At 38.9% G+C, this 288358-nt stretch overlaps 2 protein-coding genes, 1 non-coding gene and 1 pseudogene across 4 annotated transcripts; 3 read left to right on the top strand and 1 right to left on the bottom strand.

Moving 5' to 3' along the window:
- The first annotated feature begins 37645 nt into the window (after positions 1–37645).
- On the top strand, positions 37646–38159 carry LOC138399487 (mitochondrial import inner membrane translocase subunit Tim17-A pseudogene; annotated as a pseudogene).
- A 54525-nt stretch (positions 38160–92684) lies between these two features.
- On the top strand, positions 92685–244372 carry ACYP2 (acylphosphatase 2). Of its 2 annotated transcripts, none has more exons than XM_069494603.1 (4): positions 92685–92967; positions 110937–110953; positions 112503–112612; positions 243779–244372. In XM_069494603.1, the coding sequence occupies exons 1-4, from the start codon at positions 92826–92828 to the stop codon at positions 243891–243893; spliced, it is 384 nt and encodes a 127-aa protein (XP_069350704.1). In that variant the 5' UTR covers positions 92685–92825; the 3' UTR covers positions 243894–244372. The 2 variants fall into 2 exon arrangements, with proteins under 2 accessions (XP_069350704.1, XP_069350705.1); XM_069494604.1 differs by lacking the exon at positions 92685–92967 and adding an exon at positions 103738–103764.
- On the bottom strand, positions 130752–130813 carry LOC138400421 (U7 small nuclear RNA). The gene has a single exon (XR_011236307.1). It is a non-coding gene; the product is annotated as a U7 small nuclear RNA (small nuclear RNA).
- A 20209-nt stretch (positions 244373–264581) lies between the features above and the next one.
- On the top strand, positions 264582–287513 carry CIMIP6 (ciliary microtubule inner protein 6). The gene is made up of 5 exons (XM_069493878.1): positions 264582–264607; positions 268169–268379; positions 275797–275950; positions 286062–286177; positions 287145–287513. The coding sequence occupies exons 1-5, from the start codon at positions 264582–264584 to the stop codon at positions 287511–287513; spliced, it is 876 nt and encodes a 291-aa protein (XP_069349979.1).
- The last annotated feature ends 845 nt before the right edge of the window (positions 287514–288358 follow it).

Raw genomic sequence — 288358 nt, 5'->3', positions numbered from 1 at the left:
CTCTTTCCCAGACTGCAGCTATTAAAAGACCATGCAACTGCCAAGCTCAAAACATTCTGCCCACACACTTAAAGTCCACTCACACCTCTAAATTTATATAGATCCTCTAAATTCCAAGTTTTAGTTTTGATTTCTCAATATTCCTCAACATCCACCCAACTGGAGGTCTTCGGACATGAGAATTACACTCTCTTGCCAAACTTCAGGTTTCCCCATGCCCTACAGGGGCAGCAGTTGCCTGCTGTGCACCCTATGGCCAGGAAAGAAGCCGTGAAGTCCAGGCTATGTGGACAGTCTACAGGCCAATTAGATAATGTTGGTTTATTCTATGCGAATTTACCAGCCAGGCGAGTCAGTCTACTTCCTCTAAGGTAGAGTGAGTGCAGGGCAGAGAGGCCAAGGGTTACAACCACTGGGTTTCCTCTACATGGGAAGAAACAAAACACAGAGGAAGCGTTCTCTGCTGGCAGAGCAGCCTCTACCTTCTCAGTGAGGTAAGAGGAAAAATTGTGTCCTAAGAATATTTCAGGCAATGAAAGTTTTGAGAATGTGACTGAGGAAAGCAGAAGTGGTTTAGAATAGCTATTGTGAGAAATGGAATAAGGCGTCCAGAAGAGATTAGTTATAAAAAAAAAATTTCCTGAGTATCTATGGTAATCTAGAGTTAGAATCGAACTAGATCCAGGAAGTAGTCAAGGCTTGAAGCAATCCAGGAGCTGGGATGAAAAAAGTGAACCACGGAAGGGCCTAGTACCAACCAGAGAGGGAGAAAGCCAGGATGACCGCAGTGACCAGGCTGCACGGGGACAAGTGAAACCAAATGGAACACTGACACTAACTGGCTAACATTTAGCACGTACTTAATATGTGCCAGGTTTATGTGGCTTATCTCTTTTAGCCTTCACAGGAGGTCTGTGAGGAATTTAGGGCATAGAGGGATTAAGTAACTTCCCCTGATCACTCAGCTGGTGAAGGGGGGGGAGGTCAGGATTTAAACCCAGGCCCTTTGACCCTAAAACCTGAAGCCTTAACCACAACACTACTAGTTGAGGGTTGATGGAATTCAAGTTACTCTGACGACAAATACCAGGTTCAGTAGAATGGCAGAAGTGACAAAACAAGAGGTCATGGCTGAGGGTGGGCATTGAAGTTTAAAATCCTGGTGGTTGAGCAGATTTGATATCCAAGGAAGGTGGATGGTAAGTCAATAAGGGTGAGAAAATGTCAGACCAGGCTGTGAAAAAGTCATGGACAGGGATGTTGACGTTATCTGGGATAATAGAGTCGGAGAGAAAGGGTAAAGTTGCTGAAGCTATCTAGGAACATAAGGGATATCCCCAAGGCTGGTAGACAAATTTGATAAGGAAGAGAAGAGGGTGGTGTCAGTATTTGCCTTAAATTTCAAAAGAGACTATGTAATCCATCATAACCTCCCATATGCTCAATTTTGAGTGCACATCCCTTTTTTTAAGAATTATTTATTTATTTATTTATTTTTATCTTTACATTTCACAGAAGCACATCCCTTTTTTATTTTACTTAGGAGAAAAGAAAAGAAAGAAAGGCTAAAAGACACATCACATTGTTAATAATCACGGCTGGTTGTAACAAAGTAAAATGAAAAGTCTCAATAAAATTGTTAAATCTTTGTTGCTTGGCTTGTCTCATTTTAACATTGAGAATCAACCTCTTAAATATCTAAATAATCACTTATGAGAACATACAGTACATAATATAACATTTTTATTCCTAGAATAAAACTATAACACTTTCATTCCCAGAAGCTTCTTCTCTGTTTTTCATTAAAAAATTTTGATGTTGCTGACACATAACCCATTTAAATATAATTTTTATTTCCTTGGATATTCTTGAATAAAACATTCTCTCTCGTGCTGTTCCCTGGCAGAAATAATATTCATTGGCACTGTTCGATGACATTTCAAAAGTGTCTCCTGCTTCCATTCTTAGATTTGTGTTAAATTTTCCTTCATGAATACATAGAATCTTTTCGTAGTTCTCTCTCAGAATATAGGGGGATGATAACTGGTATGCAATTCTTAAGCTCTTTTAAAGTCACATAAATTTAATCTTGTATTTTGCTTTTTTGAGACCCTTTTTCTTTCTACTGATTTTCCTTTCTTCATTGGAAAATGGTCTGTGTAATTTAGCAGTGATCTTTGCAACTAGATGTTTATTGGAAATAGTGAGTGATATTTTGACAGATTGTGACATCTCTGTATTTTCAGCTATTTTCTATTTGTATCCCTTTTGGTGTACATATAATTTTAATTCTAAACTCTATTTCTTTACTCTAGGGCTTTTTCTCCTTGAGTAGCTCAGTAAGTTACCTCATCACATTCACAAATGCTGTCAGAGAATTGGATCTGGTTTTAAATGGTTTCAAGGCTCTTGTAGTTTTCAGAACATCAAGTTCAAGTTTTTGAACTTGAAATGTACCTATTGACCTTTCTGATTTAAAATACTCCTGAAATAGGCCGGGCGCGGTGGCTCACGCCTGTAATCCTAGCACTCTGGGAGGCCGAGGCTGATGGATCGCTCAAGGTCAGGAGTTCGAGACCAGCCTGAGCAAGAGCGAGACTCCGTCTCTACTAAAAATAGAAAAAAATTACATGGACAACTAAAAATAAATATATAGAAACATTAGCCGGGCATAGTGGCGCATGCCTGTAGTCCCAGCTACTCGGGAGGCTGAGGCAGGAGGATCGCTTGAGCCCAGGAGTTTGAGGTTGCTGTGAGCTAGGCTGACGCCACGGCACTCACTCTAGCCTGGGCAACAAAGTGAGACTCTGTCTCAAAAAAAAAAAAAAAAAAAAAAAATACTCCTGAAATAATAGTCAAATTCCCCTTGATAGGTTAGTTGTTGAATTTAAATTTATTTTACATTTGTGTTTCTGTTTTCCCTATGTCAACTACAAGCACACCACTTTACCTCTCGCTATGGCATTGAGTCAGTTATTTATCAGAACCTGGTTATTTTGCCATCCTCATCTCCTCTACCACCACTCGGATCCACAGTCCTTGCCTCCGTTGTCTCTGGCCTGGATTATTTCAAGAGCCTCCCAGCTGGTTGGCCAGCTATGGCATTCTGTCCCCTATTGTCTTTCTCAACCAGCAGCCAGAGTTTTCCTATTAAAACATAAGTCAGGTCTTGTCACTCTTGGCCCTTGAATGGCTTCCCATCTCATTCAGAGTAAAAGCCCAAGTGTTCACAGCAGCATACAAGGCCTTGAGTGGTCTGGCCTGTCTTCCTTCTTTGACCCCACCTCCCACTCTTCCTCTCCCTCTGTTCCAGCTACACCGACTTCTTGCTGTTCCTTGAATATGCCAAGATGCTCCTACCTCAAGACATGGGCTGTCTTTGTAGGGAACACATTCCCCAGATGTATCTGCGTAACATGGTCCCTCACCTCTTCCAGTCTTTGCTTGAAATGTCACCTTCTCAAGGAGGCCTTCTTTGACCCCCCCATTTTAAATGCCACTCTCTACTAGCAATCTCTGTTCCTCTCCCCTACCATTTTTTGGTTAATATAACAATTTTACCACCATCTAATGTATTTAAAGCAATGTATTATTTATTGCCTGCACTGCCACACAAATACTTGAATATAAGTTCCATGAGGAATTTATTGAACAGTGCCAGACACAGAGAAGGCTCTATAAGGAAAAGAAAAAAGAAAAAAAGACGATGAGTTGAATGAATTAACTCAGTAGTTAGCATGAGAAATGAGAAATTTTACTAAACAAAGTAATGTTACCAAACCAAACTGGAGCCTGCTCAAGCGCAGTAAAGCCAGACACTGAAGCCAAGAGTTGCAGCAGGAGAAAGAGGCGTTATTGCAGGGTGCCAAGCAAGGAGTACAGGCAGCTAACACTTAAGACCTGGACTCTGTGATGGCTTACAAGCCAGAGTTTTTAAAGGCAGGGTACATTTCAGGCAGGCAAAATTGTAAATCAATACATGGAGGTTATACATTGGCCTGGCCCCCAAAGGTGGGGTATCCCAAAGAGGCTAAGTGGGATACATAGATTCAAAAATTCCTGGATTAGTGGAATGGAATGTTAAGATGGGTGAGACAGGTCCCTCACCGGGAAGTTTAGAACAAAGAATGGTGGTCACGACCAGGCGCGGTGGCTCATACCTGTAATCCTAGCACTCTGGGAGGCTGAGGCGGGAGGATAGCTTGAGGTCAGGAGTTTGAGACCAACCTGAGCAAGAGCGAGACCTTGTCTCTACTAAAAAAATAGAAAGAAATTAGTTGGACAACTAAAAATATATAGAAAAAATTAGCCGGGCTTGGTGGTGTATGCCTGTAGTCCCAGCTACTTGGGAGGCTGAGGCAGAAGGATCGCTTAAGCCCAGGAGTTTGAGGTTGCTGTGAGCTAGGCTGACACCACGGCACTTTAGCCCAAGCAACAGACTCTGTCTCAAACAAAACAAAACAAAACAAAACAAGAATGGTGGTCAGAATTCAATTCTTCAGTTCCCCCTTTTCCATCTGGTGGGGGTTCCTGAAAAACAACTCAAGAACACATGTTAGGGCCGGGTGTGGTCACTCACGCCTGTAATCCTAGCACTCTGGGAGGCCGAGGCGGGTGGATCGCTCAAGGTCAGGAGTTCAAGACCAGCCTGAGCAAGAGTGAGACCCTGTCTCTACTAAAAATAGAAAGAAATTATCTGGCCAACTAAAAATATATAGAAAAAATTAGCCGGGCATGGTGGCACATGCCTGTAGTCCCAGCTACTCGGGAGGCTGAGGCAGAAGGATCGCTTAAGCCCAGGAGTTTGAGGTTGCTGTGAGCTAGGCTGCCGCCAAGGCACTCACTCTAGCCCGGGCAACAAAGCGAGACTCTGTCTCAAAAAAAAAAAACAAACACATGTTAGGATGCCATCTTTTGGTTTCCATAGGGAACCAAAACAGCTCGAGACTCTGGCTCACCTGGAGGGCCACTGTTCTCATAGACTTGCCCATTTATTTTTCATGGCTAGCCAGGTGCCAGAAAGTCCCCTAAAGAGACTCAAGTTTTTCCTTTATTTCCATGCTGGGCTTTATTTCCTTTATTTTTCCCCATCCCCAGCAGGCCGCTAAGAGCTGTGAACACTGGGTAAGAATCTGTGGTTACAATGGAACCTTTAAGAAGCTCAATGGAATCCGGGCGGGCGGGGCAGGCTGGGGAATGCAAACCTTTCAGTTTCCGTGCTTGTCCTTCCTCTTCACCTCCTGCGGTGAAGATGAGGGTGTGGCTCAGGTCATGCTTATTTCACTTAGTTTAGCTAAGCTAAATTGAGGCTGTAGGTGTTGCATTTGACAGTATTCAGCTAGCTTCTCTACTCTCAAGTCTGGCATAAATTTTATGTGGCTTTTATAGAGGCAGAAATATTTGTCTCCCTCTTTCCCTCATTTCCTGTCATTCATAAATCCCTTTCCTAAAGATCTCTGCTGGAACTTCTGGGGAGCTTTCTGTTGGGTCCTTAATCCCAAATGAAGCAATTTTATCTTGAGAAAGACACAGAAGTTGAAAAACTAACAAATCTTTAACCCCAAGTTCTGTTTTCAGGCTGCTAGAGTATTCTCCAATTAATCAGTGCCTGGAATCCGCAACGACCCTCAGGGGTCATATAATTTTGCATATGTAGCTGGTTTAAAGAACACATTACAGGCTAGGTGTGGTGGCTCACGCCTGTAATCCTAGCACTCTGAGAGGCCAAGGCGGGTGGATCATTTGAGCTCATGAGTTCGAGACCAGCCTGAGCAAGAGCGAGACCCATCTCTACTAAAAAATAGAAAGAAATGATTTGGACAGCTAAACATATATATAGAAAAAAATTAGCCGGGCATGGTGGCACATGCCTGTAGTCCCAGCTACTAGGGAGGCTGAGGCAGAAGGATTGCTTGACCCCAGGAGTTTGAGGTTGCTGTGAGCTAGGTTGACGCCACGGCACTCTAGCCTGGGCAACAAAGTGAGACTCTGTCTCACAAAAAAAAAAAAAAAAAGAACACATTACACTTCTCAGTAGGGCGCAGGAAGCCCGCCCCCACCCCCCAATTTCCATTTAAGCCAGCTCTGCAGATTCACTCTTCCCCACACCTTGGATAAGATCTTGGGCAGGTCTTATACCTTTCAGGTAATTCGCAGATAGTAGAAAGCCTAATCCATGTTAGAGATGGCCTCGCTGTTCCAGCACACCTCTTGGGCAAGGACCCTTTTACACTGGCCAGCTCCCTCCTGCAGGATCCCACTTTGTCTAAGTCCCACCCCTACCTCCACAACAGTGCAAATGTGGTTTATTCTGGGTAGCATCTCTCTGTCATTCTGTCCTCCCCTCCTTCACTCCCTTCCCCTTCTCTGTCATCTCTGGCAGATATAGCCGTAGCCTTTCACCTTTAGACTTTTCACAGTGAGATACAAATCCCTTTGTCCCCTCAAATTTCAGGGGAAACAAATCAAGCTCTCCAAGTGATTCTCTTGAAAACCCCCTCCTTTGAGGTGAGTGCTAAGAAGTGCCCTCTCTAGCCTCATGGCGCAATAGGGTCGGGGGACAGAATGCACAGCATTGCTGGGAACAGACTTCATCACCCACGTTTTCAACCTCAGGGAATTTGTCACCAACTCACAAAGCCTGGAGGTGGGTGATAGCTTCAGGCTCACAGAACTGGTTTCTCAACGTTTTAACATGTTCAGAAAAGGCCCTGTCTTTGGAGCACAGCAAGTATTTGACATCTATTATGCAAATAATGGAGTCCTCAGCTGAACCTGCGAGTCATTCCTACCAGGAATTGTAGCAGATCTGTTGGTCAATTTGCCTGCCATGCCCAACTCTCCCTCTTCATATTACTCATAGTCTTTGAAATATTATATGGAAGACTCTCTGTCCAAGTAACAAGGTGATCGAACCACACATGGACTCTTGACCCTGGGAACCAATTTAAAAACTGGTCCAATCTGATTGTCTCCTGAAAATGTGAACTGAGACTCAGATTGCAAGAAGATGGTGGCGGATACTTGAACTGAAAGCCATTCAGAGTGACGACTGAGGGTCCTAATGGACAAACCAATGATGAGTAGGCAGGAGAAGAAAGCCGAGACAGGAAAGCAGACAGCCAGAAAGAGATGGAGAGAGCCAGGTCTGGTGACTTTCCAATTCCCAGGAGACAGCCTACTGGACTTTCTGCATTTGTTTTAGCATCATTCCCCTATGTCATTTTTTTTATAACCTCTCTTTTTACTTTGGCTATTTAATGTGAGAAACATCTGTTCCTTGTGAGCAAATGAGCAAACTAGAATAATAAATTTGTAGAAAATTATTTTTTTCTTTATATGCTTTCTCTTTCTTTTTCAATATTATCTCTTAGTGGATGGCTTAAATTTAAGACAATCCTGTAATCTGGCTACTCAAAGTGGTGTCCGGGGTCCAGCAGTATAGGCATCTCTGGGACCGTGTTAGAGAGACAGAATCTCACCCTGCACCCCAGACCTATGGACAGAATCTGCATTTTATTATAGCAAGATCCCAGGTGATTTCAGATGCATATGACAGCCTGAGAAGCCTGGCTGTAATCTACCCTACACATTTAGTCAAATCAATCTTCCTAAAACACTGCTTTCAGCATCTCACTAGAACTTTAAATAGTTTCTAATTGCTCTCAGAACAAGTCAAAAGCCCCAACCTGACACTTACGGTTGCAGTAAGATGGACCTAATCTACTTTTCCAATCTTTATGATATGAATGTCCTATTCTACCTAAATTGGTCTACTTAATTCTCCAAATATGCCAAGCATATTGGTACCTTTGCTCATGGTGTTTGCCCTCCTGAAATTTTCATTCCCGTCTCCCTGCACATCCATCCTTCGAAAACCAGCTTAGTTTCCACATTTTCTGTTTGGAGACTGCTGCTGTCCACCTTAGCTCACAACAGTGTTTCATTCTCTGAACATCTGTAGCTGTCCCAGTGCCATTTAAAACAAAAGTAAGTAGCCTCTCCCCACTCACAATGCCTATCACAATATAGTACATATACGGTATGATTCATTGGTTGAATTCATTGGTTACATCCTTATTTATTTAAAATTTTTTTTAATTCAGAAGAGGCTTATTGGCCGGGCGTGGTGGCTCACGCCTGTAATCCTAGCACTCTGGGAGGCCGAGGTGGGAGGATCTCTCGAGGTCAGGAGTTCGAGACCAGCCTGAGCAAGAGTGAGACCCCCGTCTCTACTAAAAATAGAAAGAAATTATCTGGACAGCTAAAAATATACATAGAAAAAAATTAGCCGGGCATGGTGGCACATGCCTGTAGTCCCAGCTACTCAGGAGGCTGAGGCAGAGGATCACTTAGGGCCAGGAGTTTGAGGTTGCTGTGAGCTAGGCTGACGCCACGGCACTCTAGCCTGGGCAACAGAATGAGACTCTGTCTCAAAAAAAAAAAGAAGAAGAGGCTTATTAATTTATAAGGCTCTAATTTCTCTGACCAAGCAGGAGTTAGGGCCAAACAGGAAGTAACTGGAAGCAATGTGCTCTTGTGCTTCTGTTTGGATTTTCTTCACTCTGATGAGGCTGCAGTCATGTCAGTGGCATTTTGTTACTCATCATTACCCAGAGAAGTGGCCTATATAATAACTGTTCTAAAAGCGAGGGTTCTAATAGACCTCTTGGTGCATTTGTGCTGCTGTAATAAAATACCACAGACTGCGTAATTTATAAACAATAGAAATTTATTTCTCACAGCTCTGGAGGTTGGCCAGGTCAAGATGCTGGCATTTGGCGTCTGGTGAGGGCCTTCTTGCCTGTCCTCACATGGCAGAAGGGGTGAAAAGGGCAAAAGAGAATAAACATTGTTCTCACATGGCAGGAGAGCACAAGAAAATGAACCCACTCCCTCAAGCTCTTTTACAGGGGCCTAATCCCATCCATGAGGTCTCTGTCCTCATGACTTAATCATCTCCTAAAGGCCCTACCTCTTAATACTATCACATTGGCCACTAAGTTTCAACACATGAATTTTGGCAGGCACGTTTAGCCCATAGCAATTTCTCTAAAAAAATGTTTCTGATATTAGTGCAATTGCTATTATACGTAGACATAGTTCAGTTGTTGATTACTCTGTAATTCTTATGAAAATTAGTATTCCTTCCCATGCCCTTCCTGAGCTTTTGCTGAGTGAGAAAGTGTAGGTGTCTCACGTCCTACTGTGTTAAGTCTATGAGTGGGTTTGGCAGTCAGGGGTGAGCAGGAGAAGTAGCATTTATGAGTGAGTATGTGCTTCCATTTGTAAGCCCGTCTTTACTCTCCCTTCCTTTAGATCTGAGCCAGTAGGATGTGGGAAGATGATGGACCTGTGCTGGGACCCAGCAAAGCAGAGCGTGATTCTTCTCTACGGCAATAGCTATATAGGCATCTGCCCAGTTGTCGACTAGTAGTTCTCAAACCTGTGTGAATATCAGTGTCACCTGGAGGGTTGTTACTGGGCCCCACCTGCAGAGTTACTGATTCAAGAGGTGGCAGGTAGGGGTGAGGGGGCTGAGAATTTTCCCAGGTGATGCCAATGCTGCTGGTTCAAGGACCACACTTGAGACCCACTGGTGTAGTGGGAAAGAAAACATCAAAAGGGAAAAAGAAAAGAACCTAATAAGTGCAAAATCTTAGTCAAAGCCCCCTTTGTTTCTTTTTTCTTTCGAAATTGTGAAAATTGTAGTCATTAATTGAAACAAATGTTGTAAAATGACCAGAAAAAGGGCACAGTTTAAAAAAAAAATAGCACTGCTTATGGTTTTGCTCTTTATGTTAAGCATTTGCAAACATCAATGTCTATCTGGGAAGATACTTTTGTTTTTATTTTTTAAAGTCTGTTTATAAGCCAAGCACGGTAGCTCCCACCTGTAATCCCAGCACTTTGGGAGGCTGAGGCAGAAGGATCATTTGACCCCAAGAGTTCCAGGATGTAGTGAGCTATGATTGCGCCACTGCGCTCCAGCCTGGGCAACAGAGTGAGACCCTGTCTCTAATAAAAAATTAAAAAGTCTGTTAATACCAAGGAAACATGTTTTATTTCATTTGACAGTGAAATTAGTACATAATAATAGAGGTACTGTATAGCTTACTTTCATTTTTTGTGTTCTCTTTGATGTTTTGGATAAAATAAGTTTTTACCCACTAATTACTTATCATGTTATCATTTGGCATTGAATTTATTGTGTATATTGTGTTTTATTCGTGTGGATTTTTTTTCCTTTTTACAAAGATTATTTATATTGATACTAATTGAGCAGACCTCAGATTACTTGCTGAGGAATCGACTCTACAGCAATACTCTTGCAGCAAGGGGATGATTATTTATTTGAGACAGAGTCTTACTCTGCTGCCCAGGCTAGAGTGCCGTGGCATCAGCCTAGCTCAATGCAGCCTAGAACTCTTGGGTCAAGCTATCCTCCTGCCTTAGCCTCCCGAGTAGCTGGGACTACAGGCACGCACCACCATGCCCGGCTAATTTTTTCTATTTTTAATAGAGATGGGGTCTCACTCTTGCTCAGGCTGGTCTTGAACTCCTGAACTCAAGTGATCTTCCTGCCTTGGCCTCCTAGAGTCCTAGGATTACAGGTGTGAGCCACCTCGCCTGGCCTGTGCTTTTATTTTTAATGATGCATCTTAAAAATCAGAATATAGCTTCTGCTGACTGAATGATAAAACTGTAATTGCTTTGTAATTGCTTCCCTTCTGGGAGAGGAAGTATCAGTCCAATACTTTCTTTAAATGCTGTTAAAAAATAATGCTCATAAACAAGATTTTAAAATACCTTACTAGTGACCATACAACAGTAGACCAAATATTTGCTTTTTAAAAAAAAAAAAAAAAAAAAAAGAGCCAAAAATTACATAGCCCAGTAATTGCTGTCACCTTGGAAGGCTATAGAGTTATTGCAATTCTGTCATTACCTAAAACAGGGTCACCAAACTATGCACTGTGGATCAACCACCCACAAACTGCTTTTGTGTATAAAATTATTGGAATACAGCTAAACTCATTCATTTAAATATTGTGGGCTGAGCGTGGCGGCTCACACCTATAATCCTAGCACTCTGTGAGGCTGAGACGGGAGGATCACTTGAGCTCAGGAGTTTGAGACCAGCCTGCACAAGAGAAGGACCCCCGACTCTATTAAAAATAGAAAAAAATTAGCTGGGCAACTAAAAATAGAAAAAAAAAAAAAATTAGCCAAGCATGGTGGTGCATGCCTGTAGTCCCGGCTACTCGGGAGGCTGAGGCAGGAGGATTGCTTGAACCCAGGAGTTTGAGGTTGCTGTGAGCTAGGCTGATGCCATGACATGGTAACCCAGGCAACAGAGCAAGACTGTCTCAAAAAAAAAGTAATAAAAAAATTAAGTATTGTCTATGGCTGCTTTTATGCTATAACAGCAGTGTTGTTTAGTTGTGATAGAATCCATATGACCCACAAAGCCCAAAATATTTATCATCTGAACCTGTAGAGAAAAACCTTGCCAACCCGTGCCCTAAAATAGTTTTGGAGCTCTTACTATTATTTTTTTTAATTTTAGAAACATGGGAAGTTTTTTTGAATAACATCTATGATGGCAAATTTTACTTTAAGGTAAATTTGATTTTTCAAAAATGCTAAAAGTCATTTGTTATATGATGATAAATAAGTTAGGTGATCACATGGTCTGGTCCTATTTTGTCCAAAATAAAATGTGGATGCATTTAAAATAACCACACTGTTTTTATTAGACGGTTCATAAACAGGCTCCGAAGCACCAAAGTGGGATTCCAGGAAATGTCTGAGCAATGGTACCACTGATGAAATCAACATATTTATTGCCTACTCTGCCTTCCTTTAAAATTGATCCTGAACAAAAATGTCTATAGATCCAAAACAACTGAACAAATAAGTTGAGCATTGTTTAGAATAATGGAGTATAAAATAAGTTGTTTGAAGGAGCTTTTTATTTTACAACTGGGTTGTACTGGCGTTAAACACATAATCCTAAATTTAGTTAAACCATCTGGGCAACTTTTAATAAACAGTGAGAACAGACTGTTCTGTGAAGACAGTCACATTTTAAGCGCGCAGGCAACATAAATACTTTGGCCAGCCTCGAGCCAGTGAGCCAAGTAAAAAACAAAAAATTGACCCCTAGAGAAATTCCTATCATCTTACCAGTGGTATTAGTGAGTTTGCTTTCCCCACAACTTTTTGTTTGGAAAACTTTCAAACCTATAGGAAAGTTGCAAGAATAACATAACTCATACACTCTTCATCTGGTTTCATTAATTTTGAACATCTTGCCACATTTATTTCTCTCCCTCCCTCCTTTTTTCTTTGGAAGAATCATTTGAGAGTGAGTTGCTTACATCGTGACATCTTACCCAGAGTTCAGGACTCATGACCCCAAAATATGGTGGCTTGTCAGATTTAATGTTTGAAGCTAAAGGGATTTGAAATGGCAGGAGCAGGAGGAACTCTCTGACCATTCCCTGAAGCAGGTCATCAGGCCCTCACATGAGAGGTGCCCTCTTTACACCTGGGGACAGGAGCATCCTTATGTCAGAAATGAAGGGACGCCCTCTGAGAGGGATCTGAACGGATAGGCCTTGCTAAGTTTCTCCCAGTTTACTTCTTTTAGCTCATAGCCCCCTTTGTCCTAACATATTTTTCACAACTTTCTACTCTATTAAACCTAGTATTAAAACTCAGAGCCAGGCACCATGATGCACTTGTTGTCCCAGTAACTTGGAAGGCTGAGGCAGTAGAACTGCTTGAGGCCAGGAGTTCATGACCAGCTTGGGCAACATAGCGAGACCCTCTCTCTAGAAAAAAGAAAAAATTAGCTGAGTGTGGTGGCTCTCACCTGTAGTTCCAGCTCCTGAGAAGGCTGAGGCGGAAGGATCTCTTAAGCTGGGGAGTTCAAGGCAACAGTGAGCTGTAATTGTGCCACTGCATTCCGGCCTGGACAACAGAGTTAGACCTCATCCTAACAACCAAAAAAAAACAAGAAACAAACAAACAAAACAACTCACAGGCTTAACTGTTGCTTTGGCTCTTGTTTCCCTTATTAAGGCTCCTGAGTCACATAAAACTTGTATTATGATAAATGTGTATGCTTTTCTCTTGTTAATCTGTCTTTTGTTAATGAGACCCAGCCCAGACCAAAAAGGGTAGAAGGAAAAAGATATTTATTTTTTCTTCCCTACATCCAGCATGTCTTACCTCATAACCTTTCAAAGAATTGTCATTAATTTCCAAGTGATTATGCTTTTTTATTCTTGTTATTTTTGTTGACGATTTCATTTTACATTTTATGTGCATATGTATGTATGTGTGTATATATAAACATGTATTTGTATTTCATTATTCTTGAGTAATTGCCTAGAACTGGAATGCTGGATCTTGTGGAAAGTGTATGTTCAACTTTATAAGAAATGGCCACACTGTTTTTTAGAGCAACTATATCATTTAGCATTCCTATAATCAATGTTTGAGAATTTCAGTTGCTATACATCCACATGAACACTTCATTTTGCTAGTCTTTTACATTTTTACCATTCTGATGTGTCTGTAGTGGTATTGCAGTGTGACTTACTTTGCATTTGCCTTATGACTAAAAGATGCTGAGTATCCTTTCATAGGCTTAGTGTATTTATATACCATTTTCTGGTGTAGTATATATTCAAAGTTTTTCCTGATATTTTTTGGATAAACTTTACATTTTAAAACAGTTTTAGGTTTACAGAAAAATTGCCCAAATAGTAGAGAGTTCAGATACATCCTGCACCCAGTTTCCCCTGTTAGTGAGCATTATTGGGGCTCAGAACATGGAGCTCCAAAATATTGTACTGAGAAAACAGCTGAAGCAGGAGGGTCTCTTTCACTTTCTCTTATGCCTTTCGCCCCATGAGATGGAGCAGGGACCCCTCTTAGGGAACTGCTGAGCCCCTACTGAGCACGGAAATAAAGCAAAAATCTCGAGTCCCTTCAAGGGAAATTCCAGGAACCTAGCTATCCTTGAATAGTAAGTGAGCAACCTGATAAGAAAGAAAATAATAATTTATTATTATTTTGAGACAGAGTCTCACTCTGTCACACAGGCTGGAGAAAAGTGACCCAATCACAGCTCACTGCAGCCTTGAACTCCTGGGCTCTAGCTATCCTCTCAAGTAGCTAGGACTACAGGTGCATACTACAGTAGCAGGCTAATTAAAAAATTTTCTTTGTAGAGACAGGGTCTCACTATGTTGCCCAGCTTCCCCTTGAACTCCTGGGGTCAAGGGATCCTCTTGCCTTGGCCTCCCAAAGTGCTGGGATTACAGGTGTGAGCCAACATGCCCAGCCTTTGATTTACCATTTTGCCTGCAACTGCTGCTTTCCTGAATTGTACCTCTCCCTTTAAAAACTCTTACTTGTAATTCCAGTCTTAAGCGTTAGCTGCCTATTCTCCTTGCTTGGTGTCATGTAATAAATGCCTTTTTATGTCACTGTGAATCTCAGCATCAGAATCTGGCTTTACTGTTGCCAGGGGAGTAGACTCCTGTTCAGTTCAGCAATATCCTGAAGCAGGTCATAAAAACTACCATTCTCTTTGCCCCTTTTCTCCCTTGACGTAGGCCACAAAAACCTGAGGATGGCACTCGGGGACCTTTTCCCTCTTATCCTGAACACCCCCATGTAACAGCTGTCATGCCCTATACCTGGAGGGAAGAAATGTTATGCAAGGATGCCAGGAAGAAACTGAGCAAATAGACCTTGCTGTGTCCCTCAATTTATTACCATTAGATCCTCCAATCTTACTTCTGTATGACTATCCATGAAAATACAGTTTTCCCTGGGTGTTTAGGTCTTCATTTCTGAAGGCTCCCAAGTCATGTAAAATTTATATTAAATAAATTTGTTATGCTTTTCTCGTGTTAGTCTGTCTTTTGCTATAGAGGTCTCAGCCATGAACCTTGCAATGGGTAAGGTAAAGAATTCTTTTCTCCCCTACCTCCATGGTATATTTGCTACAATTAATGAACAAATATTGGTACATTATTACGAATAAAATTCTATACTTTATTCAGATTTCTTTAGGTTTTACCTAATGTCCTTTTTACGTTTCAGAATCCCGTCTAGGTGTTATTAAAACCATGAGGGGGTTTTGGCCTAGGTCCAGTTGCTTGTTGTACAAATATCCAATTATTAAGACAACAAGAATTGCCAAGGAGGAAGGAATTTTTTTTTATAATACTATGAAAGACATCTCATCAGAAGAATGGGAGAAGCTGCCTCAAATCTGTCTCCTCAACTAAGGGAGATTATGGGCATTTAAAGGAGGGGCTACATGCATTGGGGCAGGTCGTGGTGTAACTAACAAGGGGCTATGTACATTGGGGGCACATCGTGGGGGATGGTGAGCCTTGGTGTCAGGAAGTCTGCCCTGGGACCTTCAGAATCTCAACTCCTTTGTCTTACAGAAAATCCACCATTTCTGGGAAACAACTCAAAAGATCAAGTAGTTAGATAGGGGAGAGGATTATGAAAAAAACATATACAGATCATTGAAATTTGCTCATGGAGCCAGTTACATTGATACCAGATAATATTTAGTCATCATGTCTCCTTGGGCTACTCTTGGCTATGACATTTTCTCAGACTTTCCTTGTGTTTGATCACCTTGACAGTTTTAAGGAGTAGTCATCAGGTATGTTGTAGAATGTCCCTCAGTTGGGATTTGTCTGATGTTTCTCTTATAATGAGACTGGGATTATGGGTTTAGGAGAAGGAAATGCTGGGGCTCAGAAACCAATATTCCAAAACATGGGACTTCCGACATGCTGAACTTAAGAAGAAGCCTCAAGTTCTCTCTAACCTCTGTCCCCACTTCCTGTCTCTCAATCCTTTGTCTCTCTCTAAGTGCAGGATGAAATTAGTCTCTGAAGTTCCCTTATCTGCCTAAAGTCCAAGCCAACCAAAGAAGAAAACGATTACTTCTGGTCTTTTCTCTGAGTTTTCATTAACTGAACTTATACTGCAGGCAGAAGACTGAAGTCTGTCAATACACCTGAACAAACTTTGGTCACAAACCATTGTCTGCTCTGTGGGCCCAACAGACCTTGTCCCAGACCATTGTATGTTCTTCAAGACCATCAAATTCCCCTAAAAATAATTTACTACCCACCTACAATCATCCATACTTCCCCATATACCTTTCCCCTAAGAAGGGTGTACAGCCATCTGTAACCCATTGTGTTGGGCAACCACTATGTGATTTTTCCCCTGTCCATGCTAATAAATTTGTATGCCATTTCTCACTCTCACCCTCTTTTTTTTTTTTTTTTTTTTTTGAGACAGGGTCTTGCTCTGTTACCCAGGCTGGAATCCAGTGCCCAATCATAGCTCACTCAGCTTTGAACTTCTGGGCTCAAGTAATCCTTCTGCCTCAGCCTCCCAAGTAGCTGCAACTACAGGTATGTGCCACCATGCTCAGTTATTTAAAAAAAATTTTCTTTTTTTAGAGACACGGTTTTGCTTGCTATGTTGCCCAGGCTGATCTTGAACTCCCAGCCTCAAGCAATGTTCCCACCTTGCCCTCCCAAAGTTCTGGGATTAAGGCGTGAGCCACCCATGCCTGGGCTTATTTCTCCTATTAATCTGCCTTTTGTCAGATGACTTTTCAGTGAAACTTACAAGGGTGAAGAGGAAGTCCTCCCTTGACCCTTGCAAAACAGCGGAGGTAAATCATCATTTTTATTAAACATATCAAGGGTAGGTATTACTGGCCTGACTTACCACTGTTGATGTTTACCTTGATGACCTAGATGTTTACCTTGATGATCTTGATGATGCCTGAATGATCCAATTGTTCCCAGAAGGGCCAGGAGGCAGAGCTGGGTCCCACCGGAAGGGGCCACATTAGGCTTGACTCTGCCTTGTAGCTGGTGGCCTAAGCATTAATGATATGCCCCCAGCCTCACCATGACCACCTGTGCAGGCCCCAGAATCCAGAGGCTCAAAACCAAAAACAAGCTCACAGACAAAGCAAGCACATATCAAAAAAACTACAGAAGCAACAATTTTATGACCTTAAAACGTCTAGTAGAAACAGCTTAAACCTGTTTGACCAGTAAGCCCAGGCAAAATGGCTGAATTATATTTAATACTTACTACTGACAATTCTGAGGATATTCTAACTTTATTTTATTTCTTTTTTCTTTTTTTTTTTTTTTTTTGAGTCTCACTCTGTTGCCCAGGCTAGAGTGAGTGCCGTGGCGTCAGCCTAGCTCACAGCAACCTCAAACTCCTGAGCTCAAGCGATCCTCCTGTCTCAGCCTCCCGAGTAGCTGGGACTACAGGCATGCACCACCATGCCCGGCTAATTTTTTTTCTATATATATTTTTAGCTGTCCATATAATTTCTTTCTATTTTTAGTAGAGATGGGGTCTCGCTCTTGCTCAGGCTGGTCTCGAACTCCTGACCTCGAGCGATCCTCCCGCCTCAGCCTCCCAGAGTACTAGGATTACAGGCATGAGCTATTTTATTTCTTTATTATTTTTTATTTGTAATAGAGGCAGGGTCTCACTATGTTGCCCAGGCTGGTCTCAAACTCCTGGCCTCAAGAGATCCTGTAACCATCTCCATGAACAAATTTCAATGACCCCTATATGTTTTTTATAACCCTCTCCCTTAACTAACTACTTGACTTTTTGAGTTGTTTCCCAGAAATGGTAGATTTTCTTCAAGACAAAGGAGTTGACGTTCTAAAGGCCTCAGGGCAGACTTCCTGACACCAAGACTCACCATCCCCCTCGACCTGCCTCAAGGCATACGACCCATCCCTAAAAAGCCCATGATCTCCATTAGTCTGAGAGTAAGAGAGTTGAAGCAGCACCTCCCATTCTTCTGACAGGCCATCCTTTGTATTAAAAAATTCCTTTCTACCTTGGCAATCCTTATTGTCTCAATAACTGGATCTTTGTGGGACAAGCAACTAGATCTAGGCCAAAACCCACTTTTTGTTACAATAACAATCCTTCCACCTTTGTCTCCCAAACTGCTGGGATTACAGGCATGTGTGACCATGCCCAGCCTCTAATTTTATTTTGCCAACAATTTTAAACTTGTTTTATTTACCCAAGAGTACTAAAGTCACATGAGCTAAAAGGCATTTGAGTTAGTTTTTCTGATAAAATATCTGATTTAAGCACTTACTTTTTAATTAAGTAGAGCTCTTTTATATATTTTGGTAGTGAAATATCAAACACATATGACACATATAGGCAAATAGACCACAGAAGCAGATTTTACAGGGTTTTACAAGATTTTTTCATTTGCCAGGTTTTAAATAGTTTTTCCCCCCTTGTGGACTATCAAGTTCTAAATGACTGTTAGCTAGGCAATTCAAATTTTGTACTACCAGAAACATGACTTTTTAGGTGAAAATTTACACCTCAAACACACAGAACTTAGATCTAAACACCATTGTTTGCCAAGACAAAAGAAGGGCTTATGGAAAAGGCCCAGTCAAGACAAGACTGCCAGGAAAAGTCTCTCAAACAAAGGTAAGATTTGTTATGTAACGTTTAAGCCAATGCCTTCTCCAAACTAAAAGTTTCTAGTGGTTTAGGTGCAAACTAAAAGTTTCTAGTGGTTTAGGTGCATGGAGGGAGATGCCCTTATAAATGGAGACTTCTTTTATAGATGCAAATTTTTTTACAAAGACTTTCAAAATAACCAGGTAAATGTCAGAAAGTACTTTCCAGACAAATCTAGTTAGGTAAGTGGTCTTTTTTATCATAGCTTGTTTCTTAAGTAAGTTACTGACTTCAAGGTGGAGCCTTTTAAAGAATTGGGAGGAAAAAAAAGTATTCTCTATTCCTAAACTCAGCATGGATATCTCTGAAAAAGAAAGAAGCTTACTTTCCCTGAGGCCTGCCTTTTACAAACACTTTATCCACCTTCCTTTTCGCCTGCAGGACAGGACAGTAACTAAGCCAAAAGGTCAGGAGACTTAATTTTTGCTATCAATTAGTTACTTAAGCTTTTTATTTGCCTTTTATAAAGAGCCTTTTAAAAGAGGGAATAAAAATATTGAAATCTCTTTAGAAGCTTCTGCACATCAGTATGCATTCCTGGATGAGACTAATTTGGGAGCCCTCATTTTCAAATGCACCTCATAAAGTGCAGTGTTGTCCATTTGAAACATTCCACTGTAATTTTAAACTATCTTTAGTAATTTGAAAGCCAAAGTTCACACCCTCTGGCATATTGCATTTACTGCCAGTTTTTGTCTGACTCAGTCAGACATCTGATGCCTCTAACTAGATCCAAGCCAGTTATTATTGAATCCAATCTAATCCTGGATCCCGTCTAGTTTCTTTCATGACTTCTGAGCCCAGTTTGGATCAAAAATTTGCTCAATCAAACTTGGATAGCTCATAATACAAATCTATGGAGCTTTGGAATTGAGAGAGAACTTACCCACAATCTCTAGCTGCTGAGAGAGAGCAATGGACAAAATGAGTCTGGCGAATACCTCAGTTGGTCGCTCGGTGCTCCTGAGGGTTGCTATTAATAGAAGCTCTGTTTTGGATCCCACTTCTGACACCATCTGTTAAAAGGAAAACTTCAGACAAATTGAATTTAACAGAGTATAGTTGAGCAAAGAATGATTTACACACTGGGCAGCCCCTGAGCCAGAATAGGTTCAGAGACACTCAGGTGCTGCCACGTGGCTGGAGAGAATTTATGGACAGAAAAAGGAAAGTGACGTATAGAAAACAGAAATGAGGTACAGAAACATCTGGATTGGTTACAGCTTGGCATTTGCCTTATTTGGACATGGTTTATTTAACAGTTGGCCACCTTTGAGCTAAAACTCAGTAACTGGTAAGAGAGTAGATTACAATCTGTTTGCACATCCAGTTAGGTTACAGTTTACTATGTAGGGAGAAACCTTTAGCCTGAACTTGGAATATGTAAGGAGGCAGCTTTAGGCTAAAGTTAATTTAACAATTGCTTTAAGAAAATTTCTCCTTTATATCAAAGTTAGGGTATTATATTAAAATTATTTTTAAATTGTATATATATAGACAGGTTGTATTTTTGTGATATTGTGAAATATAAATTTGGTCTTTGCCCCACACCTTTTTCTAGCACACAACGCCTAAAATCCTTGGAATCTCCAAAGTGATAAGTGTCTTTTTGAATGTTAATGAGTTGGTTGGTGGCCAGCAGACCCTAGGTAGCTTCAGGAGAGAGGCTAGTCATAGAAAAGACCAGGATATGATCAGAGGGTTGGGACTTTTCAACTCTACTTCTCAACCTCAGGGACTGAAGGTTAAGCTAATCATCAATAGCCAATGATAGAATCAATCATGCTTACATAATAAAGCTTCCAAAAACCCCCCAAAGGACTGGGTTTGTGGAGCTTCCAGATAGCTGAACATGTGGGGGTTTCTGGAAGGCAGAGTGCTCAGAGAGGGCATGGAAGCTCCATGACCTTTCACATATAACTTTGACCTAGACATCTCTTCATTTGTATCCCTTGTAATTTACTTTATAATAAATCAGTAAACGTAAGTAAAATGTTTCCTGAGATGCACTAACAAATTAGTTGCAACCAAGTATAGGCCAGGCATGGTGGCTCCTAGTACTCTGGGAGGCCAAGGCGGGCGGATTGCTTGAGGTCAGGAGTTCAAGGCCAGCCTGAGCAAGAGCAAGACCCCATCTTTACTAAAAATAGAAAGAAATTATATGGACAGCTAAAAATATATATAGAAAAATTAGCCAGGCATGGTGGCGCATGCCTGTAGTTCCAGCTACTTGGGAGGCTGAGGCAGGAGGATTGCTTGAGCCCAGGAGTTTGAGGTTGCTGTGAGCTAGGCTGACACCATGGCACTCTAGCCCAGGCAACAGAACAAGACTCTGTCTCAAAAAAAGAAAAAAAAGAAAGAAAGAAAAAGAAACCAAGTAGCATGTCATGGAAACCCCATTTTATAGCCAGTTGGCCATGTAAAACAACCTGGGGCTTGTGACTGGCATCTGAAGTGGGGGTGTTATAGCAAGTATTATAGCAAGTGGTCCCGAGGGCAAACCGAGTGGCACACGGAGAGTTTATTTGTTGGGAGGCTCAGAGGGGTCTGGTCACCAAATTTTGAGCCCCGTCTACGTAATTTTTTCCACTTTTATTAAGTTGGGGTGATCTAAGGGGTAGGGTCTCAGGTGACTAATGTCTGCCAGGTAATAGGTTAGTTGATGTGTCAGGTAATAGGTTAGTATTATGTTGATGTACCAGGTAATAGGTTTAGTGTTATGTTGATGTGTCAGGTAATTGATTAGTTGATGAGTCAGGTGTTAGGTTAGTACTATGTTAATGCGGGTCTTTTGTGAGGGGTGGGGGTCTCAGGTGACTGTTGTGTTAAGTAATAGATGGGGGTTTTTCTTATTATTCCCCCCTTTGATGCCCTTATATGTCTATTATAGGGTATCATTTTTTAGTGGGTGATAGTCTTGTAAGGCCATTATGTGAGTTGTTGTCTTCAGGTTACAGTTGTTTTTATAAATTTTATAACTGTGTTGAGTATGTAGAGGCCTACAGTGACAAGGAGAAGAATAGTTATTAGTGGTTCAGCCAGAGGTAGTAGTCATAAAGTCTATTGTTTTAAGTTCAAACCCCAGGTTTGTTTTAATTTTTATTTATTTATTTATTTATTTATTTTATTGTCATAGTTGTTAGGGTGAGCGTCCCAACCAGGAGGAGGGTAGGGACTGAAATAGGAGTAGACATCCTACAATGAGTTAAAATATTATAGTTAGAGATGTCCTCTGTAGTACAGTCTAATTTTTTGGAGCTACCGAGAAGAGTTTAATCCCCAGTAAAGTCACTATAATCCCAATGAGGGCCAGGGCCAGTGGTCCCATCTACTCCTGTTCAGCCCCAGGTGTGGCTGTCTTCGTTGGCAGACGGTTAAGTCGGATTTTCAGTGGGTTTTGCTGGTCCTGTTGTGTAGTCTAGAGATTAGTTTTGTTGTCTGGTTTGGCCTTTTTTTTACCCGGGAGTGGTGGATCCACGGAGTGATATCTGTAACTTTAACAGTAGTGGGAGTAATTAGTATCACAGTATGGGGACCCTTTCAGGTGGGCTCTAGGGGTATTTTTTTCTAGTCTTTTACCCATTCTAGATCCCCAGGTTGGTGGGGGTGGACAGGGAGACCCAGGGTGATAGGGTTTTTTTTTTTTAGGACGGTGTGGTGGATATGGCATATAAATTTTGGCTAAGGCTTGGAGGTGTGTGTTTATATTTAATTTTTTTAGTTGTCTGATGTCTCCCCTTAATCGCTTGATGAGTGGGGGAGATCTACCAAACAGAATTTTAAAGTGTGAGTATCTTGTGGGCCCCAGTGTGTACCTGACTTTGAATAGCGCTAGGCTTAGTATGTCTATTTAGGGTAATTGTGGTTCCTGACAGTTTTGTTAGAGTGGTCTTGAGGGTCCGGTTTATGTGTTCTACTTTTTCTGAGCTCTGTGGCCCGTAGGCTGTATGTAGTTTTCATTTGATTTTTAGTGTCTTGGTGAGGGTTTGTTTGACCTCTGCAGTGAAGTTTGGTCTGTTGTCACTGCCAAATGAGAGTGGTAGACCATATCGGGGGATGATTTTTCTTAATAGAAACTTTGTCACTTTTTTAGTCTTTTTGGTCTGGGTAGAGACTGTCTCAACCCAGCCTGAGAAGCTGTATATTACTACTAGTAGGTATTTATAGTCCCAACATGGTTTTATTTCTGTGAAATTAACTTTTATATTTTCGAACGGAGAAGTTTTGGTGTACTGAATTCCTGGGGCAGGTCTCGGCCTGACCGCTGCATTGTTTTTAGCGCAGGTCTGGCAGCGGGCGCTGACTGCTGCAGCGATGGATGGAAGTTTGACGATGTAGTAGTACCTGGCAAGTAGTCGTGTGAGCGCTGTTTTCCCCAAGTGAGTCAAGTTGTGATGTCGCGAAACAATAGAATATGTTAATTTACTGGGGATAAAGATGTTATGGTTTTGTAGGTGTTACCACCCGTCTGCGTCCTTTTTGGCCTTTTCCTGCTCTGTCCACTGGTTTTCTTTTGGAGTATATTTTGGTCTTTTAGGCCACTCGGGTGTCAACAAAATTTGGTATTGGGTTTTAGTGTTGTCCTCTGAATGTTTTTGGGTGGCTGTCTTTTTGACTGTTTGGTTTGCTAGTCAATTGTCGGTGGCAATTGGATCTGTATCCTTTTGGTGTCTTTGACAGTGGATGACCATAATTTTTTGGCTTTTAAATGGTCTCTGGTAGTTGGAGGATTTTATCCCTATTTTTGATCTCCTTTCCACCTGCAGTCAGCAGTCCTCTCTCCCTGTATATTTATTGTCCCATGGATATGCATTGTGGCAAAGGCATATTTAGAGTCTGTGTATATGTTTGTCTTTTTATTTTGGGCATGTCTGAGGACTCGGATGAGAGCCCATAGTTCTGTCCTTTGTGTCCACTACCCTTGGGGTAAAGAGGCTGACATGATGATTTTATCGACTGTGGTGACAGTGAAGCCCGCCAGTCGTTTCCCATTCTGGATAAAACTACTGCCATCCGTGGAGAGTTTTAAGTCTGGTGCCGGTAGAGGACTATTTTTTAGATCTGGCTGGCTGGCATAGACCTCCTCTATTGTCTCAGTGTAGTCATGGTCAGAGGCCCTGGCTTAGTGGGTAGGAGGGTGGCAGGATTTAGGGTCCGCACAGTCTCCAGGGTGACCTGTGGATTTTTGCACAGCAGTCCTTGATATTGAGCAAACTGGCTGCTTGAGAGCCACTGGTGTCCTGAGGTGTTTATTAGAGATATGACTGTATGAGGGACTCGCACACGGAGATTTTGTCCCAGTGTGAGTTTGTCTGCTTTCTTGACTAGCAGGACGGTGGCCGATAGTGTGTGGAGGTAAGGTGGCCATCTTGCCACAACCAGATTTAATTGTTTTGATAAGTAAGTCACTGGTCTCTGCCACGGGCCCACAGTTTGAGTCAAAGCCCCCAGAGCCACTTGTTTTTTGTGTGTGCGTACAAACACGTTAAAGTTTTTGGTGAGGTCCGGTAGTCCTAGGGTGGGGGCTCTTTTTAGTAAGTCTTTTATTTCCTGGAAAGTCCTTTTTTGATTCTCAGCCCATGTTAATTTTTTGTTTTTAGGCCCACGTAGGGCCTCTTATAGAGGTTTGGCCTTTAGAGAGAAACCTGGGATCCAGATGCGGCAGAATCCTGCTGTGCCAAGGAATTCCCTGACTTGTCTCCGATTGGTCAGCCTGGGAATTGTACAGATGGTGTGTTTATGTTTATGTCCCAGTGTCTGGCGCCCCTGAGCGATGTGGAAACTGAGGTACTTTACCTGTTGTCTGTAGATTTGTGTCTTTTTCCAGGAGACTTTGTATCCTTTGTCAGTGAGCAGTTGGAGCAGGCACCGGGTTCCCCGTTGACAGTCTTCTCTGGTTGGGCTTGTTAGAAGGAGGCCATCGATGTACTGTAGAAGTGTGCAGCGGGTTTCTTTTTGTGGAAAGGAGATGAGGTCAGTGGCTAGAGCCTCCCCGAACAGAGTTGGTGAATTTTTTTTTTTTTTTTTTTTTTTTGAGACAGAGTCTCACTTTGTTGCCCAGGCTAGAGTGAGTGCCGTGGCGTCAGCCTAGCTCACAGCAACCTCAAACTCCTGAGCTCAAGCGATCCTCCTGCCTCAGCCTCCCGAGTAGCTGGGACTACAGGCATGCGCCACTATGCCCGGCTAATTTTTCTATATATATATTTTTAGTTGTCCATATAATTTTTTTCTATTTTTAGTAGAGACGGGGTCTCGCTCTTGCTCAGGCTGGTCTCAAACTCCTGACCTTGAGCGATCCACCCGCCTCGGCCTCCCAGAGTGCTAGGATTACAGGCGTGAGCCACCGCGCCCGGCCCAGAGTTGGTGAATTTTTAAATCCCTGTGGTAGTCGTGTCCAGGTGAGCTGGGTTTCTCTTCTAGTCTGAGGATCCTCCCACTCAAAGGCGAACGGGGGCTGGCTCTTTGGAGTGAGCCGCATGTAGAAGAAAGTAGCTTTTAAATCTAGGTAGGAGAATCAGGCAGTATTAGGAGGAATGAGGCCTAGGAGGGTGCATGGGTTTGGTACCACTGGGTGGAGAGTCACTGTGGCCTCATTAATTAGTTGCAGGTCTTGGACAGGCCGGTATCCACCTCTGTTGGGCTTTTTGACTGGTAGGAGGGGAGTGTTCCATGGGGATTGGCACTTTACCAAAATTTCTTCCCGCTTACGTCTATCAATGTGTTCCTGAATTTTTTCTTGAGTCTCCTTGGGGATGGGGTATTGTCGTCTCCCAGTCAGTTGGGCACCGGTTTCATTTTGATCACCAGGGGTCTATGTTGGTGTATAAGACCAGGACGGTTGTCTTTTGCCCATACCAACAGAAAATTCTGCCAGAAGTCAGGTGGGTTTTGTTTCTCTTTGGCCTCATCGTATAGTTTCCACTCTGATTCCCGAGGCAGGGTGACCACCATTATGAGAGTCTCTGGAGCACCGAGCGTGAGCCTTGTGGTCCCTTCCAGGTGGAAGGTGATCTGGGCTTCCAGTTTGTTTAGGAGATCTCGACCGAGGAGGAGAATGGGGAAGTCTGGTATGTATAGGAATTTACATCTTATTTGGTGCCCCCCCCCCCATCTGGCATATTTGGGATTGGCAGAAGGGTCGAGTTACTTGAAAACCACAATGGTGGTTTTCCGCTTTGTAAGTGGAGTCATGGGGGTTGTTACCACCACCGAATGTTTTGCCCCCAGTGTCCACCATGATCGTTATTGGTCGGCCTCCCACTTCCATTATGACCTTAGGTTCCTGGGGGCCAAGAGTCAGGGAACCTGGTCGGTCCTATTTTGAGTTGGCCCCAGTGAGACTGATGAGGTCCTGGGTCTCCAGCTCCTCCTGAAAGTCCCTGGGCAGGTTCTTGTTTGGCAGCGTGTGGGTTTTTTTTGTTGGGGCATTTATGTTTCCAGTGACCAAACTCCTTACAATAGGCGCATTGGTCAGGCTTTAGGGTCCCTCGTCTCCTGGTTTTTCTTTCCATGGCAGGCCAGGTCTCTTGGCTGGGTCAGGTTTTCTGAGGGCAGAGACCAGGAGTGCGGCTTTCTGTTTTATTTTCTGGTCCTTTTCCCTCTGCGAGGTCCAGTCTCAATTAACGTAGACCTTCGGGGCCACTTTCACCAGCTGCGTGATGTTTATTTCTGTAAACCCATCAAGTTTTTGGAGTTTCCGTCGGATGTCAGTATAGGACTGCCCAACAAATGTAGCATTTACCGTCCGCTGATTTTGAGCCGCCTCTGGGTCGAAGAGTGTATAGACTCGGTAGGCCTCACAAAGGCGCTCGTAGAATTTATTTGGTGATTCCTCTGGCTTCTGGGTGATTAGAGTGACTTTGTTCATGTTGGTTGGTTTTTTGGCTCCCTCCTGGACCCCGTGGAGGAGAGCTTCCCAATACCTTTTGAGTGCCTCTTGTCCACTCAGGGAGTTGAAATCCCAATCTGGATTGGTCTCAGGTGTTGTTCTCTGTGCACACTGCTCCACGTCCAAGGTCCCTGCTGAAGCCTGGTCCTGGAGCCACCTTCGGGTCCCAGCTACAATTCGGCATCATTCTTCCATGTTAAAAAGGGTCAAAAGGAGCAGGCGGCAGTCTTCCCAAGTGGGATGGTGGGTCTGAAAGATGGATTTTAGGAGGTCAATGAGGGCCTGAGGTTTTTTGCAGTAAGGCGGGATGTGGTGCTTCCAGTTCAGAAGGTCAGTGGTGGAGAAGGGCTGGTAGTACAGGACTGGCTGCCCTGGCTGAACGGACCCATGTCTGTAACCTGCATCGGACCTCGCACCTCACACAGGAGCATCTGGAGGGCTGAAGTTGGGGCCTGAACTGACCGTAGCCAGCAGGTGATGGGAGTGTCAGCACCTGGTTGGTCTGGAATTGGCGGTAGGGAGACTGATGGTGGTGGGGTGTCTGGTGGATTCAGGGGTACTTTAGGAGGTGTCATGGTAGGGTTTAGGGTGGTGGTGGTGGCTCCTCTTCAGTTTTTTGATAGATGGGTTTGGACAGTTTGGAGTCTCTGGTCCTTTGGGCCACATAAATCCTGCTCTGTCCCTTATTAGCACAGACCCAAGGGGGCATGCTCTGAGCAATCTCTAATCATGAATCTATGTAAGGGAATTGGTCGGGGTGGTAGGGAGTCCTGGTCACAATTTTCCAAACTGTTCGCACGATGGGGAGGTCTAAGGTTCCTGTTGCAGGCCAGTCAACCCCAAATGTGGGCCATTCGTGTTTACAGAGGGCCCTAAGTCTGCTGGGACTCAGTGCGACATCGTAATCTCCCGTGAAACTCTTTTAAAAGTTTTTTAACATGTATTTAAGGACTGCGGGCTAGATTTTACGCTACCCATCCTAAAACCTTGAACGGTGTCGCAGCTTAACAGACAAAGGGGGAGGCGGTGTTTATCTCAGGTGTCTGCCTGGCTGCGTCCCTCGCGAGAACTTAGGCGCGTCTTGGCTAAGGTGTGCCCGTATAAACCCGGGGCCTGGTCGCTCCTTTTAGGGGAGTGAATCACCTATGCCGTAGGATGCCACCACAGAATCGCAGGTGAGGACCCACTTAGGTTTTGTAGCCATAGCCGTGGAACCACAAACAGTCACTCTTCACTCACTTTTCAGTTTTCAGTCACTCTTCACTTCACTTTTCATTCACTCACTCAGACAGGCAGAGGTTACACATTTCCACCCTGGGAATTCCCTGCACTCAGGAGGTGATCAAGCTCCTCTTCCGTTGTCTGACGGGCCTGACTCGGTCGGGTCCCGGGACCTCACCTGGTCTGATGCCTCCAGACCTGATTTGACTTGTCCTTCTCTGCGGCGTGTCTGGGTGAATTTGGGACCCCACGGCCACCGGGAGCTCCCGAGGAGCGAAGATATTTTGCAAAATGGCAGTTGGCGCTGGTTCACTTCTGTCGCTGAGGTCCCACCGGTCGCTGTACCCATCCCTGAACCGGTGGCTTCAAGGGGCCAGCGCGGTTGGTTTTTCGGGTCAGGGAACCAAAATGTTACAGCAAGTGTTATAGCGAGTGGTCTCGAGGACAAACTGAGTGGCACACAGAGAGTTGGAGAATTAAGGTTTATTTGTCTGCGGGCTCAGAGGGGTCTCATCACCGAATTTTGAGCCCCGTCTTTGTAATTTTTTCCACTTTTATTAAGTTGGGGTGATCTAAGGGGTGCGGTCTCAGGTGACTAATGTCTGCCAGGTAATAGGTTAGTTAATATGTCAGGTAATAGGTTAATATTATGTTAATGTGCCAAGTAATAGGGTAGTTCATATACCAGGTAATAGGTTTAGTGTTATGTTGATGTGTCAGGTAATAAATTAGTTAATGGGTCAGATGTTAGGTTCATATTATGTTAATGCGGGTCTTTTATGAAAAGTGGAGGTCTCAGGTGGCTATTAAGTAATAAAAGAAAATTTTTCTTATGGGGGGGCATCTTGTGGGACTGAGCCTTTCACCTTTGGGACCTGACACTATCTCGGATAGTGTCAGAATTGACTTGAATTGGAGGACATCCTGCTGGTGTTTGCTGCAGAATTGATTGATTGGTTGTTGGTGGGGAGAAATCACCACATCTGGGTGACCAGAAGTCACAGAAGTCTTCAGAGTTGACTGTTGAGTGAGAGTATAGGAGAAACTGAGTTTGTTTTTTCTTACCTCCACAGAATTCTCTATTAATTTCCTTTTTTCTCTTTTTGAGATAGAGTTTCACTCTGTCACTCCCGCTAGAGTGCAGTGACGTCATCGTAGCTCACTGCAACCTCAAATTTCTGGGCTCAAGCAATCCTCTTGCCTCAGCCTCTCAAGTAGCTGGGACTACAGGCATATGCCACCACACCTGGCTAATTTTTCTATTTTTAATAGAGATGAGGGTCTCATTCTTGCTAAGGAGAAATCAAGTGATCCTCCCTCCTCTGCCTTCCAGAGTGCTAGGATTACAGGTGTGAGCCATCACGCATGGCCTGAATTTCCTTTTAAGACAGTAAGGGCAAAGGTGTTGAAAATTATATGTGATATAGTTTTTCCTGATGGGGTGAGATCAACGGGTGTAGACCATGCTAAAGGCAGTGGGGAGTCCCTAAGCGGATTTAAACAGGGCAGTGATGTGATCAGATCGGAATTTTGGGAAGATCATTCTGTCCCTAATGTGGTGAACAGATTGGAAGGAGCCCTCCTGGGAGTATGGAGACCAGCTGGGTAGTTACTGCAGCAGTCCAGGTGAGAAGTGATGGTGGTCTGAAATAAGGTATTGGTAATAGAAATAAGAGAAAACATAATGATTTTGTCTCCTTGGATTCTCTAAAGAGTTAACTTTATTTTTCCCAGAAATATATGTTGCCAAGATCAAAAGAATGGTGAAATTTTAGGCATCCTGAATAATGATAATGGGGAAATACAGTCATGTGCCACATAACAATATTTCGATTAACCCCATGCTGAATATACAATGGCGGTAACATAAGATTATAATATTGCATTTTTACGGTATCTTTCCTATGTTTAAATATGTGTAGATACACAAATACTCATCATTTGTGTTACACTGCCTATAGTATTCAGTATGGTAACATGCTGTAGAAGTTTGTAGCCTAGGAGCAACAGGCTATACCATATAGCCTAGGTGTGTAGTAAGCTAATACCAGTCACATTTGTGTAAGTATACTCTGATGTTCACACTAGGATGAAATCCCTAATGATGCATTTTTCAGAACATATCCATCTTTATGCGGCGCATGACCGTATTTTGCAGCAGAGATACTCCCCTTATTTCTCAGATCATATCAGTAGTGTAATGGTTGACAGCCCAGACTCTGGTTAAGAGGTCTGAATCCTCACACTCTGACATTTAAGAGCCCCAACCTTGGACAAATTGCTTAATTTCTCTGGGCCTCATTTTATCAGCAAAATGGGGATTTTAATTGTTGCTATCTTGTTGTAATTTCACGAGCAAAGTTATTTACTTCATCTACATTTTAGACCAGCCCTGACTTCAGCTAAAAATAATTTCAAAAGAAAATTGTAATTTTCAAAAGAAAATTCTAGTAGTGGTATTGAATTTGTACTTGACCATCTACATAATCCCATTTGGTTCCATTTGTGACAAATTTCAGGCAATTCTAAGATTAGAATGGCTTGCCATAATTTGTAGCCACAGAAGAGAGTGAAACTTATCTGTTGGCACCAGGCTTTAACCCAATAGCAAACATTTCTTTTTTTATAATTTGTTAACATTCTTTGGGATCACAGAGAAGTACCTTCCAAGGCTCTGTATTAGTTTCCTCCCATTGCTGTGATAAATTACCATAGACTTAGTGCCTTAAGATAACACAAATTTATTCTCTTACAGTTCTGGAGGTCAGGAGTCCATGAGTCTCACTGGGCTAAAATCAGGCTGCTGGCAATGCTGCTTTTCTTCTGGAGACTTCAGGGGAGAATCAATTTCCTTGTCTTTTTCAACTTCTAAGCAGCTACTTGTATTGCTGGCATACAAAGGCCCTTCTGGGCATCATTCTAACTTCTTCTCTCATCACATCTTCTACTACTGCCTTTGACCTTCTTGCCTCCCTCTTTTAAGGATGCTTGTGATTACACTGGGCCTGTCTCCACAATGCAGGATAATCCCCTCATCTCAAGATCCTTAATGTAATTACATCTGCACAGTCCCTTTTGCCATGTGAAGTGACCTATTCGCAAGTTCTGGGTATTAGGGAATAGGCATCTTTGAGGGCTTTTATTCTGTCTGCCACAGGGTCTTTTAGCCTATTTCCATATATTTGATTATCTATCTTTATTCTTATTACTGGGCAACATTCTAATTATGACTTATCTTCTATTTAGGCTGTCTACAGGGAGAAATGAAGAAAAGCATTCAGACCTTGAGGTGTCTGACCCCATGACAGATATTTCTCATGGCTACTTAGTAAAGTGCCTTCTGATTATGAATTGGCTCCTCTTTGCCTTGACTTTAAGAAGAAAATGCACTACTTATGCAAATGAGAGCATTCTGGTCCATGTGAGAGTTTAATTTCTCATTGTAAATGAATAAAGTGGCATTTGGATGTCGCCTCCATCTCTCAAGCATGAGTCAATCTCTCGGGGCCTGCACCCAGGGCACTGGCAGGAGTGAGTTTCTGGGCCATATCCTGAAAACTGGAAATCCAGCTATCGTGCTCTGATGCCTGCTGCCCAGCCTCTGCTTCCTTCCTGGGTGACCCCTTGACTGCTTCCCTGTTAAGGTCCCTCTCCACTGATTTCTAGATCACTCACTTAAAAGGACTTAGTCAAAGTTGTGTGAAATAATGTTGTCTCTAATTAATATTTTTTAATGTAGGAAAAAAGTCCTTAAGAAAATATTTTAATGGATGTTAGGGTTGTTTTAATTCTTTTTTTTTTCTTTTTTTGGAGACAGGGTCACCCTCTGTTGCTGGGCTAGAGTGCTGTGGTATCTTCATAGCTCACTACAACCTCAAACTCCTGGGTTCAAGCGATCCTCCTGCCTTAGCCTCTGAGTAACTAGGACTAGTAGTAGGGTGGCGTGCCACCATGCTTGGCTAATTTCTCTCTTTTTAAATTTTTTACTTTTTTAATTTTTATTTTAGAGAACTAGCTGAGCTCATGTGATCCTCCTGCCTAGGCTTCCCAGAGTGCTAGGATTACAGGTGTAAGTTGTGCTGGGCCTTAATTTCTCTATTTTTTTGTAGAGACAGGGTCTTGCTATGTTGCTTAGGTTTAGGGTTGTTTTAATTTTTAAAATAGTTGCTACTAGCTAATATTTCTGAGAAGGTAATACTACATAAAACATGCTTTTCATTAACTAATAAAATAAGGAAATAAAGCCTATGGTAAAATTGAAATCAAAGTGCTTTTTAGACAAATGAGATTTAATGCAGCACTTTTAAGCTAAATGGTTATTAATGATCACACCAGAAGATTGGAAATATCAAATTTGGAAATAGCAATAAATTATAAGAAACTTGCAAATTCTTTCAAAAACATTAAGGTGAATTAGAGCTAGCAGTTTCCTTTCATCATGTACATCAAGTGGATTGGGATAAACATTTTCTCTGGGTCTAACAATCTCCAAAACTTTCTCCCCTACACAAGGAAATGACTACAATTTAATATTCAGTGCTACCAACACCTTTCCTTACATAATAAGGAAATTAAAGCATAAAGTAGGAAAAACAAGCTGGATTTATTGAGTCAACTCTGGATCATCACTTCCTGGAAGGTGGAAGGACAGATTTATTCTTACCTCTGAACCTCCTGATCCAAACATTTGTTCAGTGTCCTCGGCCTGGAATGCCCTTCTTGGCCTAGTAAACATCTCCCTCTCCAAGATTCACGTTAAGTATCAGCTTCTCTGTGAAGGCTTCTTTCACCCTAAGAGTAAGCTGGCCCTTCGTCTTCTGTGCTGCCACTGCACACTCTGTACTTTTGCAGCTATATCTTTCTTTCTAGTGTATGTGAGTTTCTTAAGGACAGGGATTTTTTTTTTTTTATTTGTCTCTCCCAAGGACAGGGATTTTAAAAAAATCTGTCTATCTTTATTTTATTTACCTAACATAGTACTTACTAAGTTCCAGGTGCAGTTCCAATTGCTACATAAGTATTTAGTCATTTAATCCTGTTAATAGCATTATGGGGGTATATTATTACCATTTTATAGATGAGAAACCCGAAGCACAGAGTGTTAAGTAACTCACCTTTATTCTCTGTTTCACTGGCACCTAAAGATGATGCTTTGCATACAGTAGGCATTGATCCATTCAGTAAATCTTTATTGAACACTTCATATCTGTAGGTACTCTTCCAGATGCCAGGATACAGTGTTGAAAAGACCTGACAAAAACCCAAACACTTGTGGAGTCTACATTCTGGTTGGCAGATATAAGCCAAAAAGGAAAAAAAGAGAAAAAAGAGAGAAATAGGTAAAATAAATGTGTGCTCTGAGAGACAGCAATACATTCTACAGAAAACAGTAAACCAGGGAAGGAGGAAAGGAACCTTGGAAGTTGCAATTTTAGATGGTAAACAGGGAAAGACTCACTGGGAAGTGCTGTTTGAGGGAAGGAGGTGAGTGAGAGTGAGCATGTCCAGCGGGAAGAGCATCGCAGGAACAGCTAGTACGAAGGTCCTGAGGTGCCTGGAATGTTCAGGGAACAGCAAAGGGTGAGGAGTGTGCCACTAATTCTAGAACAGGCAAGCGGGAAGGAGTCAGGGGATGAGGTTGGAAGGGAATGGGCAGTAAGCAGAGCTTTAAAGGAGTTTTTGGAGTTGAACTTTTACTATTAATGAAAGTATCACTGGAGGGTTTTTGAGCAGAAGAGTGACTCCCTCTGATTTATGTTTACCAGTAACACTCAACCTTCTGTGTTGAGACGAATCTGAATGATGTCAAAGATGGAAGCTGGGAGATGAGCTGAGAGGCTCTTACAGTAATTGAGGTGAGAGACAGCAATGGTAGTAGTGGAAGTGGTAAGAAGTGATCAGATTCTGGACATACATTGAAGGTTAAGCTGACAGATTTGCTGCCAGATATGGGAGAAAAAGAAGTATCCAGGATTTGGCCTTTGAACCTAGGGAAGAGTAGAAAAGGAACGGGCTTTGGTGATAGGGCAGTGGCAAGAGGAGATCAGGAGTTCAGTTTTGGACTTGTTATATTGAGATGTCTATTAGTCATCCAAGTGGAAATATTAAGGAGGTAGATGAATATGTGAATCTGGAGTTCAGGGGAGACATGCAGGCTGGACACAGTCAGCACATACACGGTGGTAGTTAAAACCATGAGCCTGGATGAAATCACCAACTGAGTGAGTGAAGCCAGAAAAGAGAAGAGGTCCAAGGACTGAATCTTGGAATACTCCAAGTTTTGGAGGTCAGAGAGATGATGAGGATCCAACATAGAAGACTGAGAAGGAGCAGTCAGAGAGGCAGGGAGAATACTAAGTAAGTTCTTCTAAAAGCCACATGGAAAGTGGTTCAGGAGGACAAGTGATGACATTCTACTAATTGCTCAGGTAAGACAGATTGAGACTTGACCACTGGATATAGCAGCAGGCAGGCCAAGGTGACCTTGACAAGAGCAATTTGATAGAAGTAGATTGCATAATACCTGACTGTATTAGGTTTATGAGAGAATGGGAAGAGAGATATTGGAGAAGGTGAACATAGACAACCCCTAGGGAGGAAGGAAAGACATGGAGGTAGTAGCTGGAGGAGGAAGTGGGGTCAACAGAGGGTTTTTCAAAAATGGGAGAAATAGTGTTCTTAGATTGATGGAAAAGATTCAGTGGAAAGGAGTAAATTGATACAGGAGAGAGGAGAATTGCTGAAGTGAGTCCTTGAGTAGGTGGCACCTAGTCCACAAGCAGAGCAGTGGCCTTTTCCAAGGGCACAGATTATTCATCTGCAATCAAAGGAAAGAAGCCTAGAATGTGGACACTGATGCGGCTGGTGGGTGTTTGTGGGAGCTCTCCTCTGATTCATTCTATTTTCTCAGTGAAATAGAGAATCAGGATAAGGATGGATGGTGAGTAGGTATTTGAGATTTGAGGACAGAAGAGAAGATATGAAATAGTCACCCGGGAAAGTGGGAGAATCAAAAAGCCAAGAAAATACAGCATGATTGCCAGCAGCATTAAGGGCCTACGAGAGGTTTATGATCATCATAGATTCAAAGTGGGATCTCTTAATATGATTTGGTTCTTTGCCAATCATGTTTAGCTGCACAGGTATAGGCCTGGACTATGGGGAATGTTGTCTTTAACAAGAGTCATTATTTAATCAAGTTGGGTATCACAAAATGTTGGAGACAGCAAGGGAGCTGAGGGCACATGCAACATCATATAAGTGAATTTAAGCTGGGTAGGGATGGAATGAATGCACACATGAATGAGTGAATTGTTTCCTCACTTGGGATGCATTTTTCTCTCCCTTCCATTGACTTAAACCCACTTTATTCTTAATGGCCCACATAAGAACTGTACTACCCAGAAAACAAGCTTGGTATTAAGCTAACAAATGCTGCTCTTGGATGATAATAATTTAAGAGGAGCAAATTTTATATCATAGGTCATGGTGTAGAGGGATTTTACCATTTAACTATTCCCTGAGATTGTTTAGAATTCTTCTTCCATTCAAATATTAGCTCATTCTGGCAGTAAAACACATTGACCTCTGGTAAATGCTAGAGGGTGACTCACAGAAGTTTCCACAAACATACAACTTGTTTTTCCTTTTTCTTTTTGGCCAGAACTCAATATCTTTATTAGTGCCTGGTAAATGATGTTTGGGTAGAGCCTAATTAAGGGTGTGTGTCAAAGGGCATGATGGTGAGGGGACTCTTGTTCCCTTTGGGTCCCCGTTTGGCTTGACTTCTGTGTTCAGCAGGCCTTGGCCAGGGAGAAAATATTTACAATGCAGTCTCCTTTAATCCAAGTTGGAGATCAGAGTGAACCAAGAAACAAGGTGCAAGACCAACCAGTCTTTCTTAGGAACCTAACTGCATCAGCACACCCATCATTTCCCCCTCCCTAAAATTTAAATATAGCACAAAATAAATGCTCTACCTCACTCTATATAACCATCAGTCCATGCATAACATGGCCACTCCCTCATCGTTCTGTGTGGTCAGGGACCTTGGTGAATATGCTCTGTGTGTGCACAGGCTATTTTAAAACTAGTGGCCTAAAAATAGTTGTGTACAAATAGAAAACGCATGCTTGTTGAGTTCAGGCTTGCCAAACCCCAGAACTTTTAGCCTCGGAGGATGGCAAGTATATCTTGTTCTATCACCTGGAAATCCTAACCGGGGGACAGTCAAAAGGAACCCAATGTACAAGGCACTCGTACTCAGACCAGTTGTTTTCAACAGCGGCAGTATCACTTTTTGGATGTGGTTTGGAAATTGTGGGTGCATTTTTGGTTATCACAATGATTGAGGGCGTGCTTACTGGCATTTGGTGGCTGGGGCCAGGACTGACAGATGTGTGGAACAGTTCCATAGGATAAGGAAACCGTTTTGCCTGACTTTCAAATGCCCTGCAGGGCATTGATGTGGGCGAAGAATCTATTTATAATTATTTGAACATAGACCCTAACTCTAATTTTCTTTTCTTTCCTTCATTCTTTCTTTTTCTTTTTCTTAGAGATGGGATCTCACTATGTGGCTGAACTCAAACTTCTGAGCTCAAGGGATCTTCCCATCTTAGACTCCTTAGTAGCTGGGACTACAGGTCTGCCACCATGTGTGACTTCCTTTCCCCTTTATATTACACTTAAGACATTATGTTAATTAGAAACATTTTTTTCTGTGTGTAAGTAGGTTATATTACATATGGATTTTATTTCAGGACAGTGAAGGGGGTGTTTTATTATAAAAAGGAGATAGTGGTTCTGATATGATTGAGAACTACCATTCTAGATACTTGCATGTATCTGGACATCCTTTCCATGGCAAATTTCCAGGTTCTCTATAACTAGATCTAACCTTACTCATAGGAGGCAGGGATGCATCAATCCAAGCAGTCCACATTAAAGTCCTAAAGTGTGAAGAGTTTCTGTTGGGGGCTAGCTGTGATTCCTTCTCCTTATCCCATATTAGGAGAAAACTAAAAATAGGAACTGCCAACATTTCTTATAGAAAAGGGAATCACAGTTAAAATGTGTCTGAAGATAGGAAATAAGAATCTCCAGCTGGGGGGAGGAGGAAGGAACAGGAGAGTTTGGGGCTGGGCATCAAATTAAGTGGAAAACTCCACCAAGGACAGACATCTACCTTCTAGACTTCCTCTCCCAAACTCTCCCCCACCACAAATGCACGTGCAGAGCCTGCCCCTGTCTCTAGAAATGTAAACTGCATGTCACAATTAGTCTATACACACCATAAACAGACTCCTTTTGTTCTCAGGGTGTGCGTTGGATGGCAAAAGGTTTATACTAGAATAGGTCATCCACTCAGCTGTAGACATTCCACTGAATGAAGGTGCCAAGTGAAAGGTTTGGAGGGATCTCTAAGAGAAGATCCAGAGAGGCAAAGGTTTCGCTAATCGGGACTCTACAATTACAAGGATCTGAGACCTTTTCCCGTCATTAGGGCAAAGCAGCTGCAAATACTCATAGCACCCGGGAGCAGTGCATTCCACTGCCATCTTACATGCTGAACATTGCGTTGGAAATGGCTGAAGTTTTTTCTTGTTGTTTGTTTTTGAGGGAAACAGGCTAATTAAAACGGAGGTGTTAGGGACCAACCAAAGAGAAGGTTTGATATTTAGAACTTATTTAAAATTATGGGATAGTTCCTGCTGTTAGGTATAATGAGACATCTCAGCAAATAAAAGGATTGGCTGAGAAATACGTGTTGTTTGTCTCCAGGCTGAACCTGCGTCTCTTGTGGATCTACACAGGACCTCTTACGGTGGAGGTGTGGCTTGGACAAAATATTTGCTGAATTAGGTTGAGGCATGTGGACAAGACCAAGATGGAGGGAAGTGATATGGTTAACAGTAGGACCAGCACGGTTGGGTCCCGATGGTGGAGTACGCAGGAGAGCCTTGCCCATGGCGAATTGGGGATGTCTGTGGTGGGGCCTTTATGATGGGTACCGTTGGTGGTGGTATCTTTCAAGCAACAACAGGTTTTTGCAATTCTCCAGGGGAGTAAACCACAGACTATGTGGGAGTTTGACAGCTATTAAAACCAGGGCTCCACAGTTGGGAGGTAGCTTTGCAGTTTGGGGAAGTCTGTTTTCCATGGTTGACTGTAGTATGGTTCAAGTAAGAGGAAAAGAAGATCCCTGGAACTCAGTCACAAGTGGGGCCTTAACAGGAGCCAGACTGGTAGCAAGAAATGGCCCAGTGGCTGTGGTTGGGTCAGCCGCTGTGGGTGGCATTCTCCTAGCTTTAACTGAAGGAGCTGATGTCCTGTTGACAAGATTTGCCTCTGCAGTTTCCCAATGGTCCTGAGTTAGCTGGAGACACCTCCCAGTTGCCTTCCACCCCGGTTACTGGCCTCACCTTTTGGAGACTATGGACAATATCCATAGGACTTCTTCCCCAGGATTTCTTTAACAGAATGAGCTGTAGTGTGAGAAGGATTTTGGAAGATCCAGTTACAATTTGTTTTTAAAAGCATAGGTGGGACAACTGTGGCTAAATAGACAATGAAGAGACATTTAGCACTTTTTTTCTGAACACAGCGCCTTAGACTGCATCCTCTTAGACTGCTCGGCCATCCTGACTGCTTAGCACTTTTTTTCTATTTAAAGGAACGCGGGGTTGGGGTGTTAAAAGATAATACATTTATTTATTCACATTTGAATTGCCTTTGTGATCAAAATAAATGCCTAGTATCATTAAAATAAAATATAGTAAGTGCTTAAAAGATGAAGGACCAACCAAAGGGCAAATAACGGTGAAAGATGACTAACCATCATTTCCTTGAGGACTTCTCTGCCTGGTTTTGTGTGTTCTGTTATTCAAACAATAAAAAGCTCCTGGAACTTCAAAAAAATTAAAAAAAAAAAAAGGATCAGGGGTGTACGACTTGTGTAGTCACACAGGAGGGGGCCCTGTTCTTAGAAGGGACCACACCCAGGTCTTGCTATTGCCATCTTGAAATTATCAATAATTTTTGAATAAGGAGCCCCACATTTTCATTTTGCACTGGGCCCTTCAAATTATGTAGCCAGTCCTGGTCAAGAGCATGAACATCTGAGTCTGAGAGACGTGGGTTCAAATCCAAGCTGTACCATTAGCTGGCTGTATGATCTTGGGCAACTTATTTAACCTCTTTGTCAGTAAAATAGGAACCATGATAGTACCTAGCTCATAGGACTCTTATGAAGACTAAGAGAAACTACATTGCAGTTTTCAGTAGATGTTATTAGTAATATTATCCAATGACAGTGATTCAGATGACATTGCAAAGGCACCAAGGCACCAAGCAGTGTTGGGGTAAAAGTGTTTTTTAAACTCATTTTTTTGGAAGACATTTCTGCTCTGGATGTATATATTGACGTCACCATCCTTGTGGCAAGACAGGCCAAGATAATTTTCCTAATTGCAGGCTTCACTGACACATTTTGTGCCAGAACCGAAGGAGAGTAGGTGTTATTTCAAATCTGTGAATCATCACCACACACTCATGCGCAGCATATTTCTTATAAATTTAAAAGAGTTGAACTCTAACCAAGATAATGGGGACATTATTTTAGAATGTAGAAATATGCCCATATAAAGGCAACTTGCTATTGAAAATACTTACTTCTGCTGCGTGGGCCTGTCGAGTCATTTTATTTGCCATATAGTTATTTAATACAATATTCCCAACCAAAGAAGGCGCAAATCAAAAAATACCATCAGACCCATTTTGCGAGGACTACATATTAATTATCACCTTGCCATGAATAAAATTGATTGCATTGTATTAGAATATGGTTTGTGCTAAGTTAGGAATGAAATGTGGAGGTAAGGCCAAGTGGAAGCATTTTCTTCCATTTTGACTGAACACCCCTTATTAGTTCCTTGCTTATTACTATAATTAAAAATAGTTTTTGTCAGTCTTTGTCCTTTTGAAATTATTTCTGAAGTTGAGAACAAATTTATAAAATGTGAAATGGATTTTTTTAAAAGATTGTAATATAATAAATATGTTGTGAGCCTTCTACTTAGTGAAATATTGCAGCTACCATACTGTGATAAGAAACTCTTCCCCAGAGAGTTGAGTCATTGTTCTGGAAGAAAACTGTTCAATGGCTACGGAGAGAGGATTGCCCCTGTGATGTGGGACCTGAGTTCTTTCCCCCAACCAAGCTGGTTCCACAGTTGCACGTGAAGGTCAAGGTGGTCTTCCAACTCTCTCCAAACACTGTAACCTTGGGCTTTACTCTATGACTTAAATCATTAGAAATAATCTGATAAATGCAGCATTATGGATTTAGGGATGATTTTTCCTCACTTTATATCTTGCTTAAAATTTTTTTTATTGTGCTAAAACCTACACAACAAATTTATTATAACCATTTTTTAAGTGTACGATTCAGTGGGATTAAAGACATTCACCTATCTTGCATTTTTTTAAAGAAGGCTTCAGTGACTGAATCTGCCGAATTGTTGCCACATCTTCTAGATAATTAGTGTAGAACACTGACAAAGGGAAGTGACAGACTTGCCTCTGAAATTCCCAGCTTTGGCCTTTGGGAGCTCTTTCAGATTGGCTCCTGCCTGAGTCCCTCTTGTTTTCTGAGCACTTCCTTTCTTCCTGGCCCGACATTTACTTATATTATTTTTTTTTTTTTGAGACAGAGTCTCACTCTGTTGCCCTGGGTAGAGAGCAGTGGCATCATCACAGCTCACTGCAACCTCAAACTCTTGGGCTCAAGCGATCCTCCTGCCTCAGCCTCCTGAGTAGCTGGGAACTACAGGCGCGTGCCACCGTGCCCAGCTAATTTTCTTCTATTTTTGGTAGAGACGCGGTCTCACTCTTGCTCAGGCTGGTCTCAAACTGCTGATCACAAACGATCCTTTCACTTCGGCCTCCCAGAGTGCTAGGATTACAGGTGTAAGCAACCATGCCTGGCCACACTATATTTACTTTTCTCCAAGCTTATCTTGCATTTTCCCTGCCCCGGCCCTAGAATCACCTGTGCCCCAAAGGGTTGTTTCTGCCTTCCTGGCAACTCTGGGCCGTCTCTAGGCTGGGTAACTTCAGAATTTCTCTGCCATTAAGTGGGCTGTAACCATACCTTCTTCGGTGATCTCTGAACCCTTCCTCCAGATTTGTTCTTTTTTGGGTACTTTTCCTCAGTTCTATAGCACTATTTAGAGCTCTCATTCTATCTTTAGAGTCACTGTCCTGTCATTCATTGCTTAATAATTCTTTATATTACATGCTCCTGCTTAAATTACTGTGTGGCTTTTGCTCTTGATTGGAATTTGACTAATTAAAGTCTACGCTCACTGGGAGAAAGCACAGGTGTTCTCAGTCTTTTGTTAAATCTCATTTCAAGAAAAAGAGAGAAGTCTCCCGTCAAGAAACTTGATGATGATACTGGCACAGATTTTCTGAGTAGAGGATAGAAATGATATAGAAACTCTATCCAGTAGCTCAGGTCTCAGGCCCCACACCCTGGCTTATAGTTAAAGCTACAGTTTTGAGAAAGGGATTTTCCTATACAATGAAGGAACAGCTTCTGAGTATGTATTACAACCTGGAGCTGGTAAGGGTTGAAGACATTTGTTAGACTTCTGCCTACAATTGAGCAAGATAAATTATTCTGGGAATATTATTACTTATAGTGAGACATAAAATGCACCTCCATTTCATTGAGCTTGACACTTAAAAATGAAATAAGAGCCAGAGAGTTTTTAGATTAGTACAGTGTTTTAATATTTAAAAAAAAAAAAAGGTTCTTCTTTTGTCTCTTTCTCATTGCTGCCAAGGATGCATTTCTAAATTTCTCTTTTAAAGAAAATTTCCTGAGTCTAAAAAGGAAGTTTGAAATTCTTTTGAGATTCTGCTGACAGATCAATCTTATTTTAATTTTCTTAAATGTTCTGTTTCTCCTATTCTGCAAATAATGGGTAATTTTACTTGGCTATGGTTTGAACCATCTTCTTAACATAACAGTTCTGTATGTTAACCAGGCTTTAATTAAAGAGTGAAGCTGAGGTCCTACAATGTTCCTTAAAGATTTCCTGGGTTAACTCTACCACACCTATAAATCCCTGATAATTATATCTGTAGCAGAATTGCTCATAAAACGAGGCGCATTGCCAAGGTGATTGCCCATAACCATATATCTTCTTACTTATTTACTTATTTATTTATAGGGTCTTGCTATGTTGCTGGCCTTAAACTGCTGGGCTGAAGTGATCCTCCCACCTCAGCCTTCCAAGTAGGTGGGACTATAGGTACATACCGCCGTGCCTGGCTTCCACACCATATATCTGAAGAAGGAAGGAACAAATAACTCATCTGAATATAAGAGACTTCTTTCTAAAGGATTTGACATCTCTCCCATCATTTTCCTCTATTTGTCCTACTAGTAATCAAGTGAGGCAGGACTCACATTACAGATAAAAAACCAAGTTACATAAATTTGGGAGATTTGTCTAAGAAATTGTCAGTATTAGCATGCAGACTAGAAGTCATATTTTAATTCTCTGTCTAGTAGTCTTTTTTTTTTTTTTTTTTTTTTTTGAGACAGAGGCTAGAGTGCCGTGGCATCCTCCTAGCTCACAGCAACCTCAAACTCCTGGGCTCAAGCAATCCTCCTGCCTCAGCCTCCTGAGTAGCTGGGACTACAGACATGCACCACCATGCCCGGCTAATTTTTTTTTCTATTTTTAGTTGTCCATATAATTTCTTTCTATTTTTAGTAAAGATGGGGTCTCGCTCTTGCTCAGGCTGGTCTCAAACTCCTGACCTTGAGCAATCCTCCCGCCTCAGCCTCCCACAGGCTAGGATTACAGGCGTGAGCCACTGCGCCCGGCCTCTGGCCAGTTGTCTTTATTTAAATATTTGTTTACTAACTTTATCTTTTTCTCAGTATAAGAAAGAGCTGGTTATGTAATGACTAGTTTTTCCTGAATGTGACAATTTCTTTTTTTAAAATAAATCATCTGTCAGGAATAATAAAAGTAAGCATTACTTATAATAATTCCATTACTTACAATAATAATGATAATAATGAAAACAACTTGCATTTGTATAGCATTCTATTAATATTATTCACAAAGTATTTTGACATCTATTATCCAATTTCATCCCCAGAAAAATCTCTGGGAAGTGGATAGAAAAAGCATTATTTTCCTATTTTGTAAGTGGAAAATAAAGGCTCATGTTATAGCCTAAGATGCGAGAAATGACCACCTAAAGACCGAATTGAGGCCGGGCGCGGTGGCTCACGCCTGTAATCCTAGCTCTCTGGGAGGCCGAGGTGGGCGGATCGTTTGAGCTCAGGAGTTCGAGACCAGCCTGAGCAAGAGCGAGACCCCACCTCTAAAAATAGAAAGAAATTATATGGACAGCTAAAAATATATATAGAAAAAATTAGCCGGGCATGGTGGTGCATGCCTGTAGTCCCAGCTACTCGGGAGGCTGAGACAGGAGGATCGCTTGAGCCCAGGAGTTTGAGGTTGCTGTGAGCTAGGCTGACGCCACGGCACTCACTCTAGCCTGGGCAACAGAGTGAGACTCTGTCTCAAAAAAAAAAAAAAAAAAAAAAAAAAAAAAAAAAAAAAAGACCGAATTGAGCCAAATTAGGAGTCTTTATTAGCTGGCCAGCGACCACCCCTGTCCTGGGAAAGTCCAGAGACAGAGAATGGCCCCGATCTTAAAGTGAGCAGGGGTTATATACCTTCACCACTAATAATACACATATGGCTAAAAAAACATGTTGATTACAATAATTCATAAGCAAGCAAACTTACAGAAGCAAATAGCATCCATTAAATCAAGGAACATTTCCTTGAGGAACATCCAAGGAACATTTTTCCCAAGGAACTGCCAAGTGTAGTACAATGTAACTATACACACCTAATGATTTTAAACAATCACTTACAAGTTAATCACTGTATAAAATTTTTTTGTTATTCATGTGTTCTTCTCTACTTCACACAACAGTGAGTCCATACACAAGATGGCTGCACTAGCCTGCATACAAGATGGCTTCCCTTAAGCTCATAAAATTATAGTGAGTACTGTGCTTCATCACAGCTCAGAGAAGTTAAATGACTTTCCTAAGGTCATATAGTTCATATAAGGTCATATAGGATGTAGTGGAAGTTGAATTTGAACCCAGGTTTGTCTTACTCTAAAACTTGTTCTCTTGGCTATTATGCCTTTTATATATTAATACTACATAATAGCCAAAGACATACTACACACATCTGTTGTTCAGTAAATTAAATGTACCCAGAGAGGTCTAATCTGGAAGAGAGATCAAATTTTCAATTGTCTAGTAATGAGTCTAATTCTGAAGTTAGGCAGAGAAAGAGTGGGCATGAGCTAAAATTAAGTGTGTATTCTGTAACATGTGTTGTGATAAACATACATACTACTATAGCGTATAATGTAGCTGTAGTAGTACATTCAGATGCAGTACCCTCATGGACATAATGTAGATATTATTTCTCTCACTCTATAGACAAAGACACTGAAGCTCACAGAAGTTAAGTAACTTATTTAAATCCAGATCCCTCTAATTCCAAAATGAATGCTCTTCGTGGATTAATGTAGTTGATTTTCAAAAAAGATGTCTCTACGGAAAAGTTCTTTAGAGAGCAAGGAAAAAGGGCTGGCCCCTTTCCACCAGCCTGAACAGAGGCCCTACCTTGACGAGGATTGGTGGGTGGAGCCAGGCAGGCCACTGCTGGAACTAATCAAGGTGCCACCTGGGCAGGACATCCTGAGCTTATCTGTTGATCTGATGGGCAGCAAAGAAGATATCATCATTCACGGCCTGGTGACATTACCCATCATCAAGGATACAATTCAAACAAAATCAAATATTCTTTCCACAGGTTTGTCAATATCCATTGACCCATTTGGATTTGATTGTATCCATTGGCAAGGGCACACGCTTAATGGGTTTAGCAAAAGCACAGTTGCTTGTATTACTTCTATTTCTATTTCTATTTCTCTTTTTAAAAAATTTTGCTGAGAATGTGTAGTTGAATTCTAGATGGTTAAGTGAGTATAAAATGGAACTTCATTGTATTCTTTGATTGAAAGATATTTCTCTTTGTGTTTATAATGATGTGTATTTTCAATGATGACACATTCTGGATTTTCTAAGATAGTTCTGATTTCAAGTTATTTCTTATTTCCCTCCATAGAAGTGTTTCTGCTTATCTTGGTCCAGACTTTTTATTCAGAAAATAGTAAGTACATTGCATGTTGTGCCTGAAGGCATTTTAGTTGCCATCTGTCGCCTGTACTTCAATAGCTTTCTACTATATTACCTGTTGATTCCTATATTAAGAATGTAAAAGAGCTGTGTATAACAAATAATTTACCCAAACTTTCCTTACACTGAAAAACTAATTCCACTTGCAAACTTAAATGAAAATTACAGCTATTATCCAAATAATTTAAGTAAAATAGCTTTCTAGTGTGTTTTCTTCCCCCTCAGTATTTGGGTTGGCAGGAAAGGGATATGAATTTTGACTTGAACCATAAACTAGACTGTCTAGATGGATTGATTTAATGAGATAACTATGGAATCTGCCCTTCGGGGTCTCCTGATGATGAAATTTTTCTTACTGCTCTCACATATTTTGTTTTCCAGCTATAAATCCATATAAATACCAGTTTATTTTTGGCTACATTGTGATTATGAACGAAGAACCATGGATAGAGAACGTTTTCTTTGCTCCTCAACCACTTTCTTTCTTTCTTTAGACTTGCTGAGTTGAAGCCTCTCAACTAATTTTCTTTTTTTTGCCCCTCCCCCCTCAACTACTTTTCAAAAATCAACAATTTGCCAAAGTGAGTCTTCAAAATAAATACTGGATTTTAATGAATATGTCCATTACAGTTCATCAGAAGATTTTGGTACGTAAAATTACCTCAGGATGGCAGCATTCATCTGTTAGAAACATTTTGAGTCGAGGTCAGGAGTTGAAGACCAGCCTGAGCAAGAGCGAGACCCCGTCTCTACTAAAAATAGAAAGAAATTATCTGGACAACTAAAAATATATATATAAAAAATTAGCTGGGCATGGTGGCACATGCCTGTAGTCCCAGCTACTCGGGAGGCTGAGGCAGGAGTTTGAGGTTGCTGTGAGCTAGGCTGACGCCACGGCACTCTAGCCCGGGCAACAGAGTGAGACTCTGTGTCAAAAAAAAAAGAAACATTTTGAGGAGAAAATGCCCATGTTTGATTAATTCAATTCTAAGATAGTTGTTTACTGTCACATAGGTACTGACAGACTGTTTCATCTACCAGAAAAGTACATTTTATTAGATGCATATCACATATGTTTACTCTAGATTAGTAGGTTCTGAATTTATACACTTCTTACTGTTTTTTTGTATATGTACACACACATATATATTTGTCATTAGCAAAACATATATACTACTGTTGTATATAGAATACTGAATATTTGGCAATTTATAAGGTGAAATGTGGAAATTACTCAAGTGAGGGGTCAAAGCAGAGAAGGCCCTGGATGATGTAACGAGGGCAGCATTTAGGGAGACTGAGGGAGAACCAGACGGAGGCAGAGCAGAGCAAGGAGACTTTCAATTTGGTTATCAAATGCCGAACAGACGTGGTGTGGTAAATGCAGAGAATAGTGAACATTTGGAAAATGAATATTCTAAAATCATATTTTATGCTTTGGGATATTCACTTATCACACACAGGAAATAGGAGAAACTGTTTTTCCTTTTCTGTGTAATTCTTTGAAAATTCAAATATTGGTCACCGAGAGAGACAGGGCATATGAAGCAATGATCTTTTCCTAAATTCAGAAAATGTTGGGTCTGTGAAGAGAATTCACACTAATTAGAGTGTTGGTATTAATGCATGATGCAAGCTAAAACACAAGTCATCTCTGGAACTATTCTCATTGGTTCTTTTTTGGGGGGGTTATAAATTATTTTTTATCAAAGTAGTACAAAGCTATATACATTATTAAATAGTACTACAAAGCTTATATTTTTTAAAAAAGCAGTTCCTCTTCCCTTCCCCAAGCTGTGCTTCCCAGAGGCTTTCTAAAAATTTTACTTATAGGCCAGGCGACGTGGCTCACGCCTGTAATCCTAGTACTCTGGGAGGCCAAGGTGGGTGGATTGTTTGAGCTCAGGAGTTCAAGACCAGCCTAAGCAAGAGCGAGACCCCATCTCTACTAAAAAAATAGAAAGAAATTAGCTGGACAACTAAAAATATACAGAAAAAAATTAGCCGGGCATGGTGGCACATGACTGTAGTCCCAGCTACTCTGGAGGCTGAGGGAGAAGGATTGCTTGGGCCCATGAGTTTGAGGTTGCTGTGAGCTAGGCTGACGTCATGGCACTCTAGCCTGGGCAACAGAGCAAGACTCTGTCTCAAAAAAAAAAAAAAAAATTTATTTATGTATTTATTTAGTTATTTATACAGAGATGTAGTCTCACTATGTTGCTCAGGCTGGACTCGAACTCCTGAGCTCAAACAATCTGCCCGCTTCAGCCTCCCAGAGCGCTAGGATTACAGGCGTGAGCCACCGCGCCAGGCCTTCAGTTTTCTTTTGAGTTAAGAATTGCCTAGTTTTCCATCTTATCATTTTCTTTCAATCTAACCAAATGTTTCATTAGATTTTCAGAGGCTTATCAATACTGCATTCAACATTTCAGATAACCTAGTGGTTGTCTCTGTAATCTCCTCCCGTCTAGACTGGTTGATGCCTAGATTGTCATCCCTGGACTACCATCCTGTATGCTACTTTCATGTGTGGCATTCCCTGTTTTCCAGCTTGCATGTTTTCTTCTTTTGGTTACGCCACTCATTGTGCTGGGACCCATCCTTCAGCAGAGTGAGAAAGACTGCATCGATGTCCTTAATTGTTTACCTGTGTAGCTAACTGTTACTTAAGGATAGGAATAGAATTCTAGGATGAAAATAACTTCTCCCTCAGAACTGGGAAGGCATCACTTCACTTTCTTCTGAATTCTGTTGTTATCCACAAGTTTGATGCCCATTCTGATTCGGAATCCTTGTAATATGATTGCCTCCCACTCCCAATCCTCTAGAAGTTCTAAGTTTATTCTTAGTGTCCTGAAATTGCATACTGTGACTTGGTGTAAGTCTTTTTTTATCCATTGGGCTGAGCATATGGTGGGATCTTCCAATCTGAAATTGTATGTCTTGATTGCATTATTTCAGCTCTAGGATATTTCCCTGTTTGATTTATTTGATGATTTCTTCTCATCAGTTTTTATTTCTCCCTGTTTTCTCTTTCTGGAAATCCTTTTAGTCAGATGTTGGACATTCTAGAATGATCCTTTAAGCATCTTATTTTTCCTCTCTTATTGTCCATCTTTTTTTTTTTTTTTTTTTGTTGAGACAGAGTCTCACTTTGTTGCCCAGGCTAGAGTGAGTGCCGTGGCGTCAGCTTAGCTCACAGCAACCTCAAACTCCTGGGCTTAAGCGATCCTACTGCCTCAGCCTCCCGAGTAGCTGGGACTACAGGCATGCGCCACTATGCCCGGCTAATTTTTTCTATATAGATTTTTAGGTGTCCATATAATGTCTTTCTATTTTTAGTAGAGACGGGGTCTCGCTCAGGCTGGTCTCGAACTCCTGACCTTGAGCAATCCACCCGCCTCGGCCTCCCAGAGTGCTAGGATTACAGGCGTGAGCCACCGCGCCCGGCCATTGTCCATCTTTTTTATCTTTTTTTTTTTTTTTTTTTTTTGAGACAGAGTCTCACTCTGTTGCCCGGGCTAGAGTGAGTGCCATGGCGTCAGTCTAGCTCACAGCAACCTCAAACTCCTGGGCTTAAGCGATCCTACTGCCTCAGCCTCCCGAGTAGCTGGGACTACAGGCATGCGCCACCATGCCCGGCTAATTTTTTGTATATATATATTTTAGTTGTCCATATAATTTCTTTCTATTTTAAGTAGAGACGGGGTCTCACTCTTGCTCAGGCTGGTCTCGAACTCCTGACCTCGAGCGATCCACCCGCCTCGGCCTCCCAGAGTGCTAGGATTACAGGCGTGAGCCACCGCGCTCGGCCTTATCTTTTGATTTTTACTTTCTAGGAGATTTCCTTGCTTTTATTTTCTTCTTCTTCTTTTTTTTTTTGAAACAGAGTCTCACTCTGTTGCCCGGGCTAGAGTGCCATGGCATCAGCCTAGCTCACAGCAACCTCAAACTCCTGGGCTCAAGCAATCCAACTGCCTCAGCCTCCTGGGTAGCTGGGACTACAGGCATGCGCCACCATGCCTGGCTAATTTTTCTATATATATTATTTTTAGTTGTCCATATAATTTCTTTCTATTTTTAGTAGAGACGGGGGTCTCACTCTTGCTCAGGCTGGTCTCGAACTCCTGAGCTCAAACACTCCGCCCGCCTTGGCCTCCCTGGGCCCGGCCGCTTTTATCTTCTAATCCTTTTATTTTTATTGAAATTTTTTGTTTGTTTCATGACCATATTTTAATTTCCATAATTTTTTTATTCTCATTATTCCTTTTTAAAAAACAATCATCATTTTCTTGTTTCATGGATAAAATATATTCTTTTACCTCTCTGATTATATCAATTACAGTTTTGTTCTGTTCCTTATATTGTCTTTGTTTCCTCTGGGATTTATTGTTGTTAGAGGCTTTCCTCAAATATCTTATAATCTTTGGTTATATACTTATGTTCTTAATAATCTAAATTTATTAATTTTCTCCTGAGGTAAGTAGGGTATACTAATTTGTTTACTCAAATATATTTTCTGTTTCCATGACAGAATTTTACCAAATTCTCTGTCCACCCATATTTAGTCATGAGGCATGAAACACTTTATGCACAGGAAGTACTCATGCTTCCAAGCTCCCAGCCTTTCAAATATCTTGAGGGTAAATTGGCTGACTGCTTCTTGGTTTCTACCTTTTTGGACATAGGTTTTAGCTTCTTTTGCTTCTCAATATCAGTTACCATTCTTTCATCTGTATCCTAGCTTTCAAAAATTTAGTTGGCTTTTTTGGTCTGCTGATATCCATTTCCTATTTTCCCTTATTGTTTATATCATTTTTGGTGGAATTAAAAAAAAAATGAGAGGATAGCGCTTCAGTTAAAGAGTGCTTACAGATGATTATAGTAAGTGACAACCTGAATGGTCATTCAAGTTAAAAACTGACTGGTATGAGTCTATGTAAAACCAAAACATCATACTATGTGATGTTGAATGTCAGTAAAAGAGAATTTTTTAAACACTTGGTATGCTATTTAGAACATTCTGTGTTGTTTAAAAACAAACAGCCTTACCTAAATGGGTGACAGGGTAAGGGCAAATAAGATATGGTACTCTCACACAAAGGAATACGATTTCACTAATAAGAAAAAAGCATTGCTATCTGTGTTGGTATAAAAGGTTGTAAAAAAAAAAAAAAAGCTGCACAAAGTGAAAAAGGATTACAGACTACTATGTATAGCAAGTTCTAGTGTAAATTATATAGAACTATGGGATTTGCTTACACATGCATACAAAATTTCTGTAGTTTTCCAAAAATATTTTACATTTTTCTGTAACTGAAAATTTTAGACAATCAGCATGGATTAAATACTTTATTGAAAAATTTAAAAAAATTAAAAGATTACTTTCTACAAAAATCCCTGTTATTTCTTTCAGGAAAAAAATGTTTAAAAAATGAAAGAGAGAAGAAAAATACATTTAATTAGTCTGCCATATTTAACTGGAAGTTCCTTATTGGTTCTTTTTTTTTTTTTTTCTTACTCATTGGGTACAACCTTATTGTTTCTTGATTTTAGCATGACTCATGGATATGAAGATGACTTTTATGTCTCAGAGATAACAAATTGATAAAAATATATTGGTTTTAACTGGCCAGTATTATTTTCCTCTTTTTGTAAAAACACCTGCCTCATTACTTTGGGCGAATTGCCCTTTCCCCAATCTGTGTGGTTCTGGTGGGGCTGCCCACCACACCTTCTCTGTCCACAGGGGTGAATATGTGATCTAATCTGGAAAATTAGTTTCACTCTCATGGGAGCATGACTCTAGAGCAGAGGCAAATGGAGACCAAAGGTGCTGACAGTGCTGAGTTTTCCTGTTGGTGAACGCTAGAGAGACGTCTATGATTGTAACAGCTTGGGTCCTTTGTTGGACATCACAGAAACCAGCTCTGATTGGCTTCAGCAGGAAAGGAATTTAAGTATTAGGTAGGTCATGAAACTTATGAGAAGGTTTCAAAATTAGGCTCGGGCTGGGGGGGTTGGCTTACGCCTGTCATCCCAGCACTCTGGGAGGCCGAGGTGGGAGAATCACTTGAGGCCAAGAGTTTGAGACTAGCCTACAAAACATAGCAAGACCCTATCTCTACAAAAAATAAAAAAATCAGCTAGGTGTGGCGGCATGAGTCTGTAGTCCTAGTTACTCAGGAGGCTGAGGCAGGAGGATTGCTTGAGCACAGGAGTTTGAGGCTGCAGTGAGCTATGATTGGGCCACTATACTCCAGCCTAGGCAGCAGAGCAAGACCCTGTCTCTAAAAAAAAAAAAAAAAGCCTCAGGAAATAGTTATCAAGTGTATTAGTTTCCTACTGCTGCTGTAACAAGTTACCACAAACACAGTGGTGTAAAACAATGCCACACATTTATTTTCTTATAGTTCTGGATGTCAGGGTGTAAAATCAAGGTTTGAGCCTTGAGTTTTTGGGGGAGAATCTGTTTTCTTGCATTTTCAGCCTCTTTTTTCAGCCCCTTCCTTGCATCCTTCCAATCTTTTACGTCTGTAAACATATCTCTCTCTCTCTGTAATTACTTTAGGCCAATCTGAATAATCTTGGGTAATCTTCTCTCAAGGGCCTTATTTTAATTACATTTTCCAAATCCCCTTTACCATCTAAGGAAACATATTCACAGGTTCCAGGGAGGAGGACATAAACGTCTTTGGGGAGCCATTACTCAGCCTACCACGCTGAGGAAGCCACAGCAACCAAGCACACAGCTGGATTACAGCTCAGAGCAGTTGTCAACCCCAGCGACATAACTGCATTGTGCCACCCCCATTGAATAGGCACAGACAATGCTGTCAGCTGAGACTCTGGAGCCACCTCTCCTCCCCAAGTGGGACACTGATTATTAGTTTGTCATCCAATATCTCTTTTCTTTTCTTCATTAGTGATAGAATTTTTAGCTGGTCCCATGACCACCCAGAATAAATACTGCAGGTCCCAGCCTTCCTGCAGTTAGCCATGGCCATGTGACTAAGTTTTGGCCCATAAGATGTAAGTGGAATTGTCTTGTGGCAGCTCTGAGAATCTTCCTTAGAAGACAATTGAGTTTCACCCTTTGCCTTGTTCTTCATCCATTCTTTCATTCTGCTGCCATCTTGGACTCTGAGGACCAAAGCCACACCCTAAGGATGGTGGAGCTGTCAGCAGAACAAGCCGGGATCCCTGGAGGATTCATGGAGCAGAATTGCTGCACTATCTCCGGACTGCTCACCCCCAGGCTCAGTGTATGTCAGAGAGATTTAAAATTCTACCTTGTTTCAGCCAATGTTATGGGATTTTCTATCATGTTTGCTGCCATTTAATCCTAAATAATACCCTGAGGCTTGTTTGCCACTTGCAATAGGGTGAGCTGCTCTGGTATTCTTCCCATAAGCTTTTTTTCCCCCCTTAAATTAGAAGAATTTTGTTTCTGGGGCTGCTGCAAAGATTGTATCAGCCAAAGGAAGGTTAGGAATTCAATGTGACAGTGGTACTTTATCATAGTCAGAAAACTGATTACTGAATCCTCTAGCCCAGCAGCTCTCAACAGAGGCGATATCATATGCCTTTGGGGCAATCTGGAAACTTGTAGACCCATTTGTTAAAAAGATTGGAGGAGGAGCCCTCTGGCCTCCCTCTGGCCCTGCAGTCCGGGACAGCTGTGCTCCCTGTAAAAAACAAAACAAAACAAACAAAAAAACCGATTTGAGGATCTTTCTGGCATTTAGTGAGCAGAAGCCAGAGATGCTAGATGTTCTACAATGTGTAAGAGAAACTCATACATCAAAAAACTGTTCTGTGAATCGCATGAGACTTTCAAATGTCCTACAGGACTTTCATGTAGGTATAAAACTTATTTGTTATTATTTGTGCCTAAACCCACCTCCATTTTATATAAGGCTCTAAGTAGTTTTTACATATTTTTAAGATCACAAATTTTCTAGGAATGCAACTATTGTATAAGCCAAGGGGAGATTATACATTGTTTTCTAGGGAACTTTATAGTCATTCACTATTTTGAAAGCTCCTGTCTCAGACAACAAAACTGCTGGTGATGTTTGAGTCTCCAATACAACGTGACATGTTCTGCATTTGTGATTGTTGCATTCATGGTGAGTCTGCACACAGATATAAGCCTCTTTGTGCCTAAGAGTTTACATTCTGTGATTTATATTATTTTGTCACAAGTGTATTTTAGTTATCCTTTATAACATATAGTTTGATCGTTATATTGGTTTAAAAATGCTTTGTGTAAATTACATTACCTATGAAATCCATTTCAGAATAGTAAAGAAGACATTACAAAATATTGTTACAAAAAGGGGGCATCAGGCCTGATAGAGCTCTAGCCAGTAAAAAACAAACAATCCACAAGGCTGGTGGGAGTAACTCCTGGGGGATAGTGAGTCTGGTTCTCACAGGCAGGTCTGAGTCTTTGGACCTGGGTAGAGCTTAGCCTTGAAGGACTCCCTTGTTACGGCTCAGGGGCTTCTCTAGACGTCTTTTATTTGCCCTCAACATTACCTTGACTGTGACCTCCCAGATCACAGATTATGCATGTCTTCATCTGGTGGATTATTTTGTAACTGACCTCACACACCAGCCGTCTCTGTTTAGCTTCCATCTCATTGCCCCTGTGACATTGGAAATCAGTATTTTTAGATGCTGAGACCAGATAAACTTATATAGAAAAAAATAAATCTGGTTCCACTTTTACTTCCTGTATAGGATATCATTAGCATTTTTTCCATATGACTAGGGACTGTCATGTACCATATGTTATTCACCATATGGCATCATGCCTGTTTCAAGGCATATTTTAATATAGCACAAAGGCAGAGAGGTTTAAACTGAAATGTCTGCTGTGCAGTGTGGTTTAGACTTTCTGATTATCATGAAGCCTAAGTTAACTTTCTAAATATATGCCATAGAATGAGCTCTCAATAAATTACATAGAAAAGTTAAGTGAGCAAGAGAAACTTTGGGCAAAATAAAAGTAAATTATTAGAATTTTAGCTAGGTTTAGGCAGAGTCTCAGATTTTGCAGTTGAAGACCATTTTACTGGGTGGAGAAAGAAGAAAAAACTGTGAAACAGCCTGGCTGATAAGGAAGCAGGAAGACGTGATTTCTCTATTCTACTTATTAAAGGCTCAAGGTTTAGACTATTTAAAGCACAATATCCCATACTGCAGATACTTTCATTAATTCAGCTGTTGACTGAGGCCCTTTTATGTGTCAGGTACTATGCTAGTTCCAGGGGAACAACGGTAAACAAAGACAGATTCAATCTCTGACCTCAAGGAATTTACAATCCAGGAGGGGAGATAGACAATAATAATAATTGTAAAACCACTATGATTATATAGTTACGATGACATGAAACGGCACGACTAAAGGAAGTAAGCCAGCTGTAGAGAAATACCCTGAGCTGGCAACAGCTGGAAACCCTTATCACCCCTCACCCAAAGAGTAAGGGGATGTTGGTTCCAGGAACCCAGAGAGAATAGCTGTAGCCTTCAGCGCAAAACAGAGTCAATCTATAGCCCTGGCAAGGAGGGGAGTAAAAGCCTGATTTCACTCTGCTCCCACCCTCCAATTCCCTGCTGCAGCCTCTCATGGGGCCAGCTCTGTCCTCAGGCTGGGTCTGTTGATGCAGACCACAGAGGCCTCCTTCCGGAGCACGGAGCAGGGTGGAGAATGATGGAGGGTGGATATGGAAAGGCTAATGGAAAAAATATCCAGCATGCCCACACCTTTGTAAACTGCCCCCTCACTGAATTTACCCATGGGTGTGCCGCCTTTTCTTGCCAGTACCCTGACACTAGCCTAGGCCAGACGGGGCGGGGCTGCTGGTGGTGAAAGGAGCATTCTAGGCAGAGGGAAGAGCCCTACAGAGGTAATGTTTGAAGGAAGGACAGTGTAGCTGGAGCATAGAGAGGGAGGGGTGAGAGGATGCTGGAGGGGGAGGTAGAGGCCAAATCATAGGCCATAGAATGTAGCGGATTTTTTTTTCTCTTTCTTTTCTTTCCTCCTCTCTCTCTCTTTGTGTTTGGGGAATTCCTCACTTTAGGAGTGTAGGTGGAAGGCCGCTTGGCCTCCCACTATGGAAGCTCAGCTCCCAGGTGGCCAGGTGTGGGCGCAGGACCCAGCCTCAGCCAATCAAGCTCAGCCTGACCAGTATCTGGGTCGGGAGCCAGAAGCAGAACAGTGAGGGATTCTCCTCTGCTCTTGGCAGGTGCGGCAGTGGCTGCAGCAGTCCAGGGCGTTGGCAGTGCAAGCCATGGCACCCGTTTCCTCAGCTTGGCCCTCAGCCCTTCCCAGATCTTTTTATTAATTTCTTCCTTGTCTGAAGGGCCCAGAGTCCATTTCTTCCCAATGGCAATATCTTTATAAATACATTTCTTTGCTTTTCAAATCAACCAGAGGCAATCTGTTGTTGGTAACTAAGAGCCCTGAGAGCTGAGTACACTGTGGTAACTGAAAACACTGTACCTTATAAACCATATTAAGTGTTTTGACCTTAATCATAAAAACAGAGGGAAGCCATTTAAGGCTTTTAAGCAGCAAGAATGACGCGGGGCAGGCAGTGCCAGGACCAAGCTTGCATTTTGAAGAGATGCGTGGAGGAGGGTCTAGATTAAACGTAGGGACACCGAGAAATAGACGCTGTTGGCTTAGACTAGGAGTTGCAGTGGAGAGCGAGAGAAGTGCCTGGATTTAAGGGTCATTTAGCAAGTGAAATTGCTATGATTGGATGTGGGGGAGGTAAAGGAAAAGACAAACATCAAGATTAGGCCTCCATTTTTTGCTTTCTGAACTGAGTGTTGACTACATGAAAGCCAGCTACCTTAAAGGCTCATCAAAATGATTTTTCTATTATTCTATGCTTTTATATACATGCATAAACTTGTTGGAGTTGGATCACAAATTGCACATAAATTTTCTTCAGATCCAGACTCTGATTTCAGACCACGTTTCAATGCTTGGCTAGCACTGGTGAGGAGAAACACAGTTGGTCTCTGAGTCACACTGTGAAGTAGTATTCAGTGCTGAGGATTCATCTGCAACGCTCGATTCAACACATCCCTGGGCTGGTGTGAGTAGGAGGAAAGCCATTTTGGAGAAGCCAGAATTGGGCTGCCATCTGTCATGCCTGGGCTTTCTCCTTGCACATGCTGGTGAATAAAACATTTAACAGGCTGTAGCTAGAAAGTGATATGCAGCATCTCCATTCATGAGAAAACTCTAAATTTTGTTTTCTATTTCAGGACGTTGTTTAAATGTCCTCTGGGCTGTTTATGCATCCTCAGTTGAATGAATTATTGCCCAAAGTCCACTATCATCAGCATGTACACCAGGACCTAACAACAGGAAATTGTCAAACTAATATTTGCTGCTTACTGGCGTTTACAGCCTCCTCAGTGTGAGTCAAGCCATATTTAATACCTCTTCCAAACACGACCTATTTACAACTTTCCCCAACCGAAGTCATAACATTTTCATTTATTGTGCACTTATTTTGTACCAACTACTCTGCCAACCACTAACAAATATACATACATTATACATTCCTCTGTACATCATATATTTATTCAACTCTCACTCTAACCATATAAAATAGATATTGCTGACCTTATTTTACCCATAAGGGAATTGAAGTCCACATTTAGAAATCCTATCTGGGTGCCCCCTCCATAAAAAAAAAAAAAAAGAGAGAGAAGAAAAGAAAAGAAATCCTGATTTGAACCTGGTATGTGTTCCTAGGTCTGTGCCAAACCACTGTGCCACAAAATCATCTGATGTATCATTTGTTCTTCTCCTTTATTCTATGTTCCCTCAACTGGTATCAACCTAGGATGTATTCTGTTATTTTGAAATTGAAGACATCTCTATTTAATAGAGATAAAAGCATAGACCAATAAATTAATGAATAAGTAGGGTGAGGAGTTAAAGAAGTAGTTAAAGGAATTTAAAATTTAGGTGGCTAAAGGAAGCCATCAGGATCTCTGATTATTCCAGAAAAGTTGGCCAAACACTCTTCAGTGGGTTTTTCCATTTGAATCCTATATTATAAATTAGGGTGAGAAAAAAGATCAGAAATTTTTTTTCCTTTCTTCTCCTTGAGGCAGAGTCTCGCTGTGTTGCCTGGGCTAGTGGGCTAGAGTGCAGTGACGTCACCGTAGCTCACTGCATCCTCCATCTCCTGGGCCCAAGGTCCTCCTGTCTCAGCTTCCCCAGTAGCTGGGACTGACTCCAGGGGCGCACCACCATGCCCAGCTAATTTTTTCTATTTTTAGTACAGGCAGCTTCTCCCTCTTACTCAGGCTGGTCTTGAACTGCTGGGCTCAAGCCATTCTCCCGCCTTGGCCTCCCACAGTGCTAGGATTACAGGCCTGAGCCATGAGGCCAGGCCAAAAACTTTTTTAAACATCAGAGTAACTCCATACCATTAAGGGAAAACACTGGAGCTGAACTCAATAGATGGGGTTTGAATCTGAACTTTGAGAATCCTAGTTTTCCTACCAATTGTGTGTGCAAATCACAAAAATCACTTGATTCTGTTTCCTCAGATGGTAACACCTTTGTCATATAACATTTATGTGGATTAAATGAATAACATTTACAGAAATTATTTATAAGCTATAAAGCATCATACAAATGTGGATATTATTAACTTGCTTGAGGCCCTGAAGGTTGAGTTTCAGGAAGTCAAGTCTAAGGTGTTGACTGTGTTCCTGTAAGCAGAGCAACATCACCAAGAGCAATACCAACCATCGGGGCAATTTTTATATTTGCTAAATCTTCACACTTCATTTTTTTTCTTAGCACAGAGCTATAAGGCACTGCCATGGTGTAAAATTTATAGAATAAGAAGCTGAAATAGATTCTCCAATGTCAAAGAGAGAATCAGAAGTAAAATCAGGATCGTTTCTATCCTGCACTGTGCACTTCCCACATTAGAATACCTTTGCTTAACACCATTTATGGAAAAAAAATGTAACTTAAGCATCTGTGGTTAAATTTAGCAGATAATGTTGAAAGATGAGACTGGGAGAATGTATTTATAGAGAAAGCCTACTTAACATGAATTGTTATCTGCTAAGGGAAAAAATTGGGTTTTAGGTATTCCTAGAACTCAGTCTAGCAAATTATTCATCACTAAAGGGAAAGTCTGTGGTAACTGTACCTAAAATTCTTTTTTAAACATCTCAATTTTAAATTTATATCTGGAAGTAACTTATTTTTTCCTGTGCAAGATGTCCCATACTTACCGATATGTCCACACAGTGAACTAGCAAATCCTCGGGGGAAAGTACAACATAACAAAATGACAGATAATTATCAGTTCGGCTGCTCCTTAAAGTTAAGGTTTTAATTGTTTGCCTTTTCCAAATAAAAGCTATAAGCACAAATTGCTTTATTAATAGCACAAAGTGCTTTGGTTACCGTAAGTATAAAATATTTTAGCTCTATTTGCATAACCCATAGGATTTAAGCAAAACATTGAGGGAAGGAGAGTGAACACACATTGTTTAGTGTGACATTTTATTTCACAGGTGTATTCTGGCATGGAAGTTGTCCAGTTGAATGTGTCACTGATAAGCTAGATTAGCTCATTTTTACACTAGAACTGGTATTTCTATGTGGAGGGAGATTGATTTCTTTAATGCTCTTGGGGTTTTCTCTGCTCCTTTAGTTACTTCATTCCAGCAGAGGACGGATGGCTCATTATTCTGTTGAATTTGAGAAAGGAACCGGGTTTGCATAGTCCTGTTGATGAAGAGGATGTCCCAGTGAAGAGTGGAAAGCCCCCTGAACTCACCATGTGAATTCTTGGTTTCGTGCAGGAAAGAATTTGAGAGTGAGCCAACTAGCTACAGGAAAGGTTTGTTGAGACAGAGACAGACAACAGATCCTACTCCACAGACAGAGTAGGGGTCCTCTCCTGAGCAGGAGGGGGACCCCTTATGGGGCAATGTTAACTTTTTTTTTGAGACAGAATCTCGCTTTGTCACCCGGGCTAGAGTGCTTTGGGTCAATCTAGCTCACAGCAACCTCAAACTCCTGGGCTCAAGCAATCCTCCTGCCTCAGCCTTCTGAGTAGCTGGGACTACAGGTGCTCACCACCACACCCAGTTAATTTTTTCTATTTTTAATAGAGGCTAATTTTTTTTCTATTTTTAGTAGAGATAGGGGTCTCACTCTTGCTCAGGCTGTTCTCGAACTCCTGACTTCAAGTGATCCTCCAGCCTTGGCATGGCAGAGTGCTAAGATTACCAGTGTGAGCCACAGTGCCTGGCCAATGGTAACATTTTTAAATGTTCAAAAACCCTGTATGCTATCAGCATTGTCTTAAGGCCAGGCCATAAAAGTTAATCATAAACTGCTGTCACAGAAAGGTAAACACAAACAGTTTATAAGGCACCTGGCTTAGTAATTCATCCATCCTCTGGTGGTCTGGCGCAGCAACATGCCAGTGACTTTCTTGTTCAGGGTGATTAGGATCTGGTATAGGTCGAAATGGCTGCACTTGGGCTCTCTTGGCCTTCCTTTTCTGCCTTATCCCTACATCACTATCCATTTGTAGCAATCACCTTTTGGTATGTTGTTCTACTTTGCAAAGAACCTACTGAATACCTCCTTGCTCACAGGTCTGGATTGCAGGTGGCAGGATGCCCACCTCTGGGGACAGGTAGGCACCTGATCCAAATTGGGCCAATGAGAATTTCTCTCTCTAGGCTTTGAGAGAGAAGAATAAAGAGAATCAGTCTGGCCAAGATACATGCGGAAACTCATAATTTTGGGGATGGCCACTGCTTTATTCCCATGTGGACTGAGAAAAGATGGATATTCTGTAGAAAGAAAAGCATCAACTAGGTCCAAAGGGAACTGCTTTGGTTCTGATGGCTTTTCCATTCTTACTTCCAGATGTCGGCTTTTACGAGATACCTGTGTCCTTGGAATGAATCCCTTCTTTTAGTTTTTGCTAACGGTAGCCCTAATTGTTTTCATTATATGTGCTCAAAGCATCTTAATTAGTACACTATTTAGTTGTGATTAATAAAGTAAATAATCTTACACAGGCTGTTTGAGAAAGATGCTGAAGGTAAGTGCATTTATTGGTACAGCCATTTTAGGTAGTATAATAACATTTTTTTTCCTTCTTTTTTGTGAGACAGAGTCTCACTCTGTTGCCCAGACTGGATTGCAGTGGCATGATTATAGCTCACTGCAACCTCCAACTCCCAGGTTCAAGCAATCCTCCTGGCTCAGCCTCCCTAGTAGCTGGGACTACAGGAGGGTGCCACCACACTGGCTGATTAAAAAAAAAAATTTTTGTACAGACACTATCTCACTATGTTGCCCATACTGGTCTCGAACTCCTAACCTCAAGCAAAACTTTTGTCTTGGCCTCTCAAAGTGCTGGAATTACTAGCATGAACTACTGTGCCCAGCCTAAATTTTATCTTAAATTTCCTTGTTTGGTTTGATTTATAAAATGTTATTTATAATCTGTAGAGAGAGCATAAAATACGGGCATGTGAGAGGGGCTTCCTTAAGCAGACCTGGCCAGTTTTAGTAAGTAGGAATATATTTCTAACTAAAGAGGGTTTTGTTTTTGTTGTTGTTGTTTTTTTTTTTTTTTTTTTTTTTGAGACAGAGTCTCGCTCTTTTGCCCGGGCTAGAGTGAGTGCCGTGGCATCAGCCTAGCTCACAGCAACCTCAAACTCCTGGGCTTAAGCGATCCTCCTGTCTCAGCCTCCTGAGTAGCTGGGACTACAGGCATGCACCACCATGCCCGGCTAATTTTTTCTATATAGATTTTTAGTTGTCCATATAATCTCTTTCTATTTTTAGTAGAGACGGGGTCTCGCTCTTGCTCAGGCTGGTCTCGAACTCCTGACCTCGAGCGATCCACCCGCCTCGGCCTCCCAGAGTGCTAGGATTACAGGCGTGAGCCACCACGCCCGGCCGAGGGTTTTGTTTTGTGGAAGAACACAATTAAGTTAGTAACAACAGTAAACCAAATACTGAGAGCGAATCATACACTGGGGATCAAGGGTAATCTGTTCAGCCTTGTCAGGAATATCTATGAAATACTTAAAATAAGGGGAAAAAAGTGTTATTCAATAATGGTTTTTCTTATGAGCTATGGCATTATACAAAATAGGAATTCTTATTGAATCAATAATATAATTTATTTTATGTTACAAACAAATAGGTGACTTTTTGTCTCTTCATTCACCAGTGTGAATTGTGTCTGCCCAGGGAGCACAGCGATTGCTAAAACGTAGTCCCTGCTCCAGAGTCACATGGAGTTTCAGAAATTAGAAATTTGAATTCTGATTTGGGATTCTATTCAGCTATTTTTGCCATTGCCAGCCTGTAAGATCTCTGATACTAAATGGTCAGCATCAAAATATGCCCAATGATAGTAATCAGAGGGACGAAGGTTTTATATAAACAAACCAGGACATAATGTGATTCACTTTTGTTGTATATGGGGATAATTTGCCTGACATTCTTTCCCTCCCCCTCCCCCATTTTACCAAGAACTTGCGCAAACATCTCCCACTGCCCAATCGAAGCAGAAGGTAGGATGAATGGAAAGATTCATGTGTTGCCACCATATTTAGAACACAATGAGGGTGTTCTAAATATGCTGTGGGCAGTAAGTTTTTGAATCTAGCTATGTGACTGGCATAATTTAGTTAGCAAGTTGCTAATATATGTGTTTAGAAACATTAGTCACTAAAATCTGCAGATTTTATGAAAGATAGAGCATATTGTGCTGGGAATAATTAACCTGGAACACTTCTGTGGGGCAAGTTAAAGCTCAAGATGTTTTACTTTTTAAGAAAAAATACATTTGGAATCTTCTTTGCAAGTGTCCAGTTGTAATTGACAAAATGTCTTGTAACAAGGACTCTTAGAGTCCTAATTAGAGTTAAATCATTGCAGTGATTTAAATTGAAGCCAAACATTGGTTAAGTGATCTCATAAGAATGAATTTTACACTGAACCAGAGCACACTGTTGGCTGTTCTTCTGCATTATATATCATGTTTCTAGAAGCAAGGATCTCACCCAGTTTGCTTAGCTCTTTTATGTATTCCAAAACTGGTGAACATTGCACCAGTTAAGCCCTCTGAGTTCCAGAGAAACCCTTCTTAATGGCTTTACTTTACAGGAATCTACAAAAACCTATTAGAGCTAATAAAACAAGTTCAACAAGGTTGCAGCATACAAGATCAATATGCAAAATAAGTTCCATTTCTATACACTCCAATGAACAATTAAAAAATGGTGTTTTGTGTCAGAAAGGGACCTGGAAAAAATGTTAAGAAAACAATTCCATATACAATAGGATCAAAAGGAATAAAAATACGAATGAATTAAACAAAAGACGTACAAGTATATACTCTGAAAACTATAATACATTATTGAAAGAAATTTAAAAAGACTTAAATAAATCAAAAGGCACTCCATGTTCATGGATTAGAAGATTTAATATTTTCACTGGGACCCAGCCAAGTCGACACATAAAATTGACCATTACAATGGCCTGTTCTTTCCACTTTCTCATTGGTCTCAGTGATTGGATAACTTTAGGAAGTGACACTGTTAATTTGCCTAAAAAGCAGTTCTAGATAAGCAGCTATTCACAATAAAATTTCGATGGACAGTGTGTGCTTGACATGCTAATTAAATATTAATAGAGTTAGTAATGGGGGTGATAAAAGTAATTCCTAATAATAACATGGTAAATAATATCTACCTCTAGAAGTTTCCCTTTTCATAAACTTTTTACATAACTGAAGGTTTTAAAATACATCATTCATGTTGACATGTCTCCTTTTTTATTAACATTTACATTTTGTGAGTTCTTTGTAGCAGATATTGTGAGTTTTGCATTTTAAAAAGTGTTTTGATTTTAGATTTAACATTGCTTTTAAAACACTCATTAGGGCCCAAAATGAAAATGTTCCCATCTGGAAAATCATGCATCTGAACACAAGATGAACTCATTTCTTTGTACAAAGGCTGCTTGGTTTTTTTATATGTAAAATATTAAATCTGGTAGGGAGCTTATGTAAATGTAAGGGAAGTATTCTGAAAGATGATATACCCAGCCAGTAACAATGGGAGGTGAAAAGGGGCTGGGATTGAGAAAATGGTAGGAAATCCAAAGGGGACTTCAAACTTACCCATATTATGTTTGAAATTTATGTTGAGAATATAGGCATACATTACTTATGTAACTAGCAATTAAAAATAATGTATCTGGTCAGATTTCCTTATTTTGCAGATTGCAGAATGGTGGCTTACAGAGGTTGAGAGGCTCACAGAAGTTGACACTGCTAGTTAGTGGTAGAGACAAGACTAGCAGCCAGGTCCCTGGTCACCCAGTCCCTAACTAAATAAACTACCCAGGCAGTAGTATACTACAAAGGTCAAGATAGGGAGAGAGAGAGAGGGTGAAGCCCCCATTTGGCTAGGCCTGGCGTGGAGGTGGTGGGCAGACCAGGACCCCTTAGGAGTGGTCAAATGCGGCTCCCACCAAGTGTGAAAAATAAAACACTTTGCAGTTGCCTGTACTGATTCCTGAAAGAGTTGTCTTAGTAATTTTGGATCTGTGAGCATGAAGACTGAACTATTTCTAAAACCCATTTCTATCTAACTGTAACCCTGAATCTGGGCTTTCAGGGTCTTCTAGACAAATGTTATTTGGAAATAAAACAGCATTTAATTTTATTAAACATGCATACTTGCACATATATATATAAATCACCTTTTCAGTAATGTGTTTTCCTTTGCATACAAAGTTAATACAACCTGTTCTCACTTTGAGTTACTATTATTTAATACATTTATATTCTCTTGGTTTTCTTTTTGTCAAAATTTAAGACACATTTTCACAAAACAGAACAAAGTCAAAGCATAATTAGAGATTTTTAGAGTTGGAGGAAGTCCTACACTTACCTAGGCTAACCAAGCTCACCTAAGAACTTTAAAGGATTTGGCCGGGCGCAGTGGCTCACGCCTGTAATCCTAGCACTCTGGGAGGCCGAGGCAGGTGGATCGTTTAAGCTCAGGAGTTCGAGACCAGCCTGAGCAAGAACGAGACACCCGTCTCTACTAAAAATAGAAAGAAATTATATGGACAACTAAAAATATATAGAGAAAAAATTAGCCAGGCATGGTGGCGCATGCCCGTAGTCCTGGGAGGCTGAGGCAGGAGGATTGCTTGAGCCCAGGAGTTTGAGCTCGCTGTGAGCGAGGCTGATGTCATGGCACTCTAGCTGGGGCAACAGAGTGAGACTCTGTCTCAGAAAAAAAAAAAAAAAAGAAGAATTTAAAGGATTTGCCTAAATTCTCATTGCTGTAGTGAAAGACCTTTGGTTATGACTCTCTTGTACCATAATAACGTCCTTGGTGAATCTATCCACTGTTTGCCTCATGAGGGCAAACTTTTTTTGCTCAACATTTTATTTCTAACTGCACCTGGCATATAAAGGTGCTCATAAATATTTGCACAATGAATGAATCCAAAGGCTAAATACAGAGCTAGTGATGCAGGTTAAAACATTACCAGTGTATGGAATATTGCAGCATGCTGCTGGAGGTGAGCAGATCATTATCAACCACAGCAAAATGGCCAGTGCAAGGAAAAGAAGCTTCTGAGCAGAGAAGTGATAACCGCAGAGAGAAATGGCTGGTGAGGACAGACTAACCATAATAGTGTCCACCAAAATGGTCCTACAAGGCAAGCAGCCCTTCAAGGAGCCTAGAAAGTATAGAACAGGTGAGTGATCTGAATGGGGATTGGCCTATGTTCCCAGCAAATTAAAGGCTCAGAAAAGCTGTGACTTTCTCAGGATGTTACATAAGTTAGCGGCAGGCTTGGGAGTAGAAACCAAGTCTTCTGCCTCCTGGACTAATGCTCTTTCCATCATATCACATCAGCTTCTTTAGCAACTAAGCAACAAAGTTACGAAATGCTAGACTCTGACAGTGCTCCATGCAAACTCCCTCAGTCTACTGAAGCAGTTGTGATTGTGTTTTCTGTCTCATCCCTAACACGGGAAAGTATATTGACCATCAAAAGAACTGAGTGCTGAGAGCAATACTGCAAGTCAAAGTGCATGCTTGTGTGTGCTTCCTACTTATCACCCAGATTGGAAGTGATTAGTGATAACAAACCCTGGTTGAAACTAAAAGGTCAAGTGTACACTTTAGGCCAATGCCAGCCATTCACTTGTCCAATAAGAAGCAATAGTTTCCTAATTAAAAAAAAAAATATGTGTATATATATATATATATATATATATGCATAGACCAACTCCTGTAGCTATTATTATCTGTAAAACTCATTAGAAGTTATTGTTGTACCATCTTGGATCATCTCTTCTATCACCATCTCGAAAAGCTATTTATTTATTTCAGCTACTTAAACATTTTATCATTTTATTTTTTTCACTTAAGATATCTCAATAAGCTTTTTAACTCATGATGTCAAAAATTGCATTTTGCATCCCACTCCATGAAAGGTATGCAGTAGGCATGTGTTATTTGCTTTTTGAATGAGTAGAGACTTCAAACGTGATGTGTATTATAGCTTTTAAATTCATTTTGTAGTAGTATTAGAATCAAATATCAAACCAAAATAATCCTTTAAAATGAAGCACTTGCCCCAATGAGGGGGATCTGGGAAGTATCCCGTTCTTCTTCATCTTTGTCTCCCAGATGTCTGATACTTGGTATAGAATTGAGCCATGGTCTGTCTAGGGTGTGCTCATATCTTCCCTCCCCTGGACATCATCCAAGCTTCCTTTTCGCCTTCACTGTGCACCAGCCAGGAGGTTTGGGGAGGGGGTTAACCCCATTCCAGTAATTCCATCCACCTTGCTATGGTGAGTTCTTCAGGTAATCAAACCTAGGCCAATCAGTGGTCAAGAAAGGACATGTGACCAATTTAGAGATCACATGAGTGATAGGGGTTAATGAATGGGGGCTTCTGTTTGAGGTTTCCCATTCTTCTAGAGAGAACAGTGGGAAGCCAGCTGTCCCTCTCCTCTGGATGGAGTAGAATACAGATGGAAGCTTGGGACTGCTACAGTCATTTTGTCACCATGGAGAAAGCCAGCATTAGGATGTTGCAGACACCATAGATACCAGAGCAGAGAGATGGAAAGAGAGGAAATCCTTGATGCCATTGTTGAGTCCATGTCAAGTGATTCCTATAAAACTAATCTTGAAACCTGACCAAGGGCAGATCCAGGTTTAGGCTTAGAGTAGCCTGATGTTTATACAACTTTGAGAATTCTCTTTAAGAAAAAGAATACAAGATTGTAAATATAAAATTAAGTACAAATGTGAATATTTAATTAGAATGAGATAAGAAATCATACCAAACCATGAATTTTGAAAAGCTGACAAATGTCACAAATGTCCCCAAATCTAAAACAATATTTTTCTTGTTTTATTTTCTGCCTGACACATCTCTACAGTACTTTTTCTCCTGCCCAGTTTCTTTGATGTTCTCTTCATAAGACAACGGTTTTATATTAGTATTACAGAGATTTTGTAATCTTGGAAAGAATCCAATGTTTCCTCTTCCATAGTTGATCAAAATTTGTTTTGTTTCCACAGCTTTAAAAAGTTTCTTTTTGTTTTACAACATTTTTCTAATGCCATGAAAATCACATGTTTGTCAAATTTGAGAACACCTCTCTCACATTTCATATCTGGTTTATATGATTTCAGGACATTTCAAATTTTCTTGAGCAATGATAATCTTAAATACTTAAACACTATGTGTGATTTTATCACATATAGTTACCAGTTGTCATCAATGTTCTTTTTGTAATGGCAGATAATGAATTTTTTGTTGTTCTCGTTGAAATCAGTATTTTGGGAGTCTGCATACAGGTGGCTTCCCTCAGTTCTGTTTATAGTACTGCTGTAGTTTGTGCCCCATAAATACTGGAATTCTGGTAAACTCTATCTCAAATGATCCCCATCAAAAAAGAGAAAAAGCACGCCGTATTTATCATTATAAATGTGGCATCATCAAGTACAGCCATGTGCCTCATGAGGACATTTCAGTCAACGACGCACCTCACATAGAATGGACCATATGTAGGACAGTGGTCTCATATGATTATAATACAGTATTTTTACTGTACCTTTTCTATGTTTAGATATATTTAGACACACAAATACTTACCATTGTGTTACAATTGCCTACAATATTCAGTGCAGTAACATGCTGTACAGGTTTGTAGCCTAGGAGCAATAAGTCATGCAACATAACCTAGCATGCAGTAGGCTGTACCATCTAGGTTTGTTCATGTACACTCTGTGATGTTTGCACAAGGACACCATTGCCTAACAATGCATTTCTCAGAACATATCCCCATCATTCAGTGACACAGGACTGTGTATACCTGACAGGAGAGAATTTCCGTTTGACTACGTATCTGCTTACCCTTTTATACATCTGATAATCGGATCGGGCAGGTGGGTCTCCTGTTTTGAGTCAGCTCAGCTGATTCTACTCTCCCATGGGTGGGCAACTCATAACTAGTGGTTGGCTGGCTATCAGCTGAGGCAACAGGGATGATTAGGCCACATGTCTCTCATCTTCCAGGAAGCTTGCTCAGGCGTCTTCACGGGGCTGTCATAATTCCAAGGCCTAATGCAGAAGCCATCAAGTCTCAGCTTGCTCCATCTATGGGGCCACAAGAGCCTAACAAACTCCTCCCAACACTCACACCCTGCCCTGGGCTGGCCTGAAGCTGCTCTCCCTGAATCCTAATCCTGGTCCAACAGGTGTATCACACTAGTTAGGTACAGGGATAGGACATTAAAGGGTCTCTAATGATGGAGCCGAATTTTAAAAAATAAACCAATTTGCATTATTTTGTTTTATGTCAGCAAACTCAATTTGTACACATATTTAGTTCTTCTATGGTACCAGTAATTTCTTACTAAAATAAGTTGACTTTCCCCCAATAATCAAATTTTAAACCTGGTGTTCTGCATTCTGGTGGCCTTACATGTCTTTAAGCTTGTTTTATACAGTTTGTGACCCAAATCTACACCAAATTTTCTGGTACTGACAAACTGGTAGTACTTGAGTTATGGGTTGACATTCATGGTCTTGTAGGCAAAACTCGAGTTCATAGACAGGAAAGTAATCACTATTTTCTCAGGGAAATTACAGAGGCTTGCATGCTGTGTTGCCATGGCAACAGCTGCCTGTGTCTTCCCAGCAGCAGGGTCTGCTGTTGAAGCTAACCCAGACGTCAGTCTGCTGCCACCAGCCAAGGGTCAGTTTGTGAATGACGTCTCTCTCGAGGGCCAATCGATAAGCACATTAGCTTTCCAGACAGAGACCGTAGCAACCGCGAGCCAGGTGAAGCTGATATGTTGTCTTCATTTCCCCTTGTAGTTGAAGCTCGGAAGGTAGCACACCTGTCTTCTTTGTTCAATTACGCTTTATTTGTGAGCTGTAAAGATTCTAATTCCCACAGCTGACCCAGAATGTCCAACTGGGACAAGGTCCAAGGAGTTGTTACTTTCGAGAGAAATTCAAGTCCTAAGTTTACGGAGAACAAGCCATTGTCGGAGTGGTCAGGAGTAAACAGAGTGGTGGGAAAGAATAGTGCATCTAGGAGGATTAAAAGAACCAAACACACATGATGGAGAACGGCCCTCTACACACACATGCTGGTGGAGTCTGGCCTGCCATCAGGAAGCTGACTCGAAGCTCCAGCGTCCTGTTGGTAATCACCGCTCCACCCCAGACCCCAAGGCACAATCTGGATGGAATATGCTGTCACATCCTTGCAGATCCTGGGGCATAAACACCTTCAAAACAAAAACAAAAGCCGAATTCTACATTCGAGGTAGAAGGTGGACCGGATGCATAAGGTTCCTCTACTCCAGAAACACAAGAATGGTTTATATGCCAGCTTCCTTCAGAGCCTGAAAAATATATCCATTTAAGGACTGTCTAAGGATTAAATGTAAATATTAGTATTCCGTTTATCTCTTACTTATAAATAATGCAGATTTGATTTTCCTCTTATGGTCTTGCTCAAAGTACAAGTCACAATCACAATAATTTAAGCAAGAAGTTTGATTACTCTTAACAATTTAGTAGTATTGCTTATTTAGGAAAGAAATTCTCTAAGAGCACCATGGACTCCAGCTGATGGGGGCTTCGCCACACAGTCAGTAACTTGCCTTGTACTGCCCTCTTCCTGCCATCTGTGCCCAGAGCCAGCAAGAAAGGATCTTGGAGGTTGGGACTCAGGGAATCCTTATTGGGAAAATATAAATATAGACTGTATAGTGGATGACACTATTGAATTTAAGTTAGTTTTCTTAGATGTGATAATGGTATGGTGATTATGTAAGTGAATGTTCTTATTCTTAGGTAAGGAATGTGGAATATTTAGAAGTGAAATTTTTCTGATGTCTGCAAATTACTTTCAAAAAAACATACAGCTGTCCTCAAATAACATCATTGTTTTGTCATAACATTGATGAAAAAAAAAATCAATTCCTGGCCGGGGCCACTGTCTGTGTGCACATTCTCCCCATGTTTGCATAGGTTTTCTCCAGGTACTCCAGTTTCCTCCTGCATCCCAAAGATGTGCAGATTTGGTTATTTGAAACCACCTATATTAAAGTAATGTGGGGCCATAAGACAGGAGCTGTGGTAGAAGTGCAGAAGTATGGGCATAGCTAAAGGTAACCAGCCATTGTTTCATCACTTGCCTTCTTGTAATTGCTTACTGCTTAGGAATCACGTATCCCTGACTGGCGTAAGACTTGTAAGTTCCCTAGCCACTTCTGTAGATAACATATCTATTGTAAAACTGAAGACTAGTCTTTGTGATATTTTCCAGACATTGCATTCGGGGAGATGCACTGGTGCCAACCAGATCAGTGGCTATTCTTGGGAACTGACTCAACAGGTCTTGTGACCCTCTACTTAGGAACTGACTCAGGGTAAGAAGACAATTTCTGCTTCCCAACCTTATGAGTTCATCCCTAGCTAATCAGCAGATCCAATTGCCTAGCCCTCTGCCCACCAAACTACCTTTAAAAACCCTGACCCCCCAAATCTCGGGGAGACGGATTGAGAAATCCCTCCCGTCTTCTCACTTGGCGCCCTGTGATATTAAACTCCTTGTCTGCTGCAACCTCTGCTGTCCCAGTGGGCAAAGTACCTGGTTGGGCAGCAACACACTAGTGTCTACATGGCCCCAGTGTGAGTGAGTGTGTGAGTGCACCCTGCGATGGGCCACAGCTGGTTCCCACCTTGTGCCCTCAACTGTCAGGACAGGCTCTGGCCACTGTAACACTGAACTGGAATAAGCAGCTAAATAATAATCTTACCGTTTTTATTACTCTTTCTTAAATGTCTGTGTAGTTCACATTTATTTCAATGTTTAATATAAGAAGTGTTTTGGTCGTCATTTAGAAGTTTGGTGATGTTTTTGTAACCAGAAATATGCTGTAGGAACTTAACTCTTGTTTATATCAATCAGCCTGTGGTGGGCCGGCGCGGTGGCTCAAGCCTGTAATCCTAGCACTTTGGGAAGCCAAGATGGGAGGATCGCTTGAGCTCAGGAGTTCGAGAATTGCCTGAGCAAGAGTGAGACCCCGTTTCTACTAAAAATGGAAAAATCAGCCAGATGCCACCACACACACTGGTAGTTCCAGCTACTCAGGAGGCTGAGGCAAGAGGATCTGTTTGAGGTTTCAGTGAGTTATGATGACACCACTGCACTCTACCCAGGGCAACAGAGTGAGAGTCTATTTAAAAAAAAAAAAAATTAGCCAGTCTGCAACAGGGCCATGCTGGGCAGGGAGAAGAATTGCCTTTAAATCAAGTTCAGATTTCTGTTCAACATCTTGAACTGGACATTTTTAATTATTGAATTGAGACCATAGACTGGCCTGTTAATTAAGATTGAGCTGAAAAGTTGTTAAGTCTGCCAGAGTTTTAATTTCAGATCTGGGGAAAGGTTATTCCCACTTAGTACGTGGTGCAGAGTACAGGGAAGGTGAGGATAGATTTGCGTTTTGATCCCTATTGCCTGTTGCTCAGTTCTAGTAGTCACCATTTAACATTCTCTTCTGCCTGCATTATTTTGATGCCCTACAGCCCACAGTTGCACATTCAACAGACAGTTGAAAGGTTGTTAGATAAGACTGATAGATAAGAAAGTAAGAAAGATAAGATAACAAGTGAATTTTTTTTTAAGAGATAAGATCTCACTCTGCTGCTCAGGCTGGAGGGCAGTGGTGCAATTGCAGCTCACTGTAGCCTTGAACTCCTGGGCTCAAGGTATCCTCCCACCTCAGCCTCCCAAGTAGCTGGGACTACAGGTGTGAGCAACCACGCCTGGCTAACAAAGTGAATTAATAGGACTTCTACACTAAGAATATTCAGATATTTCTTGAGAAAACTAGAGATGCCCTAGAATGATGCAAAATAGAATTGAAAAAGTTTGTTCTATCATTGGGTTACAAACTCCTTGCAGCGAAGGACTAGTTCTTATTTATCTTCACTTCCCAGTATTTAGCTCAATTACTAGAATCCAGAGCTGATAAACTACTCAAAATGGTTAATGGACCTTGAATAACAGTTACTAGTTCAATCAGTATGCTGACCTATTAACTATGTATTTATCTTTAATAATAATGTCCTTGTTATTGAGGTTACTATTTTTCAACATAGGAATTTTATCTTATTAGTGGTATTCCTTTAATATGTCCATCAAATCATGTAACAGTTCAGCATTTTTCCCCATTGAGTTGTAACTATAAAAAGTTGATTCATCCCTACCTCATTGCCTAATAATCTTAATAGAGTCACATGATGAGAGAACATCAGGAATTCTCTTCAAGCCTTTTCACACTCTGCTCTCACCTGCCCTTTACCTCCTGATGTTCTTCTCCATGAACCTCTTTGCTGTCAAGTTGGGCTACTTGGCTTCCCTAAAAGCACAGTGTTTCCTCCCTTCATGCCTTTGCTAAGTCTCCTGCCTGAGCATTCCAGGATTCTCTCCTTCCTAGAGCACCATTCCTCTTCCTCTTTGCCTCTTGCCCTCTCTTCCTTCGCATCTTACCAGTTGTACCTCCTTTATAGCATTGTCCTGGGCCAGCTCCATGTGTGGGAACTTGCTCCTCTGACTCTTGTGGAATCTATCAAGTGGCGCTTGCATAGAACATTTTCCATGTATTTGCATTATTTCACCATCTACATGTTGGTGTTTTGAGGGTAGGGATTCTGTGTTAGACATCTTTCCTTCATGTTGCCTTGGACATAATGAGAACTGACATAATTGTTAGTTGACTTAAAATAGATTTTTCTGGTTGAAAATAGGCAGAGAAATGCTACTAGTGTTTCTCCAAAGGCAACACCCATAAGAGCCTTCCTGGGATGAGCGAAAGGATAAAGGGTGTTATTATATGTGCTAATTAAAAATTTCAAAGCAACTTGAAGGAGTACTTATCAGAGAAATAGGCAAGCTCTGAATATTGATTTAGTACATTTGTAATACAACTATGTTGAAGGATGGGGGAAGAATGTGTGTATTGGGGTGAGGAACACAGGAAGAGAACTAAATTCTCATCTTCCACAGTAGTAAGTTGATAAATAATTTCAAACGTGGAAAAAAGCAAATTTTGCAGCATAAACATATTATTTTGATCCATGAAGGTAAATAAAAAAAGAGCTAAAAAATTTTATTTTTCACAAATGGTTACTGTGGGTTTTTTTCTCTTTTCTCTTTGGGTCCCTCTGGGAGCACATCTCACTCTCTTAATTTTAAATGGCTCCTAGAAATAGAGACATTTCCAATCGTATACCTTTTAATTTGGTGGGAGGAGTGTGGGCAGGATTAGAGAAAGGAAGTGTTTGTGATGGTCCGTGTGAGAAAGGATGAGTCACTGGACAAGGGCCGCAACTGTGGAGAGGGAGAATGCAGCTGAATTTAAAAGCTATTTAGGAGGTAGCTTTACAGAACTTGGTAGCTACCTAGAGTGAGGGAGTTGGAGGACCCACAGATGAACCAGGATGGATGACGGAGGAAGAAAGGTTTATGGGGGAAAAAAACATCAGTTCAGTTTTGAAGATGTTGAACGTGCAATGCTGGGGGACAATGGAATAGAGTTGTCTTATAGGCACGGGTACTTAGAGGTGGGATATGAAAGAGGGAAGAATAGGGAAAGGAGCCACATCCTGGTAGGAATGATGGGTCCTGTTCATCAGTAGAGGATAGGATTTCTGTTTCATGGTGGGAGAGAGAACATATTTGGCAACAAGCTGATCCATAGGGGCATCTCTTCTTTCTTCCCTGCCCAGTTCTAATGGTAAGTAGACAATATAGCTGACCTATCTTAAGAAAGGTTTGGTGACCAGAGGCTAAGATTCCCCAAGGGTGAGGATTGGGCTTACCTGCCACCAGACCTCCCCGTTAAGTACCTAGACCAGTAGAGGTGCTAGCTGAGGGCGAGGGAAATCTAGAATTGGTAGTAGAGGAGGGAGATGGAGTGTGGCTTTGAGAGCAGCTGCAGAGGCAATGACTGTAACTTCCCCTCCCCCCACAACATTCTTGTAAGATTCTCCAAATGAAGGAACCAACCAGAAATCTGGTGGAGCTAATCCCACATAGAGTGAACTTACTGTCAGAAGCCAGTGGATCCTGGCTATATACGGCGTGGGCTGTGGTGGATGCCATGGTGTACTGCTTAGATTCCCCCATTAGGACCACGAGGTCCGTTCCCCAGCTGCTGGAAGTACTGGCTGCTGACAATTTAGCTCTGAATCCTTCTAGAATTGTCCTCAGCCAAAGAGCCGTGCCTTAACTAAGTTTCTGTCCTCCAGCCTGCATCTAATGACTCACTGAGGTGGGATATAAATGCCCAGCATTGAGGACAAGTCTGAAGGGCCCTCCCAGCTCTGGAGCCAGTGGATGGGCTGTTGCAACGGCACAGGAGGCCAGCTGCTCCTGCGGCTCAATGTCGCTACCTTCACCGTGCGCCTCCTGCACACAAGACTCTGTCTCAGAGTCCATGTCCCAGGGAACCTAACCCAACACAGTAGAGTGATGCAAATGAGCTGAATCCTCCCTCATTCTCAGGAGGAAGTCAACAGAGAATATCTAAAAGTGATAAGATCAACACACAAAGGTGTAAGCATATCATCTAGAGTTACACAGACAACTACCAGAAGAACTAAAAATAACAATGATGAAAACTACTGTGTCTGTAAAATGTGACTATGGATTGATGAAGTGGGAGACTTGTTTTTCCTTCTAAGATTTCCTGAACTACCTAAATTAATATGATATGCAAATAGTACTTTGACTCAAATCTAATTTTAATGTTAAAAAAGACTCTTAGAAACAACTAACTATGGAGAAGTTGTGGAATGAGGTAGAGAGGTAATAACGCTTTATTCAGAGGATGTAGCCTAGAATTCAAATGCTGCCTCTGTGACTGGGTGTAGGTCACTTCCTCTTTCAGAGCCTTAGTTTTCTCATCTGTCAAATGGGAATAAAATAATATTAGATAAAACCACTCAAGATCATTGTGAGGTGTAAACAAAATAATGGAAGTAAAAATGCTTAGTCAAGCTCCAAAGAGCTATACTATGTAGGAGAATGAAGTACATGGTAGAGGCACTAGCATCGTACAAGAGAACACAAAAGAGTGGGTAATTCTGGCTGTGCATGAAAAGACCTCATGGAGGCAGGTTCACTTGAAGTTGGCCTGAAGAAGAATGGAAGATTTGACAGGTAGATAAGGAGGGCTGGGGAGGAGGGAGAATTTATCTTATTTTTAAAGTAATCTTTTTCAATCTTTCTAATCAAAGTAATCCATGTACATAATTAAAAAGCAACAATTCAGAAAGGCTTATATTCTTTCCTCATAGCACTTATCCACCTCTAACCTGCTATAACTTATTTCCTATGTCTATGGTTTCTTGTCTCTTTCCCCTGACTGGAATCTGAGCTCCACGAAGACAAGCATTTTATCTGTTCTGTTCATATCCTGAAAGTGTCTACCTGTAAGTGCCTTACACATTGCAGGGACTCAGTAAATAGTAATTAGATAAATGACAGCTATAAAACAATCTTGTTGACACTACTGTTCCTCAACTCAAATCCCAAAATCAGAGGCACTTACTTTTATTTTTTTTTTTTTAGAAACAAGGTCTCGCTGTGTTGCCCAGGCTAGTCTTAAACTCCTGGACTCAAGTGAGCTTCAGCCTCCCAAGTAGCTGGGATGACAGGTTTATACCTGGCCAGAGGCACTTCCTTTAAACACACACACACACACACACACACACACACACGTCCCCCCCGCCCCCCCCCCCAAAAAAACAGCAGTGTATTATTTGGAAAATTTTAAACATACATAAAAAGAGAGAATTGTATGGTGAACCCCATAAAACTACTATCCACCTTTCACAATTGTCGGCATTTGGCCAGTCTTGTTTCTCTACCCTGTTTTATTCTGGGAGGAGGAGGGAGTAGTACTCTAAAGCAAATCCTAGACATAATCTTATTTTACCTAGAAAGACTTCACTTCGCCTCTAACTACAAAAGATATTTTAAAATCTACCCACGATAACAGTAATTTGTTATTATACCTAAGAAAATTAACAACTTCTTACTATTATCTTATATCCAGTTCATATTAAAATTTTCCTGATTGTCAAAAATTGTTCTAACAAAGGATCCCGGCTGGGCTCTGTGGCTCACGCTTGTAATCCTAGCACTCTGGGAGGCTGAGGCGGGAGGATCACTTGAGGTCAGGAGTTCGAGACAAGCCTGAGCAAGAGTGAAACCCTATCTCTACAACAAACAGAAAAATTAGCCTTAGTGGGGCAGGGGCGGAGTGGTGCGTGCCTATAGTCTCAGCTGCTTGGGAGGCTGAGGCAGGAGGATCACTTGAGCCCAGGAGTTGGGAGGTTGCAGTGAGCTATGAAGACACCACTGCACTCTTGCCAGGGTGACAGAGTGAGACTTTGTTTCGCCTCTGCCATTGATGTGTTAGAGAAATGAGGTCAGTCGTCCCACAGAATGTCCTATATTCTGGATCTGACTGATTGCTTTCTGTGGTGTCCTTTACACTTGCTCTCCAGAGACAACTTCTTTTAACAGTTTCTACTTTTAGTTCTTTTTGTGATTACCTTGATATCTCCAAATGCCTTGTTTCTTGATTTAGCTATCACGAGGGATGCAAACTTAGCTTGCTCACCCCACCTCCCTCCTTCTAACATAATTTGGTCACTAATCTCTCTGCTCCTCCACTAGTCACCTCTCTGATTTCAGACAGCATCTTTGAATCTCTATTTGCTGTTCCATCAACCAAGACATCATTTCTTGTTGAAGACATGTGTGCTTGGATGATCTCCTCCACCCACATCTTCTTCCTTTTCTTCCCCCTACTTTTTCTTATTTATTTATTTTAATTGACAAATAAAAATTATATATATTTATGGTGTAAAATATGATGTTTTGAATTATGTATACATTGTAGAATGGCTAACTAACATACATATTACCTCACATACTTTTTTTGTGTGGTAAGAACACATAGAATCTACTCTTAGCAATTTTCAAGTATGCAATGCATTGTTATTAACTATAGTCACCATGTTATACAAAAGATCTCTTGAATTTATTTCTTCTAACTAAAATTTTGTGTCCATGGACCAGCACACCCTAGTCTCTACTCCTATCCCCAACCCCTTGTAACCACCATTCTACTCTCTGTTTATGAGATCAGCTTTTTTAGATTTCACATATAAGTGAGATCATGTGATATTTGTCTTTCTTTGCCTGGCTTATTTCACTTAACATAATGTCATCCAGGTTCATCCAGGTCATCACAAATGACAGGATTTCTTTCTTTCTTTCTTTCTTTTTTTAGAAACAGACTCTCACTCTGTCACCCTGGCACCCTGGGTAGAGTACACTGGCATCATCATAGCTCACTGCAACCTCAAAGTCCTGGGCTCAAGTGACCCTCCTGCCTCAGTCTTCCTAGTAGCTGGGACTACAGGTGCATGCCACCATGCCTGGCTAATTTTTCTATGTTTAGTAGAGACGGGGTCTTGCTCTTGCTCAGGCTGGTCTTGAACTCCTGAGCTCAAGCAATCCTCCCGATTTGGCCTCGCAGAGTGCTACAATTACAGATATGAGCCACCACACCTGGTGAATTTCCCTTTTTTTTTTTTTAAGGCTGAATAGTATTCTGTTGTGTATATATACCAAAAAATTTTTTTTAATCCATTCATCCCTTGATAGACACTTGGGTTGATTCCATATCTTGACTATTGTGGTAATGCCACAATGAACATAGGAATGAAAATATCTCTTCAACAAACCGATTTCATATCCTTAGGATATATACCCAAAAATGGTATTGCTAGATCTTATGGTAATTCTATTTTTAATTTTTTGAGAAACCTCCATACCGTTTTGCACAGTGGCTACACTAATTTACATTCGCACCAGCAGTGTACAGGGTTCCCTTTTCTCCATATCCTCACCAACATTTGTTATCTTTTGTTCTTTTGACAGCAGCCATTCTAACAGGTGTGAGGTGATCTGTCACTGTGGTTTTAATTTACATTTCCCTGTTCTTCTTGCCTTTTACTTCCCAACCTCTGTCAGCTAAAACTTTAGTTTTAAGTTTTCCACATGATAACATATTCTTTTCTGTAATCACAATTTAGTCTTCTGTGCCTTGGCAATGAATTTATCCTAAAATTGTAAAATATAATAATTGAGCATTTACATTAATATGGCTTTTCAGAGTTAATTCACTGTACAGCCAAAAAATACCCTTTGATTTCTACTTTATGGAGTCGATGTTAGAACCCTCCTGTCAAAGAATGTTTTTAGTTTTATATTAAAAAAAGACCTTCCTTTTTCACACTCCACTAATTGTACAAAATCACGTCATGTTTTAACTTGTTTTATATTTGGTACACGTTGGGAATGGTATTAGCAATTGTACTTTGAATTGACCATTCCAGCCTCAGACTATTCATAGGGAACCATTTTCTATTTTTTGAACAATGATAGAGGGGAGAAAGCACCTGGTAGTTTCAAGAAACTAAAAATAGGCCCTTTGAATGGGAAAGGAGGCTGGAATGGTCAACTCAAGCCACATAATGAAAGCCTTGAATACTACGTCAAGGAATTTGGACTTTGTAGGTCCTAGGAGGCTCTTGAGGATTTTTAAGGAATTCAAGGTACTTGGGCTAAGGTGTCTTGGGAGTAATCTGCCAAAGAGGGGGGCCTGCCAGGGCAAGGGGACTCCAGTGCCATTAGTTTCCGCTGTAGCGTTCACCATGTCAGGGAGCTATATGGTCAGAGGACCCCATAGGACCTCCAAAGAACCCATCAATGGCTCCATGAAAGTGCTACATTTTTTTTTTTAATCTATCAGACGCTGTTTGATAGAGAGTGCCACATTTGAGTCCCTGAAGCTCAATCCTGGACCCTAGGTAGGATCCCCAAGCAACATTACCATTCTCTAAGACTGCATACAAGCCATCATTTATTTAAACTGATGGATATTTGAGTAGTTCCAATCCCATTTTTTTTTTACCATAATAAACAACTTTGCAATGACAATTGTTTTATTTATATCTTTGCATCCTTGGGAGAAATTTATAACTTAAGAATTTTTCTCCCCTTGGGAGAAATTTATAACTTAAGAGCTGCTAGGTAAACATGTGTAATTTCTTTTTCTTTCTTTCTTTCTTTTTTTTCTTTCCAATTAGTGGACTTTATTTCTTAGAGTAGCTTTAGGTTAACAGAAAAACTGAGCAGAAAGTACAGAGAGCTCTCATATACACCTCCCCAACATCGTTTCCCCTATTTTTTTTAACATTTTGGATTAATGTGATACAAATGTGTTTGTGGTAACAATAGATGAATGAATATTGATACATTATTATTAACTAAAGTCCATAGTTTACATTAGGGTTCACTCTTTGTATTATACAGTTCTATGGGTTTTGACAAATATGTAATGTCTTGTATTCACCATTATAGTATCATACAAAATAGTTCCAGAAAATCCTCTGTGCTCCACCTATTCATCCCTCCCTCCCCAAACCTGGGTAATTTTTAAGGCTTTTGCGGTCTATAGCCAAACTATTTTGCAAAAAGTTTGTATCAAAACACCACCAATGTGTGCGAGTGTCTGTTTTAGCATATCATCAATAACACTGGGTATAATTATTTTTAATTTTAGGAAAATTGATATCGCATTTATTTGAGGACAAACACAAATAAGATACCATTGTGTTAGGACTTTACACAATGAGTAGGTGACATTGTTACAAAGACACAGACTTATTAGAAACCAGCTTATAGACCAGCCAAGAGAGCAAATTAAGAAAAGGGGGGGATTTATTGCCTCATGCATCTGGGTGCTGGCCTCAGGGTCGATTTGATTCAAGAACTCAAATGATGTCAGAGAATGTGCTGTCCCTCATTTCTCTTCTATTGCAGACAGGCTTGTTTTCTAAGGGTGGAAATATGGTTGCTGGCAGCTGTGGGCTTATATCATCTCAGCCAAGGAGGTCTAGAGGAAAGAAAAATCTTTGCTCGTTTTGATTTAATCCTACATTAATCAGAGCTCATTTGAATGCATGATAGAAACCTAACTAAAGCTGGTTTAAGCAAAAACTGTGAACATATTGGGTCATGTAACTGAAAAGTCTGGAGGAGAGTCCTTTTAGGGACAGCTAGATCCACGGGCTCACACAATGTTATCAGAACTTGCTTTATGTCTCTCCTCTTCGTTGGCTTCATCCTCAGGCAGGCTTTCTCTGCCCATTGGCAGAATGGTTCCCAGCAGCTCCAAGCTTGAGTGATCCAGCAGTCTCAGGAGTATCGAAGGGAGTACCTCATTGTAGATGTTTCCAGCAAAAGTTCTGAGGAAGTGGTTGGCCTGGCTTCCATATTGTGCTCATTCCCACCAATCACTGTGGCAGAAAATTAAATAATCTGATTAGTTAGTTTGGGTCATGTGCCACCCTGCGTGAGGATGGGGGAAGGTATCAGCTCCACCAAAATCATAAGGGCTGATAGGGGAGGGAGGGGGTTTGTAACAGACAAAAAAGGAGAATAGATACTGCACCAGCAAAAAGAATAGATATCTATTACAAGTATCGTCAGCCTTCCCACAACTCCATGATGGGAGTGTGGGAGAAAGGAATTTTCTACCCAGAGAAGAGAAGGAATAATGCATAGATAAAAGCAACACATGTCCATCACATTATTGTTTTAATTTGCAATCCACTAATAAACATTACTTCATATATGTCTTGGCCATTTATATTATGTTTTTATTCAGCCTAAATCTAACACTAAACAGTTTTATGATTTAGTTACTCTGATTTAACTTCTGTTTCCTCATCTGTAAAATGGGTCATCACTTTTTTTCCTATCCTTATAATGTGTTTATGACTACGAATTAAGATTGATTTATTTCATATTACATACTTCAAGATAATGGCCAGGAAATATGGAGAATAATGCTCTGAGCATTACACACCAGAGGACACAGACGCTAGTGACAGCCTGCAGGTTAGAGAGAGGTTACAGGGATAAGCTAAACAAACCAGAGCCAGCTCCAGGTTGAACAGGAAAGCAAGCAGCCAATATTTCCCTGACTATAACTGTGGGCTCAGCCTCCATTGGTGATAAAGACTTGGCAGTTAAAATGAACTTTGAGCAGTACTAAACATACAGATTAAGAACTTTCTGAATGTAGAATTAGGATTCTACAAGATGTAGCCTTATGCAGTCTGGTGTGGGGCAAGAGTACCTTGCCCCACAGAATTGAGATGGGACGAGAAAAGAAACTATTCCTTTGATTATAGTGACCAAGGAACTTACAAATTCCTTCACAAGGAAGAAATAGAAATCGTTATCAGAGTCCCCCATTATGTACCTTTGGTAGTGTATCACATTTCTTTCTTTCTTTTTTTATTTAGAGACAGAGTCTTGCTTTGTTGCCCCGGCTGGCTCACAGCAACCACAAACTCCTGGGCTTAAGTGATCCTCCTGTCTCAGCCTCCTGAGTAGCTGGAACAACAGGCGTGTGCGACACGCCCAGCTAATTTTTTCTTATTTTTAGTTGCCCGGCTACATTGGTTTTCTATTTTTTTAGTGGAGATAGGGGTCTCACTCTTGCTCAGGCTGGTCTCCAACTCCTGAGCTCAAGTGATCCTCCCACCTGGGCCTTCCAGAGTGATAGGATTATAGGCATGAGCCACCGCACCCAGCCCACATATATTTATTTTTAAATTAATGTAAAAGAAAATATGTATACTGTAAAAGAGTGAGCTTAGTCATACTCACAAGGCCTTTCATTCTCTTCATAAAGAGGTATTGTTATATAGATATTTTTGAAGTGGTTAGATTCTGCAAAACTATTAGATGCAAGATTCTGGAAAGGTAAACCAGATAAACAGTCATCTTATAGACCACTATTTTAGTATTATTTTCATCTGGGTATGCTATACTTTACAATAATCACTTTGAAAAGGAGAAAATATTATACAAAAGTCATTTATTACAATTCCTTGGATCAGTAATTCTCAACCTGGCTAAACATTAGAACTACCTGAGAGGATTTTTTAAAAATGCTAATGTCTGGCCCAAATCCATATTAATTAAATTGAAGTCTCAGGAGATGGGAAGAATGCTCCCTAAATGAATATACTGTACAACTAGATAAAAAGGGCTGATAGGACATTGCACAAAAAGTGAGGTCTGTTGGACTTAGAGGATATTTGTATATACAGTGTAACATGCCAAGCCAAGGCATGGTGCATAATTCAAGCATTGCCTTCCAAGCCTACACAGGTTTTTGGCATATTATCTAGTTGTTTCTGGAAGGAATTTTTTGGGGGGGAACTATTCAAGTATTTTTTGAATACTATTTTGTTGAAAAATATTCAGGAAATTTCCCCTCAGGAAATTTTCTTTTTCTTTTGCTTTCTTTCTTTCTTTTTTTTTTTTTGAGACAGTCTCGCTTTGTCACCCGGGCTAGAATGCCATGGCATCAGCCCAGCTCACAGCAACCTCAAACTCCTGGGCTTAAGCAATCTTCCTGCCTCAGCCTCCTGAGTAACTAGGACTACAGGTGCAAGCCACCACTCACGCCCAGCTGATTTTTTCTATTTTTAGTTGCCCGGCTAATTTTTTTCTATTTTTAATAGAGACAAGGGTCTCACCCTTGTTCAGGCTGATCTCGAACTACTGAGTTCAAGCGATCCTCCCGTCTCGGCTTCCCATAGTGTTAGGATTACAGGCATGAGCCACCGTGCCCAGCCAGGAAATGTTCTGATTTGCAGCATGGGACATAGAGCCTGGGCACCCTTCAGCAGCTTCCCACCATACTCAGAACAGAAACTATACCCTTTACCAGGGCTGGCCTACAAGGCCTGGCATAACGTGGTCTCTCCTTGTCTGGTCTGAGAGCCATGTTTAATGCCACCTTCTCCCATTTTTATAATGCTTCAGCCACACTGGGCTTCTTTCAATTTCTCCTACTTGGGAAACTCAGGCTTTCTCCATGCTATTCCCTCTGCCCAGATTAAGTCCTCCCACCTTTCCTGTTGCTCATTCTCATCCATCCTTCAGAGATCACTTCCTCAGGGAGCTTCCCTGACAGTCTCTCTATGCCATAATCCACCCTGTCTCTAAATTAGACACCATCTTCTCTCCAGCACCTACACATGGCACACACTAGGCACTCAATAAGCATTTGCTGAATGAGTGAATAAAAGACTGCTTGAAGGTAGTGTGGCATGGTGGAAAGAACTCTGAATTTTACAACAAAAGGCCAGGTTCTAGATGAGGCTGTATTCCTGGGTGAGCTTGGGCAATGCCTTAAATGTTCTGAGACTATTTATTTGTCTCTAAAATAGAGATAAGAGATTAGCCTGGTAGCTTACACATGTAATCCCAACACTTTTGGAGGCTGAGGCAGAAGGATAGCTTGAGCCCAGGAGTTAAAGACTAGTCTGGGCAACATAGCAAGATCCCATCTCCATAAAAAATATACTGTGAATTACGTTGCAGTAAAAAAAAAAAAAAAAATTAAAAAATAGCTGGGTATGCTGGGGTACACATACAGTCCTAGCTACTTGGGAGGTTGAGGCAGGAGGCTCACTTGAGCCTGGGAGCTGGAGGTTACCGTGAGTGGTGATTTCACCACTGCACTCTAGCCTGAGCAACAGAGAGAAATCCTGTCTCAAAAATAGAGGTAGTGTCTGCCCTACTTAGTTCACAGGGTTCCTGTAAATATCAAATGGGAAATGGTATATAAAAGTGTCTTCATAATCATAAAATGCCATAGCAAATATAAGTTAATGTACTATTCACAGACTCAAAAGGAAATCACATATATTCATTCAATCAACAAAATATGTTTTAAGTGCTGAATTATTGATACTGTACCACATCTATCATCATCAACCTTGTTGAGGTAAGATTTTATAAATAATAATGAAAGGTAAATAATTCTAGATGAAATCTTTCCATCTTGCAAAAAGTTTTCTATATCCAATTAAAAACCATCTTATTTATTTAACAACATATCTCTGAGACATACGGTCTTTAAAAATGGCTAATTTTAAAGGGCATAGCAGATGAACATACTGTGAATCATAAAGCCCAGGATAGTAGGAATTCAACCACCATTTACTGGATGAATTTGCTTGTAAGTTTTGCTTTTCTTGTAACATCCATGTCGAAGAGTAATTCATGATTAAGATACTTTCATTTTTAAGTCATCTGTTGAGTGAAGAGCCTCAACAGCACTTAAACTGCTTGTCAGTTAAGGGTACCTAAGTGTACCTAAAAATATTTCAAAAGTGTGACATTGGAATGAGAGACAATTTAGGTGACACCAACATGCCTGAAACACAGAGTAATTCTATCCTATCCAAGTTGCCTTGCCTTAGATTGTTGGTAGGTGGCAGCAACAGACCAGAAATTATGGTTTGTTTAAGAGCACTGGCAGGGTTCTTTTTAATGTTATTATTTTATTAAGTTTTTCCAAAATAAAACAGTATAGCTGCAAATAAAGTAAATGATAAAAATAAATAAACAGGATATAGCTACTATGCAGAATATAGATTACCTAAGCCTTTATCCCATAATCTTAACACCAACCTATTTTTCGAAAACTCTAGCCTTACTTTCATTACCATTCTTACCTTGTTTTTTTCTCACAATCTTTGTTTCTTCTTTTTGTAGCCATTGCAAATCTTAATGTTCCTTTATTGACAGGAAGGGGTGGCATATTTGAACTTTCGTTCTGCTTAGCCTTTGTTCTACTTTTATTGTGAAGATTTTGCCCCAGGCGTTGCATTGGTCAAGGTTCAGTTACAGAAAAAATAATCCATTCTAGGCAGTTTAAACAGAAACGGATTTAATATTGGGTATTAAGTGGCTTATGAAGTTGTTGGGAGGGCTAATGAAAGGGGCTCTGGGTCACTGGCTCTCAACCTTGGCTTCGTATCACAAGCATCTGGATTGCTTTTTAAGAATACCGATTCTGGAATCCGGTGCAGACATACTGAATGAAAACCTTTGAACATGTGTATGCATGTAATTAATAAGCTCCCCTGGTGCAGCCAGGGTGGAGAATCACTCTGAGGCTGAGGTTTCAGGATTGACTCTCACTGTGGAACTGGGCCATCATGGGAGCTATTGATTCTGCAAGCAGGAAACCATTTGCTGCATTGGGAAGCTGTTGCTACAGCTGCTGGCTTCAAAACCATGTCTCCCTGCCTCCTTTGGAAGCTGCTACGATCTGGAAACTTATGCAACCAGAAAGCTGCCACTCCAGAACTCGTCACACTTGCTATGATGTTGATTAGCAAAACAGTCACCTGCACCTTGCCTCTTGGTGCCCCAGAAGCCAGTGACAGTCACGGTGATTTCAGTGAACAATGCCACAGAAAAACTAAACTCCTCCACAACTGTGCTTATCACAGAACCAGCAGCACATGGTCTCTGCCTCACTCACGCTCTCCCTCCACATCTGCCATGGTAGTTCTGCTGGTGGAAACTATCACATAAGGAATCTTAATTGCAAGAATGTCTAGTGGTTGTAGCTTTAAGCTTTCCAGCCCTGTAGAAGAGGAAGGCAAGGTGGAAAGAGATTGGAGTGCATGTGTGTGCTGATCCGGGGTTCCACCAAGGACATCATGAAATAGATAAGTTATTTTAAAGATAAGAGGACCCTTACATTCATCTGGAGTCGGGCAGGTGAGGGAGAGGAGGGGATAGGTATATTCACACCTAATTGGTGTGGTGTGCACTGTCTGGGGGATGGGCACGCTTGTAGCTCTGACTCAGGCTGTGTAAAGGCGATATATGTGACCTAAACGTTTGTACCCCTGCAATATTCTGAAATAAAAAAACAAAACAAAACAAAAAAAGATAAGAGGAACCTTGGTGTCACACTAACCCAGACCTGAGGGAAAATCTTCTTCATGCCTTTCAGGGAGTAAGAGTGTGTGTGTGTGTGTGTGTGTGTGTGTGTATGTGTGATATGTAAGGCAGAATCAGAAGGGATCTCTTCCCCAGATAGGCTCCTTGCTTCCATAGGAAAAGCAAACCCAATACTGGCTGAAGTCCATGCTTGGAGGTATTAGGAAGGGAAGGGTGTATGTTGCCTACTTTTTGGTCTGAGTTGGTGTCTGGCCCTTTCTCCCCTTCCCTATCTTAGCGTTATAGCTCAGAGTCTGGGCACATTCTGTTCAAAACCTAGCTTTGCCATGTGTTGCCTCCTTGATTTGTCCAAGCAGCAGCATCTGTGATCAGTGCCCTTCTTATCTAACCTTAGCTGTACCCCTCCTTTACTCAGTACCTACAGATGCATATTTCATGTTTTCTAAAGCACTCGGTGCTAATCATAACGATATTTTCCCATACGGTTTCCTTATTTTTAGATATGTTCTTATGCTTTTTATATTACTTCTTCCTCTGGAAATGAACTGTTTCTATAATGCATTCTGTTCATTAACAAAGGTTTTAGTGTATTTGAATATCTATTTGTGCTTTTGTGTGTGTGTGTGTGTGTGTGTGTGTGTGTGTCTGAGACAGAGTCTTGCTCTGTCACCCCGGGTAGAGTGCAGTGGCGTCATCAAAGCTCACAGCACCTCACACTCCTGGGCTCAAGCGATCCTCCTGCCTCAGCCTCCTGAGTAGCTGGGACTACAGAGGCCTGCCACGATGAGTGGCTAATGTGTTCTATTTTTGGTACAGATGGGATCTCACTCTTGCTCAGGCTGGTCTTGAGCTCCTGAGCCCAGGCAATCCTGAGTCTTAGTCCAATACACACTTCAGGCTCCAGAGTATTTCTCTGGGGAAAGTCATTGGAACTGTGGCTTTTCCTTCCCACCATGGGAGAGGAGCATGGTGTTTCCCCTCATCCCAAGCCCAGCAAGAGGGCCTTTAAGAGAACCTCTTTGGAAACTTGGTATTTACTCCTTGGAGCTAGCAAGTATGGGTAGTTGACCCACACCTGAGGAAAGTAAAGAGGAAAGGCTGTGTCTGGAGGCCTGAATGATGCTGGCCAAACAGAGCAATGAGAGGTGGTGGAATTGAGAGTAGTCAGTGACTGCTACCTATGGTAGGGCAGAGATATGAGTCCCCACAATTATGTGTGGGAGGGAGGGATCTGGTTCCATGGCTGATTTAAAATGGATCCCACCCAGATGGCCTTCTTGCTGGGGGCTAGTCTCTCCCAGCACAAAGAGGCTGGAGGTGTACAACCTCCAGTTGAAAACAGAAGCTGGGATGGGGCTATGCAGAGTACAGGCATTGCCTATCAAGGGAGCACTAGGCAGGAATTCCTGGTGGGGTAAATGAAGCTCTGCATTCCTTCCAACAGAATCCTGCAAAAGAACTAATTAGATTTAAATATTTGCCAATCCCAGAGAGTTCAAACTGAATTTCAAAAGTACTTGTTCCTTCCAATTTTCAGCTAGGTAGGGGGAAACTAAGGCAAGGGGAGGGATCAGCTGTGCCCTCTCCTCACCTTAGCCCAGGCAGTACCCAGCTGGGACAGGGAAGAAGCTTTCGTGTTACATGCCCTTCTCAGTTTGTAATATTAAATTGGACTATGATAAAGAAAATAAAGAAAAATGGGTTCAAACCTGGGACAGAATTTCCTTCTGGGAAGAAACATGTTTTCCTGATAAAATCCTTAAGCAATTTTCTGATAAACTGTAGTGAGATTAAAGCCTCTTCTGGGAAACTAGCTACTTACTCAGCTGACTGTCTGGTGTCTTATGATTTGAATACAGTTTAGTAATAATCATCTAACCTTCTTTTTTTTTTTTTTTTTTCCTATGAAGCATTCCTTTCACAAGAGAATCATTCAATTGACTTGTTTAGGTCTCTTTCCTTGTGAAAGTTAACAATTTGTATCCTGTTAAGTTCTGCTCTTTCAACATAATGATTATAAAAATACTTCAGGGATAGAAATATGTTGATTGATAAAATAATTTTGGTTGTTCTTGAAGGCAATTTATATCTTAATATTAAATTTCTGAGAAATCACTCTAATAATCACTTTCAACTTACCCTTTGTGGTGATGAGTTAGAAATTTAAGGTGGTACCGTCTCAGTTTAAATGTCATTTGGACACAGAGATTGTATTGTCTATTCCTATTTCTCAGGTTCTGGTGCCTGGTCATCTTTTACACCCATATTATATAAGCAGGATTTTCCTTTTTATGTATTACTTAAACATGATCCTATATCACAAACAAATTATTTTAAAGGGTTCAAGAAAGGGGATTAATAGGTTTTAATTTCAACTAGCAGTAACACAGAGCCTAGTTATTCCAAAGCTGTTGCTCAGGTTACAAAACCAAAACTTTTCATATAATTTAGCCATGCATTATATGTGAAGAGCCTGCATAAAAAGCCAAATACACTCAAACAGTGTTGGTAGTTGCATTAGGTTGGTGCAAAAGTAATCGCAGTTTTGGACTGTGAATTTTAAATCATTATAACTAGGCTCAAACACATCTTTCTTAATCAAAACAGGAACCATTACAATCAATACATTTTTGCCAACGAGCAATAAGTTTGTTTATTCCTGTAGCGTGCTTTGGGATTCGACAAACTCTTGGAAAGCATTTTCTGCATCTGCCGGTTGTGGAAGCATTTTCCCTGCAATAAGTTGTTGAGATGCTTGAGGAAGTGGTAGTTGATTGGCTAGAGGTCAGGCGAATATGGCAGATGAGGCAAAGCTTCGTAGCCCAATTTGTTCAACTTTCGAAGTGTTGGTTATGCGACGTGGGGTTGGGCGTTGTCATGGAGAAGAATTGGGCCCTTTCTGTTGACCAATGCACTAGAGTTGCTGTGGTTTTCAGTGCATCTCATCGATTTGCTGAGCATACTTCTCAGACATAATGGTTTTGCCAGGATTCAGAAAGCTGTAGGGGATCAGACCGGCAGCAGACCACCAAACAGTGACCATGACCTTTTTTTGGTGCAAGTTTGGCTTTGGGAAGTGCTTGGGAGCTTCTTCTCGGTCCAGCCAATGAGCTGGTCATTGCTGGTTGTATAAAATCCAGTTTTCGTGGCACGTCACAATCTGATCAAGAAATGGTTTGTTGTTGTTGCCACGTACAATAAGAGAAGACAACACTTCAAAATGATGACTTTTTTGATTTTTGGTCAGCTCATTAGGCACCTGCTTATGGAGCTTTTTCACCTTCCCAATTTGCTTCAAATGCAGGATGACCATAGAATGGTCAACAGGCTCCTATTATTCGGAAATCAAAGCAAGTTGTTCCTTGATATCCACGGGGGAATGGTTGGTTGCTGTCAACTTTAGATGGCCGGCCACTGCGCTCCTCATCTTCAAGGCTCTCATCTCCTTTCTTGAACCACCACTGCACTGTACGTTTGTTAGCAGTTCCTGGGCCAAATGTGTTGTTGATGTTGCAAGTTGTCTCCGCTGCTTTACGACCCATTTTATTCAAATAAGAAAATAGCTCGAATTTGCTTTTTGTCTAACATCATTCCCATAGTCTAAAATAAATATAAAATAAACAGCAAGTAATATGTCATTAGCAAGAAAACATAAAGCGAAAAATGCACATTAAAATGATGTATAGCATAACTACATTTAAGAATGTATTCCAGGCCGGGTGCAGTGGCTCACGCCTGTAATCCTAGCACTCTTGGGAGGCTGAGGAGGGTGGATTGTTTGAGCTCAGGAGTTCGAGACCAGCCTGAGCAAGAGCGAGACCCCATCTCTACTAAAAATAGAAAGAAATTATATGGACAGCTAAAAATATATATAGAAAAAAAGTTAGCCGGGCATGGTGTCGCATGCCTGTAGTCCCAGCTACTAGGGAGGCTGAGGCAGGAGGATTGCTTGAGTCTAGGAGTTTGAGGTTGCTGTGAGCTAGGCTGACGCCACGGCACTCTCTCTAGCCTGGGCAACAGAGTGAGACTATGTCTCAAAAAAAAAGAAAAAACAATGTATTCCAATATCAAACAGCAAATTTCAACAATGCTAAAACTGCAATTACTTTTGCACCAACCAAGTATATTTAAATTGGTACAGCCCTTCCAAAAACAATTTGGCAACATGTATGAAGAGCAATACACGATTATACCCTTTGATTTGGTATTCTAACTTCTATCCTAATTAAAAATATGGGAAGGAAACTACATGCATGAATGTTTCCTTTACCATATTTGTTATGGTAATGAAAAATGAGACATAGCCTGAATGTGTAACAACAAGGACTTAGTAGGTAAGTTTATGGTTATACCCACTTAATATCATGAAATTATTAAAATATTCATTGGAAAGACTACAGCATGAAAAAGAAAGAATAAAAGTTGAATTCATACTATAACAACTTAAAACATATACTGTATGTATAAAGAGTACACAAAAATGATAATAGTTGTTCGGATTATGAATAATTTTAAAATTTCTCTAAATGTTTCTGTTATTTAAAATTAGCTTAAGTATTAGAGACATTTGCTTAAAATTTCTGAAGTCTTAGAATCACATATTATTGGCAATCCATGCTGAAATGGTATATAAAAATTTCCGTTTGCTAATGCTCTGCTGTTGGCAGACACAGTACATTTTTCAGCTAAGCAAATGTCAATTGTTGCTATAGCACTTCTAAAATTAAAATAAAGCCACATAATAATTGGCAAGGGTACTCTTAGGTAAATGTGGAGAAAAGTCAAAGATTGATTAAGAAAAGGAAAATGTCAACCTTCCCAGTCAGTGACAGGATCTAAGTTGAGATCCTACCACTTGGAAAACGAAGTAAGTTATTCCTTGATATCCACAGGAGAATTGGTTCCAGGATTCCCCAAGGATACCAAAAGCCACAGATGTCCAAGTCCCTGAAATAAACCTATGTACATTCTCCCATATACTTAAATCTCTACATTACTTATAATACCTATTACAATGTAAATGCTATGAAAATAGCTGTTATAGTGCATTGTTGAGGGAATAATAAGAAAAAAAGTCTATACATGTTCAGTACAGAATACAGTTTAGTAGAAAATGTTTTCCATCTGTGGTTAGTTGAATGCTCGGATACAGAACCCATGTATGGGTTGGTGGGCTGGCTGTGCTAGTGGGGAAGACACACTAAATAAGTAGGATGAAATCTGGTAAGCACTTGCAAAGGCAACCGAGAAGGTTAGGGGAAGATTGTGGAGTAGGAGGAGGTATTCCAGATAAAGTAGACCCAAGAGAAAGGTTTTCTTTCTTTCTTTCCTTCCTTCCTTCCTTCCTTCTTTCCTTCCTTTCTTTCTTTATCTCTGTTCAGAGAGCAAAATAATGGAGAGAGTCCTGAGTAGAGGGCAACTGTGGGATTCAGGTAAGCAGGTAATAAGAGGTATAATAAAGGGAGGCCAAAGACTTTAGGTTTTGCAGCAGAGAGACTGAAGATATTTAAGAATGACTTAAAATCTATGTTGATTATAGAAACTGCACGGAACCAGAACTTCGTTATGTAAAACTATCCAGGTAGTATCTCCAGAATATATTTTAATTTAAAGATGATTTAACCACATTCGAACTAAGTTTTAGATGATTTTTGGTGTTCCCTAATAGAATTGGCACATAATATTGAATCAGATTGCAGTGGATTATTTTGACTGTGTTGCCAGATGAACAGAAATATGTAAAGGTATTGAGGCCAACAAATAAATTGAGAAATGCAAATTCTCACAAGTAAAAGGATTTGGAATTCTAGAAGGCAGATTATCAATAGCTGTAACCAGATCCTTTGGAGTGGTGGCTTGTTTTATATCAAAACTTTGTAATAGCTTAACAGGAAATAAAATTCTGCCTTAACCTTCTAGGTAATTGGGATGTTGCTGATCAATAATCGAGACCATTTAAAAAAAAAACTATATGACTGAACAGCAGACAAGGGGACTACAATCTTTTTTTCTCCAGTTTCCACCAGCATAAAAGAGTTCAGATTTTTCAAATGTTTATTATTTTTAAATTTTTCTTTTCTTTTTTGAGACAGTCTCTCCCTCTGTTGCGGGGGAGGAGGGGCGCGGGGGGGGGGGGGGCGGGGCGGAGACTAGAGTGCAGTGGTGTCATAATAGCTCACTGCAACCTCAAACTCCTGGGCTCCAGCGATTCTCCTGCTTCAGCCACCTCAGTAGCTGGGACTACAGGCGCAGGCTAGGACACCCGGCTAATTTTTCTGTTTTCAGTACAGACCAGACGAGGGTCTTCCTCTTGCTCAGGCTGGTCTCCAACTTCTGAGCTCAAGCAATCCTCCCGCCTTGGCCTCCTACAGTGTTAGGACTATAGGCGTGTACCACCGTGCCTGGCCAAGAGTTCAGATTTTTAAAAAGTTTCTTGTCCCAGAAAATATCACAATCCATTTAGAATATGGATTCAAGCCCAAAGCCTTCTGACTACAGAGAGCTGAAGAGGATGTAGACCTCATTTTAAAAGTTGGCTCAAAATCACCGGATAGATTTGGCAGTCGCCTAAGCATTTCATAATTAACTCGTTAACCCTCAACCACCAAGCTAGTAGAGCCTTCATTTATTTCCAAAGCAAATCTTGCAAGGATAGAGGGGGGCGGTGGGAATAGTGAAGATGGGTTGGAAACGGGGAGATATTGGTCCAAGTGTGCAAAGTTTCCGTTAGTAGGAGTAAATTCTGGAGATCTATTGTACAGCATGGTGACAACAGTTAATGACAATGTATACTTAAAATTTTTGAGCTCTTAAATGTTCTCTCCATTAAATAAAGTGGTAAGTATGAGAGATGATGGATATGTTAACTTGCTTGATTTAATCATTTCACAGTGTATACATGTATCAAAACATCACCTTGTACACCACAATCATACAGTTTTTATGTGTCAATTATACTTTAATGAAACCGGGAGAGGGGAAGCAATCCTCTTTTGAGCACAGCATCCAGTTTTATTTACAAGCACTGAGAAATGAGCACGCTGAATTAAATCGCAGAGAGCGCGTCTAAAGGGGTCATTCTTCCCAGTTTGGGAAGGGAACGGTAGGGAAAGGAGGCCTCGGACGCCCGGGGCATGTCCTTCCCGGCGGCCCCGCCGTCTCATTTGCCGTTACCGACGCGTGACCCCGGCGCGCTCGGGTCCCGGACCGGAGACAGGCGCAGGGTGCACCAGGCGGTCCCATGTGCCCCCTCCCTCTGGCGGCCGCCGCAGTCGCCGCGCCCCGAACACCGCTCCGGCTCCTCGGCAGAGGGCTCGCCGCCGCCATGTCTACCGCCGGACCACTCAAATCCGTGGACTACGAAGTGTTCGGGAGAGTGCAGGGTAGGGCACCCCTCTACAGTGGGAGATCAAAAAGGTTACAGAAGGAAGGGTAGGGAGAGCTGTGAGACGTGCCACCCATCTTAAGGATGCCTTTTCCCGGTGGGGCGGGGACTTCCGCTCAGCCATGACACAGCAGCGGCGGCGGGCAGGGGGCGAAGTGCGCATGCCTTAGAGAACAGGGGTGGGAAGGGGAAGTGAGAGGGAAGGAGGAGAAAGAGGGAGGGGGAAGAGGGAGGAGAAGAAGGAGGGAGGAGAGAAAAGACTAGAAGTGGGTGGTTGAGGGGGTACGGGAGTGCCCGGCAGAGTGGGAAAGGCTTAATTCAATTGTGTAGGTAAAGAAGAGGGGGCCTGTAAACTAATGGTCCAGTCACTTGCCACTGAAACTTCCTGGGCTTTACTTGAATTTTAGGGAGGACACCTAGATGATATTTGAGGTTCTGTCTGTCAGAGGTCAAAGAGGTCAAACATTTAAAAAAAAAAAAACCCTATGTAGCTCTTAAAAGAATTAAATTGCTATCTAATTTTTGTTTTATCGGAAGTTTAAATAGTTGCATAGGATGTAATGTCTGGCTTACTGTAAATATTGGTACTTGAAAATGTTAAATCACTCTTTGAATTTTAGCCAATATAATATAAATATTGTTGAGATTTAATATCCACCATCATTCATTTAAAATAAAGCTCTTTAACATCGGGAAATTTTACATCGTTCGTTTTTTCCTCTTTTGAATTGGATATCCATTCCACTTCCCCCACAGACTTTTATCCCATTGTCATGCTTGAGAGTTTCATGTTGCTCACCTGATGGTACTTTTCTGCAATATGTATGTGTGTGTATAAATATGCATACCTGTCACGTTTTTTTTAAATTTCCTTTGACAATAAAGCTCTTAAGTATTTTGTTTCTTCTGGAGTAAGTTACTATTAGATGATTATTAGAATACAATTGATGAAAATAATATAAATATATTAAAAAGTATGATAAGTATATTAAATTAAGCTAAGTTTGTATTAGAAATTTATTTCTTAATGAGAAAGCTGTGGGTGTTTATGGAATCTTGGATGGGTTGAATTATTCTTTTATTTGGTACTCTAGAGATTTTGATACTTTGGGGCAACGTAAGATTAAGAATAGGTGAGAGAGGCTGGGTGTGGTGGCTCACACCTGTAATCCCAGCACTTTGGGAGGTCAGGGTAAGAGAATTGCTTGAGGCCAGGAGTTCAAGACTAGGTGAGAGTATGCTTTTAGTAAAGGATGACTGTGAAAAGGGAGGTAGGAAAGGAGAACCAGGCAGGCAGGTCTCAGACAGGTCTTGGATCAGTTTTAGGAAAGAGTATATTAATATATGGAAGTTAAAGATCTAGAACTTGATTCCCTTAAAATTATCCATGGCTTTGTACCCTTTAGAAAGTCTTTGGCTACACCCAGTGGTATGGTACCCTGATTTGAAAACTGCCACAATAAGTCACTGAAACACATTATATAAAATATGAAAATGGTGGCAGAGATCACCTGACAAAACATTTGGTCCACTCCTAGTTAAGGAGCGTGTGTGTGTGTGTGTGTGTGTGTGTGCGCGCGTAATTTACTAGTGATGTTCCATATGCTGAGTATCTTGCTATTATTTACTTAGTCCTCATCACAATTTTGTGAGATGCATGTCTTATTCCTGTTTTAACAAGGGGAAAACAGGTACAGAGAAGTTCAGTAACTTGGACAAGCCCTTAGTTGACAAATGGGATTTGATACCACATCTGTCTAATTTTAAAACTTGTACTGTTCCATTATGTGATATTTTCTGTTAATACATTATGCATTTCTATTGATTTTAACTATATATTTGCACTTTTGTGCATATGGTGGTTATATGGTATATGAAGATCAATTTTGGGCAGCAGTAAAAATATGGGAAAGATAAATGTATTATTATATATAAATAGTGGGGTTTAAAAAATCAGCTTTAGAGCAATAACTTCTACAGTTTACAGCATGTTAAATGGAAGAGAGTAATATGCCCACTATTTATTTATCAAGGCAAGGCATAGGGTGGTGCAAATTCACAGTCACATATTTGCACACACACATATATAAATACTGACATTCCCTGACAATTTAGGGTATACCAAGCTCTGTACTCAATATTTTACATACACTGTCTCATTTAATCCTCATCTCTGTGACTTCAACCATTTTTCTCATTTAACAGATGGAGAAATTGAGGCATGGAGAAGTAACTTTCCTAGGTTATGCAGCGAGTTGAGCGGTGGGGCTGGGATTTCAACCCTGACAGTCTTTACTGACCACCACCCATCCTACTCGTCATTATCTCCTATTGGTTCTCCTCTCCATACCCTTTCTACCCTTAATTTTGCCTTCTTAACCTATGCACTGAACGCACAGACTGAAGCAGGCCATTTGGACATGGCCATTTGGACCACTCCTGATGTCCTGGAGGATGTTTTGACTGTCCTTTTGACTGCAGGGAAGTTTGACCTGATCAGTAAGCAGTTAGCACACTCACAAAAACTTGCGGCCTCCAACTCTCTCTCTTTCTGTGTCTTCCTGGCAGTGGCTGTCACTATTTCTGTATATCAGTCTGTGTCTCACAAAACTGCTTACAATTTTCTTGTGATTTTCTAAGAAATCAATACAAACCATTAGCCTTTTATCTGAGTCATAATGATTACACAGAAATAATTGACATCATCAAAAATAAAAATTTTTTACTTTACTAATATAAAATGGGCAGTAATTAAAGAGAGTATAAAGTTAACTTTTAATTTACAAGTGGAATAATCACAGCCAAAAGGCATGGAATAATAAAATCTTAGTGAAAACTGGCTTGTTAGAAATAGTGGCTCTGAAAGTAAATTCACAATGGAAGAATCTATAATTGGAAACATTTAATATGGACTAAATATGAATTGATAAATAAAATTGTCATCAATATTTTAATGTTAGTATTGAGACCACAAACTGATAGGAGCCAATATTGATACATTATTATTAGCTAAAGTTCATGCTTTATTCAGATTTCCTTAGTTTTTACCTAATGTCCTGTTTCTGTTCCAGGATCCCATCCATGACATCACCTTACATTTAGGCCGCATGCCTTCTCAGGCTCCTTGAGGCTGTGACAGTTTCTCAGACTTGCCTTGTTTTTGATGACCTTGGCAGTTTTCAGGAGTACTTTCAGATCAAGTTCTTTGGAGAATGCTCCCCAGTTGGGATTTGACTGATATTTTTGTCATGATAAGACTGGGCTTATGGGTTACTGGGAGGAAGCCCACAGAGGTGAAGTGCTGTTCTCATCAACCCTTATCGAGGGTACACACTATCAATATGACTTATCACTGTCGATGTTAACCTTCATCTCCTGGCTGTGATAGTGTTTGTCAGGCTTCTCTCCACTGTAATCTTTTTTCTTCTCCCTTTCCATCCTCTACTTATTGAGACAATCTCCATCTGTTGCTCAGGCTAGAGTGTAGCGGCATCATCATAGCTCACTGCAACCTCACACTCCTGGGCTCAAGCGATCCTCCTACCTCAGCCTCTGGAGTAGCTGGGACTACAGACATGCACCACCATGCCCAGCTAATTTTTCTGTTTTTTTGTAGAGAGGAAGTCTCGCTCTTGCTCAGGCTGGTCTTGAACTCCTGGCCTGAAGCAATCCTCCCTCCTTGGCCTCCCAGAGTGCTAGGATTACAGGTGTGAGTCCCCTCACCTGGCCTCATCTGTTACTTTTTTTTTTTTTTAAGCTTGGAGTTTAGTAAATTTAGCTTTATTGGATTAGTCAGTAAAGTAATTACAGATATGGATGAGTTCCAGAAAAATGCCCCTCCTCTACGTTAATGGGACAGAGAGCAGTGTTAATATTTAAGTTCTTGCTAACATTTTTGTTCCTTTTGGGCTCTGGTATTGGAATATTGTACTAATTTATTCCACATTACTTTTGGTATCCCAATTTTTTTTCTTCACCTGCTTGTTGTAGTGACTCCTTAAAATTGCACTTTGAGAACTATCATGGCCAACTATATCATCATAAGGTGTTGGTAATTTAAGCATTAGGTTACTCTTCCTTAGCTCACCACCCCACACTCTTCCCAGCTCCTTTCTCAGGCTTTGTTAGGTCAGATTTCAGGTCACAGTTTAGTTATTTTTTACTTTGGTGTCTTATCCCATGGCTAGCTGGCTTAAGGGAGGGAAGATGCCAAAACTGGGTTTGGGCATAAGGGGAGGGAGAGAACCCATTTAAAGTCTAAACTGTGCACTTTGACTTATTAACCAAAGATCTTTACATTAGAATTTTAGGTGTATGGTTTTGTCTTAGCTAGGGTCACTATAACAAAATACCATAGACTGGGTGGCTAAACAATAGGAATTTGTTTCTCATAGTTCTGGAGGCAGAAATGTCCAAGATCAAGGCACCAGGTGATATGGTTCCCTGGTGAGGGCTCTCTTTTTGACTTCCCATTACTTTTTTAAACCTTCAGATTCTTGAGGAGCTCCACTGTTGTTTTCCCACCTACTTCTGTTGCATTGGGGACTTTGGGATGAGGGTTAGGGGGTCAGGGGACTGAGCCTCTGTGTTTTTAGAGCCTTTGTAACTATGACCTGGCTTATTATGTTTATATAGATGTTTCATTGCATTTACATCTAGAAGAGCATCATAGTCTGAAAATTTGAGAGGGAAATTGATTAAGCCATGTATAGATGCTGTGATGCTTTACCAGCTCTCAGGTGACTACTAGTGACACTCCTAGAAATGCATCGTGGCCATCTGTTGGTTTACATGTGCTTTAGAAATTAATAGTCTGTTTTTGACAGTATTAACTCAGTTTTAGAATAGGAGTAGCTTATTAGAATACTGAGATAAATAGCAATTTTCTTAAAGATTGCTTGAATTGAAAACTGGGATGAATTATTAAATGACTTTGTCAGAGAGCACATAATTTAGATGTACACATTTTTCATTATGTGGACAGGTAAATAGAAAAGCTGTGTTTTAGAGGCTGAAAATTTAAGTACCATGTTAAAGTCAAGGAACATAAATATGGTTAACTCTAATTCCCTCTCTACTCTTTGTTCCTATAGCATTTCATTTATAGTTCTGTTGAATTTCTTGTTTTTCCTTCTCTTTTACCCATTCTGCTTTCAACTACAGTTATTTGTGTATACATGCCTGTGTCTTTCACTGGACAATAACAATCTTATTCTGAAGGTCAAGCTGGTAGCTTGTTTTTATAGCCCCTACAGGGCTGTGCCTCTGGTGGGGACTTTAAGAGTGTCTTGAATTAAATCGAGGTGCTTGGGAATAGTGGCTTGGAGAAGAAACAATAGTGTGGTGGCTGTTTCAGCTATTTGAAAGATGCCAAGGTATGTGGCTCCAAGGAACAGACCTGGACTGGTAGAGATTAACTGAGGCAGAATTTTATTCCATGTAAGGAAAGCTTTCTAGCAATTAAAGAAGTTTGAGGCCGGGCACGGTGGCTCACGCCTGTAATCCTAGCACTCTGGGAGGCCGAGGCGGGTGGATCGCTCGAGGTCAGGAGTTCGAGACCAGCCTGAGCAAGAGTGAGACCCCGTCTCTACTAAAAATAGAAAGAAATTATATGGACAACTAAAATATATATATACAAAAAATTAGCCGGGCATGGTGGCACATGCCTGTAGTCCCAGCTACTCGGGAGGCTGAGGCAGTAGGATCGCTTAAGCCCAGGAGTTTGAGGTTGCTGTGAGCTAGACTGACGCCACGGCACTCACTCTAGCCCGGGCAACAGAGTGAGACTCTGTCTCAAAAAAAAAAAAAAAAAAAAGAAGTTTGAAATCATTAAGGGCTGCTTTGTAAGGCAGTAACTGGATCACTTCCTGCATTCAAACTTGACAAATGCAGTCAGATCGCAGGGTGAAGGGGTACCTTACAATATGAAAAAATTGATTTTACATGAAAGGATGCTGATGTTTAAAACTCATCATATGGTTTCTTTAAATAGATTCCTTTTGTAGATTTAAAGTGTGATTTACTTTGCAAATGTTCACCTCAGAGTTTCTCACTGAGGCCTCTTTCTACACAGCGAAGTACAGTTGCAGCTGGCTAGACCTTGACTGGGCAGCATATTGTGCCTGAGTCTTTCATCACTCAAGGGGTGATGTCTGTCCCAGTTTCCAGGGCAATGTGTCTGTAAAACCTGCATGTGTCATATCAGCTTCCCTTCACTTCAGCAAGTGAGGTGGAAACAGTGCAGGCCGGCCCCGAAAGCCCATAGATGCCTCTTCTCCTACAGAGGCCCTGTCCCAAGAGGGCTCTGTTCCAGCCAAGACCAATAAATCGCAGAAAATCTGTCTCCAAGTTCACCCTTTCTTTCTCTCTGTTTTATATGCTTTAAACTAGGGCTCAGGATGCTCAGAAAGATTCTGGGAAAATTCCAAGTGGGTTATGAAGTTTGAACATTTGATTCCCGCATGGTTCACTGCCTTGCAGAGTTATGGGCTGGAAGTCTTGAGACTCCTTGACACACATTCCTTCTAAGGCTTTGAAATAAAGCTTGTGGTTTGAGGAGCCAAATAAATAACATTGCTCTTCATTATGTGAGTTATTGACAAGGAAGACAGAGTAAAGCAGAGTTTTGGGAATGTGGCATGTATCTGAAGTCTTTGGCTTCATAAGCGCAGGCTCGGCCACTCGTAGCTTGCAAGAGCCAATAACAAGGACAAGGTGGAATGAAAGGAAAGTGACTTTGTGCCAGAGCTAGCAGTGGGGAAATGGCCAAGGCTTGTGCCTCAAATAAACCATTTGAAGTGTTGGGCTGAGGGTAGGGGTTTAAAAAGGGAACTTGGTGTGGATGGTATTGACTTGTCCCAGTGACTGCCATGAATTATTGCTGCTGAATGGGCTGGTGCCATCTCAAAGGCTGTTGAGCTATAGATGAAATGTGGCCTTGAGGCAATCTCCTGCTGGGAGTCTGGATTGTTTCAAGACTCAGTCTCTGGAACTTTTTAAGCAAGCACATAATTAGACAGTGGAAACTTGTTCAAGGGAGTGAGCGCTCGGCGGAAAGGAGAGTAGAGGTCAGTATTTCCTCATTAAGAGCATAACAAGAAACGGGCAGGAAAATTTCAAAATGGAATTCTGAAAAACAGGGAACTGTTTACAAGCCAACTTCATAATACTCCATACTGTAGACTTAAACATACCTACCCAGGGACAGGAGGGGCTCCTCTAAGGCAGAGCAGAAAGTATGAGCCCTACAGGTAACTTCCTCCCAGCAGAAGGCAGAAGAGGAAGTGCCTGGGCTATGCGTGTTTCTTCTTCTGAATTTACACATTGGATGAGCCACTGCATGGCCCTGGGGAGGAGTCAGGGACAAGATACAGCGTAGCCAGGAACGGCACACCAATGGATATGCTTCCTTAGGAAGGATCTTTTGCTAGGGAGAAAGAAGCTTTATTCTCCAAAAATAAGTTGTAAAATCAAGAGAGAACTCAATTATTTAGTCCTGCTTTCAGTAGTTTAAGATGATCTGCATTGTACAGTTTTTTGGTATACAGTGATAGAAAAGGTCAGGAAGGTTGTATGGTGAGCAAACTTGGAGAATGACTGCTCCTTTTACCAATAGAGGTAGAAAGGACTACATCATAGTCCTATTTTCTGATTTCCTTTTTTTTTGGTGGCATTTAAAAAATTTTGAGATATAATTTATATAACACTAAATATACAGTGGTTTATTCCCAATGTTTCTAGTATTACCACTAATTTCAGAACATTTCCATCACTTCCCCACCTCTGTTCCCTTCAGCAGTCATTCCCCATTCCCCGCCCCATGCCCCACTTCTTCCCCCTTCCCCTGGCACATTAAAGTACCTCTGGGAAGTCAGAGCCAAAGCCTCTGTTGTCAGTGGCCTTGCCCTCCTGGTTTCAAGATGGCTGCTGTAGCTCCAATCATGATATTCACACTACAGTCAGGACGAGAGACGGTGCAATTGCAATACCCCTGGCTGAGTCAGCCCCTGTTGAAGAGCTTTCCTGAAAGCCTCAGCCGATGACATGGCTTACATCTCATTCCCACCCTGTTATAGGGAAGACTGGGGCACATAGAAGGGCACACTGCTGCCCCAAGTAAAATCAGAGTTCTGCCAGAAAAGAAGGGGAGAGTGGGTTTTGTGTATGCAACTAGCAGTGTCTGCCACAAATGTTCATATAGTAAATAAATTTAAAAACATAACTGTTACATTTGGTATTCTTTCCCAAGTAGTGACACAAAAGGACACATTACAGAAAGCCTGTGATCTTCATGGTCTTAACCACAAAATGTTAGATCTGTAACCATGACAACCTAAATTTCTATTAAGTCCATACTGAATCTTTCATATATGATTTATCTCAGTCTTGTTTTTTTCCATCTATATCACTGCCTAAGTAATAGGTAACACTTGTATTATTCACCCAGTTTGCCAAGCAGTATGAACTTAGCCTAAAATTGTGTCTCAAACTTAAATGACATTCTATAACTCTACTGTTTTAAGATTTGTTTAATAAATATGTGTATATGTGTCTTTACCATTCATAGTGATAAATATTTTTGAAATATAAAACTTTAAAAATTTAAATCAAATTAACATATGCACACAGATTTAAAAAAACTCAAATAGTACAGAAAGACTGCCTAACCCAAATCCTGAAAGTTCTATAAGACAAACAATTTAACCATTTTTTCTTAAATTCTTGTGGTTGTTATATCCTTATTATATGTATACTATGTTGGTTTGGGCCACAATCCCAAAAAACACAATCTCAAACACCATAATCTTGAATGTTGAAATATAGGAACATCAAAATTCCTGAAGTCTGAAATCCCAAAAATCACAATTCTGAAAGATCAAAATCGCTAAAACATAATTGTGGAAAAAATGATTTAAAAAAGTTATTTAAAAGACTTTTTTTCTTACATTTTAAAAAGGAGATTTATTTGAAAAACAAAAACACGACAACATTTTGCAGACCACTTTACTCAGTAAGATAGGCAGTAATAACATACATAGTTTTGCAAGTATAAAACTCAATTATACTAATGACCGTTGTACAGTATAACAGTTATGGGCAGACCAACTGTATTCATAAGGAAATAGGTCAAAAAACAAAATGCATAAACACCTATCATTATGGTTGGTAATTGTGCACCCAACTTCATAACTGTGGTCATCCGAAATACCATGACAGACAACCTGTCTTTTTTCACGATCAATCAAAGTCTGTGATAGGTCACCACTACATACACAGTTGCCCAAAGAGCTCAGATTTTGAGAAATTTTATCTTTCACAAATGCAGATGTGTAAAATGGACATCTCTGCATTTGTTAAGGAAGTTTCAACGTTTTGCATACATGCATATTGCTTACAACAAAGTCAATGTTGTGATAACGCACTTCCATGGAGTCAAATTTCCAAAAAGTGCATGAAATGAATTAGAACACTCTAAAAGTCTTTATACACTTTATACTTCTAATACTGGAAATGATGTGAAGATGAAATACATAACATAGCAAATTGTAAAAAATGTTGACAATTTAAAATAATGCGGAAAAAACTAAAAAAAGAAAATAATAAAGAAAAAACTAAAAAGAAAATTTGACATATGAAAAAGTATATTTCAGGGCTAGATTATGGGCAATTGCAAGGAGGTAGTCCATAAGAACTGGCCAACTTTCATGATCATGGACTATGTTTTGATGTCTTACATCATGATGCATAGCTGCTGCTTTTTTTCTTTTAGAATATGGCTCTGTTTGGAGAATACATTCACATTCATTTTGTACACGGCACTGATCTTTTTGAAATTCTTCTATGATTTGATATACACTGACATGAGCATTCCCTATTAAGTTTTCCCGTCTTCTGTGACATGCTTCTATATTGTTTTGGGTATATGGAAACCCATTCTCCATACACTCCTATACAGACCACAGATTTGGTGGAAACAATACTTGTAATCAAAAAACAATACTGTTTTGCAAGTGTCTTATCTTACAGTGCACATAATTATTTTCAAACCAGTCAGTAACTTTTCTGGCTTCTGCAGGCAAATGCAACTTTATTTATTTTTATTTTTTGAGACAAGAGTCTCACTCTGTTGCCTGGGCTAGAGTGCCATGGCATCACCGTAGCTCACAGCAACTTCGTACTCCTGGGATCAGGCCATCTTCCTGCCTTAGCCTCCGGAGTAGCTAGGACCACAGGTTCGTGTCACCATGCATGGCTAATTTTTTTTTTCTTTCTATTTTTAGTAGACACTGGGGTCTCACTCTTGCTCAGGCTGATCTCGAACTCCTGAGCTCAAGCAATCCTCTTGCCTCCGCCTCCTAGAGTGCTAGGATTATAGGCATGAGCCACTGCACTTGGCCTCAAATGCAGCTTTAATTCATTAAAAGCTCCTGGATTTTTATCAGCTGGAAGAAATGCCAATGCAGACAAATGACACAATTTTTAAACTGAAGTTTTCATCATTTTGGCTTCTTGTGGCCAATCCACTCATCTGAATTTTCCACCAAGTGCATTAGGCTGAATGGATAAAACAAACTTTCTTGGTAACACCTTGAAATTCACTCTTAAAAGACTTGATTGCACCTAATTCTGTCATTATGTTAATGAACCTGCAAGGGGGCCTGTTCCCTCTGTTGCTTGCTGCACAGAAAGCCAGTTATTGAGATGAGGATTGTCAAGGAAGAAATGAGATTTACTACAGAGGATGTCAACCAGGAAGTGGGAGGACTACTTTAAATCTGTTACCCTGACCTATGAGGTAAGAGGTTTTTCTAGGGGTGAAATGAATAATGCAACAAAGTGAGTGAGCATCATTTCATGTTTGGGGTGGAATGCAAGGCACACAAGCACAGTGAGAAATCATACTGGCACGTACATCACATGATCAAAAAATGGCGGATGAGCCCCTCCCAGGGTAGAGATTTTAGTAGTATGATGAACTAAGGGGTAATATTGGTCATTCTTTCAGTCTTGTGTGCTTGTGGGTTGTGGGGAGTAGGTTGCTCAGCGCGTCTTTGGGCAAGATTTGTGGTGGAATGCCGCTTATCTTGACTTCTATAAACAGTGGGGTAATGTAAAGCTTTGTGATTATCTCGTTACTGCAAGGAGGGTCCACTGTTTCTGAAAAAACAACTCAAAAGGGCAGGGATCAGTGAAACAGAAAATTACAAAATTCTGGTCAGCAAACTTACTGGCCTGGGAAGTTGAAAAATAAGAGAACTGCAAAAAGGCATTTTCGTTCAGGGAGCTGGTTACAATTATGGTTTGGAGATTCAATTGAAATCCATTTTCTTCTCCAATGTCCACCAAACCTTTAAATAAGTATTTATAAAGGGCTTCACTTTTCTCCAGTCATTTATACATAAATGAATGGATAACTTCTAGAATTTTCGGATCCAACAGGGATATGAATTGTATAGAGTTGTTAAAAATAGTGAGGATAGTTTTGAAAGTGCCATCCATTAACCAAAGTGAAGCATGCACTAGTTTTTCTATGTTAGATTTAGTGGTAAATATAAGAAGTCTATCTTCTTTGACAGTCAAATCCCTAACCAATAATAGTTCACCATTTAATGTGTTTTGTTTCACTGGAGGAACCTTTATATTGGTAAGTATCTTTGGTTTAGAAGGTGGATGGGCTTGTCAAATTCTTTTTATTCTTTAACGAAGGGCATTTTTTTGAAGGCAAGCATAGTACTATGTGTGAAGGAGCAGAAGTCATACACGACTGAATAATTTGGCAGGGGAGATTTCTTGTATTTTTTGCCTGCGTTTTCACTTTTTCTATGATCTGTGAACCATTGAGACGTTGATGGCAGATGTTCCCCACCTAGTCCACTCAGTCCACCTCAGACTTACACAGCAATCTCTGGATACACCCTCACAGACCTCCCGAAACAATGCTTTACCAATAATCTAGTCAAGCTGACAACTAAAATTAGGTCCACAAATGCAGTCATTGTCAACTGGGCACCCATACATGTCTCCTTAAACCATACTTAATTTCCAAACAAAGACAATAACAAGGTTAGTTCTATCTACATCATGCTACTAACATGATGAAACTATCTTGCATACAACTGAAAACACATTAATCCCTTCCCCAGAATCAGGCTTTCAGGATTTTAACATTTGGGATTTTAATCTTTCAGGATTGTGATTTGCAGGATTTTAAGACATTAGGGATTTTAGACTTTAGGGATTTTGATCTTTCAGGATTTCAACATTTGGAATTATGGCATTTGAGAATGTGTCTTTTGGAATTATAATCAGCACCAATACTATGTATATGCCTGTACTATATATACCTAATATACATATATGTTATAGATGTCTATGTAGACATATGTATCTATAATATGTATGTATATATGTATACGTTCAACCACTGTATGTTATCACTATGTAAAGTTCTGCTAGAATCAAGATAGGATTCTTGAGACTCATTTTAGAGCTTTGAATGCAATAAATTTAGCATTATCACTTTGAAAATAAACTTGAATTCTAATCAATATAGTTATATGTATATTTGCAATGTTAATAGTAAATTATTACAGGGTAGGTAAATATTTCACTTAAATATTTATCAGCTAGTTTTTCTTTTATTCATTTATTCAACAACCATGTTGCAAGCTCTGGTCTAGGTGCTGGGGACACAGTGATGAACAAGACAGAAAAAAATCCTGTCCTCATGGAACTTACAGTTTACTGTAAAGGTAGGAAATAAAAAAGTAAACAAACAGACATAGTAATGTCATGTGGCAATGAGTACTATGCATATGCAGAAAACATACTGGGGTGCACTGATGTTTTAGACACATTGGTCAGGGAATATGTCTCTAAAGAGGTGCCATTTATGCAGAGGTGTGAATAATGAGGAGCCAGACATGAGAATGTCAGGGGAAGAGGATTTCGGGCAGAAGGAATAGTCAATGCAAAGGCCATGAGGTGGGAATATGCTTAACATGTTTATGGAGCCCAAAGAGGCAAGTTTGGCTGGAATGGAGTGAGAAAACAGGATACTAGGAGATGAGGAAGAAACACTGGGAAAAGGCATGGAGGCTGTGGTAACCAGAAGGCATTTTATTTTGAGTGTTATGGGAAACAGTTAGAGGGTTTTCAGCTGGGGAAGGAACAGATTTGATTTTATTTAAGATAAGGAAACCACCTTGGCTGCTTTATGGAGAACACACTGTAGGAGGGCAGAACTGGAAGCAGGTAGACTAGTTAAGGAGGTTCTTGCAGTAGAGGAGTTGAAAGATTATGGCAACTTTAGGTATAAAAACATTATCGCCCATTTTTATAGAAATAGTTGGGACAGAATTAAGCTATTTTTCAGGAAGTCTTCAGTAAAGTTTGGGGACTAGAAATAATTTAGAAAATGAGTGCAATGTGTGGGTTTGAATATTTAACTCTGTGTGGTATACAAATATGCCCTGATCTCAACTTTGGGCCTTTGCACATGCTGTTCCATCTGTAATGCTATGTTCATCATACTAAGTTTTGCTCATTATTGAAATCTCAACTCTCAGACCCATTTTTAAACAAGTCTGCCCTAAAGGCACCTAAGACTTAGACCATGTGTCTGTCCCATAAACTCTCATTTGCATCCAGGTTTTTGCATCTTACAGCTCATAATTGTTTTATATTTTAATTGCCAGTTTACTTACTTGTCTATCTTTCGCACTAGACTGTAAACTCTTAGATGCAGGAACTTACTCATCTCATTCTTTGCACTTAGAATTAGACAATTAAAAATACTTGTGAATAATCAATGTTTACCTGTGTTTATTAAATACATCTGAGTTAGTTACCTGATTCTTAGATTATGTCTATGTGAAAAAAATATTCCATCAATAGATTGGAGTAGGTAATTTCCTTAACCCTGCAACACATAATGAATGGCATATCTGTGTTTAATACCTCTTTTAGAAATTTCTCAAACTACATCAGCTTATGCTAATGGCTTTTTTTTTTTTTTTTTGTCATCAGTGAATAGATGGTGGAAGGGCCCCTGGGGATTCATAAGTGTTGAAAGGATGTTGCTCTTCACTGGGGGCATGCTGTCAATTTCCTTCTCTGGGAATTTCTGGCAGTAAGTAGGAAGGGTAGGGGGAGCAATCTAAGTGACAGGCTCTCTAGGAAGGACACCAGGTCCAATTAGGGTGCAGGAGAGAGGGTATTCCTTTTCATCATCACTACATGGTTTATTTCATGTAGTGCTGCTGACTTGTAAAGTAGGTGAGGCAACAGTGATATGCAAGTTCATGACTTAATACCAACACCATCTTGAACAGTGTCAGTGGGAAGAGCATAGGATCTGCAGTACCCTACAAGATTTTAGTTTTCCCCTTTGTGATGCAATTCTCAACCTGAAATATAAACCCTTTTCAAACCTCTGCTAGACCTTCCTTTAAGGTGGAATCAGCCATTGGTTCGAAACCTTAGTGGGCATAAGAATCACCTGGAAAGAATGTTAATACCAGATTCCTGGACTCCACCTGCAGAGTTTCTGTTTCTGTAGGTCTGAGAAGTGGCTTGAGAATTTGAGTGTCCAAAAAACTTTCAGGTGTTGATAATTCATGAACCACTCTTTAAATAGGCAAGAGACAGACCACGTGTTTCCAATTTCTCTTAACTTCAGTTGCATGTGCTTTCTCATTTCATAATGCTAATATATGGGGCTGTTCACTGTTGGGGATGTCAGGAATATGCACAATACAGCCTTGACCAAAATCTTCCATCTACTTACCTGGTCAGCATCTTACTGTGTTCTGGAATCCCCTCACTCTTACGATAAAAAGACTTTTGTTTGCACAGTTCTTCCTGTTTTGTCTCTCTCTTCTACATGTTCTGGTTGACCTGAAGTTTCTTGAATTTTCTGCCAATCCCTTTTATATCTACACCAGCTAATGTCTTCCCTCCGTCTTTATAACAGAGTGCCTTTTTGACTCTACTGCAGATCAGTTCTTCCCACTCATCATTCCTCCACATTTAACATGTATCTTTTAAAATATTTTTATAGCCCTGTAAAAATTCCATTTGTGATACTGTCCTGTAATTTTATTGCTTTGCTGCTCTTTTTCTTCATGTTCATTTGTTATCACAACATACTACCATCAGGAAACATTATTATAAATCTGCTTATAAAACTACATAAAAATATCTAAGCTACCGATCCTTTCTTCTATATCCTCTTAACCAAACTCAATTGCTGTATGTATTATAGAAGCAATGTCTTTTGGCCTCTTTGGAGATTAGATCTATCCTCTGTGACTTCCCAATGCATTTTTTCCTAATTATTTTTCAATTAGGTAGAACATACATTCAGTTACATTCACCTTTTTTAGTGTCCAATCAATGACTTTTGACAAACACACACAGTTGTCTAACCACCACAACAATCAAGATATAGAACAGTCCCATCACCCCAAAAAGTTCCCTGTGCCCCCTCATGGTACTCTCTCCCTTCTAATTCCAGCCCTTGGCAACCACTGATTAGCTTTCTGTCTTTATAGTTTTGCCTTTTCCAGCATGTAGAATTACACATTATATGTGAGTCTGGCTTCTTTCTCTTGGCATAATGCATTTGTGATTCATACATGTCATTGCTTATATCCATAGTTCATTTCTTTTAATTGCTGTGTAGTATTCCTTTGTGTGGATCTACCACAGTTGTTTATCCATTCCCAATTTAAAAAAATTACTATGTCCTCTCCTCCTCTAAATTGAAGCTTGTTTGTTGTTGTAATTTTGCTTCTTGGATGCTAAAAAGCAAATTTCCTGTATGTTCTGGGTGGGAATAAAAACCAAGTTGCAATAGGTACAAACAAGCCCTGTTTTTCTGCACCTGACACATTCCTCATGTTTCTTTACTTAGGCCCATTTTAACCAACTCTCAAGTAGGAGCTCAGGTGTCAGGCATATCTATCCCAGAGAAGCCTGTTCTAATGCATCCTTTTGGATCAAGGGTCTTCCAAGTTGCAATTTGCAGGAATGTCCTGAGATCTATTATTTGGGGTCATTCCTGTAACTCCCAGGAGGATTTCCCTTCCCTTTTCCCTAAAAGGGTTCCACACATCCTGATATCTCGAACACACATTCCTGATAATATGGAACCAATTTGCCTTTCCTTTCACCCCTACTTAGGGCTCAGTTCTCTATGTATCAGTGTTTGGTTCCAAACATAACCAAGGCAAACAATACTACCCAACCTACATGTTCAAAGTATGAACATGATGTAATGTGTACCCTATAGATTCTAAGAGTTATTTCCATTTTGGTTAATTCCCATGAGTACTGGGGCTTCAGAGCCAACTTATGGTCAAACATATCATTTCATGGTATATTTGGTTCTATAACTAGAAATAAAATAAAAACACAAATCTTTTATTACATTTAACCTTGAATTTTGTCCTTGCATTTAAAGAAGAAATCCTAAAAGCTGAGGACAGCTAAATTTTATGCCAAATATACTCGATCCTTGTAATAAGCATTTTGTTTTATTTAGCATTTAAAAATAGAATGAATATATAGTTCAGCATTTCATTATACTTTGGTTTTAGAATATTACCCATTTCCTCCCTAAAAATCCTCCTTTTCTCTTTTCATTTAAAAAGGAAATAATTTTTAAAAACACTTTTTGAATACATTCAGATATTAAACATTTTATTTATTTCATTTACTTACTGTACTTAAATATATTAGTACCCCCTTGTCCATAGGGGATACAGTTCAAGACCCCCAGTGGATGCCTGAAGCCACAGATAGTGCCCAACCCCATATATTCTAAGCACTTATCACACACTGTAGCCATTAACTTGTGCAGTCTGACGTGTGACAGCAAAACTAGCAAAAATTTCTTTTTCCTTCTTCACAGTTTCACTGATAGAAGATTCATTCATGCTTAGCCACCTCAGCATAGGATTTGTTTTCTTTCCTTTTACATTTTCAGGTAAAGGAAGTACTTTATGGTTTCTCTTTAGCATATCCAAATTGTCAGCTTCACTACTCTTTTTTTTTTTTTTTTTTTGAGACAGAGTCTCACTCTGTTGCCCGGGCTAGAGTGAGTGCCGTGGCGTCAGCCTAGCTCACAGCAACCTCAAACTCCTGGGCTCAAGCGATCCTCCTGCCTCAGCCTCCCGAGTAGCTGGGACTACAGGCATGCACCACCATGCCCGGCTAATTTTTTTCTATATATATTTTTAGCTGTCCATCTAATTTCTTTCTATGTTTAGTAGAGATGGGGTCTCGCTCTTGCTCAGGCTGGTCTCGAACTCCTGAGCTCAAACAATCCGCCCACCTCGGCCTCCCAGAGTGCTAGGATTACAGGCGTGAGCCACCGAGCCCGGCCAGCTTCACTACTCTTATGCTTTGAAGCCATTATTTTTTAAAATGTATTATTTATTTATTGTTTGTAGAGATGGAATCTCTCTATGTTGCCCAGGCTGGTCTTGAACTCCTGGTTTAAAGTGATCCTCCCACCTCAGCCTCTCCAAGTGCTAGGATTACAGGCGTGAGCCACTGCACCCAGCCTGAAGCTATTACTAAGTATTATAACATAAGGGTTACTTGAATACAGCACATGGTACTGTGAGATCGATCTGATAACTCAGCTACAAAGCTATTAATGGGCGGGGAGCCCGCACAGTGGGGACATGCTGGGCAAAGGAATGATTCACATCCTGGGGGAGACATCGCGAGATTTTATCACAACACTCAGAACGCAGGCAATTTAAATCTTATGAATTGCTTATTTCTGGAATTTTCCATTTAATATTTTTGGAACACAGTTGACTGCAGGTAACTGAAACTTCAGGGGATGAAACCGTGGATAAGGGGGACAACTGTAGATGAAAGTTAAGTCAGAAAATATATAATTTTTAAAAAGGTAGACAAGCTGACATTTCTTTTTATCCTTCTTTTATACAGGCGTTTGCTTCAGAATGGTAAGTCAATATAATCTTTTTATTTATTTATTTTTGCCATCTTTTCCACTGTTATTTCTAATCGCAAAGATCAAGGGGTTTTCTACTTAGTGCTAGTCTACTGCTTATTTCCTGTCCTTGATAGCAAATGAATAAATACATGTATTTCTTTGAAGTTACTGATTGAAATTACTTCAGTACAATTGGAAGTGTCCTCTCCCTGAGATTTTTATTAAAGCTAAAAACATTACAGCTTTCCTAGTTTTTAGTTAAAATTTTCTATGAATTTCAAAAGTACCTCTCTTGGGGTGATTTGAATTAAACATTTTGATGAGGTGTATTGAATACAAGGTATGGGTCTTAAACATGTTCTGGAGATGAAAGAAACCCTCTAGGTGAGGGTCCACTGCAAAAGGAAAAATGCTAATGTTGCATAAAGAGGTGGTTCCAAGGTTTTTAGCAGTTAAAGCTCCTTGTTGCTTTTTAAATTTTAATTTTTTAAAAAATACCCCTTTCCTAAAAGTTAATTGTGGCGTGTATTTTCACTTGCTATCTGAGCTGGGAGTCACTAGATGAGGTTCCCAATTCCTGATGGTTCCAGTAAAGTCTCTGTATTTTGAGCCCCATCCCCCACAATTCAGATTGCCTCCCTTTTCATTAGTATCTAGTAAGAGCTTGACTTATTTTCAGAACTAACTCCTCCATCAATCTTAGCTGTAACTGTCTTGGTTTGTGTTGTTTCATCTGGTTGGGGATGTACAGGGTAGAGATCTTGATCACCCTGACCTCCAAATAGAAGAGTATGGTTTTGAAAAGTTCCAGTACACTGGATCCAGAGGAATTTTAGTGTGATGTAGTTAAAATAATTCAAAATCAGTGTTGCTAGTTGTATAGCATAACTGAATTTAGAACTGGGAAAAGGAATTTAAAAAACTATTAAGAATAACAGGGAGATTAATTTACCCGTAGACAATTGTAACATTTCTTGTGTCAAGTCTAGCGCTAACAGAAAACATCAGAATCTTTTAATCCTACCATAATTGCAAACCAGCATGTCTACGCTAATGTTCTTGCTAGTTTAATTTTCTTATTAAAATTATTTCCTCCATTTTTGCTGGAAATTTCAAAATGTTTTAGTCTCTATTTCTGTTTGTTGATCATAAGTGGGTATTTTCCCTCCGTGATTAAGCATCTTGGGTTGGTCATTTGGAACCCTGATTAGCAATGTAATTCAGCATTAGCAGGCACAAGGGCAATGCAACTGAATTTTATGGGTCCCAAAACATACCATAGAAACTGTTCCTGAAACAATTCCCACTATCAGTTTATTTTTTTTTAAATGTGCTTGTCTTTGCTGAAAGTGGAATTTAACAAAAGATACCATTGAAGTGAAGATTCTTATTAATAGAGGTGTTACTATAGGCCAGCTACACAATTGTTGGCATGGGCTATGTTTTAGGGAAAAAAAACGATTATCAGGTTAGCCTTTTTTTGAATGTTAGAATAAGTATATTATGAATTCAGACTTTTGATGATGGACTTCATCTCTTTTGTTTTTTCCTGAAACCAGTACACGGAAGATGAAGCTAAGAAAATAGGAGTGGTTGGCTGGGTGAAGAATACCAGCAAAGGCACCGTGACTGGCCAAGTGCAGGGCCCTGAAGAGAAAGTCAATTCCATGTGAGTAGTAAGACTTGTAACACACATATGACATTTAGGAAGCTGTTTTTAATGTTTCGTTGGACATTAAGAATAGTATTGATGGACCCAATAGTATTTGTAGATTATAACCAAACCAACATGTTTTTAGGCAGGCCGGTGTAGAAATTCTCAGAGTTGGGAGTGGCATTTCTGTGTTTACGAATGGATTTCCAACTTGGGCAGGCCTCGGGAAGTGCGTTGCATCACTCTATGCATTTGTCCTGTTGTGTCCCCTCCAGCATGGGGGAAACGTCCAGGGCCCAGGTAGTCCTTATTTGAAGTGTTGTGACGGAAGCATAGTACCTCAGGATGGCTCATGATGTTCTTAAAGTAGGCTTCCAGGCAAAAAAGATTTTCATCTCCTTTTTATTGTTTAAGGACTTTAATTACCTAATTGTAATTTTATTTTTACTGTCAATGAAAGAGTGTCTGGTTGCCATAATATGAGTCCTTACAGTCCAAACGAGGACAGATTAAGTGATATGGGAAAAGTACCTTGTGTACACAATGCCGTTTTCAAAGGCCTTGTGTTTTTAACTTCCTAACTTCCACTGCCCTTTGTAGTCTTTTTTTTTTAAATAAAAAAATAGCTAACATTTATTGAGCATTTACAACATGCTGGGCAATATACTAACACTTTACATGAATTATCTCATTTAATCTTTGCAACAGATCCTATGAGGTAGTTACTAATTAATACCCAATTTATTTTATTGTTTGCAATTTATTTTTTATTACTTAATGTTGTCAGATTTCAAAAGTAATAGTTTTTGCTTATTGTAGTAAGTGAAGAAATATAATGCAGAGAAGTATAGAGGCAAAGCTAGTTATCTACACCTTCGTCTCTATTCCCTTCCCTTTAAGTAACTTGTGCCATGACTTTGTGAATACTTGACGCAGCTTTCCCTTTCACTTAAAATATTTAAGTATGCATTTATAATTAAGGTTTTTCTTGTTTTTTACTGAAACAGAATACTTTATGCATATTTTCTATAACTTGTATTTTCATTTTATGGACATTCCCGATGATCAGTAACTATATAATTACGAACTCTTTCTTTTTTCTAATTTCTTTATATATACATACATGCTTGTGTTTGTGTGTAAAACCACACCCCAGCTTGAAAAGTGGTGTCTAAAAATTCAGTTTCATAAAATTCAGTTTCATAAAATTCAGGGTAACAGTTAATGAAAAACAGTATTTTTCAGTAGGATTATCACAAAATGCACAAAAGATTATGGGACTTACATTGTACAGAACTCATAGTTCAATGGATGGGAAAATGCCAAGTGATTATAAGGTAGTTTAAGAATGGAGGCTGAGGAGGATGGAAGCTCATGCCAATCAAGTTATATTCCTAGTCCATGTTATAGCAGGTCTTTGATTAATTTACTTTAATAAACTGAATCATATCATACATTCTACTCATTTTTTCTTTTCAACTCCTACATTCTCCAGCCTCCTTCTCAAGTATAATAATTTATGTTAGCAAGCTCGTTTGTATCCTTCCGTTGGTCTCTAAGTTCACTTTCTCTCTCTCTTTCCCTCTTTCTCACACATGTGCACGTACATTTATGGGTTTTGATCAATATTTACTTTTTAAAACCATGGCGTATAACCTTCTCTGCAACTCACTTTTATCACTCAAAGATACATCCAGGAAAATCCTTCCAAGTCAAATAGTATAACTCTAATTCAATTCTTTTTAATGATTGCTTAATATCCCACAATATATAGATGTATTTATTACCTCATTTCTGGGAATTCATTTTTTTGTTTCTTGTTTTGTGCAGTAAGAACAGTGCTGCAATAAACATTTTATTGGTGATTTTATTTTTATGGGATAAATTCCCAGAAGTGTGATTTGTTGGTTGAAGTGTAAAAATATGTAAAAATATTTCAGACTGCTTTCCAAAACAGCTATAAACAATTCACATTTTTTTCCTCCTCATCCTGTTGTTGATTGATATTATATTATTGTGCTCTAATTTTTCTTTCTCTGATTGGCTGTAGTGTGATTATTATTTTTTATTGTGATTTGCATTTCTCTAATTGCTAGTTAGTTTGAGCATCTTCATGCTTGTGGCTATGCGGATTTGTTTTCATGAACTCCCTTTTCCAAAAAGTCTGGAAGTAGACAATTACTGGCCTTGGTTCAGTAGCTCAGTGATGTCAGGACCAATGTCCCTGTGATTGTCTTGGCCTTTCCCTAATGATCAAAAAAGGAAAAGTGCAGCTTCATCTAATACCCACGATTAAGGCAGGAAGAGTAAGGATTATATTGCTTCCCCTGATCCACCCAAAACAGACATCTACCTGTGTTTCCTTGGCTCATAAGGGTCATATGGTTACTCCTTGCTACAAAGGGAGACTGGAAAATTGGTTTGGCATATTGATGCCCTGAGTGAAATTGGTGTTCTCTTGGTCAGGATGAAGAGGAGGGGGATGGGTACTAGGTAGTCAACTAACGAAGTCTGTTACATCTTTCATATTTTGATGCTATTATTTTAATGAGGTTTCAGGTAAAAGGACATAAACATGCCATGTGCAGTTGCACTGTGAAAATTAAGTGAGAAAATTCACGTAAAGCACTTAGTGCCATGCCTGGCCCATAGTAAATAATCAATAAGCATTTGCTATCATTATATGACCCATGTGCTCCACTTTGTACATGTTATCTTAGTGGCAGTTGGATGGGCCAGGTGGAAATGCCACGAGGCTCCTAGATATATGGGTCATCCCTGCAGAGAAACTGGGCTAGAGAAATAAATGTGGTTGTCATCAGTACGTGGATAGTGTTTGAAGCCATGCACTACATGGATGGGATTATCCAGGGACAGCTTGTATAATGACAAACAAGCAGGAGGAAGACACTGGAGAATGTAAATTAAGCTTAAAGAGTGAATTCATTCCTTTAGTGCAATATACTGTTTAAGGTACTGAATTATCAAAAAATTAAACCACAGCAAGAGATGTTACAGAAATAGGTTGTAAGGTCAGACTAAATGTGGCATATTGGTGGCTAAAAAAATAATGCCTTATTTTTTTTATAGTTATTTAAAAAAAGAAATCTTTTTTGGAAGAATGCTATGACAATAAAGGACACAAAAAAGAGTTAAATTGTCTTTAAAAACACAGGCTTGGTTTCTTCTCAAGTTATGAAAATGTAGAATATAACAGGACCCATCATTTGGAGGTGGCCTGGCTGCAGTTGTCATGCCCTGCTCCATTTTTGCTAACAAGCCAGCAGCATCCAAGGACATGTTGTGGACGTGTGTGTTTTCTTCCTCTTCTGTGTTTTATTTTCTCAGAAAGAATGACTGGTGGCTTTTTTTGTTTTTCTTTGCAAATTGTACTATATGATTCCAATTGTAGAGGTGCATTCTACAGACATTTTTTGGTGCATAGGAACTGTTTCAAATCTATTGTTTTATTAAACCTACTTTTTTTTTTTCAGAATTAAGAATATTTTCTATTTCTTAGTAATCATTTTAAGTTAACGTATTGAGTCATGATACTGGACATAAACCTTTGAATAAATCCTCACAAAATACATTTTTCTTGAAGACTTAATGGTAATCTTGCAAAACAAAACACATATTTGGAGAAAGTAAGCCAAATTCTAAAATTAAAATTACATCTTGGTTGCTACATATTTTTAAAACCATATGTCATGGATCTGTCTTCTGCACTTCAAAGGATTGTTAATGCACTAGAGTATTTATACAAGATGATGATCAAATGGTTACATGGTCTGGAAAACTATGTCATAATATAAGGAATGCTTGAAGGCATTGGGGTTATTTAGCTGGAGAAAAGAGGACTTGAGGGAACCATGATAGTTTACTGAAAATATTTGAAAGGCTGATACATGGGAAAGGGTAGATGTTCTCTGTTGTTCCAGAAGGCAATAATTTTGGTTGTAGCAAGGGGTAAATTTGCTTATTTCAGCTCACCCTGACAATGAATTTTCCTGTAAAGTCATCTAATGTATCTAATGGTGGAATTTTATCAATAACAAGGAATAGTCTAGATCAGGGATTGGAAGCCTATGGCCTGTGGACCAGATCTGGCCTACTGCATGTTTTGTAATGAAATTTTATTGGAGCACAGCCACACCCATTTATTTATGTCTTGTTTATAGCTGCTTTTGTGGTACAAGGGCAGAGCTGAGTTGTTGTAGCAGAGACTGGATGGCCACAAAGCCTAAATTATTTATTTTCTGGCCCTTTACAGAAAATGTGTAGATATCAGACAAATCAAAGAGGGTACTGTAGAAGGTCCAACTCACTGGATGGTATGTAAGACTAGGTGAACCCTGAGGTCCTATCCAGCTAAGTTTCTGTGGTTCTACACATAGGTGGTGATGTATGTGTACTTAAAATGTGTTTACAGTTCAAGAGTTAGAATTAGAGTAGGCATATTTACTAATATAGTTGTATTTACCTCTTTCTCAAATATGTGACATTTATATGAAATATGCAATTTGAATAGCATTCTGCTTTAACTTTGAAATGCCATTTTTTAAAAATTTCTAGCTGTTAAAGTATTAGTAGATTGGCATGAAGCAATGGATTTTTTGAACAATTAGGTGGTGTCAGATTCAAAGTTGTTGAATATTTTTGAAAATACCTTTTCTCTGGTAGACCATTAGTGACATGAATTTCTGTGTAACCAGAGTTGCTCGTTTTTCTTAGCTTTTTCATCTGAGAATCTCAAAGTATTTTGCTAAAATTTACCTTATTCCTCAAGGTCCTTCTTATACAAATAGATGGAGTTAGTAAGAAATGTTCCATTGGATATTCTATTGAAATATAGAAGACTTAGACATTTTTCAGGGGAACAAAATGAATTGAGGAGCTGTAATTTTAGAAAAAATATTTAGTTTAGCCTAATTGATTTTTATTAATAGGAACCTAGATACATGAAAAATATCTATAATAGAGTTGTAGTTCTAACAGCAGGTTTTAAACCTCAAATACTGTGATTTGTTTTTCCTTTGGAATATAATAGATCTATATTAAGATGTCTTAAATGCATGGTTTTTGCCTTACCATTTACATTTTATATATGTGCATTTAGTAAGAGTCACATTTAATAAAATAAATATAAAATGTAGCACTAATTCCTTTTTAAAAAATTAATAAGACTATTTTTTTAGAACAGTTTTAGGTTTACAGAAAAATTGAGTGGAAAGTACAGAGAGTTTCCATGTATTCCCTCACCCCGGCCCCCAACTCCACCCCCCAGTTTCCCCTATTATTAACATCTTGCCATTGTGTGGTACATTTGTTATAACTGATGAGCCAATGTTGATGCACCATTAACTAAAGTCCATAATTTAGGATTCACTCTTGATGTTACACTCTTGATGTTCTACTGGTTTTAAAAAATGTGTAATGACATGCCTTCACCATTACAGTATCATGCAGAATAGTTCCATTGCCCTAAAAATCCCATGTGCTCTGCCTATTTCATCACTCCTTCTCTCCTCACTAACCTCTGGCAGTCACTGATGTTTTTTACTATCTCCATAGTTTTGCCTTTCCCAGAATGTCATATAGTTGAAATCATGCAGTATGTAGCCTTTTCAGATTGGCTTCTTTCACTTAGAAATGCACATTTAAAGTTCCTTCATGTCTTTTTGTGACTTGACAGTTCATTTCGTTTTATTGCTGAATAATATTCCATTGTATGGATGTACCACAGTTTGTTTACTCATTCACTCATTGAAGGACATTTTGGTTGCTTCCAAATTTTGTCAATTATGAGATTGATTATTTTTTAAATGCCCTTTTTTGCCAAATTATAATCATATATAATTAGGGGATACACAGAGATATTATGATATATGTGTACAGCATGGAATAATTAAATCAAGCTAATTAATATATCTATCACCTTAAATACTTATCATTTATTCTGTCTAGTTACAATTTTGTACCCTTTGACCAACATCTGCCTATTTTCCCCACCTCCCAGCCTTTGGTAACCCCCACTCTACTCTTTGCTTTTATGAGTTCAATTGATTTAGATTTCTCGTATGAGTAAGACCATGTGATTTTTGTCCCACTGTGCCTGACTTATTTCACTTAGCAAAATGTCCTTCAAGTTCATCCATGTTATCACAAATGACAGAATTTCCTTCTTTTTCAAAGCTGAATAGTATGCCATTGTATATATAGACCACACTTCCTTTATCCATTCATCCATTGATAGATACTTGGGTTGATTCCATATCTTCACTATGAGAAATAATGCTGCAACGAACATGGGAGTGCAGATATCTCTTCAACATAGTGATTTCAAGTCCTTAGGATATGTATCTAGAGAAGTGGGATTGCTGGATCATATGGTAATTCCATATTTAGTTTTTTGAGGAATCTCTATACATTTTTCCGTGATTGGCTGTACTAATTTAGATTGCCATCAATAGTATACAGGGTTCCCTTTTCTCCACTTCCTTGTCAACACTTGTCATTCATCTTTTTGATATTAGCCATTCTGACAGACGAAAGCTGATGTTTCATTGTGTTTTAATTGCCCTTTTCAAGTAATTAGTGATGTTGAGCATTTTTTCATATACTTGGTGTTCATTTGTATGTCTTCTTGTGAGAAATATCTATTTAGGTCCTTTGCCCATTTTCTAATCAGGTTAATTTTTTATTGCTTTTGAGTTGAGTTCCTTACATATTTTGAACATTAACCCCTTATCAAATGTATTATTTACAAATATTTTCACCCAATCTGTAGGTTGTCTCTTCACTCTATTGTTTCCTTTGCTGTGCAGAAGCTTTTTATTAATAGTTTGATGAAATTTCATTGGTCTATTTTTGTTTTTGTGGCCTGAGTTTTGGGGCCAAATCCAAAAAATGATTGCTGAGATCAATGTTGTGCAGTTTTCCCAGAGTCTCACTCTGTTGCCTGGACTGGAGTGCAGTGGCATCATCACAGTTCACTGCAACCTCAAACTCCTGGACTCAAATGATCCTCAGCCTCCCGAGTAGCTGGGACTACAGGCATAGAGATGTAGAGATGGGGTCTCGCTTTGTTGCCCAGGCTGGTCTTGGCCTCAAGTGACCCTCTTGCCTCGCCTCCCAAAGTGCTGGAATTACAGGTGTGATCCACTGCACCTGGCCTTCTAGTATTTTTTTTTTTTTTAACCAGTTTCAGATCTTACATTTAAGTCTTTAATCCATTTTGAGTTGATTTTTTTATATGGTGTGAGATAAGGGTCTAACTTCATTCTTTGGCATGTGGATGTCCAGTTTTCCCAGTTTTTATTGAAGAGAATGTCTTTTCTCTCTGTGTGTTCTTGGCATCTTTGTTGAAAATCAATTGACTGTAATTGTGTGGGTTTATTTCTGGGCTCTCTGTTCTGTTGGTTGACATTTCTATTTTTATGCTAATACCATGCCAGTATAATAGCTTTGTAATATAGTTTAAAGTCAGGTAGTGTGATGATGCCTCTAGATTTGTTCTTTTTGCTCAAGATGGCCTTGGCTACTCAGGTTTTTTTTTGTGTTTCCATATGAATTTTAGGATTGCTTTTTCTATTTCTGTGAAAAATGATATTGAAACTTTGATAGGGATTTCACTGAATCTGTAGATCACTGGCTAATATAGACATTTTAGCAATATTAATTCTTCCAGTCCATGGACATGGAATCTCTTTCCATTTATTTGTGTCTTCTTCAATTTCTTTCATCAGTGTTTTATATTTTTCAGTGTATACGTTTTTCACCTCATTGGTTAAATTTATTCCTAAGTATTTGCTTTTTCGGTAGGTGTTGTAAATGGGATTGTTTTCTTGATTATTTTTTCAGATAGTTTGTTGGTAGTGCATGGGAATGCTACTGAATTCTGTGTGTTGATTTCATATCCTGCAACTTAAACTCTTTGTTTATCATTTCTAACAGTTTTTTTGGTGGTGTCTTTAGGGTTCTTTCATCAGCAAATAGTGACAATTTAACTTTTTCCTTTCCTATTTGGATGCCTTTTATTTCTTTCTCTTGCCTAATTGCTCTCACAAGGACCTGTAGTACTATATTGCATGGAAGTGGTGAGAGTGGGCATCCTTGTCTTGCTCCTGATCTTAGAGGAAAAGCTTTCAACTTTTCACTGTTGAGTATAATGTTAGCTGTGTGCTTGATGAGTTTTATTAAATGCTTTTTCTGCATCTAATGAGATTATAATGCATTTTTTGTCCTTCATTCTGTTAATGTGGTATATTCCATTTGTAGATTTGTGTATGTTGAACTATCTTTGCATCCCCGGGATAAATCCCACTTGATCATGGTGAATGATCCTTATAATGTGTTGTTGAATTTGGTTTACTGGTATTTTGTTGTGGATATTTGAATGTATATTCATAGGGATATTGGCCTGCAATTTTCTTTTCTTGTTATGTCCTTGCCTGGCTTTGGTATTAAGATAATGCCAAGCTCATAAAAAAAATTCAGAAGTATTCTCTCTTCTTCAATTTTTTGGAAGAGTTTGAGAAGGATTGCTATTAGTTGCTTTTTGAATGTTTGGTAGAATTCAGCAGTAGGTTTTCTTTGATGGGAAACTTTTTATTATTAATTCAGTCTGTTAATCATTACTGGTCTGTTCAGAGTTTCTATTTTTTCTTCAGTGTTGGTAGATTAGATGTGTCTAGGAATTTATCCATTTCTTCTAGGTAATCCAATGTATTGGTATATATTAATAATTGTTCATAGTAATCCTTATGATCCTTTGTATTTCTGTGGTATCAATTGTAATGTCTCCTCCTTTATTTTTATTTTATTTATTTGAGTCTTCTCTTTTTTTCCTTAATCTAACTAAGAGTTTGTCAATTTTGTTTATCTTTTCAAAAAACCAACTCTTGGTTCCATTTATTTTTTCCTATTGTCTTTCTAGTCTCCATTTTATTTATTTTTCCTATGATCTTTGTCATTTTCTTCCCTTTGTTAACTTTGGGCTTAGTTTGTTTTTCATTTTCTGGTTTCTTGAGGTATAACGTTAGGTTATTTATTTTGGATCTTTTGTCTTTTTTGATATAGGCATTTATTGCTATAAATTTCCCTCTTACAACTACTTTTGCTGCATCCCAAAAGTTTTGGTTTTTTTTTTTTTTTTGAGACAGAGTCTCACTCTGTTGCCCAGGCTAGAGTGAGTGCCGTGGCGTCAGCCTAGCTCACAGCAACCTCAAACTCCTGGGCTCAAGCGATCCTACTGCCTCAGCCTCCCGAGTAGCTGGGACTACAGGCATGTGCCACCATGCCCGGCTAATTTTTTCTATATATATATTTAGCTGTCTATATAATTTCTTTCTATTTTTAGTAGAGATGGGGTCTCGCTCTTGCTCAGGCTGGTCTCGAACTCCTGAGCTCAAACGATCCGCCCACCTCGGCCTCCCAGAGTGCTAGGATTACAGGCGTGAGCCACCGCGCCCGGCCTAAGTTTTGGTATGTTGTGTTTTCATTTTGTTTGTCTCAAGATAGTTTTTGACTTCCCTTTTGATTTCTTCTTTGACCCATTGGTTGTTCAGCAGCATGTTAATTTCCACGTATTTGTGAATTTTCCAAGATTTCGCCTGTTATTTTCTAGTTCCATAGCATTGTGATCAGAAAAGATACTTGATATGATCTCAGTTCTCTTAAACTTGTTCAGACTTGTTTTGTAGCCTAATATATGACCTATCCTGGAGAAAGTTCATGTGCACTTGAGAAGAATGTGTATTCTGTTGCCGTTAGATAGAATGTTCTGTGTATCTGTTAGGTCTGTTTGGTCTGAAGTATAATTCAAGTCTAATGTTTCCTATTAATTTTATTTATCTTTTATATAATCTTAAAGTTCACCTATAATATAAAAATGTGAGCATAAAATATTTTTTAAAAAGATATCTCAATTTTTCCAAAAGCTTAAACCCTATTTTAGTCTGCCCACTACAGAATGAGTATAATAATTTTTTTAATTTACAAAAGATTTGTATGGTTGTTCTAAAAATTTAAATAATATGGAATTATATGGAGTAAAAGATTTAAGTCCTTCCTGTTCTCCCATCCAAGTACTAACCAGGTCCGACCTTGTTTAGCTTTCGAGATAAGATGAGATCGGGCACATTCAGGGTGGTATGGCCGTAGACGTGTTCTTTTAATACCATAGTCCTACACATTTTTCCTATGCATATGAAAGCATGTATATATATTTAAAAACATCTAGCATAATTCTCTTATTGTAAAAACAAACCCCACAACTATATATACCCATATAGTTACATATATCTCTATCATTTATAAAGATGGGATCGTGCCATATATACTATTCTGCAACTTTAAAAAATTTCACAGTATTGTATATTGTAGGTATCTATTCCTGGCAGTAAATGTTATTTTAAATCACTGTATTCTGATTTATTAACAAATTATAATTTATTTAATGATTCATCTATTACTGGACATTAAGCTTTTTATAGTTTTTTGCTATTATGAATCTTATTGCAGTGATCATCCTTATACACATATATATCTTGTTCATTTATTAACAGTTATTTATCTGGTACCTATTATGTGTGCCAGGCACTGTTTCAGGTGCTGGAATTCAGTAGTGACCAAGAGAAAAGGTTTAATTTCTTGTGTGGGGAGACAATAAACAAATAAGGAATCAACTAGATCTTTTCAGATAGTGGTAAGGGACATGAAGGAAATAAATAGGGTCTTGTGAAAGAGTGTCATGGTTTTCCTAGCCTAGATGGGATGATTAGGGAAGGGTTTTCCGTGGAAGTGTCCTCTGAGCCTAGAGCTGCATGGTGAAGAGGAGGCTGCCAGGCTCCCATGGTGAAGAGCACTCTGGGCAGAGGAAATCAAACAGCTGTGTACCCAGGGGGGCCATGGGCCATCTGCCTGGTGCAGGCATTAGGGGTGCATTGTGTGTAGGGAACCTGAAAACAACAGGAAAACCAACGAAAAGTTGGTCTGCTTTTTTATTACCACCATGTGCCATCAATTCTAACCCATGAAATACTGCTCCCTGTTGTCCTCTCTTTCCATGCCACTGATGAGAAGTGTGTGCTTTTCCAGTATTTTTTTTTTTTTCTTCTTTTCCAGTATTTTTGAAGTGTCGATTTCTGGATGTGGGTCAAAGGCTGTCTGCAATTTAAATTTAAGCTTTGGATTCACTTTTTATTATAAAAATTATGAAGCATTTTTCAAAAAATACTGAGTAAACTAAGAACTTGTGGTTGAGGAAGTTTTTATTTTTGTTTTTTTTTTTGAGACAGAGTTTTGCTCTGTCTCCTGGGCTAGAGTGCCATGGCATCAGCCTAGCTCATAGCAACCTCAAACTCCTGGGCTCAAGCAATTCTCCTCCCTCAGCCTCCCAAGTAGCTGTGACTACAGGTGAGTGCCACCGCGCCTGGCTAATTTCTTCTATTTTTAGTAGAGATGGGGTCTTGCTCTTGCTCAGGCTGGTCTCAAACTCCTGACCTCAAGTGATCCTCCCACCTCGGCCTCCCAGAGTGCTAGGATTAGAGGTGTGAGCCACCATGCCCAGCCATTCATGACTGAGGAAGTTTTGATCTCTGTACTTTTGTAAATAAAAAAATCATATCGATTAGGTAATTTAAGTGAATCAAGCTGATTATAAAAAAATTAAGAAATGGAAATTAAATAAAATCACCCATAAACATGTTTGAAAACAAATATAGATAATATTTTGATGCACAATGCAACTTTTTACTTCAAGTTAGCAAGAGTCAGCTAACGAAACCTTTGGTTTGATGTTCTCCCAGGGTTATGTCATAGTGTACCATAAAACCACTCCTGGTTGGACCTTCATCTGTGGCAGGTACTGTGGGCTGCCAAAGTCAAGCTCCCCGTGATTTAAAAAAATGCTCAAAATCAGGAAATGCTGATCACCTGAGATTGCCTGTTTTAACCCTAGTAAGTTCCTGTTGGAACAGACATCCCGTTCAGTCACGTGAAGATGATGTACCTGTGTGGTAGTGGGCCTCAAAAATAGTCATAAATCAGCCCCCTTACTGGATTATGACTTTTAAGGATGCTTTTTAATAGTTACAATATTTTATTGTGATAATTTTTTCATTCAGCAAATATTTATTATGTTTTTCCATGTCCCTCTGTTACGTGCTGAGGGGGACAAAGATGATTAAAGGTGTTGTGAAAAGTCCAAGCAGTCTAACTGGGGTGAAAGAGGAAAACAGGTGAGTTTAGCACACGTGGAAAGTGCAAGGGTAGCGTCTGGGAAGGAAGTGCGGGGGAGGAGTCGGCCCTGTCTCTCCTGGCGTCTTTGCTGATCTGCTGCTCTTCTCCCGTTGGCTTTTCAGTCCTGTGCCACAGCGCGCTCTTCCTCCCCTAGGACTTTCTCAGCTCTTCCGTCTGCCTGGAGTGGATGCCTCATTCTTCAGGCCTCGCTGAGTGTTGCTTCCTCTGTCATAGCCTCTCACTGCACGCTCTGCTTCCTCACGTCACTTAGCACAGCTGCTGTGAAAGCATTACTTGCTTAGTATCCCCTCCCTCCACCCTCAGAGAAAATCTGCAAACAAATGGCTTTCAGCTGTAAATAACAGAAAATCTGCAACTACGTGGCTACAACAAATGGTGGTTTGTTCTTCTCAACTATAAAGGAGACTAGAGGTCAGTGGCCATTGGCGCTCGTTCAGCTGATCATCCACGTTAGGCCCCGTGTCTGTAGGAGTCTCTTGTCCTTTCCCTCGTGGTTGCACATGCGGTGGCTGCCCCAGCTTTCAGCGTCGCAGCCACACTCAAGGCTGGAGGGAGGATGGCACCAGCCCTGCTCCTTTTTATCTGGAAAGCAAACTCTTTCCCAGAACTTGCCCACTTGTGTGTGCCGTTGGTCATCCCTAGCGGCGATTAGAGTTTCTGGCCACTAGTAAGGAAGGGAGGGAGGAGGGGGCGGTATTAAGACTGGTGTCGGGTTTGCCATTCTGCAATATCTACCACACTTGTCAGGACTATGAGCTCCTTAAAGGAAGGGATTGTCCCGTTCTTCCTTGAATTCCCAATGCCTAGCATAGCACCTGGCACAGAATGAGTGGCGACAAGTATGTCAGAAAGAGAAGGTGGAATGTGGACCTTCCAGGAGAAGAGAATAGCAGGTACAAAGTCACTGAGCTGAAGGACCCTTTGTTGTGTGTTTGGGGACAAGTGACTGTAACACAGGTGGATGACACCGACTGTTGGAAATTGAGCTGTGGTGGATTGGGGTGAAACTGTGAAAAGCCTTGCATGTCATGTTAATTTGTCCTTTCTTCTGTCAGCAATAGGGAGTCATTGAGAAGTTTCAGGCCAGGGAGTGACGAGATAGCATTTGTGGGTTAGGTTATTAACTGTGTTGGTAGTGTGGGCTAAGATCTGGAGAAAGACAGATTGGAGTCAGGGAGACTAATTAGCCACATTGTACTGTGGTTTGATAAAGGAGAGTGAGAGTGATTTGGGAAATTGGAAAATACAGTTTTAAAATCACCTAGAACAGTGATTCTCAAAGTTATGACCCTGGATCAGTAGCATGAGCATAACCTCGCAGCTTGTTAGAAATGCATATTCTTGGGCTCCATCTCCACCTTGGACCTACCAAATCCGAAGCCCTGGGCATAGGGTCCAGGAATCTATGGCTTAACAAGCCCTCCAGGTGATGCTGACCTACAGGAAAGCTTGAGGAACACTGAACTATAGCAGTAGACACTTAAGGGTAAAAGAGTTCAGAGGTCATCCAGTCTGGTGCAGCCAGTCTGCACATTAGAATCACATAGGGACTTTTCTGAGGCTTCTAGGTTGCAAATCCCCCCTCCCTGCAGAGCAACTAAATCAGAATCTCTGGGGCTCGGACTCGGGCATCCAGTTATTTCTAGTGCTCCCAGGTGTTTCCAATGTGCAGCCGGGTCTGAGAGCCGCTGATCTTGTCTAACCCCCATCGATGAGAAAACTCAGGGCTAGAAGAGGAGCTGCTCAAGGAGCTACAGAAAGTTCAGGTAAGAACTGCGTCTCCTGAATCAACGTTATAAGCTGTCTTCTCCACCATGCTTTAAATGGTATCCCAACTTTTAAATAATTTGCCTTCATCATTCACAGTGACAAATATAAATGCTAAATTTTAAGAAGAAAAATAGGTTACAGTGCTATAAAAAATTCAGTTCTCCTTTACATTAACAATATTTCACACTTTAGAAAGTTATACCTTTCATAAAGATTATGTAAAAATATATATTGTCAATATTAATGAAAAGAATATAGATATGATATGGATAAATAGTGCTTTTTTGTGTGTGTATATAAGTAATAAGAATCCCCTTTTTTCAAACTCTAGGTGGAGCTCTCTAGTTTTTATATATTATTTATAATTTTGAGAGTCTTTGTTTTAAAAAAGAAACTGGGGATTTTAAAAAAAAATCTAAAAATTTATAATATTTTCAATATTTCTCACCTCTCCCTTTCTTCTTGTTTCAGAGCCATATAAAGGCTTATATTTTTGTTTCATTGCTGGACCAAATCCAAATTCAGGCCTCAGAGAGTCATTTTCAAATCCATCTTAAATTTGTATTTTATCTCATAGTGTTTAACAAATGGGATAAATTTCCGATGTTTATTGTTTCTGAAAAGTCTCAATGTCGAAATAGAATTTCTATAAGATGGGTCTGCCTTTATGAATAACGCCGGTAGAGAAAGTCTCTGGGGGCAATACAGCTGTTGCTATAGTAATTCCATCCGCTATTTTTACCCCATTGTGTACAAAGGAGTGTTAACAGCTACCTTCTTGTAACATAAACATTTGCTGCCACTTCTTTTTCTCTCTTCCCTTAATACCAGCTCAGTATTCTCCTACTGGGAGTGCACTTGCAGCAAACTTCCCCAAATAATGAGGCCTGTTATTTTTAAATGGTGTAAGCCAGTGGTGTGGTTCCTAGACAAGCAGCAGTACCATCAACCTCACCTGGAAGGAAGTGTGTTAGGAATGTAGGTTCTCGGGTCCCACCCAGAACACGGAACCAGAAACCCTGGGAGCAGGGCCTACCAATTTGTGTTTAACTGAATTGATAGAGGCTACTTTGCAAGTATAAAAATCCTGTACTCGCTGGAACCTACATCGAAAAATTCCTTCTGTGTAGTCAGTGTGCTCGATTTGGGTTTGTCCATGGCTTTTCAAATCACCCACGGATTTTGTTAAAAGGAAGAATTTTCACTAAGTAAGTTTGAAGTGGAGCTTGATGTTCTGCATTTCTAACGAGCTCCCGAGCAGTGTGGAGTTTGCTTGTCTGTGGATCACATTCTGAGTAGTGAGGCAATTGACCACCCAAATGGCACGTGGTAAGACTATACCCACGCCCATATGGAAGGCTGTTCTATAATTTATGAGTTTATGCGTTTGGTTTAGTATGGCTAAAGTCAATGAGTTTTTCCTTTTCAATCACATTGTAAAGAGGCAATTTCTGGAATATAATATTCTCTTGTCTAGTTTAAAGTGACTCTTTCTTATTAAATGCTACAAGAGGGGATTGTTTGCCAGGATCTGTCTCTGAGACGCTCTATTATAATCAGCAGTGGGCACCCTTGCTGATTGCAGTATTTTTAATTGAGAAGCTAACTCATTCACAGCATTATGAAGCTAGAGAGAAAATCCTGAAGTTTGGGAATGTTTTCAGACAAAGTAATTTCAGACAAAAGTGGTTCATAAATGTTTGGAATTGTTCATTGACTACTGATTATTTATTCAGCACCTACCATGAGAAGCATTGTGCTAGGCACTTTAGGAAATTTTTTAAAAAGTATAAAGTCCTTGATCTTGAGGAGAGTACAATCTAAGGAAATAAAACCTATGCTTTTTGTGGGGTGGGTGGAATTTGGATATTCAGAGGAGAGGGAAGGGGGGATGTTCCATAACAGAGGAGATGGCACCGGCCACGGTGCAGCTCCCAGGAGGGAGCCAGGGGTGCACACAGGGACTGGGGAGTGGTTCAGGCAACATGGAGCTTGGCTTCTTGTCTAAGAGATTATAAAAGCGAGCCAGAGCCGGATTAGTGAGGACTTAACTGCCAGGCTTATGAGTTTTGACTTAATTCCTTGTGCACCAGGGTGCCGTTGAAGAATGCTTTGAGCCCAGGGCAGGGTGACCCAATCGTAATGATGATCTGGAAGGAGTCATTAATGGAACATGCAGGATGAACCGGAGGCAGAAACACTTGGTAGGCAACTGCATTGGTGAGTAGGGGTGTGAGAAAGACTGAAGGAAATACAATAAAGGAGATGATTGGCCAAAGGGCAATATAAACTGAAAATACACATGGATTAAAGAGAAGTTAAGAAAAATTAATCCATATAAATGAAAACCAGGGTGTTTGGGACTATATGTCTGCCCTTTTTAAGTGCCTCTTGTAGCAAAGAGCCTTACTTTCCAATTGACCATCTTGGAGACACTGTATGGACTAGGTAGCTTAAGTGGTATTGTCTTTCTAATGATTTGAAGTTTATATGTTATTTCACTCACACTTTCCCTTTTAGTTTTATATCTCCACTTAGAATCCTCTGCCTTATTTCCTACAATTATGAATATATTTTGAATACTGCTAGTCACAGATTCCAAAGCTGGAAATCCATTGTTAGTGCTTTTGGAACAATCATCTCAACATTTTAGATCTAGAAGGGACCTGAGAAGTCATCTAGCATCTTTCTTTCTCTCCCTCAACCCCCACATTCTCTGTCTCACACACTTTAGAGACAACCAAAGTTCTTTAAGACTTGAGGCAGAGGAAACGCTTGAAGGCAATGCCGGGTAGCACCATGCCACATCCATGACTAGGTGGTTCACAGGCTGATCTGATCCGACCACAGTGCCCCAGAGTGGAGAGGATACTTGGGGCGGGAGAGCCCCTGTGCTTGCCTTTCCATGGGTGGCTTCCTGCCCCTACTCCAAGGGAAAGCCAAGGCCTGCTGGACCCAGGATGCAGGAATCTTCTGGCAGGATATCCAGGGGCTATTCATCAACAATTACTGGCCATTTTGCAGAGGATTTTCTCTCTAAAAGTGCTAGGAACCTAGCAAGTATATTGAGTCAGAGCCACCCAGCCTGACTTGTTGCAGAAAACACAATGCTTTAGTATCCCCAAACATTCTCATGAGACACTCTATCCTGAGAATTCAAAGGTTTACATTCCAGTTTAGATAATCATCCAGCAATGTTAGGGCCTGATCTGTGGGGTCCAGTAGTGCCTCATTCCTACTGTGCTTATCTGGATGCAGCCTTAGCTATTGACGTTGTGCTGTCTGGGTGGCCAGTGAAGGAGACCAAGGTGGGAATACTTGGCCATGGTGGTGCCTTGAGAGCATCCAGAAGGCTCTGTAAAGTCTCTGATACAGCATGAGCTGATGCGTCTCATTACCTGTATCCCCTGGGGAAGCATTCATCCTTTCCACAAATATTTGTAAAGTACTACATGTCAGGCAGTGTTGGGAACTGTGGATACACAGATAAGTAATGTAGTCTCTGCCTTCAAGGACTTGAGGTGGGTGGATGGGTGAACACAGAAGAATATGTGTACAGAGAGAGGCAAGACAGGATTTGATCCAGAAAAGTCTTGGGAGCTGTGTAAAGGACTTACCCTTCTTGGACACTGAGACCCTCCTGCTTCCCTTGTCAATGCCATGGCGACCTCCATTCTGATACAGTGACTTTGTTCTATTGTTCAAATCACATCTGCATCTACAGTTTGGCTGACACTTCTGTCTTGAGAAATCTGTCAAACACAGGACTAGGTAATCTCTGACGGGGGGGCCGGACCTAGTGCCTGAATTGGACTCCTGAATAGATGTTTTACCCTCCCACTAGCAAGAGGGTTAGGCTACCTTACTACTCACCTTGAAGTTTTCCCATAACAGTGGAAGCATATCAAGATGCTACAGCAATTCGGCTTTTGTATACCCACTGCCCATACCACCCCCTCTCCCATTCCCTAGTTTCACACTTACCGCCCTGATGCCCTGTTAATGCTCATCTGACAAAGCCGACAGATGTAGCTCACAGGCCCGGAGGGCAGTGGGTCCTCTTGGTAAGGGACCCTATTTTAAATTTTATTTATTTTAATTTTAAAAAATGTTTTTCATGAGGGGTTTTCCAGTAAACACTGGAAAACCTGCTAGACAAATTCTAGAAGAGCTGTAACCCTTAAAAAAAAAATGCTTCAGACAATTACCTTTGATCCAGCCATCGGTCACAAGTGCTAGATGGTAATCCATAAGACCCACCCTCCTTACTGCATCTGCCGACCTGTGACCTTTGGCCTCCAGCTCTTACTGAACATAAAAAGACATCCAGTGTATCACCACTCGTTTCCTCACCAGTCCTTGTTATTTAGTTTGTCAAAACATTTTTGGATCTTGATTCAGTTATCTAACGCATTCATTATTTCTCCCAGCTCATCAACTGAGAACTTTGATAAACATATTTCTGCCATGCAGGTACTAACCAGGCCCAACCCTGCTTTAGCTTCTGAGCTCAGACGAGGTTGGCACATTCAGGGTAGTATGACCATGGACAGATAAACATTTCCATATGATCATGTCTAAATAATTGATGACAGCATTGAACAGGACAGAGCCCAATAGCATGCTTTAGAAACTTCCATCCTCTCATAAATTTATAGACATTTTTAAAGGTGTATGATGTAAATCTTTTGGAAATAATATTTTAAATACGTGGGAAAGCGAGGGAATAGCATAACACCCACAGCAGATTCCACAGTTGTTATATTTTTCTATATTTGTGTCACAAATACTGTATAGACACTAACTTTTTTTTTTTTCCAACTTGGATAAACCAGCTGTAAAAGACATTTGGAGGAGGAACTATTGGGGACATTTGAATATGGCCTGGGTATTAAAGAACATTCAGGAATTAGTGTTAAATTTGTTAGGTGTGGTAAGGAAATAAGGACACCAGACACTTACTTGATGGCTATGCAGGAAAATGTCCTTATTTTTTTATGGCTGTATACTGAAGTATTTGGGTAAAATGTTATGCTGTCCATAATTTTATTTAAAGTACTTCATACTGCCATAAAGAATAATCTAGTAGGAAGAGAGGTAGGTAGGAGATATCTAAAGAGATTTGGAGAGAATGGCTACATAATCTTTTGTCAGTCTGTGCTGATACATTTGAATCTGGAATACTCAAATAACAAGACAACTTTTAAGAATTGCCACTTAATATGCAAGACAGAAATCTTCATCCTGTTTCTGGGCCCCATGCCATCCTAGAGCTCCACTCCATCCCATTTTCCCACTCCAATTATTACTGTAATTTAAAACAAAAATTAGTTCTATATGTTAATGTACATTTCTCAAAACTGTTTTGTCAAAATGTCCACTTTCCCCATTGGCTACATCAAACATCCCCCAGACAAGACCACTGTGTCGAACTGCTACATCAGAATGTCCAATAAAGGAAAAAAGCAACATATAAATGGTGAATTAGAAACCATAAAAAGTAATTGGATATTACTAAGGGAAGTGTTATTAATATAAATTTAGATACATTGCTAGGATAATATTTAGACAGGTATGGTAGAGTTAATTATATATCTGATGAGTTATTTAAAAATAGATATGGTGGTAATCATTGAATTAAACTAAGAAATAATAAATTTAATAAAGAGCTGTGAAAATGAACATAAAGTATCGGGAAAATGTAAAATGGATGATAAAACTAGTACTGTAGAGGGTGTATTATTATAGATAATATAGTTTGTGTCTATAACCATTAGAAATAAAATTTTAAGTATTGCCATTTTCTGGATAGCTGAGGATGACAAAGGGAAAATTTTTAGTGCATGCTTCCACCTCAATGGCATATAAAATGGGCAACCAAGGTGAGGTGAAACGCTGGGCAGAGGAGCCAAAGCTTTATTTTTGGCATCAGTTTCCATGCCTTTAAACTTGTTGAGATTTGTAAAGCTTAGTTTTGCTGCCTGAGGAGCTAATTAGGAATGTTACAGAAGAATTTTTCTACCTAAACCAGTGTAGATGGTATTCGTTCCAGAGTATGTTACACTTACCTCTTATTCCCCTCTAGATGGAAGCTATTTAGCAAAGGTTAACCTTTTTTTTTTTTTAATGTCTCCAGTATATATTTCAGCTGTGAATCTTCTAGGGCCAATTAACATGGGTAGCACCATTTGTGCCAAAACCAAATGGCCACTGCTTTCGTGAGTTCTTGTGACCCTGTGTATTATTATTCTTTATTAGGTCTGTCTGGTTTTTATCTGTTTCTGTGACATGAGGAGCACACCCATGAGAGCCTCCCCGCATTCCCCCTTGACTACAATTTCTAATCTATGGACATTACTGATGGAAATACTCACCTTTATTCACAATACTCAATAAACAATCCTCAACCTATAGGAATTTGATTTAAGACTAGCTAAAGCCATATCCATGTTATTCTAGACAATATTTTTTACCAACAGCACACAGGAAAGGTCTACAAAAACTGTGGGTTTTTTCCCTAAAACAAAATATTGTATTCTATTTCTCTAAGCTTTGTTTTTAAATGATACTTGCATATTTAAAGAGTCAAATAATCACAGGGCACAGTGGTATGCACCTGTAGTTCCAACTGCTTAGGAGGCTGAGATGGGAGGATTGCTTGAGCCCAGGAATTAGAGTTCAGCCTGGGCAACATAATAAGACTCTGTCTCTCTTTAAAAAATAAATAAATAAATAAATAAGTCACATATCAAAAAACAGCAACCATACCCTCTTCAACCTGGTCCATCCTAGTCCTCAACAACTGTTCAGTGATTTCTTTGGGCATTCCTCCCAGTTTTAAAATTACTGGTATCTCTTGAATCATTAACTTTAGATATTATCTAATGACTTTCTATTATGCTAGGTGAATCTATTTACTTCCTATTATGGTAGATGAAGATACAACTCTCTTATACTACTCTTTCCTTCCCTCATTTCCCCAGTATGGTTATACATGACCTTCGGGGAAATGCATCAGCAATCAATTTTTATATTTTTAGAACTATGTAAGTTGTGTTCACTGTTAAGTGAGGTCATATAGTCCCCAAGAACGTGGAACTTACAAGGCTCCCCCTCCTCATACCCCTTAAAGCCTAGGAAAGGTGCAGCTGCTCCCTGGCCTCCTAGGAAGCCCCCAAGGAGGAGTCTGGTTCCAGCTGTTCATGTTTCCTGTTAGAATTTGGTGATACTTTTCTTTTTTTTAAATTGATACATAATAGATATACATATTTTTAGGGATTTGAAGAATTAAAATGTGGTGTTGGTTGCTAAATATATTACCAACCTGTTTGAGAGAAACCCTGGCATTTTCTTTGCTCATGAAGGTTAACTTTCACTAATAGAAGCATTACAAACAAAATTAACTGGAAGAATTTAATATTATTTCATGTAAGATCTTTTTTCACCTTTTACAGTAGTGATTCTAAAAATTTTGTACTGGAAACTTTAATAATAGAGTAAGTAGATCTAAGCTGCTTTGGAAGTTGTACTTGTCAGTTCTATTTTTGGTTTCTTGGGAAACGAGTTAAAAACAGCTTTTTAGTCCTTAATACATTTCTAATTACATTTCTTTCTCCTCTTCTAAGAGGCTTGTTTTTCTTTAAAAAGCTGTGGCTTTCTTTGCCTGTACTAATTGGAATATTGGTTTTAAAAATTCATATTCCCTCTAACCATGGTCATTAAAAATATATATAAATGCTTGCAAAGAGATAACACAAAAGTTGGATGCTTTAAGCAAAGCTTTTAAGGTTGAAGTTGGTTCGTGTGATCACGTGCTTTATTCGTGAACACATTGGTAGCAACAGAAGTGATGGCCTGGGTTGAAGTTCCTTCTCCCCACGTCATCGAGCAGGCTGGCCGAGGTCTCACGAGGATGTACGTAACCATGACAGTGAGTGGGTGTGGAGACAACGTGGCTCCCACACCTGGAGTAGGAGCCGTCTGCTGCTGAGTCGGTGAAACTGAACTTCAGGACGCTCTTGCTTCTGTGCCTACGGTTCGTGGCTAATGAACCCGGCATAGTGCAAGGTTTACATGTTACCCGAACTGATTTCCACTCGGTTACAGCTTTTCTCAGATGCTTTAGAGATGAAAAGTGGGAGGAGAGAGAGGGTTTTGCAGATTCGTTGCTACCTCTTCTGGACGTGTTAATGGAGGAAGATGGTACAATCTCTCAGCCTGTCTTCCTTCTGATGCTGTGTCTGTTACATTGACCAAGTGGTTACTAATGACTCTTCCACTGCTCACCAAGTTCCAGAGAGATTCTTATCATCCCTGACAGTGGAGGCACAGGGAGCACGTATCCCCTCCTGGCAGTCACCCCCCATAGCCATCTCCTTGCTCCTCAACACTCCCAGCTTGGGGAGTCCCCTGAGGGACCTCACCTGGCACCTTCTTACCCATCTGCACATGGCTGGTTCCTTCATTCAGATCCTTCCCTAGGGAGGACTTCGCTGGCGCCACTTCCTTTCACTTCACTCTTATTTTTACCATAGCACTTAGCTACCATTGGATATTTTTGTGTTTATTTGCTTATTGTCTGTCTCCCTCCAGAGTCTAAGCTCCATAAGAATTGGGCCCAGGTCCTGACGTATTCAGTGGTATATCCCCATCATCAAGAAAAGGATCAGTAAAATTTTTTTCTGTAAAGGATCACATAGCAAATAGTTTAAGATTATGGACTAAAAAGTCTGTTGAAACTACTTAAATCTTCTGTTGTAGCCCCACCATAGCCAAAGATGCTATAGAAACAAATGAATAAAGCTGTGTCTAATAAAACTTCATTTATGGATGCTGAAATCTGAATTTCACATAATTTTCCCATGCCATGGTTAGTATTCTTCTTCTGATTTTTTTCTAACTATTTAAATATGTAAAAACCACCCTTAGCTTGTGGGCTATGCAAAAAATGGCAGGCAGATTTGGCCTGTGGGCTAGAGTCTGCTAACCTTGATGAAGAATATTGATTCTTACTGCAAGTTTATTACAATGAATGAATTGATAAAGTGGAATAGAAGAGTGGAATTTTCACATGTAGAAATTAATATATTACTAAAAGTGTAATAGAAAAATATTCCTCTAAATTCTGAATAAATAGATTTTTCTGGAAAGATAAGAATCATATCCTCTCTTTTGATATCCTCTGGATTTGGTTAGCAGAGTGTGTGTTGCAAATTGAGTCTACGCCAGTTTAGACATGCATAACTCTTAGGTCCTTTTGGGTGAATAATAATAGCTATCAGTGAGGTTGAAGGTGGTGTGCTTAGCCACTCTCTCACCATCTAGCAACTGGGTAGTAATAAAAACAGGATTCAGGCAAAATTCAGGCACACATACAGGCATTTATTAATCAAGCATTGATTAGCAAGCGGCTCAAAGTAGTTCCTTCAAACTTTCTGTAAACCTAATGCAATCCCAAATGCTCTGTTCTTTTAAGTACATTGATTCATTTTCCTAGTTCATCAAATTCCTGAGACTGGGTAATTTATAAAGAATAGAAATTTATTTTCTCGCAGTTCTGGAGACTCGGAAGTCCGAGATGAAGGTGTCAGCAGGTTCAGTTGTCTGGTGAGGCCTGCTCTCTGGTTCCAAGATGACACCTTGTTCCTGCATCCTCTGGAGGGGAGAATGCTGTGTCCTCGCATGGAGGTGGAAGGTAGAAGGACAATACTCTTTCATAAGGGCCTGAATCCCATTCACAAGGGAAGAGCCCTTATGGCCTAACCACCTCTTATAAGCCCCTCCTCTTAATACTATCACATTAGCCATTAAGTTTCAACCCCTGAAGTTTGGAGGGGACACATTCACAACATAGCATTGAACTTGTATGCGAAACTCATCAAAGATAGACATGGCATTCTAGGAGCAAGAAAGACCAGCATTCAGAATTCCTTCAAATCCAATAGCTGGATATGGGATCCATTAGAGAATGAAACCTCTGATGTTATCCCGAGTGGTCCCTGTTATAAGCATTGCTGGATTCTTATAGTGTGGAAGGATTTGTGGAAGGACTGGGGAGTGTTTCTAAATCATCTGAGTCCATCCACACGTTTTGAATACCTTTAATTTCACCAGTGATAATCTATTTTGAACATTTATCGTGCCAATTAACAAGTCACCAATTCATTAATAAAAACCTGTTTTTGATAAGAAAGCATGCTAATTGGCAAAGTGTCATTTATTGATCTGGATGGCAGAAGGATTTGTAGAAGCTGCCTCTGGGTATTTTGTTGTAGTAGTCCAAACTGACTGAGACATCCCCCTAGCATGAAGACCGTATTTCTCAGCCTCTTTGAAGTTTGTATGGCCACATAATATAAGTCTGGCCATTGGGATATGAATGAAAATAATGTGTGCAGTGTCTGGGTTGTGCCCTTGAAGGGAAAGTGCCCTCCGATCACTGTTCTCTTCCCCCCTCCCTGCTGGAATGTGGATGTGAAGACAGGAACTGGGGCAGCCATCTGGAACCGTGAGATGGAAGCCATACATTGAGGGAGGCAGAGCAACCAGACAGAAAGACAAAGTATCCCTGATGGTGGTTCAGCTGTCACACCAGCTGTGGACTGCTTGTCTGGACTCTTGTAGGACAGGGCAATACATTCCAATTCATTTAAGCCACTAAGTCTCTCTGTTATAATATCTGAATTGCTCTGTATCTCAACATACAATATTTCTTTTAGAACATTTGGAACAACCCAACAGTATTTAAAAAAAAAAAAAAAAAAAGGCCGGGCGCGGTGGCTCACGCCTGTAATCCTAGCACTCTGGGAGGCCCAGGCGGGTGGATCGCTCGAGGTCAGGAGTTCGAGACCAGCCTGAGCAAGAGCGAGACCCCATCTCTACCAAAAATAGAAAGAAATTATATGGACAACTAAAATATATATATACAAAAAAAATTAGCCGGGCATGGTGGCGCATGCCTGTAGTCCCAGCTACTAGGGAGGCTGAGGCAGTAGGATCGCTTAAGCCCAGGAGTTTGAGGTTGCTGTGAGCTAGACTGACGCCACGGCACTCACTCTAGCCCGGGCAACAGAGCGAGACTCTGTCTCAAAAAAAAAAAAAAAAAGCAGGAAAAAATTATCCATAATTTTGTCATGCAGAGTCAGCCATGGTTAACCGACGTCTTAGGGGATGTTGTGGCGCCCCCCAGCCCAGCACTCCTTCAGTGTAACACACTCACCCAGTGCCAGGAGTGTTAGCTGCTGATGGTGCTAGCCAGGTGTTGCCCTTGGCCTCACGGGGAAACCTGCATCCAGTAATCGGTTGTTGAGGGGCTACTAAAGCCCAGCCTTCTTGCCTCGATTGTGACAGCTCCGAAGGGCCATCCCAGCTCCAGAGCTCCATGTGGGCATCACCAAGGCCTCTGTTGCAACCCTGTTACGGTTCACCTCTCCCTCTGCCAATCCTGCCTCCCCACTCAGTACTGTTTCCAAGAGAACTTCGTGACAAACCTGCGCATTAATGTCAGAATCTCTTTGCCAGGGAACCTGACCTATGACATACATATATTTGCAAATTCAGGATTACATTGTAATACTGTGTTTTCCACTTAGTGTTATGTGGGGTATCCTCCATTTACTCCTCCAGATCCACACTTCACCCTGTGCTCTGGGAGGCTGACCTCTAAGGGCTCCATTAATGGGCTCCCTTGCCCTCTGGGCTGGATGCGGCCAGTGGAAGGCACTGATAGGCGATCACACAGTGGGAGGATAGACTGAAGCGTTTATTTCCCAGATTTCTCCTTGCCAGGCCACGGGTTGGAAAAGGCATCATTCTTCTACCAAGTCCACAGCTCCTGCCGTGCGGTCTTCTATAGCTACAGGTGTTACTGTGTTTTGCTCAATAGTTGCTTCCTCCCTGCCCTTTCAGGCCTAGGTGTGGCAATGACTCCCATGTTGCTAGCCCTGGGGGGCTTCACAATCCCTCCTTGGGTTCCTTATTCTTGCCATACCTTTTCAAATAGTCGCTCTTCTCAGTCACCCGGTCTGAGCCGTCTGTTCCTGGCAGGACCGTGAATGATAAAAAGATGAACCGTGAAAGCGTTTCCCTACTTCTTAAATATTCTTCTGAAACATTTTTATTGGCTGTGTACCATTCCATCATGTAGACTTACCAGTGTTTCCTTAACTAATTCCCTATTGTTGAAGTATATATATAATTTTAATACTGATTTTTATCACAACATATCAAAGCATTTATTATGTCATTGAAAACTTCTAGTAAATATCTTTTCAAATGACCGTTCTATTAATATTATGGGCAGACTATGAACCTTGAGTTGTTTATTCAATAATTAAAAGAGATTTGTTCTAATCCATTTGATTTTTTGGTGTAGTGTTTATAATGACTAAGGAAATGTATTTATTTGCAAGATGGTTGGCTGGCCGTAGCTACCATAGAAGAAAGCAAGGCTGTTCCCCAAACTCACCACTGTAATGTCTCTAGTTCTAAGCCCTTAAAACAGCTGAACTAACTGGTGTAAACAACACTTTTACTTGAATCTAAGATCTTTTATGTTTTTTGGGTCAGATTTTGCTTTGGATACTGAATAATGGAGTTGGTGACTTTTTTATATTCTTTGTGTGCTTGTAATTCTAGAAAAAATACACATAATTTAGTGTGAAGGATTTGAAAGAGAAGATATTAATAGTTTGATCACCATGTAGCTTGTGTAAGAGTAGCATCATGATTGAAAACACTAGGAGGAGGGTTTTAAGGAAAGAGAATGAGACTGAAACAAAGTAGCCACAAACTTCTAAATTCTGGGCTGCTAGTTGTCTTCACTGTTCAGGGACCCTTTGTAAGATCTTGTCTTAGTTAAGCTGCTATAACAAAATACTATAGACTGGGTGGCTTATAAACAACAGAAGTTTATTTCTCACAGTTCTGGAGCCTGGGATATCCAAGATCAGGGTGCTGGCAGATTCAGCATCAGGTCAGGGCTTGCCTCTTGGTTCATAGACAGCCATCTTCTTGCTGTGTCCTCACATGGTAGAAGGGCCGACAGAGCTCTCTGGGCCCTATTTTTAAGGACACTGATCTCATCCTAATCACCTTCCAAAGGACCCACCTCCAGTTACCCTCACACTGGGGATTAGGTTTCAACATGGGAATTTTGGAGGGACATAAACATTCACACCATAGCAGATCTCTTGGGTTAACCTTCCTCAAGTACTATAAAAAGCACTTGAGTCTATTCATTTATTCATTGCATTCAGTAAATATTTATTAAGAATCTACTATGTTCAAAGTACTTGGATATGGCTGTGAATAATCCAGAAAAACTACCTACTCTCAAAGCACCAACATCTCTCAAGGGAATCAGATGATTAACAAATAAACAAGACAATTATGAATTGCGACAAGTCCTAGAAGGAAATTAACAGCATGTCGAAAGAGAGTAAGTAGGGCAGGGATAAATGTGAACCTCATATTATGTGTTGTAGGAGGTATTGTCCTTGAATGGAGTGACACAGAGTGAGATTTGAAGTCCAGCTTTATGACCTTGTACAAGTTTCTTTACCTCTCTAAACACCATGACAGACTGAAAATATAATAATAGCAGAAACAAGAACATAATGGTAACCCCTACCATTTATAGTAGTTGTGGAATTAAATCAGAGAAAATTCCTAGCATTGTAAGCGTTAGTTTCTGCCAGGCCCCAAATAAATATCAATTTCCTCTCTTAAAATTATACTGTAACCTAAATTCTGTAATATCCATTTTCCAGTGACTTAATTGCAGGAAACTGTTCTATACATCTTTGAATCAATTTGACTCATCAAATATTTATTGAGCACTTACTATGTGCCAGTCTCTGGTGATACAATGGTGACTAAAATGTATACTATCCCTCCCTCGTCAGGGTCTACTTATTGATCTTACTTGGCTATGACTCACAAAGCCATTTCTCATCACCCGTTCTCCTGACTAGCAGTACTAACTTTTCACCCCATTGGTATGCACATTTTATGTTAAACTTTTTTTTGTTGTTGTTATGAAATAAAAAACATGCAAAAATGTGTAAAACGTAGGCCATAAATCTTAAATCTGATGGACCCTCTCTTGCAAAACCCTGAAAGATTATTTATGTGCTTACTATAAACTTCCACCATCCCCCACTAAAAATAACAAAGGAAACAAAAAATAGAAGATAAAATTTATGACCACCATTTGATGTTTGGACAGATTTCTGGATTGTCTTAGGCTTGGAGGAAAAAAGCAGGGATTCAGTCATGCAAAGTCACACAACTGGCAGTAACTCCTTGAATTTCTAAGTTTGTTGAACCAAGCGGAAGGTTTTCTTTGTCTTGGCGTATTGTGTGTCTACAGTGGCAGTGCCCACATTGGTGTGGACTCAGTTCCCCAAAACTTGCCAGGGAGACCTGGCCACATAGCTCTGTAAATAGCCTCACGTGGAAATGATGCAGAGTGTCTATATTAAGCCAACATCAACATGCTGTTTAATGATGAAATACTGAAGGCACATCCAATTCAAGCTAGGAATAAGATATAGATACTTGCCATCACCACCATTTAACAGTGTTTGGGGAGTTCAAGACAGTCTAATAAGGAAAGCAAAAGAAATGTAATAATAAATATTGTAAAGCAGGAGACAGGTCTATCATTGTCTGCAATTTATAGCATTGTCTACCTAGAAAACCCACAAACACCAACAGAAAATAAGAGATCAGTAAGATGAAAAGGTACAAAATTTGCACAGTTAAGAAGCTGCCATAGGTTTCAATGTGATGGATTTAATTTTGTTAACTGCCACCATCCTTTCTTTAGAGAACCACCTCTTCTCCACTCCATGTGCCCCTACCGACTCCCAGACACAGGGTGGGTACCAAATGCTTCTGGTCAGGTCATGGCCCCAGATTCCCTGAGTACCATGATTAGCCTGGGGATAAGCATTGGGTGGATGAAGCCTGCTTCCTCCTAGGGTTGCTGGGCTGGGATATGACTGGACTGTCAGCAGCCATCCTACCTGGACAACATCACGGGATCGCTGGATCCAGCCATGAGTGAGGCTACATCCAAGCCAGGACCAGGCCCTCCCCTAACAGGTGTAGAGTCCGGGTAAGGGCATAAATGGAGGTCCACAAACCTTATTTTTAAATACTGAGTTTTAAATCGAGGTAGTAAGCTGTTAAATGAAATATGTTCTATACCCCTGCTTTGGTAAATAAACCTTCCATGACAACATTGAAAAAACAACAAAATTGAAAATATAAATAAAAATTGTAAAGCTATGGTTTCTACATGACTGTAAGTTAACAAAATACCAAAAAAGATTAGATTTCATAATGATTATGCATGTCTGGGTGTTACGATGTGTTACCATTTTTGGATGAATGATAATATAAAATAATACGAGTCATAATTTATTCTATAAAATTCAGTTTCCTTGCTTTCATTCCAGCAAAATCACGAATTTTATTATTATAATGAAAATATTCACTTAATTTTTGTTCTAGTCACAGTAATCTAAAATATTTTAAAAACATAATTGTATTCAAAATATGCCTAATTTAAATATATTTTATCAAAAATATAAATTAAAGCAATTGCAAAAATTTGAAAGATTAAATGTTCTATATTTTTAGAATTGTCATTTATCCTCTAGTGTAAAATATTTGAAATTATCTATTAATATTCAGATGAACTATAAATTATAATTAATGAATATAAAAATTTTAAGTTATTTAAATAAATCTGAATGTTTAACATTTAATCATTTGAAAATGTAATGTTATAATTTAATCTTATATCTTCATGATAATAAGATTATTCTTAATTTTAGTGCTACATGATGATCTGGTGACCAATGTAAAGAATTGGTATTACACCTTGAGCATATTATAGCTATATCTACAAATTTACAAATTTAAGAGTAATGTGAGTTATTTCCCTAGAACCATAGTTTGAAAACCAAAGAGAAGCAAGATGATAGATGCTCAGCACTTTCAGAAAGATACTTCCTTATGCAAGAATCTATTGCATTTGTTCTATCTAAGAGGAAGAATTTGAGGAGGTAATTTGTCATTTCTTTCACCTTAGCATTTCTACCACTTAGGTCCTCCCAGCAATTGGAAGCAGGGTCTGTCTCCAAGGTCATAGTAGTACAACATTGAGAAATAGTAGTTTTTTATTTGGAGGACACAGGGCAAGAGATAAGGAGAAACATTTCCCAGGGTCCTGAGTAGTGTTAGTCAGGAGAGTGAATGTTCAGCATTGAGGATTGCATTTGCCAGTTCTAAGTGCCACGTCCTGAGTGACAGCAGCACTCATACATTCCTCACTAAATTAACTTTTTTGTGCCTCCATATGTGTGGGCTCTAGACGGTGTGAGCCCCAGGCAGCAGGCCTCCTGCTTGGGTCTAAAGGCATACTTCCAAGGACTTCTAGTTATGTAAACCAATAAACTTTCTTTCATGCTTAAGCTAGTTTATTTTATTGTATTTCTAAGTATCAAGGGGGTACAAATGTTTTTGTTACATGGATAGCTTGTATCATGCTTAAGTCAGGGCGTTCAGTGTGCTCGTCGTCCAAATAGTGTTCATTGTACCTGATGGGTAAATTTATCCTTCACCTCCCACCCTCTCTCCCCTTCTTGGTTTCCAGTGTCGTTTACATCTTTTTGTGCTGTGTGTGCCTACCGTTTAGCTCCCAGGTATTAGTGAGAACATTTTTGTTTTTGCATTTCTGAGGTTGTTCACTTAGGATAATGGTCTCCAGTTCCAAAGCGTGTTTAAACTGAAAAAAAGAGAAAAAATCCTAAATCATATAAGTGGGTAGAAAATATAACAGAAAATAAGATCCTGTTCATGATAGGACCCTAAATAAAAATATCTAGAATTGAATAAACTTCTGTGCAGAATGTATGTGAAGACAACTATAAGCCCTTACTGAGATACATGTTAGAAAAGCAGAAAACTTGAATAAATGGGAAGAGGTGTTACATTTTGAATGAAAAGATGCCATGTTATAAAGATATAAATTGATTTCAAATTAATCAATGCATTTAAACCAATTCTAATTATATAAAAAATTTCGATTATCTCCCCAATATCCATTCCAGACCAGTTCTGTGGCTGCCCCTGATTAATCTAAGCACATAGTCCTGTCCTTCGTTGTGATCGATAAAAGAATGGGTAGGTGATAGGATACACACAAAAAGTGGTTCGCTGGTGGCTTCTAGTCTTCTCCTAGATGTGAATGAGTATGCAATGACCTGGGTTGCTTCTGGCAGCCATCCTATACCCATGAGGATACCTCACTGTAGGGCGAACCTGACACAGTGAATGGGAGAGCTGGAAGGCAGGGGATGGAAATACATGGGTTACTAAGGACACCGATGGGTCATTGTTTCAAGCAACTCTGAAATTTTATCTATCTTTGGACTCATGGTTATGAAAGCAATAAATCCCTTTGTTGTTTAAGCCTCTCAGAATTGGACTTTCAGTTATTTGCAGCCTAAAGCATCTTAACTGATATAGTAATCATTTATTCTTAGGGATTTTTTGTTAAAGAAATGACAAAATGCTTCTAAAACTTACATAGAATAACGAAAAATTTAAAATTCTACAGTAATTTTAGCAGTGTAATCTAATACTGCCATCCCCAACCCCCCTCCCCCTCCCCCACCACACAGCAAGAGGCAGGTGGTGGGTGAGTGAGTTGCTCCCCATCGCTGGCAAGCTCAGCCTCTTGTCAGATCAGCGGAGGCATTAGATTCTCATAGGAGCACGAACCCTACTGTAAACTGCACATGTGAGGGATCTAGGTTGAGTGCTCCTCATGAGAATTTGATGCCTGATGATCTGAGATGGAGCTGAGGCAGTGATGCTGGTGCTGGGGAGCAGCTGCAAATACAGATTAACATTAGCAGAGAGGTTTTACTGCACGATAAATGTAATGAACTTGAATCATCCTGAAATCATTCCCGTCCCCATAACCCAGGCCTGTGGAAAAATTGTCTTCCATGAAACCAGTCCCTGGTGCCAAAAAGGTTGGGGACTGCTGATCTAATACAAATATAGGTCAATGAAATAGAAAGTCCAGAAACAGATCCTACTGCAATTTATTCGCTTTATGATAAAGATGGATTATTTAGTAAATAGAGCTGAGAATATTGGTAATTATTTGGAAAAATCATGTTACTTTACTTCCTTCTAGGAAATGCATTCTATCTAGATTAACAGTTAATTGTAAAAGATTAAACTATTAAAGAACTAGAAGAGTATATAGATATCAAATTTTGGAGTTGGTAAGGGCCTAATAAGCTGAAAGTGAAATAAATGTGAAAGTTTAGGGTAGTCTTGAAGTATTTAAAACTTTATATGCCAAGGAACAGCATAAATTTTTATGGTCAAAAGCTAAATTGTCCAAATATAGGCTGGGCGTAATGGATTACTCCTGTAATCCTAGCACTTCGGGAGGCAGAGACAGGAGGATTGCTTGAGGCCAGGAGTTTGAGGTTGCAGTGAGCTATGATGATGTCACTGCACTCTAACCTGGACAGCAGAGTGAGACCCTGTCTCCAAAACAAACAAACAAAAAAAGGTAAATTGTCAAAATATAGTTGAAAAATATATATGTTTTAAGTATAATGTAATATGAAATATTTGAAATATAAAAACACTGCAAAAAATCCAAATAGGAAAAAAATGGCCAGGTAGTTCACAAAGGAAGAAAAACCATTGATCATCAAATATATAAAAAATGTTTCATATTCCTAGTAGTTAAGAAAATTCAATTTAAAGAGAGAACCTTTTTCAGCAGACTGGCAAAGATTTAAAAAAATGCTAGCACCACACTGTGAATGTACTAAATGCCATTGAATAATTGTTGACTTTAAAATGTTAAATTTTATGTTTTGTGAAATTCACCTCAATTCACCTTTTTTTAATAGCTGAGATGAAAAGTATCTGTAGTCTCATGCATTGCAGTTTGTATTATAAATTGGTATGAAAATTTTGCAAGGCTAACAGTATGTAGATAAACCTTGAAAATATTCATGTCCTTTCATTTTATAATTCCACTCTAGGAATATATACCTAGAAAGTAATCAGATATGCATAGATATATGTATAAGTGCAGTTATTTTTAATAGTGAAAATTACAATTATAGTTTTTAGTCATAGAGAATTAAAGGATAATATATCCATATAATGAAATATTCATTAATTTAAAACTCACATTAAGTAATATTTTTGAGATACTACACCATGGGAGGAAGAAGACAAAGGGACATGGTCCTGCTTTAAGTTTCAGAGTAGATTTTTAATTTTTAATCCATGGGGAAACAATAGTTGTAAAAGGCAGCTTTGTTTCTGAAGTCCCCAAAGCTCCTCTTAACATGTCAGGAGGAAAGTTTGGCAGCCTGATTGTTTTTACTTTTACTCTAAGCCAGAATGTAAGGAGACATGCGATCTGATGTAGGTAGCCGTCCCCTTCCTAAGGAAGGAGGGAAGAAAACCTTTTCCGTCGCTCAAGGGGGCAGCTGGTGGAGAGAACAGTGGGGGTTCAGATTGGATGTGTCTCTCTTGCCCTCTCAGGGTTAAAAACTTCAGGGATGTGGTTGGCAGGATCCATGGTGGTAGGTTCTGTGGAATCCAAGAACATGGGTCCGGTACTCTATTTCTCTGGCACGGTCTGAACAGCTTGGGAGTGGCAGGGCAGTGTCGCTGGAGGGAGGTGTCTGGATGGATGACCTGAGACAGTACCTTCAGGGGCCCACAGCCTGTGCCTGCCATGCAGGACTGGGGGCTGCACACCAGAGGGCTGAGAGAACAGGCAACAGAATAAGACCTGGGGAAGGATAAGGAGGCAGACCAGAGCAAAGAGCAAGGTCCAAGTGTAAGGTTTCTTTGAAGTAGCCGGCGCCAGAGAAAGAAAGAGAAGCAGAGTTGAAAGGGATGAGTAAAGAGGCTTTATTGGAGGGCTCCCGGGTGGGGGTAACGAGTCCCCGAGAGAGGGACCCGAGCGAGGCTCACAGTCCCACGAGTGGAACTAGAGAAGCCGCCCCACCCAGAAAGTCTGAGTGGGTTTATATACGTTTTTTTAGGGATGGGGGATGGGAGCTTCTTTGGCCAGGAGATGTCGGCGTGAGGAGTGAGGAATTTCTTTGTTTCAGCTTTAGGGCGGGTATTCAGGAATAGGAGGGACTTCTTTTTCATTAGGTAAGGGAGGGGTGCCTGCCACCAGCCTTACACCAAGGACATACAGCAGGGCTGGCAAGTGCCCACGCAGCCTTGGCAGAATCAGCCACTACATAGCCGGCAGCACGGCATGGTGCCTGGGGAGCCGGAGGGACAAGGGGCTTCTCCGTGGAGGTTGGTGAGGACCCAGAGGGTCACACTCGGAGAAGAGGCCTTCCACCCCTATTGGCATGGTAGGCCAAGCTCTCCCTTGCACGCTGCTGTGTTCTAGATGTGTCCCCCAGAATTCATGTGTTGGAATCATAATTCCCAGTGCAACAGTGTTGGGAGGAGGGGCCTAATGGGAGGTGTTTGGGCGGAGCCCTCATGAATTTATGCTGCTATAGCAAGGCTTGTGGGAGTGGCCCCTTCTACTCTTCTGCCCTGCGAAGACATCACATTTCTCCCCACTGGAGGACGCAGCCTTCAAGGCACCAACATGTGGTAACCTTGATCTTGGACTGCCCAGTCTCCAGAACTGTGAGGGAATAAATATTTTTCTTTATGAATTACCCAATCTCAGGTATTTTGTTATAGCAGCACAGAATGGACTAAGACACACCCAGATGCCATCCTGGGGGAAAGGAATGGGAAGGGAGCTTTTAGGAAGGCAGAAAATGCATTTCTGATACAGAGTTTGAACCTCCAAGTGATAGCACATTTACTTAAAACACATTCTTTAAAGCCTTTTAAAAATGTTTACATGATCCTTTCTAAAGTGTTGTTTAAAAAAGTAAGCTTCCCTCCTCCCCCTACGTTACTAGAGATGAGCGCTAAAGAGCAAAATGTAGTCCTGTACACAAATTCAATACAAATACATAAATATATTTTTTTCCGTATCTGAGTTTATATATTCATATCTCATCGAAATCATATTTTTAAAAATGTTTAAGGAAATTAGAAGATGCTCATTGTTTAAAAAAAAAAGGCTAGCAGTAGATATAATCATATTCTAATTTTCTAAAATAATTGTAGTTATTATAAACGTACATACAGCTGGGCAAGGTGGCTCACGCCTGTAATCCTAGCACTCTGGGAGGCCGAGGTGGGAGGATTGCTTAAGGTCAGGAGTTTGAGACCAGCCTGAGCAAGAGTGAGACCCTGTCTCTACTAAAAATAGAAATATTAGCCAGGCAACTAAAAATAGAAACAAAAAATTAGCTGGGCGTGGTGGCTTGTGCCTGTAGTCCCAGCTACTTGGGAGGCTGAGGCAGTAGGATTGCTTGAGCCCAGGAGTTTGAGGTTGCTGTGAGCTAGGCTGACGCCGTGGCACTCTAGCCCAGGCAACAGAGTGAGACTCTGTCTCAAAAACAAAAGAAAAAAACATGTAAAAACATTAAACACTTTGGGAAAATACTTCTAAATATTACCAGTGATTATTTCTGGGTATAGAATTTTTTATGTGGTATTTTTCATATTTATAAGGTGAACATACATTTCTTTTTATAATGAGAAAAAAATTGTTATTTTAAAAACAAAGCATAGAGCCTTGCTACTTACAAGTTTAATCCATGGGCCAGCAGGATTGGCATCACCTGGGCACGTGTATTATAGAAATGCAGATTCTCAGGCCCCACCCCAGATCTCCTGAATCAGCATCTTCATTTTAACAAGATTCCCCAGGTGCTGCAGATGTGGCAAAAGCACTCATGTAGGCTTCATGCTCCTGTCAGCAGCCCAGCGATTTCGGTACCTGGAGCTCTGCTTTCTCCTGTTCCTGCAGATAAACAGCCTCCGCTGTGCTCTGCATCCTAACTCACCTTCTGATTCTAGGATGTTCTCCTGCACTTATCCACTTCCTGGATCATTCCCATTAGCAAACAAAACGCTGTGATACCTGTCTTTTAAAAAAAACAACAACAACATTGTGTTTTTTGAGCAGCAACAATCTACTCATTTAGCAAATATCCAGACTACAATACGATATTATTAACTATAGTCCTCATTAAGTCTCCAGGCTTATTCATCCTTCATATCTGCTACTTTGTGTCCTTTGACCTACATCTCCGCATTTCCTTTCTCTCCACCCCCCCACCTAACCACTGCTTTATTGTCTATCTCTGTATATTTGACTTTTTTTTTTTGAAATTTTAAGATTCTACATATATGCGAGATCATGCAATATTTTTCTTTCTATGCCTGGCTTATTTCACTTAGCATAATGTCCACCAAGTTCATCTATGTTGTGGCAAATGGCAGGATCTCCTCCTTTTTTAAGACTGAATAATATTCTGCCCCCCCCATATATATATACACACACACATATACCCCACACCATGCCGCGCCACTGTTTCTTTATCTGTTCTTCCGTTGACAGACATTTCGATTGTTTCCATATCTTGGCTATTGTGAAATAATGCTGCAATGAACACGGGAGTGCAGATACCATTACAAGGTGGTGATTTCATTTCCTTTCTGTATATACCAGGAAGAGGGCTTACAGGGTCATATGGTAATTCTACGTTTAATTTCTTTAGGAACCTCCCTACTGTTTTTCATAATGACTGCACCAATCTACATTCCCACCAAAAATGTACAAGCGTTCTTTTTCCACACCTTTGCTAATACTTATCTCTTGTCTTTTTGATAATAGCCATCCTAATGGGTGTGAGATGGTACCTCACAGTAGTTTCGACTTGCATTTCCCTGATGATTAGTGATGTTGAGCATCTTTTCTTACACCTGTTGGCCATTTTTATGTCTTCTTTGGAGAATGTCTATTTAGGTCCTTTGCCTATTAAAAAATGTTTTTTATATAGAGATGGGGTCTTGCTATGTCTCTCAGGCTAATCTTGAACTCCTGGCCTCAAGTTTCCTCCCACCTTGGCCTCCCAAAGTGCTGGGATTATAGGTGTGAACCACCACGCTTGGCTTCTTCACCCATTTTTAAATTGGGTGACATGTTCTCTTGGTATTGAGTTATGTGAGTTCATTATAAATTTTGGATGTTAATTCCTTATCAGATATGTGGTTTGCAAATATTTTTTCCCAATCCATAGGCTACCTTTTCATTTTGTTGATTGTTTCCTTTGCTGTGCAGAAGTTTTTAGTGTGATGTAGTCCCATTTATTTATTTTTTCTTTTGTAACCTGAGCTTTTGGTGTCATATCCAATCTCATCTTTTAAAACGAACAAGCAAGACCCCGATGTACTTTCCAGACCTCTACCTCCTACAGATATTGCCCCAGTTTTTCTGCTTTTCATTTCCAGGCAAACTTGAAAAACTTTTTTATTGCTCACTGTGTCTACTTTCTCTCTTCCCTGTCTCTCTCCGCTAATCCACTGTTGCTGCTCTTGCTAAAGTCACTGATGACTTCCAAGTGTTAAGTCCAATGGCCAGTTCTCTGCCCTCAACCTCATCTCAGCAAAATATGTACAGTTGATTTCTTGCTTCTCCTTGAAACTCTCTCTCCTCCTTGGCTTCCAGGAAACCCTACTCTCGTGATTTTCCTCTTGTCTTACTGATGGCCCCTCCCAATCTCCTTCCTCTGTTCCTTCCTTCTCATCTCCTGTTTCTCTGTGGGTTGGAGTCCCAGGGTGTAACAGTTCCATGTCTTTACGTCTCACCTATAAACCAGTACATCCCAAGTGAATATATCTAGATCTGAATTCCAAACTCACATGTCCACCTGCTTCTCTTGGATGTCTAACAGACATATTAAATTTAGTCTGTTCAACACTGAACTCCTAATTTTCTCCCCCAACTGGTTTCTTACCCAGTATTCCCCATATGGGCAAATGCCAGCTCCTTTATTACAGCTGCTCAAGTCACAATCTTGGAGTGATCATGAATGCACTGTTTTGTTCTCTTCCCATCTCCCAGCCATCACTAAATTCTGTTTTATTTTCAAAATATATCCAGAATCGAAAATCCATTTCTCATCCTCCCAGTTCGATGATCCCTCCCCAGTCTGAACCACCATCGTCTCTCTTCTGAGACTATTGCAGCAGCGTCACACTCAGGCCCCTGCTTTCGCCTGTGCCCCAGGAGTCTATTCTCTGCATAGCAGCCAGAGTGATCCTTTGAAGACACAAGCTGGATCTTGACTGTGTGCTTAGAGTGGTTCAATGGCTCCCCCCTCACTCCGAATAAAACCCAAGTTCTTATCATGCAGTAGTTCAAGGCCCCGTGTAAACTGCCCCCTGCTCTCCACTGCACCATTGTCTCTCTGATCTGATCTTCTTTGCCCACCTCCCTGCCCCCTCTGCTCCAGCCATGCCAGCCCCTCCTTGGCATTTCTTGAGCCTGGTGAGCAAACACTACCACTTCCAGGTCACTGCACTTGCTGCTCCTTCTCAGAGGCAGTAGAGCATAGTGGCAGTGGTCAAGAGCAAGATTCGTTGGAGACAGACCCTCTCAGGTTCATGTTCCAGCTCTGCTCTTCATTAGCTGTGTGACCTCACACAAGTTACTTAACCTTTCTGAGCCTCAGCTTCCTCATCTGTAAAATGGGGATAACAAATGTACCTACATACAGTTGTTCAGAGGATTAAATGAATTTATCTGTGTGAAACAGTTGGAATGGTGATCGGCACAGGAGCAAATGCTGTGTAACTATTAACTGGCATTATTACCACAGGTGTCCACATGAGTCCGTCTTTCTATTCGGAGCTCTGCTCAAATGTCCCCTGAATGAAGACTTCTCTGGATACTCTCCCTCCCCTTCCATTATTCTCTGTTATCTTAACCTGCTTCATCTCTCTTCTTAGCACTGATCAATACCTGAGCATATGTTTATTGATTGGTCTGTTGTGTGTCTCTACCCACAAGAATGTAGGCTCCACTGAGAGCAGGATCCTGTTCTTGTTCACAGTGCCTGGAGTATGGCAGCCACCCAGGAAGTATTTATGGAGTGAATTTCTCAGTAGTAAAGTTTCCTTTCTCGGTGGTTGATAAATGTAATTAATGACATAAAATCTTCAGTCTGTCAAACTTTGTGCTTGATGACTTCCAAATTTAAATCCAAGAACTAATCCATGGAGAAATGAGAAAAATTAGGATAAAAAGACAGAGCATGAAAATATATATAAAATCTCAGTATAGGAAGGCCAGCTATTCTTTCTTGGAAAAGATTTTTTTCCCCTGAATTTGAAAGCATGTCCTTCCTTTTATAGTGTCAGAATATTCTTTCTTTAATTAAATGCTCTAGATAGTACATGGCAGTTTTAAAAATTTCCCTAGTATTCTTATTTTTATTACTCTGTTTAAAAAATTCCTATTACACAGTACTTATTTTTAACTTTTTTAAAAATTTGAAATATAAAAAGTTGTCAAACTTATGGTGCTTTTCAAAATTAAAAAAAATTACTGGTCTGTGAAATCCAAAGTCTGAGCATTGCTTACAATATTATATAAATGTAGGTAACATATCCAATTTTGTTGCTGTGAGGTTCTGATTCCAGCAAAAGCCTGGGAAGTTGTGTCATTAGTCAAAAAACCTTGGTGCCACTTTATTTACTGCATCTTGCCTCTTCTTATTAAAAAAGAAATGGAAGATTGGAATATTTTTAAAATAGAATAAATATGGGTTTCAATTAGTAGTCCTTAGAAAAAATATTACTAATGTGACTTAAACATGAAAACAGAACTGAACAAAGCCTTTCCCTTAATACTACACTTGGTTTCAAGTTGAGGTCTTGGTTTAAATTGTTTTAAGACCTATTGAAATCTTAAATGTCATTTTAAAAAGGAAAAGATGGGGGGACATGGGCAATATATATAACCTGAACTTTTTTACGCCCATAATAAGCTGAAATAAATAATATAAAAAAAAAAAGAGAAAAAAAGATCTGTATTCCCTGTTTGTGAAATAATGCACTTTTAAGCTTTATTTTATTATAACAACATAGATGATAATAGCACTAAGAATGATGGGTACCACTTACTGAATGCTTTTGTGTTATCACATTAATATATTTATTACCTCATTTAATTCTTAAAACAGGTCAATAAAATGGTAATTATTATCAAATTTTGTTAACTTTGAGGAAATGGAAATTTAGGGAGGGGGAGAGCACTTATTCAAACAGATGTTATTTGTTAGATGGTAGCGTTGGGATTGGTCCCAGAGCTGACTCCTCTGTGGATCTGAATCTGATGCACATTCCCCTAACTAGTGCACATGTAGTCATGATGAGAACTCACAGGTAAAATGTAGTGAATAAATAAAACTTAGCTTACTGTTTGATTTTTCTTTCCATTGTGTTCTTGTTTTGCTCAAAAGGCCAAATTTTCAATTAGTAATAATTGTGTGAAACACTCCCATTTATGATTTATTTAAAATTTGCTTTAAAATTATACAATAAAATATTCCATTCATTTGATTTTATTTGTATTATGTTCCAAAAGATTAAAAATCTGAGTTTCAAATAGGCATGATATATGAAACCTCAAGACTGATCATCTTTTTCTCCATCAGCATTTTCTTCTGGGAACACTGAGTAATGGGTTTTAGTCAATTCTGCAGGAAGTAAGACATCAATAATTGGAAATGAAAAGAATTAACTGCCCACTTTTATTGAGTTAAAGATTTTGTGCAACCCAGCTTTTTCATCCATGAGGCATGATATTCAAATCTCAAATATACTTATTGATTGATTTTTTCTTTTATCAGGAAGTCTAGCTTCATATAATATGATATATGAACATACAGTACAAATTATATCTATTGAGTATTAAGTATCATTAACATCAAAGACTATCTTATTTCTCAACATTTAATTTTTGTTTTTTCTATATATTTACAAATTATGCCAACATTTTTTCTTTTTCTGTTGTTTTGTAATGTTATAGCCAATTTCTTTGTAAGTATAATGTTTAATATCCCTAACTAGATATGAAAACTGTTTAGGTTAGAAATGAACTATTCTCTTCTTTTATAAACCTTATTAAAATGCTGTCCACACAGTAGATGGTCACTTGCCTGTGATATCACTAAAAGTGTATATATTCAGTGTTGGCATCACTAGTGAAAACTCCAGAAGCTATTTTAGGATGTTGTGTTTTCTGATAATGAATATTCAAGTGGAAGTAGGAACAGAGAGAACCATATGCATTGGCTTATTTTTGGGATCTCCCCAAACTAGGTCAGAATAGAGACCTCAAAACTCAGTGGCTAAACCACTTCACTCTTCTCTTTTTACTTAAATGTTCAATGGTAGTTTTTGATCTTCACAGAACATTGTGTGCTCTGGGCACAGCTTGGTGTTTCTCTTCTGTTAGCCTTGTTAGCTCCTTTGGGAATGTTGCTGCTCTGAGGGGGACGGGCGAGTGTTAGATTCTGTAGTTTAGAAGGCAGTGCCAGGCTCCGACCAATTTAGCCAGCCTGATGTACGTCCACAGACCTTCTCAGGTTCTTAGACTTCTTTTTTGCCATGATAACTAACTGAGAGATGATATTTCAGATATATCTCCTTTGACATTCAGTCATCTTTTATGTCTATGGTTTGTATTAATAGATTTAATTCCCTGCGTAAGTGTTAGGATTAGGTATAGCTGCATGTCACCAAAAAGCTAAGTAATACTGGCTGAAACGAAAAGAGAGGCTTGTTTTTCTCTTCTGTAAGAGAAGTCTGGAGATAAAGCAGTTCAAGGCTGGCATGGCAGCTCCTGTTCACAAGGACCTCCCACTCCATCTGCTAGGTCATCTCCACAGCTCCTGCTAACATCACAGCCCACGCCACGAGAGGAAAGAGGGGCAAAGGCAAAAGGACCTTCATACTGACTCGGTCAGCTGCTTTTAAAGTGTTTTCTTATGAGCCCCATTCGGTGACTTGTGTGTGCCTCATTAGTTGGCAAAGAGAATGGTAAAAAAATTTTTATCTGGGCACATTATCATGTCAATTAAAACTAGAATTTATTCCTAAGGAAGAAGGACTAAATGAGTGTTATATGAGCATCTGGAAACTTCTGTCATACCTTGATATTTAACCTATTTTTTAGATTTGTCATTTTTTTCCAAGTGAGCCATGGATATGTGCTTTGTATGGTTCTGTTTCTGTGGTCAACATAAACAGACATTTAGCCAAGACTTAATTTTCTTCTTCTGATGTGATTATTTAAAAAAATTTTGTTTTAAATTTGATGAATTATATTAAATAAATATTTATTAAGCTCCTATGATAACCAGGATCTTGTGCTAGACAGGGATTCTGAGCTTTGGTATTACTGACATTTTGGGCTAGATAATTCTTTGTTGTGGGGGGCTGTCCTGTGCGTTAGGATGTTTAGCAGCATCTGTGACCTCCACCCTCTAGAAGCCAGTAGCAACTGCCCAGTTATGGCCACCAAAATTGTCTCCACACATTGCCACATGTACCCAGGGGTCAAGATTGCCCCCAGTTCAGAACCACTGTACTAAAAGATAACCCCACATTTATTCAAATTGCCTGTTTGGTTTCCTGTGAAAGTATATCACTGTAGATTCAGTATTGCTCTAAGTGTTGCTCAGTGTTGGCATTATGAGCAAAGTAGTATTGGCTGTATGTGTACTACGGTCAGACACCATGATGAGAACTTGACATCTATTACCTCATTTAATCCTCATAACACTTTGTTATAACAGCATTGTGTTAATAGAAGGTACTAATGATATTAGATAATACTATTATACCACTTTCACAAAAGAGAAAGATGAGGCTTAGAGGTTATTTTAGCTTAGACTTCCCTGAGAGCAGAGCCTGAGACATAGTCTTGAGTGTGGGTGGTTTGTTTGAGAGGTGGTCCCAGGAAGCAGAATGATGGAGAAGGGAGGATGAAACAGGGAAGGAAGAAAAGCCAATAAAGGATTGATGTTGAGCTGGGAGCTGGTTAGCACGGGGGCCAGCCAGGGTATTGATTGATGTTGAGCTGGGAGCTGGTTAGCACGGGGGCCAGCCAGGGTATGCTATCTCTGAGGAGCCTCTAAGGAGCCATGAAAATTGCATCTCACAATTATTTCCCTCCTCCACTCACTAGGTCAGGAAGAAGCTTGGTAACTTCTCTGCCTCCCATCCCCCCTTGACAACCCCCAAGGGCATTCACCCCTATCCCTTCACTGATGAAAGTGGTGAGCAATATGCACAAAGATCCAGCTTTTGAGGAGCTTATAATCTTGAGGGGCAAACAATTAATAAATTCATAAGCAACATAGTATCAGATAGCAGTGAGTGTTATGAGAAAACAAACCAAGTTTGCGTGACAGGAGTGTGTGGGGACTGCTTAGACAAGGCAGGCAGGGAAGGCCTTTCTGAGAGGGTGACGTAAGAGCTGAGACCCCAGTGGCCAGAGAAGCTGCCCATGTTAAGACGTAGGGTACAGTCGTGGTAGGCAGAGGGCCTGCGTGGTGCAGAGGCCCTGAGGCAGGGATGCATTTTCTTTGAGCAACAATCAGAAGGCTAATGGGGGGAGGGCCGTGAGGAAGTGGAGGTTTGGGTCAGAAGGTTGAGAGTCAGGCTTTGGGTAAGAACTTTAGATTTTATTTAAGGTTCTGCTTACTATATTGGAGGGTTTTAAGCAAGATTCAAGTGATCTACTTAAGACTTAAAAAGAGCACCCTGGCTGCTGTGGAGAAAGGAGCAGGGCAGAGAAAGAGAGAAAGCAGGAGACCAGTTAGGAAGGAAGTTTTCATATTTGTGCTGGCAGGGCCAGCTACACAGTTTGTGGGGCCTAGAGCAAAATGAAAATGTGGGGCCCCTTGTTCAAAAAACAGGAAAAAAGTGCCATTAAAGATACTAAAATATAAAACTCTTTCCTTTCTTCCACAGTCTGTCAGCTTGTCATGGTGTTTTCTTGTGTGTTTTAATTTGCTGTTTAATGTTTGTCTAGTCCGTTTGTGTTGCTATAAAGAAATACAGAAGCTGAGTGATTTATAAAGAAATAAGGTTTATTTAGCTCACGATTCTCCTGGCTGGAAGATTGGGCATCCAATGAAGTCTTGAGCTGCTGCTTCCACTCAATGGTGGAAGGCGAAAGGGAGCCGGTATGTGCAGAGATCACGTGGTGAGGGAAGGAGGAAGGCTGGGGGGAAGTGCGAGGCTCTTTCTGTTTTAACAGTAAGCTCTTGGAGGGAACTAATAGAGCAAGGACTCCCTCACCCCTTCTCCCCAGGGGGGCATTAATCTATTCATGAGGGATCCACTCCAATGACACAAACACCTCCCACTAGGCCCCACCTCCTACATTGGGGATCAAGTTTCAGCATGAGGTTTGGTGAGGACAAACATCCAAGCCATAGCAATGTCATTCTAAGTAAAGAAAATTAAAACTTAAAATTATTAGCATAAATTCTACCATTCATCTGTCTATTGTGCAATGCCAGTTTTAAGCAAATATAAGATGAGAACATTTATCTCATATCCAGAATCACTGAAGTTGCCCAACTCATATTTCATAGTTTGCACATGCGTATGTATTTTGTTCTTACCAGAACCGTGGAAACGCTGCACAGAACTAGCTCAACTGTTTTATTTCACTTCTTGATCTGTGCACAATCTGCCAACACTCTTTCCCTTCAGCTTCCTGATAAGAGAGGTCTGCAAGGAAAAGGAGCTCTGGGTTGTCCTGCGGTTCCCTTTCCTTCTCTTGTTTTTTTCTGCCTAAGTAGTTGGTTTAATACAGGGAAGTAACACAAAAGAGAATATCATAGGGTTCCTTGGTCATTTATATTTCTCAGAACACATTGCCTTCTCTCTGTGTTCAAAGTCGATTCTGGTTTGAAAGACAAGTGCGGCCTGCGCACACTGTCCGCTCTCCTGCTCGCTCAGTTGTAGGTGTAACCTGCTCACCTGGTACTTGCTTCCGGGCTCACTAAGCTCCCAGGCATTGTGGCTGACTGGAGTCCTATGCTCATGGGACATTGTGAACAGCAGATGCGCACAGGGCAGCAAGGAGCAAGACACACACAGTGCATGTCTCCTCTGCTCATGTGTGTGCTTCATTGTCCCATCAGACTTCACTTAGAAAACACAAGTTCAAAGATTCTTAATAACTTCAGGATGGTGACAGTAGAGCTTCAAACCAAGCTCTGGGCCCCTCTGAGTGCTACTGCGTAGGCCACAGCCATGAAGCCAGGCCTGGGTCCTGGTGAGAGATGACAAAGGATGGAGACGAGGCTGGTAAAGTGGAGTCAAAGAAAGTGATAAGTTTTGAATTTAGATGGTTTCCCCAAGCCTTGCTGTTGGATTGGAGCTAGGCAGTGGGGACAGGAGAGAAATCAAAGATGACTGACTTCTAGGCTTATAGGAAGTCATTTATGGAGGATGGAGAAGACTAGAGGAGAAACAGTTTGTGAAGTGGGGAAACCTGGAGTTGTTGTGAAGTTTGGATCTCCCTAAGCTTAAGTACTTGGGAGCTGCAAAGCCAGGATTTTAACCCAGGCAGTCTTAGCTTCCGAGTCTTGCCTTTAACCGCTGCACTGTTCTGTCCTGTGGGAGCCCACTGGCGGGTGCTGGTGATGGCTGCGGCAGTTCTCCATCTTATTCCCTGACCTCTCCCGACGATCCTACCAACTCCTGTGGAGTGAGCATCTGGACAGAGGCATGCTTGAATTTCTTTTGTATTTAAACCTAGTTAACAAGATATTGCTTTAACTTGCTTCCCTTTTGCATCTCAATTATATTTTCCTTTCAACAATATTTTGTAGTTTCTGGTTTACAATCTTGTACTTCTTTTGTTCAATTTATTCCTAAATATTTTATTCTTCTTAATGGTATTATAAGTGGAATTGTTTTTTAAATTTTACTTTAAGGTTGTTCATTTGTAAGTGTATAGAAAAACAATTGATTTTTGTATTTAATCTTGCATCCTGCAATCTTGCTGAACCTGTTTATTACTTACAACAGGTTTTTAGTGGAGTCTTTAAAATCATCTATATATAAGATCATGTCATCTACAAATAGAGATAGTTTTATTTCTTCCTTTCCAATATGAATACCTTATATTTCTTTTTCTTGCCTAATTGTCCTGGCTAAAGCCTTCAGTAATTGACAAATAGAAGTGGCAAAAGTGGACGTACTTGTGTTGTTACTGATTGTAAAAAAAAATAATTTGGTCTTTCATAATTAAGTTTGTTGTTAGCTGTGGGTTTTTTGTAGATGCCCTTCATCAAGTTGAGAAAACTCCTATTACTAGTTTGTAGAGTGATTTTTATCATGCAAGAGTACTAGATTTTGTCATGCTTTTTCTGTATCTATTAAGTTGATTAGATGTTTTTTTCCCCTTCTTTCTAATAATATGGTGTGTTACATTGATTGATTTTCTTATGTTGAACCTGGTGTACTCTTCTAATAATCCTTTTTTTCTTCAAAAAGGATAAATGGTGATTTACTTTCTAGATCCTTGTAAATATGAAATTTCTCTCATTCACCTTATGAATCATATCTTGCCTGGACACAGTATTCTTGGCTGCCATCCTCGTTTCTTAAAAGTCTGTACACTTCTTCCAGGATTCAGTATGGTATACGAAAGATCCAATGCCGGCCTGATTATTCTATTTTTGTAAGTAAGTATCCTGTTATTGCTATCTTGAAGCGTATAGGACTTGTTTTTTATATTTGGAGTTCAAAACTTCACTGTAATATGTCAGGAGTGTCTTTTTTTCCCCCCCTATTATAACTGTCTCTGCATTTGGTGAGTTCCTTTGATCTGAAAACTCAATTGTTTCTTTACTTTAAAGTTTTCCTATTTGATCATTGCCTCTTCTTTTCTCTCTTTCTGTAAATTGTGGTATTTGCATATCAGGCTTCATGTATCTGTCCTCCACTCCTTTTATATTTTCACGGGTGATTTACATTTCTTCATAATTTTTGCTTTGCGATGTGATAGTTCCTTCTGGTTAGATAGTTCATTTTCCGGTTTACTAGTTTGGTTTTCAATACTAGCTATTGACTTGACTTCCTCTACTGGAACTTTAATTCTAGATTTCATGTTTGTTTCAGGCACCCTCCCGATTTTTGTAGTTATTTTCCATGTGTATCCCGTTAAACATCCTTATTACATTTTTATTATTTCTCCCATTAATTTGGCTTCGGTAGAAGCTGCGCATCTGTCCATTCTGGTTTTCCTCCTTTGAATTGCTAAGTCCCTTACATGTGTGTGAAGTTTCTTTGCTTTCTTAGGTCAGTGAGTGTATACTCTCAAGCATCTGTGTGGGTGTGGTGGGCGAAGTCTGTTAGGCCATGGTGGATATTGCCAATAACCTGCGAGGGTGGAGCTAAAGAAATTGTGAGACACCATCTGGGCCTGGAGAGGCCATTTTGGTCGTGGGCAAGATGAACAACCAGAGGGAGCCAGTGAGCACTGGAGAGGTTACGCCCAGGGAAAAGCAGACAGGCCATCGGTGAGGGAGAGAAGGCTTAGTTCCTGTCAGGATGACCTACTGTTTTCCATTGTTGACCTTGGCCTCTCACGAAACCTTTGCATATCCTCTTATGATACCAGTTATGTATCTCCTGTCCTCACCTACTCCTGCTATGCACCCACCCGTCACCTCCCTGAGGTGGGCTCGAGTTGATTTCTCTTCCCAGATAAGGCAGCAGTCACACCACCGTTGCTGTGGGATGCTCTCGCCTCCTCCACACAGGGCTTGGATGGGATAGGCACATCCCTTCAACATTCTCTCTGTCGTGACTTAGATTTACCTTTCCAGGTGTCTCCTTTTTACTAATTTCTTCTAAGTAATTTCATTCCTTTATAAATCCCTTTTCCTGAAATTCTCCTCCTCTCTCCCTCCTCTGAAGTTAAACTCTCTTCTTAAAGCCTTTGGTCTACACAGATTTACAGAAGTGTCTTGTATAATTAGGTCAGGGCTACTCATCTGCAGCTAATTTTGCACTTTTCATGCAATACAGGCTTTGCTTTAGGGTTAAATATGTATTATAATTCTGTTTGAAAAATAGTATTTATCAAACAGAAATTCCTTTTTTGAATATATGTATTTCTTAGAGATTTATGGCTATATTCTCTTTAATCTTGTTGTCTGGTCCAAGGACTGCAAACTGGCAGTTGTTTGTTGACGTGTACTTGGGCTGATGCATCCTGTCAGGAGGGAATAAAGTTGTCATGCATTGCTTTAACGTAAGCTTGCCTTCTGCTGGGGCACATGCACTCTGCCTCCTCACCCTCTTCTTAAACCTGAAACTTCCCCCATTTCTGTTAACTCCCCTGTCCTCGAAGGCATTTGAGTTTTAAGTTCGGGATCTTGGGCTCGAGATATCACTGTAATTCTATTTGCTTTCAAATCGTTTTCCTAAATATTCAAAATGGATGACATTGTGAATTAAAGGCAGATACCATGAATTGTAATTTAGATGTGTTATTTACTGTCATTGTTGGCCATGCTTGGAAAACTACTTTCAATTATTTTCCTATCCAATTAAAAATTTTTTTCAAGTCCTATGATGTTTCTAAAATGCTTCTATCCAAATCATGCTATCATACATTTTTGCTTAATTAGGTTGCCTGTCACTTTGCTTAAGATCTAAGTAGTAAATGATATTTCTATTGTGTTTAATTCAAAATGAATGCACTAAAAGGCACTTTGAAAATAAGATAATATATCCTCTATAATTTGACAGACCTAAATGACATCCTTTATTTATACCAGGGGCCTATTAGCATTTTATAAACTCTCCATGGTATTGATACCTCTTCTTTGTTTCCCTGAAATAGGTGCACCAACCCATTTTCACTGTAGTTCAATCCAATCGTCTTTGTGATCTTTTCCATAATTGTAGAGTAAATGAAATTCACCTACTTGCTCCAAAATGTAATTTAAAAATGCAAACTATGTGTTCCCCTCTAGGGGGCGCAATCTGTTTTAAACTCTTACTATGTGTAATAAAAGCTATAAGCCATAGAGGGAACATTCATAGGCTCTATCCATATTGTTTAAGTCAGTTTTTTTGAGTGATTTGAAAACTTTGTAAATTTGATGGTAGCCAGTGTTTTCTCCAAGTTACAAAATTGACGTAATTTTAGAATAAATGCGATAAATTTATTTTTGTTATGATTTTGGGCATTGTGTTAATAAGGGTTCTCCAGAGAAGCAGAACCAACAGTGTGTGTGTGTGTGTGTGTGTGTGTATGTAGAGAGAGAATATGTATGTGTATATATGTATATAGAGAGACTACATAGAGGTATATATATGTACATATGTGTATATATGTTAATACATATGCCTCAAGTTATATGTTTGTGTGTTTATACGTGTATAAACAGAGAGATTTTAAGGATATGGCTCATGCAATTGTGGGAGCAAGCAGGTTGGAGTTCAGGGCTCAAAACTCAAGCACAGTTTCTACACTGCAGTCTGGAAGCTGAATTCCATCTTCTCTCAGAAGCCCCAGTCTTTGCTTTTAAGTTCTTCAATTGATTGGATGAGGCCCACCCACATTATGGAGGATAATTTGCTTTACTTAAAATCAACTGATTGTAAATGTTAATCACAACTAAGAAAAACCTTCACAGCAACATCTAGATTAAAATGTAACCAAACAATTGAGTACCATAGTCTAGACACATAAAATGTGCCATCACAGGCATCTCGCATATGTGATATTGTCAATGTAGGCATGAACCAAATTAAAGATAATGGTAGCTGGGTTTTTTAGCAACTTGGATTAAATATTTAGAGCTCTGCAGTAGTAAAGATGCTAATTTATACCGTAGCACTCCAAAGTTGAGTGAATGGGACATGAAACATAGAAAGCATGAACCATACTTCTTACCAGTTTGGATTTTTTCCAGAATATTTTTGGGGTCAGATTGCTGCAATGGTATTGTTCTAATTTTTTCTTTGAAACTTAGCTTTCAAGTTCTTTGTGTGCATTCAATATTGGGCAACTTTGAGTACATACTTAGAATAGTGGCCAAAATGTGGCTTAGAGAGAGAAGGCTAATTAACTTGTTATCCTGTGTAATTTCTGCAATCCTAAAATTCTTACAACACAGAATGTTCCAGGACCTCACACAGATCCGTAAAATGTATCTTCTGGGTTATGTTCCCCATGTGGTTTGTGCCTCCAGTTCAGGGACACGTCAAGCCTGCTTTTCCTCTGGCCCACACGATCCAGTTGGAGGTCTTCTCGTCGCACTCACCCTCAAATTTTTTTTCTGTCACCAAGTTTTTATTTGTCTTCTGAAGTTTAATTCACACTAAAAAAAAATCTTTTTAGTTCTCTTTGCCTCTGTAGTCCTAAAGTGGTCCTTCCCCTCTCCCGCCCACTTCCCTCCTCTCTTTCTGATTTTCTCAGTTCTGATCCTGATGTTAATAATATGCTATCCTGAATCTTGCGTTTCTTATGTTCACTTTATGTGGCAGACTTCACCTATGTATTTCTTTTCTACGGTGTTATAGTTTACTTTTGAAATCCCTAGAATGGTGAATGGAGGGTGTGGGGGGGGGGGCGGTGTGTGTGTGTTTCTTTTTAATTGTCAGAGCTTGATCTCTACATGACTTTCCATTAGTCTGGCATCATGTGATTCCCAGGGTTGGGCAGGAAATTAGTTTTTGTCCAGAATAGCAGGATACAACAGAAATTATTTTCTTAGCTCCAAAGGCCTCTTTGCTCTCAGAAGATCAAATTGAAATAGTGGCTTGGTGATTGACTTAACTCATTAGACAGCCTGCTGATAAGAATTTATGTTTAGACTTTGAAAAAAGGGGAGATTTTTTTTTTCAGGGCTCAATAGAGGTTCCAGTAATACAGAAAAGTAAGAAGAAAAATTGTTATTTGTGTATGGTATTGAGCAATATTCTGTGTCATAATCAAATTTTATGGGATTAGTCGTGTGTCAGACTGTATCCTCACACCCTGTTGTGTGATTGTGTGTGTGTGTGTGCATATATGTTCACTGAGGCATTTCCTAAAGTTTATTGGCTTTTACTTTGATTTATCCTTTATTAAAGAAAAGTATTGAGGAAATGACAAAAACAATTTTTTGCTTTTACTTTTTTTTGGCATGCTCAGCTTTTTCAAACTGTTTATTTTTACAGATGTATTTCATCAGTTCTTAAGAATGAAGCTAGGAATGTTTGCTGGCTCCTAGGTTAGTACCACCCAGAAACTGAAAAAAAAATCTGTTTTCTTAAAATTTGATATTTGGGGGGAGGTAGGAAATCTTTCCACTTTGGCAAGCTATTAGATTTAAAAAAAATATTTAATACATTTTTCATACTGCTTTTTCATGTAGTCCTTATCTTAATTCTGTATTGGCTTTTGAACTCTTGTTATGGGTTTATTTATTCATTATTTTATAGTTAATGATTTTTCTGGAATGTGAAGGGGATAAAAATTGCTCATGTTTTATTTTCTCTGGAAAACTTGAAGATACTGTTCATACCATCTTAGAATTGTTTCTTATTCAGAGAGCCTCCTCTAGGGGTTAGTCTCCAAGAATATTGATACTTAATAATCAGTTGTGAATCTGATCAGTCAACAAATATACTTCTTATAGAGTATTTCTTGTATAATTAAAATATTAAGATATTGTTCTGACATATTTTCTTTGAGCCAGACTAGAGTAAGATGAGTTGAGAAAATGACCTGGAATGGTTCATTCCTTCATTTGGCAAACATGTATTAAGCCTCCCAGTCCTGACAGGCATTGAGGCTGTCTTGTCTCTTCAGAAACTGACAGTTCAAGACAAAAATGAAAGTGCTTACAATTTAGTAAAGTGACTGTTACAAAAGAGGTTCCTTTTCCTGATTGTGCGCTACCACTTTTGGCCATTTCCACTCTGTACCTGCCACTCTGAGCTTTGACGTTGGGGAATAATGCAGAAGCAAGGATGCAGAGAAATTTATTTCGAAATGAAGGAGTGAGATTAAAACCAATGTAGAACCATGGTACTGCACTCCTTTTCTCTTAAATCCTTGTTAAAACTAGTGTATGCTATATAGCAGGGTTCTCCAAGTTGAGAAATATATCTCGCCCTCTTGAAGAAAAATAAAATTCTTGTGGACTTCCAGTGTTGACTGAAATTGTTTTTATTATAATCTTACTTTTAATAGTTACATTGCTTATTATATTATCTAATATACACAAACATAAAGCTACATGTAATTGTTATGCTTTTAACTCCATATAAAACCTAAATAAAATTACAAATTAAATATAAATAGGACTACAAAACCATTGCAACTCAAATGAACAACATTACGATTCAATTCCAATCTATTAATTTAATGGGATGGGTGTCACTGCTTTGCTGAAGCAGTGGTTGATTTGGGGGAGTATAGTAGAAATATGTTGCCACCAGTCTAATTCTGTGGGTCATCTGTTTCTACATTTGTATTTTAAAAATATTTATCTGATAAATGCCTGTTTGCATAAGTATGTTATTCAAAATAATACCTTTCAGTCTCTAATTGGAACTTACACTGATCAAGCTTTATCGTTAGTAAAACTCTGTCAGTGAGTAGACTCGGAATAGCACATTAAAGATGTATCACTTGGTAACTCTATAAAGCTTCATCACCTGAAGATAAAGTTAGCCTGATTGACATCCTCATTAAATGGTATCTAATGCAATTGCTGCTGGGATCAGGAATTAAAAAATTCTTTTTTGCCTATTTATGACCATATTTATTTCCAGTAAATTGATATGAGTTGATACACACAGAGATGACACTGGTCTCTCTCACATCTCTGCTTATTTGAACCATAGGGCCTTCCGGTCTTATGACTTTCCCTGATGTCAATGACATAAACTCAGGTGTACATACAAACTACTGCACAAAAATCTTGTGGCATTAAAAAAAAAAATCTCATAGTAGTACTCAGTTGCATGGTGTCATCCAAAAGTTCCAGACTATTTTTAAATTCCTTTTCATATTATCATAAAAATAAATTAAAAAATATTTCTTACAACATCATCAAGAATTTGAAGATCCATAAATTTGAGAGCTATTGGTATAGAGTGCCTAACAGTTTCTTGATGGTAAAAATAATTTTAAAAAATCGGCTCCAAACCAAATTTCTATATATTTAAACTTATAAATAGTTTTTTAGTTGTAAATCCACTATTAAAGTATAGCATTACAATGATATTTAACGCAGATGTTCAGGGCCTGGCATACAAAATATGTATTATAAATAATTTTGATATGTCGTTGGTTTTAAGAGAGAAAACTAACTGCTGGTAATTCTTGCTCTGCTGATCTAATCTACTGGGCATCTCGATCTCTGCACCATGGCTGAAAGTATGACTGGCACGCTCAGCTTTGTGTCTTCTATATCTGGTCCTGGCTGCAGTCAGTGTTGTCAGTTCTAGGTTTACATATATAATTTTTATTCTATTTTATTTCGGGAACTATGATGCTCAAATTTTTATGAATTACTGGTTATATTTAATTTTAATATTTAAATATTAGAAGTGATTCATTTACCAAAGAATAAATATAACTCTACACCAGTTTTTTCCTACCCTGTGTTTCAGATATCCAAATGATGTCTACCATTTCTTTGTCCATATATTGCATTACAGAGCCTTCTCTTTCCTATACAACTGTAAGACTCATTATTTCCATCTGTAATTGACCAGTGAGGTAGGACATAGTCAGTGCTTGAAAACGCAAATAGAGCAGACCTGTATGCTTGAGATGCCAGGAACTCTGCTTTCTTTCTCTCTCTTTTTTTCTTTTCTAATTTATTTATTTCTTTCTCTTTCTCTTTCTCTCTCCCTCCCTCTCTCTTTCTTTCTTTCTTTCTTTCTTTTTTTTTTTTGAGACAGAATCTCGCTCTGTTGCCCGGGCTAGAGTGCCATGGCATCAGCCTAGCTCACAGCAACCTCAAACTCCTGGGCTCAAGCAATCCTTCTGCCTCAGCCTCCCAAGTAGCTGGAACTACAGGCATGTGCCACCATGCCCGGCTAATTTTTTCTATATATATTTTTAGTTTTCTGGCTAATTTCTTGATATTTTTTTCAGTAGAGATGGGGTCTCGCTCTTGCTCAGTCTGATCTTGAACTCTTGAGCTCAAATGATCCATCTGCCTTGGCCTCCTAGAGTGCTAGGATTACAGGCGTGAGCCACTATGCCCAGCCCCTTTTCTAACTTATTTCTATCAGGATATCAATCATAGGCATAACATGTTTGCATTTGATAAGGGGCTGATTGTGACCTCAACCCACTGCCTGCCATAGTGCTTGGCACATAGTAGGTGTTCCTTGTAGGTGAATGAAGGAATCAACAAAGAATGAATGAATTGGGTGTACCAGTAGTGGTGATGGTGTGGCAGTGTTAGTATTTTAGCAGCAGCAAATTTTGAATTGTTTTTCATTTGAAGCTGAGACCGTCTTACCGATCTTTGTGTTACCTGAGCTTTTATTTACTTTTGGAGATATAGGAATCTTTTGGAAATTTGTTAATTCCTTTGACTAATGCACATAGAGTGAGCATGATCTTTGGATAACCCAATGGATATTCATTGCCTTTTACATTACAGGAAACAATGGGCACATATCAAATTGCATAAAATTTCTACTTTGTATTGCTTTTCAATTTTAGTTTGAGTTCACCTGCCATCCTGGGACCTCAGATGTAATCTTTTCCCTACACAGCTGATTCAGAATGCATTTCCTTGTGCTTTACTGGGTCTGGAATAACTCGGGTATGATCATTTTAGTAGTAGTCTGTCTTGCAGGCTGTACAATCTGCTTCCCAGCTCTCAGCATCAAAACAGGAGTAATAAGACTAAAAGAATAAAAATAAAATGGATTTATTTCAGCCTTTGCGCATATGGCTTGTGGAGTGTGCCCTGGGCGGCAAGGATGTGAAGCAGAGGAGCTGATACGCTTTCCTCATTGGTCATTTCACCCATGGGTTCGGCACCTTTCCTTTTGTGAAGTAGGTGTGTGATCTGGAGCAGCACAGTGGCCAAATGCATTTGATAAATTTATTTCATTTTGACAAAAAAGTAAATATATTCTTGTACAAAAATATTCAAAAGGTTTATGTCAAGAAGAAAATTTAAATCACCTGTAATGTCACCACCTAGAAATAAATTCATTTAAATAGAAGGTACCACTCACTGTTTTTTCCACCAAAATGTCTTGGTTATTTTTACCACAAGAACTTAAAAACGCTTTTTATTTATCACGCAGATAATACATATTTACTTTTAGAAAAATTGGAAGATATAGATTAAAGACAAAGAAAAATACCCATTATAATACCATCTAGAGATAGCTGCTATTGAGATTTTGGCATGTATTCTTCTACACTTGTTGTAATTGTACAATAAATTATGTAAATTTACATCTAGGTATATAATTTTTTATAAAATTGGAAGCATACTATGCATACTTAAGTATAATCGCTTTTGTGAATATCTTTCCATGTCAAAAAATATTATATATACCCCATGATCATTACTAAGGCTGCAAGACATTCCATTATATTGATGTGTAAAATAAATACATTTATTTAATAAACCTCTTGCTCATGAAAATTAGGTCATTTTTAAATTGTCTTTTCTACCTGTTTATTGTAGAGTTAGTGCCAAAAATAAGTTTTACATTTCTGTGTGTCCCATCTGTCAGTCTTGTTATATGGTTTCTGCATTGGGGATCGTGCTTAGGAATTCCTCCATAATACAAATATTTTAAAATTTGGCTCTGTTTTCTTCTAATACTTGATGGTTTCTATTTTAACACTGAAAACTCTAACCAATGTAGAATGTATCTTACATATTATGAGGCAGGAATCTAACTTTAATTTTTTCCAAAATACTTTGTTAAATAATTCATCCCTCCATCAATTTAAGATGCTAGTTTTGTCATAAACAATAACTCATATGAACAATTGGGTCGCTTCCTGGACTTTTAAATTTAGTTCTATTTGATCTATTCCTGCACCAGATTTGTACTGTTTTGATTATTGAGGGTTTATTTTATGCTTCAGTTGATGACTGGTTGAGCAAAACTCCTTCTTTTCTCAAAGTTTTCTGGCTAGTCTAATAGCTGATCATCTTCTAGTTAGGTTTAGAATAGTTTGTTAGATTGCAAAAATTTTTTGCAACTTGATTTTTTTAATTGGAAGTATGTTAAATGTGAAGATTGATTTAGGGAGAATGGCATGCTTATAATATTTTCCATCAAATAATAGAAAATATATCTCTATTTATTCAAGTCTTTTTTTTTTCCAGCTCCTAATGACATTTTTTTTAGTTTTGATCTTTTTGAGCTATTGCACATATTTGTTAAGTTTATTTCAAAATATTTTATTCTTTATTTCTATTGTGAGTGGAAGCCTTTTCTCATATTTTCTGATGATTGGTAGTACAAATATATGTGAATTTGATTATACTTGTTTTATATCCTATTTGTAATCATTTATTTGTTCTAATAGGTTTTTATATTATTTTCCTGAGTTTTCCATAGAGACAATCATTCCATTATTTAGATTTCATTTCCCTTCCTTGACTCATTGCATAGGTTCAAACCTAGTTTAGAAAAGTGTTGAAAATCTGTGGTAATAACAGGGTTTCCTTGCCTTATCTCTGACTTCAAAGAGAGAGGCCCTGGGTCATCACTGTCCAATAGAATCTGCACTTACGGGAGTGTTCTCCCATTGTCCGATACACGTGGCCATTAACCACTTGAAATGTGGCTAATGATATTGAAAAACTGAATTTTAGTTCTATTTCATTTTAATTTAGGTTGGAGACTGGGTTTTCATTATTAATTATTTTGAGTATTTATTTCAGATGGATCTTTAACATGTTAAAGCCAGCTTTGGGAAAAGATAATGGGATAAAAACAAGAGTATTATGTAGGTGATTGTCAAACATATGCCTTTAGCAGGATGTGAAAAAAAAATAGAACAAAATGATAACTGGAATGAGATGAGGGTTTAAAGAAAGCTTGTTTTTTGTATGTTTGCTTTGTTTTTAAGACTAATTATGGACCCAAATCCAACTCTTTATCTTCCTAAATATGTACCTTCTGTATGTTCCTTATTTCTGTTGGCATTGCCACCATTATCCTAGTCCAAAACCTTGTTACCACTTTTGAAAGTTCTCTCTTTCCCTTCTCCCCTAATACTCAAGCACTCCTTCACCCCACCCCAATTCCCACAATCGAGATCTTACCCATTCTTTAAGGTCCTTCACAAGTGTCCTTCCTGCATGAAAGAACTCATTCTTGATCTCCTCAATTAAAAGTAGTTTTGTTCTTCACTAAAACTAGTACTTAATCTGTCCCCTTTTTATACCACTTAGTCCTGCATATTGTCTTATAGCTATTTATGAACATAACTGTCAGATTGTAAACTCTGAGGAAATAATCCTTAACTGATGTACCTTTCCACCTGCATGGTCCCTCTGCTGCTGTGCTGCATGTACACTGTGTATCTGTGTCAGTAAAACTTCAGTAAGTGAATCACAACCCAACTTGTATTAATCATATATGTTTGGTGTGTCTTTTCTTAAACTGATAACTTTTGGAGAGCATGGATCGTATGTATTTATTTTTGTATCTTCTGTGTACTAGCACAATACTAAGAGTTGAACAATTGTTTGGTCATTTATTTAAAATTTTTATTCATAAAAGTAGTGTTAAGATGTGTCATTTACAATCACGTTTTGCTGCATTTAATGGCAATCCAATTAGAATAGTTCAACCAAACAGGAGTTTTTTTGTTTTTGTTTTTTTTTTTTTTGCATATAGCAAGAAGTCTGGAGGTAGACAGTCTCAGGCTGGTACAGTGATACACCATGATGTCATCAATGTCCCAGGTTTTTTCTGTTCTTAACACATAGCTTTTGTCCTTGAGATCACATGAGGCTGTTTCATCTCCAGGTATCAGATTTATGTTTCTGTTTCTTTCTATTAGGAAAACAGTAGTTTTTCTGGAGGTTTCTACAAATAGACTTAATCTCTTTAGTTAGAACTAGGATCATGTGGGCATCACTGTCTGCCAGGGAATTTCAGAAGGTGAATATTTTTAACTGGGTGCTTTCCATCCAAGCAAAATTTGGATTATTGGGATTCTTTTCATAGGGAGGAAAGAGAAAATGAATCTTGGATGGGAAACCTAGAGTATGTATCTTGTATCTTAGATACGGAATTTACACTTAAAGCCATTAGCATCTACAAGGGGATGATAAGATACAAGTGAAAAGTTCAACAATTCAAGATAATTATATGATAAATTCCATATGCACAGCCAGACAATAAGTGCTATCAAAGATTGGGGGTGGATGAGCTCCCTGGAAGATGGAGTCAACTAGAAAATCTTCAGTGTGAGAGGGGGAACTTGAGCAGACTCTTAAAAGATGGACCAAATATTGCACAGAGGCATTGGATGCTTGTTTTCCAAGTGAGAAACAAAATGCTTAAGATATGTTTTTGAATCACTAGACTGGCTTAGCAAGAGAAGTGCACTCATATTATCTGGCAGTGGAAAATAAGGTTGGAAAATAAGTTGGGACAACATTACAGAGGGTTTTGAATGTCACCATGAAGAGTTTGGATTTGAGATTGTTCAGATCAGCAGATCTATTGGAGGTTTCTGAAAAGAGGAATAAAATGAGGAAGTAGAATGGAAATGATATATGTTAGAGTTTAAAAGAATAATTCACAGATTCATTCATTAGGATTAATCTCTAATGCTATACCTCCTGCCTAGTAGTTAAGTTCATAACAGTTTTGACCAAAACAATTGGTTCTAAGAGGTCTCCAATACCTAAAATAGATACTGGCTATTATTACATTTGGGACCCTGAGTTATAGAACAGTGAAGCTCTAGAAATAAAATTTTCTGTTAAACTTATTTTTTTATATTGCCAAGGAATTCTGTTTCTGTTATTACAATAGAGATTTTAAATATTATATCAGCATATTTTATCATATTAATGCCCATATATAATCTTTCATAATTAAAGTCATTTCTCTAAGCTTGCACTGAATAATTTATAAAATGATGACAGAAAACAGATTCATGTGTTTTGACTAAAAGTGCTTTTATTGTCTGTTATTTTCTCAACCTAGAATTTTAAGTTTATTGAAAATACTTCAAAGCACTTTATATTGAATGAATGTTTTATTTTCCTTTTTAAATCAATCATAATACATTTTGTAGTTTCTCTTAAATAAGTGAAGTGTGTTAGAGCTTTCACCAAATACACTTCTGAATTTTTTAAATGACAGCTATTTATTCAACTGGAAACCTCATAAAATAGTAAAAATTTATCTTCTATTTTAATAATGGTATTAATTACTTTTGATGGTTTGACATAGCAGTTTGAGTAAAGAGACAATCTGATTCAACTGAAACACATAAAATATGCTTGAATTATTTCCTATATAATTATAAATGAACATCTGAAGCCCGAGTTACCTCATTTATTTAGTATTTGGAGTATCAGAAATTTTCATTTCAGAATATCAAAATTAGTGCCTTGTCTCTCTAGAATCTCCTTAATTACCGTAAGATGTTTCTTTCAGAGTCTCACGAATGTGAATTTCATTCCATGTAAAAATACAGATACATAAATAGTTTATTGCAATTACTCCCAATTAGGTAAAATTTTAGTATTCATAGTTAAGTACTTTTTGATTATTGTTCAGCCCCATCCCACTGAAGTTGAGTTTGGCCATAGAACTTGCTTTGGTCAATGAAATGTCACTGGATGTGACATAAAGCCTTGAATATGCTTGCATGGTTTGGCTTAGGTTTTTTCACTGGTAATTTGCTGTGAGAAGAGCTTTCCTTGGGCAGCTGCTGCCCGTTCAACTTGGGTCCCAGAATGAAAATAGGTGAAGCAAACCTGAGCCCAACCTGCAGCCTGAAATAGAGCCAACCCAGCCCAGCCTAGATCAGCCAAACTGCAGACAACATACAGACCTGTGAGCATGCGAATAAATGTTTGTTGGCTGGGCAGAGTGGCTCACACTTGTACTCCTAGCACTTTGGGTGGCTGAGGCAGGGGAAGATCATTTGAGGCCAGGAGTTCGAGACTAGCCTGGGCAACATAGTGGGACCCAGTCTCTACAAAAAATAGAAAAATTAATCAGGCATGGTGGTGCATGCCTATAGTCCCAGTCTGCAGTCCCAGCTACTTGGGAGGCTGAGGCAGGAGGATCACTTGATCCCAGGAGTTTGAGGTTGCAGTGAGCTAATGATGACACCACTGCACTGTAGCTCAGGCAAGAAAGACCCCGTCTCAAAAATAAATAAATGTTTGTTATTGTAATTCACTGAATTTGGGAGGCTTTGTTATGTAGGATTATTTTTGGTAATAGTTGACTAATATGGTATTACCATTAATACTAAAAAATATGTATCTGTATACTTTCATTAAGAAAAACTGTAACTATACATGGCCAACTTCTTAGCTCTCTATTAATTGAAAAGTAATATCAAATAACACTAATTCATTGGGAGTTTCTCTTGGCTAATGGCCATTGCAAATTCTATGGAGTAAAATTCCCAAAGTGGAACTTGAGGAATAAGTTATTGAGCTGCTTCTATTTTTTTTAAAAATAGACCTGGCTGGTACTGCAAATAATCGCGAAATGAAATGATGCAGGAGCCATGGCTGACATTTGTTGAGGGCCTGGCCACACGTGTGTTTGGCATTCATATCTTGTCTTCCCTTCATGGCAAACCTGCCAGGCAGTGAACACATGTTTATTGAGCACTTACTATATGCCAGGCATTACAAAGTATGTGTTGTCCCTTTTTGTTGAATGAAGAAACTGGGGCTCAAAAAAGTTATGTTCAAGCCTCTCAGCTAGGAAAAGGCATAGTTAGGATTTGACCCAAGATCTGTCTGTCTTCAAGGCCAGGCTGTTACTATCATAGTATTATTTATGTGTGTAAGGGTGGAACTAGGAGAAAAAGAGAATTTACAAACTGATTTACCTAACATTTGTTGATGTGCTATCCCTAATTGTTTACTACCCAGCCCAGATGTCACCTGGAATCACCTCAGCATTCAGAAATTGACATATCGTTAGATCAAACCCAAATCTATTTTATTATCTGTGAGAGTCTGAAGCTCTCCTTACAGTTTCTACTAATTCCCAGGCTTCACACTCTTGTGGTCCCCTTCATGTGCCCCTGGAGGCTACTTTACTGACCATTTCTACCTCATTTGCCATTTTAATAGGAGTGTAAACCTCCACCCTTTCCGGTTTCTACTGGACACACCTTCACCAAGCATCTTTTGAGTTTTGGTGAGGATTTCCTTGCAAAATACAAGATCTTCCACTCCTCCTCAAATTCTTCACCTTCTATTTTGCAGAATAGCTCTCCCCTTCCTTTGAAGCCTTGATAGCCCAGACAACTTTGGGAGTCACGTCTCCCCCAGGCTGGAGTATCAGTGTGTGCCTTTCCTGTCTCTGTCTCATCCAAGCAAAAATCGTGAGATTCTTATGGGAAACAGCATAAGTTGCAATTAGTCCCATCAGTCAGACAGCCCCCACTTAGCTCAATTTTAATTTTTTAAATTGAATTTCATTGAATTTTCAACATTGGCAAATTTGTTCAACTAACCTTAAATGGTGAGAACTGAAAGCATCTAATATAAGAAAGAGTTACTCTTTCCTTCTTAGATTAGAAATAAGATACTTGACTTTACATAACTAAGAAAAAGCCTATCTTTAGGATTTTACTTACTTCCTACCTCTTTCCAAAAATGTGATTTACAAAAATTCCAGAATAAATCTGAGTGTAAGCGTTTTCTGTAGTTTTTCCCAGACCACTTTCCCTATTAGCTATTCAGAGCGAATTTCAGGAGTTTGAGAACTTGATTTGTTTATGTGCCCAGAATTTAGATACTGGTATAAATTTAAAAAGTCTGAAGCACTTGATTCTACAGTACTGTGATTGAAATGGTTGAAGAACTGCTTTCTGCTTCTGGAGAAGCCCAGACTACTGTCCTGTCCTGCGTGATTTGCCAGTAACATTTTAATTCCTGCCAGAATTATTTTTAATGGGAAGAAGCTGAATACCAGTTGACCAAAAGAACTTTAGTTCTCACTCATTTCTAATAAAATTTTTATTGATTCATCTTTAATTTAGGAAGCAATTTTCCTAGTAATTTGGCAGGCATTAGTTTCTTACCAAAGACACTGACTGATGGTTTTTTGAGAAACTCGTGTTTTCTTATATTCTGTGATTATAGCAGCGTTGTTTTTTTATTTGACAAACATTATTTGTTAAACAAAGCATTACATTGGGGTATATCCAAACATCTAAGCAGTAATAAAAGAGAATGAGGGAGATGAGACAGATCCTGAGTGTGAGATGCATTTGGAAGTGGATTGTCCCAAGATTCCATGCTGGAACATTGGGGTTAAGATTCCATACTGTTAGGTCAGTCTTAATACTAAGATTGCATAGAGTATTTTATCTTGTGTGACCTTGACTAAATTCTTTAACCTTCCTAAACTTCTCATTCCTTATCTGTTAAATGAGGACTATGTCTGCCTTACCCACCTTAGAAGGTGGTTGTAAGGGTTAGATGAAAGCAGTGTGTGTGAAAGTACTTTGTAATGTGCAGTATCTACAGACGTTAGTGATTGTGTTTGTGGGGCAGAAACGTAGGCAGGAGGGGAAGAAAGGTTGCTCTTATTTTCATTCCTGCAATGTGGTTGGAAATGGATAGTCCTTAAATCCTAAGCAGTTGAAAGATGGTCAGGGCAGGAACCACCAGCCTGGGGCACAGCAGTGACAGGACCCTTTACCTGGCCTTAATGAATGCCAATTCTAGTCATTTCAGGTAATATTTGAGTGTCTACAGTGTGCTGGACACCACGTTAGTTACTAGGGATACGCATAATGACAAGGTGGAGTCCTTGCCCTCAAGAAATCCTCAGTCTGGCCATGGACAGCGCGGCTGTGCATCTTCAGCAGGAGCGAGCTGGGCTAGGACAGGCTGGCGGGGCACGGCTGGCGCAGAAAAGCAGCTGGTTATCGTGACTGGGTCTTGCATGTCTTTTCTGTCATTAAATAGAGTGATTTGAAAATAGTCCACCATATTTTTAACTGTTTAAGCCACACAGAAAAATAGCAAGGGTGTCTTAAAAGGTCAGTTACAAACCACATTGTGTAATGACACTTTTTTTCTTTTAATACGTGAGGAGCGACAGGACCAGCATCTGCTGCTTTCTAGTTTTGTCATGTTTCAGGTTTTTAATATGCTCTTTTTAGGTTTCAGGGACAAACCGTCACAATGAAATCCTACTTTATTGCTTGTTTGTGTCCTAGTTGTGCAACACTAACTCTTTGGACGTCATTTTTAACTTCATTGTTTGCATTCAGAAGTTAAACTGCTAGTGTGATCTTTATCTTTGATAGTTTTTAAAGGAAATAAGTGGGTAACATACTATCCATACTAATGAGAGGGCCCGATGATAAAGATTACTCCCAGTCGGTGGTGATCATTTTCGGCTCTGGAATGCTTTAAGTATGTCTTTCCTACTTATTCCTTCCTTAGATAAATAATAAAATAAGCTTTCACTTTCTGAGTATACAACTCCCTCACTGTGGGAGTGAGGGGAGACATTCCAGAAGATGCCAAGTAATATAAGGCACTAACCTAGGACTAATACCTCCTTGCAGAAAATCCAGAGGGTGGCGGGCTAATCCAATATTGAATTAAATTCCCGATAGTATCTAACTGATGCTTTACTCTAGTAGAGTTGCTACTTTGGTGCCTACTTTAATATTTAGAGAAATATTCTCAAATATTTAGAGAAAACATGAGAAAGTTTGCGAGAAAATGAAATCTTCTATAAACATGATGGCCTTCATTGTTTGTCTTTACCACAGAAATCCCAGAGTGGCACCAGTGTGGCCCTAGCCCCTCACTATGTCACTATAAATTTATATGATGTACTGTGTGTTTTGGGAGGGAGTAGTCAGCCCCAGATTCAAAATTCAAAACAAAAAAATATTAAATACCCGAGTGAGTAAAAACTGATTCTCCTGGATACATCTGGACCCATCTTTCAACGATGTTGAGCATCTGGAATTTCTGTGTGCATTTGGCGAGGCCGCAGTTTCCTCTGACAGACAATCCATTGTTATTACTGGCTGTAGGCAGGCCTGAAAGGGCAGAGTCAGGAAAGACAAAGAATTTACAGTACAGAACTTTCAATAATGTGTTGATGTCAGGAAAAGAGCTGAGCCATTTCTGATAAGAAAGAAGTGTTAATTTTAAACAGCTGTGAATGTACTGTCTGTGATCTACTCCTGCAAAGTAACAGCAGGGTAATTCCCAGGCCGTGGGTCACAAGATGAGTTTGAGTAATCAATCCCTAAGTGAAACCAAAGAGAGGAGAAGTAAGTACTGGTGGAGGTGGCAGAGGTCAGCCCTGGGAGTAGAACGCGTTGCTTTCATCTAACCCTTACCCTGGGATGTTCTTGGACTAGGTTTGGATTTGGCAGTGGCTGCTTCCCTCCTTTAGGTCCTCACCACACTCCCTTACAGAATCAACATTCATCAGTAACTATGCAGGCACAGTATCAAAATTATTTATAGAGTTTGAGAAATGATATTGAAATTTATACAGCATTCCTGGTAGCCAGGCCAACTGTTAGTAGTAGCATGCCCATGTTGATTCTTAAAGAAATGTAATATATTTTTTCCTAAGCAGATTTCAAATTTTTATCAACACATTTGTCTGGTATAATGAAAAACTGCCCAAGTCTATGGAATGGGGTGATAGCTTGTTATTTTGGTGAAGGTGCATATATTCTGAAGTCTGTCCTCAAGCCATTGGGTACAAATATTGAATGTGAGTTGAATTTGGAAGTTGACTGTTTCAGGGTTCCAAATTGGACCATTAGTGTTAGGAAATATGCAATTTTGAATCCAGCCTTAATACCTGTGTGTGTTTAGAGTATCAAAGTCAGTTAAAATATTAGGTGTTTGGAGACTAGACTCTTGTTCAACTCTTCTTTATAAGAGTTTGGAGTAAATCACTTATTTTCTCTGTCACATTTTTTACTCCACTTATAAAATGTGCACACTAATTCTGGCCCACTTGCTTCTGAAGATGTCACACATGTAATATTTTGTGATAAAGCCTTAATATATCAGAAATAAGTGATGATATTTTAAGGCTAAGTCAATTGAAGGTATTGTTAGATGTATGAATAGTGGTACAAATATTGCATGGGATTAAGAACAGAATCATGTAAATTAATACTGTCATTTTACTTTATGTTTATTCATATTTAATAAATATATTTATATTTTGTAAAAATTCCACAAGTGTTCAGAACTATGACATGAGATGCAATAGTCCATACATGTCTATTTTCAGAGTCCACTTCTTGGGTCACAGTTTAAAAATTCCAGGGTTGAGGATCTAAGTAGTATTGTAGGATGGACCAGGCCAGTACTCAGAGCCACCACCATTCTGACTTGATTTTGCATAACTTTGAAATCATCTGCTCAGAGAGCTAAACCCCAACTGTTCTTCAAGGTAAGCCATGATGACTGAGTGGCTATAAAATTATCTCATAGATACAGAGAAGGATGAACAGGTTCAGGCTGGTGGAATGATAGCCGCTTTTTCTTTGAAAGAAAAGGAACCTAGCTGCAAGTAATGAATTTCAATCCCTTATTACTTTCTTTGGGAAAGTGATGACATTTACTATAAACTGCATTAGGAAGGAGGAATCTACACCTTAGTGTGGGAGCCGATCAGAAAGGAATAGACATACTGGATCAGGCAGATCTTTAGCACTGAACAAAGGTCTACAGATAGTAACGCAGGCTATAATTCCGTAGATGGGTATATAGGAACCATAAAAGTAACAGCAACAGCTAACATTTATTGAATGCTCATTATTTATTGGCCACAATATTATGTATTATCTATAGATTATTCATGTGTGAGAGAGATACTGTCTTTATCACCATTTTGGAAATAAAGAAATCAAGGTATATAGAAGTTAAGAAACTTACGCAAGGTCATACATAATTGTGCTAGCTTTCAGATTCAGAGAACCTGATTCCAGAAACCACACTCTTAACTAGTATGCATACTGCCTCCCATCAATTTGAAAAGCAGATTCAATCCATCAATTGGTCTTAATGGGGGTGTTTAGGAAGTGGCCCCAAAAGCAAGCAAGCAAAAAAGAAGGAAAGGTCCATTCCAACAGGCACTGGATGTTGGATATTGTAGGAGTCTTCCATGAAGCATTAGGGACCCATAACAAGGAGATTGAGACTTCATAGTAAGAAACCCAGCCAATGGAAACTGGGGTATAAGGCAAGGAAACCAGTCACAGTGGACTGGAATAAAATAAGAGCAAAATCAGAGGAACAATAATTCGGGGCAGAGGCAGGAAGATCTTGACAAAGGATTTCTTATCTCCTCAGCTAAGGGCTGGAGTTGGCCCCAGAGTCAGATGCGTAGCTGTAAGTCAGGGTTAATTTAATAGATGCAGCTCAGAGGGAAAGAGAAGCAAGGGCACCGAGCCAGGTAGGCCATTATAGACTGACCCAACTGGGTTAGAGTTCCAGGCAAAGGGCTAATTTTACTAACATTATTTCTCTACCATAGCAGCCCCTGCTTCTATGTGACATGAAGCAGTGACATTAGATATCCAAAGACTGTGGAACAGGGAGATGAATTTTCATACTATAATTACAAAATTTAATAGCATCCTTTCATATGTGTTTTATGGCCCAATCTAAGTTGTTATTTTATTATTTAAAAAAACTCATAATGTTATGTAATATACAGATTGCAGAGTTCACTAAACCACTTGGGAGATTACTAGAAAGAATAATTAGATGTGAAATTGTTATTTAATTCATATCACCTGTTTATTCTGTCTTATAATAACTTTTGCAGAATGCATGTGATTTGGGGGGTTCTTGCTTTATATCTTTAAAAGAGTGAACATTCAAGATAGCAGTACTTTAGGAGAGACGTTTAAATGGTTTTCATTTGCTAGTTCTATCCTCTTTTCTGTGAAAGAGAAAACAAAAACAATTTTATTTTTTCTTTCACGTAGTGTTTATCCAACTGCCTCCGTGTTTTATCTTTTAGCAGCTCCAAAGACTATGCAATTATTTGTTCTTTTTAAAACTCATGGCTTCCTAGATCTAGTTGTAAATACTGTTAAAAGTCTCCCAAACTGTTTTTTAAGAACCCAATTTAGTTTCATTTGTGCTAAGAAGCTGTTTTTCAGATGATTGACATCCATATAACATTATTTCTATCCAAAAATATTCCTCTTGCTTAATCTTCCATTTGTCATGTTGTGTCTAGTAAATAGCTTTGCTATTATGAAATGGGTCTGAGGTATATAAAAGAAAAATACTAAGATATAGGTTGCATCCAAGAAATGCAGTGTCTTTCTATTACATAAATTATCTAACTTGATATAATTCCTGTGCTTCTTTGAGTCTCACGTCACATTAGAGAGGCAGCCTGAGGTGGAGAATGAGCGCTGGCTCAAGTTGGGACCCGTGGTAAAAGCAGACATTCCCATTTCATGAGCTGAGACTTCAGCTAAGTTGTTTCACCTCACTATGTTTCCTGACCTGTCAATTGGGAATAATACCTCTTTTGCAGCATCCTTATGAAAAAACAAATGTATATAAAGTTGCAAATATAGATTTTCAATAAAAGCTAACGGTTATCACTCATTGGCACCTACACTTTAGGACTATTCCACTTGAGAGAGCTATATAATTTTAAATGATAAGAAAATGCCTTTGATATAAGAGTCTATTTCCTGCCTCCCTGGGCACAGCCTGCTGCTCCATTAGCTCTTGCTCTCTGCAGTTAATGATGATAGCTTGGGGTGCATCCGGCGCTGTACTGAGTGATTTGCATATATTATTTCATTTAATAACCGCAGTCCTTTCAGGAGATTTTTGGGTTTTGACTTTCTGCCATGACTTTGACCTATGTGTATTTCTTTTAGACTATGTATTCTTTTGACTTTTGTCTGTCCTGTTCTGTCCATTGCTTTGCGCTAATTATGGTACTTTATGCAACCAAACCATATTAGTTCAGGGGCTTTGGGATGCAAATAATAGAGAACCAGACTTGATCTGTCTCAAAAAATACAGGGAATTTTTTCACACTCACGCTGAATAATTCTTCACTGGGATTTGTTTCTGTGTGATTCTTTTAGCTCTGTCTTCCTCCATGGCTTCCCTCATTGTATTAGAAATAGCAGCAGCAGTTCCTGACATGACATCTTTATACTGCACTCTGTGTAGGAATGGAGAGTTTCTATTTTCCCAGACGAAAGCTCTCAGCTTCCATTGACAGGACCAGTTTAGGTCCTGTGCTGCCTCTGACCCCATCTCTGTGACCAGGAGCGTGGTGTCATTGACTGGCTTATCCCTGCCCTCCGTGTATCAATCACTGGACAAGACGAAGGGTGTTACACTGCTTAGTTCAGGTCTACACCTGGATTGGGTCGATGTCACTCAATTCACGGACAAGGCTTCAGGGAGCAGGAGGTGAAATGGGTGCTGGGAAGGCTTGTCTCATTCCCAATCTCAAAGCAAAAGCTTTCAACATTTCACTTTTAATTATGATATTTTGCTAGAGGGTTTCTTTTTAAAAGATATTCATTATCAGTTTAAAGAAGTCATTTTCACAATTAGTTATTTTTTTTTTTAAATCAAGAATGTAAGTTGACTTTTATCAATTGTTTTTTCTAAATCTATTGAGATGATCATGTGGATTCTTTTCCTTATTCTGATAAGGTAATAGATTACACTGACTTTTTAAACAACTTTAATTAGGTATAATGGCATACAATAAACTGCACATATTTGAAGTATATAGTTTGATAGCTTTTGACATACATGTACACCTGGCACACCATCACCACAATCAAAGTAATGAACATATTTATGACTCCTCTCCCAGCGATTCCTCATTCCTTCTATAATCCCTCCTTGCAGCCCCTTCCCTCCCACTCCACCTCCACACCCACCCCCAGGCAAACACTGATTTACTTCCTGTCACTGTAGATCAGTTGTATTACTGATGGTAGTTTTGAATGTTAAACTAACCTTCCATTTCTGAAATAAACCCAATTTAATCATTATGTATTTAGCTTTTTTTCCTTACATATGAAGGGACTTCATGAAAAAATGGAATTAAAAGATAAAAAATATAAACTTTATTTCTTAACATAAGCTCCATCAAGTTCAGGAGACTTTTGTAAGTGATGATACCATCCATTTAGTTCATCTCTAAAGCACTGAGGGTCCTTGGAACATAATCAGGTCAGTGCAGTCTTTTGTACATCATTAATTGAAGAAAAATGTATGCCCTTTAAAGATTTCTTAAGATTAGGAAACAAAGAAGTCAGAAGGAGCCAAATCAGGACTGTAAGGTGGATGTTTCATGATTTCCCATTGAAACTCTAACAAAATTGCTCTTGTTTGATGAGAGGAATGAGCAGGAGCATTATTGTGGTGGAGGACTCTCTGGAGAAGCTGTCCCGGGCGTTTTTCTGCTACGGCCTCGGCTAACTTTCTCAAAACACTCTCATCATAAGCAGATGTTATTGTTCTTTGACCCACAGGATGTCAACAAGCAAGATGCCTTGAGCATCCCCCAAAACTGTTGCCGTGACCTTTGCTCTTGACTGGTCTGCTGTTGCTTTGACTGGACCACCCCCACCTCTTGGTAGCCATTGCTTTGATTGTACTTTGACTTCAGAATTGTACTGGTACAGCCATGTTTCATTTCCTGTTACAGTTTTTTGAAGAAATACTTTAGGATCTTTATCCTACTTCTTTAAAACATTCATTGAAAGCTCTGCTCTTCTCTGCAGTTGGTCTGGGTGCAATGGTTTTGGCACCCATAAAGTGGAAAGTTTGCTCAACTTTAATCTTTCAGTCAGAATTGTGTAAGCTTAGCCAGTTGAGGTATCTATGGTGTTAGCTATTGTTTGTGCTGTTAATCATCAGTCCTCTTCAGTTAGGGCATGAACAAGGTTAATTTTTTTCCTTGCAAATTGATGTAGATGGTCTGCCACTGTGGGCTTCATCTTTGACATTGTCTCATCAGTAAACTGCTGATTTCTTTGGGGAACTGTTCCCATAAACTTTTCATAAAGCATCCATGATTTCACCATTCTTCTACCTGAGCTTCACCATAAATGTGATGTTTGTTCTTGCTTCACTTTTAGCAGAATTCATGTTGCTCTGATGGGCTCTTTTCAAACTGATGTCTTATCTCTCTTAGTGCCTCAAACTAGATCCTGTTCAGACATGTTATTCATATAACAAGTTAGTATGAATTTAAATTGGTGCAGGAAAATTTTGAAATCCATGCATAGTTTTTGCATAATGTGCATTTTCCATGAACTTTTTGAAGAATCCTTGTATCTCTGTATTCATTTAACTAACATTTAGCTTTTATGTTTATGAATGAGATTGGGCTGTAATTTTTCTTTCTACTAATGCCTTTGTCATGCTTTAGGATCAAGATTATGCTAACTTTACAAAACGATCTGGGGCATATTTTCTATTCTCCTCTTTTCCATTTTATGGAAGAATTTGTGTAAGACCTGTGTTTTTTTTTCTTCTTAAGTTTTGGTTTGAATCAACCATTGTAACCTACTGGACCTACAATTTTCCTTGTGGGAAGGATTTGAATTGTTGCTTCAATTTTAAAATAAATACGGGACCATTCATATTTTGTTTTTGTACTGTCAGTTTTTGTAAGATGCATGTTTTCTTGACTTTTTAGTTAAAGTATGACAGAGTAATGTGTATAATATTAAGCATAGAGCTTGAAGTTTTTTTTACAAATGAATATTTTATTGACTTAAAGTTGTTGATAATATTCTCTTATTGTTTGAATGTCTATAAGCTCCGTAGTGATATCCCTCTTTTATTTCTGATATTGGTTATGTAAGCTTACTCTTGTATTTCTTTATTACTGTTCATGGGGGGTTATAAATTTATCTGTCATTTCAAAGAACCAACATTTATCTTTGTTGCTCTTTGTTGTATGTTTATTTCCTGTTTTATTTGTTGCTGTTATCTTTTTATTTCATTACTTTTATTATCTTTACATTTAAGTTGTTCTCTTTATAACTTTTTATTTTAGAGGTTTAGCTCATTGCTTTTCAGCTTTTCTAATATATAAATTTTCCTCTTAGAAATGCATCTAAGAGGAAAATGCATCTCATAAATTTTTATGAACATTTGCTTCAAAATATATTCTAATATCCATTGTGATTTTTTTTCTTTGATCCATGGGTTATTAGGAAGTATATTTCTTAATTTACAAGCATTATGGATTTTCTAGGTATATTTTTGTTATTGATTTCTAGTCTAATTCCTTTATGGTTAAAGTACTTATTTTGCATGAATTCAGTTCTTTGAGATTTGTTGCAATTGCTTCACATGTGGTTGATTTTGATAATGATCCATGCATATTTGAAAGCAATATGTGTATTTTGCAATTTTAAGGTAGAGTACTGTATATGTGACTATTAGGTCAAATATGTAAATTGTGTTGTTCAAGTCTTTTATGTCCTCATAAATTATTTTGTGTGATGTACCTGAGAGAGATGTTGAAATTTCTCACTATGAATTTTAAATTTCTCTATTTTGTCAATATTGTTTAATATATAATTTGGGGCTATGTTATTAGGTGCATAAAATAGGACTATTATCTTTTACTACAGAACTTAAACTTTTGTTATATTGAAGTACAGTTGACCCTCCATATCCATTGGTTCCACATCTGTGGATTCAACCAACTGTGAATCAAAAATACTTGAAAAATAATTGCATCTGTACTGAACACGTACAGACTTTTTTCCTACTCATTATTCCCTAAACAATACAGTATAACAACTGTTTACATAGCATTGACAGTGTGTTAGGTATTACAGGTAAACCTAGAGATGATTTAAAGTATGTAGGAGGATGTCCATGGGTCATATGCAAATACTATGCCATTTTATATAAGGGAGTTGAGCATCTGCAGATTTGGGTATCTGCAGGAGGTCCTGGACCCAATCCCCACAAATACTGAGAGACAATTGTATACCTATTTCTAATAATGTTTTTTGCCTTAAAGTCTTCTTTGTCTGATATAAATATAGCTTATATGCTATTGTCATGTATTTTCATTTTACATATATTTAAAATCTCCTAATATAATTATTGCTATATTCAGTTGACATTCATTTAGATTTATCCACAGTTTACCTTTTCATTATTCTTTATTCCTTCCTGCATCTTTGAGCTTCCATCTGGGAGCTGAATACACCTGGGAGCTGTAGTCTCTTTAAATTAGACCATTGAAAAATTCTCTACATGAAATGAAAAATGTCTTATTTTCACTTTATTATTGAAAAGTAATTTCACTGGTAGGGAATTTTAGATTTACAGCTATATTCTTTTAGCACTTTGAAGATACCATTCCATTTTCTTATGGCTTCTCTTAATTCTTTTGAGAAGTTAGCTGTCAGTCTAATATTTGCTCCTTTGATGTTAATGTCTCTTCTCTCAGATTTCTTTTAATATTTTCTCTTTAACTTTGATTTTCAGCATTTTTACTACACTGTGCTTTTATTTATCTTGCTTTAGGTTCAGACATCTACTTGAATCTGCTTTTTGCCAAGTTTTGGAAAGCCTCAGCCGTTACCTTCTCTAATATCACTAGTTCCCCATTCTCTCTCCCTTTCTTCTGGAGACCTTCTACCTGCCAAACTTTCTGGACATGCATTAATGAATGGACCCTTGACAACCTATCTGACTCCACCGTCTGCAACATTCTGTCTTGTTACTACTTGTTTCTACTACCTTGCTGTTTTTCTAATAAGCCAAGCATGCTTCTGCCCCCAGGTTTTAAAATATAGTTTCTTTAACCTGGAACACTGTTTTCAAGATACAGCCAAGACTCATTCCCTTACATGATTCAGTTCTCTACTCAAATGCAGCGTTATCAGAGAGGTTTTCCCTATCACTTTCCAAAATTACCAGCTGGATCCCTCCTCCTCATCTGGTTTTATGCTTCTTCATAGCACTTAACACAATATGACACATTTATATATATTTAATATTTGTTTGCTTAATCTCTATCTCCCTCCATTAGAATGTAAGCTCCATAAGACAAGAAACTTTTTTTGCTCACAGCTACATCCCAACTCCTGGAATAGTGACTGGAGCAGAGTTAGGTGTTCAATGAATATTTGTGAGAGAATGAATGAATGAACGATTAATAGATAATGCATATAGAGAGATAGGGTTCTCTGTAGAAAATGAAGAAAGTGGGCAAAGAAAAATAACAAACTAGGCAAGGCTTTTAATTTTTATTATCGATATTTTGTTCTTTCGAATGTAAAGATGATATCATTAATCATATTTCTATCTATCAGTGTTACCTAAAATAGCAAAATGAAATAGTAATATGTTTAAAATATTGCTTTCATCAGTTTAAATTAACTGGCATCTCATTTAGGTTAGGCTTGTGCTCTACAAATTTTTAACAACATTTAATTTTAGTTTTTTTTTTTTTAAATAAACCTACCAAATAAGATGCATTCTTTTTCCAGTGAATTAATAAATAAATATATTCAGGATTCTTTCAGTGTTTTTCATAATATGAAATTATTGTGATTGCACATAAAAATTTATTAAATTATTTTGGCAAAATATTATGAATGCATATAAGTACAAAAGGGTGAAACTGGCCAGCACCTGGGTACTGCCTGGCCTATTTCTTTTGCAGTTGTTAGGGATATCTATTTATTGTGTAGATCTTTAGGGACTTGTATGAATACACCATTATTTTATGGACAGAAACTCCAAACTCTGGTTTTCTAAATGTCTTTCCCTAAATAAACCATAAATCCACCTATAATGCCTAGACCTACATATTAGTAAAATATGCAGTCATTATAGCTACTCAGAAGGAATCTATAGTGTAGGGCAAAGCTGCTTGACTGGAGAGAGTCTTGGCTCCGCTAATAATAAGGTTTTACTTCACTGGTGCCCACACTATTTTGCCAGATTGCCTGAAGTCAGCATGCTTTCCTGATATTCACAGACTGTGTTGCTTTTCCAGGAATGTCTCAAAGGGATCCTGCCTGAAAGAAAAGAGGCCATACTGTGACATTGCACTGCTTATAAAGAGAACAAGAATGGTCTCTGTCTTGTTCTTTCAGCCAGCTTCAAACAAACCTAGCCAGCTTAAAAGCAGAAATGGAACTGATGAAGTCATCAACCTAGAGCCTCCCCCAACTGCCTATGTATTTTCTGGTCTAGAATGAAGCAAATAATGTAAAAAAATGCTTCTTAGAAAGGTCAAGGAGAAAAGCATCCACTACCCCACTGCTCCTCCCATTCCCCACTTCTGAAATAGCGTTGTTAGCATCTGATGTGAGCTAAAGGAGTATTTGAGGCTGTGCCATATGTCCCTGTTAGAAACACTGAGCTCATAATGACTAAGAAACTCCAGGGGGTTGTCTAAGCCACCAAGGTTATAAAGGGCATAGCATTATCACAGCTGAACTAAAATTTAATAAGATCCTTACTTTACCACCCATGGTGACCTAAGCAGGTGGTATGGCAGACAAACTCTAAACAGAGGGGCTCAGTCTTGGCTCACCATGCTGTTTTTGTGGTAGAACGGGGAAAAAGAAACTGGTAAATATTTCTAAATGTCCTATGTTTACATATTCATTTATTCATTTCTTTCCTTTTAGAATTCTCTTATGAAAAATATTTTTAAAATAATCCCTAAATTTAAAATATTTATAACAAAAATTGTATGTATACTCACCAATTAAAAAATAGAGTGTTCCCTAGAAGGAATTGTGACTCCAGTGGTCTAGAGGTTTAGAGTTTTGTCATTAGAGATGGGAATTTCTTCTTAGAATGAAGTTAGAGGTTTACTCCTCACTATGTGACCGAGCAGATGTTTGAGAGAGATCTGGAGTTATTGTTATGAAGGCGGGTAGGACTGAGAATGCCCGTAGGGTCTGTGGCTTGGAGGGTGGGTATCACCATGATCTTAGTGTTGCATTTTTAGAAATTAAAAATTTAGAAATTTAGATTGGGAACAAAGCCATAATCCCCTAGCTAAGAAGAGAATGATGAATAAACTAGATTATCAGTATATTAATTTAGAGTGGAAAACAGACCTCTTGCAACAATCAGTCTGCACGTGTGGTGAAGCCTTCTTTGTAAACATAGAATCAAAAAAGAAAATGGGTTTTTCCAAAAAATAGCACATCAGACTTTTGTAGCTTAGAGAGCTCACTCTTCTTGCTCAAGCGATATTTCTTTTTCTAGTAACTTGGAAAGGTTGTCTCTAATCAGAGCCCCTGTACCACACCTAAAGAAATCAATACTTTCTCATTCTCCAACTTTTAGTTTTCCCGTTTTTATTGTTCCTCAGAACTTTGTCATTGTAGAATCCCCTGCCTCATCATACCTGTGACAAGTTAAAATTTCTACGACTGAGGCCTCTATCGCAAAGGGTGCAATTTAGATGAGCAACTCTCCAGCAGACAAGGTGAGGGGCATAGCGATATGGGAGTCTGGAAACCTGAGGCCTTGACCTAGGGCTTCTATTACCTAACAGTCTGACCGTGACTTTTTTTCTTGCTTAAGCTGCAAAATGAGGTCCCTTTCACCTTTGACATGTGACCCAGATCTCGTACTTTATTTTACTTTAGTAATCTTAGAAAGAAGACATTTAGACTGAGGGGATGAATCTCTTTTCTTATTGAGGTAAAGGAGTTTTGTACCATTTTATTTTTCTTGGTAAAGTCTTAGCTGGTAATTTGGCAGCCTTTATTTGTATTCCTTTCTCTTCCTTTGGCTAGCTGGAGAGTAAGTGCCATTGACATGGTCCAAAGAGTATCTTCTTTTCAGCCTCAGAGCAAAGAGTGCCAGAATGGAGCACCCTTTCCCCCACCCCCTCCCGAAATGCCTGTGAATACCAAGTCATGAAAAACATTTTCTAAGTAAGTCACTTCAATTATTATAAGTTCAGTTAATCTCTAATTTAGATATATCATGGGAAACTATTTATAATATATACCAGCTGACCCTTGTCCAGATTTCCATGGAAATAGCAGTCTTTTAACACAGTATGTTCTTAGACTGTTCTAAAATTTCCAGCTGGTTTAAGTGTGATATTGAACCCAAAAAGGAAACCTTCTACTAACCAAATGTATTGAAATATGTATTCAGGTGCTCAGGAGGTAGGCTTAACTTGAAAAGATTCACTGAAAAGACTCAAGACACAATACCCGGAGCTTTCCCTCAAACTTTTTTAATTGAGACCTCTGATATTGTTGTGTTGTTTCTATCTGAAGTCAAACAGTGGAAGGGATTGCAAAAAATGTTTTTAAATTTTTTTTTTTTCCTCTATGAGGTAGAGATTCATCTATTTCAGGAGAAGCAGAGGTAGTCATATCCTTCTCTTGAATGATCAAATAAAGTTCTGCAAGGGATACATCATATTTCAGTAAGACCAGATTTATTCATCAAATGTGTTGCTGTTAAGAGTATGAAAACTTTTCAGATGAAATAATAGCATATGGGAGAAATTAGCCATGTATTTATAATATTCCTGATAAAAGTGCAGATGCCATGACTATATATTGCATGCTTGGCGAAAGTAACGGAAGGTTTGCTGTATTCATAATATTTGAGTTAATCTGTTCAAACCCATGCACAGCAGTACAGAAAGGACTTTCCCAGCACAGTCACTGCAGTCCATAACAGTTAAAATTTTGTTATCTACATGGCATCAAACAACCAGGCTTGATAACAGAATATCCTTCATGACTCCAGATTTTAAAATAGAAAGGCTGCCCCATTCCAAGTTAAAATAAAGACAGTCTTCCTGATTTTTTCTAGTATTTTTAAGTTTTTTAAATTTAAATCTTTACTCCTTTGGAATTTACCTGGTATACAGTATGAGGCATGAATCCCACTTAATTTTATTGAAAAAGTCTCTCTAGTTTTCTCAAGACATTATTTTGAGTGGCCCATCTTTTCCTCACTGATTTGAGATGCCCTGTTTATCATATACCAAATTCTGTATACATTGGGGTCTATTGCTAGACTTCCTGTTCTTTTCCATTGATTCTTTTGTCTATTCTAGTGTCAGGGCCACACTTTTGATTATTGGAGCTTTATATTGTTCTATAAAAAATGCTAGGAATAGTCCCCCTCATTTTTATTCTGTTTTGGAGGTTTCCTTGAAATTCTTATTTTGTTTAATATTTTTGTGTATAATTTTTATTTTATTTTTTGACATAATTGTACATATTTATGGAGGACATAGTAATGTTTTAATGTATAGTGATCAGATCAATTAGCATATCTATCATCTCAAATATTTATCATTTCTTTGTGTTGGGAACACTCAATATCCTCTCTTCTAGCCATTTGAAAATACATTATTGTTAACTGTAGTTACCCTACATTTCTATAAAACACTAGAACTTATTCCTCCTATCTAGCTGTAATTTTGTGTCCTTCAACAAATCTCTCCATATCCCCCCTTTTCCCCTACCCTTTCCAGCCTCTGGTATCCTGTTCTACTTTTTACTTCCATGAGATCAACTTTTTTTTAACTTCTGGATGTGAGTGAGAACATGCAGTGTTAAATTTTCTGTTCCTGGCTTATTTTACTTGACATAATGTCTTCCAGTTCCATCCATGTTGCAGTGAATCACAGAATTTCATTCTTTTTTATGGCTGAATAGTATTCCATTCTGTATATAGCCCACATTTTCTTTATCCGTTCACCTGCTGTTGGACACTTGGTTGATTCCATATCTTGGCTATTGTGAATAGTGCTGAAATAAACATGGGGGGTGTAGATGTCTCTTCAATACACTGATTTCCTTTCTTTTGGATAAATGCCCAGTAATGAGATTGCTGGATCATATGGTAATTGTATTTGTAGTTTTCTTTTTTGAGGAATCTTTATACTGTTCTTCATAGTGGCTGTACTAGTTTACATTCCTACCCACATTGTATTAAGAGTTCCCTTTTCTCTGCATCCTCACCAGAATTTGTTTTTTGTGTTTTTCATGATAGCCATCCTCACTGGGATGAGATATCTCATTGTGGTTTTGATTTGTATTTCTCTGATGATTAGTGATGTTGAGCATTTTTTCATCTACCTGTTGGTCATTTGTATGTCTTCTTTTGTGAAATGTCTGTTCATGTTATTTCCTCATTTTTTAGTCAGATTTATTTTTTGCTAAGATGTTTGAGTTCCTTGTATATTCTGGATGTTAATCCCCATCAGATGAATAGTTTGTAAATATTTTCTCCCATTCTGTAGGTTGTCTTTTCACCCTGTTGATTATTTCCTTCCCTGTGCAGTAGTTTTTTAGTTTGGTAAAATCCCATTTGTTTATTTTTGCTTTTGTTGCCTGTGCTTTTGAGGTCTTATTCATAAAATCTTTTCCCAGACCAATTTCCCAAAGTGCATCCCCTATGTTTTCTCTAGTAGTTTTATAGTTTTAGGTCCTACATTTAGGTCTTTAATCCATTTTGAGTTGGTTTTTATATAGGGTGAGAGGTAGGAATCTAGTTTCATTCTTTTGCATATGGATATCCAGTTTTCCTAGTACCATTTATTGAAGAGGCTGTTGTTTTCCCAATATATGTTCTTGGTACCTTTGTCAAAAAATCAGTTGGTTGTAGATACGGGTTCTCTATTCTGTTCTATTGGTCTATGTGTTTTTTATTGTTTAATATATACTTTAGAATTTGCTTGTCGAATTCTCTCTACTCCAACCTTCCTCAATTTTTGGCCTTGTTATTGTAATTATAAATTTCTAAACTAGCTTAAGAAGAACTCACAATTTTATGAGGTTTAGTCTTCGTATCTAAGAACTTGGTATGTTTTTCCCTTTGTATAAGTCTTTCTTTGTGTCTTTCAAGAATGCTTTAAAATTTTATTCATAAATCTGGCACATTTGTTAAGTTCTTCTTAGAAGAATCCTTTTATAACAACAGTAAAAGATGAGATATCTATTTCATATTCTAACTCACTGTGTTTGCACATCTAAAATCTATTGATTTCTGTATCCTGCTACCTTACTAAATTTTATTGTTTATAGTAATTTTTCAATTGAATATCATAAGTTTTCCATGTTGATCACAAATTATAATAGTTTTATTGCCTTCTCTAAATTTTTGTATCTCTAGTTTCTTTCTCTTACTAATTTTATTGTTTATGTCCAGTACTGTTAAGTAATGCTGGTGACTGTTGAGCATCTTTCTTTGTTCCTGACTTGAGTGGGAATACCTCTAGTGTTTTCTCAGTATTCATGATGGTCACTTCTGGATCAAGTTGTATTTTATCAACTTCAGAAGATATTCATCTATTTCTACTTTATTGAGTTTAACCATATTTCTAAATCACAGTAAAGCCCAGAGCTGTGTACCTGCAGCCTCCCTACCATGATAGGATCAAAGCTCTATTAATAAAAGGAAAGAAACTTAGGACCCTCTAGTCTCCCTCCCTCCTATATCATGAGTAAAAATTATAAGCACAGGGAGGTTGTAATCCCCCTGCAGCAGGCTGAAAATTAGATTAGAAGACAAGCCTGAACACTGTCCCTTAGGTCTCACACCAATGTTTTTTTGGTTATACTAGACTAACATCGAAAATTTCTCTATAACTATTTTTCTCTTCCATTGTACTCTCTCCTTGAGATTTTTCCCTTTTATCCTTCTCTTTCCATTACATTTCTAGGACCTCACATGTGTTGCTTGGCTGTGCATTCTTCCTCCAGCTGGCCATTGCTGAGAAGCCAAGTTTATCAAAGGAGATTTCTAGACAGTGACATAATCCCTTCCCCACCCAAAAGACCTCTTTGCTATTTGTTCTTCCTGGACAAAATGCTGTTGGTTACATCTGGAATTAAAGCAGAAAGCTCATTGGAACCACCGAACACCTCAAAATATGCTTCAGCTTTGACGGTGCCTTTAGGAAGGTGATTTTAACCAGCAATAGTTGTGTCATAAGTGCTATTGTATCTTATATTCATTTGTGGGTGGTATTCAGATCTCAAAAGAAATTAGCTCATAATATGTTCACAATATTTAAATGAAAAAACATGAGCAATTATATATTATTACTACTGCTGATTTTGTATTCATCCTCATGTCGTAACTTTCATTAGTAAATATCAGAATTAGTAATTGTTTTACATGCTAAGATAAATCATATACAAATGGAAAAAATTTAATGCAATTATTATTTTGATTAATAATGATTTAATGCAAAAGAAAAGATAGTATTTCTGTCCACATATAGTTATCAAATTCTGGAGTCAGGTAGACTTGAGTTTGAATTCTGGCTTTACCACTGCCTGGCTGGGTGACTGGAAACAAGTAATAATAACATACTAAGCTGAGTCTCACTTTCCTCATCTGCAAAATGGGGTCAGGAATACCTTGTAGAGTTGTGTAGAATTAAGAGAATAAGGCATATGCAGTGCTGACCACAGTTGCTATTATGACCTAAGGCCTCAATAAATCATAGCTATTATTATTACAGCTTATTGTTAAGGGCTGAAATAAAGCCTGTTGTTTTTATTTAACTTATATTAATTTTAGAGATTAAAGAGTAAATGGCACAGTTTGATTCAATTTGGGTCTATAATTGCGAAACAGCTCATTTTATCCACACAGGCTCCTTTCTAAGACTTAGAACTAACATAAGTATTTGACTGAAGTCTCTGCTCTGGCTCTTGTTTCTTAGGAATTATTTGGGCAGACATGTCAATTAATACTTATCTAAAACCTCAAAGCTAAAAGTATGTTACTAACTTTTTGATTACATTTTCATTAGCCAATTATTTATTGACCATATGATAAGTGCAATAGAAAAGTATCACAAAAGACTAACATGATTCCTACTCTACACATTTAGAGCTAAAAAGAAAAACTTGGCTGTCTTTTATTTATACACTAATTAAGTAATTTTGGAGAGTCTACTTTGTGCTAGATCCAGTACTATGTCCTGGAGATACATAGATGAAAAGATAGTTCCCTACTCTGAAGAAGCTTATAGTCTAGTATGGAACTTATAGTCTAGGATGGTGTCTATGATGGAACTTAGAAGCCACTTCTTACAGGAAGCATTTTTTTTTTTTTTTTTTTTTTTTTTGTTGAGACAGAGTCTCACTTTGTTGCCCAGGCTAGAGTGAGTGCCGTGGCGTCAGCCTAGCTCACAGCAACCTCAGACTCCTCGGCTTAAGCGATCCTCCTGCCTCAGCCTCCCGAGTAGCTGGGACTACAGGCATGCGCCACCAGGCCCGGCTAATTTTTTTCTATATAGATTTTTAGTTGTCCATATAATGTCTTTCTATTTTTAGTAGAGACGGGGTCTCGCTCAGGCTGGTCTCGAACTCCTGACCTTGAGCGATCCACCCGCCTCGGCCTCCCAGAGTGCTAGGATTACAGGCATGAGCCACCGCGCCCGGCCAGGAAGCATTTTTTGATACCTATAACCCTCAGCTGGAAGAAATATCTCTCTTATGTAGTCCTAAGCACCCTATGCCTGCACTTATTTTAGTATTTTTCACACTGTACGTTAATTGTCTCCTATGCTAGACTGCAGTCTGCTTGAGGACAGGGCCTGTCTTATTCATCACAGAAGAAAAGAAGGTAACTAAAACATGATCTTGGCCCTTAAAGAACTTAAAATTGAAAGACAAAAATATAAACTACTAACATATATAAAGAACTAACTTCAATATAAATTTGTATGAAATAGATGCTACAAAGGATATGCTACAAGAAGAAGGAGGTTTTGGAGGTTATTTAGAGAAGATGGCATTTGGGTTGAATTTAGAAGGAATGTAGGATTTCCATAGGTAGTAAAGTGGGTGAGAGAACCCAAGGTGAGGGAACATCATGAGCTAAGGCACAGAGATAGGACAGTACCTAGGCTACTTGAGGAACAGTGAGGAATTCTATGTGAGTGGACTCTGGCAAGAATGGTAGGCAGGGGCTTGGTACAATACTAGGGTATGTGGATTTTCTTCTTTGGACAGTGGTGCATTGACAAGGATATTTGGGCAAAAGGTACCTGATCACTTTGTCAATAGTGTGACTGATGGAAAATGAACAGAGAAGATTCAGGAAGGGCAGTCTAAAGATTTCCAATAATATAGACAAGAGATATTGATGTGAAAACAGATACGAGAATAAAGGGAGCAATTCTGGAAACATTGTGCAAATGGACATGTCAGACTCTGGTCTGAAGTAAGGATTGAAGATTCCAATTTAAGAGTCCTTACCTCAAAGGTGACAGCAGAAGCTCTGGCCGTGGGTGAGGTCACTCAGGAAGAGTACAAAGAAAACAAGCCAGAGGGGAGCTCATAGAACCTTGTGGAAAGCTTATATTTGAGGGGTAGGTAAATATTCAGATTTAAAAGAAATGTTTCAAACCTGTTATTAAAAAGATGAGGAAAACTATATCCTTGGGATTAAGTGGTTTGCTAAAGTTAATACCTAGTTATGGCAAAGCCCCCTAGAACCCACATACCCCAATTTGTAGCTCAATGCATTTTCTATTATTTTATGCTCTAGATTTTAGTTGAATGCTAAATGTGAAAAATATTATCTACCACCTTTCCCATTCTCATATATTTTGGTAAAAGAGACTAAACTTGAATTCTGACCCCTTTACATAAATCAAAGTATCTTCTATCTCATAGGCTTACAGCTACCAATAGCAAAGAGAAAATTTTGCCTTTGGAAAATACAAAGTAAGCCTTCTATGTGGATGCCATTGAAAATTATATTGTGTAATTGATTGTAGGAGTTGTAAAAAGCCTAGTTAACTCTACTTTATATTTCAAAGGCAGTTAATCTTATACATTTTTAAGTGTTTTTATATCCTTTATGTAAAAAAAAAAAAAAACATTTTAAACACTGAATTAGCCTTACTATCCCCAAATACCTTACTGTATAAAGAAATGAAAAGATTTTCCTCAAATAAGCCAAACCAAATGATTTCATTATAGTTCTACGGAAGATTTTGTTGGTATTAATACAGTAATCTTCTACGGCATGTGCCAAAGATGTGGTTTGAAATTCTGTTATCTCTTAATTATCAAATGAAATGTTTATCTTCAAAGAGGGAGGCTTGAAAAGAAATGAAACTTTGAAATATAGACCGTCTTAAAAAGCAAGTGTATGATGGAGCCACTCTTCAGAACAGCATCATCTTTGCTTAATCATGTATGGATTTTATGATTTATTTGGCTGGAAGAACTAAGATTTGAAAATGAACCATCACAAGCCATTATTAATGAACTGTTTGTAACTGAAAAACTCGAATAAAGATCAGTTGATAAAATGAGCAGAGCACTGTAAATACTAAAAGTTGATGGCCCACCTAGATAATTGAACATTTCTATACTTAGAAAATATATTTTAGCCATGTGAATGTGGCATAGTAAATGATCCTATTAGAATTCTACATATGGATTCACAGCCTACCCAAAAAAGATCTGAAACATACTTTGATATTGCTATATTCTAGCATAGAGGTTCCAGAAAAATAATGTTTTTTTTTTCTTTTTGGTTTTGTTTGACTTTTCTTTTGAGTTTCTTTTGTTTTTCTTAAGCAAGCATATTTTATTTAAGTATGACATACATACACAAAAGTGTGTTTCCCAAGTGTACAACTCAGTAATGTTTCAAATTGAGTACACCAACTTACCTAGCACCCAGATCAAGACAAAACATCACTAGCCCTTCAAAATCCTCCATCTTCATACTCCCTTCCAGTCAATAGGTACCATCCCAAAGCTAAGTGTTTGGCAACAGTTCTTCATGTGCCTGTCATGTTTCTGCACATCTTGTGAGCAGAAACACTGTCAGTGTTCAGAATATCTTTTCAAGGAAGTTTATACAGTGAAAAGCCTTGGAAGATGTAGTGTCTCCCTCCACAGTAAAGGGCAGGTTTGCTTACAGTCTTGAAAAACAGAGATTGTGTCTCTCACAGAGCAAAGGACAGGTTTATGTACTATTCAGTATAATAATGTCTTCCTTCAAAGCAAAGGTGGCAAGCATGGTTACTGCCCATTATAAAAGATTCAGTTTCCCTAAGCCCAGAGTTCGTCTCCTATAGTACATACAATCCAATGTGTGTGCAGGTGTCACTGTCTTTCTATATGTTGCCTTGTGGGAATTAGAGCTCAGGAAACTGATGCAAATACTGACACTCTGGCTATTGAGTTGTAAGGTCTTTTGCCTTTGACTTAGAATCCAGGAAGGCTAACTTGTCAACTTGCAAGGAGGCTAAATCTCAGATCCTTCACTGTTCTTGGTAGTAACCACTATTCTGACTTCTATCACCATAATTTTACCTTCTCACACACTTCATATGTAAATGAATTATATAGCATGTACTTTTTTGTATTGTGCTTCTTACATTCAACATCATATTTGTGAGATTCATTCCTATTATTGCATGTAGGCATAGTTCTTTATTTCTCATAGTAAAAACATTTTCATGTGGTTTTTTTTTTGGCCATTAAGATATCTTCTTTTGTACAGTGTATATTAAGTCTTTTCCCTATTTTTCTATTGGGCATTTTATCTTTTTCATATTGATTTGTAGGAATCCTGAATACATGCTCTAGATACTAATCTTTTTTCAGATGTATGTTTTACAAATATCTTCTCTCACTCTGTGGGTTATTTTTACAGTATCTTAAGGGTGCCTTTTGAAGAACAAAAGTTTTTAATCTTTATATATTCCAATTTATCATTTTCTCCTTTAGTTTATGTTATGCCTTTTGTGCCCTGTTTAAGAAACCTTGTCTCTCCAAGATCTTTCAAATTTACATCTGCCATCCATCTGGAATTGATTTTTGTGAATGGGGGTCACAATTTGTTTTTTTCCATATGAATATCTAATTGATCCAGTGCTATTTATTGAAAAGAGCATTTTTCCCCCATCCATAGGTTTTTAAATGTTTCCATCAAAAATGACGTATTTCACTGGCCAGAGCTACTCAGTTGGCCTTGCCTAACTTCAAGGAGACAAGGAGGTGTGATCTTCTACTGAGCCTGGAAGGAGAAGGAAACTGGAAATATTGGCAATTGCTGTATTACTCATCACAAAACATAACTTGAATAATATGCAAAAGACCAACAGAGCTAGGCCAAAGAAAGTAAAAGTAATGATAAATAGGAAAAGCTTATGAAACACAATACAGAACATCAACCAAAGATTGATAATGAAAGGAGAGAGTATAAATAAATAATATTTGGAATGAAAAATATAGTCACAGTAGTGATTTAAAGAAATATAAAAAGGCATGTTGGACAGTTTTATGCCAATACATTTTGAAACTTAGATGAAATGTATGACTTCATAGAAATGTGTAACTCATCAACACTGACTGAAATGCAAAAGAAACATAAATAGACCTAGAAATAATAAATAAATTGAATCAGGGGTTTGAAAAACATCATTCCACAAAAATAGCATGAGGCTCAAATGATTTTGAGACAAATACTACCAAGCCTTCAAGGAACACATAATCAATTTTTTATATTTATTAAACATTCAAAAAATATTTATCATGTACCTGCGGTGTGCCTGACACTCTGATTGACCGTTAGGATATATCAGTGAACAGAACAAAGATTTCTTCCCTCTTGGAGTTTACATTTTAGTAGGAGAGAAAGACAAAAAATGATAACAATAACAAGTAAACCATATATTGGAAAGCTGTAAGTGCTATAGAAGAAAACAATAAATAGAGTAAAGGGATGGAGAGTTCTGGGAATAGGGAGTGAGTAACAGATTGTAGTATTAAATAAGGTGGTCAGAGGAAGCCTCATTGGAAAGATGAGATTTTGGCAAAGATTCAAAGAAGTTGAGGGAGTTTGCTAAGTGGAAATCTTGGAGAAGAGCATTCCAGGAAGAGAGAAAAGCTACGCAGAAGCCCTAAGACAGGAGCATGCCTGGGGGGTTCAAGGAACAAGGAGGCCATTGTGGTTGGAGGAGAGTGAATGAGGGAGGCTAGATTAAGTAGGGTCTTGTATGATACTGTAAGAAATTTCACTTTTATTCTTAAACAGGAAACCATTATATGATTTTGAGCAAAGGACACAAAATCTGACTTAAATTTTGCATGGATCACTCTGGCTTTTGGGTGAGAAATAGCCTGTGTGGGAGCAATCGTACATTTAGTGAGATCTTTTAGGAGGCTGTTACAGTAATCTAGGTGAAAGATGTTTCTCATACTAAGTGGTAGCAATGGAGATGCATGGTGGATAGAGTGTGATGGTAAAGCCAGTATGATTTCATGATGAATTGGCTACAAGGTGTCTTAGTTCATTTTCTGTTACTGTAATGGAATACCTGAGACTGGGAATTTTTAAAGAAAAGAAGTTTAGCTCACAGTTCTGGAGTCTGGGAAGTCCAAAATGCCACGCTACGAAGCATAGTGGTGGAAAAGTGGAAAGGTGAGCAAGGGCACGTGAAAGAGAAGGGACAAAGGAGGGTGAACCACTTTATAACAACCCATTCTCTCAAGAACTAATCCATTCCCTTGAGGAAAAAAAAAACAGTCTTGCAAGAAAAACATTAATCCATCTTAATGACCTAATCACCTCTTAAAGGTCCCACCTCCCAATATGGTTACATTGGCAATTAAATGTTAACATGCATTTTGTAGGGACAAACCATATCCAAGCCGTAGCATGGAGTAAAAGAGAGAGAAATCAAGGATGACTCTAAGGATTTTGACCTGAGCAACTGGTATGATGGAGTTACAAGAAGCAGAGATGAAGAAGGTTGTGATGGGGCAGATCTTTGTAGGAAAATCAGAAGTTTGCTTTTGAACATGTTAAGTTTGAGATGATTGTTGAACAACAGAGTTGAGATACCAAGTGGTATAGTTTGAATATTTGTCCCCTCCAAACCTCATGTAGAAATTTGATACCCAGTGTTGGAGGTGGGGCCTGGTGGGAGGTGTTTGTGTCATGGGGGGCGGACCCCTCATGAATGACTTGGTGCCATCTCCACAGTAATGAGTTGAGTTCTCCCTCTATTTGTTCACAAGAGAGGTGGTTGTTTAAAAGAGACTGTCACCTCCTTTTCTCTCTCTTGCTCCTTTTCTTGCCATGGGACATGCCTGCTCCCCCTTCATCTTCTGCCTTTATTGGAAACTCCCTTAAGCCCTCACCAGAAGTTGATGCTGTCTCCCTGCCTCTTTTACAGCCTGCAGAACCATGAACCAATTACACCCCTTTTCTTTATAAATTACCCAGTGTCAGGTATTCCTTTATTGCAACACAAATTGGACTAAGATGCCAAGTAGGCATTATGAGTTTAGAACTCACAAGAGGTCTGAGACAAGGTTACACAATTGGGAATAATTAGCACACATGGTATATAATTCCAAAGGGCTGGATGAGATCACTAAGCGAGTATTGATGAACTGAGCACTGTGGCCTCCAAAATTACAAAGTCAAGAAGAAGAGGAAAAACCAGCAAAGGAGACTGAGGAGAGATCAGTGAGGTCCAAGGGAATCCAAGAGAGTGCAATGTGCTGAAAGCCAAATGTGTACAGGAGGTGTTTGACTGTGTCGGGTGAGGCTGATAGGTCAATTAAGATGGGGTCTGAGAACCATTGGATTTTACAACAAAAGAGTCACTGGTGACTCAACAAGAGCTCTTTCAGTGGAGTGGTAGGTTTTAAAGAGGATGGGAGGAAGGAAATTGGACACAGTGAAAACTGACAATTCTGAAGAATTCTGCTCCAAAGGGAAAATAAAGAAATGGGGTCCTGACTTGACAAGAGCAGTTTTGGTGGAGTGGTAGGGTGACAGCTTGGTTGGTATAAGTTTAAGAGAAAATGGGAAGGGAGAAAGTGAAGACTGAATGTATACATGAGTCTTTTGAGAAGTTTTGCTTCAAAGAAATGGGATAATGGCAGTGGTGAAATGAGTCAAAGAAAAATGTTTTTTAAATGGGGGAGAAGCATATGTATTTGTTAATGTGAATGATCCAGTAGGAAGCAAAAACTAGTGATATAGGAGATAGAATTATTGGAGGGATATCCTTGAGTAGATGAGAGGAGGTGGAATCTAGTACCTGAGTGGAGGAGGAGTCAGCTTTAGGTAAGGAGCATGGCAGGCTCAGCAATCATAGCTGGGAAGAAGGCAAAGTATGAGGGTGTGGATGCTGGTAGGTGGGTGGAAGTGATGGTGAGATCTATGAAATTCTCTTCTGGTTGCTGTAATGTTCTCATTGAAATGGAAAGCAAGATTGTCAAATGAGCATGAGGATGGAGCAAGAGGCAGTAGGAGTCTGAAGACAGAGAAGAAGGTATGACATAGTTATCTGGAAAGTAGATGATTGACTGGACTCTCATCTAAAGTGTGATTGTCAGACAACAGTAAGGTCATGAATTTGAAGTGAGGCTCACCAGCATGGTTGTGAATTTTTCTCCAGCCACATTCAACTTACAGTTGCAGCATGAATAAGCAGAGTTGGATTTAGTGAGAGCTAAAGCAAGAAGGGCAAGAGAATGATTATAATAATTGATCTTAGAATTTAAGCTGGAGGAACAGAGGACATATAGGGAAAGATCAGTTAAAAGGCGGTCTGATCAATGCGTTGGAAGATCCAGGGTATTGAAGGGTCGCTGGGGTAAAGTACCAGGGGGAGGGTAAGCTAGAAGGATGAGATAGTGGTCTGAGAATGGCCTGCAGGGGATTGGTCAGAATCCTACTCATCTATCCAAGCTGAGCTCTAATGAGGCAGATTAAGGACAAGGTCATTGCAGGGGAGGTTGTCAGTGGACCAAGAGGTCAGGGTGGGAAGGATAGCCTATATGTATGTTGAAATCACTTCAAGTTAAGACCAAAGAGAAGTGAGAATGAGCCACGAACTAAAATCCTTGAGAAATGAGGGGGAATGACATAGGGGTAGCACAATGCACGGCAATAGGTGATCTAAACCAGGGACAGGAGTCTCAAAGCTGGGTCTGTCTTCTAGGGCCAAGGAATAAGACCACTACCTTTGGATAAAAGGGGAAGGCAGACACTTTTAGAATTTCATATATCTTAATGTCACAGAACCTATATACTATTTTCTCTCCCTCAAAGTGCCTAGAAGAAGGGTACACATATATTAGCTGATCAAAAATAGGGAAAAGATATTTTTCAAAATTGGAAAATGAGTAGTTATATGCTTTGAGTTCTGTGTGAAATGTTATTTTCTTTTGGGGTTCCATGCTGCTCGTGTCCTAGGATATGGACTAGAAACTAATGAAAAAGAATAAAATACAATTTCAACCTTGGGACCTAAAATATTCTGGTTGTGAATTTTTTTTTAAAGGGGAGGAATAAAGAGAGCTAACATAAAATCACTGAAATGTCTGGTCAACTAGAGTCAGAAATAGAGTTGTGGAGAAAGAGACAGAGGAAAAGGGTGAGGGAGAGGAAGAGGGGGAAAAGGGATTTAAGGAAAAAAAATAAGGGAGAGAAGAAAGATGGCTTCTTGGGAAGAGTACAGTTTAGCCACAAATCTGCAAATCATAGAATTGTAAAGTATTTAAATTCTCTGGGAAACAGAAAAAGCATGATGTTTTGAAAGGTAAACTTAATATAAGATGAATGAAGAGAGCCTGTGAATTGTATAGTCTGTTTTCCTTTGACTCCTCAAATATTATTTTCCAGTTCTTACTTGTTTTGAAAGTGATCCCTCACTCTTAAATTCTTCAAACAATCTTGTTTGTATCATGATTTAACATACAGAACTATTGTTCTTAGAACTAGGCCACCCAGTTTAGAAAGCTGAGGGCCTCAATACAATATATTATTTCCTTGAGACTCAAAAGAATGTTGGTAAACAAGAGAAGGAGACGTACACTTTGTTAATTTCCTCTTTTTCCCATAGAAAGTTCATCAAACTGTGTTTGCAAAGGGAATGATCAAAAAGAGGCTTAAGTGATTAACCAAGTAGCTTTACAGCTGCAGTCATTGTTACTGCCTCTTAGAAATACAAATATAGTCAAGTGAGGAGAAAAATATTTGAGTTACCAAGACATGGGTAATGATTTACCCTGGGAAAGTCTGTAATTATGACTTAATCATTTTCTACTAATACAGTGCTCATAGAAAGCAAATATACATTATTGTGCCTGGTGAAACTGTAAGAGGCACAAAGAGGCCAAAAGGTCTGTGTAGAGTCCTGGCCTGGCAGACTGGCCCCAAGCGTTAGAATCAGATGGCAGGTGTGAACAAAAGGCATCTGGAGGAAAAGAGACTTTAGTCTAGAGAACAGTTTACAAACCAAGGAGATGCGGCCTTCAGCATAAAAGAAAGATATTCCAGAGAACAAAGGGAATATTTGGCTTTTATAGAGAAAGTCCTTGCCAGGGTTCCCAATAAGGTCCATTTATGGAAATGAAGGAGTCAAACTCCCTTAGTTCTGATTGGTTGATAGCTGAACCCTGATTGGTTGAGGCAGCTGAACCCTGATTGCTTAGTTTAGGTGGGCTCTGAGTGGCTGGTTCAGGTGAGCTCTGAGAGTCCCAAAGTTGAATAGATGTATGAGTTTTTCAGGGAACTCAGAGTGTGTGTGTGACCTCTATTCAGCACGTGCCTGCTTGGCTCTGCTTTAAATGTAGGCCCACTTAGCCCACTCAGGCTCCATCCTGAAGGACTTGCTCTTTCAGGTTCACATTTGTTCACAGGGAGGTGACCCAAATCAATCAGGGCTAGGCAGAGCGACAGGTATGTGACTGGACCTCTGTCCTGGCTCGTTCCAAGAGTCCCACCAGTGAATACATTGCAGGAGCGAAATGATACTGTTAGATCCTCGAGGGAGGAACACACAAGGCCGAGATGAAGGTTAAAAGGTTTATTTTAATGTCTCCCTGCAGACTGGCTGAGGCCAAGATGGCGTCAGCCCGGAAATGGCAGCCGTCTGAGGCTTTTGTGGGTGGGTTTGGGTGGGCTCTCAAAGGGATGGGCCAGTTTAAAGGGAAAGTTCCCGTGGAAACTCCCACCAGCTTCTGGGTTCAGCCTAACAACAGATAAAACCACTATTGCAATGTTTACCTTACACAGTACCAAAACACCAGTATTTATTCCAGACTTTTAATTTAGAAGTGTTCAGAATTAAAAAAATGAAAGAATGAAATGAACTAATACTTTTTAAATGCAAAATTTAAAAATATAGAATAAAACAGGTAAAATATGTTTACAGTATCTCAATGTTAAACATACATAATCATCCTGGCCTAATTTAGATTAAATATTTAAAAATAATGAAATTGATACTGTAGTAAATGAATAAAATTTAATCATGGGAAATTGAAAATGAAATATTATTGACTCTTTTAAAAAACAGTGGGATCGGGGCCACGGTGGCTCATGCCTGTAATCCCAGCACTCTGGGATGCCGAGACAGGTGGATCGTTTGAGCTCAGGAGTTCAAGACCAGCCTGAGCAAGAGCAAGACCCTGTTTCTACTAAAAATAGAAAGAAATTATGTGGACAACTGAAAATATATATAGAAAAATTAGCCAGGCATTGTGGCGCACGCCTGTAGTCCCACCTACTCGGGAGGCTGAGGCAGGAGGATTACTTGAGCCCAGGAGTTTGAGGTTGCTGTGAGCTAGGCTGACACCATGGGACTCTAGCCTGGGCAACAGAGTGAGACTCTGTCTCCAAAAAAAAAAAAAAATATTGAGATCTTAAAAAACAAAGTGCATTGATGATGTCAACCATAAGACCATTTATTTTTTCATCAAAGTTTTCCGTCTTCTCTATAAGTTCTTTCAGACTCACACTAATGGCAAAATGATGAACAGTTTTGCTCTAATTCATAGTATTTTTTTCTGAGTTGCCATTTTAAAATAATCCCTCTTTTTGATCATTTTTATTTTAGAAACAGCAACATTTTTATGAGTCGCAAACTAGTTTTTCTTTAAAATAAAGCATTTCTAGTTTTATCTTCATCTTCTTTAATTTATCCTGTTTGGATGTAGATTAGATTGCAGATCCAACTATATCAGCCTAATTGCTGTCCCATTCATATTCTACTTTATTGAAAGGTTTTTCAAGTAGAAGTAAGATTTATTTATGTGATAGAAGATTTGGGTTGTCAATCGTTATTTTCTTTTTCCTTTTGAGGAGTGTGGAGGTAGAGAAAATGTTTCTCTATAAGTATAGTGTTCCTTTGTTCTTTTCAAATTTTAATATAGCATATAATCCTTTAGCATATGTTTCAAGATGACAATTCAGGACTTTTTAGAGTATTGGATAATCATAGTACAAATAAAAATTCCAGAATTTTGTTATTTAAACACATACTAAATACTGAAATGCAAGAATACTGAGAAAAGATATTATCATCATTAGTCAAAACCAGGAAGCCAGATTCTATCATCAAATCCAAATAGCACAGGAAAAGCAGCAAGTGTACACTTATTGACAAACTTCTTTGTGGCAGGGAGGTGACAGATGTTTAGTGATGAATGAATCCCAAATGGATCCTGCTCACAGAGCTTAGAAAAAAGAGGGCAGAAACAGACAAGCCAGGAAGGGCAAAAGCCAGGCAGACAATGTGACCAAGCAAGAGGTAAAGGACGTGGTGAGAAGAAAGGGAGAAGGTCTGAGATAACTGCCCCCCACAAAAGGGCAGGTGAGGAGAGCCTGCTAGTCTGGAGATGGGTGGGTGCATATTATATTGTGACCATTAACAATTATGAGAAACTTATTTTTTAAGTCTTTCAAAACTACTAGTTATTTAGGAACAAGTAGAAATCTCAGTGCCCTTTCAAAAATGTAAGTATAAATTAAGATGGTAAGATACTTTAAAAAGATATATGATCCTGGTCCAGGTTAGGGGGCAGAGAATCTATAAAAGATATTCTTGGAATAGTGGAGGAAATTTCAATATGGACTTGATATTAAATGTTTTTATCGAATTGTATGAATTTTCTTAGGTGTGATAATGGCACTGTTGGTGGTTGTAGAAAACAACATCCTTATTCTCAGGAGAGGCATGCTGGTATTTAGGGGCTAAGTGTTATGACATATGCAACTTACCTTCACAAAGTTCAACTACAACACAAAAAACAACAATTAAATTTGGAGGGGGGTGGTGAGAGAGGGAAAGAGGAGGAAAGAAAATATGGCAAATGTTAGCTAGGTGGAATATATATGGGTGTTTAATTCTATACCCAAATTTCTATATATGTGTGAAAATTTATATAATAAGTGGGGGGAATCAAAAGATAAGCATCTCCACTATTCAGTGAATATACAGAAGAAAAAAAAGATAAGCATCACAGTCTCCTTTTGATAACAGATGGGGCAGATGAAAAAGAATAGCAAGGAGAAGGGGAGGAATGCAGGATGTGACCTGTTGTGACTGTGGGCAAGTGCTTAACCTCTTTGAGCCTAAGATTTCTTTCTGTTTTTCAGATGTTATCTACATACAGGGGTGATATGAGGATTAAATTAATGACACTTGTTACAGAGATAATGTTTGAAAATTTAACTGGATATATTTACACTAGTGGCAGAATGGTGATTTTAATTGCTTGTCCTCATCAGTCATGTTCCCTAGCAGCCACTCTGTCATTAAAGCCCAGGAAAGAGGGGAGGGAGGATGCCTCTCAGAAGGAAGAGGGCGTGATGTAGAACTTCCAACTCAAAGTGTGGTCCACAGATCAGCAGCATCAGACTTACCTGGGAGCTTGTTAGAAAAGCAGAATCTCAGGCCTCCTCCTGACTTAGAGTCGACGTTTTTTTATTTGCATAAATTTAAAGGGTATAAGTGCAGTTTTGTTACATGGATAGATTGGGTAGTGGTGAAGTTTGGTCTTTTAGTGTAACTATCACCTGAATAATGTACATTGTACCCATTAAGTAATTCCTCTTCACTTTACCCCCTCAACACACCATTCCAAATCTCCAGTGTCTATTATTCCACACTCCACATGCATGTGTACACATTATTTAGTTCCCACTTATAAGTGAGAACACGTGATATTTGACTTTCTGTTTCTGAGTTTCACTTATAAGAATGGCTTTTAGTTGCATCTATATTGCTGCAAAAGACATGATTTTATCCTTTTTTGAGGCTGAATAGTGTTCTAGTGTATGTGTATGTGTGTGTGCGTGTGTATGTGTACACACATTTTCTTTATTCAGTTGTCCATCCACTGATGGACACTTACATTGATTCCATATCTTTGCTATTGTGAATAGTGCTGCAATAAACATTTGAGTACAATTATATTCTTTATATAATGATCTCTTTTCTTTAGGGTAGATACTCAGTAGTGGGATTGCTGGATTGAATGGTGGTTCTATTTTTAGTTCTTTGAGAAATCTCCCTACTGTTCTCAATAGAGGTTGTACTAATTTACATTCCCACCAACAGTGCACAAGCATTTCTTTTTCTCCATATCCTCACCGACATCTATTATTTTTTTTCGATGTTTTAATAATTCTGACTGATATAAGATGGCATCTCATTGTGGTTTTAATTTGCATTTCTCTAATGATTAGTGATGTTGAGCAGTTTTTCATATGCTTGTTGGCCATTTGTATGTCTTGTCTTAAAAAAAAATGTTTATTCTTGTCCTTTGCCAACATTTAAATGAGGTTATTTGTTTTTTGTTGTTGAGTTCCTTGAGTTTCTTGTAAATTATGGATATCAGTCCCCTGTCAGTTGCATAGTGTGCAAGTATTTTCTCCTGTTCTGCATTCTGCAGGTTGGCTGTCCACTCTGTTGATTATTTCTTTTCCTGTACAGAAGCTTTTTAGTTTAATTAAGTCCCAGTTGTCTGTTTTTGTTGCTTGTGCTTTTGAGCTCTTAGTCATGAATTCTTTGCCTAGATCAATGTCCAGAAGAGTTTTCCCTGGGTTTTCTTCTAGGATTTTGATAGTTTCAGGTCTTAAGTCTTTAATCCATCTTGAGTTGATTTTTGTATGTGATGAGAGACAGGGATCTAGTTTTATTCTTCTGCATATGGAAATCTAATTTTCCCAGCACTATTTATTGAAAAGGGTGTCCTTTCCCCAGCGTATGTTTTGGTCAACTTTGTCAAAGATCAGTTTTGCTGTAGGTAGGCATTTTAACAAGATCCCCAAGTGATTCACCTGCACATCAAAGCTGAAGAAGCAGAGGTAGAGAGAAAAATCAAGTTCCTCAAGACAGGAGACTGAAATGGGATGACTCCTTCCTGCCAGCCCTAGAGGAAGGTGGGAAGAAGGTGGAGTTGCAGGTGAGATACATGTCTCCTGACCTCCCTTCTTTGGATTAAAGTCCAGAGAGGGGAGCAGAGAATGGACTGAGAGAAAGCTGAGAACACAGGGGCTTTTGCCCCATTTCCCACAGGAAAGGCCCCCCATGAACTGTGCCTCCACACGCCAGAGGTGGCCAGAGCAGGGATAAAGCAGCAGCACAGTCTGATGGAATAAGAGAAGGCCTGAGTTGGTACTCTGAGCTGCCCTTGATTCTTGCAGTAAGGAAAAAACACATAGCAGTCCCAACCATCACTCAGAGACTGGCTGGGAAGAAGCAAAGGTGATAAAGCATCCCCAGGCTGGTAATGAATGAGAGTCACAGAACTCAGGAGCTTCCCTGAGTGGGGCAGAATCAGTGGGGAAAGACCCCTTACCCTCAACAGCCAAGGACTTCAGCATCAGGTCCGGCAAAATGCCCAGGATCCATGTAGACAACGGGCATTCTTGTCATGGAGCCCCAAGGAGCTGAGAACTGTGCAAATCCCCCCTTTCCGATAGCCAGGAGATCACAAAACTGTCCCCCTCCCCATGCACCCCAACAGCATCATAGAGAGGAGCACGGGCAGATGGGGGAAGAAAACTAAAAGTCTGACCATTTAAACAGCATCTTTAAGGAGCTCTTCTTGTCTGGATAAATTACTGAATCAGAATGAATTTCCTCCAGGAAGCAATACTGAAACACACACACACACCCCTTGCAGAAATACAAGGAGGATAGAAATTCAATAGTAGAAGATGACTTGATCTTTCTGAGTCAAAGGTAAAATAAGAAGTTGGAACACCTAAAAGACATTAATGAGGTTGATCTTGTTATATATAAATGAGATACAGGAAAGTGTAGTGCTTAAGAGTGGTGGGTCCAAATACCAAGCTGCATTTATTTACTCAATAACCTATGCCTTGTACCTCAGTTACTTTTTGCACCTCAGTCTCCTTATCTGTAAAATGGGCATAATAACAGTGCCTACCACACAGAATTGTTATAAAGAACAAAGCTTAGCATGTAGTAAGTATTTTTTTTTTTAATTTTTTCTAGGCTACTGTGGTTAACTATGTAGTAAGTATTTAATGAATATTAGCTCTCATTATTTTTGCTCTATGGGACTCCACATCCCGAAAATACCCTTTCTTTTCATGTGCCCACTGGACCTTCACAAAAAATTGAGCATTTACAAGGCCACATAAAAAAACTCATTGCAAAAAGTAGAAATAGTGTGGACACCATGTTCTGGTATTGGAAACTTCACATACTAGAACTTACAGGCTGCAACTAAAGGACTTTTTAGTCTTACTTGTGAATATTGGTACAAAAATACTGAATAAAACATAAGCAAACAGGCTGGGTGTGGTGACTCACGCCTGTAATCCTAGCACTTGGGGGGCTCTCAAGCGGGTGGATCGCTCGAGGTCAGGAGTTCGAGACTGGCCTGAGCAAGAGCGAGATCCCCGTCTCTACTAAAAATAGAAATAAATTATCTGGCCAACTAAAAATATATGTAGAAAAAAATTAGCCAGGCATAGTGGTGCATGCCTGTAGTCCCAGCTACTCAGGAGGCTGAGGCAGGAGGATTGCTTGAGCCCAGGAGTTTGAGGTTGCTGTGAGCTAGGCCGATGCCGCGGCACTCACTCTAGCCCAGGCAACAAAGCAAGACTCTGTCTCAAAAAAAATAAATAAATAAATAAATAAGCAAACAAGATCCACCAACACAATTAAAAAATCATTTACCACAACCGAGTGGGGTTTATTCCAACACATTCATGTTTGGGCACATCACATCCTTACCACAGCCCTGTGCACTAGGTCCTATCATTGACCCTGGTTAGCAGATAAAAAAACTGAGGTGCAGAAATATTAAGTAATTTGCCAGTGGACGTGTAGTAAATGGCAAAGCCAAGAAACAAACCCAGGCAATCTGACCCCAAAGTTCTTCCTTTGAAACTCAACAGGGACTCCCTGAGCCTTTCTCAGCTTTGGTTTTCTCATCTACAAAATAGAGTTAATAATTCTTAGTGCTTGGGGTGGATGTGACAAATAAGACGTGGAGCAGGTGAGTAGGGGGAGGCATTGATGCTGTTTTATCTGTTTCTGTATTGTTTGGCTTCTTCTAGTGAACATACATTATTCATGAATTTTTTTTAATCAAGAAAATGTTTTTTTAAAGGCCTATGAGAGTGCCTGGCACAAAGAGGCACCCAATACAGACATTATTATGTATGAAAGCAAAGTCAGAGATTCCATTTGACTTAATAGAAATTTCATCAGCTCCGGAATCTTGAGTATAAAGAGAAGAAATAAGATAGGGCAATAGCTGGAGGAGAATTCAGGTGAGAAGTTTTTACTTTCAAATGAGAAGGGCTTGTATATCCTAATGTAAGGGCTAGGAGCCAGCAGAAGGGAAAGGGAATTGGTTCAGGTGAATGGGAATTACAGCCAGTGGAGCAAAGGACCAGGGAACTGGGGAACCTGGGGAAGGGTGGTCCTAAAACCTCCTTGGATGGACAAAATTATTTGGGGGAAGATTAATAGCAACTAACTATTGGTAGATAAACCCCATTTTATTAGCACCATGAACAACAGGCCTCCCTGAGGAAACAAAAATAATCAAGATCATTTTGGAAAATGAGATAGGAACTAAAAGGACTCTATGGCTTCCTTTATTTATCTACCTGGTTCTGGAGGATGTGAGAATAGGTTTTCTGAAGAGGAGCCAACAGTTTATTTTTCCATTTGTGGGTTGCAATGGTAAAATGATTGTTGACCAAAGAACATCTTTTCAAGAGGCTTCGCTTGGTGTAGGTCAGAGGGGCAACAGGGGGAGTTTATTTCTGCAGCTGGGAAAAAGGTTCAGAGTGTCTTCCTGGAATCGGCTCTCATTTCAGAATCTAAAATAGATTTGAAATGCTGTGCTATTTGGGAATCGGGGCCTATTCATGCGAAGCACATCTGGTGGTAGCTGTTGAAATTCAAATAAATTCAAATAACGTGCAAGTAATGCTCATATTACACTTACTGATTTCAAGTTTAAAAAATACATATACAAAAAACCTATACCCTGGTTGCTGTCACTGCCTAAAACACAATATGGAGAGCCTTGATTTTCTGCTATGCATAGTTGCTTTGAACCTGAGCTACAACATTTAATTCCTTTAAAAATGCCCCTTCTTCTCTACCTGAACTTTTCAACTGAGATTCGTTTTCATTTTCAAAAGCTTAAATATGAACTATATCAAATAGTTCTGTAGTTTGGTTTTGATCATTCTATATCCTTCAGTAGTTGAAATGAGGTTTTTAGACTATTAAAGTCATAAAGCCAGGATTGAATAAATGCATTTTCCTCTTTGTCTTCTCTCCAACTTTAGTAAATGAAATGTTTCATATAGGTGCTGTGATTAAGGAACCTTGAGCGGTTTATTTATACATGATTCCATTCCATAAAGGATTTGAGGTACCATTAAAAAGATAAACTCAGGACAGCAAAATAAGGAAACATGCCTTTTAAAACTCAGCCATGACTCTTTTATAGTGATCTACCGAGTGTGTTGAAAGAAGTAGAAGAACCATTTTAAGATTTTCTTTTTTTCTTAATAATTAAAAATTTTGCAAAATATTTCAAGTGACATATTCATGTCATTACCTGAGAATTTACAATACTATAATAGGTACCACATTGCATGAATTATCTCTTTTAATTTAAGTCTCATCACTACCCAACAAAGTAAGTGTTATTATTTCTATCTTACAGATAAAGTTATCTGAAGCCTGCAAATAGGTAATTTGCCCAAGATCACACACTGAGCCAGATTTCAAACCATGTCTGTTATTCGAGCCATTAACTCCTAAACTATGCCTTTTGTATGGGAAGCAGTAAAGGAGAAGGCAAAGGATGGTAAATAGGAAATTGAAATATATTAGGAATTACATACAAGAAATAAATTCACTTACAATAGATGAAGACATTTGTCTAAATCTAGGCAAACACTTAAAAGAATCACTATGGTAAAAATAAAGCATCAGGAAGGAGGAAGACAAACAGATGACACCAACATCCCAGAATAAGGCTTTGTGGACAAAGGTGTGGCAATCATCGCACACACCTGGTAACTTTCACAGTGTGTTCCTCACTTTCTTTCTGCAGCACCTTTGGAAAACGTGAACGTTCTCTGTAAGGTTCCGGGTGATGAAAGATCCTAACTCTAGAAAGCTAAATAGCTTACCATATGACACTAATATTCCTGGTTTCTCCTGTTAAACTTTTTGCTCTTATCTATATGTTGAAAAATACAATAGGTGTTAAAATCTGTAATGTTCAACAACTAGTATAGCTATTCCACCCCAATTTTATTTACAGGAAAAAAAGCAATTATTTCCTTATCCTATGTCATAGCAATTTTCACTTTTATCTTTTTCTATGTGTATCATATACACAGTAAGTGGATATTATTGGGCTCCCCTCCACCATTAAATAGCAAATTTTTCCAGTTTTCATAATTATAATTCTAATGACTATGTAACAGTCTGTTGAGTTGATGTACTATAATTTACATTGGGCTTTTTCTTGTTTCCAGTTTTTCGTCTATTATAAATATCCTTCCAAGAACTTTTTATGCATCTAATTTACTTGAATTTCTTCATATGTGAATAGTATGCTTATGTCCTCTTACCGTTTATCTCTGGAGGTTTTAATATTTTTGAAGATTTAAGTAAGTTCTTTATTTGTTATATATACTACCTTTCTATCTCATTAATGACAAATGTTTCCCAATCATGTTTCTCTTCTTGTATGTTATAATCATCATTAGTTTTTTTGTTAGTCATTTTTTCTTGATATTTTTGCTGTTTTTTCCTTTGTGCTTTCCATTGTTGCCATAATTGTTTCAAAGATACTATCTCTCTAAAAATTTCATAAATATTTGATTCTTTTTTCTTCTAGCTTTGCTGAAAAGTAAAGCTAATATTTAACTCTTTAATCCAGTAGGATCTTATTCTGGTATATGGTGTCAGAGCTGATCTAAATCACTTTTTGTTTTGTTTTTAATTGTTAGCTAGTTATACTGGCAATTATTTAAATATAATTAAGCAATTAAATATTTCCCTAATTTTGTGATAATGTATCATACATTACATATATTTCTATGTGTGCCACACTGCTTTAATTATTTAATTAGTTTAATAATTTACACTGTATACTTTGTTTTAGGATTTCCTGGGGAAATTCTGGGGACTAGCTCAGCATCACAACTCACAGTTTCTTTGTTAGTGTAGAATTTCAATATTTAACAAATAGTAAATAACTTGATGAAAATTGGTTTTCTGTATAATAACATGGTATATATCTCAATTTGTTTACCTTGTTTTATATATTTCAATGAAGATTTGTAGCTCAAATCTGGAATTTATTCCAAAAATGTAATTTATTCCTTTTTTATTGGATTATTATGCCAGTAGTTACCATGATAAAAAAATTTCCCAATTATAGTAAATTTGCTATAAACCCAGTCCTTTGTTTAAATTTATTAGCCTATATGAGTTTATCAAATTTCTTAGGATTTCTAGACATGCGCTGTTTTCTGCAAATTATCATAGTTTTAACTTGCCCTTTATTATATCACTCCATTGGCACAAAGTGAACGCCCAATAAATGGCAGTTGCCATTATTTGTGTATTAGAAAGAATTCTAGACTGGAGAGTGAAGAAATTTGCATCCTTCTTTCAGAGTTCCTCAACTGAGGAAGCCATTGATGAAGCACCTTTTCTTGCTTCATGGGTTGAGCACCAGGCTAGACACTTGGCATTAGCCATCTTGCCCAAGGCACAGAACAAACCTACAAAGTATATAATTATTAAATATCGAGGTTGAGGAAACTGAAATTTAGCAGGTAGGTATATAGTTCCCATTCTAGGCCCAAAGAAGCAATAAGAAATGGAACACTGGGGTGCCTAACTATGGTGGTAGACATATGGAAGGCTGTGGGATTGTGGCTCTGAGCTCCTGTGACCTGGCAAGCAGGTTGATTGCTCCTAAGGGGTGCATTGACCTTGAATTTTGGCCAAGGGTCTCGGAGGTACCAGGGAGGGACTGTCAGAGCTGAATCAGCTCACTTGCATCCTTATATTGTGCATATACTTTGCATTTCCTATTTCTGTGTCACAGCAAATCTAAGTGAAAGCAGTCCTGTAGGTGTTCTGTGTTTTTGTTTTCACCTGCCTTCCAACCCAATCAGCCCTTAGAGGTCTGGCCTCGCTCAGCTGGGTTAAGGAATTTGTGTAAGATCTTATACATAGTGAATGATGGAGTAATGGCTTGCTTCAAAACTGGTGGTCTTTCCATTCTACCAATGATGTTTACACCAGCAACCTGACTTAGGTCACTTCACCTCTCTGAGCTGTAGCTTTCTCATCTGAATATGGAAGAGTCAGATAAGATGATCCAGTTTTGACAGGCTGACTCTGTTCTTGAATGTGCATTATACACATCTTATCTTTTCTTCAGGATTGCAAATTCCTCAAAGACAGAGGCTACACTTTCCATATCCTTGAGTTGCTCACATTGCTTTGCACATAACAGGTGCTCAATAAATATTTGTTGCTACAGAATGAATGAATGAAACAAAGAAAATTGTCTTAATGCTTTTCCCACAAGAGAGATTTTTAATGCTCAAACACAAGTCCCTGTGGGGTCTCCTAAAAGTCTCATCATTGCACATTTCTATTGTGGAATCTTTTCTAAATACTGCATTTGTTATGAGCCTTTTTGCAAGAAGATGCTTAGCATAGGCTCAGCTTGTTTTCATCTTGTTTTCAAAGAATCAGGGTTAGGAAAGCAGGAACCTAGGAAGGCTCAAGGTGGGAACTGTGGTAGGTAGAGTTTTCTCTAACAAAGCTGTTTGGGTTATTTTTATCTTTGTGCTGCTGTTACAGCAACAATATGACAAAACTGACTGTTCAGATTTAATAAACTAGAGCCTGTCCAAACCCAATTTTGGATAAAGGACTGACAACAGTATGCATATCTTAATATCTCTGTTTGGGCATGTGATAGGAAAGTAAGTCTTATGTTCCTGTCTTTAACGTAAACATACAATGTTCAAATGCACCCTTAGAAGATACAGTACAATACTAGTGCATTATCTAATAGAGTATTCTTTTTCATGTAAAAAAAAAAAAAAAAAAACCAAAAACACCAAAGGAAGGTACACAGCCTACAGGAGGCATAGAATCTATGGATTTTGTAATTGCTGTTTTTAAACTTAAAATCTCATTGAAGTCGTAAGTTAACATTTCTAAGATTTTATGGCTGAATAATTCTGAGAAGATATCCCAACAAACTTCCTGCCCCCACCTCATCCCCAGCCAAAGCTGGGAGAGAGGGAACACTGACACTACCAATAGTTACAGCAGTTATTTTTGGAATTAAAAACAGGAATTTGCAGCATTCACAAGTGTCTGGTTTTGTCTCTTGAGCTTCACAAAGACCAGCATTATATTGAGACTATAAAATTGTTCTCTGAAACTAAAAGGAAAATCTGGGGGAAATTAAACATTTTTTGTTGAAAATCTCTTAACCTTAAAATGTCACAAATTTTTACCTAGTTTTTATATAAAAAGAATCATAGGGGGATAGTTATAAGGAATCAAACTGTTTCTCATGAGCCATGGTATTTGCAGGAAAAGAGATAACATTACATAAGCCAAGAACGGTTTCTCTAACATGGATACAAAGGAGAATGATGTAATAGCAGCTGCAGGTTTGTGCTACCACATGAAAGAATGGTGCTTTCGGTATCATTTAACTAAATCAAAATATTCAGTTAGTTCAACCTGACAACATAGGCAATAAAGTCACAAAGAAATGTCTTTACTTTCAAAAAATTTGTTTACCACTTTGTAATAGGGGTTAATTTATTGTACCAGTACAGGAAAAGGAAAACACCATGCTAATTAAATTTGAGTAATAACTTATTCATAGTGTGGATCATTTTATATTTTCAGTGTTCTTTTAGGCTGCCAAAGAAGGTACAGGGCTCACTTATAGAAAATACCATAGTAACCTGAACTCAGATGGTCCTGAACTCTCTAGACTATGTTTCTTTCAGGCTTCCTAGTATTATTTTAAAGTTGAAAAAAGAAGAAATAAGAACCTCCTTACCTAAATAACTTTGGGGTTTTTTTTTGTTTGTTTGTTTTGTTTTTGAGACAGGTCTTGCTTTGCCCTCTAAGCTGGAGTGCACTGGCATAATCATAGCTGACTGCAGCCCCAGACTCCTGGGCTCAGGCAATCCCCCTGCCTCAGCTTCCCAAGTAGCTGGGACTACAGGTGCACCACCACGCCTGGATAATTTTTTAATTTTTTGTAGAGATGAGGTCTCTCTGTGTTGCCCAGGCTGGTCTCAAATTCCTGTCCTCAAGGGATCCTTCCACTTTGGCCTCCCAAAGTGCTGGGGTTACAGGTGTGAGCCATTGTGCTCAGCCAGCTTTGGTCTTAATAAATGCTCTGATAGGCCATGCCTGGTGGCTTAGGCCTATAATGCCAGCACTTTGGGAGGACAGGAGTTTGAGACCAGCTTGGGCAACACAGCGAGACCCCATCTGTACAAAAAATAAAAAAATTAGCCAGACGTTGTGGTGCATACCTGTAGTCCCACCTACTAGGGAGGCCGAGGCAAGAGATTCGTTTGAGCCTAGGAGTTGGAGATTGAAGTGAGCTGTGATCAAAAAATAAATAAATAAATAAATAAATTCCAATAAAATTTATTTGGATCTTGAGTTAAAATGATCCAGCTTTACAGGATGACTATTATTAAGCTATTCTTCTGTATTTATTCAAGTTAAATTTCATGTAAATCCTTAAATTGTAAGACTCAACTGTAATTTCTAAAAGAGCCAGACCGGTGTGAACCTAAATCCAGGGGCATTTTTGGGGAACGGTTGACTATTTGGACTCTACCTGTGCTGCATCTCACTATCTTACCTCCAACCACAGGAAACTGAGGATTGGCTAGTGGACTGTTTGACAGGTGAAAATCTCATAAGTACATTTTCAACAGTTTTCAATTTTGAAAGTAGAATAGTAGCGCTTGACTATTTATAGCTTCTGGTATTAGATCAAGAGAGAAAACATTCTTTAAATCAGGGAATAATTTAGGAATGGGGAAATATTCTATGTTTTGCTTCAGCACCCCCAGGGATGTGCTGCCCAAGGCTCTCACGGGAGAAACTGATGGCTATCAGAGTGCGGATTGGCTTTGTATCTAAGAATTCCCTTGCTAAGGAATATCAGGCACAGAGAAATGATTAAGGAGGTTTATAGAATCTAACATATTAAGCGAATTACATTTAGGTGAATTTGGAATGTCAGCATGTATTGTTTTATGATGAACATCCAAGTCCTGCTAGATTTGCCTAATAGAATAGCGGATAAGGGCAAAATAAGTTCTGATTTAATATAATTTCTAATTAGTTATTTAATCAATAAAATACAACATTAAGCATACCCCTAAATATATATATTATACTAGTTTACAAAGCAATTGTAATGGGTTTTATATTTACATTATCATACATCTTTTTCTGGAAAAAAAATTGAAGCTGAACTTAAATAGTCTACACATTCATCCTTTCCTTGTTGGGATAAATTCCTTTAAAGATATTACAATTATATAATAAATGCCCCAGGTGTACGTCCTGTCTTTAAATTTCACCCCTCTAAACTATCCTTTATGGGGAACCATGAGTTTTTATCCCAAAATACAACTCCATCCAGGTCTTTGCAGCAAAGGTCCAAATCCTTGCAAGCCATGCAAGACTCTTCACCATCCAGCTAGGGCCCCAGTAACCTATTTTAATTCATAAGACTCTCCCACTCAAAATATCTGATGTCTCCATGTTGTTAGTTCAGGTATGGGTATTGTTAATTACCCACATTCTAAATATGTTACTCTAACAGTTTTCAATGTTATAAAACTTATTTACACACTGGGGAAAAATCACTCTTTGCATTACCACGATGGAGTCACTAAACCCATTGAAAAGACTTGATACCATTGGTAAAATTTCAGCATCTATTATGCTGACTTTGACTTTGATCATTAAAGCCAAATTTTATATTTCTCTTTGTGTTCAGATTGTTCTTTCACACAGGAAAAAAAGAAAAATTGTTTTTATACCCTAAGGCATTTTCTCAAACATTTTCATAATCTTTTGTTAATTTTAAATTGATACATATTTATTGGAGAAGTTTGAAAATAAGCAAAGAAAAAAGAAAGCCATTCATATTTCAGGAGATAACCATGATTATCACTTTCATGCACATCTTTCAAATATTTTACTGTCCATATATATTTTCTTACAAAATGGGGTTATACTATATCCTGTTTTGCAACTTGATTTTTAAAAAACCTAATAATGCAGTATTACAAACATCTTTATATATTAGTAAAAATTCATCTTCATAATTTTAGTGGCTATTATTCCTTTATATGGAAATAACATACCTTAAACAATTCCTAATTGTTAGATACTTAAATTGCTTGAAGTACTTTCCTGTTACATACTATGCTGTAATGAACATTCTTGAGGCAAAATCTTTACCTACATCCTCAATTATTACCTTAGCACAGAATTTTAGGATCAAAACTGCTGAGTCAAAGTACATGTTCATTTTATTTATCTACTTAATAAGGTAACACATATAAGATGTACAAAAATTCAAAGGAAACAATAGGATATTCCTTTTCCTCCAAATATCCATTCTCCCTCCTGGGAGACAGCTGCTTTTAGTAGTTTCCATTTATTTTTCCAGAGATATTGAATGCATTTATAAGTATATACATATAAATACTTTAATATGCATATTAAGAAATTAGTAGAATGATTTCAATAATGAAATCTGTTTTATAATTTCATATGCTAGATCATCATAGGTACAAAGCTTTCTACAATTAGGCAACAGTCATTATTTCAGTTCTGTTTTATTAATTTAGATTTTACCTTATGTAATAATATATCACTTATCATCTACCATGATATTTTATCATCATTGGACACTCTAAAAACATTTTATTATAGAAAATTTCAAACATACCCCAAAAAGTAGGGAGAATACAATAAACCCCCAAGTGCCCAACTAGTATCACATTTTACGGCTTCTAATAAACAATGCCAAGTTATTTTCTATAAAAGGTTTTTAGTGATTTATACTCTTATCTGCTATGTATGAGATTTATACTATCTTCATTTTTGTATTGTTGAATTTTGTAGCTGCTGCCACCAATGTTTTATCTTTTTTAGCTAGAATAACTTGTTGGTAGGAATAGAAAATAATAGGAAAAATAAGGTGTAGTAACTTTTGTGGCAATATGACAATAGACTTCATCTAGCATTGTAATGCCAGTCAGCTTGGCATAGCTTCCAGGTTCAGTGTGTTTGGAAGAATTATGAGAACACATTCAGGGCCTGTGGGGGAAAGTGCTAGAATTGATTAGCAACATCTACCATTGGAAAAGGAGGGAGGATTGTTGGCTTCTTTGACATATAAAGTTTGCTGATTCTGCTTTAGCTCATGTGTATAAAAGTATAATTTTTTTTTTACTGTTCTTTTGCTCAGTAGCCATAAAAATCAATTTGATTTATTATAAGTTTTCCTAAGGAGACATACCTATTTACTTATAGGTTCCCAATACCAGATATTATATTGACAACTTTTCTTAAAAATAATTTGCTCTTTTGAAATGCACTAAATGCTGTTGGTCTGTATGTGGAGAGGACACTGCTGTACCATCATCGGGGAAGTGCGTGTTGGGACTGTGTTCTTAGCAGCAGGGAGGGATGGCATTTGTCCAGGCACACAGCTCTATGTGGCTCCACGCAGGGCCATGAATTTGTTGACGTCTGTGATGTGTATGGTCATGGAACAGAGACATGTTAAGTGACCCATGACAGGTCAAACCCCAAATCTTACCATTTTTAATGCCACATTTAAATTTACTGAGCTAATCAATCACAACAAAAATGTATTTAAAAAACCAACATAAAGTAGTATATTAAGTACTTAATAACTGTTTCATGAACATATAGGATGGCAAATCTGGAAGGCATCGTGGACATCAGTGAGACCAGTGGGCCAAATCCAGCCTGCTGCTTGTTTTTGTAAATAGTGTTGTACTGGAATACAGCTGCCCACTTGTTTACGTGTTGTCTGTGGCTGCTTGCGCACTACAGCGGCAGAGTTGAGTAAAAGTGATAGAGGCTGTATGGACCACAAAGCCTAACACGCTTACTCTCTGGCCCTTTACAGAAAAGGTTTGCCAACCCCTAATTTAAACCAACCTTTCACTTTAGAGATGTGGAGATTGGGAATCACAGAGGTTATGTAACTTGTTTGGAATAATTCTGCCATCTGAGAAAATAGCCGGCAGAGTTCCCAGAATCCCCAGTGGCAGGATCCAGTGCTGTGGTCTCGTAAGTTTCCTGCACGATAGAGAGCATTTTCATACCTTCTGGAAGCCCTCCTCCACCTTCTCAGGCAGGTTGCCCCCCCCAACCCCAGGCTTACTGCAGTGAGGACAGAATGAATACTCACAGAACACTTTTCACACCCTTCATCATCACACTGATCATGCCCGATTGTCAGCATTTACCTTTCCCACTAGGCTGCGAGTGCATTGGGGACAGGGACCATGCCATACTTGTCTTTGTAGCCCAGATGCCTAGCACAGATTACAGAGTACATATCTAATACCTGTTTGTTAACTGGTTTGCATTTGCCACCTCATCTTTTTCTGTAGCTATTTTAAGATAAAATTCAACCACTATGAAGGTAAGATGCAAGTTGTGGTTTATAATTTTTCATCATTCCTGACCAAGACCCCCCATTGAGACGCAGCAATAGGAGAAGTCCAGAGCCAAACACTGTGACAGGAAGGACACAAATCTCAATTTTTTTCATTGAACCTCCTAAATAATGGCCCCAAGCCTCAGAGGCAATCTGGACCTGTATTCCCAGCAAACAAAGAGCCTGATTGTAAGTCAGGGGTGATAAGGATGCAGAAGAAGAAAGATATATGAAAGACGATTAAAGTCAAGAGGACATCAGGGTTGATTGGCTGTGCGGGGGGGGGGGGGGGGGGGATGTTTCAAAGTCTGCGACTGCCCAGATTCTATCAGGTTTCAGAATGCAGGAGAAAGAGCCCATCGGGTGGGGAGGGGCGCGGGGGTGGGCGGAGGTGGGTGGGGCGTGAGAGGGGAGACCACCAGGCAGTGGGTTGTATGAACCTGGAGCTTTGGTGTTAATTCTGGACTTAGATAAAATCATTCAGAGAGTGGACAGAGATTGAGAAAGCCAAGGGATTAAGCCTAGAGATCACAAAAAGTGGGGGTTTCCTTATTTTGTTCAATCCTTACCTAGAGGCTTACCTAGAGATATGGGAGGGGAAAAAAGACTGGTGGTGTCTCAGAAGCCAGGGCAGAGAGGAGGAGAAATGTCAAGTAAGATGGCAAAAACGTATGCCATACCTTCAGTGATTTGGAGATCTGTGACGTTCTGAAAGCAGTTTTAGTGGACAAGTGGGGCTTGGAAACCCAGATCAATGGGTTGAAGAGTTAGTGAGATGTAGGGAAGAGACATTGAGTAGATTTTACTCTTAAACTTAATTGAGAGAAAGAAAGAGAAATGAGATGGTAACTGGAAAGTGGGTTTATGTTCTATTGAGTGGTTAGCATCATTGATTTATTAATTCTTTGAAAAGACTCTACCAGGTGTCAGGATCATAGAAGATGTCAGGTGGAAAAGGAAACATCACCACTCAAGAGAGGAATTTATTTCTATGCGCCTCAGTCTCTTTATTTATACGTGGAAATAATACCTTCCTCAGAGAGATATTGGAGGTTTAAATGAAATAACATAATTAAAAACATTTTGAAAACAGAAAAGCACTATGCAAAAGTAGATTATTCTCTGTATTATCAACTCTAGTTTATTATCTTGACTCAACACCTGATTAGTCTCAATCTTGGTGACTTAATATTAGAATCTAGTTACAATTAACCTTGTCATTGTAGCTCAGAAGTCAAGGCTCAATTTCCTTTTCCTGGTATATATTCAGAGGCCTTGAATGCCAGAAAACTTATCTGTTTAATTCAGCCATCAAATTAAGTACCATATATAAAGCAAATCATTGTTGCTACCACAGCGCACAGGCACAGTCAGTGGACGTTATAGGGAATACATAAGTCTCAGTCAATAGGTGAGAGGTGCAAGTTATAAGCCTGCATGATGCCTAGGACAGGTAAGGACGGGCTGCTGTTGGTGGCTACACAGAACTTCAGTTGGGTCAGACTCTCCATCTCCTTGGAACTAGAGTAGCAAAGATACCATGTGATCATCAGAACTGGAGTCTGGCGAAACCCTTGTGCTCCATTTTTTTGTGATGTGGAAGTTAATTCTAGGCTCTTATATTATGAAGTAAAATTAAAAAACCCAAATCAAAACCTTATTCTTATAAAGGAGAGTCTTACAACTCCTGGTGAGAGAACGAGGAAAGCGATCTTGATTGTGGGATCATTTTGTAAAGAGTTAAATACAGATTGCAGCAGCATAGAACCTAGATGATTATGGAAAATGCTTTACCAAGTTCCACTTTCTTCCCACTACACAAATTCAATTAAATCTATTCGAACAAGAGTTATAAAAATAGTAATTATACCCTACCAGCTAATTATTTTCTTCTTTAGAATGAATGAGTTATAACAGAAGCAAGCAACACAATTAGCAAGCTTCATTACTGTTTATTTCCATTTTTTAATTTCACATTTACTTGTTTACTATGTCCTTCCACGAAGGAGCGGAAGTGACTGTTGCTATTCATTTTAGGTGCTTTTATTCATAATTCATTACCCAGGAGACCCCAGTTCTCTTGGTGATGAAATATATGTTAATTTAAGTATTTTTGTCTCAGAAATTTGACTTAACTAGTAAATTAAAACCTCTTATGAAAGAACAAAAGAATACACAAGTTCTCCAAATCCTTCAAAGAAGACAATTTTAAATACTAAGATTTATACTTCCATGTCTGTTGGAGTTAGGGATTGGGGACTTTAAATAAAATGAATAAAACAATAAATGACCAAGAAATCCCGCCATCAGGGATGATAGGAAGCTAAAAATCTGCTGTAACATTTTCAGACAATTTCCAGCCTGTCTCCCAGTCCTCCTCTGTGTCCTCCCCCTGTTCCACACTTCCTTTGCTCCACCCTAGGCCGATCAGTGTTACCGTCAAATATCAAGATCTTGGAAATTTTTTGACTGATGTGATCTTAGTTTAGGTCATGCATTTTTCCCCATCTATTCATATGAATGTTTAAGAAAAAGCACTAAATACTCACTTCCTTATTAATAGAACAAAAACATTTGCTTTTAAGTGATTAACCAACTACGCTGAGCTACCACTCCCAGTGAAATCACTGGGATTTGGTGGATAAGAACACCAGATTGGTGACCATCTTTTCTGATAGAAATTGCTTAGAAGTTGGTTTTTTATGATAGTAGAGCGGTGTTGACTTATGATTAAGTGATGATTATCCTCTGTATGGGTGAGCTCACATGTATTAATAGTTATGTGTAGACTCATATTTGTGTATGCACAGGAAAGGTGTGAAAGTACACCGCCAAAGAGTGGCACCATCTAAGAGTGGGGCTGGGAGGTGGGAAGGGAGAACTTTCACTTTCTGCTTCCCATATTTCTATGCTGTTTGAATTTATGCAATGAGCAAGTGTTACTGTTTTAGTTAATAATTTAAAGAATAAAATATGATTTTTCCTAAATGTAAGGTGACAAATTTACAGATGACAATTCATAAACTTAAGATGACAGCTTGGTTAATTTTAAATCTTTTTTTTAAAGAATTTTCACAGTGGCATTTTCAATTCAATGATTTGTGACACATTTTGGGCTTTTTCCTTCTACTGAATAAATGACTGAAAATAAACAAAAAGATGAAATTTATCCCAATTGTTATCTACAATCCCTCTGTTAAGTTTGAATATCTTGACTCAAGATTCTGATTAAAGATTTCCAATTTCTTCCTGTCTGTGCGACTAGGATTATAATCTTTTAATATTGTTATCAAAGATCTGTGCAAATCACTCATGGAACAAGCAACTCATCAAGTATCTTCTCCTTATCAGCCCCTGGGCTGGGCACTGAGGTCAGAGTTGGGTAGACGGGAGCCTCTCTCAGTCACATGAGCTAACCTTTACTGCATACTTTCCATGCCCCAGGCCCTGTGTGCAATACTTTACATACATTAACTCCTTTCACCTTCACAATACTCCTGTAAGGTAGAAATATTATAACTCCCTTTTACAGAAGACAGCGCTGAGACACAGAGATTAAGAAACTTGCCCAAGGCTGCACAGCTAGGAACTAGGGTAGCAGTCATTTGAATCCCAGGGGGCTGACTCTCACTCAACAGCCCATGCTTTTAAACCATGGCTTCATAGTGCCTTCCAGATCGTAAGGTAGGTATAATCTAGGAGGAGGTGGTTTACAAGAAAATATTTAAGTGTATTTTAACAATTGGAACAACTTGAATTTCCAAGAATAGAAAGTTAATAAAGTACAATGGGTCCACCTTCACAATGAAAGACTTCAAAGGCATTTAAAATGATGATATAGATATTGATCTATTGATATAAAACAAATTATCTTATTAAGTAGAAAAGATTATAATAGTACTTATAATGTGATTTAAACTTCGTAAAAAAAAAAAAAAACGTGCATAATTAAAAGCCAAAGCTGGATGCATAAAAAGCATCCACACACTTGTAGGTCAAAGCGGGCCACATAAGCGAGTCAAGTCAGAATACTGGGGAGCGTGTCACTGATCACTGCCCCTTGTCCCCCTGAGCCTGGATAAGTCTTCGCCTGAGTCCTCAACATAGAGCCCCAGGCAGCCACCACCAGTCAAACCCAGGTGGCCCTTGAGCTGAGTCTTCTTTGCCTTTTGAGTATTTGCTATTGTCTATTCCACTGCTGGAATATATTCACCTTGTATTTTTATGTGGTCTAATTCTTATCTCTTATCCCATTCTCTTGTCTAAAGTCTGTGTGTCTCTGTGTCTCTCCTTTTTGTCCTCTCTTCTTGTTGCTTCAGTTGTACTCTGGGTCCTGGGTTGCTACTGCTGTTGTTGCTCTTCCACATCATCACCTTTTCCTTTTCTGTTAGATCATTCCCATAAGCATACAGATATGCCCTAATATCTAACGTCTAGATCCCACATTCTCCTCTAGCTACTGCCCCATACAGCACACCTCCCTGGTAATGCTGTCTCTAGTGACTGTGTCCACTCATCCTGCTGTTTCCTCCTCACTCTCCTAACGCTCTGTCCTCATATGGCAGAAAGGACAGAAGGAACAGATTACACCTTCTAGCCCTTTCATAAGGTATGAATGAGGCTGTGCCCTCATGACTTAATCAGATCTTGAAGGCCCCACCTCTTTTTTTTTTTTTTTTTTTTTTTTTTTTGAGACAGAGTCTCGCTCTGTTGCCCGGGCTAGAGTACCATGGCGTCAGCCTAGCTCACAGCAACCTCAAACTCCTGGGCTTAGGCGATCCTCCTGCCTCAGCCTCCAGAGTAGCTGGGTCTACAGGCATGTGCCACCATGCCCGGCTACTTTTTTCTACATATATTTTTAGTTGTCCAGATAATTTCTTTCTATTTTTAGTAGAGACGGACAGGGTCTCACTCTTGCTCAGGCTGGTCTCAAACTCCTGAGCTCAAATGATCCACCCACCTCGGCCTCCCAGAGTGCTAGGATTACAGGCGTGAGCCACCGCACCCAGCCCCCCACCTCTTAATACTATCACATTGGCAGTTAAATTTCAACATATGAATGTTGAGGAACATATTCAGATCATAGCAAGTAGAGCCTGATTCCCCTCCCCTTGAACCTGGGCCAGCCTTAGTGACTGGCTTTTAACTGATGGAATGTGGTAGAGGTGACACCGAGTGTCTTCCAAGACTAAGTAGGCAATACAGCTTCTGCCTGGCTCTTTCTCTCCCTCGGACATGTGCTTTTGGATCCCTGAGACTACGCTGACATAAAAAGTCTGGCTACTCTGAAGCCACCATGCTGGAGAGGTCATGTAGGGATGGAAAGTGATGCCTGGGGAGCCCCAGCTGGTCTAGAACCCAGTTGATTAACTTTTCCCAGCAACACTTGCCAGACCTATGAGTAATCTCAGTTATTCCAGTCCTCAGACAGAGCTGCTCTCAATGTTGTGTGGCAGAGATGAGCTTTCCCTGTTGAGCTGTGCCCAAATTGTAGACTTGTAGGCAGGATAAATAGTGTTTGAAGCCTCTAGGTTTAAGGGTAGTTTGAACAACAACTATAGTAATGGGAACATTTCCTAATAAACATTTTAAAAAAATTTTAGAGATAGGATCTCACTATGTTGCCCAGGCTGCCCTCAAACTCCTAGCCCTAAGCAATTCTCCCGCCTCAGCCTCCTGAGTAGCTGGGATTATAGACACATGCCACTGTGCCTGCCCTAATAAGCATATTGACTCTGTGCTGATCCTTGATTGTCTTGGAGAACACTATGACCCTTCTGCTCATTCCCTTTGGGACTAATTCTCTCTGTGGAAAGGGGGCATTCCTGCAGTCTCCTGCTCCTCTATAGCTGCGAGTTAGAAAGGGCTCTCTTCCCTTTACCTTTCATGAATCTAGGGAAAATAGTGGAAATGTTGCCTTCCAAAATCAAAACAAACAAAACCATCTCTTTCAAAGCAAACTGCCTTAAGATATGCTTTGTAACTATAATACAATAAGTGATAAGTTTTCCCTTATCTCTGCCCTAGAAACAGGAACAGACTGTAATGGACCGGAATCTGTTTCCATATAATGGAGGTGACCGGGAGCATCTTAAGGACAGCAACAGTGCAACTATAAAAAAAACTATAGCCTCATTAATCTGTCTGAAACAATGATGTGTTAAGTGAAAAGCAGTAGGTGGTGTGGGTTTTAAAAAGGTGATCCATATTACCATTTCTTGAGTGCCTCCAAAGGGAAAGGCTACTATGATTAAATATTCTCTAGGCCAGATTTCACCTAGACTAGAAAAAGAACAATCTAACGTAATTCTGTCTCATTAGTGCACTTCCTCTATAGGAAAATTCTTATATAAATGGCAGATTTATTTGCCAAACACACAGCACCTAATATAAGTGATACATGGTATTCTAGGTTATAAATTGATCTCCTATGAATTTGGTTAGCATGCTTTTGTTCCCCTAAGCCTGATCATTTCAGAGAACACTTTTAAGATCAATTTCCCAGACCACTGAAAACCTTTGGCAATTCCACCAATGCAATGATGCCTCATAGGATTCTACAGGAAGCTGCTAGCCAGTTTTTCTTTCTTTCTTTCTTTGATGTGAGTTTAGCAGCAGCAGGAAATAATGTGTAATTAGTAGATGCTCCCAAACATTAAGGATGACTCATCTGGCTGACTGCTAGGTCCAAACCGCATTTTCTAGACCCAATGTCAGGGAGTCCAGTTTTTCCACACCAGAACCCATCTTCTGGCTTTAGCTTTGTAGTTGTAACTTCTGAGACCTCAGACTTTTAATTCTATTGAAATGCAAATATGTCACTCTGGTGGGTTTATATGCCTAGTTAAAGCCACTTCACCTAAAAGTCATTTGGAAAACTAAAGAATGACAGGTATCTGCTATCAGAGTAGCTTTCAATTCAAAAAAGGGAGATGTAATGTAATTTAAATTGCATTTTGATTCTGGTTACTAGATATTCTTTGATCATTTTATTAATGTCATGGAAATCGAGCACATTTTAGAGTGCGATATTAAAATTATGAAGAATTTTACCTTAGAAGGGGGGGGTCATTACATGTCTCTCAACCTCTTCCATTCAATCTTTTTTTCTCTCTTCTTCTGTCCAGCCTTGAATCCTTCCTTCTTCCTCTATGTCACCTCCCACTAGACGGGCAGCTTGGATATACTGATGATGTCCTTTTACTTGTCTAATACTCATGAAGCTGTTAATAAATTATATTTTTTAATGAAAAGTAGAGCAGATTAAGTCATCCAACAGGCCCGGACTATTTAAATTTTTTGTTACTAAGGTGACAACAGTACACTCAATTTTAGTTTTCAGAATTTAGACAGAAACATGTTTATTGGGATTTAGCAATGACTTTGTTTTACAACCTCCCAAAACTTAATATTAGGAAGATAGATATTTTTCCTTACTTTCTATTTTGTTTTGCATTTTTTAAGAAAAGGAATAAACTGGCTTTTTTTGAGTACAAAAAGGAAAACATTTTTTATGACCATCTCTGTCTACATCAAAGACTGAAGCTTGTGAGCATTTAACACATTAGTGCTGAAAAAATATTGAGAGTATTACAATTAACATAAACATACCATTTACAGGCGACCCCGTAGGAACTGAAACTACTACATCATTCTTAACCTCCTGTCATGAGCCTCCCTGTGGACTGAGTCACACACTTGGATTTAAAGACAAAACACTCTCCTAGGGGAAAATGAGAATCTAAAAAGAACAGTAATTTTTTCAAAATCCTGGGACATTCGAAAGATAAACCATTTCCCCATCTATGAGACATATCTATAAAGAAGGTCTTCACTATTTTGATTCTTGTCAAATATTGAAAGGCATTCTGAGAGCCCCCATCTTCCGGGTGAACAACTTGTAGTGCAGTGTATTCTGTCACTGAAGATATCTTTAAAGCACAGTCGAACAGTCTTCTTTCCATTAAAATTTAATGATTTTTCCATCTAGCAAATCTCCTTTTCTTCCAGTGGCTCTTGTGTCATTAGCTGCCTTTCCATTCTACCTTGGAAATATTCTTTTGATTCAAATGTGCACAAATTTATTTTCAAAGGGACTGTCAGGGAGACGGTTCATGAATTTCTCTTGAAAGCTGTGCACGCACCTGTCTGCAAGGAGGTCACAGCCCGTGGGTGGCCTCTGCCCATTAGCAACCCAGCCCTGGCTGCCTGGGCTGAGCACTCTGAGTCTCGGAGTCCACGGCCATGGACAGGATGGCGGCCCAGAGAGGCTGCCTGGGAGATACGTTTTTGTGACCACAGAACGTTACCTGCCTTACTTTAATAGAAAAGTGAGAAAAGAGATCTTGCAAAGTCGGCTGTAAAGCAAAAATATATATGCCGCCCTGCCTCCCATAATTTCCATTATAAAATCAAAGAAACAGTATCAACAAGGGGGAGAAAAACCACAGCTTTCTATGTACATAACTCAGTTTGTTCCTAGCAGAATTTCAAGTGATTTGCAAGGATATGTAAAACAAGACAGCGTACATTTAAAAGTGAAAATGAATTAAAAACAAGGGTGGGGACCTAAAATAGAGCCAGGAACAAGGCTTAAACAATGCCTAAAATAATGACCTCTGCTAGGGGTGGGTCTCGTTTGGCTCTAAACTATCTAGCAGGCCTCTACCAGCTAATGGCATCCTCCCCCCCAACCCAATTTGTTTATGAGCATTTTGGAGGGGACGTGGAGAGGTCAGTGTAAGGGGTGAAAATACAGGGGTGTCTGGCCAGCTCACTTTTCATTTGGCTCCACGTAGGAGTAGATTCCAACATATCTGGAATAGAGAGCGTCCTGGACTGTGTGTCCTTAAAACAATTTTCCTCAAATATTGCTCTTCTGAGACAAGGCGCTCGTAAATATCGGAAGGCACTGAATTCACAATCTAGGCAGGCTTGACTTGCCAAGAACACAACTTTAAAGATGTATAAAGCTGCTCTGTGTCTCTCTCCCCTTCAGAGGCAGCTCAAAAGATTGATCTATTCTTGCTGTCTCCATTTCTTCACTTCCCCCTCGCTCCTAAAACTATGCTAATCTGGCTTCCACCTCCACCACTTCACTGCAGCTGATCTTGCTAAGGTCCCCAAAGCACTTTTCAGCTCGGTTTTTTTTTTTTTTTTTTTAAATAATTCACTAAATATTTCTTGAGCAGTTAAAGGTGTCAGGAATTTTTCTAGACATTTGAAATATATCATGGAACAAAATACTCAAGATACCTGCCTTGATGGAGATAACATTCTACAGAATAAGATTGACAATAAATATAATAAAAATATTATGAGTAGATATATCAGTATAATATGTTAAAAGGTGATAATTACTTCTAAAAGGGGGGGAAGTAGAGTCAAGTATGGGGGACTGGGAATGTGGGGACAGTGGGAACAGGTGGGCAGGGGCTGTGTGCAATTTTTTATTTTAGAATATTACAGCAGTACAGATGTTTTGGTTACACGGACTGCTTTTGTACTGCTTGAGTCTAGTTATTTTACTAAGTTGACTGCTCTCTTCTTAAAATCTTTTAGTACTCCTGAATCCCATAGTGTAGAGTTTCATGAAGTTTTTGTTAACTGAATAATAGCAGTGGTAGACATGGTGTATTGGCTCTGTCAGCCTCTGTTCTGAACTCCTGGTGTCTTTCGTACACTGCAGAGTGAGGAGCTGTTTCCGACTGCCTTGCAGCAAGGGTGTCCAATGTGACTTAGTCATCATTAATCAGAGGTAGTCACGTGAAATCTGAATCTGGAACTGGGTGTGGCGGGGAGAGAGGCAGCAGTGCCTGAGGTATACATTTAGCTGGTGTGAGGATCTAGTGAACTTGGCTCTGGGGTTGATGATTCTGGTGGTGACTTCCTGATGCCTGGGCTGCCATTGGCAGTGTGTTCATAAACACACTGATTTCAGTGGCTCCTGATTCCCAGCAGTTCCCCTAACAGGCCTATCAGGAAAAATTATCCCAGGCATGAAATTGGGTTATAGAGATAAGGGAGTGTCTTTCAGAGAATTACTGGGTGTTATCTAGTGGAAATGTGAGGAATTTCCTGCTTCTATAGGGGTTTGCACCTTTGATTGATTTCTTACCATCTAGGCTATTTTACAACTCTGTAAGGTAGAAATTCACTTGCAGCAAGCTGTAGAAATGCCAATAATTCTTGTGCATAGCAAAGCAAATTATTTTTTTTCTGATAGATATACAATTCATTTTTGCCCTGAAGAAAAGATAACCCAAACATTTTTAATTGCCCAAAAGCTACGTTGTCTAATATAAGAGCTGACGGGCATGTGGTTATATGAGCACTTACAATGCGGCAAGTTTGACTTGTCTTTTAAGTGTAAAATACACAACAGATTCAAAATACTCAATATGAAAACCTATATAAAAATATCTCATTAATTTCATTTATTGTTCATATTGATTACATGTTGAAATTATTTAACATTCTGGTTATATTAAATAAAATATAATTAATTTTATCTATCCTTTTTACTTTTTTAAATGTGACTCCTAGAAAACTTTAAATTACAGATGAGGCTTGCATTACAGTTCTATCAGACAGTGCTGCCTTATAGAATTTTAGCCAGTTTTGCATCCATTAGGAAGCTGATTTCAGCATTTATTACATATGTATATGTATACAAACATATATATATCTCTAACTTCTCCTTTGAACTGGACCTAACATCTTACAGTTTCCCTCATTAATTAACACGTTGAATAATATCTTTGCCACGTGTCATTTTATATTTGCATGAAAATCACAATTTTAGCATTTTATACTTCAGCAGCCAATTTTGCAGAGTTGCTCCAACAGGCCCAATCTAAATCTGTTCTAGTTCTTCCAGTGATTTTGTAAGGACCTAATTCTCTTTATTAAATTCCATTCTAAAATAGCTAAGGTGGTTTTCATTACCTGCTACTGCACCCTGACTGTACTGAAAATAGCTTAAAATTGAGCACCTACTATTTTCTAGATGCCATGTTAAGCACTTACACAGATTATTTTATTTAATCCTCACCACAACTCTGTGTGGTAGGCTGTGTACTCTCAATTTTACAGATGAGGCACTGACAGTTTAAGAAACTTGCTCAAGATAACCAGTTAGGAAGTGGTAGCTGTATTCACACCTAAGCATAACGATTCCAAAGTCCACTTCCATTACCATTGTGCCAGTATTACGTTCCACTAAATAAAATAGAAACAAGGGTGTATCTGTCACTTTGTTGAGTCAGAAGCTGTGGTGTGGCAGGGAAGCTGGAGGTTATAGTTATGCTTTCACTTGTTCTGCCTTCTCTGCTTCCTGGCCCTTTGATTCAGTTGGCTGGGTCTGAGAATCCTGGGCATAGCTCATGCCTGGGTGGCTCTTCAGACTGTCACAAGAATGAGATCGAATGACCATTTCCCACTGCAGCTGAGAAGCACCTCTGCAAAGACCAAGAAGTCTTACTAGTGGAGATGCACAAGAGGTGTGTGACTCTCAGGGTCACAGAGTGCTAAACAGGCTGTCCACCATCTTTGGCAAAGGCAGAGAACCATTACACTGTAATAACAGTTATTAATGGCCAGACATTGCATTAAGTGACTTATATACATTCTCCCTAGTCCTTTCAATGGCTCAGTGGGTTGACTAGTAGTATCACCATTTTAAAGATGAAGAATCTTGTCTTAGGTTAATTATGGATGTCCTGGAATTCCCTGGATAACTACTGAACTCTTCACTAATCATAACCTAGATATCTGATATATTTTAGACACTATATCAAAATACCATTAAAACATTTGTTTTGATAATAGAGAAGTCCATGATATTATTTGGCCACATGTAACCAAATAAGGAAACTTGTTAAAGAAAAATAGCAAAAATGGTATGTACTATCCTTCCATTATTAATGCTAGTTTAAAAGCTTGAAATGGGCAGACAACTCAATACTTTCTAACTCGCACCACATTAGCTTTTAATTCATTAGCTGTCTTTTCTTACTTTGCTTTCTTGCTACAGTCTATGTTTTATAGTGGTGCTGCGGAGATATCTGAAAGGGTTATGCTGCCCCACTTTAGTCCCAGGAAATAGAACTCCTATGAATTATTAATAGTGTTGGCTTTCTAGTGCTTTAATTTTGCCTCAGTTTCAGACAAAGATATTAGTTAAATGGAATTTTTTATATCATCCTAGGAGGTTACTATGTAAGAAACACTAATTGACTTGAATTATAGAAAAGACAGTCCTCTGTTGATTTTCATTTCTACATATGATGGAGTCTCCATACATTCCACTCTCCCACATCCTTGCTCAGTGGTAGGTTAAGAGGGCAGTTTTCCAACGGAACTCCTGAGAGCCCTTGAAATTCCCCAGAGGTGCTCGAGGTGCAGCTAGGGGCGAGAGAAGGCTGTGTGGGGTGGTGTCTGCACCTGCACGTGCCCACAGCCCCCACCATTCCCTTGCTTCAGAGAAAAACTTCACTTCTTATGCTATAAGCATGAAGCTTTTGTGCACGATTATATTGGAAGAAAGGATTCTTCTCTTTAAAAAGCTTGAAAATCCCAAATTAATATAATAAGTACAACAGTAGGTGTTTGTACATCTTTGACACACTAAGAAAAAAATGTCTAAGGATTTTTACACAATATATCTGAGCACATGGACTTGATGGAATACAGCAGCATGTCACAGGACTGAGTGTGCAGGGTTGACTTGGCCCTCCTGCGGTGCCTTAAGAATCACCCTGCACTCTGGATGAAGCCAGTTACCATGTTTATTTCCATAATGAGTAAGTTCACACTCACACAAAATGCAGTAAAATTTGGGAGCTAGGAAAAATAAGTGAACTGATTGTACAAGTAAACTTGGTTAACATGCTTATAATCAGGTTGTTAGATCAGATCCATAGGCCTCCAATGTCCTTTAAGAGAATGAATATAGTCATTACTTGTGTTATCTCATAGGGGACTACCGTGAGCAAAATATGTTAGCGTTTTCTGTAATAAGAGCAATTATCTCTTTAACTTGCAAAGAGTATTAAAAAGAAAAGTGACAGTTTTGTTTTGTGTAAGATAAAAATCAAAGAGTTAAAAGGCCATGCTCAGGGTTCCTTTCTGTGTGCAGACAATATGGGCCCCTAGAAATGCCCCTCCTCCCATACCTGAAAGCTATAGATCTGAAGAAGGCTTGCAGGGGACAAAAACGTATTCGTTCAATAAGTATTTGTTTCTTTGGGGATGGGGGTCTTCATTTCTTTCCTTTTTTTAAGTTTTATTTTATTTTTGATTGACACATAATACTTGTACCTATTTATGGATATGTAATCCTTGAGTACCCCCTATCACCAGGCGTCATGCTAGATGTTGGGAATCTAATAGTACGACTCTGAACCTGCTTTCCTAGAATTTGCAGTCTAACGTGGAGAGGCACATAATGAATACATAAACAATTACAGGCCGGGCGCGGTGGCTCACGCCTGTAATCCTAGCACTCTGGGAGGCCGAGGCGGGTGGATTGCTCAAGGTCAGGAGTTCGAGACCAGCCTGAGCGAGACCCTGTCTCTACTAAAAATAGAAAGACATTATATGGACAACTAAAAATCTATATAGAAAAAATTAGCCGGGCATAGTGGCGCATGCCTGTAGTCCCAGCTACTCGGGAGGCTGAGGCAGTAGGATCGCTTAAGCCCAGGAGTTTGAGGTTGCTGTGAGCTAGACTGACGCCACGGCACTCACTCTAGCCCGGGCAACAGAGTGAGACTCTGTCTCAACAACAAAAAAAAAAAAAAAAAAAAAAACAATTACATAAACATGGCAATTACAGAAAGTGATAATTGTCCTGATACACACAACAGAGTGGGGGTGGGGACCTTTTCCCCAAGGGACAATCGAAGAAGGGGCCCTGGGAGGGCAAAAACCTAAGTGCATTTTAGAAGGCCACAGCTGGCCTCTCTGCTGGCTGCGTAGGCCATAAATGCGTGGCACTTACTGTATTCGATAGCTACAAACGTGCCATCTGCACCAAAGAATTAGAGAAAATGCTGTGGAAACCCTCAGGGGACCAGTAGTTGACTGCCTGAATAGGGACAAAAAAAATACAGCACATCTAATTTATTAAACAAATAAATCGTTCCTTCGTCATTTAACATTTATCAGCACTCTGTTATTTTTTAATACAAAGATGGCCTGAAGGAAACTTGAAAAGCAATACATGCAAGATCATTGTCCTTTGTCAGTCCATAAAAAAAATTGTTTTCACAACTAAGTGTGATCGTTATCAAACCTGTAAAAAATGCATCCATAATGAAATCTCTTCTTATATATTTACTTTATGATGATTAAAGGCAACCTGATTTTGGTAAAGGACTTTAAGACCATTACAAAAATTAGTTTTATTTTCAAAACCTCTACATAAGACATGGAAAATATATTCGAATGAAGGGGGGGAAACATAGTTATCAAGTAACATGATGTCAATAGAATTTTCCAATTTACATATTTATTCTTGTTTTTACTAGTTGAACCTTATTTTTTGCTTTTTAAAGCTTATCAGTGGGTCATCTTTCTTAAATAGAAATGCTTGAAAGATATGTGCACACAAAACAGATTCAGATTTACAGCACAAATGTTAGACTGCAGTCTGTTTCAAGAAGATATAATTCATCCATTCAATATTTATTGAGTCTACTAAACTAATAGGTAAAATATGCTGGAACCAGAGCAGTGTATTATGGTTGTGGTGGCCCCTTGGCTGGGTGAACACTGTTCATGGTTTTTTCTTTCTATGCACAGTTACTGTGGCTGGACAGCTTAAAATAAAGAGCAATTTTAAATTGTCCAGTTAATGTGATAAAAATCAGCCAACAGAATGAATTCAGGAAAAACGCATGGGATAGTTTACCTAGGAACCCCAAAGAAAAGAAAAAACTATTATTCTTCTAAGGAAATTCAGTAAGTCATCTGATTACAATATAAGAGATCACTGGTTTTCTATATACCGGTTTAAAAACATTAATGATTAAAAAGCATTTTGTTCAAAATAGCAAGAAAAATAGAATATAACCATAAGTTTCTCACAAAATATATAGCGCCTGAATTAAGCAAACTATAAAATTTTAGTGAGGAACTTAAAAACTTGAACAAAAGTGGAGAAAATTTTTGCTATTGATGACAAAATTAAATGTTAGAATGTCAGTTCTCTCTAAATTATTTTTAGATTTAAAAGAGGTTGTGAAGGGTTTGAATAAAATATGTTAAACGCCAATAGAATATATGAGACAAACAAAGACACTTAAATAGAAGACTAAGGAGATGGGAGTATAGGGACAATTGGGCGTTAAAATATAGGCTAAAGCTGTAATAATTAAAATGGTTTAGTACTGGTTTAGGGATTAACCAAAGATAGCAATGGGACCAAATAGAATGTCTAGAACCAGACTGAGGCATATACCTGATTTAGTATATGATAATAGTTGCATTTGAAATCTGTAGAAAAGGAGAAGTTAGTCAGTGAAAGGTACTGAGGAATATGTCTAACCATTCAAAATTTTTTTTTTTTTTTTTTTTTTTTTGTTGAGACAGAGTCTCACTTTGTTGCCCGGGCTAGAGTGAGTGCCGTGGCGTCAGCTTAGCTCACAGCAACCTCAGACTCCTAGGCTTAAGCGATCCTCCTGCCTCAGCCTCCCGAGTAGCTGGGACTACAGGCATGCGCCACCATGCCCGGCTAATTTTTTTCTATATAGATTTTTAGTTGTCCATATAATGTCTTTCTATTTTTAGTAGAGACGGGGTCTCACTCAGGCTGGTCTCGAACTCCTGACCTTGAGCGATCCACCCGCCTCGGCCTCCCAGAGTGCTAGGATTACAGGCGTGAGCCACCGCGCCCGGCCTAACCATTCAAAATTAAGACATCTTTTTCATATAATGCAATCACATAATTTCAGATGCCTTAAAGATTCAAATATAAAGGATAAAGTATGGCTTTATCAGCACTGTGTTTTATTTTTTAATGCAAAGATGGCCTGAAGGAAACTTAAAAGCAATACATGCAAGATCATTGTCCTTTGTCAGTCCATAAAAAAAATTGTTTTCAATTTTTTGTAAGATCAAGTTAAAGATCTTACATTTTGAACACATACATTTACCTCTTCTCCTGCCTAAACCCCACTTAAATATCAGGAAAAAGGATTTTTTAAGAGGTTTAAACACCCACGAGGACAAAGAATGGGAGAGAAACTGCAGCAATGAAACTGTGGAAGCCAGAAAGCAGATGAGCAGGTGGTAACGCAGACCTGACTTGGAAGCCTGCAGTGGGGAGGGCCAAGAACTGGCCCAATTAACACAGTGGAGAACCCCCCAAGTCTCAGGCCACTGGAAGTGGGCATGAAGGTGATGCACTAAACATACGAGGACTGATTCCAAATCTGTTTCATTAGCAGTTATTCATTCCCCCATGCCAGCCTGGAGAGCAGCTACCCTGCTCATCCCAGGTAGAAGCCAGAGTTCAGACCCTCTGGAGACGGTCTTACAGGCATAGTTGAGAAAAAGATATAGTGCTGAAAACAGGGATTCAGTGAAATCGATCACTGAATGTTGAGCCCTTAACCTTCTTCCCACATTCTCAGAACATGTACAGCCAGACTCAGACCCTCTAGGCAGGAAACTGGATATGCCTTCCCTGGAGAGTATGAGCAATCCAAAAGAAAAGATATCAAGATACCAACATCAGAAGCTCCTGATTAAGTGGTTTATTCTGCTCACCTTAGAAAACCTAAGGCGGAGCTCAGCAGCAGGGCAAAAGAAAAGTCCATTGCAGACTGGGGAAGGGGGAGTCTCACACTCCCTCACGCACTCCAGGAAACATCTGATTGAATTGTTAAATCTTCCCCTCCAATATGGATTGTCCCTATTGAGAAACCTCTGGCCCAGGCATTGATCCCTGGCCCCACTGGTTTGGACTTTGCTTGCAGGACAGGTGTCTAAGGAACACATTGCATTGCAGGCAGGTATATTTGCAGCTCCCTGGCCATCTGGTCTAACTTCAAGGGCCCTCATTGCTCTTTAGCAATTCTTTCATTTCAGTTAACATTTGTTAACTTCTATAGCAATTATTCCACCTTTTCACTTTATTTAATCCCTCAACTATACCTCCACCCCTCCCCCCTTTTTCTCAGGAAATTACCTTCCTTCCTTCATACTAAGAAAACGGAAGCTATTTCAGCTTCGTTTGAATGTTTCTTCCTTTCCAAATTGCTGTCCAATTTTTTAACCCATTGCCTTCTCTTCCATACAGATATCTGTCTTCTTTCTTTTCTACATCCAATGAGTTTACCTATCTCTTGATCCTCTTCCTGTCAACTGCCCTGGGCCTTGTTCCACCAATTACCACTCCTTTGCCTGCATCCTCAATTCGTTCTGTTGGCCACTTGTGAGAGTATGTGTAGTGGACGCTGTGATTTGCCACTCAGATTCCCTTTCAGGATGGGAGGACTCATTCTCCCAAATGCTGGGAGGGCTGCTCTAAGAGGGCCCTCAGCACTCAGCCCTCTGCAGGAATTGCAGAAAAAACTCTCTTCATTAAAGGCCATATCCCCTTCCCTCGGTACCTCTCCCCTAATGACTGGTTGACCTGGGCAATATAAAGACCCAGCCCTCTCACCTTAACTCAGGTCAATGCTGAAGGGTCTCTCAGCTTCAGAGCGCCTCACGTGTTGGCTGAGGTCTCCATCAAGAGTGCATCGCTGCCCGACTCCTCCCTCAGTCCCATCTTGTCTCCCTTCCTTGCCTCCCACAAGTTGTTAAATCTAAAAGCACTCCCTAATTAACTTCTGCATGCTAATCATCTCAGAGCCTATGTCCCAGGGTACCCTCCCTGTGATGGTAAGACATTGACATTTAATAATTTGTTAGGTAGTACCAAGTTGCTCTTTCAAGATGCTGTACAAATTTACATTCTCATCAGCAATGTAGAAAAGTGCCTCTTTTCCTACACCCTAACTGCTGCTACTAGATAGTATCAGACTTTTAAATCTTTGCCATTTCAGAAGTGACAAATGGTATCTTATTCTTGCTTTATTTGTATTTTTTTAAAACTATGGGTAAGAGTGAGAAAGTTTTTATATATTTTTATTGGCTATTTATATTTCCCTTTCATCTGCTTCTGTTTTTGCCCATTTTTCTATTGTATGATTATCTTCTATGTAAGTTTTTCAGTTCTCTGTTTGTTTAGCTTTAAGACTTTCTTTTGGCCATTCAAATGTTTTGGTGTTTTTTTGTTTGTTTGTTTTTTTGTTTGAGACAGGGTCTCACTTTGTTGCTGGGCATGAGGGTAGTGGCATGATCATAGCTCACAGCAACCTCACACTCCTGGGTTCAAGCAGTCCTCCTGCCTCAGCCTCTCAAGTAGCTGGGACTAAAGGCATGCACCACCATGCCCGGCTAATTTTTCTTTCTTTCTTTTTTTTTTTTTGTAGAGATGAGGTCTCACTATTTTGCTCACGCTGCTCATACTTGGCCTCCCAAAATGCTAGGATTACAGGCATGAACCACCGCATCCAGCCGATGTTTTAGTTAGTTAACATTATCAATATTTTTCCTATGTTTCTTGGTTTTCTGTCATGCTTAAATTGGCATTCCCTATTCTAATACTTGAAAAAAAACACTAATATTTTCCTTAAAAACTTAGGTCAAGTGCCACGGCCATCACAAAGATGTCTGAGTACCTTGACCAGCGTTAACCCCCCAATTCCTCTCTCCCATTATATAAATCACCTTCCCTATTATGTTCTGCCTTATAGTCATTTTTATTACTTTACAAACTCTTCTATTAGATTGTAAGATACTAAGGGAAGAATTCCATTTTAAATCTCTATGTATGCCCTCCAGTATCTAGAATATGACTTGCATAAAGTGCTATTTAAATATTTATTGGATTGAATTAACTGGTACTGTTTGATTATGTGGCTCTTTCACACTAAGGATGGTGAAAAATATATATATGGTCATTAAATATGAAATGTCTGATTTCAAAAGTGTAGTTTATTATATCTCGAAGTATGTACCTAAACTATCCACACAATTTTGCCATCTTAATGGTAGCTGTTTATGCCAGCAGCAAAGAAACCTAGAGAGAGCAAGTGGCAATGAAATCGCAAAAGGTGTTTTCCACAGCTTGAGAATTGAATATTCTTCCTTGTAAGAAGTGGTAGTCAGTTGGTGCACGGTCTGGTGAATACAGTAGATGACAAGAGTTTCCAAGTCCAGCTTCCGTAGTTTGAACAGCGTTGTTTGTGCAACATGTGATTGAGCGTAGTCTTGCAAGAGGATTGGCCTGTCTGTATTGACCAATATCGGCTGCTTAATCACAAGCATCCTCATCATTTCATCCAGTGATTGCTGTAGACATCCACTGTAATCAACTGACCAAGTTTCACGAAGCTGTAGTAGATAATACGAGCACCACACCACCAAACAGACACCATTAGCTTTTTTTTGATGAATATTCAGTTTTGGACTATGTTTCAACTTCATCTTTATCCAACTGTGCTGAATGCTTGCCATTGTCAAAAACAATCCGTTTTCCCTTCCATGTAACAATACATTGTAGAAATTGTTTGCCTTTATGTTGCAAAGAAAGGCAAGCTTCGAGGTGATTTCTCTGCTGACGCTCGTTTAATTCATGCGGAATGCATCTATCCAGTTTTTTTTTTTTTTTTTAATTTCAGGATTATGTTGGTGTGGATTTGGAAAGACAGGGACACTTAATCCAGCTTCTTTACCTTGCTGATTTGTTTCAAGTGGTCCAATATTGTTGGAATAGTAACATCAAACTTTGTTGCTAATTAATGCGTAGGTTGAGATGGATTCGCTTCCCCTACAGCTTTCAGCTCATCATTACCACCTTGGTCTCAGGTTGCCCATGTGGCTCAGCATTCAAATCACTAGAACGGAACTTCTCAAACCATGGACATACTGTGCATTCATTAGCCACATGCTTCCCAAACACTTCATTGATATTTCAAGCTATCAGCACTGTATTTGTTCCATGACAGGACTCACATGCAAAAATAACATGAACTTTTGACTTATCCATGGTTTCACAGAAATTGCTCTAAAAAAAGTTTGAAATATAATTACAAGCCAAAATGTGTGTTTGAAAGACTGAGGATGTACCTTTACAATAAAAATAAAACAAATGTCAAAGTAAAATGTCAGATATTAACTGTCAACTTAGTACTTAAGGAAATCAGACAGTTCATACTTAATAACCCTTATATTGTTATATATATATATACACATATATGTATTCCACACACATCCTCATTCATTAGATACAACTTTTTGTGAAATTTTTTTACCAGGAGAACACTTAGTTCCACCATCTCCAAACCTGAGCTACACCTATCAAGGGCTAACTGCAAGAACAGCATGTGAAAGTGAGGTCTCACGGCTTGCCAAGTGACAGGCGACCAGAACACTCCTAGGTCAGGCAAGGTGGTTCCTAGCAACAAGGGTGGAACAGGGGGAGCCATGACACAAAGTGGCCAGCCTCCCCACAGGCTAAACAGAGCTCGGTCTGCCAACACCATGACCATCTCCTCCTTGGCCATGCGTTTGGCTGGTGAAGAAATTCCTGATTTTAGTCACTGCAGTTCTTATGCCCACTAGTCTCTAGTCTTGGAATCGCTGGTTTCAATTCCCCTCTTCTTCTCTTGAGCCCACTCAAATATGGCTTTCATGCTCCTAAAACTGCTCGTCAGGGTCACCAGTGACCTGCACATTGTTAAGCACAATGGTCAAGTCTCAGTTCTCACCTCACGTGACCTGCCAGCAGCAATGGCCCAGTGGATCCCTCTCTGCTTCCTGAGGGCTTCATTTGGCCCCCTGGACACTAGTTTTTCTCACACTTCACCGGACGCTTTCTTCTCCTCTTTTGCTGGTTCTTCCTCTGCTTCCTGATCCCTTAAACATTTGACCTCTTATTTTTTCTATCTATATTCATTTTTTTAATGATCCCAGCCAATCTTATGACTTTCAATACTGTCTATGCTGACAAATTCCAAATTTTATTTCCTCTAGCTAGACTTGTAGATCCAACTGCCTACTCAACATCTCACTTGGGTGTCTAACAGACATCTCAAATGTAACATTCCCCTTCCCCCAAAATCTGCTCCTCTCACAGTCTTTCCATTTCGGTAAATGACAACCTCATCTAATTAGTTACTCAAACCAAAAACTCTGGTGTCATCTTTCACTCCTCTCCTTTTCTCACACCCACATCCAATCTGGCAGCAAATCTACTTACTATATCTTCAAAATATACTTAGAATCTCACTCCCTCTCACCACCACCACTGCTAACCACCCTGGGCAAGTTACTTAACATTCGTGTTTCTCTTTCCTCATGGATAACCTGGGAGTAATGGTAGACTATGACTTACAAGGTTTGTTTGTGGAGTAAAGGAATAATACATGTAAAGAACTTAGCATAGTGCTGAACAAATAGTGCTTAATAAATGTTAGCTTTCATTATTATCTGTGGCTTTTATTTCCTAGAAGGCTTCAAGGAGATTCAACTAGTAAAATTGAAGCCATCAGCTCCTTTTCATAGAAACTGAGTTTTAGTCTTCAACACATGAAATTTCCATTTTTAAGATTTCAACTAAATGAGTTAAAAGAAGAAGAGTCAACATTAACCTCACCCAGTAAAACTGTCCCAAACAACAAAGAAAGGGTTAAAAAGCACAATGGCAATTTGAATCATTGGAATTCTTCTCTAGCCTGATTAAGAGTAATTTTCAGCTAATCAGAAAACTTTGGCCTAGCAAATATTTTAATCCAAGGCTATATATGCTTGTTACACATCATATTGCACAGCTGTATGCAGCTCTAGCTTCACAACCTGAAATAACTTTGGGATATGAGAAAACTCAGGGGATGTTTCTGCAACAGCAGCTGGGATAACAGACATCATTTGTATAAAACAACCTTGTATTATTAACCTGTAGTCCCACTAAATCTATCAGTGCAACTAATTATTAATAGGTAGAAAGATTCTGGAAAATCTTCAACAGTATTATCTCAAGTGTCAGCAATATACAATAGGCCTGAATTATATAGGAAGTATCTCAGATAAGCGCCCAAATGCATAAATTAGATACCTGGGTGTTGCTAATAAATTAAGATAAACCATTGCACTAAATAAGCAGAAAAATATTTTCAAAACATTTAACATCCTTCAATGCAGTCACTGTACTAATATATGTGGTAAGAAACCATACTTAAATAGACAAAATATTCATCTAATTTTATTTTAATATTTTTGGAAAATCATGTTTATTCTTTATTTATTCTTTCAGTTATTCTCTCTCTCCTCTAACCTCTCTCCCTCCCTTCCCGAGTGTGTGTATATGTACACACGTAAAACACCTACCATGTATTGGGTAGTGAGAAAGCAATGGTGAATTGTTTTTATTACTAATCTCTTTGTTAAAATATTTTGATCCTTTCAAGTATAAGAGCTAGGTAATAATGGCCTTGGAGTCTTTTAAGAGGGGGGAATAATTCTAATATGAAATCATCAGGAATTGACTTAATTTGTTATTAGCTTTTCTTTGTGTATATTTAGTTATATAGTATACTCTGTGGTACTCTTAGAATGATATATATATATAATGTAAACAAATTTATATATAACTATGCAAAAGTTACATAGTAAAAGTAAATTCCCATTAATACCTATTATGTGATCATTTCAGCTGATCCACATATACTTTATACACTAATTTATTTATTTATTTATTTATTCTTTTGTAGGAAGTCCTGGCTGAGCAAGATTGGGAGTCCTAGTTCTCGCATTGACCGCACAAACTTTTCTAATGAAAAAACCATCTCTAAACTTGAATACTCTAATTTTAGTATTCGATACTAATAGAAGAGTAATAAAAATTGTAATGCTTATACTGTGCAATAGACACCGTATGTTCTTAAGTCATATACTAAAATAATAGTAGAGTAGGGCGAAAAAAGGGAACTTTCTGTTCTGAAAGCTACAAAAATCATGTTACTAAAAATGTCTGACACAATTTTATTCAACTATGTTTTTAACAAGCAAAAACATAGTATTCTAAGATAAATGTCATTACAAAATAGTTAATGTGAATATTCAACTTAAACTTGTCTCATGGAATCTTTAATTTCAATGAATTAACATGTATGTTATTTGGTGAGACATAAAATAATAAAGTTAACATTTAAAATTATTTTTATATACTGTTGTCTGTATGAACTATAAAATCTTCTGAATAATTTGTTATTAAAGTTGAGTAATTTTATCTTTAAAAAGAACCAGTGGTTAGAAGCAAATATGTGATGATCAATATAACCATAAAATAATATCAATAAAGGGTTAAATTTTATAATTCTGGTTAAATATGAACATGATGAAGTACTTAGGTTGGAGTTACTTAATGCCTTCTATAAACAGTATTTTGTCTAGTGAACACTCAGGCTGAGTGACAGTGGCTAAGAAGAAGTCAGCAATTTCAGTATAGCAAACAGCAAGATTTTTATCAACAACCACATACAATAGATGTCCTATTAACCAGAACTAAGAGTCTAAATAAGTCATACAATACTATCCCCTAACCTTGGCCTATTCACTTGGAGATCTTCGTATGTAAATGATAATTAAGCAACAGAGTACTTAAAGAGGAAGGTTTGTTTCTATATCATAAAGTTAAACATTAAAAAAGACCTTTAGTAACAAAGGAATTTCAAATGTTGTGGGAATATACTTGCACATTCTTCAAAGATTTCCAAATTATAGCAATGGAACCCTTCATTAAAACAAATTTTTACATGGAATTGAATATATAAAAGAAAAAAAAGAAATAAAAAACAAGAAAAGCACAACTGGTGTAACTGACATGAGGATGGAAGTCCCTAGAGCAATGCAGTGTTGGTCTCCCTTTCCCTCCTCCTGTGGACAATTTCAAATCCCCTGGGGGCAAAGGTTGGAAACTACCATTCTATCTGTGGAACAAATCACCATGGCATGGAGAAAGCATCCAGGCCCCTCTGTCTCGTCTACCTGCTGCAAGGTAAGACTTGAGAGAAGGAGAAGAAGGGTGGGCTGAGTTTGTTCATTTGAAAGGTTAACTCCATGGATGATAATATTCGATACCAAAAGCATATAAAACAAGACAACATTAGGGAATGACTTTTCCAAATATACTTAAATGAATAAAAAACTTTCCTATTATTTTAATACCATCATACTAAGTATTATATATGTGTCAAATATTATACAGGAGAATCTATTGACATATTCACTTGGGTTTTGCTCTCCATTACTGGTTTGGGGAAGGTAGACAGGTCTTCATGTTCCTTTTCCTCAGGGAGGCTTTTGGTGCCATATCCCCCTGTGGACAACCTTTCTTGAAAAATTTCTTTTTAAAGAGGGCGTTATGCTGTGGGTTGAGGAGAAAGATAAACCACTGGGTCTCTAGGAGGGGGAAAGAGAAGCAGAGTGGTGACAGCCAAGGGGACAAGGAGATTATTCAAGCTTTGGAAAGGGGGAACAATGGCTGCGATTTCCCATGTCATGGAGACCTGCACCTTTCTCCCCAGGGGCACCTCTAGGGATGGCTAAACCTGAGAAGGAAGCAGCTGTGGTACCCAGAGAAGCTGAATTCCAGGCCGAAGTCTCCCACCTCTAGCAAGATTCCTGTCCCCAAATGTGCTGCAAAGCATCCGACAAGCACCAGGGTGGCTACAAGGGACCATGATGCCTTGGACCATGGCCCATAGTAACTGAAGATCACAGAAGTCTTTCCTTAATGTTCTCTCTAAATAAGATCTTGGCATGGTCCTTCTGAGAGAGGGTACAGAGCACCAGGGATGAGTAAGATATCCACCCCTCAGATAGGATGACGCTTAAAGCAGGCTCAATTTGATTTAGAGAAAATAAAATAGACCTTTTTCACACTCAAGTATGAAAACAAAATCTGTATCCTTCTACACACAGAAAGGCTAAGTGATTTTTTTAAAAATATGATCTCAGAAGTGACACCAATATGTCCCTTTTTATTATCCCGATATCCTTTGGTAGTTCCCAGCTCCCTTTATAAGAAAATAACACTTTGTTAGAACAGTCTTCTAACTGCACAAAGTGAATCACACTAGTGAAGATTACTTAATGATTAATACATAACTGAATTCTATTACTGGATAAAAAATGTAGATAATGAATGAAAACTAGGTGTTCATGAATTGAGTACAAAGTGAAAGACATAAAGCAATATAAAAATGTGTTGTAGAGACCAGATAACACATCAACACTGAAGTTAATATTCCAAAATTCATATTGAACTTACACAGGGAATTTTCAATTTACATATATTTTAGGTTATAACAAACCTACAGGTTTATTTTTGTCAGAATTAGACATTCTAAAAACCAAGAAAAAAATTAAGCAAAAAATAGATACCTGCTTCAGTGACTATCAAACAGAGGTCTCAATATTCCATGTGGCCACTCTGCCCCCCATCAAGAAGCAACATATCAGAATTGGAGAGAGGGGTGTGATGTTAAAAAGCATATTATTTTTTATATTTGTATAAAAATACATGTCTTTTTGAAAAGCTAACCCAAGAAGTAAAGGTCAACGGAATCTTGGCTAGAGGGAATGTGCAAAACACAGACTCCTCACCCAGTGGGGCACATTGGGGCGACGGGTGTGGGAGAGAGATGAGATTTTTCTATGAGGAAGGGGGTGGGTTTCTAAGGTTGAGAAGAAGCAACCCAGAGTCTCATGTGGTACAGGGGGAGTCCCCCACAGCCTGAAGAATGCAGCGCCTGTCCTTGTGGCATGAAGAAAAGCAATGATGGGAGCATCAACAGGTGGCAGGTGGAGATGGCAAAAATACCCATTAGTTTGACTTTACCAGAAGCTGGTTACCATTTTTGTAACTAAATATTTTTAACTTTGTCTACCAAAGGAAGTTCTCAGAAGCACATCATCTCTAACCTCAAAAATTAGGAACAACAGAAAAACAGAACTTGTTCCCCCAAATTAATTTGTATTTGAAAGTATGTAGGCCATAAATATATTTTATATAGTAACTCTCCCTGGTCTCTGTTGATGTAGATATCGAAGAATGTTCTCTATTTGGTTAAAAGGAAAATTTTTTTATGTCTGGAGCCAATTTCAGTAGCTGAAAACAGGCAGCAAGGTAAGGTAAGAGACAGCTCTGCTCTAGGACACAGAAGACCTGCCTGCGGGGCCCATCCCTTCCAATAATTAGCCGTGTGTCTCAGTAGCTCGACTGCAAAGTCAAGGAGTTAGACTAAATCAGGACTTTTCAAAGGATTCCAGTGAGCCAGGACTCCCAGGAGGCAGTCCCAGGAGAGCTACAGAAGAGCAACGTAGCCAGGTGTGGTGGCATGTGCCTATACACCTAGCAACTTGGTAAGCTGAGACAGGAGAATTACTTGAGCCCAGGACTTCAAGGCTGCAATGGGCTATGGTTGTGCCAGCCTAGGACAACAGAGACCCTCTCTCAAAAAAAAAAAAAAAAAAAGAACAAGAGCAACAAGAAAGATAGGCAGTTTGATCTTGGCTCAGAACCCTGGCCCCTGCTGCAACCAGAGGAACTCGGCCCTCATCTCTTTCATATATCAGGATTGTCCATAAGACATCTTTTGAGAAGAATTGTGCCTCAAACAAACAAAGAAAAACAAACAATAACAACAACGACACTAAATTTAGTATCTGAGGTCTTTTCTAAATTTCTATAAATGTTAATCTCAAATGCATTTCCTATTCTCTTGAACACCCCTGTCCAGCCAGCATGGTATGTATGCTTAACCTTAAGACATTTCTGTTGGAAACATCTATAATTCATAAAAAAATGCTATTGAAAATAAATTGTTTTTCTTCATAGTGGCTTTATGATGGCTAAAGTATTTCTGAAGTATTTCTGTTTTCTTTTGTTTCTACTTTCACCTTATCAAGATGAAAAATATGCAAGAGGAAATACAAATATATAACTAATGGTTTAATTGAAAAGTATAAACATATCTTGGAGATTTTAACCTAACACTTAGAGTCCTGTGTAAGAAGTAATTTTCTTTTTCAAGTGGTTCAAATGGTTTTGAACAAAACTGAAGTCTGATAAAAATTTTAAATTTTAGAAATAAAAAATCTGGTCACTGATATCTTTAGTAGGTTTTTCTATGAAAAGTAGGGTGGGTTTTTTTCACCTTCTGGAGAGCCTGATTTATGCTTTCTCCTCTGCTGAAAATACCAGTATATATATTATTTCTTGGTTGGATGTTCAAGATACTTCTTTTATCCTCAAACTATGTTTTTCTTTTATTAGTTTTATTTTCCACATTGGCACAATGGACTCTGCAAGCAGCAGTGGATACAAGCCTCTAATATGGCTTTTTCTCTCTCTGTTCTCATTTGTTACAAATATTGGAAGACCTATAGAACAAGAGTTAGAGGATGCAGGAGATTCATTGTATTGAAAAATGTAGTTTTTATTTCAAAACAATTCTAAAAAGCAAGAATAGTCATTTGGTCATTTGCAAACATCAAGGTAGAATTTCTACCAAATTCAGTGCAGATTAACCTGTATTAAAAAACATGCCCAAAATGCTTAACCAGGAAATTGGCATCAAGTGAGTAGACACCCTATAATATTATTTTTGAGATGCAGTATCTACATCGTTCAGGAAAAAATGGAGCAGAAATCGTTCTACTCCACAGGGATGATTTTCTCAGGCAGCAAAAGAAGAATCAACTTTTCTCTCTCTTCCCGGATCCCAAATACCTCTCTTTCTCCATTGATTGGGATAATATGACTCCTAAGTCATACTGCACGGTAATGAAGAAGACACAAGTGGTGGCATACCAGGTAGTCCCCTTTCTTAAAGTCTAGAATTGGAGGCAAAGCGCCTTCGTGGCGAAGCATGCTAGAAATTGCACTGAGGGTGTTAACAGCAATAGCAAAACCATAAACACAAGCAATGAAGTGATGATCACCAAACAAGAATAGTGGTTACATCCAGGTTATAGGAAAGGGGTTGTGATCCAGGACAGGCACATAAAGGCCCGAACCAGCTGATGATCTTATAGTTCTTCGCTGTGTGGTAGCTTCATAAGTTTCACTTTATAATTATTTAAACTCTATAAAATATTATATATATCCTTCCATATGTATACTTCATTTTAAAAAATTTATGGCTCCTAGAAATATCATAGCAAAATAACAACAAAATACTGGATTGCAAAAGATGGACCATTCTAAGGTTTTGGATCGAGAAGAATACTCTGTTGGAAACACCAGCATAACCCAAACACTCCTCATTAAAAGATGAATAAACAGGAAACTAAATCCAGCCTTACAATTCACAAAAAGCACTATAGCCCAAGGTAAAAGTTATATTATTTTTTAAAATTAGAGAAAGTACATACCTCTAAAAATTATTTATTATAGGAAAAAATAAAATTTCAGGAAACATCTGCTGACGTCCTCAAGAGCATAAAATGAAAGTTGATCTCTGTAAAAGAGCAGGGAGCCTTTGGGGAGATTATGTATGGATTAAAATAAAATGTATGGCTTAAGGAAAATTAGCTGAGATGGAAAGATCACAGTCTGAAGAGCAGGCAACATGCACGTAACACACACACTTAAAATATGGACAAACTGTGGAGAACCCAAAAGAGAATAGGAGAATTACAATCCATTCTGGAATTAGTAGCCAGCAAATTGAATTAGTAACATAGAGCTGTGGTTGCCAAACCCAGTTGATGGTCAGAATTACCTGGGGAGCATTTTGAATATACTTCTTACCAAGCCCCACCCCAGACCTCAGGAATCAGAATCCTCCATGGTTTTTGTCCCTAAATCTGAATGTTAAAAAAAAAAAAAAAAAAAAAAAAAAGGCCCAGATGATTTTGACAATCAGGCAGGCTTAGCCTCAGGAAACAGGTATAGAGAATAAATCTAAAAGGTTCATCAGGAGAGTAGAAGGAGGAACAAAGAAATAAAAATGTGAGGAAGGAAATGATTAATTTGGAAGAAAGAGAGCCCATATCCAAAGTACTGATAAATCATTGATAGAAACTTCTGGGGGCGAGGGGAAAATTCCTGGGGAAAAAGTCAGGATAATTGAAACAGAAGGAAAAATCAGTTGTGAGTTGAAGTGTACGGTACAGTATAAAGGGCACACACCTAGCAAGGACTTAAGTTTTAAGCAAAAATTACTAAAAAGAAGCCCATATATAATGCCTGGCTGAAAAATAATTATTGAGATAAAAAGCTCCATCATTCACCTCCAGAGGAACCTAGCTGGGGCTCTGCAACTGCTCCATTTCTCTAACCCATTCTCACCCCCACCCTCCCAGGCTGCCGTTTCATACTTTCTCCTCACTCCTCAAATCTGCAATCTCAGCCATGACCTCGCTTCCTGTTTCCATCAGAAGAGAACTTCCACAAGCTCCTGCCATTGCATCCACCCACCTACCTGCATTTGTGCCAAGCACGTGCTCTGCCTGTCTGTCACCACAGAGGAGCTGTTTATGATCCCCGCCGAGGCAATGCCTGGGTCCACGTCCTCTCGGACCCTGCTCTGGGAGTCTCCCCCTCACTCCTCCATTGTCCATTTTTGTTTCCCACTGAATGGATCTTTCCCATCAGTCTAAAATCCTGCCATTATTTCTCCCTCTCTTGGCCCATCTGGCTGCAGCCACATATTTCTTCCACTTACAGATGAACTCCTCAAAAAGCTGTCTCTACTTGCTGTAATCCAGTCCCCCCATTCTCTTGGAAACTGTTTCCATCATCCCGCACCCCCACCAGTCTACCAACACTCCTGCTCTTTCCAGTAATGACTTCATTCGATTGTTGCTAACTCCACTGGTTACTTCTCTGTCCTCCTCTTACTTAAACCTATCAGCACTTTTTTCACTTGGTGTTCCTCTTACCTTAGTCTTCACACCTCTTCATTCTTTTCTGGTGATAATTCCTCCTCATCTCTCTAACCTTTTGTTGTTGGAGGGCCCCAGAGCTCAGGGCCCTCCCTATCTGTGCTCATCCCTTTGCCAGTACGATCCATCCCATAACTTTAAATATCATGGACGTGTCAATAACTCCAAAATGTACATCCCCCACCCAGGCTTATTCCCTCAACTCCAGATTCAGATAACCAACAGCCTACTCAACATTTCCAGTTGGACATATAATTAAAAGGCAGCTCAAATTTCAACATCCCAAACTTTGCCACCTGTTCCAAACCTGCTCCTCCCACAGGCTTCCCCATCTGAGCTAATGATCTTTCCCATAGACTTCTCCACCTCAGCTGATGCCAGTGCCACGTTTTGAGATGTTTAGGGCACCTTTGAAGTCATCTCTGACTTTTCTATTGCACTCATGGCCCTGTTTTCACGATCCTCAAATGTCTGGAATTTGCCTAAAAATCATCCAGTAGGTGGAAGGGTCAGGTTGGGAGGAGAAGGGCTATAAAGTAAAGTAGACAGAGGTATAGATGGAACATGATTGAACATGAGTTGACAACTCAACTTGTAAAGTGGGTATATAGGGGCCCATTAAACATTTCCCTATTCTTCTGTTTATGTTGACATTTTCTGCAAGTTTAAAAATATATGTAAAATCTGACCACTTCTTACTAACTCTAAGGCAAGAGCCCTGACCCCATCACCATCATTACTGCCGTAGCCTCCTCACTAAATGAATCCTACGCTTCTGTCTTTGCCCATCTTCAGTCTATTCTTAACACAGTATCTAAGGATACTGTTAAACAGAAACCAGCCAGGCATGGTGGCTCACGTCTATAATCTCAGCACTTTAGGAGGCCGAGGCCAGAGGATCGCTTGAGGCCAGGAGTTCAAGACCAGCCTAGGCAATATAGTGAGACCCCCCCCCCATCTATACAAGAAAAATTAAAAATTAGCTTTGTAGGTGGCTTATACCTATAGTCCGGGCTACTTGGGAGGGTCAGGCAGGAGAATTGCTTGAGCCCAGGAATTCAAGGTTATAGTGAGCTATGATCAGGCCAGGGTGACAGAGTGAGACCCTGTCTCTAAAATAAAAGTAAAAAATAAAATAAACAAAAAAACCCAGAAACCAGATCATGTCATTCCCCAGCTCAAAACCTTTTCACTGCAATCCATTTTACTCTTAGTAAAAGCCAAAAGCATTACAATGGCCTACCACGCCCTGCACAATCTGGCCTCCCCTTATGTCTTTGACCTCATTCCTACTATTCTCTCCAGTTTACTCTGCCCTGCCCCAGCCACATGCAACTCCTTGCTGTTCCTTGAATTGCCCAGGCATTTTCTTCCCCTAGGCCTTTTCCAACTTACTATTTTCTCTACTTAAATGCTCTTCTCCTAGGTATCCACAGATACCACTTTGTCACTTCCTCTGGTCTTTGGATGAATGACTTTATCAACGAGTCCTGCCCTGATCACTCTATTTAAATTTTCAAACACTCACTCCCCAAACTCTGTACTACTTCTCTCCTTTACTTTCTCCATGGTGCACATCACCATCTAACTAACATTCTATAGTTTATTTATTCATTGTCTTTCGCCTCAACATAAGCTACACTGGGGCAGGAATGTGTAAGTCAGTGCCCTGCTGCATCGGTAACGTCCAGAACAGCACATGACCATAGTAAGTGCTCAGTAGTATTTGTTGAATTAAATATGAGAAAAATATTTCTTGATGGGCTTAAGCTAAGAGGACACAAGTCAGACCACGTATTTATGATAATAAATAGAAAATGGCTAAAATTCCTGTATTATGACTCCTCACATAATCCAGAAAGGACAAAAAACTTCCACTATCATCCACGATACAGTGGCAAACTCTGGACTTGACCTCTCATGGTAAACTAGTAGAACATTGAACAAAATACATGGAACAATTGTTTTCAGACACTGGACAACAGCCAGTGCAAGACCATGATCCCTAAGAAAGGGAAACGAAACAAACAAGCCCTAGGATTGCCCTAGTTTTCTGCATAGAGACAGTTTCCAGATTACAGGAACAGGAAGGGAGGATGGAAACAGCGCCTGGAGATCCTGCTGGAGAGAAGAGACAGAATGGAGTTCAGTGAGACTGTTGAAGGTGCAGGGCAGAATTCTGGAAAGAAAGAAGCTACACATAGCAAAAAAAGCTCCAGAAATCTGCACAGGGGTTCTCTTGAGTTTTTCCTAGATTCTAGGTCATGCATATGTAGACTGAAAGTCCACAAAATTGTGCAAAGAATGCCCAAGGAACTGTAAAAAGAAGAAAATCTTAGAGCTTGAGCCCATCCTCCGAAGTGAGGTATCACAAGAATGGAAGAATAGGCACCACATGTGCTCGCCATCAAATTGGCACTGACTGATCAACACTAAGGTGCTCGCACTGTAGTAATGTTCTTTATGGATTGAGGAGTTGGGGGTGGGTAAACTCACAATTAATGGATGTGGTGAGTGTTGTAGGGGGGAAAGGCACGCCTCAAATCATGGTTTGGGTGTGGCAAAGTCTTAACATGTAACCAAAATGTTTGTACCCCCATAATTTCCTAAAATAAAAAAAAAGAAAATCTTAGAGCTAACATGGGGCTATAAGAAGTTCAAGCTAGAAGTAGCTAGCTCTCAGTGATCATTCTAGATTCACCCTACGAAAGCTCAGAAGTAGCACTAGAAGGGATCAAACTGATTAGCAAATAACTTCTGGCCAAAACAAAGTCCAACAACTCCTTAAAGAAAGACAAAAAAAAAAAAAAAAAAAAACAGATTCTGAGGAACTTAACTTTCAGGATGTCCAACATTAAAATTCTGAATGAAAAACTAAAAACTGTCAACTTAGAATTCTACATCTAGTGAGAGTCAAGAATTACGGCAAATTAAAAACTTTTTCAGATAAACTAAATCTGAAAACATTTGTCAGCAGCAGCCCTGCACTACAAGAAGTGTTATATAAAGTTCTTCCAGCAGAAGGAAAATGATACCAGATGGAAACTGAGATCTACGAAATAAAGAGTACTAGGAATGTTAAACATGGAGTAAATTAAGAAGACATTTCTTTCTCATTAAAAAAAAATTTTGTTAAAGACGGTTGACTACTCACAACAAAAATAACAGCAATTTATTGATAGGCTTGTAACATATATAGAAGCAATATGTATGACAATAATAGTGCCAAGGACAGGAGGGAAAAATGTAAGTATTCTTTGGCGAGGGTCTTGCATTATACATAAGGAAGTATAATATAATTTGAAAGTAGATTATGATAAATTTATATACTGTAAACTGTAGAGCAACGACTTCCAAAAAAAAAAAAAAAAAGGTACAGCTATATGTTCTGTATCTGGATTGAGGTGAAGTTTACACAGGTGTGCAGATATGTTGGATATATGACAGATATTTTTCAAAATTTATGGTTTTAAAAATATATATTTTATTGTATGTAAATTCTACCTTAATAATGTTTGATTTTTAACAAGTGGCCAAGTAGGCTTGAAAAAGAACCCCCCAAAATTTTCAAAAATGAAAAATATAATTGCTAAAGTTATAAACTTTTAGACATCATGTTAAACAGCAGATTAGATAGAGCCAAAGAAAACATTAGTAAGCTGGAAGCAAATTTGAAAAAATTACCAAAATACTTTATAAAGAGAAATTGAAAATATGAGAGAAATTAGCGATGCAGAAGATGGAAAGAAGAGTCTTAAAAATGTTTTATCAAATTCTAAGAAAGAAAAATTGTAAGAAAGGAAGAGCAGCAAAAATCATAGTGATTATTGACAAAAAAATTGACCAAAAAAATCCCCTCTAGTCTACACGGAAAGCACAACATACTGCAAGCAAAATGACATTTTAAAAACTCATACATAAACATGTAATGAAACTGTAGAGCTTAAATAACAAAGAGAAAATATTTAAAAGTAGTCAGAGAGAAAAGATCACCAAACAGCCATTGGTTTTACAGCTGATTGTACAACAGCAATAATAAAAGCCAGAAAAGAAATGGGATAATATCCTCGAGGTATCAATAGGGAGTAACTATCCATCAGAACTACATTTTTCAAGTGGGAGAGAGCAAAAAAGAAACACATTTTCAGAAAACTAAAATCTGGTATTATAAACCTGTATATTTCATTAAGAAGCAGAAGCTAAAACTGTGTGTGTCTTCATCAAAATTATATATAGTTTTTCTCTATGTAGTTTTGTGTAGTTTTATGTATATGCATAAGATGAATATGTATAGGATATAGAATATATCTAGAGGAAATTCATATATATAAATAGAATTAAGTTTCATGTGGATATATAGTTCTATATATACCTCTAAACAGCTCTGTTAATAGAACTTTCTGTGATGATAAAAAATGTTCTATATTTGAACTAATACTATTTCCACCAGCTACATGTGCCTATTGTGCTCCTGAAATGTGAACTAATTTTTAGTTTTATCTAATTTTAGCTAATTTAAATTTAAATAGTTACATGTGACTAGTGGCTACCATATTGGACACACAGCTATAGATCAATGGGGCAAAATGGAAGTGAATTCACTGAAATTTAACAGTGGTTGTCTCTGGCTGGTAGAATTTTACTTTATTTATATCTATGCTTACCAAATTTTTCTATAATAAGCATTTATTCCTTTTATAATATGAAAAAATGTATTGAAAAATTATATATTAAATTCCTAATATCTAATTTGAAGTAAGTGATGATTTTACCAGAAAACTTTTAGAATTAAACTCTAATGGTATAAAAACTGAATTAGCACTTAATCCTTAAAGTTACTGTTTATCTCTGGATATTTTTATGCCAACAGAGTTTGGCTATGGAAACTCCTTTTAATTTAAGTAAATCAGTTTTAAGTTTTCATGTTAGAATGAAATCAGTAGTTTCTTTACAACAATATTTTGTTTGCACTGTGATGGATCTAGATAGGATTATTTGTAAGAAATTCAAGAAAAGACATTCTCAGAGACATAAGGGATTACTCTGAAAGTATAAAAATAAGTTAAAATGTTGTGATTGGAATAATAGACATTGGAAACTTGGAAGGGTGGGAGGGTAGGGGGATGAGAACTCACTTAATGGGTACTATGTACGCTGCATAGTAATAGTGAACATTTTTAGTGATGGCTACACTAATAGCCTAGACTTCACCACTAGGCAATATATCCATGTAATGAAATTGCACTTGTACCCCCTAAATCTATAAAAAGAAAAAACAAACCAAAATGTTGAAACTGTCACTCATTTGTCTGTGTATCATAATTTTTAAAGAAAAAGAGCTTTGAGTTTGTGGTTGCATATAGTTTAGCAAATATTTTATAGACTAGAAAATAAAATTAGTTTAATGGACATGAGAGGAATAAAAGATTTAATGTTAAATTTTTAGAAAATTGGGAGGATATACTATAAATTCTTCCAATTTGTCTATGACCTCCTTACCATCCCTCTCCCATCCAATTTGCTTGAATTTAGCAACAGCAAGAATTCTCTTAATGGATCCCATTAGTGCCTACAATATGCAATCTGAATAATACATTTGAGACATCAGCATTCTGGTTCTTAGGCTGTAGCTTAACTCTGGTTTTAAAAAGAATACCAATGTCCCATTCATTTTATTGTTTCACCCATTGTTTGAAAACAGAGTGGGGGGAAAAACATTAGCTATTTTCAAATGTCAGCAGACCTGGGTAACTCCAAACGTTTAGAGCTGTCAATCCCTGGCACATCACGGAGGTTTAATTCAGCAGTACGTGTATAAGTGGGCATCAGTGCCAGCCATGAGTTCAGACTACTAACACAAGTTTAAATTCTATCTCACACATCCGTTAGTAATACAATTTTCACTACCTTTTAAATACTGTATGCAAAGACAAAACTTGGGTATGTTAAAGGCTTTTGATATGATTAAATTTGAAAGTGTCACTGTGAGATGTAACAAAACAGATCTTTTAATGGTCATAATGTTGTCCCAACTTTAATGTGCACTGTTTTTTAAGTGAAAGACTTGAATGCTGGCTGTCCCTGAGTAGCCCACAGTTTGACTGGGAAACAAGACATTCACAAACACACATCTAGGGTAAAAGTCCAAGATAGTAAACAAATGATGTTATGATACTATAATCTTTGTGGTGCAAATCCTAAGCTTAAGGCCCAATATTATATGTTGCCTTGACATCTGGTGAAATCAGGAAGGACTCAAATGGCTTAACTGGCCCAGTGCGATGGCTCACACCTGTAATCCTAGCACTTTGGGAAGCTGAGGAAGGAGGACTGCTTGAGGCCAGGAGTTCAAAACCAGCCTGAGCAAGAGCAAGACCCATCTCTACAAAAGACAGAAAAATTAGCCAGTCATGGTGGTGTGAGCCTATAGTCCCAGCTACTCGGGAGGCTGAGGCAGGAGGGTCACTTGAGCCCAGCAGTTTGAGGTTGCAGTGAGCCATGATGATGCCACTTCACTCTACTCAGGGTGACAGAGTGAGACCTTGTATCAAAAAAAGAAAAGGAAATGGCTTAACTGCAAGTCTCCTCCCCTCAACTCTGCTCCCATGAAAAACTCCCCCAGCCAAACAGTGCTCCTTATCAAGGAATTAGATGCAATTCCTGCTTATCACTGAGTAGCAGGTTTCAGTTCCTTGCCAGCCTGCAGAATAATTCAAACAAGCCAATCACATCCTCTGGCAGAAATCCTCCTGATACTACAGAGCCTGCTTCCCACAGCCTCCAGTTGTTCTTTCCATTTTCAAGTGCAACCCCCATGTGGCCCCTGCATGATATGGTGTCCTCTTGCCCTTGGCTGTTAGTATATGTGATTAAAACTGCTGCCAGTCACATCTGCCCAGGGTCAGGTATTGTGTGTTTAGCCATTCCCATAATCTAGGGCAGAAATCCCTCCATCAATGGGGTGAACAGGAAGTGATTAAAGCAGGCTATGTTTCTTAATACTATAAGAGGTCCAATTATAAAAAAAAAAAAAAAAGACCCTTATAATGGTTGTCTGAAGAGGTTTGTGAAGTAGGTTGGTCTAGATGGAGAATGGTATTAGGGATTTGGTTTTGCACGTGGCTTTGGTCTTCTGGAATTCTTGGCTGAAGGAGCATATAGACAAGACATGATGGCCACATAGCAAACAAAGTATTGATTTCATTAGTGCAGTAAGAATCCAGTTCAACAAAGGAAACCCAAGTAAGAACTAGATTACAGAAATTGACTTAGGGTAGGAGGCCAAAGTGAACTTTCTGATTTCCTTTGTCTTCTCCCTTGAATTCTATGCTCTGTCTCCCAGTAGTTCATGGTTATGGATGGGCGGTTCATCAGCTCCCCCAAGGTGCAGGTAGAACAGAGAGAGTCGAGATGACGAGGCCGGTTAAGACAGGCCCTGCCTGCTTCATCCAGTCCCTGAGACAGGAAGTGCAAGGGCGTGTACCATCCCTGAGCACTGACCTTTAATACGATGATTCTCCCTCTAGTAAAATGGTCCTCATCAGCATCCACTTGTGACAATCTGAAAGGGATGCCAGAAATAGAATGACAGTTTCCCTCTAATCTGTGAGCTAAGGCAAAACTAAGTTTCTTCTCCCAAGTAGGACAGAAGATACTCCAGGTAAGTTGAATTAGGTCAGCAGAGTAAAGCAGAGGGTTTGTGGAAAACAAATGCTGTGAGGCCAGCAGCGCCAGTGTCAAGACAGAGATTCATACTTTTTGAGTGTGAAGTCTGAAGCCAGAAAAGGGCTGAAAAACCACCCAAGAAGAAAATATGCAGTCTGATCAGAAAGATGAAGTCTTTTTTGCCTACCACCAAGGTCTCAGGACACACTGGTGAGTCTCATCTCTGGTACTCATAACTTCCAGTGAAGAGTTCCAGAAGCAGGGAACTGGTGGTAGGGGAAGAGAAGAGTCTGTATAAAACTTACGATATTGCCATTAATTCAGGAAATATCTACTGAGAATCTGCCAGGTGCCAGGTACTATGACTGGGGCTGGGTACAACAGAGAGGAACAGAAACAATTTTGACTTATAAAGCATTTATATTCTGATGATAATGCTGATGGATAAAAAGTAAATGAGTGCTTACAATGTGCCAGGCAGGATACTATGGACCATCATATTTTATCCTCACAAAAACTCTATGAGGAGGGCAGGTACTATAATTATTAACATTTTACAGATAAGGAATTATCAAAAACAGGAAACTTACTCAAGATCATGCAGCTAAGAAGTGGCTGCAACTCCAGGGTAACATGCTATAGTCCTTCAAACACTGAATGAGAAGAGACTAAAAATAGGAAGCAAGATCTCAGTTCTATCTATATTCAGTTCAGGAAAAAAAAAAAAAACACTGTAAGTAAAAGAGTGTGAAAAATGTTCATGGAGAAGGTAAAAATAAAAAGTTTAAAGAGTAGTAACCATAAGAAGTAACATGATTTTCACATTACTATATATGAATACAAAGTGATAGAAAGAAGATGATAAGTTTGGGATATAAACAAACCATGGAGTATGTCCAAGATAAAATTATATGACTTCTACATATTTTAAGTAACCTCAAGCAGTCATCAGGAAAATAAAATACTTAGAATCATTATATTTTCACAATGGTGAGGCTTTCTGTTCTCACACAAACTAATTGAACATAATCAAAGTTAAAGCAAAAGCATAAAATTAGTTATGTGGTTTTATCTTCTATATAATTCAGGCCCATTTTTAGAGAGAGAAATATGAGTTTGGAGTAGATTACCTTGTGGGTGGGCTCCTCAGCCTAATATTCCTACAGAGATGAAATCTGGTTTATAATAAGGATTAATAACAGACTCAACAAAGGAACAGAACCTAAAACATAAACAAAAAGCAAAAGCAAGTAAAGGTTTTGCAGGAGGAGACTGTTACCAAAGTACCTGCTTGAGGGGAACTGTATTTTACACGTGGGGAATTGTCATCTGTGAAACTAATCCCAAGAGAGTGAGGTTAGGACATTAGTGTAGCCCAAGTATTGCATTTACTAATGATGATGCCTCACACTTGTTAACTAAGGGCACTTTAACAAAGCTCTTTCATATGCAACTGCTCCTTTAACCTTGCTGAGGCAGGTAGGGTAGATGTTAGCATCCCAGCATAAAGAAGCTCCAGAGGTCAGACTTGCCAAAGGTCTTAGGGATGGTACCCGAAACCACCAGCCCCAAATTTGGATTTCCGGCAGGGGATCCCGTGCCTTTATTCACTGTGGTGGCTTAGACAACAATGGCTCCAGAAAGGCTTAGACCTTAGGCAACGACAGCTTGCAAGGTTCCCCTGTAGTACCCGTGAGGATGACTATTCATGAGCCAGATGAAGTCAAGACTGTAACTCTTCCCATATCTATTCTCTACATGGCAAAAAAAAAAAAACCCTACAGAAATGCCAATTTCTTTTTGATGCTTCTCCTCTTAAAATATAGGAAAAGTACTATAAAATTTCTTTTCCTGAATCTCATTATTAAAGCCTTAGAGATTGGCAGGGAAAGCAAAAAAAAAAAAAAAGTTTGCTCCCAGGCTTACTGTAAGAGGATAAAAAAAACATGGCTAAGTTTCCAGACTCTTAAAAAGCTTATAAATGCTGAAGTAATTAACTATAACTTGAAGCACATAATACCATTATAATTATATGAGGGAAAAAGGATAGAATAATAGTTTAAAAGTGATGACTTGCAAAATCTTTATTTGCCATACCATTTTGAAAAGAATGACACAAGTCTAGAGGAGATATTTGAGGTAAACTAACCTTTTTGTTTTTTTTTGAGACAGAGTCTCGCTCTGTTGCCTGGGCTAGAGTGCCGTGGCGTCAGCCTAGCTCACAGCAACCTCAAACTCCTGGGCTCAAGCAATCCTCCTGCCTCAGCCTCCCGAGTAGCTGGGACTACAGGCATGCGCCACCATGCCCAGCTAATTTTTCTATATATATTTTTAGCTGTCCATATCATTTCTTTCTATTTTTAGTAGAGACGGGGTCTCGCTCTTGCTCAGGCTGGTCTCAAACTCCTGAACTCAAATGATCCGCCCGCCTCGGCTTCCCAGAGTGCTAGGATTACAGATGTGAGCCGCAACGCCCCACCAACAGCTAACTTTTAATGAGTGCTATGTGCCAGGATAAGTTCTCTGAATGCATTTTCTCATTAATCCTGACAATACATGTATATGAGGTGAAGAGATTACCTATTTTTTTTTAAAAAGAGAATTAGGGCTAGCTTTTGTTGATGCCATACTTTTGAGATCCTCACCTGAATCACCAGCACATCACTGAAGAAAGAACTAAGAGGAAGCCAGATCGCCCCAAGCCTCAGCTGCCCTATCAGGTTACACAACTGTGCCATTCTTTATTTTTGGCATTTTCCTATGGTTCCAAAAAAATGTTGACAATTTTCTGCATCTATAACATTTTGGATGAGCAACTTCCATCTTATTGTGTTCCCTCACATATGGTGTTCTTGCTTAAATAGCGCCGGTATTTTTAACTTGCACAGTATTAGTAACTACTTTGAATTATACTTTGTTGACAAGTATCCAAACTACCTGTCACAAATGAGAAAATTACTCACAAATGCGTGAGTTCATTGATTTTCTTCAGACATAAATTTCCCAATAGAATCACTGTAATTTATACCTGGAAGAGATTATAAAGATTATCTAAAGCTACCTCTTTTTATAAGTAAAAATCTACAGCACAGAGAAGTTTAAGTGTTTCTCCCAAGTCAGATAGTAGCAAAAACACTAATAGCAGTTCAGTGCTTTTTCTGTATACAAAGTCAACAATTACTATAAAATCCATTTTATTATGCAGTACTCTGCAGAGAATGCACCAGAATGATTGGTGCCAAGAATAATTATCAGTATTGAAATTTAACACTTGTGACTATCACTTATATAATGCTGTTATGTGTCATTGTTGTTTTACTCACATTTTTTTCTGTATGTCTTATGTCCCTAACTAGATTGTGATTTCCTTGCAGTAGGTCCAATTTTTTTTTACTCTTTCTCACACCCTTTAATAAATCTTAGACATATAGAACTGCTTAACAGTTGGAAAGAGATTGACATAAATGTATTTTAGACTAATACTATATTGCTCAAAACAGAGGCAAACAATTCTCATCCTGCATGGATTCAGGTGAATTTGTTGGTTTGAGGAGAGAAGATTGAGAAATCACCCTCATTTCTTCTTATCAAGCAGTTGAGACTGTCCCTGAGGGTAGGTGGTTTTAGGAGCTTGAAGAGACTGGTGAAAGCTGTAGGAGCCAAGGGAAAGCTTTCCCTTTGCTGAAGGTTGGCTGAAAATCACTGACAAGAGGCAGATTCATAGGAGAAAAAGCATACAAATTTATTTAATGTGTACGTGAGAGCCTTCAGAATGAAGATGCAATGATATAGGGGAAATTGTCCTTTAGGTTTAGGTTTAAGAAAGTATGGACAGCCATGCAGAAATATGACTGCACAAAAAGAGTACGAGCTAATGCTAATAGACTGAGTGGTGAAATCCAGCAAGGCCTTTCTAGATTCCTCCTGGCCTCTCTGAGCATGCATTCCTTCCTTCTGGACATGGGACAGGACCCTCTCTGGAATGGGGGTTTATGACCTACAGTCAAACAAGCTATGTCAGATAATTTTTTTTATGGCTAGAAATGCAGGGGAAAGTTAGAGTAATGTTTTTAGGTTTTATGGCTGGCTTTGGGGAAAAAGAGGCTATAGTTTCTACCACCCACCTTGAGAAAGAGGGATTCTAGTTTCTATGGCTAGCCTCGGGGAGAATGAGACCAAAAGACAGGAGGGCAGGAAAGGTCAGAGAAGGATGTTTGCTTCTGAAGCTGCTTCTGAGGCCTTCAGACGCTGCTTCTGAGGCCTTCACTTTAGGGTATTGTTCTCTGAGTCCTAACAAGGTTGAAATAGATATTAGAGAGACTGATGAGGGAGTGACTAAGCCTCAAGGACATGTGGCAGCATGTAGATCAAATTGCTCAATAAAAATAATAGGTAATAAGGACCAAGCACTTAATAAGTATCAGGCATTGCCCTCAGTACTCTGTCTTTATTAAATCTAACCTCACAACCACCCTAGGTATTTTCCCCATTTTGTGGATGAAGAAATTGAAGCTCAGAAAGGTTAGATCATTTGCCCAAGTGAACTAGCTAGTAAGCGGCAGAGCCATCATTCAAACATAAGCTCCTAATCGCAGTTTGATGGTTAGGATAAGACCAAGTAAGTATGTGGTATTTAATACAGTGCCTAACAAATGCCTCGTTCCCAAGTGGGAGCACAATAAATGTTAGCTCCTTCTGCTTTCAGGTTTCCAACCCACTCTCCCCATATTTGTTTACCCACCCACTCCTTACTCACCAATCATACACAGACAATCACACATGCACACACACTCCAGTCTTTAACAAAGTCCACACTCAGGTATTTAGGTCACCAGGTGTCAAATCTATTCATATACTCTATTCTTCCTGACAGACTTCAACCCACATACGTAAAGTGAGTCCTAGACCACTCTCTCATCTCTCTCCAAGGTTAAGTCTAAATATACACACTAATACTGACTCTACGAAACGTAGACACATGCAGAGCCCGATAGCAGAATTCAACTCAATAAGGACTTTTTTTCCCCATTATCCAAGGAAATGCATGAGTTACCATGACAGATGCCAAAGACATTTGGCTCCGATAGTGGAAATTGGGAGGCAATGGTGGAATGAGGTAAGAAATTCCAAGGCCAGAAGGTGGACGCAAGTCATCACCGGCTTTTCCCAGGAGCTTGCTCTTTTTGGGTAAGTGTTACATGTACAAGCCCCAACCCGCGGCCTAAGCCACCCGATTCTGAACCCCGCTCAGGCTGGAACAGATGCACACGCCACAGGGAGCCTCATTTGCAGGAGATGAGTGTTCTCTTGCTCTATTTTAATCCTCGCCGCACAGCCAGGGGAAGGTTTTGTCAGAAATGGTGGAAAACTGTGACAGCCAAGCTTTCTCATGCAAAGGCTAGGCAGCCCATGAGCAGGAATCACGACTTGCACAGTATTTAATGTTTCACGAGAAAACAAGTTCCCTTCCTGCCGGCCTGCACTTTTGGAGCCACCTGGGATAGCAGCGGCAGCGCCGGGGCGACGTCCTGGCACCGCCCCCGGCACCGGAGCTGAGGGCCGCGGGGGAGGCTCCGGAAACCGCCCCTAGCTGATCCCCGAGGACCCCATCGGTCCTGGTAAATACCCCTCCCAGCCCTACGCGGGGAAGGGCAAGTTCAAACACAGGATGTAAAGCTTGGGCGTCTACAAACCTAGCCAGCTGCCCCCGCCCACCCTGCTGCGCAGTCGCACACCGCAACAGCCGGCCCCGAGCCAACCGGGGTGACTGCGCCTGCGCATCCCAGGTCCGGTTCCCGCCCCCCACGCCTTTTCCGAGGCAGCGCCTGGAGGCCGCCGTCGCTTAGCAACGCGAGAGTCACAATCGCCTTGCTTTGCGCACCTCTGCCTTGGTAGGGCTGCATTCCTGTTCTTCCTGCGTGCTCCTCGCTGCCTCGTGCCAGGCCGTAGGGGCCCATGAAAGGAGAGGAGGATAAGCAGCAGTAAGTGCTGGGAGTTGGGTTTTTATTTCCCCTTTCGAAAAATATTTTCCTCCTTCAGTGGGAGGGATAGGTGACACCTGAGGGATGGGACCTCAGCACGGACAGTCCAAGCCAAACCTCATACAGTCCCCATGCTACTTCTGATTTCTAGTGGCTGAGCGCTTACAATAATTTGTTAAAACGCCGTTTACTGAGCACATACTGTGTGTCAGGCACTTTACATGCATTGCCTGGCCTAAAATTCTTGAAGCCATCTTGAAATCATCCACTCCTTCTCACACCCTCCACCATGTACCTTATTAGCAAATTCTGTAGGCTTTACCTGTAAAATTATCCAGAATCCACCACTATTCATCACTTCCATTATCACCCCCACCCCGTCCCAAGTACCATCTTCTCTTACCTGGAAGCTGCCATAGTCTTCTAAGTGGTGGCTTTGCAGCTTCCCTTACATCAGTCAGAGTGGTCTTTCTTCATCACGACATCGTAGAATATACGCCAAGGCACCTATAGTGGCCTATGGGGCCTGCACACCGTGCCCCTTCCCCTTCCTTCCTTATTACAGCTATCTTATTACAGCTTGCCCGCCTCTGACAGGACTCTGCTGCAGCACACCGGCCTCCTCCCTCTCATCTCAGTGATTCTCAAAGACTGGCTTCAGACCAGCATCAGCATTGCTAGAAATAAATATCCTTGGGGGTTCCCCGCCCCAGACATACTGAATCAGAAACTCGGAGATGGAGCTAAATACTCTGGGCTAGAACAAGGCATCCAGGTGATTCTGATGTACCCTAAATTTTAAGAACCATTGAACCAAAGTAGTTCAGCTAGTTAAGAGTGATGTGGAGCCAGGGGTTCCTGCTTCCAAATCCTGTATTTTTGTCCCTAGAACACTGGTTCTCAAACTTTGATGTGTATAAGAATCAGCTGAACAGTTGGTTAAAACAGGTTCCTGGGAACCAGCCCCAGAGATTATGATTTAGTAGGTTGAAAGGGGGCCTGGAAACTTGTATTGCCAGCAAGGTCATAATTGATGCCAGGGCAGGTACTCCAGCGTCCACACTTTGAGAAGCACTGTGCTAAGGACGGACACATTTTTGCTGCAAAGCTTTGGCAGTTACAGTTCACTCTGCTGGAATACCCTTCTCTCAAATATCCACTTGGCTCTCTCCCTCCCTTCTTTCTTTTTTCAGTTGCCACCTTCACAATGCAGCCTCCACCCTACCTAAAAATGCATCCTACCTCCCACATACATGCACTCCCTTTTCCCATTCCCTGCTTTATTGTTGTCCTTAGGACTTAACACCATCTAACAGACTGTGTACTGTTTTATTTCTCATCTGTCTTCCCCCACTAGAATGTAAGCTCTGTGAGGGCAGGAATTTTTGTTTGTTTTGTCACTGCTATATCTTCAGTGCCTCCAACACACCTGACATATTTAACTCAATAAATATGTGTTGAAAGAATGAATTATTCCGTGTTATTCTCACATCTATCATGATAGGTATTATTGTCCTTATCATGCAAATAAGGTAATCAAGGCTCAGATATTAAATCGCACAGCTGGGATTTCAGTCCAGGTCTGACTCACTTCAGAGCCCATTAGTATTTTTATCTGTGTTTTCCTTCAGGTAAGAGATTGCTACGGAGTCATGTATTTCCCATTTAGGTATCAATCTATAGCCATTCACATCACAAGTGCTTAATCAAATGAATGCATAAGTATGCAAGCAAATAGCCACAGTCCTTTCTTCAAGGATCTGATTCCAGTACAGGTGTATTGCTGGGTTACAACTATGAGAAACAGGTGTGGAAAAAACTGATGCCAGAAGTCTACAGTGATAAATTAATTGACCCCAAAGTCTCCACCTTTAAATACTTACATCTCTGGAAAGGTAACAGAAAAGGCTTGGAAGTTATTTACACTTTATCGGTAATCAGTTTTCCAAATCCTTTACAGAGAACAATTTTCTTGGGAAGCAGGGAACTAGAATCCAAGGATTCTGAATGTTGTTTTAATGTGTATTGGAGTGACAGTTGAGGGTATACAGCTAAAACAAAGCCAGAGGGGAAGGAAAAAAAAACAATTCCGGCAGATTCACCAGAAATGTGTAAATATTATAATTGACAGTCCATTTACCTTCGATGAATAGGACACTTGTCCAGATGTTAGGTACACAATGATGAATGAAACAATCTACACCTTCATGGAACTTGTTGCCTACTAAAGGATATTTGTAGTGCTTACTAAAAACAAGTAAACAAAAAACTAGGTACATAAACTGTGGTAAGTGTTATAAAAAAAATAGACCAAATACTAAAATAGAGAACACACAGGGTGGTGAGAGGGCGCTCTAGAAAAAGCTTCCAAGGAGATGAGTTTCAATCTGAGACCTAAATATAAGCCAGCTGTGTCGGGGGAGTGGGGAAGGGCTGCCCAGGCAGAGGGAACAGCACGTGCAAATGCCCCAAGGGGAAAAGAGATTAGTGTGTTCCAGGAACTGAAAGAAGGCAGGCTGGCTGCACAAGTGTGGAAAGAGGCTTGAGTGAGGTTAAAGAGATTAGCTGGAGCAGGTTGCACAGGACCTTAGAGCTACAATTGGGAGACAGTATTTTATTGTAAATGCAGAGGAAAGCCCCTCGAGGGTTTTAACTGAAAAAATGACATGATAGAACAGATAGACCTGGCTTTATTCTTAAGGAAGGTAGGGGTTATATTTTAAGAGCTATGTGTAAGCTTAAACAGAACTATCCACTTTATATATTTGAATCTTATTGGCTCACCTTCTGTGGGGTCACAGCTTTGATTTTAACAGCTTCTAATGTAAAAAGTATTCAAATTCATATATTTCATTCTTTATTTTTCAAGTATGTGAAATTTTAAAATACTGCCTTTTATAATGTCTATTTCTCCTCTTTAAAATAAAAACTTGATAAGTTTTTTTAAACATTTTAAAAATGTTTTTTCATTTTAATAATTTTCATTTTTGTAGCAATGTGGTTACTAGAAGCAAAAAGTGATGAAATTGAATTGATTTTTACTGCCTGCTCAGTGGCCTTTTCTTGAAAAGATAAATAATGGTGGTTATTTGGTAGTTTTAAAGTTTGCCAGGTGAGCTTTTAAAATTAAATAGTTTATCCTCATTCAGATGGCTGTTTACTAGGGAAGGGGAGGGGGGAAAGCCATCTCTTGGTAATAAAACCTTAAAGAAGATGAGTTAAGTTTAGCATGTAACTTACCCACATGCATAAATACTGAAACATGATTTGTAAGCATGGTCAAATCACTACTCTTTCTTTACTCCAAGCAAATGAGAGTTGGTGCACTACACTAGTATATTATAATGAGTAATTACTGTTAACACAAATCTCTTTTATATGGTTTAGAATTAAAAGATAACCTCCCAAATTTTAATAGCACAAACGCTTATAACTATTAATAAAGCCTAAATTGTCTTGACTGATGTTTGAAATATATTTAAATCTTATTTTATGTAATTATGTCTCAGTACTGAAATGGTTATTGGGGTGAATGATTTACAATTTAATTATGTTTTTCAGACAGCATAAAATAGAAGATGCTGGTGTAGTGTATGTAACTGAAAAAAAAGAAGAAATCAAACATGAAAAAAACCCTGGAAAAAGCTTACAGCACTCAAAACCATGCATTGGGAGAGGACATGTATATTATGCTAAATTCATTAACACAAATACGAGAACATACAATGAACCAGTTCCCTACATGGATCCCAAAAAAGTGCCAGAAAAGCAGGTTGGACAGATGTTCATTATATATAAATATAGATTTAGATTCAGAAGCCCTTTTGCAGGACAATGTGGTCACAGACTATTTAAAGGATATGACACATCTCAAAGTAGTACTGTTTATAATCTAATAATTACAAGCAGTAACCTGGAACTATTCGGGCAGATAACTTTTGCATACTAACAATATATGTATATACAGGGAAGGAATCTAAATAATCATTTTTCTGAATTGGGTCAGATTATAGCCACTAAGTAGTGCTTAGGAGTTACTAAAGAAGTTTCTTGTATAATATTGTATTTGTGACGTATATTCTAGTATGAAAAATTCCCATTATACTCAGTAATCCAGATACTTTCTGTACAATAATAGCTACCATTTATTAAAAGTACATGAATGCTAGGAATGAGCTAAGTGTTTTATATAAATTATATCCTTTAATCTCTGCAACAATTTCTATGAGGTGTTATTGGAAATAGCTTACAGATGTTATCAAAGTCAAGTCTGTCGAGGTATAATTTACTGTATTAGTTTCCTATTGCTGCTGTTACAAATTACCACAAACTTAAATGCTGGCTTAAAGCAACACAAATTTATTCTCTTACAGTTCTGGAGCTGAGAAGTCCAAAATCAGTCTCACTGGCTATTAGCAGGCCTGGTTCCTTCTGGAGGCTCTAAGGGAGAATCGGTTTCCTTGCCCTTCCCAGATTCTAGAGGCTTCCCACATTCCTTGGCTCACGGCACCTTTTTCTCCAAAGCTAGCAGCACGGCATCTTCAAATCTTTCCCTGACTCTCCTGCCTCCCGCTGATAAGGATCCCTGTGGTTACTCTGGGCCCACTCACATACTTCAGGATAATTTCCCATCTCAAGATCCTTCATCACATCTCCAAAGTCCCTCTACCATCTAAGGTAACATATTCACAGGTTTGGGGATTAAGACATGAAGATCTTTGGGGACAGAGGGAGCATTATTCTGCCTACCACATTTACACAGTAAAATTCACCTTTTTTAGTGTACAGTTCTGTGAGTTTTGGCAAAGGTTTAGTCACGTTACCTACCATAATCAAACTGTGAAACATTCCGTCACCAAGTTCCTCCATGCCCCTTTGTGCTCATCCCCTTCCCCTACCCAACAACCCCTGATCGCTTTTCTATAGTTTTGCCTTTTCCAGAAAGTCATACAAATGGAATTATAAAGCATGTAGCTTTTTGAATCAGTCTTCTTTCTCTCAGAATAATGCATTTGAGATTTATCCATGTTGTTTCATGTATCACTAGTTTATTCTTTTTTGTGGCAACTACACATTTGCTGTGTGAGTTTGGGCAAGTCACTCTTTCTCAGCTTCAGTTTCCTTATCCGTGTAATAAAGATAGTAATTGTCTTTCTCATAGGGTTTTCGTGAGGATCAAAATAGACAAATATTTTTGTCAGGTACTGTTCTAAGCATTAGGGATACAGCAGTGAAAAAAGTAAATGAGAAAAAAAATCTGTCATTAGGTAGCTTATGTTTTAGTGAGGGAATAAATAAAATAAGTAATGAGAATGTTCCATAGTGGTAAGGGCTGCCGTGGAAGCGGGGATGAGGAATGCTGGAGGCAGGGCTGCAGTTTTAAAGAGAAATCTTCACTGAGGTGAAATTTGAGTGAAAGACCCGAGGGAGGGTGAGGTAATGACCACGCAGGGACCTGGCAGAAGAGCATTCATAAGCCACAAAGGAAGCACTCACAAACAAGAGCTCTCAGTGGCAGCAGACTCCAAGTCCACTGCTCTCGGCACAGTTGTGGGGACCGAGGACCCCGCCATCTTCATTCAGCTGAGAGCAGATTCTATGATAGGGGACCTTATATGGTGCTGGGCCCGGTAAGTGTTCAACGGATGGTATTCAAAATATGCCACAGCAGAGGTAATAATAACTTCTCATGTAGGTATTTTCCAGCATGACATTTGGAAAAGGAAGAGCATCTAATTGGTCTCAGACGACTGTGGCAATGTCACCCTCGCCCTACTCCACTTCTTCCCTCGTCCCTGCTATGCATGAGTTAGGTGTAGTTATTTAACTTAACATTTAAATGCAGATTGCTTTTTGTGAGCTCTCTTGGCACTGATAACATCTGTTCTTTTCACAAGACAGCAAGCACACCGTGGCACTGTGTGAGTGTGAGATCATCTCAGGGCAGGAATTCCCTTGGGTAAATATGTTTAGTATTGTGAAGTGTAAACTCTTACGAGGGCAGTCTTAAGGCTATGTCGTTTTATAAAATTGCCCTGGTAGGTGCTCTTGTACCAATTCTTTCAGATTTTAAGGAAATCAATTATTATTGTTAGATCAGACTACACTGGGGGAATAAATTTGGTACAGATATCCAGATGAGTGAAATTCCCATATTTCTTACAAAAGCCAATGAATGACTCTCCTGAGTTCAGGGTTGAATCTAAAAGAAACTGTTAACTAAGCCCATCCTTACATTGGAGATACTAAGGAAAAGAAACTGGTTTAAGAATAGAAATATAAAACATGAAAGTTTAAAAAAATTATTCTCAATGAATTTTCTCTCATTCCTAGTCTGTAGGTGTCTTGAAAAAAAAATAAAGAAAGGAACAAAGGTGTTAGGAGCTGCTATCAGCAAGACTAAGTGAGGGAGTAGTAGTAGAATCATTGTTTATCAGTGCTGGACCTTTAAGAGATGGTGAAAATAAGTTGGAGATGAAGTAGGAGCTCAAGTAAGGGAGGCTGACAGTGAGTACAAATGTGGGGAGTTACAGAGGGAGACTGAAGAGTTAAACGTGTTTCATTTGGGTGTGGAGTGAAGGGAAGGTTGGTTCATGTTTAAAAAACAAAACCAACAAACTTCCAAGTACCCAAGGAGCAGTTAAGAATGCTTATTTCACATTTGTAAACTTTGTTCCTTTATTTAAAATGACAGGTTTCTTTTTAAAGGTTAGCTTGGTTAAGAAAAAAAATTAACTGGTTTATAATAATGCTGGCTTTAGAAAAAAAGTAAAGACAATAAAGTTGCCTAAATATTTTAAATGACATCTGTTGTTTTTTGCATTTTGCTAAGATATCTTTAGAACACAGCACCAGATTGGTTGGTTTTATTTATTTATAAGATTTTTAAGTCAAACTATCACCTATCCACTTCTACCTGGGAACATAAAATTGGGGGTGCTAGAAAAAGTCAAAAGGAGTTTTAGCGCAGTCGTTTCCAAAGAAAAGAAAACTAGTTTGGTTGTTTTGTGTTTTCAAATATTGGTACTTTAAAAGAGATTATACTATGTCAGTATTTTACAAAGTTTATTTTTCAGAGCACTGGCCCTTGCCTACTTGCTTAAAATAAATTTCCAAAGTCAAATATGTTTTAGAAAATTGTATTTTTATATACCTTTCTCAGAGCTTCACAATTCACATTAGAATATGAAGTTTCTGAGAAATCCTGTGATAAACTTGTTTAACTTGGCTTATCTCACTATTTCCTAAATTTGTTTAACTGTGGAAACCTCTTTTGTATAACACCTATTAATATGCTGGAGAACTAGTCTTCCACAGAACACAATTTGGAATTGTTATGGGGGACATTATGAATTGCTTCAAAAGAGATATTTTTTAGCACTCATGGTATTTACAGCAAAATAGAGATGAATTTAGGTACAATGTAACCAATGTGACCTTGCCTGCCCTAGTGTTTGTGATAGAACCCCAATTTTTAAAGCCACTGAGCTCTACCAATAAAATGTGATTGTATGTAGGTTTTATCTGTATTTCCTTGGGAATCCCCAAAGTATGATTTTATATTTCACAAGTGACCACCACCCCCACCAGCTCCCTTGGCCAAGCCATTGTGGCTACTGCCGTGGAGCTCAGCTTACCAACTCTTACACTTCCCCAGGATGCTTCTCTTATTTTTACTACTTCTCCCCTGAGGATTCTCCCTTAGTTTCCCAAAGAATGGAAAATAAGTAATGGTTACTAAAATGCTTCTGAAAGCTCAGGGATAACAGGAGTATAACATAGAGACTGCCTTACAATGGCTTCGAAATGTGACTAAGTGGCCCACAGTGCAACAACCGTCAGGCCTTCTTGGACCAAGGGATTGGGAGGAGCTCCATCATGAGGCATCTCCAGGCATCTTTGACCATGGAGGCCCAGAGACTAATAATCTGGGGCAGGAAAGAAGACAGGCCTTAGACTGGGAGGGAGGACTTCTTCCTCTCTCTTGCTCCAAAGTTTGAGTTAGGAACAACTATCTCTTTAGGCAAAACCCTCTCTACAATCTACCAGGTATGGTCTGTCCCCCAAAGCCTGGACAAAGCCATCACACTTTCCCCAGTTTAAAATAACTCCATGTCACCCCCCGACAATCCAGTGCAAATGATGGTACACAAGGCAGTAATTTTTTGGTAGTTTTTCCCTTCAGTGTAAGTAAAAGATAAAAACAAGCCTCCATCTATCTCCTTCTTTAATCTCATAATCTTTTATGAGCAAATTCTTAGACCAAAAAGGCATGCACATGTTCCATGGGCACATACACACTCTCACTCTTCCAGGAACAAACCATACTTTTCAGGCATAGAAGATTACCCAGCAACAGGAAAGACAATATTTTTTCAACTATAGGATTTCACTCAGATGAAATTTAGAACACTCATCAGAACATTTGCACAAACTACAGGGTCTTAAAGTCACCAATCATACTTTTAGAAAGAAATTGTTCATTATTTGCTTTTATTTGTAAAACTAAAGAGAGCACTTTGGTAAAATTCTCAATTCAAAAGTTTGCTCAAAAGGTGAAATATCTCTGCTTTAAGGATAGCTTTGCATTACACTCCTGTTTAAGAAAAAACTTAAAGTCCACCAGCCATTTCCTAGTGGTTCACTTATCCAGAATCACTTTTCCTGTAACGTAGGTATTAGCAAAAGTTTCTGATCAACAAAAGTAGATGATAAAAAGTATATGCCTTACAATCGTATTATAGGAGAACTTTCTCAGGACACTTATTGCTATGGTTTGAATGTTTGTCTCCTCCAAAACTCATGTTAAAATTTAATTGCCATTTTAACAGTATTAAGAGGTGGAATGTTTAAGAGGTGATTAGGCCATAAGGGCTTCAGTCTCATGAGTGGAATGAATGCCATTATAAAAGGTCAAGTTTGGTCCCTTCTTGCCCTATTTTGGCCCTTCTGTCTTCCACCACATGAGGACAGTGTTCAAGGTGCCATCTTGGAATCAGAATTGCCAAACCCGCCAGCGTCTGGATGTTGGACTTCCCAGCCTCTAGAACTGTGAGCCAATAAATTTATGTTGTTTATAAATTACCCAGTCTAACTTATTCTGTTATAGTAGCACAAAACAAACTAAGACACTTACTTAGGGCCTCTTTATTTTTACTTTGGAAATAATTTAATTAAGTTTGTGCTTATTTGATTTTGCATTCCACAGCAGATTTGATATAGCAATGCAGCACAGAAATTAGGGGTATGCACAGAGAGGTGGGGGGCTGAACTGTGGCAGTGCTGCTGCCTGCTAATAACATACCTTTGGGAAGTTACTTAATCTGGCAGTTTTCTCATCTGTAAAGTGGATTCACCTACCTCATAGAATTGTGTTGAAATTAAGTGAGAAAAAGCCTATAAATCCTAATCCCAGGGCATAATGAGCACTATCAGAATTGTGGAGTGGAGTGGAGGAGCGCTGCCAGAAGCAGGCGCTCTGACAACAGCAAGACGTGACTATTTTCAGCCAGATAGTGAAAAGACACCATCTGTTTGGTAATCTGTTCTAGAATTTTCCTAGGATCTATATCAAGTAGTCTTAATTTTTTTTTAATTCACCTTTTAGCCCATTCTGAAAAATGGGGCATTAGCTGATCTATTCTCCAAAATTTCCTAGTTTCTAAATTTCTGTGATCTCTGCAGAAATTACCCCTGGTTACAATTGCCTATTGTTCCATTGCTCCTGGTTACAATTTGTCATTGGCCTAAAAACTGGCACTCATTTAAAATGACAAAGTGAGGTCTAACTCTCTCATCAGCTATTCAGGGCTTAGTTCTCTCTTTGGTACATATTCATCCCATCTTTTTCAGTATGAAGGTAATTTCCTCTAACAACCTAAAGTTGAGTAGTTCTGACTTTCAGCTCAAATTGTTAGTCTTTCCGTGATTTCTTGCTACAAACACTTCTTTTTCCAGAAAATCTTATTTTTGCTGCCTTTGGCATGTGTCATGAATTTCTTCTATTTCTAAGCTTCTTGACAATCTTCTGACAAGTTGTCTCCATTGATTTTATTTTGAATTTGATATTGTGCACCTCTTTTATACATGCCTGTCTTTTAAACTAAGCTCATTTGAGAGCTGACTCCCTATCCAGCCACGTGGATTTCTTTAGTTGCCTCTTCCTTTTTGTATCAATGTAGCTTCAATTGTATTGTCAGAATTTTACTTATGAGAACCACATATTCATCCCCATTGAATCATATTTTAAAAGTCATTGACTATGGAATCAGAGTTGATTTTTTTTAAAGACAGACCTGCTTCGTTATAACCCAAGGTAGGCGTTTGATTATACTGAAGGTTACTTTCATTCCCTGATCATAACCAAGAACTCCTAGGTGTCACAAGTTTCTCTTACTTCTACCTGATCAGCCAGTTTTAAAATTTTTGATCAGAATTAAGTGGAACAACGGTTCTCCTCACTGCTTTCTCAACTTCTGAAAGATCAAATTATACATGATAATGAAGAATCCATCAGTTCTCCCTTTCTTGAGTACTGAGGTCTTATACCAAAAATTCAGTAACGTTTCAGATATTTCCCCTTAGAACAAAGTTTATCAAACTGAGTCATTAGTGAATTAGAAATCAATGTGAGCTATAATCAATATATAGTAAGAAGTATTTTGTGAAACTTGTGTTTCAGTTTTATGTATGTGTAGCATTATGTACCCTTGCATGACATAAAATATATTTCACTGTGTTGGTCATGGACTAAAACCTCTGAAACCATTTTAGATGATAATACATTATCTGTATTGTCATGATGAAAAGTATAGGATATAATTTTTACATTAAATCATGTTTAATATTATATACATATACATACATGTGCACATATAATAAAATTGTAATACAAAACAGAAACCCAACTGTTTTGTTGACTTCTATTACTCTAGCTATTGGTAGCTTAAGAATTTAACAGTTGTATTTTAGCTAAAAAATATATGATAGCTCATTTTTAGGTGCCTTTTAAGAAATTAAGTCTTGTGCAAAGACATTTATCCCTAGATTTCAGAACTATATTTTAGTACTAGAATATCCAACAACTCATTGAGTTGAATTACTGAAGACTCATAGACATCAAGAAACACATGTAAATGTCCTGCAATATCCAATTTTGTGTTTCTGTTTTTTTTTTTTTTTTTACAAAGGGTGACTGGTGGTCACATGGTAAAGCACTGGAACCTGCCTTCCGACCACGTTATGACACTAAGAGCACCCAGAGGACTGATTTCCAAAAACCAACATGTCCATTGGTTTTGCCAGTCAAGCACAGCAAGATGCAAAAGCCTTCTTGTGGAATAGGTAAGGTTAGCAGTGGTGAAACCTCTTTTTATTATCTCAGGTTTCTGCTCTCAAATTAAGATGTATTAGATGTGCTGACACCTCCTGAAAAAAAAATTACTTCTCAACAGGAGTTGAAAATGTATGTACAGCAAGCGCAACCTTTGAAAAGTTTATCTCTTCCTCGTGGACAACTTGTCTTCAAACATTTTTAATATAATGTAATGAAAATTGAACCAATCATTAATAACACCAGCCTCCAAGTTAGAAACTTAGTAGCATTCTGTTCATTGTTGTTGCCACCAAATTTTAATAATTATAACTATTAAAATGGTAGGTGACAATAAATGGCAATATCTCTAAAAGTGCACTCTGAGGAACACAAGTTTTATATGACATTTGCAGATACTGCTCAAAAGAACAAGTGAAGTGGTCAAATAAGTTTTGCAGAAAATGAACTTGAAAAAGTCAAACAGATTTTTTTTTTTTTTTTGCTGTATAACTCTCAAAATTCTTATTCAAAATATAAGCATGATGAATTTCCAAGAAGGGGAATGAACAATGCTGCGTTTCCCCACTTATTGATATCACACATGACTGGTGTCCCCCAAAACGTTATTTAGGAAATACTGTTACATAAACTATTAAATAAAACATTTTCAGACTTAAAATTGATTTTACCTAACAATGTCACTATAATAAACTAAGTCACTTTTTATTCAAGTTGTATCTGTTTCTTAACCTACATCCTAGTCATCTCTCTCTCTGGAATAGGATTTAGCAAGTGCAGGATCAAGTCAAAACAAAACTACAGTTACTCAGCACCCACTCTGATCCTCGCCTCATACAAAAGTTCATAAGCTAAACTTCAAATAAGCCACTGTAAAATATGACAGTGGACAACAAAGGATTGCTTTTAAAGATTGAGAGTTTCTTACTTACTTTTAGCCTTTGGCTTCTGTGATTTGGTCAGTCTAGTTAAGGATACAAAGGGCAGCTAGATTGAAGGTCAGGATTTAGAAAATGGTCATATTCAGCATGATTTCTACCTCAAGGGAGGTAGTTAATTAAGAGGGCTAACTATCAGATAATCTGTAACAATGACCGCTCCTTTAGAAAGACAATAAAGTTTCTGTTTCTGATTCAGGATAGCAGACTGAGCACAAACATCCAAATTCCTTGCTTCTCAAGACCCTATTACTATAAACAGGAGCAAAGCAATAAACCCATAAAGTGAAGAGAATGGAAAAAAGAACTGAATGTGGGAAAGAATGGAACCCCACTGATGGATAAAAGAGAAGAAGCAATACCTAGAAGAAGTTGCAGCAAAGAAGAGACAGTCTCCCTGGCAAAAGCCCTGGCTGCGCTGTGGTCTCAGCAGGCACAGCAGAAGGCAAGAATGAAAGGGGGTAGGGGGAGTCAGAAAGTTACTTGGAAATCTGTCTCTTAAATAGCAGCTCCAGTCATGAGCAAGCCACCCTATCCCAACATTAAGACAACTAGAGCACAGTGCCTTAGCCAGATGTCAACTACCACATCAATTATTTTGGTAAATAAAGCTGGTCATCTTCCTATGCTTAATTATGAATGGCCAACCAAAGATTAGAATCATGCCAGTTAAAAAAATGGTTTGGAGTATAAAGGCAAAGAAATATCACAGAGCATAATACAATAACAAAATAAAAAACCTAGACAATATGAGAGGAAAAAAAGCAAAATGGAGGACCAGTTTGGGAGACCCAACTTTTCTGGAGCTCCAAAAAAACAAACAAACAAAAAAAAAACAAAGAGTGAAAATGAAGGCAAGAGAATCATTAAAACATTTCCTAAGCACATACTATTTGCCAGACACTTTATGGAACTTTCTAAATATTAATTCATTTAATTTTCATATGATGCTATGCAGTATAATAGTGTACTAACACCATTAATATTCTCATTTTTCAGATAAAATGTGGGGAGGCAAAATTTTACCTTTATCCTCTTAGGGCTTTTGGCTGGGCCTGAGAATTAAACTGACACAAAGATCAACAGGAGAAAAGCTTATAAATTTTGTTGAATGCAAGTTTTATGTAGCAGGGGAGTCTTCACAAGGAAATGAAGACCCAAAAACACAGAGTTGAACATTACATACTGAATTGGACTAAGAGTAGTCAATTGTGAAAATGTGACAAGACAGAAGCTTGGGTTAGGGTAATTGGGTAGAGAGGTGACAGGAAGATAAGGGTTAGTTTAACCAGGTTGGTTTGTACAGATTTTCCTCAGCCTCAAATTCTTGTGCTTGGTGATAAGAATGATTCTTTCTGGGACAGGGAAGACATCTTTCACACGGAAATGTCATCTCCTATTTTTAAAAAATAGAAGGAAGGTCAGAATGTTTTTCTTGCATCTGCTGTTTTTCAAGTGCGTTTAACTCAATATAGTCAATATGCTAGAGCAGCATATTTTGGGGTGGTGTGTTTTGAACCCCTTCAAAAGCGAGCATGGAGTTTAAACAACTTGCCTAAGGCTACGTGGTGAATAATTGGTATCTGAACCCAAAGAGCCCGATTCCAGCACCTGCACTCATAATCACTACTCTACACAGCCTCTAAAATAAGAAGAAAGTTTCCCTATATAAAAGGCATTGAAAGAACCTACTGAGTGCTTCCGAGTATGAAGGGAAAAAAGATACAAATCTACACATTGTTATGAAGTTGCAAAACAGCAATCAGAAAAAGAAGATTCTAAAAGTTTCCAAAAAGGAAAAGAAAAATAAGTGACCATCTATGGAATAAGAATCAATATGGAAAAAAAAAAAGAATCAATATGGAATCAAGCAGCACTGATGCAAGGGCACAATAGAACAATGGAGTTAATGTCTTTAAAGTTCTCAGGGGAAATAATTTAACCTAGAAAAGAGGATTATTTGGCATGGATACTATTAATAGAACCTTTTTTTTTTTTTCATTTGGCACTGGGCACTGGACCCAGTGAGAGGAAAATGAAGTCCTAGCACAATATTTAGCCCTTAAGTGAACAAAATTCATGTAATTAGGTAATATTATAAATGTCATTTAGTAGCTTTCAACTTTTAGGCTCAATCTATAAACACAATATGAAAAGTTTAAAGGTAATTACAGAACAGAATGTATGTTAGCAGCTTTAATAAGAAAAGTAAATACACAGTTGATAGAAGATGGGAAGTAGAAGAAGAGAAGGATACTAATATCATTATCTAACATATGGGTTATCAAGAGCTACTGCCCAGTGTGGATGAAACAAGGAATAGAAGTTTAAGGCTAAAGGTCAAAGGAACCAGTATAAGAACCAGATGTATCTCTCTAACCCTGGCCTCTTCACTGAGCTTCAAGCTCACATATCCAACCACCCACTTAACGTCTTCTTGTGGATAGGTAATCACTTTTCAAACTTGATATGGCTAGAATAAAACATTTCATTTCCACCATGCAAACCTATCCCCTGCCAATCTTCCAATCTCAGTGACTACCTCCTCTATTCCCCCAGATGCTGAAGTTTTGATAACCTAGAAGTCATTCTAAAACTCTCCTCTTTCTCTCCCCCTCTACATTCAATCCATCAGCAAATCTTGACACCTCTATCTCCAAAATATATCCCAAACCTATTCCTTTCCATCTTCACTGTGACCAGTGTAATGCAGCCACCATCATCCTGCTGCCTTTCTTCCTCCTCTCAGGTGTTTTCCACATCATGATCAGAAGGGTCTTTTCAAAACACAAAATCATGTCATTATCCTCCTTTGGATTTTCCAGTTACTTCTTACATTTTTACTAGAATAAATTTCAAATTCCTCACCATGGCCTGCATGGCCCCTTTTGATCTTCCAAATCTACCTACTTTATCTTGTTGTTCATAATATGTGGATTTAGAGAAGGGGCATACATTAATAACTCAGATCAGGGAGGTGGTGATGCTCTCTGGAAGTCATGCTTCTTTCTAAACCCATTTATGTCTGTGTACTTGTTAGTGTATTTCCATAATTTAATTACATATTCTTGTAAATTAACACCTGAATATGAAAAGAAAACAGTTGTTTCTATAAAATTTTCAAAGTTGAATGTCCAAAGACTTGATAAAAGATCAATCACTAACTTTAAAAAAAATACCAATTAGTTGTGGGCAAAATAACTAGAAAAGAGGAGCTGGAGTGAATTTTTGAAACCTTGAAGGATTCTGCACTCATTTTGCTTCAAGTGTGTCTTTATGTTTTCATTCTGTGTTAAAGAAACAGAAAGTGGAAAGATGGTTGTACAAGAAACACAAAGTGGAATTCCAATCAGTGGATACTGCCTTAAAGAAAGTGGCTTGGCACTCCAATAAAAATTTGGTGAATGAACTAGTTAAATGAACATATGTACATATGGTATATGATTCTTTGGTTTGACTTTTTTGGTTAACTAACCAGTCCTTTTTGCACAAGGAGCAGTTGCTTCTACTCAAGTTGAAGGGATATAGAAGAGTGGTGGAAGATGACACTGGCAAGATGGGCTTTGTTCTAGGTTGATCAGGCAGGACCCAGCCATTTCGTAAGGGATCCCCCCAAATCAGGGTCTGTAGATCTGTTCAGCTAGTTAATTTTCCCTGGGAGGAATTCTCCAAACCACTACCTGGGGTGAAGGACAGAAAGTCCGGGAGTCACTCAAACAATCCTCTGTTTGCAATTTCACCTTGTACCTACCCCATGCTCCCTGCCTCAGAGGTATCTGATGCTTCCCAATTCCAGAGCCTTCCTGGAAGGCTGAGGCGTGAAATGGCTCAATTTTTACCACATCCCCATCCCCACAGCATTTAGCTTCCAGTTTTCTGTGGTCTACTCGAGTCAATTGCCACTTACCTATCTGCTTTCCAAATCTGTACACATTTCGCTCTCATTTAGTGCTTTTTCTCCTTAAGTGTATAAGCCGTCTTAATGTCTTTACTGTCACTGTACTGGAGGCTTGGGAAGGAATAGGGGAAATGCACACGTTGAATTTACCACGTTTAACTGGAAATCACAGTAACTCTATCACCATCAACACTCTCCTTGGAATTTAATATTGGTTCAGTACTTAGTGTTGTTTGATCCCGGGCCTATTACTTCAATTTTATCATCTTGTTTTGCTCAATTTATGAAATGGCAATAATAATTCCTACTTTGCAGGATTGTTATGAGAAATGAATAACATGTAAAGTGCCTACCACAGGGTTTGGTACATGGTAGACAATAAATGATAGCTATTTCTATTATTAATTATTGCATTGTACTAAGTTTGGTGTTGGGTTGAACTGTAGCTTTGGGACCTGGCATGGTGTCTCTCTCTCTCTCTTCTCTTTCTGTTTGTTCTTTTATTGGTATTCTCATTGCTAAGTTCGTTATTGTATCCTAGGGCCTAGTATAATGCTTAGAGTCAATATATATTTATTGATTAGTTGGATGATAATTATATATTATTCAACAGATTAATTTAAAGTCATAATGTAATTTAAACTAACATATACAACACAATATAGGCCTGTAATTTATTCATATTTTAGGTGGTATTTGGGTACTGGATGAAAAATGACTTTAAAAATACATATTTTAAGGTAGCATTTTAAAATATGTATATAAACTACTCTGTATGTGCCAGCTTTTTAATATAAGCATACAAACATAGAAAAATGTGCACATAAACATGCACTAATACCAATTAAAAGTCATAGTCATTCTGTTCCATCAGCCCACTTCATTACGCCTGGTCTTTGGCATTTCAGCAATGTCATCTTGCGCTGACAATTCAAAGTGCCCTTTATGTCTTGTACCACTACACAGTTTGCTGGCTGCCATCCACAGGCAGTTAACAAATGGCTGTGCTCCATTGTGTCTGAGTCGCTGTAAGAATAAGTGTTCACATTTGGTTTTCTATAATAAAACTTTATAAATGGGAAAGGCTGATCTAATTTGTGAGGAGGATATTTTATACTTAAACAAAACTTTGGCTGTTTACCAACTACGTGATATTTTAATGTTCCTTTGAATTGCAAATTCAGATACTGTGGTAAAATTCATTTTTTAAAATAGGTTTTAGTTTGTGTTGCTTCTTTTACACCAAGGTCGAGTATAACAATAATTTCTTACTCCGGTTATGTTGTTACTTTTTTCTTTTACTATATTTTGAAAATCTATACTATTATTTTTACATTAATAATCTTTTTATGTAAGATCAAAATAAACACCATCAAGAAGAATGGGGCTTAAGAGAAAAATATTACCGATGAGTGTTTTTTAAGCAGATATAAAAAGTTAAGAAAAGAAAATTTCTCAAAGTAAAACTGCTATGTTCTCACCAATATAAGGAGCAAATTGTGTGTTTGAATAAATCCTGGCTTTGTTGACAAAATATAAATGGCTAGATACCAACTTGTTTAGAAAATTCTTATTTTAATTAGATCAAGTTTCCAAGATACAGAGAGTGGATTTCAAACATTCTTCATGGACTTTGCCTTATTTTTTGTAGTTCTCATCTAACAAGGCTTCTTGCAAGTAATTACTTTGGGCACAATTTGAATTCTTAAGTAGAATAACCACTAAGAACCTGAATATCTTCTTTGATGTTTTCACACTTAGATATTCCTCACCATTGTGAGCTTCTCTAAAAGTCTCGTATGTTTGTATAAATGAACATAGTTGGTATGTCTAATTTTAATAAAGGTAGTGTCTGGGTAAGGAATTTCTCTCTGCAATAGTTCAGATTACTTTCCTCTTCCTTTATTAGTTCCCATGAAGAAATGAATGCTTTTCTAAGTTATTATTTTTCAGATTCTGGGAGATTCTAGATCACTATATAAAAGATGATTCATTTTAATATAATTGACTTCCGTCTCAGGTATTTCTGTTTCAGTTATCTGCATGACAAGACACCTCAAATTTAGTTGCTTACAGCAACAATTATCCTGTTTGCTCAAGGATCTGCAATCTGGACTAGGTTCAGCTGGGTAGATCTTCGTGTGGTCTTGGTGGTGGTCATTTACGTGGCTGCATTCAGCTGGCAGGTGGTCTGAGGACTGGACTCAGCTGGAATGACTGGGCAAGCAATGATCTTCTCAAGGCAACTAAAGCTTTTGGGTTTCTCACTGTGGTTTTTTTAAAGTTCATCAGATTCATGCTTCCTTCTCCCTTCCATAGTTTTCCCTTTGTCAGGATACAAAAGAGCTGGTCCCTTGCTAACTTTGAAGACTCTGCATAATAATTTGATCTGCACATCCTAGAGACTTTATAAACATTCTCTTCAATCCTCACAATTCTGAAAGCAAATTACTATTATTCCCATTTTAAAGAGAAGGAAATTGCTCAATGAAGTTGAGTGATTTTTTTTCAAAGTCACACAGCTAAGCAATATGGTAGAGATAGAGTTTGAAAACATGTCTATTTTATCCCCAAACCCATGCTTTGGATACTTTATTAACCCCACCTGATTAATGCTTAAATTTAGAGCTGCTTCATGTTTATCCAAGAAGTTATCAAACTGTGTTTCTGAACACACGAATGATCTCTGAGCTGGACCACGCTATTGATCCAAAAAATGCTAGTCTTTTCCCACTTGGTGGAAAAAAATAAGTTATTGATAGACTTTTCAGTGTCATAATTATTAAATCTTTGCACTGCTGTTCTTTGTGTGCTAGCAAGTCCTAAATAAAAGGCAATGATTAAGGAGAAAATAAGTTTTGAGTAGCTGATTTCAATTAGAAATCAAGAAAATATTATGTTAACTTTTTTTCCCTGCTAATTGGGAAAACATTGCCATTTTCTATCACGCAATGTAAAAATATTTGAATACTCATTCTTGCTAGTAAAATTAGTTTATATCAATGTCTGAATATTGAATTCATAAGTGCTTAATAAGTGTAAATTTAGTACCATTTTTCTTTCTTATGTATTCCTCCCAATGTTAAATGTATAATTTTATTTTATTTTTTAACAGTTGACATATGTATATGGTACAAATTAATATACAGTGAAAAATAAATACAATTCTCTCCACCTCTGTCCTCAGTCCTTCAATTCTCTTATCCTACAGTAACCACCGTTAACCAGTTTCTTGTACATCATTCCATAAATAGGTTTACATGAACTCATATGTGCATTTTTTTAAGGAAGAAATTTTTTTATTTGATATAATTTTACCTCACTAAACTTTTTTGATTGTCAGCAAGAGTACTAGAAGTTGCTCTGATTATTTAAATCAGCGGTCCCCAACCTTTTTGCCACCAGGGACTGGTTTCATGGAAGACAATGTGATGGTTTCAGGATGATTCAAAGTGATTTATTATGCACTGTATTTCTATTATTAGATCATAATATATAATGAAATAATTATACAACTCACCATAACACAACCTCTTTGCTAATGATCATCTGTATTTGCAGCTGCTGCCCAGTGCTAGCATCACAGCCTCACTTCTACCTCAGATCATCAGGCATTAGATTCTCATAAGGCATGTGCCACCTAGATCCCTCAGATGCACAGTTTACAGTAGGGTTCGTACTCCTATGAGAAGCTAATGCCGTGCTGATCTGATAGGAGACGAAGCTCAGGCGGTGATGTGAACGATGGGGAGCAGCTGTAAATACAGAGGAAGTTTCACTAGCTCACCCACCGCTCACCTCTGGCTGTGCGGCCCAGGTTCGTAACAGGCCACAGAAATGTACTGGACCATGGCCCAGAGGTTGGGGACCACGGCTTTAAATAATCTTGTCTGCTGAAAGTAAAACTAAAGTGAGTTTTTAAAATTATTTAAAATGTTAAATGTATGTGGCATAGAGAGACCAATATAATAAACTCACATATATATATATATATATATATATGTGCTCATCACCCAGATTGAAAGGTTATTTAAAAGTGATTTTTAAAGAGTTTAATACTCATGATAGTCTTGCAAAGTATCAGAACCTCTGTCATTGGATGAGGTAAAAAGAATTATGTGTTCAACTATAATTGCAGCAGCCCTCAGAGTCTTCCAATTCATTGTTAATGCTAGCTGGAAGTAACTTCAACACAGAATATCTTGTCCATTGCCTTAACCAGTTGGCCATAACTACAGATTCAGCATAGAATTTCTCATATTCTTTCTAGTACTAAAAAATAAGTTGACAAATAAATTATATTTATGCTTTCCCTAAAACTTATTTGTATCTGTGTAAAAAGCATATCTAACAGATTTTTGCCTGTAATCCTAGCACTCTGGGAGGCTGAGGCAGGTGGATCATGTGAGCTCAGGAGTGCGAGACCAGCCTGGGCAAGAGCAAGACCCCGTCTCTACTAAAAATAGAAAGAAATTATCTGGACAACCAAAAATATATATAGAAAAAATTAGCCGGCATGGTGGCGCATGTCTGTAGTCCCAGCTACTTGGTAGGCTGAGGCAGTAGGATTGCTTGAGCCCAGGAGTTTGAGGTTGCTGTGAGCTAGGCTAATGCCACGGCACTCTAGGCTGGGCAAGAGAGTGAGACTCTGTCTCAAAAAAATAAATAAATAAATAAATTTTTAAAAAAAGCACATCTAACAGATTTTTAAAGACAAATAGACTTTTAGTATTATTATATTAATATTAATACTAATTTAATATTAGTTTTTAAAAATTCCATGTGTAGGGCTAATTTGGTTGTTTTGATTTAGTTCTTTATATGGAGAAAGAATGGTGAATCCATTATATTTATTATGTAGATGTGTGTAAATAATCTTGCATACTTAAAGAATTTGGTTTCATTAGCGTTTTTATTTTGTATTTATTTATTTATTTTGAGGCAGGGTCTTCGTCTGTCACTCAGGCTGTCACCCAACCTTGACCTCCCTGGCTCAAGTGATCCTTCTGCCTCAACCTCCCCACTACACCTGGGTAATTTTTTTTTTTTTTTATTTTTTGTAGAGATAGGATCTCACTGTATTGCCCAGGCTGGTCTTGAACTCCTGGACTCAAGTGATTCTCCCACCTTGGCCTCCCAAAGTGCTCGGATTACAGGCATGAGGCACTGCACCTGGCCTTGTTAGTATCTTTTATAAAGCATGAATATTATGAATACTGATTATATTTCCTTATACAAATCTAATTTTTGTCCTGACTTTGCAAAATCTTTTTTTTTTGTTGTTAGTTCCACTTGCCTTTCCTGATGCATCAGCAGAACTTCAAAACAGTTTTGTAGAATGCATCTCTTTTATTCATCAATACGATGCCAGGAAAACGCCTAATGAGCCCATCCGAGGAAAGGTGAGACAATGTTTAGAATTATTTATTTAATACTTTAGGACAGAATAGACTTACAATAGAACTTTAAGCCTTTTCACATCATAATCATCTTTCTAAGTTTATTTAAACAAACTAACATAGTTATTAGTAAGGATAGAATCTCAGCCACATGCCATAGTAAAACTAAGGAATGATATCATAATTTGAATCAGTCTTTAGAATTTGGTTTACTTAAATTATTGAAATCATTTGTGTAAGATAATATCAAAGCATAGCCAGGCACGGTGATTCGTGCCTGTAGTCTTAGCTACTGGTGAGGCTGAGGTGGGAGGATGACTTGAGCCCAGGAATTCAAGTCCAGCCTGGGCAACATAGTGAGACCCTATATTTAAAAAAATAATAATGATAATATCAAAGCAGTTTGATAAACTTTTTTATATGCTTAATGTACATGAGTGGCAGGGAGATACTTAGAAAGTTTATGAAGCCAAATAGAAATGTAATTGTCAATTATTGGATTTTTCCAACTACAGATGTTTGCTTTCATATTTCATTATTAGTAAGCCTTTTGTTGGAACTAATAGACATTTGGGATGCAATCATAAATCCTCAGGTCTGTGAACTGTAGTTTCTGTTGTATTCATCAAAACTCATAAGGCAAGAAATCAAATTTTATATGACTAGTCTTATAAAACCAAAGGATAGAAAAGTTGAGGATGGGAGATAATGAGATGCTGCTTCTTTGACATTCTGCTTTTTTTCCCTTCCTGTTCACATCCTGGTGCACCCTATTTTATAATTTAAAAAAGGTTAACCAATAATTATCATGGTGGTATCTGGCTTTGGACTAAGGTGACAGCCAGTAAAGAGGCAGAGAATAAGTGCCTGGATCCCTAGAACTTGAGCTAACCCATGAACTCGGTTCACAGCTGCATCTTCCAGCAATTTGTGTTCCCCTGGTTAATGTCAACTTTGTTTTCCTTTCCAGAGACATGGAGCTTTTGTGCAGAGAGAGATAAAACCAGGGAGTAGGCCAATAGTTCCTAAGGGAACAGAGGTATTATTGAATGCTCCGGGGTCATGTTCATCAGAACAGTCCAAAAAAACACAGAGAGGAAATTCAGCGGAAAGCAAAATGATCTCACCAGGTCTCTGCCGACAAAATTCCCAAGAGCTGTTAGAGACTAAAACTCACTTATCAGAAACAGACGTCAGACAGGCAGCCAAGGCATGCCCCAGCAGTCCTGAGAGCAGGGAGAAGACTGCAGCCATCTCTCAAACAACTGTAGGAGATGCTCTTCTTACTAGGCATGAGCCTTTAAATCCACCAATAAAAAATCAGGATAAATCGGGATAAATTACCTTCTTTAGATAAAAATATAATCCCTGGAATATGGAGAAATTTCATAATCATCACACAAGGCCTCACATTTGCTCTTTTTGTTATCAATAATCTCAGAACATACAATTTACATAAACTGGAAAAAGGAAAAAAGCAATTAAAATACACCCAAATTTTAAGAGTTGTCTCCAGTGAGTGATAGATTGAGACATTATTGCTATGTCACATTACTTACAATAAAACACAACTTTGGCACAAAAATGAACATACTTAACAAATATAAGAAAAGTTCTAGAAGAGAGGCCCTATTAGACAGTCATGAGTTGCAGCTCTGGAATCAAACAAAGTGGAGTTGGAATGTTGGCTTCACTTCATACAAGCCATGTGACCTTGGTGTTATTTAACTTCTCTAGACTTCAGTTTTCTTATCTGTAAAATTAGGAAAATAGCAACTTCATAGGAAAATAGCAAGATTATTGACCATGAAGATTATGCATATTGATCAATAAGTGATCAATGTAATCACATCATCACTATTAGTATAATTAAATTTCAATTTAAGGATAATATTCCCTTATAAATTTAAATTTTCCTCCTTATTCTAAAACTTAGAATTCCTCCATATATAATCAAAAGTGTGAAAATCTAAAAACATTTCTGCTAGTGCAAGATGTGCATGCAAACACACACACATTTAATTCAAAGAAATAGGTATACTTAGAATATTAAAATACTTTCTAAATTGTTTTCTATTTTATTTAGATCATTTCTAGCATTAACTCAACCTTTGCTTTTTGAGTAAGTTTGGTAAGAATTAATTGCACCAGCTATTCTAATTTTGTATATTTGATGTGTTACAA

The sequence above is a fragment of the Eulemur rufifrons genome, chromosome 19, assembly GCF_041146395.1.
Source record: "Eulemur rufifrons isolate Redbay chromosome 19, OSU_ERuf_1, whole genome shotgun sequence".
Taxonomy (NCBI): Eukaryota; Metazoa; Chordata; class Mammalia; order Primates; family Lemuridae; genus Eulemur; species Eulemur rufifrons.
The sequence above is the reverse complement of the archived record's forward strand: the minus strand, read 5'-3'. Positions and strand labels throughout refer to the sequence as shown.

Coding starts and splice junctions, on each gene's coding strand:
- ACYP2 (XM_069494603.1), top strand. CDS start 92,826: ATGTGCCCCCTCCCTCTGGCGGCCGCCGCAGTCGCCGCGCCCCGAACA. Junction 112,613..243,778: donor GAAGAGAAAGTCAATTCCAT/GTGAGTAGTAAG, acceptor ATTCTTTTGTAG/GAAGTCCTGGCTGAGCAAGA.
- CIMIP6 (XM_069493878.1), top strand. CDS start 264,582: ATGAAAGGAGAGGAGGATAAGCAGCA. Junction 264,608..268,168: donor GGAGAGGAGGATAAGCAGCA/GTAAGTGCTGGG, acceptor TATGTTTTTCAG/ACAGCATAAAATAGAAGATG. Junction 268,380..275,796: donor AAAAAGTGCCAGAAAAGCAG/GTTGGACAGATG, acceptor TTTTTTACAAAG/GGTGACTGGTGGTCACATGG.